Raw genomic sequence first — 270,240 nt, 5'->3', positions numbered from 1 at the left:
AGGTGATTTCAGTTTCCGCTAAGTGCTCTCTGTCATTTTGCTGGCAATGGAAATAAAAACAAACAAAAAGTGGAGTTTTTCCAGCTAACTGGCCTTACTCCAGTTCTCTGCCCAATATTTGGTTCTGATGTTCTTTCCTCCACTACAGCTACATGAAACTGACTTGAACTACTTAGCATTAGATAAAGTCACTTTATTATGGTATATAGACCTGATTTGTTCTTTCAGATTAGTAGATCATCAGGCCTCTAAACAAAAAATGTTGTTTGAATAAAGGCAAAACCTATTATTTATATAACTTAGTGTATATATTTTTAAAACATTAGCTCCCAATCAAGGGCTAGGGCCCGTTGTGGTAGGTGGTGTACAATCACATAGTAAAAGACAATGCCTGCCACAAGGAGCTTGTGATCTAAGGCAGGGGTGGGCAAACTTTTTGGCCTGACGGCCACATCGGTGTGGGGAAATGGCATGCAGGGCCATGAACGTAGGGCTAGAGCAGGGGGTTGGGGTGTGGGAGGGAGTGCAGTGTGCAGGAAGGGGCTCAGGGAAAGGGGTTGGGGCAGAGGGGTGTGGGGGGTGTAAGGGGGCTCAGGGAAGCAGGTTGGGGTGGCCCCTGGAGAAGGGGGCGTAGAGGGCTCCTCATGCCTGGGGGTACCTCCCCTGAAGCTCCCGTTGGCTGCGGTTCCCCATTTCTGACCAATGGGAGCTTTGGGGGAGGTACCCACAGGCAAGGGCAGCGCACAGAGCCCTCTGTGCCCCCTCCCCTAGGGGCCACAGGGACTTGGTGCGAGGCGCTTCTGGGAGTGGCATGGGGCCGGCAGTGCCACGGGGGTGGCAATCCCATGGGCCGGATCCAAAGTGTTGAGGGGCCGGATCTGGCCCGGGGGCCGTAGTTTGTCCGCCCTGATGTAAGGCCTTGATCTTATGTTTTACAGTGTGTGGGCTCGAAGCGCCATTGACACCAGTGGGCCCACACATTTGTAAATTGCTGGATTGGGGCCTAATTCAAGATGAAATGCCATAAGTGTGATGCTCAGGTTGGTTCTCAGTCATTCTTCCATTTCACCTGCTCCTCACCCCACCCCATATAGCTTTTAGGAAAAAAGTGAAGACTCTGGCTGAGTCCCACTGTGACTTTGAAAGCAGATTATCTTAGGGTTCAGAGGTCTAGATGTTCCACTCAGCAGCCATCTGAGGAAATAAGAACAGGATGACTGCAGGGCTCAAGATAGAAAAAGAATAAATTTCTACATGCTGTGAATTGAAAGACTTGCCAGAATTTGGTCATAGCATCTGAATGCTGGTCATAAACATTTCAATTTAGTTACACTGAAATAGGTTTAACCTTAATAGAATATCATGAAGATATATCTAATATGAGCAACAAAATGATTAGAGGCATAGGAAGACTTCCATAGGAGGAGAGTGTGAAATTATTAGGATGGTGAGAAGATACATGTTCAGTTCAGACGGAAGACAAGTGAGAGGGGACACGATAGATGTGTACAAAACAATGAACAGAGGGGGTACAATTGGAGTCTCCTATTTATGCCCATATAACATAATAATAAGATGGTATCTAACACAATTAAAAGATAATAAATTTTAAAATTGATTACAGGAAATATATTTTACCACCACAAGAAATCACTGAGGCCAAGAGTGTATTCAAAAATGCATTAGACATATATATGGATATTGAGAAATCCACCTTTACTTTAGATCAGACAAAATGTATAAGGGATATAACCCCTCATGCTTCCAGCTATAAGCCATCTGCTGACTGGGCTGAGCAGGAAACTTCACCAATTCACCATTTATTCTGTATTTGTCTGTTAAGTTTCTTGCAGCTTCTTAAGAAGCATCTGGTACTAGCCTATGCCAGAGATTGGATACCAGACTCAATGGACAATAGGTATGTATGATATATATTCCTATGCATATTGTAGTGTTATTTATTTGTAGAAGTCTACCCTCCCAGGTAAGCTTCAGCAGTAGGAAATAATCACTTATAACCTGATACCCTACTTTTCACTGCCGTCTTTTTTAACGTCTTCTCTGATACCAAAGGTTTTTTTTAAATCTAATCACAGAGGGTAATCATTCATTCTACATTAAACAGTACCAACCTTCATTCTGTTATCGTTGGTTTAGTTTGCTCACATCAAATGATCAGACTTTTACTTTATTTATGTAAATATTAAGTTACCTGGTGGGAGGGTGTAGACACTGAAAAGTTTAAGATAAAAGTCCATGTCCTGTTGAAAAGTCCCAGCCTATTAAAGAAAATAACCCTCCAAATCTTCAAATCTCTAAATCCTGTATGGCCGAAGCCTGCATTACCTCCCCTCCTCCAAGCTGTGTCAAGCTGTGTACATTGGTGACTTTAATAGCAACCATTTACAATGAGGCTATAATAGAAATGAGGCAGCTGGTGAGCAACTGACAGATTGGGTTTGGGTTCACAATGTCCACCTTCTTTTTGGCCCCAAATCCCCAGGGACTTTTCAGTCAGCCTAATGGAATACTGAAGATAATCCAGACCTCTGCTTTCTGATGAAAGTGATGTCCCTCTGAAAACTTCATAAATAATGCTTGGAAACTTTCCCTGCAGCCAGCGCTGCCTCACTATTCTGTACATTGGCTTTGGAGTTCCACAGATTGAATTGATGCCAAAACTGCACTGAAATTTCCTCAAAGGGAATTGGGTTGCACACACTGCAGAAGTTGAAAATGAGATACACTATGGCCACTTTGTTCACCTTCTGATCAAAGCTGTCACAAATCATGTTCCTTGTGGCTACTGCAAGGTCAGTACCACTTGCTGGCAGCCAGAGCCAGATGCACTTTTCAAAGAGTATGAGACGAGCAGTGAGCCAAACACAGAAAAAGCAGTCAAGTAGTCATTGAAAAATGCCCACCTGAAGAGATGGACTGAGACAGTGGAGGGTCTTACTTCACTCATGCCAAGCACAAGCCTGGGGACTCCTCCGTAAGCTTGGAGTCGCTGACCCAGTAAAACACAGTCAACTGAAAGTGGCAGCCAGTGCTGTCATCTCACACCTTCTCTGTAACTCATTGACCAAAACTGACTAGCTGTTTGACTAGACTCAGACTTATAGATATTAAGGTCGGAAGGGACCATTATGATCATCTAGTCTGACCTCCTGCACAATGCAGGCCACTGAATCTCACCCACCCACTCCTGCAATAAACCTCACCTATGTCTGAGCAATTGAAGTCCTCAAATCATGGTTTAAAGACTTCAAGGTGCAGAGAATCCTCCAGCAAGTGACCCGTGCCCCATGCTGCAGAGGAAGGTGAAAAACCTCCAGGGCCTCTTCCAATCTGCCCTGGAGAAAAATTCCTTCCCAACCCCAAATATGGCAATCAGCTGAACCCTGAGCATGTGGGCAAGATTCACCAGCCAGATACCCAGGAAAGAATTCTCTGTAGTAACTCGGATCCCACCCCATCTAACATTCCATCACAGGCCATTGGGCCTATTTACCATGAATAGTTAAAGATCAATTAATTGCGAAAATCATGTTATCCCATCATACCATCTCCTCCATAAACTTATCAAGCTTAGGCTTGAAGCCAAATAGGTCTTTTGTCCCCACTGCTTCCCTTGGAAGGCTGTTCCAGAACTTCACTCCTCTGATGGTTAGAAACCTTCATCTAATTTCAAGTGTAAACTTCCTGATGGCCAGTTTACATCCATTTGTTCTTGTGTCCACATTGGTACTGAGCTTAAATAATTCCTCTCCCTCTCTAGTATTTATCCCTCTGATATATTTATAGAGAGCAATCATATCTCCCCTCAGTCTTCTTTTGGTTGGGCTAAACAAGCCAAGCTCCTTGAGTCTCCTTTCATAAGACAGGTTTTCCATTCCTCGGATCATCCTACTAGCCCTTCTCTGTACCTGTTCCAGTTTGAATTCATCCTTCTTAAACAGAAAGCTCAGAACAAGCTCTTTTGAAATGTCCAACAAAGCCCCTCCACTTCAGCGCTATCATCCCCATGTACTATAGAAGAAATGAACAAGGCATTTACGGCCACTACAAGTGGTAAAACTGCTGGTGAGGATGGTACTTATCCTGAATTCTTCAGCATTTGTGGCCAAAGGGACCATCATGGTTGGCAGACCTATTTACTGCCATATGTTCAATGGGGAAGATCCCCAAAAGCTGGTATGAGGATAATCATTGCCCTCTTCAAATATGAGAAACCACCAATTTCACTGCTCTCCACAATTTTGAAAGTTTATGGAGAGGGTTTTTCTGGCCCATCTCATCCCTGGCTTGGAGGCCATACTGCACAAGAAACTGGCTAGTTTCTGACTGGGATGAAGTTGCCGCAACCAGGTTTCTGCCATTACTAGTCACAGTGAGGCTGGCTTCCAGTGGAATCTAAAAACCAGAACAGTGCTGATAGAAGAGATGGTTAAATCTGATACGATATGGAGATTTGGGCTATTGCTCAATTCATCAAGGGTCATCAAATGCCATAGCACTATGCAACTCCAGGACATGATGTTGAGCAACTGAAAATACTGTGTCCTTTTTGAATGGGCAGATCAGCAAAGCATGCCCACTCAGGGATCTATGCTGTCTCCTCTACTGTTTAACATCTACACTGAGTGACTTAGCGAACACATTTATGCTGATTGCCTTATACTGCAAGAGCAATGCTAAGATCTCACCACCATTGGTGACACCTTCTTCATTGACTTTATGAAAATGGTGGAATACTTTTCAGTGCTCGAAGTTCCACACCAATGCCTCCAAAACCTTGGTAATACCCTTTCACCTAAACAGCAAAGCCACCAAGAAATCATTTTCTTGTCATGTTTTACAGTCAACAGGTCCAAAATTGGCCTTATCTGAAGTACTTGGGTGTAACCTTGGACAGAAGCTTGACTTTTAAAGGCCATCTGGAAAAGACGTGCAAAAAGGACAAGCCTTGTCTGAAAATTCATGGGCACAGCCTGGGGCACCAATGTGCGCACACTTTGAACAGTAACTAGCACTGGTATACCCAGCTGCTAAGCATTATGCACCAGTCTGGGCAGGCAGCTCACATACCAAATGTCTGGATGTGCAGCTCAATGCCACAATGAGAATAATAACTGGAACATTAAAATCAACACCTGTTCAATGGTTGCCCTCTCTGGTACATATATCCCCACCCAAAACCAAAGATACGCACAAACAGTTCATGAACACACTTGAACCGTGACCCAGCCTGGACTTACCAATTCATCCACAACCTTCCAAAGTCACTTCTGAAATCTTGCAAGCCTTTTTGGGACTGGGCTGAAGTTCTTAAAGTGTCTTCATTCAATTGTGAGGCAAATTGAAAAGAGTTCAGCAATAATGTTCATGTCCCAAACAAACACGTGATTGCTGACCCCATAAAAGAACTTCACATCTTCAGTCTATCCCAGCAACAATGGTCTGCACTAAACCATTTTAGAACATTAAATGGCAGATGTTGTCATCTCTTACACCTTTGGAAGATGAGTGACAATGCACAATGTGACGGTGGTTACTAGTTGCAAACTATGAGTCACATTGTAAATTGGTGCCCACTTCAATCATTTACTGAGGTCATCTCAGGCTTACACCAAACCACTGAAAAAGCTACTCACTGGCTCACTGTTCTGGATTTGGTTACTTGAACGTTGCTAATCACCTCTTGCCAGACGAAAGTAGAAGACCTTCAAATGAAAATATTTTTTATATTAAGCAGTAACAGGCAAACTCATTGTGCCCAAATTAGGACTAACTCAAAGTTCAGACAAGCTCAAATGTTGTTGGGTCCACAGTCAGGTGGTTTTTAGAAGCACAGGGACTCAGATTGCTATTCACCTACTCAACTCTATGCCTGTTAGAATCATAGACTATCTGGGTTGGAAGGAACCTCAGGAGGTCATCTAGTTCAACCCCCTGCTCAAAGCAGGACCAATCCCCAATTTTTTCCCAGATCCCAAATGGCCCCCTCAAGGATTGAACTCACAACTCTGGGATTAGCAGGCCAATGCTCAAACCACTGAGTTATCCCCCCCAATTCTCCAACTAGTCCTTCAGACATCACTTGCAGCAGGTTTAAATCCCTGGAAGAGCAGGCTTTTAGTTGTAATGTAGTTATGAGCTTTGAAACATGTCCCCACAAGCTGCTGCAGATATGCTATCCTTGACAGATTTAAGATTTACACAGGCTTGATTTGATTTTCTATCTTGATGTCAGTGTTTTGTTCAAAACACCACTTTCCAGACACAAGGGATCCTCTGAGAATGCCTTGCCAGAAGCTCCCAATCTTCTATATTGAGGGAGAGCCAGCCTGAATGACTCTGCTTATCCAACTATAAGTAACATGGTGTGGGAAAGACAGGTAGTCCTTCAGATGAGTGAGGCCCAAATCATTTGAAGGTTTTAAGGTTAATGTCAGCACCCTCTGGTCTACCCAGAAAGCCCCAGGCAAACACCCCTAGTGTTATGCACTCCTGCTAGAAGCAGGCTGTCGCATTCTGGTCTAGCTTCAGCATAGGAGGGGTCCCAAGTTGAACATATTGCAGTGGGGTAAGTTTAGGTGACAGAGACATGACTAGGTGTACCAAGGTCCATATCTCAAGCAAAAGGCTACACTCTCCTTAAGAAGTATAGAGAGGAAAATGTGTGCTTTATCCGTTTACTGCGTAGCCAAGAACAGCTCAGAGTCTAGTAAGATTCACAATAATAGCCTCACCATCTCCTTCCTGCTAAGCACTATCCCATTTCAGATAACTAGCATTCTGGCAGCCATCTTCAAAAGGCACCTAGTTTTACAACTGTATACCACTCACAATGAGGGCAGGACAATGTTTGAGACAACAGTTCCAATGATAACATCTGTCCTTTCCCTGATGACTGGGCTATACACTTGTTTCTCCACACAGAAAGCACTGGCGGCTGCAAAGATATGTATTTTTTTTAAATCAAAGAATTCTATCTAGTGATCTCAAATTAAGACTAATAATCTGCCTGTATTCACGAGAGACTTGAAAGAATGGAAAGGGCAGGAATTAGGGGAAATAGCTGCTGCTGGCATTGTAAAACCAAAAGGCATATTTTATTTGATACGCCAAATTGTTGTGGTCCTGCAGCAAAGTTACTGGTTTTTAATACTAACATACCACAAAGAGCCCACAATATTTACCCCTGGACATGGTAGCACAATTAAGAAAATATCAACACCACAAAATAACATTTCTTTTGAGAAAGGTAATAACTGCTAAGTGAGTAGTAATGCAGGACTGGAGATCTTCCTTTCCTTTAAACTCAGAAAACTAGCATGTGAGTCCAGGAGGTGAGAGATGACCTTGAGAAGGGATTCTTTCAGCCAAGTAAATTAGAAGTCTCCTTTCCCCTGCCCCCACAGCAATAAAGGTCTTATTCTTGAAAGTATGTGACTGTGTACTGTTTAGGGGTCATTTCTGAAGGACATGCTTTCTTTTCACATTTCTGATTTTCGTTCTCAACCTATTAGATTTTTTAAAAAGCTAAACACAGTAATTCAATTGTCTGGAGTCAAGAGATCCCTGACACCAGCTCTCATCCTGCACTGCATCAAGACACTTAAGATCACCTGAGATGCCCTTGTTGGTTCCAGGAACTAAACTCTTTAGGGTAGGGACCATCTTTTGTCTCTGGTTACAGTGCCTGGCGCAAAGGGGCCCTGGTCCGTGACAGGGCTTTGAGACACTATTGCAACACAAATAACTTTCCAGTTGCCGTAGCTGGTCTCTCAGTAGAGGGCCTCCAACTCTGGAACTCAAACCCACTGCTGTCTGCCAGAGACAGCTTGGCAGCTGTCAGGGAAGGTTGAACAGCTAGCTTATTTTTGTTAGCATTGGGTTAATTTTGTATTGGCATTGTTTTTCCCCCATCTGGTAATAAACCTTGGAAGGTGATGACAGCAGCATGCTGACATTTTGGCATTGCTTATTGTTTGGGATGTAATATGTATATTTTGCCTACTTGTAATTTGTTAAAATCCCTAGTGATTTGTTGATAGCACTTTAGGATCAGTCTTTAAACCCTTACTCACCCAAGCAGGCTATACCTGTGCAACGAGTGCTATTAACTTCAATGGGACTATTTATAGGCAAGATTGTGACCAAAGTGGCTGCAGAGTAAGGGTTCCCCAGGGTTGTATTAATTTAGGTGAGATAAATGGGCCCTAAAAGGTCAAAGGTCTTAACATGACCCTATCACTGTCCAACATTAAACAGTCTAAACAAATTTGGGATTTGGTATACAGAGACCTCAGCCTGCTTAGTACCCCACACCAGCCCTGAAGGGGATAAGGTGGCTCAGAATGGGCTAATTAACCCAATAGGTTGAAGCTTGTGGGGAGACTTAGGCTTGACTGACAAGCACTAGTTGAAGATGGAGCCCATCTGGGCAGGAGTAAGTGGTGGCTTGCGTAAAGCCAGGAAATAAGTGCACAAGAGGTGGCAAGGTGGAGGTCTGCAGTCACTTTTTGGGAGGAGGAGAAGAGAGGAGAGAAGAAGGAAACCCCGAGGGGAGTAGAAGTCCTGGACTCCTGATTGAAAGGGTTTACCCAGAAGGGTGGTGGAGAATGAAGCCTGCCAAGGGCAGAGTAGGAAGAAGCCCAGGGAAATGAAAGCAAGGGTTGAGAATGAGATGCTATGGACCTTGGCTACTGATTGCAGGGTCCCTGGGCTGGAACCCACAGTAGCAGGCCAGCCTGGGTTTCCCTACCAACCACTGAGAAAGCAGCATAGTCTTGAACTGGAAGACTGCTCAGAGTGACACTTGGACAGAAGGGGAAACTGTACAGTGACCTGGCCAGAGGGCCAAGCTGAGAAGAAGAAAAACAGAAACTCTTGGAGAATAAACATGGCATGAGTTGAGAGAAGGAATGGGGCAACAGACCTGGCAGAGCTAATGCAATGCAGCCAGGAGGAGATGTCCCAGTGGTAAGTGTACCCCATTACACAAGGCAAACAACCATTACAAATCTTCTTAAGCTTTCATTAAAGATGCAGAAAGAGGGTAAAACAGTTAAAGCATTTGAAATGTAAAGTATTAAATAAGATTTTCATTTAACAACTTCCCCTGGTCTCTGGCTGGAGAGAGTCTTTAGAAGGAAGCCCCCATTTGACAATCTATTGGATAGTATCAAAGATGATAATAACTGTCCTTTTGGGAGAAAAGTTAGCTGAGATGAGCTGGAGCTGTCATTGTTGCTGTTGTTTAAAGTCCAATCCTGTTTCCTAGAAGAAAACCCCAAGACAAACACACACAGAAAGGGGAGAGAAAAGAACAGCAAAGATAGAAAATACAGCTTCTGTCTCTGGCTTTGACACTCACTTGCAATCTTACTGCTAGAAAAACACAGGGAGAGCACCCGGTCATCTTAGCCTCTTGTACCAGCATCAGGCTGTTGAGGGCATTGCATTTAGCTGCCTCTTTGTGGTCACAGGCTTACAGCAGTGATGCAAAATATGCAGTCCTGGAGACCTAAGCCAGACTCTTATTGAACAGAAGGAGTAAGGAGAGAGATGAGAAAGAAGAAATAGGGTGGGGTGGGGGACAGTGCAACCACTAGGCAAACTAGGGGGCCACCTAGGGCACTGCCTAGGGCGCCAAGTGGTTGGGGGCAGCCAAAAGCGCCCTGCAGGGAGGCGGTGGAGCAGAGGTGAGCTGGGGTGGGGGGGATGGGGTGGGCTGCCTGCAGCAAGTAATGGGGTGGGGGGGAGCAGTGTGCAAGGGAACTGTGCCCTGCCCCAGCTCACCTCTGCTCCACCTCCTCCCCTGAGCACGCCAACCCACTCTGCTTCTCTCCCTCCCAGGATTGGCGCTGCAAGCCTGGGAGGTGGGAGAAGTGGAATGGCGGCAGCGTGCTCGGGGAGGAGGCGGAGCAGAGGTGAGCTGGGGTGGGGAGCTGCTGCACGGCTCCCTGGGCCGAGGGGAAGGAGGGAGTGAGGGGGGCAGGGAGCTGTTGCGGTGGGGGTGCCTCAGGGTCGGGCGGGGAGCTGCAGCAGGACTCCTGGGGGGCAGGCGCACGGTGGAAGTTTCGCCTAGGATGCGACATGTCCTTGCCCCAGCCCTGGGACAGTCTCACATCCCAGTGGTGTCTAGGATTTAGCTGGAGCTGATGGGGGTGGTGATATCATCTAGGTCCTTCTCAGTGACCTGACCTGGTCTGGTCAGGACATCACTCAGGATCAGGATAATGAAGGCACAATGGTGTCATGCTGAATCCTGGGGTGCCAGGAGACAGTGGGGCTGGCAGTCATGGTGCTAAAACTTGTTCCTTCCCCTTGTCTTTTCTTTCTGCCAACCAGCATGGTGGCAGCCAACTTCCAGCCTTCTCCCCGCAGTCTGTTTTTTTGAAGACACCAAACTGGTGTGGTGGGCAGAACAGCCCATCCTCTCATTATCCTTATCCACATATTTGGCCCAAATACTGACACATCAGTTTTGGTTAATTGATTTCCAGTCCCACACTTCTCTTGTGCACCAGGCATGATCTTAACACAGTCCTTGAATTATAGCAGTAGGCCTTTGTACTAATTCATTCTTTGTCTCCTTTTTGCAACTTTTTCCATCCAAGTTTGTTATAGGCTATTGTGACATTTTATGCATTTTCACAGTTGAGCTCACAGTTAGGGTAAATTTGTAGTTCCAACTATCTCAAAACCACCTCCCTTGTGCAGCAGTGTTAGGGCTACTCCAAACTTAGTTCTGTGTACTGGGCAGAGCTGCGTCTCCCAGGGAAAAAGTGGACAGGGAGTAGGCAGATAAAGGGCTCTGAGCTCTCATTCCAGCTAGCAATTGAATCCTGAAATGGGCTGTAGGAAATTGCTCCTTCTTACTCCTTTCCCACCTGCTGAGTGAAACCAGAGTGCCCCAAGGAGGCTTTGTAGTACAGGGACTTCTGGCACTTTGGGCCAGTGTAGTCACATACCTCCGCCTTACTCCGGGGGGTGAATAAACATAATTACTCATGCAAGTAAGGATTACAGAACTGGGCTCTTAGGCAACAACCCACACTGTGTAATTTAAAGGAGAAGAACTGCTACAGAATTGATTATGTGAAAATCCCTTACCTAGACAAAGAGCACAACATGCACTGTGTATATTTAGAGCCAAATCTCACTAGCCTTCCCAATACTCCCCCATGAGAGTAAGACAAACAGGATTTGGTCCATTATTAGTTCAGTAAGACAGCCCTTGACAACAAAATAACCTGTCTTGACTAAACAATCAAGACACAAGACCTTGCCCAAAATAATCCCAGGTAGAAAAGACAGCTTCAATCTGCTAGATGCTGACCACCCTCAGCTCCCCGAACCTTCAGTTTTAGTTCAGTTTAGCTAATCACCTTGCAGGACTGGACACAGAGCTGCCATCCCTGAAACTGAACTCCATACTAATTTTGTCCCTTTCCATTTTTCCTTCAACGCTTTCCTTTTTCCATGGATGATTTTTCCCTGCAGTAAGCCCAGCACACAATCATGCTATTGATTTGTACATGTGTAGAGTAATTTCTGTTCAAATTCCCTGTGTCTAAACTGGTTAGTAGGAGCCAAGACCCAATTATGTTCTTTGGCTATAGATCAAGTTACTAGTTTAAAACATATAAAAGCAGATTTGTTTCAGACTCACACTAAAGTACAGATCAGGTAATAAAGCCAAACAATCATAGTATTTAACTTCCAAATAAACCTTCTTTAATATACGTTGAGATTGTTATGCTGAATAGATTATTTTTGAGAGAGAGAAAGAAAGAAACAATTCTGTTCAGATATATTTCAGGTTGACACAAACCAACAGATGCCAGGAAGTTCCAGTTCAACAGGAAAAGAGGTCAGCATGTTTGCCTTAACTTTGAATTGCCTGCATTTGAAGGGTGTATCACTGTCTTTCACATTTTTACAAACTATTTACATTTACATTTTTGAACATTTTTCAATTTTTGTTTAAAAGAAAATTAAGAGCACTTCTACATTATTAGAGACCAATTATTTACATAATACTTCATATTCTTTTGGGGCAAATCCAGTTTTTCTAAGGTAAATGTGTTTTAAGCTGCTATGGCTTATAAATATTATGACAAAGCTCTGTCCTTGCCTCCGTGGGTCCCGCGTTTCCTGGGAAATTTCACTCACTGTGACCCTCCATGTAACTTTTCTCTCTCTAGAGACAAGGGTCACAGTCTACTGAGCCATTTTCATCATAAGCCAGCAAGGGAGGTGAGGAGAAGTTATCCTTCCTTGCACAGTCTCTGTTGTCTCCCAGTCTCAGTGATTAATCAGGGGACAAAGGGGGGGGGGATTGAGCCCAGGCCCACCCTCTACTCTGGGCTCCAGCCCAGGGACCCTAATAGTATCAGCTATGGTAGCTGACCTTTTAGAAACATGACATGTACAATTCCCTGGGCTACTTACCCTACAGCAGCCCTCACTTCCTCAAGCTCCACTTCACCCTTACCTCAGGGCCTCCTTCCTTGTGCCTGATATGGTGTGTACTACTCAGTCTTTCCAACAGCACAGCTTCCTCCCACAGCTCCTGACATGAACATCCACCTGACTAACTGGGAGGCTTTTAACTAGTTTCAGCCAGCCCCTGATTGGCTTCAGGTGTCCCAATCAACCTAGCCTTCTCCCTGCCTTCTGGAAAGTTCTTAATTGGCCCCAGATGTCTTAATTGACCTGGAGCAGCTGCCATTTCACTTATCCTGGTACTAGGGATTTGTTTAGCCTGGAGCTAATATATCCATCTCCCACTACTTTTCCATAGCCATCTGGCCTTGCCCCGTCACAATATTTATTTACTTCTGAGTCGGTTGGTTTTTAGATTGTTAATCCCCATACCAACCAGCCATAATATGACTCATTTCAGTCCACATTTACTGACTTCGATTAAAATCTTTTTCTGAATGCTGCCACGTGTGCTAACTCCAGGTTAAAACAATATTTATTTACTTCTGAGTCAGTTGGTTTTTTGATTGTTAGTCCCTATACCAATCAGCCGTAATATGTCTCATTTCATTCCACATTTACTGACTTCGATTAAAATCTTTTTCTGAAGGCTGCCAAGTGTGCTAACTCCAGGTTAAAACATGCTTCTGGCACCATGGTTCGGTTAGATTTTAGACAATGTAGTCTACTGCAGCAGAAGTCACCTTCCAACAACACAAAACAAGGTGGCACTTGCTTCAACTGTATTCTTTATAATTAATTGCACAAATAACAAAATATAATTACAATGATTTCAATAGGCTCACACCTAGAATTGTCTGCAGAATGATCATGTATGGCAGACAACTCAGCCAGACCTTTAGGTAAAAGTATGGGCTGAATGTAAGCATTGTACTCTGTAGGGATGGTATATTTTTTCACACTTGCCAACTATACCTATTTGTGGGTTCATTGGAGAAGCTGGGACATTCTGTGAAGTTCCAGGTAGAGAGTTGTTTTTTGTATCCAGAATGAGATAGTGCTTTCTAGATTTCATAAAACAGACATAGCCTGAGGGTACTTACAGATATAACTTACAAGGATAAGTGTGGGCAAAAGTGAGTTCCAAGTTAGCCCTGATTCTGCCAGCCTCAGGGCCGGCTCTAGGCACCAGCAAATCAAGCAGGTGCCTGGGGTGGCACATTTCTCGGGGCAGCATTCCGGTGCTGGCCATGACGCCCCTAGAAATGTGCCCCCGCTGCCACAGCTCGCCTCCACCTGCTCCCCTGAGCCGCGCCGCCGCCACTCCACTTCTTCCCCCTCCTCCCCCCCCAGGCTTGCCGCGTGCCAAACAGCTGTTTCACGTGGCAAGCCTGGGAGGGAGGGGGCGGTGGTGGAGTGGAGGTGAGCTGGGGCGGGGAGCGGTTCCTCTACCCCCTCCCACCCTCGCTCACCTCCGCGCCGCCTGCTCCCCTGAACGTGCTGCCTCTCCCTTGCTGGAGCGGGAAGAAGCGGAGCGGCGGTGTGTTCAGGGGAGTAGGCGGAGTGGAGGTGAGCTAGGGTGGAGGGTTGTGTGGGGGGGGAGCCGCAGGAAGCAATGTGGGGTGGAAATGCGGCATGCCCAGGGGAGGAGGCGGGGCTGGGGATTTGGGGAAGGGGTTGGGAAGGGGCGGAGTTGGGGCGGAGCCAGGGGCGGGGCGGAGGGCACGGGAAAAAAAAGTGGGGGCGGCCAAACATTTTTTTGCTTGAGGCGGCAAAAATCCGAGAGCCGGCCCTGGCCAGCCCTGCTCACAATGAGATGTAAGTTACATTGCAATCAGCTAGCTAGACCACTCTACACCAGCTCTGACCCCGTTGCAGGCTAAAAAGAGAGGGTAGCTGAGGCGGCTGCCCCATGGCTGTGCCTGTAGTCTCAGATGGATATGTACGTGGGGCAGCTAGCTGCTCAAGCTGCCACAGGTCTGCTGTATTCCTAGCGTTCTTGCTCAACCAGGGCTAGCGCAGGTATGTCTCCTCCAGCTGTGAATCACATGCCCAGCTGGAAGTATAGACTAAGGGTGGCAACTCGGGTTAATTATTAAGCTAAAGAGAACGACAATTGAAGGCCGTTAGCACCCTGGGGGTAGGATCAGGCCTTAAAATGTTCAGGGTGTGACCCCCATACACCCATTCTCCACCACAGCTCATTCAGTAAAAGAATGGGAGGCCTATCTTTTTTTCCCCCCTCAAGCACCGGTGGACATTGTTAGTGGATTTCACTTGTTGCAAAATTGACAAGTAATACAAGAACATTCTTTGGTTTCAAAATTGCAATATGGGAGATTAATCTGTGTGGGGAAAATGAAAGTGATTTCTGCGATGGAGTCTTGCTGGAATTTAATGGCATGCATCATCAGGCTCTTCTTCAATGCCTGTTCCATCAGTGCTGCTTCCTTCTAGCATCTGCAGAGAGGGGAGTAAGAACCGTCTACATCTGTGCTGCTTGTTGGGGGAGGGGAGAGGGAGGGAGCATGAGAACCCCCACCCTCTTTTTTACTAATACAGAGAGTCAAAGGGAATACAAAACACTGGTGTAAATAGGATTTAATCCTAGCACAGGAGAAGACACTGTAGTTATCATGCAGACAAAACTCTCATTGACTTCAGGGCATGTCTTCACTAAATAACCTATCAAACAAGAAAGAAGCCTTGTGTAATGCAAAGGGAGGAAAGTACTAACTTTTGTATATTTGAAGGCAAATGGTCATTGTGTGTGATGATCAAAGACTAAATGCCTTCCTCTTTCTTCACCTTCTTCGCCCTCGGAGAAAGAGCCCATGGAGGTAGTTACCCTGTCAGCTTGTTTTCTGTGAGAAGCTATAAGTATGGACACAAGGAAAAATGCTTCATTTCTTGACTGTTTGGATTTTAACAGGGCAGAATAACTGAACAAGACAAAGATCCCCAGAGTTATTCTGGATAGCCCTGAGAGACTTTTGGGAAACTGGCAGATTACTACATCTCTGCTACCCATTTGGAATTATTGGCTATGACTCATCTGTATCTATACTTTTATCTGCTTTAACTTCTCAACCATTTGTTTTTCTTAGCTAAAACCTTTAGTTTGTTTACTGCAGAACTGGCTACCAGCTTCTTTGGTGTGAGATCTGGGATGCAAATCAACCTGAGTGACTGGTCTCTTGGGACTGGGTGTAACCAGGAATGTTTGAGATTTCTGGTGTAGGTGACCATTTATCACATAGTCGAGCTTCCCTGGGTGGCAAGATAGACTACTGGGTTGGTGAAATGCAATTGTAGAACATACCACCAGTTTGGGGTGTCTACCCTGCTTTTGGCAGTCTGCCCTGAAGTAGGCACTCACAGTGGTGAGCCACTCCAGACAGCATGACACTCGTATGAAGGGAATCCATCAACTTTAAATGTCTCCTTACGAAAGTATGTTTTGGTCTCAAGTCGACCACCATCAAAGAGCACACATTATTTTTCAGAGACGCTATAAACTGCCTAAAATGGTGGTTGATACTGCATACATTGATTTTACCTTGACTAAAATGGTACAAACACTCCTTCATTTCAAACCTTATGTTAACAGGAGTAAAATTAATTCAAAAGAAAAACAACAGTTCTGTTTAAAAAAAAATCCTGAAAGCTTATTTATGGAAACGTCTTAAAGAGTCTAATAAATAAGAATGATTGAATGAACGAGGCCATTCTTCTCTGCTCAAGACTGCAGTGGCTGAGACTGATACAAAGCCAAATAAAAAAATTAGTTTCCCTTAAATGCAGGAGTGGATCTTGACTCTGTCATTGGTTACTGACTTCTGATACCTAGTGAATAGATGCTTATCCTGTGATAAGCCAAACCTTCAGCAATGGAGTGGCTAATATCACATATTGATTTGTCAAAAGGAGATTATGAAAGATAATTTTACTTCTGCAATTCCATCTGCCCATTTGAAGAACTCCCTCCCAAACTTGATGAAGGAAAGTGACTTGTGTAAAATGAAGGTTGTGAAAAGCAGCTCACACCTGGTGGAAGCATGTGCATTATTGAGGCTTCCTGCAGAGAAACAGTGAGACGACTAAGTAAAGGAGCTTTGTGGTAATCTGCAAGATGCAATGTTCTTGTCATCCTACTAGGTATCTCATTTCTGCAGAAGCGTACATTTCATTTACTGTATGAGTTTTTAAATATCACTTCCCGAAGGACATTATAACATGAAGATACTAGTACTTTGCAGGTATATGGCACCTGCCATCTGGCACACACTAGAGATCCCATTGTGCACCCCTTATTCAGACTAGTGAGCACTTACATTGGTGGGCATTTATACAGATACTTCCATTGAACCATGTATGTAAAAGTTCCACAAACTGGACTCTAATGCATTACATTTGACATCATCATTGTGAGGTAGGGAAGGATTGCTGTCTCCCCCATTTTACAGTGAAGAAACTAAGGCACAAGGATACATTTTCAAAATGCATGCCTAAAGATATGTATCCAAATCCACAGACAGGCACCTAAATTTTCACCTATGTGCCTTAAACAGATATTCAGTTAACTACACATGGATTTAAATGTCTACTTTGGGCACCTAATGTTCCATCAAAATTTGATTCAATTACTTGCCCAAAGTCACACATCAAGTCAGAGACCGACTCATTCAAGAATTAAACCCAGATCATCCAAATCTCTGCAATTATCTGTAACTGATTAGGGTATTTTAAAGCACCTCACACCTGCATGAAATTTCACTGCAATGATAACCTGAAGGGCACAAGCTGCTGCTCATTGCTCAAAGTTAGCTGGGGTAACATCAGCTGTTTTCACTTACCAAGGAAAATAAAAAGCTATTTAAAGAAGAGATTTCTTTAGAGTGGAGTGGGTTAGGATTTATGTGTTAAAAAACATTTACAAAACAGTTTTTGATGAGTAAATTACAATATAGCTAATAACAGCAATATAAAAACCACTCTGATTTTGAATGATAGGTCAGGGTTTTGTATGTAGCACAGCAGCTACTTCATCCAGCCCTCTGATTACTACCCCATGCTCCTCATCCATGTGGGCACTAATGATACTGCAAGGTATGACCCTGAACAGATCAGAAGTGACTACAGGGCTCTGGGAGTAAGGGCAAAGGAGCTGCGGATGCAGGTGGTGTTCTCTTGGATCCTTCCAGTCAAGGGCAGGCAGAGACAGATGCATCCTGGAGGTGAATGCATTGGCTGCAAGATGATGTCGCCAGGAAGGTTTCAGCTTCCTTGACCACAGGATTCTGTTCTGGGAAGAAGGACTGCTAAGCAGAGATGGGGTCCACGGTATCAAGAAAGGGGAAAAGCATATTTGGATACAGAGTGGCTAATTAGTGAGGAGAGCTTTAAACTACATTTGACAGGACCAGGAGACAAAAGCCAACAAGTAAGTCAAAAACACTGAGACCTGGGAGGCGGGTTGGAAACTTGGGGAGCATGGGCCATTATAGCAGGGAGAGACAGGAGAACGTGGGGGGAAATCAAATCAGTATCTTAGATGTCTGTATACTAATGCAAGAAGTATGGGGAATCAGAAGGAAGAATTTGAAATGCTAGTTAATAAACACAACTAGACATAGTTGGCATTACAGAAATACACATGACAGGAATATTGGTATAGAAGGACACAGCTTGCTCAGGAAAGACCGGTAGAGAAAAAAGGAGGACATGTTGCCTTATATATAAAAATGTGTACTCTTGGACTGAAATTGAAATGGAAATAGGAGACAGGCTTCTTGAAAGTCTGGGTAAGGTATTAAAAACAAGGGTGATGTCATAGTAGGGGTCTACTACAGAAGAAGAGGTGGATGAGGTTGTTTTTTTTTTTTGCTTGCTTGTTTTTAACAACTTATAAAGTCATCCAAAGCACAGGACTTGATGGTGATGGGGGATTTCAACTACATCTGTTGGGAAAATAACACAACAGGGCACAGGTTATCCAGCAAGTTCTTGGAATGAATTGGAGACAAGTTTTTATTTCTGAAGGTGGAGAAAGCTACTAGGGGAGAGGCTGTTCTAGATTTGATTTTGACAAATAGGGAGGAACTGATTGAGAATTTGAAAGTGGAAGGCAGCTTGGGTTAAAGTGATCATGAAATGGTTGAGTTCATGATTCTAAGAAGGGTAAAAGGGAAAACAGCACAATAAAGACAATGGATTCAAGAAGGCAGACTTTAGCAAACTCAGACAGTTGGTAAGTAAGATCCCATGGGAAGCATGTCAAAGGGGAAAAACAGTTTAAAAGAGTTGGCAGCTTTTCAAAGAGACATTAAGGGCACAAGAGCAAACTATCCCACTGCACAGGAAAAATAGGACGTGTGGCAAGAGACCACCCTGGAGATCTTCAATGATCTGAAACTCAAAAAAGAGTCCTACAAAAAGTGGAATTGCAAAATTACAAAAGATTAATATAAACAAATAACGCAAGTGTGTAAGAATAAATCAGAAAGACCAAGGCACAAAGTGAGATTAAACTAGTTAGAGACAAAAAGAGTAACAAGAAAACATTCTAAAAATACATTAGAAGCAAGAGGAAGACCAAGGACAGGGTAGGCCCATTAGTCATTGAGGAGAGGGGAAACAATAACAGAAAATGTGGAAATGGCAGAAGTGCTAAATGACTTTTTTTTTTCCGGTTTTCACCAAAAAGGTTAATAGCGATTGGACGTCTAACATAGTGAATGCCAGTGCAGTTGAGGTAGGATCAGGGGCTAAAATAGGGAAAGAACAAGTTAAAAATTACTTAAGCAAGGTCTTCAAGTCACCAGGGCCTGATGAAATACATCCTAGAATACTCAAGGAGCCGACTGAGGAGATATCTGAGCCATTAGTGATTATCTTTGAGAAGTCATGGAAGATGGGAGAGATTCCAGTGGACTGGAAAAGGGCAAACATAGTGTCCATCCATAAAAAGGAGAATAAGGATAACCAGGGAATTACAGACCAGTCAGCTTAACCTCAGTACCCAGAAAGATAATGGAGCAAATAATTAAGCAAACAATTTGCAAAAACCTAGTAGATAATAATGTGATAAGTAACAGTCAACATGGATTTGTCAAGAACAAATCATGTCAAACCAACCTAATAGATTTCTTTGGCATGGTAACAAGCCTTGCAGATAGGAGAGAAGCAGTAGATGTCTTATATCTTGACTTTAGTAAGGCTTTTGATACTATCTCGTATGACCTATTCATAAACAATCTAGGGAAATATAACCTAGATGGAGCTACTATAAGGTGGGGAAAATAACTGGTTGGAAAACCGTTTCCACAGAGTAGTTATCAGTGGTTCACAGTCAAGCTGGAAGGGCTTATCAAGCGGGGTCCCGCAGGGATCATTTCTGGGTCTGGTTCTGTTCAATATCTTCATCAATGATTTAGATAAGGGCATAGTGAGCACACTTCTAAAGTTTGCGTATGATACCAAGCTGAGAGGGGTGGCGAGTGCTTTGGAGGATAGAATTAAAATTCAAAATGATCTGGACAAACTGGAGAAATGGTCTGAAGTAAATAGGATGAAATTCAATAAGGACAAATGCAAAGTATTCTCCTTAGGAAGGAATAATCAATTGCACAAACACAAAATGGGAAATGACTGCCTAGGAATGTGTACTGCAGGAAGAGATCTGGGGGTCATAATGGATCACAAATAAAATATGAGTCAGTAGTGTAACACTGTTGCAAAAAAAAAAAAAGGCAAACATCTTTCTGGGATGTATCAGCAGGAGTGTTGTAAGCAAGATATGGGAAGTAATTCTTCCAATCTTCGCCACGCTAATAAGGCCTCAACTGGACTATTGTATCCAGTTCTGGGTGCCACATTTCAGGAAACTGGGGAAAGTCTAGAGAACAACAACCAAAATTATTAAAGATCTAGAAAACATGACCTGTGAGGAAAGATTGGAAAAAAATTGGTTTGTTTAGACAAGAGAAGTCTGAGGAGGGTCATAACAGTTTTCAGGTACATAAAAGGTTGTTACATAGAGGAGGGAGGTAAATTGTTCTCCTTAACCTCTGAGGATAGGATAAGAAGCAATGGACTTAAATTACAGCCAGGACAGTTTAGGTTGGATGTTAGGGAAAACCTCCTAACTGTCAGGGTGGTTAAGCACTGGAATAAATTGCCTAGGGAGGTTGTGGAATCTCTGTCATTGGAGATTTTTAAGAGCAGGTTAGACAAATACTTGCAGGAAGTGGCACGGGCCGACGGACATGCTGGCCACCACTTCTGCAGTCCCCATTGGCCTGGAGTGGCAAACCACGGCCACTGGGAGCTGTGATCAGCCAAACCTGCGGACGTGGCAGGTAAACAAACCAACCTGGCCTGCTAGGGTCTTTCCCTGAACAAGTGGCATCCATAGTTTGGGAACCACTGGTCTAGATAATATTTGTTCCTGCTCTGAGTGCAGGGGACTAGACTAGATGCCCTCTCGAGGTCTCTTCCAGTTCTATGATTCTATGATAACGTGACTAATAATAAGCAAGTATATGTGAGTAAATCATGAAGGGCCAGATTATGATAGGCCAGGACAGTCTGAGAGAACACTAAAAGTTAGAAACCAAAATTGAAGTTGGAGTCACACCAAGCACTTGCCTTTTAGCTAAAAGATTTGGAGTATTAAGATGACTTTATAAAATTTGTAGCTTAAAAGACATGGGGAAAAATATATTGACCTGGGTAAGGAATACGGGACTCCTAATAGTTGGTTAGGAGCAGTCTAGAGCTGGCAAGAGTGAGGGCTGCAGGACCTACTTAATTTTTATTCCTCGCACTGTGGCACCACCCAGGGGTGAGCATGCATGTACTAAACAGTGGGACACAACTGATGTGCTTGGCCAAGTACTAACAGCAATACAGTGGTGCCATTAGTGAAGTATGCATGTAGGACTTGCTTAAATAAACATTTTTGTTTTCAGTTTTTATATTTCTTTCAACTGCTTGGCCTCATTTTCCATTTGTATACGCCCCATCTATCCACACATGCATATTTAAAAGATTAAATTAGTGAAGAGGACCTGTTATCTGGTGGCCTAAGTCTCAGACTGAGAAGATAGGACCCCCAGTTTCTATTCCCAGTCCTGCTTTGTTGTTTGACTAGAGCAACTCAGTTGCTGTGTCAAGTTTATCATTCACTTAAAATCATTAGAGTTATACTTGACTCTCTCATAGGGGTATTGTGAGATTCTATATAAGTAATGTTTCTAAAACACTGAGATCTTCAATGAAAGGTGCTGTCAAAGTGCAAACTACTATTTTTATAAAAATAGTGGAACAGAAAAATCTAGATAAGAAAACATTCTTTCCTTCCTATTGTTTTTTTATTAATGACAACACATGGAATGCTAACTATTAAGCTAGGTAAGGGGCTATTGCAAAAGAAACTATGAAACTAAAATAATATCTTCACATTAAGACAAAAAGAGTGTCATTGGGAAGCAAAACTTGCAAAATTACCCTTCCCTGTGGGTTGAAGCCCTTCTGCCATAAAATTCTAAGTGGCCACTGGATTCAGCACAGTGGTGACAATGGTCACAGACTTGTTACTTTCTGTGTTTTTCCCACCCCATTGTAATCCGTTCCCACCAATACTCAGGACAAAATTACAGCTCTGAAAAATCACCAGTTGAGATGGGAATTCGTTGATTTTAGAGGGATTGATCCTGGAGCTAGTTACAACATCGGATAATATTAGGTCAGCTCTGAGCCAAAGGGATGTGTCGAGCCTTGTGATTAAGTAGTTGCAATAACATGTTTGTTATTTAGCAAAGACAAGCCATGATAAGACCAGATCAGTCCAGACCGATCTCAAGATTTTGTTTGTCTAAAAGCAACTTCCTCTTTAAGGTAGCACCACAGTAATTCTATCCAGCAGCTATCCTACCACCAGTTGTGGGAATAACAGATTTGGATAACAATGCCGTACAAAATTTAAGTAAAACAAAAAAAGTTGCCCACTAAACATAGGGACCTATCATAGTTTTTGTTCTATGCAAAGAACTACACCCGCCTACATGTAATCTTAGGGGTGCAAAGACACAGTGGGAGCAAACTGTAGCTACCACAACAAGGCAACCTTGGTATGTTTAGGGAGGTTAAAGTGGAGGTCAGCAATTTGGAGAAGGAAAGAGATCAGACCAAGGCAGATGTGAGAGGGTTTGGCAGGTAGAAAGGCGGGACATCAGGCATGGTGCTGGAAAGACATGGCAGGTGGAGAATGGAGGTATTGGGCCTTCACAAGCAGAGAATTTTTGGCTTAAGTTGCTGCACATTTGGGAGGGAGGGAGAGTCAGGTTATTTTATGTGGTTGCAGGAAAGTTAATTGTTTGAGGCGAGGGATGGTCAGTTGTTGGGAGGAGGTTACGGTCAGATTCACTCAGTTTAAAGGATTAGCAAGTCACCATCTCTGTCACTGATAAGTATGTGGTTTACCAGCATTGGGACATACAGGAATTACCAGACTGCAGAAGACCCGAGGTCCATCAAGTCTAGTGTCCTGCTTCCAACAATGGCCAGCACCAGGTGCTTCAACGGAAGGTGCAAGCAACCTCACATTAAAATAGATGAGGGATAACCTGCTTCCCAAATTAAGTCCCCTCTTCATCCCTAATAGTGAGATTGGTTTAAACCCTGAAGCATTAGGTTTGATATCCCTTCCAACATTTCTTAGCATTAACCATTGTAACTTTAGATATTAACCCATTCTGAATAATTAGACCCATTTTTGCCTAGGTCACAAGCATTTTATATGATTATTTCAAACTCCAAAAAGAATGAATCCATAGGGAGAGGTTCATCCCATTTCTCCTTATACACCATGTGATTGTGTATAGGGGCCATAAACAGCCCACAAAAGGTCAGGGGAAAACACCCTGTATGCAGCCATTGCATTGGGTGCCATAGGAAGCCCTACACTGCCCCCACTGTCTGAGGATGACCACCATTTCACTGCAAGTCATCAACAGCACAAGGGAGGCTGCTATGACTTAGAACAGCCCCCAGGCTGCCTAGATTACACCAGGAGCCTCTTGTGTCCTCCCAATTCTGGGCACTGAAAGCTGGATCCTGAAACCTTTGCGCCCCCCCGTCCCAAACAGCCCTTAGTTTGCACCTTTATGCTGCATTTCCTGGAGCACATTATCTGACCCAGGATTCCTACACACATTTTCCACCTTTTCCTGAATCCAGTCTGTCAGAGCAAATACGGTTAGCTAGTAAGTTTACTTTACCATTAGTGGCATTTCACAATTGTCCATTACATTAATCTCTCAATATTTCAAATCCACCATCCACAGCATATGATGGAGTATAGAAAACTAGGATAAATCTTGAATTAGGAATAGAAGGAAAATGGCTTAATGACAAATGTACCAACTTTCCCTTGAAAAAATAAATCCAGGTCTTTATGAAGCTGGTATCATATCATATGGGTTAGGTTTCTCACCTTTAGTTAAATAAGTTAAAGAACATCTATCTGCCTTGAGAGCTCCATCACTGAGGACTGATTTATGTGGGTTTTTTCCCCTTCCTGAGCATTGGTCCAGGCCCATTGCTTAGAAAAAAATAATTTTCTGCTTTCTTAAAAGCACTTTCAGTGGTCCACCAAAGTCTCTTTAACCTTGGATATTATGAGATATCATCATACTTTTGAACATCTCATTCATTTTCCATCCTACATCTCTTCCCCTTCCCCCTCCCCGAGAGTATGGAAGGTTATACATGTCTTGGGGCTTATTTATAATGGAATAGAAATTAAGAGATTGAGATGCTCTGTTTGATTACATCTTATCCACTGATAATAGCTTAACCACTTATAGCTTAGATCTTATCCATGGAAGGGGAGATTCTGTGCTGAGCCTCAAAGAGATGCCATACAGAACAATCAGCTCAGTAGGTGTGGGGCCGTGAAGGCTTTAAGTTACATTTGCACTCTCCTGATCTTTGTGCCCCTGTCATAATTGGAGGGGCCTGGGAATCAGTCAAAAGTATGGCAGCCTCTCTGCATTGCCCTATGGGTGGCAGAACCTGCTCCGAGTCTCTTCAGTGCTATATGCTGTAGTCCCGTCCCAACCCAACCCTCCTTCCTCCAACACATCCACCATGCCAGACCTTGTAATTGGGTCCTCAGAAGGCAGCTTTACTGTCATCTTCCTCAGTTCCAGCACCAGGGGAATGGTTCCCTGTCTGGATCCAGGATTTTAGAGGCCTTTTACATCCCACGCCAGCCCTTTTAACCTGACACAGAGGCCAGAGAGAGAATCTCAGCATCATCAATTATTATTACAATCAGGGCTCGGAACCAGCCAGCTCAGAGGTAACAGCTGCAGAGACATTCTGGTATCTTGTTCTCTAGAGTCTCAACGTACTTTCATTTAAAAAAAAAAAGTGTCTAGTTTATAGTGTTGCGAAGAAAACCACCAAAAAGGTGAACTGGGTATAACTGATGCAGAGATGTCCATGTGATTTTTATAGAGAGCCTGGAACAGTAGCTTTGTGGGGCAACCTGCCCCATTCCTATAATTAAAGTGTAAACTCAGATGCCCAGTGATTGGAAATTTAAATGTCTATATTATTGACTATTTTATTCCTCATGTAAGGAAAGAAAGGAAGGACCACAGAGCTGCAAATTTACTGTGAGAGACCACAACTTTTTTTTCTGCAATCAAGAACAAGCCCAGCAAGTTGCCTAGTAGGGCCCCAGGTATAGTCAAGCCCAAAAGAGGAGGAGCCCAGTGGAATGCAGAGAGCCACGTAGTCCTATTTTGAACATCTGCACAATGTGGTGAGTGGAGTCTCTTTCTGGTGACTCACAGGGGTGGAGCTTGAACGACTACACTTCCTCTGTCCCCTGATTGCCACCTTTAATAGTGCAGTGTCATTGAGAAGCCACTGGCATTTTCAAATGACTACTGTACTTGAAAATGCAGCAGAGCCTCTCCCTGAACAACATTCTATGGAGAGATCAAACTGAATGCATCCGATGAAGTGAGCTGTAGCTCACGAAAGCTTATGCTCAAATAAATTTGTTAGTCTCTAAGGTGCCACAAGTCCTCCTGTTCTTTTTGCAAACTGATCTAGTTCACATGAATACTTCAGATGCCGATCATATAAAGCTAAACTGACTTCATCATTTGCAGTTTCATCTTTGACAGCTTATTCTTATTTTAATGTATAAGCCGAGTCTGCTTCAGGCCTCTGTTCTGGGTTCTCTTATATAATTCACAGGTCACAATATTAAAAGAAAAACACAGAGAATTGTGAATCCTAGGATAACAAATATCCACCAGGAGAGCCCTGCATGGGACTCTTTTTTTTAAATCCTTCTCCTGTCCCGCCCCACAATACCCACTCCCACCCCTTCCCGCTCCTTCATTGTATCTTGCACTCTTATCCCACGCCCACCCACAAAAACCTTAGATTCCCCCAAATCCCACAAAAGAGGTAGTCCCCCTGCTATGTAAAAAAAAAAAAAAAAGTCAGTTAATATATGGAAACTGAATTCAGAGCCAATTTTTACCACTAAAAGTATAAAACAAATCTTGCTTAAAGCATCTTGTTATAATAGATATCATATCTCTTTCTACCCCTCACTTAAGTATTAAAACCTCTATTTTTCTTGAGAGAAACTTGCTTTACATTGCTGAAATTCTATTTATGATAAATTGATGTGAGATTTAGTGTTTTCCCACAAATTACTGCAGTCTGGTTTTTTGGTGATCGGTTGGGGGTTTTTTGGGGGTGGGGTTTTTTTGGTTTTGATTTTGCCCACCCAATCCCACCTGCAACACAGTACATTTTTCCTGCTATTCTGGTAGCGGGTCCTTCCGGACCCATGGAATCCCAGTCCCACTGCAGGACTCTACCTACTAGCACACAATCATAAAAATAACCCCCTTCTATAGCAGAGCTAAGAGCCTTTCCAGCCCTCAACCTACCCCTTTCCCAAATGCTAATGTCCAAGTTAAAGAAAGGGAGGGTTCCAAAGTTTGTTAAAATATTAATTGTGCAGAATATTTGCTTAGGTTGTATGATAACATTCTTCCCTTTTGTTGAATGGCAATGATGACATGCTAGCCAGCTTCTCTCTCCCTCCTACCCCCAAACCACATGGTAATTTACATGCTACAGAGTAGGAGTGTGTGACTCATCTAGTTTGAATCATTTAGCCATTGTAGCTGTTGCCTGCAGCATATGGATTTGTTACAACATTCATCAAACTGCAGAATGGAGATTCGGGACCACTTTTCAAAATAAATATAGTTTGTAGGCACGCGAATGGCCACATACGTACCTAAACCTTGTTGCAAGTGTATAAATTTGAGTGCCCAAACTGTGTGATCTGGTTTTCAGGCTGGGATCCCTGTCTTTTTAATTTCTAGAAAGATCATACTCTCCAAAAAGAACAATAGCTGACATAAAACTGAAGTTCTTCGATAGCTCAGACTGATTCATAGTGGGGATATGAACTCTGACAAGGACATTTTTATAGATTAATAAGTTTTCACCCTATATTGTTTGTCACTGAGTTTTACAGAGCTGGGACATAGAATTTTTTCCTCCTTCCTGTTTGTCCTCTGTTTACCAAACATCACTTTCTCTCACACCCCTCTCTGAAGTGTTGTCAGGACTATTTCTGTTTACTTCCTTGTTCATCCTGTACGAAACAGAAACTATGTCTGTCATATTTTAATAATAGATCAAGTGCACTACATTGTTTTGAGGGCCACACAAAAAGTGACAATATTTAAAAAAAAATCTTTGATTGTAAAACAATTTTAAAAACCACAACAAAAATAGCAAAAACTTTACAAAAACTAAAGGTTGACATATCATACCACCTTGCTCTCCACAACACTCCTGAAGACTTCTTTCACAATTGAACTTTTTTTAGATAAGAAATACAGCCCATTATCACAACCTGTCCCAGTCCCCCGCACTGGACAAACACCAGTCTGTTGTAAGGGGACCCAATCTCTTGATCCCATCTGCTTCTCAGGCCTTCTACGTATGGATAGTTACAGGCCTCTGTTCATAGCTCTGGGTCTCTCGGATGCAGATCCCATGTCTGACACTCTTCTTGGACCTATAGTCCATTAGCCTTAGACCCCAGCCTCAGTGTCACAGCCCTCCTGAACTCCCTGTTGCTTAGACCTGTTTTCCTAGAGCCCACCTAGCTGTGGGAACTCTAGTTTCTTGTTGTAACCCCTTCAGGGACAATGTGGCAAGAAAACCAGGCACACAAGCTAAGCAATAGAATTTCTTAACCACAAACACTTTATTCTTAAAAAAAGCACAAGAGTCACAGCTCTTTTCAAAACAACAAAATCCTGAATGCAGCCTCTCAGTCTGCTCTCACCCTTCCTGTGAGTTGAGCTCTGTTAGGTGTCCTTTAGGTTAGGCCTTCCTTAGCCTGGTGGCCTTATATGTCACAGGGTTCTGGCCCCCTTGGTAGAAAAGCACTCCTTTTTTAAAACAGTCTGTGCCCCTTTGGCCATGTGCTTCTGCTTGGGGAGTTCCAGACTCCTTTGTCCGCTTCTGTGTAGGGTCATTCAAAGTCAATGGCCTGACCAGTACAAAATGCATTGTACCAATTGGAAAGAGTCATTCAATGTTGATGGCTCTTGACACTCTACTTCCTTCTCCAGACTTGAGGAAGAGCTCTGTGTGCTTGAAAGCTTGTACGCTCCACTAACAGAAGCCAGTCCAACAAAAGATATTCTCACCTACCGTGTGCTATAAGTGGTCAACAGATCTCTGGGGAGAGTCAGAGGGAACAATGATGCCTAGAGTGAATTTTCCCATCAGCAGAAACCAGGGAATTAGCCATGTATCTATGTCTGTCCCAGCTCCTCAAGCATTTATTTTGTGCTCCTTACTGCAGTATCTGAGGATCATGGTATCTGACTCAGTTGCCAGTACTGTATGGGGCTTCCTTCTTGCCTCCCCTTAGTGCAAGTCCCAAGACTTCCTTGGGGGCAGCTGCAAACAGTGAGGCCATGGGAGCAGGGCATCTGCTGAGCAGGAGTGGTAAGAGGGCGGGGCGGGCAGAGTCAACATAGAGAGCCCTGGCTTCCAGTAAGCAGCCCCAGATCAATGGCTGTGAGTGAGTGGGAGGGTAAATGGAGAAAACTCTCCAGGACCCTCTACAGGTTTTTCCTCACAGATGATTTGACCCTAAGGCTGGTTGGAGACCTAACAGCATCAAGAAAAAGCCAGTGTGCAAACCCTGCTTACATACCTTTATAAGTCAGTTTGTGTAGTAATATGGCATTTAGCACAAAAAGGCCTTCATCAGAAACTGGAGTAGAAAGGTGAAAAGAGAAGAATGAAATGTTGTGTGCTTCTTATCCCATAACGAAACTACGCACTACATAATCGAGTGAGGAAAGCAAACTGGGGTGTGTGTGTCTAGCCAACAACATTAAAAAAAAGTGAGTAGCAGCAGTGGATTAGCCAGGCTGCAAGATGGAACACACCTTCAGCAAATCCAGAGTGGGCATGGGAGGGGTGGGGGGCAGTATGTAAGATTGAAAGACCAGATGAAAAAGATACATGGTGCCATTTAGCTTCATGCAGAAATGTTTGGTAACAAGCCAGTGGGGACTTACAAGATGTGTTTTCTTCTTGGTGGCATATAACCAATGAAATAGTCTTATAACACATACTTTGCTTTTTTGTAAGGAATGGTAAAAGCTGCCTAATCAGCTTTACATCAAATTGAATGCTACACAGAGAGAAATCTAAGGGTCTGTCTTAACTGCAGCACTGAATGATCTACACTGAAGGTATTCCTCTCACATTAGCTTAGCTTGAGTAAGAGCAAACACACAACAAAATAATTCTCAAGTGGCTATGTCCACAAAGGTGCTGCACTTACTCATGTGAGGTTCTAAGACTTCTGGGGCATATCCAATGGATCTTGATACTGCAACAAGTTGAGTCATTTTATTAATTCTTCTTGGTGTATGGTGGGAGAATGAGTCTGTCCTTTTTGGGCACAGAGGGGAGAATTGTTGTAAGGCACTGGACAGCAGGTGCTGCTAGCCTGCTTCCACATTGCAGAATTAGCAGCTGATGAGTTGTGCTCACTCAAACCTTAGACCACATCCCCCCTCTCAGGCCAGCCAATTAAAGTGAAGAGTACCACCACACCAGTAAAGGGCTTTATGAGTGGGCGAGAGTCTAGTTAGGGGAAACCCTTGAGCCATAACTTGAGTTAACTTAGCAGTGAAGACAAGACATAAGAGGTTGGATCAGCCATTTGGAGTCAGAATGATCTGAAAGGTGTTTACTAGCTTGCCAGGGAGCCAAATGCTGTCACATGCTGTCTAAAACGGCTTTCCTTGGGGAGAAGGTGAATAGTGTTGTAGGTAACCCTAATTTGTCACCTATATCAAGATAGGATTGCCCAGCACAGTCTTTTTGATTCTCTGATCTTACCCATGCTACTCTACACCTAGAACACAAACAGCATGTTCTGTGATTCCATAAACATATATAATTTAAAAGCTGATGAGCAAAATACTACACTTGTAGAATTTAACTGACATCCCTGAAACAGCCCCTCACAGGAAGCAGGGATAGCTTTGCCTACATGGACTTTACTAGCAGCTTTAAAATGGCTCTGCTCATACCTTTCATATGTCAGATCTGCCTACACACTCTCAGTTGTCAGCCTCCACTGTTTCACAGTTAGTAAGGACAGGTGCCTCAGGTCGTTAGCAGAACACTGAAGGAGCTTCCCACGCTGCTCCTGAGACCTCAATGGTACTGCAGTCTCCCTCAATGAGGAAGCAATTCAGAAAGTGTCTATTTGAGACCAGCAAATGACTTAAAGCTATAAAAAGACATGTTTCTATCTAAGTTTGGGTAGAGTTTTCATTAAACTGTCAACAGAACCTTAGAGACTACAACATGAAAAATGGCATAGAATGGTATTGTGGAGCTAGACTTAATGGAAGAAAAACCAAAGAAGGATATGAAAAAGTATTTGGATTCTGTTTCACAAAGCAAACTGGAGCTGATTGCAGGTTGGGGTCAGCTAACCGGCCTACCTTTTCAGATTCTGCTCATCTTATGTTCATGTAGAAGCTATGCACCTGATCTTGTCAAATTCCCTTTGCTGTTCCAGTGACAGTCAGGCAGGAGCAGTGGGAGGTAGGTTGACTGTTTGGTTTGTAGGAAATTCTGGCTAGATGCCCATGGCAGGTGGAAGCACAAAGAAACAAAACAGGTGCTTAAGAAAAACTGTTCCACTCATAGATGGAATCTTGTCTCCCTGAATTATAAACTGGAAAGCATGAGATGTTGATCCCCTACCATGACTCACTCTTAGTGCATGAGAGGCAATGGAAAAGACCTGTAAAAAGGCTTGGAGCAGGAGCGGATCACATTGTGCTTGATTGGTACATACCACTCGCATCAGAGTGCAATTCATTGCTGTTCAGTTTTATTAGTAGGAGCATTGCCAGCTGATCGAGGGAAGTGATTATTCCCCTCTATTCGGCACAGGTGAGGCCACACCTTTTTTTGTCCCCAAAGGCCAAATCCTTCATTCCTATTCTATAGTTCTCCCCTCCATGCCCCCAAGCTTGATGGTTTAATGTAAACTCTACCAAAACCTCAAAAGAATATTAAAAGAGCAGATGAAGATCTTACAGGCTCTTGCTGGCTTTAATGCTGGTCTGTCATAAGCCAATGCTTTTATATAGTCTCCTTTTCTGTCTCACTTCTTCCTCGAGGGAGACAGTTTTACATGTAGAGCCTCAGAAGCTGTATGGGGAGCGTTATGTGGATTTTGAAATACCTAGTGGAGAGGCAAGAAGTTTAGGTTTTGACATTTCTAACTTTTTTGAATTGTTCAGGGATTTATTTGTGTGGGTGTTTTTGTTTTTGTTTATCTGACTAAATATCAGGAGGGAGATTTTTGTAAATGATTTCTGCATGTGAATCTAATGCTACTGAAAAGTGCTCATTGCACAGCCCTGGAGAATGTCATGTTTCCTTTGTCACAAAGATAATACAGTATAAGCAGCAGTACAAGCTTCGCTGCATTATTCAACCAATATGTCTCAACCCTGAGCTGAAGGGACTGACTGTGAAAGAACCAACAGTTCATTCTTTACACCTCATCCTTCACCTCTCAGAGTGTTAATAAGGTTCCTCATTAGTGCCAGTTTTGCGATACGGACACTTGTCCATTAGCCTGAGACCACCAAGCATTTAATGCAGGTCAACAAACATCTTTCAGATGGTAACAGCTTTTAGTTGACACAACCTGGGTTGGGTTCAAACTGGCAACCAGTAGGTAAAAGATCCAGTCACCTTTTGCCAAGGGTGAATCAGAATTAATAGCATGACTGTGGATAAAGTAGAATAATTACATGTTAATGATGTATTAGCATTGCTATAAAATATAATTATTCCATTTTTCTACTTCAGAACTGATGAAATATAAAATATACACATTAGAATGCACCATGGTAACACAGAAGGCCAAATTCTGACTCCATTGATACTAATGAGTTTTGCTAATGAAGTTGATAAAACCAGGATTTAGCCCATAGAAATTATTTGTAAAGCTAATAAATTAGAACTCGCTTAACTTTTTATGTACAATCTTGACCTTGAGTGAACAGAAACAAATTGACTTTAGTACAGTATATTTTTTTAAAAACCAACCTGTTTTTAAGGGTTTTGGCTTTTTTCTTATTTGATTGCATGATGCACATTGGATTTCCATAAAGGAAAAAAGGAGGTGAAGGCTGTGAGTAGATTTCTAGAACACTCATTGCACAAGGGTTTTTTCCTTATTCAATAGCTAAATATTTGAGTAAAATTCACCCTTCTGCAGAGGGCCAGCACAAGGCCTATGCATTATTTAAAGGTTGAAATTTACACTTGGGTAGAATAAGACTCCATAGGGATTTGGTTTTAATTCAATAAAGCTGAGTTTGATAGTAATTTTTTTGAAGAACAGAAAAAGTCCTACATGCCTTGGTCTTTAAAAAAAAAAAAAAATAATTTCCACTTCGACTCAGCCATTCCATCGGGTACCCTTCTGAAAGCATGTGTAATGGACATTTAGGGCCTCTTGAGGAGATTTGACTTATACTCATATATAAAAATGGATGTGGTAAGTGGCAAATCTCCAATATTGTCTGAACACAGACCCCTTCTGAGTGGGAATAGTAAACACTGGAGAAAGGAAATCTCAATTTCAAATTCATTCTTCTGGAGGGAAAGGAATGGTTTGCCACCTGCATTGGTACTTAGGCATTCTACATGAATCAGGTGGAGCATTTTGAGGGCAGCCAAGGACTCTGGCCTTCCTGGCTCTGCACAGCTCCTTTATAACATGGTTATTGCAGTAGCTAGGGAGGAGGAAGCAGCACAAGTTAGTACAACTTCAGGCTACTTTTACTTGCATGCTTGTGAGGGGGAGACTCTGGAGGAGCCTAGCTGGCTCCTCTGCCCCCAGACAGCTGGAATCCTAACAATGTCACTGTGGAGGAGCTTCTAGGGGAGAGGGGTGAAGGGGCAGCATACTGTGGCCACCAGATTCCCACTTCTGCTGGAACAGGCTATTCTCTGTGTGCAAACAGAAAGGAGGCAAAAAGAAAAGGAGTACTTGTGGCACCTTAGAGACTAACCAATTTATTTGAGCATAAGCTTTCGTGAGCTACAGCTCACTCGTGAGCTGTAGCTCATGAAAGCTTATGCTCAAATAAATTGGTTAGTCTCTAAGGTGCCACAAGTACTCCTTTTCTTTTTGTGAATACAGACTAACAGGGCTGTTACTCTGAAACCTGTCAGAAAGGAGGCAAGACGCTCAAGCATTTTAGGAAGCCAGGGTTAATTTGAAAAGTGACTTATGAGAGTAACTACTTTTCCTGAGGGCTCTATATCCAGCAGCAGGGTACAGCACCACCCTGAACCACGCACAGTGCAGGAAGGAGCTGCGGAAACAAATGCTTTATCACTGAGCTCAGTGTTTCCCCTGCTATTTTATTCCTCGCTGTCTGTTGAGTACAGATAGCTGATCATACAGAACAATAGTTTAAGTTCTATGTGATAACATTTCTTTATCAAAAGAAATATCTGATTTCTAAGTCACTTACATGCAGATCATCAGATCTATCACTGCGTATTTTTAAGGTGATAACAAAATTAGTCTGGAAGCCTCCACTGTAAAAAGAATCTCATTGCTGAAAGGCACATATAACTTGATTTTTTCAGTTACAAACCTGAAAAGTGAAAGGCTCCCCAAAGCCCTGGTTGCATTCATCTTCAGAAAACCTCCAGAAGAAAAGAGAACAGGTCATGATCCTTAACAGCAAGAAGGGGAAAACATGGCAAAAAAAAAAAAGGCAGTTAAAGCATTTATCATTTGGAAGAGAAAAAGATACAAGTAGCAGCCTATTACAAACAAGCAACTTTAGGGTTACAGCTGTTTGCCTTTGCTCCATTTAAACAGCCAGCCCACAGGAAGGAAGGCATGCTGGGGGCGGGTGGAAATCCTATAAAAGGGCATCCCTACACCAACAGGGTTAATAGGAATTAGATATTCTGGAAAGAAGGAGTTGGTAGGGAAGGGGTTGTTCTGTTTTACATACTTCTGTCACATGAGAGAGAGAGAGAGAGAGTAAAACTGCTGTTTTACAGCTGTGGAGGTCTCCTACATCATGAGCCAGTTTTTTTTAAAGAGACAGTTTTCCAAATAAACATGTTAGGCCCCTAGTCCGTGGAGGTGTTTAGATGCATGCTGATGGACTTAAGTCCTTATTGCTTCCTAAATGTTAATTAGGCAACTGTCAATTACTCTGTGAGGTAGGGGAATAAAAAGTAAGATCCAGGAGTAGTAATCTGCATTTTACAGCTGGGAAAACTAAGGCTAAGTGACTTAATTAGTGCCCTGGGGGAGCCAGGATTAGAATGTAGGCCTCCCTTGCTCTCAGCCCTGGCCTTAGTGTATCATACTAGGCTGCCTCTTATACTACCCACTCTGTGGCAAGAAACCATGTTGGCTGCACAACTATAGACAGAGCTTGTAGTGTCATGAGTAGAGGACTGGGAAACATTGCTCTCAGTGACAATGAACTGGGTATGCAATTTGGAAAACTGGGCCATGCATTTTGTAGGTGTAAAAGAGCAGCCCTACACAAGTCAATTAGCTCATATTTTTAAAGTTGCAGTATTGCAAACATAGGCATTCAAAAATCATGAGTAGGGCCCAAAAAAATCACAAGTGTCTAAAAATCATGACACTCCTGTAATGTTTTGGGCTTTTTATTTGCCTTTGTTTTTTGAGAGTTTGTTGTTGAGCTTTACCGTGTGACAAAAAAACTATCATGTGACTTGCAGTAAAATCGCAAGATTTGACAACTCTGCAGCTATCTCCACAATGAAGAGGGTCAGAAACTTACTTTTATTTTTAATGAAAACTGAGATCAGTCTTGACACTTACATATACTCTAACCTCATGTCTATAGGCCCCAAACGCTGGCTTAGCAATAGCAGGTTCCTGCTTTAGAAGGTATAGCATAGCTCAGATTCTTTGTCCGTCACAGAAAACAATTCACTTCTCAATATCTTCTGTTACTACATCAAAGAATGAATCAACCTGAATATATATCATTGGGAAGCATGGAAGCAGAAAACGAATGCAGTCAGGGAAAGAGCATAGCAGCGTTAAATCCACTGCACTCACCATGATGTATTTCCCTTTCAACCAACAGGTTTTATTTTATGCCATTGAACTGGACTACAAACTTAATTCACAAGAAACCTTCATTCAAAATAAAGTTTGCGGTAAAGGAAAACATGCTTTTTCAGCTTCTGGAGAAACAATAAAGGAATAAGAATAGATGGTGTTCACATTTAACAGTGTAACAAATTTCACGCTAGATTCACATCAGGTTTTAGGAAAAAACCCAAAGAATCCCAAATATCTGAGCTGCTTGAGCATCACAAAATATGTTTGGATAACTGGAGATTAACAGAAAAGGGATAGACTTTAGCAGTGAATTAGTGGGAGGTTTGGATAATCAGGATTCTGCTCTACCTCTCTCTGGCATCCATGTACAAATAGACGTTATCACTGCACTAGTGTCCACTGACACTAGCAAAATTATTAGGAACAGTCAAATATCAGATGTTGAGGAGAAGAAAAGAAAAGGGAAAGAAAAAGGTTAGAGTTCTGATACCTTTCTAGCTACCATATGTACACGTACTATCAATTATAAAAAATCACATTTTGAAGTATTTGCAAAGTATGTTATTCCAGAAACTATATCTGGGTTCTCTCTACAACATTTATTCTATAACTGGTCCATAATTAGCACATCTCAATAATTAATTGCAAACAAAGTATTTAAACTACAACAGTGATACTAACAAGAGTTAAGATTCTGGAGAAGGACCATCCAAAGCAAAGGAATCCTAAGGCATAACTGTACATCCCCAAGGTTTGCCATGTTTTAGCTACATGTAAGAGGGGGGCCTTAATTGCCAATTTCTTTACCTTCTGGGCTCCTCTGTCAGTCTCAAGAGGCGACAGCAATTTAAGACTTTAGCAGTGATAGCCCTGTTTTCTTTCTGGGCCAAGTCCTTGGGAATAAATGTTATTAACTTCAGTGGAACAAGGATTTGGACATGCGTGGGAGGAGAGTGGGATGAGCATCTGAAATTTTATTTAACCCAAACATGAATATTTTGCAAGGAGTTTGTGGGGAAAGTGAGATGGCCAGAGGGAGAAAAGGAAGATAGGGGGAGAGAGGTAAGTTATCTGCAATGACTTACAATAATATAATGAGTGAAATGGCTAGTGCTTTCATGGACTAGGGTGAACAATGGAGGAAAAGCATCAGAGCTATCAGAATAACCTGTAACACTGGCAGCTACAAAAAAATTCAGCGCGCTTCTGAAATGAGGCACTTTTGATAGTGGATTGCAGCTTTTTATTTCTGAATCATACATACATATTGTACATACAGTGATATTACGTATCCTTGTATTGCTTAGTCTACTATTTAGTGAGCATAGGTTTTTTGTTTGTTTTTTTTTTTAACAAAACAAATCATAAGTTAATTTATATCTTGCTCTGAGCACTGATCCATGGTAGGAAAAAAAATCTGTGTATAAAAGAGTACATTTGTGCAATTCTAATACAATATTCCTCTTTGAACAAACCACTGATTTTTGGTTAGATATTGTATATACCTGTTAGTATAATATATAGTTGCTATATCAGAACATTAATATATTTTAGAAATATATATTTTAATGAGCAAAGATAACCACACCTCTTCTTTAAGCCACAGTGATCTTTTTTACACCATCATATTGGCAGTCCTATTTTTTTTAACATGACATTTGGTTTAAATGTGTCCTTTCCATCACCAGACACCATTACCAAATTAGTCTGCTCCTACTGATCAAATCCTTTCACATTCAAGTTCCTCTACAGTGAAATTCACCTCCTATGCAGCAGGCCAGTGCAAGGATTATGTGGCACTTAAGCCTCACTCGGGCTCTGAAAATAGGTGCATTGGATTTCTGTTGAGGCCCTGCGTAGGAGTAAATTTCACCCTCCATGAACATTTCTGTCCCCCAGAGTGTAATATAGGTGATCCAGCTCATTCTAGATTGTTTTAACTGCAGGTCTACAGATGATATGAGTTCATGCTGTTATATATTTTTAATTATTCATATCCAGAACAATCTTAATTAGCATCTGGAAGTTAACACAAATATTAATTCCTAAAGAAAGCATTTATCTCCAGTATTTTAAGTGGCATTACTTTTGTAAGCCATATCAAAGCCAAGACTTGAATATCTGGAAGACTGTGCAAACAACCAGATCTAATTTTGGGCTCGTCTCTGTGAAGTTAATAAGAATTGATGATCAGTTCCTCATAGGATCAGGCCCTTTCCCTGTGGAAATTCACAGGACTTGATAGAAAGTAGAGAGAAAATCTATTATCTGGTACAACAGAGTTGCACTGCACAAATGGCAGGACAAATCAAGAACTATTAGTGTGATGACATTTCAGGTTTGCTTGGCGGTATATAAGTAAGATTTTGGCAACTTCTTGTCCTTCTGACACTTGGTCTGCATTAGAGTAGCTGAACAAATGAGCACACAGTGATACTCATTCTCTTGTTTGCAGTATGCCTCATTATTGATACAAGAGAATAATCTACAGAGACTGAAATGTGCTCACTTTAAAACAAAAATGTAGATTTTATTTTGATATAGGACAAAAAGAAATCAGATTCTGTTCTCAGTTTAGATTTTACTAAGAACAATTCTCACATCATTTCTGTCCTGACTAACGTGTTTGCTCTCTCTGTCTAGTGATTCTCTCCTCTTTTAATTAGTAATACCAGATGCTGAGAATTAGTACATATGTAAGCTGTGAGATAAACAAAGCATCTAGAATTGTTTCCTACAACGATCTGCTTATTTCAGCCAAATCAGTACAGCTGTAATTTTGGGGCACAACAGTGACTCTTAGTGGTGAACTATGTTTATTCCAAACTATATGTTTCGCACAGGCACCCCAAAGGATCTATACATCTACTACCAGACTCTCTTGTTTGAAAGAGACAAGTAGAATGAATTTGGTTATCAACTTACATTCTGTCAGGGTGGTCCTCAGGCATAAGCAGCATACACAGCTGCGTAGGGCACCTGAAAATTTGGGGCACCCCTGAGTCTTAGTGTCTACCCTCCCGCTTCTTCCTATCCCTGTTCTGACCCTTCCTGCAGGTTCTTGCTTCAGCCTGGTGAGTCTTCCTCCAGAAGTGATCTAGTACTTAAGAGTGAAAAAGGCTTCCAGCCTCCCAGACCTATTAGCACAACATTGAAACTGTTAAAGAGCCATTCAAGTGGTAATAAGAAAAGGAGTACTTGTGGCACCTTAGAGATGAACAAATTTATTTGAGCATAAGCTTTCGTGAGCTACAGCTCACTTCATCAGATGCATTCAGTGGAACATACAGTGGGGAAATTTACGTACACAGAGAACATGAAACAATGGGTGTTATCATACACACTGTAAGGAGAGTGATCACTTAAGATGAGCTAATACCAGCAGGAGAGTGGGGGCGCGGAGGGGAGAAAACCTTTTGTAGTGATAATCAAGGTGGGCCATTTCCAGCAGTTGACAAGAACGTCTGAGGAATGGGGGGGTGGGGACATGGGGAAATAGTTTTACTTTGTGTAATGACCCATCCACTCCCAGTCTCTATTCAAGCCTAAGTTAATTGTATCCAGTTTGCAAATTAATTCCAATTCAGCAGTCTCTCCTGGAGTCTGTTTTTGAAGTCTCCAGCTTTCACCCAGATCACACCACAGGATCCATTGTCTACAGCCAAGCTCTACGATACAACCGCATTTGCTCCAACCCCTCAGACAGAGACAAACACCTACAAGATCTCTATCAAGCGTTCTTACAACTACAATACCCACCTGCTGAAGTGAAGAAACAGATTGACAGAGCCAGAAGAGTACCCAGAAGTCACCTACTACAGGACAGACCCAACAAAGATGATAACAGAATGCCACTAGCCATCACCTTCAGCCCCCAACTAAAACCTCTCCAACGCATCGTCAAGGATCTACAACCTATCCTGAAGGACGACCCATCACTCTCACAGATCTCGGGAGACAGGCCAGTCCTTGTTTACAGACAGCCCCCCAACCTGAAGCAAATACTCACCAGCAACTACACACCACACAACAGAACCACTAACCCAGGAACCTATCCTTGCAACAAAGCCCGTTGCCAACTGTGTCCACATATCTATTCAGGGGGACACCATCATTGGGCCTAATTACATCAGCCACACTATCAGAGGCTGGTTCACCTACACATCCACCAATGTGATATATGCCATCATGTGCCAGCAATGCCCCTCTGCCATGTACATTGGTCAAACTGGACGGTCTCTACGTAAAAGAATAAATGGACACAAATCAGATGTCAAGAATTATAACATTCATAAACCAGTTGGAGAACACTTCAGTCTCTCTGGTCACTCGACTGCAAACCTAAAAGTTGCAATATTACAACAAAAAGACTTCAAAAACAGACTCCAACAAGAGACTGCTGAATTGGAATTAATTTGCAAACTGGATACAATTAACTAAGGCTTGAATAGAGACTGGGAGTGGATGGGTCATTACACAAAGTAAAACTATTTCCCCATGTTTATTCCCCCCCACACACACACACTGTTCCTCAGACGTTCTTGTCAACTGCTGGAAATGGCCCACCTTGATTATCACTACAAAAGGTTTTCTCCCCCTCCCCCCCCCCCACCCTCCTGCTGGTATTAGCTCATCTTCAGTGATCACTCTCCTTACAGTGTGTATGGTAACACCCATTGTTTCATGTTCTCTGTGTATATAAATCTCCCCACTGTATTTTCCACTGAATGCATCTGATGAAGTGAGCTGTAGCTCACAAAAGCTTATGCTCAAATAAATTGGTTAGGCTCTAAGGTGCCACAAGTCCTCCTTTTCTTTTTGCGAATACAGACTAACACGGCTGCTACTCTGAATCAAGTGGTAATGAAGCCATTTAACAGGCTTTAGCAAACCCCCAGGTATATACTGTCAGTTTCTGAATTCACTGACAAAAACAGTTGTGCATTACTGTAATATTTACTTTACTCAGAACATGTTAGTCTACAGCAGTGCTAGTCAAAGTGGTGGTCCGCGGACCGCTGCCAGTCTGCGAGCCATCGGCTGCCCGTCTGCGCGCACATTGGACAAAAAAATTGCCAGTCCCCCACATCAGATAGCTTGAGAAGCACTGGTCTACAGGACCTTAGTTTAAAATTTGCTTTAAAAATTCTTCATTCGTGTGTTGCTGAAGATTATAAAATCACATCTCTAAAAAATCCTTGGATTAATTTTTAGATGCACAATCTGAGTATTCATCTTTAGCCTTAAATGCTTGGATCTTCAGACATACAGTTTTTTAAATAAATCCTTCAAAAGACCAACCTTATCTAAAATACACATGCGAGCCCGGGCTGCCATCAGGCATGGGATACCAGTTTAATAATACTGCATATGGCCCCTTAAATCCTAGGGATGGCCCTGCATTCTGTTATACAAATACAGTGGTCACCATTAGAAAAATCAACATTTACCCACAACCACCACACCAAGTATTTCCCTGTTTAGCACATGGCCATGCTGTAGGGTCTTACATACCATAATGTGGTATAGCAGCTGTGCATAGATGTTATTTTTGGGCGGTGGGGCTTATTTTCTGGTGAGTACTCTTGCTATATCACTCAAATTGCATTTCAATCATTATTTTACTGATATAAAATATACTCTCAGACTATTTTGATATCAGCATTTAGTGATCATGGCACCACGCTATGGATTTGTATATTTTATCTAGCACTTAGAAAATCTGCAGTGTTAATACTACAAACATGGAATAATCAGCCTGTATTACTTGCGCTAAAGATGCCATTTTGAATGATCACAGTTTTAGATATACCGAGTTTGCTTTTTTTAATATTTCCAACACTGTTAGGGCATGAGATAATCATTTAGAGGACTGACCACTTTTAAAAAAACCCTGACTTTAAAAAATAAAAACACTGAACTCAATTACTAAAATTACATTTTCAATTAGTTATGTTCTCTCTGAGAAATCTCTTTAATGACTCATATATTTATTAAAAAAGTAGGCTTGTCTCTGGCCAAGCAAATGATTGTGTAAAGTTATCAGTAGCACAACCTGAACAAGCAGAGTTTCGCAGACAGCAAGAGCTATCAACACAATCAGAGAAAAATATGAACTATCTCTAGATGTATTTTAAACAGTAGCGTTACAGCTAATCTGTGAAACAAACTAAGCTAAGAGTGTTTACTGTAATAATACCACTTTATTAAGCTAGGCATAAAATACTGAAGACAAAACATAACTACTCTCTTGTGAGGGTTCCACTGAATTACCCTTGAGGCACATTGTTGGTTAACTCTGATATTTTTAAATTAAAAATATACACAGTGACATAAAACAGTGCTAAATTAAATCAATTTTCTTATTGCAAATGACACCTCTGAAGATAATAAACAAAGTGAGAGCAAAAGCTTGCAGCCTCTATGGCAACAGGGTCGAGCCCTTAGCTTTCTTCAGAAATTCTGAACAGCACGGAGCTAATCATAAACCGAAAAGAAATGAACCAAACTGCCCCTTCCTCCATGGCCTTCTGTGTCAGGGAGACAGATGCAGACAACCGCTCTTCTTCGAGTGCCTGGAAGTTATGGTTTTTCTTTTCGCAGCGTCACATCAAGTCTTTAAAATAAACAAAACAAAACAATAATTCAGTGCTATGCAACACATTGCTGCTACTTTTCTCAGTCTTGAGGTTCCAGTCCTGCAGTGTGCTGAGCACTCTCGTTGACTTCAGTGCTCCAGTGTTAAATACTTTAGACAGTCCCTTTGGGCCCTATCTTGCTTCTACTTAATATGGAAAATTTAAAGGCCTGATGCTGCTCCCTTTGTTGTCAATTGCCAAATTCTCGTTGATTGCGGTAGGAGTAGAATTGGGCCCTAAGTGTGTGTGTGTGTGGGGTGGGGACTGGGCTACACAATGGCTTCATTAAGGATGTATTCAGAAGCACATTTTTGCCATCCATTTCAAGAAGCACTGGCAGCAATGTGGGCATATTTACAGGAATTTAAAATAAACTTGCAATGCAGACATACAATATCCCTGCCAGCACAGATGGGCAACTCATCCATTTGCTCGAGCATGCGGATTACTGAAATCTGAGATACACTATGTGGAGTTAATGATATAATTATAAATGGAAATGAATGTATATTTATATTTGCACTATATCATTTTAAAGCAGAGAGGTCGATTCCTTAAAGGAATAATATACAGACATTATTTATGGAACTTTCTGCCATGAAAATGAAGAAATCGATAGACTGATAATTATTCCCAAATGTCAATATTTGTAGAAGGTCAGTGTTTTCTCCATGCTGAAGTGCATTGTCTACTGTACCTCTATGTGCCATTTTCCATAAATATATTTTAAAAGGCTTTGATCTCTAAAAATACAGCAAGGTTCATTGAGGGGAAGTGCAGCCTGCAAACTTGATGCATCCATGGGAAAAGTAGAGCATATCCCTGCAGTACCCCAGTGATCCTTCAAGATGGACTTCCCCCTGCCATGCTTTCTGCTGCAGCCTTTGGCTACACCCCTTGTATACATTTCTTCCTCTGAAGGGAAGGAACAGAAATCCTGGAATGGATGATTCTACCACCATTAACTCCAAAATGGCTGGTGAATGAGAATTCTCTTGGGTCCCTGAGAGCCTTGCCAGGGACAGCAGAAGTTCCCCGTATCCAACCCATCCTCCTAACCCCTGAATGTGCCCCTACCTAACCTCTGGCCCTGCAGTGTTCTTTAGGAAGGGAGCTTCATGGATTTGGGATGTGAGAAGTATCTTGTGAAGCCCTCGTTCATTCCTTCCATGTCCCTGTTCCCATTCCCACACTATCTTTGCAAATGGAGAAGGGAATCAGGGCACCAAGTAATCAGCAATACATCTGTCTGTAAGTGATGCTGTTTCTCATTGTAATAAGCAGAGCACTTATTAGTTAAAATTTACAAATCTGGAAAATATCTCCCCATTATGCCTTTGATGAATCCATCCCCCAGTTTCACTGGCATTCTTTAGACTAAGGAGCTGCCACCACATTAGATCATTATTTTTCTTTGTAGAATACAGAGCTGCTGTAAAGCTCTCCTAGAGGCATACTGCATATTTATGGTCTCACAAGATCAGTATTGTTTTTAAAACATGCAAAATGCTTCAGCGTACTGAGTACTTTGTTTAAAGAGAAAAAAAAAAAGAAAGAAAGTTGTCATTCAAACCACAAAAACGGAAAACATGAGAGCACACCACCAGACAAAAACCTTCCAAATGGATATAAAGAAAAAAACACAACAAGCTAAGGGCTAGGCAGACTCCAGAGAGGTTTCAGCAGAAGGGATATTGAACAGATTTGTGCAAAACTATCAGTGTCAATGAGAGGACGTTTATGGGTGAAAACTGATTTTTTTGCAAGAATTTATGATTATGAACAAGGGTGAATTTTTGCCATTTTGGAAAATGGACACACACTTTTTTGGCATGAGAAATAGCAAGAGTTCAGCTTGGAATTCATCCCAAACGTTCACACATTAGACCCAATGAAAATTTGCTGTTCTCATCGACGAACTGTGTCATTTTTGCTGCAAAACCAGTCTTTTGTGGAAAACAGAAAAATTGGTGATGCCACACATTTTATTTTATTGCTTTTTTGTCAAACCCCATGATTATTTTTAAAATCTGTTTTGACAGTGGTACATTTTTTTTCCACAGAGCTCTGAAACTGAGGCTATGGCTACGCTACGAACCTTACAGAGGCACAGTTGTACTGCTACAGTTGTGTCGCTGTACCATCTCCCGCGTAGCCGCTCTTTGCTGGCAGGAGAGAGCTCTCCTGCCGGCATAATTAAACCACACCCAACGAGCCGTGTTAGCTCTGTCAGCAGGAGACCCTCTCCTGATGACACAGCACTGTCCACACTAGTGCTTTTGCTGGTGAAACCTATGTCAGCCAGGGAGGTGTTTTTTCACATCGCTGGCCGGTAGACGTTTTACTGACCAAAGTGATAGTATGTACAAAGCTGAAGTCTTCACTAGGTATCCTGTGCGTTGGGGGGGAGGGGGAGAGAGATGTGCATGTGTTTTTAATAGGGGCACAGGTCTGCAGGCCAGGGTTCTATTCTTGGTTCTGCCACAGATACCAGGTACGACCCTGAGACAGTGTAAAGTATAGTTTTATTCTGAAAAGCAACTATATAAAAATGGTTCCTTCTTATTCCACATGTCAGTTCTCCAGGGGAAGTCTGCTTACTTACTTATAATTGTGCTAGTAAAAGAACAGAATTTTTCAATGAACCAGTAATGCTATTCTGCTTCCTGAATGAGGAACTAATACCTTGGGAGTGCTGTTTTGTACGTTAGAGACACGTTTTTTTGTTTGATGCAACTTAGAATGAGCTTAATAGAATATTTTGATATGTATAATTAGTCCACCGTGAACTAGTGAAAGCAATGTTAGGGGAAATGGTTCAACAGCTGATAGGTACTGGAAGTCAATGGAACTGTACAAAGTATCATTTACATCTACACTAAAATCTTCATACTTTTTTTGCATTTTTAAATTTTGGAAAATGTGTCCATTTTCTTGATTTTAATTTTAAAAATTGACATTTTTAGGGACAACCCTTCAAAATTTGGAATATTCTTTCAATAAAGATTGGGTTTCACAATGAAACATTGCAAAACTTCATTGAAAAGCCAAGGTTGTGGGACCGTGAAGCAAAATGAATTTGCAAAACTTTAAATGAAATTTCACACAAAAGTGGTAATTCTTGCATGGCTCAAGTGGTCATTTTAAGGGTAGAATCTATATTTTCCCTGAATTATACAGCTGAGTGAAAAAAAAAAACAGTGTCAATGAAAAATCCCATTATTCCCTGTTTTGGCACGTTTCCAACTCATTATAGACAAGATCATGATGTCATAATTCACCCTAAGTACAGGGCAGCATGCTGTTGTGCTGCCCCTGGAGCAGTCTGAAGGGGACATTGTGACCCTGAGTGTCCCAACCTCCATCCTGGTCTTTCCAGTGCTCTGAGGAAGGTATTAAACAGTGCTGTGTCTATCCTGGGCGCAGTATTATAACACACGGCTACACAGCCCAGTGCACTGCCAAGGGTCTACCCATAATGCACCCCTTCCCACCCACTTGTGCAGGTGGGGCACAAAGCAGTTCTGTGGAACCTGCTGCCCTGCACAGGCTGCTGCCAATGACAGGAATTGGCAGTGCAAGAAAGAACCTTACACACTTTTGCAGCCACACAAGATGGGCCTCTGCTCACCTGCTTCGGTTATGAGGTGGCTTTAGGAGCCGTGTGCCAAAATACTGCCTCAGTGTTAACAACTGACTGATCATTGAACTGCTCCCATTACCCAAGTCCAATTTTGGGAAGGAGGGGCATAAACACACTGGAAATGAAGTCAGGGATTGCTGTGAAGCACATCAAGAGAAGAGGGGAATTTAAAGCCTGATCCAGAGCTCATTAAAATAAATGGAATGACTCCCATTTACTTCAATGAGCTTTGAAGCAGAAGCTTGGAATGTGCCACTGAAAAACAAACTTGTAACTAATGAGACATGTGCCTTTCATCGCCCTGATCACTTTATACCTCCCGCCCCCACACCCTACCCCACCTGCCATATGTCTTTGTTTTTAACCTGTACAGTCATCAGGACAAGGACCGTGTTTGCCTCTGTTTGGAAAGCAGCGAGAACATTTTAAACACCACTGCACTATAAATACGTACAATTCAATCATCTTGAGTGCAGCAATGAAACACCATTTTTTCTATTTGTAAACCCCGGATTAGGCTCTTGAAAAGAAAACTGGAAAGCATTTGGTTTTGCAAAAAACTATATGGAGTTTACCCAGCCCTCAGAGTCAAACTGCATGGTCATAAAATAACATAACAATGTAACTGTCATTAGTTGTAAATTCTTACTCCTGCTCCATAGAAGTCATTTCCGGCTCATTTGAGAGGCAGCTAGTTCTGGGTTCAAGAGAAAATAGGCAGCAGTAAACATTTTCCTCTGCATTTCTTTCTCTTTTAAAATATGAAATTATATTTTGGGATGTAACCCACTGTAGTGAGTCCTGGTGATTGGGTAATAACATAAAACAATATTAACATGAATGTAACAGTTCAGTGTGAGCGACATTACACTGATTAACTCAAAGGAGTCTTTTTATGGCTATTTCCTTAGAACATATTTGACTGTGGATGGGACATGTACTACAAACAGACTCTGTACACCTAACAATAATGTCCCCATGTGCCTCTCTACTTCCCCCTGCACTTCCTGTGCTCTAACTTGCAATCTACACAGGAAAGGTTATTAACAAGACAGCAATTTTCTCCCATGCAGTTTTCCTTCTCAGGTATTCTGATTCATTTGGCACATACGGAATGCTGACAGCACACAGAAAGATGTTTTGAATAGAATGGATGCAGCCCCATTTCTCACCATGTTCTTCTTCTGTCCCCATTTTTGGGTGTCTGGGTAAATGCCTGATGTCACATGCACACAAATATCAGATATTTGCTGTTTACAAGGGCGATTTAAATGTGAGCTTTTGCTACTGGCACTGAGTCAGTCAAGTTTCTCCCAGACTAACAGCTGGTGTATATAAGGTGAATACAAGTATTTTGGATTTTTTACATGTCGCCTTTCTCTTCTGTGGCTATACAGGCTGAATTCTCAAAATAATTTGATGGGAATGTCTGACCACAAATGAGGAGGCATCAGGAATCAATACAACAGACACAAAACTGCATGGCTGAAAATGTAAACTGCATAAAGCAAAAGGAGGAGACCGAAGAGAATCTTCAAAAACAGTGGCTGGTTCCAAAAAAGTAGGGAAAGAAGTCAGATAGGACCTGCAGATGCAACTCCCTTCTTCAGGGACCTTATGACTAATGTGCACAAGAAAAAATATGCTCTACAAAAAAAAAACCCACTATAATTTAGCTTTTGGTGTAGCATTGGAATAACAGTTTGATCATCTACAGGGCAATTTGAATTAATATCTTTGATAAATTTTAACTTCTTCAAAAATGGCAGTGTTGAGTCATCTATAGTTATAAATCTGAAATGGAAAACCAGGATTGTATTTTAAGGCTGTGCTAGCTAAAGCTCATGCAGTTAATTCAAGACTCGTTTGCCCCAGAACACTGCAAAATTGCTTTATCCCAACTGAAATCTGGAACAGGCCACATTTTAAAAGTTTTTTTGTCATCATAGTATCCACTCTCATTACCCATAACTTGGTGAAAGTGAAGTGTTGTGTGTCTCTATCTAGGGACTTCTACAGTGCTCTTCTTCCATACTGTCTGAGTGTGTCTTAGGCTCAAAGCAAAGGCATGGGAGCCAGAAGGATACTAGGGTCTGATCCCCAGCTGAACCACTGATTTACTGTGTGGTACCCAGTTGAGGGTATGTCAGTCAACCCATCTGGTGATTCAGCTACATCATGGCCCAGCTTCACTGAGTAAATCAGTGTAATTTTTCGTTTTTGAAAAGTGTCCACACTGGATATCATAAATAGAGTAAGTCATCTCATGAGTGGGGTAGGTGGAATGCTTAAGGAACTACTCTAAAGGACTGATCAGCAGGGATCCTAGAAATCAGTTTGCCGCAGAAAAATATGGAATTTGCATTTTCACAGACAATCTTTACTTTTTACATTTTGTGAAAAACTAAAAACATATACGGTAGAACCCTGTTTATCTGAGGCTCCATTATCCGGTTCTTCGTATTAACCAAACCGGGGCTGACAGCCTGAGCCCCGCTACCCAGGGCTGACACTGGTCCCAATTAGGTCAGATAAACGGGGTTCAATAAACCATTGTGTTCAACTGATACCTATATATATTGTGGCTAGGGAAACTAAACTTCAGCATTTGATTTTAGTCACAGAAAAACATGAGGTTTTTATGTTTTTTTTATTGGAGAATTTTGGGGGTATTTTAATCACAGAAAACTAGGCCCCTGCTGATCACTGACGTCAACAGCAAACCTTTGTGAGAGAGAAGGAAATGGATTCTCAAATGTGGCATCCTTCTACAGTAATTCAGATTATGATCTGCAGTGCTTAATTGAAAGAAGTGCTGGGGCTCAAGTAATTAGGTGCCGAGGCTCAAGCCATTTTTTTACATTCATAACTGATGCAGCGAGCCCAGAGGTGCTGGGGATATCAACTGCCAAGCCTAGAGGTACCAGGGCTCAGTCCTGAAGCACTGAAGATCTGACGGCAGTGGAAAACATAATGTGAAGTTACACTCAATCCATTCCTGTAAACCAAGTGAAAGTAATGCCAGCAGCAAGCTGAATAGTGTCTTACTTAGCTGTTTCTGATGCTTCCCTCAGCTCTTCATCCAGTCTGCATGAGTAAAAGTTATTGATGTAGAGAAGAAACAAAGAAGAAGCAAGCAGAGCATAAGAGAGAAGCAGAGCAATAGCAGAGCAAAGAACAAGTAAGGTACATGCTTCTAAAATATTCACTCCATTTTCTGCACTGTCCCTAAGGTTCTTCTATTCAATATTGCGTCATTTTTGCCTGTTCAGTTTTACCCTCTTTTACTCTGTAACTCCTTGTTGAGCTCATCTGGAGGCAGACACATAAAAGTAGCAGGGGTTTGAGGCATGCTCGCTGTACGAAGCTGAAAACATTCCATTGCTCTACCAGATACAAGTAAATTAGCTGCAGCCTCAGCCAAGTCAAGGATTTTTCCAGTGTAGTAGGTTTTAGTTGCAAAGGAGGCTGATCTCAACAGCTCGAAGGGGGAAGTAAGACAGCAAATTACATACAAGCAAATGCACAGGAAACCTCTCTCAATCAGCTGTTGAGGTCACCTATATGTGAAAGGCTGGTTCACACGTGTTCACTCCATTATGGACAGTAGCATGAGCTGCAGAGCAAGAATATTACCTCATTCTTCTCTTAAAACACTTCTCTTCATCATACCTTACAAGATAAAAGTGAACGAAGGGGAAACATCTATAAATTCAAATAATATAGAAGTAGAAAAATGAGCAAACTTTATTCCACTTAAAAACCAAACCTAACCACAAAACAAAAACCTAATCTATTTTGAATGCATCCTGACTAAAAACAAAACAAGTAAAAAAACTGGCATGAATCCTTCTTTTGTCCATGGGTCCAGCAGACTTGCTGTTGGTGAAGAGGCAAACCCTGCACTACTCAACAAAGGAAGCAGGGTGCTAACTGTTGTGGTCTCTGCTCCATTAATTCTTCTAATCAGAGCAGGGTTCCTCACGGCAGGCAGGGAAGAGACAAACTGGAGCACAGTACGCTGCTCTTCTTGCTGCTGGCAGCAGCATGTGCACTTACAGCCTGGGATGCAAGACACCTCTCCTGGCCCCTCAGATCACCCCCCTTGTACAGGTACAGAAACCGGTGCAGGAAAAGTAGGGAGGGGGGAAAAGAGACCAGGGGAATGACGATGAGTTAAAAAAGGATCAAGGAGGGAGGGGCAAGAAAGATGCCATGAAGTACAGAAGGAGAAAGGAAAGAAAGAAAACAAAATAAAAGAGAAAGGGTTGAGGACATTTGTAGAGAGCATTTGCACGTCTGGGACATGAATCCATTTCAACTTTTTCAGATCAAAAACTGCCAGCTGAGTATTATAACTACGCCTCATCGACACATTTATCCTGCCAGTAAAGTAGTCGCACAGACAATGAAATCTCCACTGTCTGTGCATCATCTTACTCGCCAGAACTTCAGTTGTACTGAACTACCTTTACCAGCATCACTATGCCTTCCAAAGCTATTGAATCTGAGGAGCTTGCATATCTCAAAACATCTCATTTCCTGCTCCCTGAACCCAAATGTTTTTTATAAATGCAACTGAAAGATGTTTGTTAAATCTATCATATAGATTGAGGCATTTTGTATGCATCTCTGACAGCTACACTGAATAGCTTGTGAAATATAGGACAGCATCGATACTCATCTCAGATTGTCATCTATTGCAGAACTGAAAACGAGGGAGAGGCTGAAATTATTTAGTAAGATTAAAAAACTTGGAAGTCAATCATAGTTTCTTTATGGATCATTATTGCAAAGTTACATTATCTCTGACATGCATTATTTTTTTCTTCCGTGTGTCAGACATACCCGGTTTTGAACAAGGCAAAGGAAGTGTGCTAAGACCCCTTCTTTGCAAAATAAATCTGCACGAAGAGAAGAGTATGTATACCCTAGTGCAGGGGTGGCCAACCTGTGGCTCCGGAGTCACATGCGGCTCTTCAGAAGTTAATATGCGGGTCCTTGTATAGGCACCAACTCCAGGGCTGGAGCTAGAGGCGCCAACTTTCCAGTGTGCTGGGGGGGCGGGGGCGGGTGCTCACTACTCAACCCCTGGCTCCGCCACAGGCCCTGCCCCCACTCCATCCCTTCCCACCCCCTCCCTTGAGCCTGCAGTGCCTTTGCTCCTCCTCCCTCCCCTCCCTGCACATCAGGAAACAGCTGATCGGGAGGTGCTGATTGGCAGGGCTGCAGGTGGGCAGGAGGCCCTGGGAGCAGGGGAACAGCTGATGCGGGGCTGCTGACGTATTACTGTGGCTCTTTGGCAATGTACATTCGTCAATTCTGGCTCCTTCTCAGGCTCAGGTTGGCCACCCCTGCCCTAGTGTGAAGAACCTTTCTTTTAGAGATGTCACAAGCACCTCCAACCAGGGCAGGTATTTCCTTGTTTGCCCCACTACTACTTATGGAAGCAATATAGTTTCCTCACCAGGCTAATTGCTGTTTTCCATTTTCTTTTAGTCTTGCTCATGAGTTACTTTTCCCAATTATTTGACAAAAGATAATAGGTGAGCCCCAGGGCTTTCACTGTGCAAAAGACAGTGATCTTATCAATTGGCTATCTTTGAATGATTGCTTCGGTCCTAAGTGCAGTAAGATTAAAGACAAAAAGCACAGTAAGACTTAACTGCAGAGCAATCATTCAAAATGTAGTGGGATACTCATGAAAGGATTAAGCTTTCCTGTCCTGGCTTCAGGTTATGATTAGTGAATTAAGAGTTTGTTCTGATTAGATAATAACTCTTTCTTGTGTTTCATTGACTGAATGTTTTACTGCTTCAGAGTGGGGTGGAATTTTTGTGGAACCAGACAAAACTGGAATTGGCTCACTCCTGCTCGTGCAGCTGAATTAATGCTGACTCTTAATAATTCTTAATAAAATTAAAAGTTTTCTAACTCCCGTATAGACTCTTGAATACGAGCCCTCCAATCCAAACATCACAAATAATCATGTCACTCCATGTGAAATCAGATTTAGAAGCAAAATCTGGTTATAGTTCAGGCTTGCAAATAACAATACCTTGCTTGGATGATGGTAACTTTTTTCACCGGTACAAGTACATTCTTTTTTATTATGCTTCACTTACTTGACAATACTCTCTGGAATGTGTACATATTCCATTGGAATCAGCTCACTGAGTTCTGCCAACGTGCCAACATACTGGATCTTGCTGCTGAATTTTGAACTGAAACACAGAAATGCCACACATGATTTCATTTCCCCCTTCACAATATCCCACTAAAAGAAAACATAGGGAGTGGAGCCTTCCCTTTTGGTGTGAGTGCTCACTGAGGAATTACCTGATTATAACGTAAGAACAGCCATAACAGCTCAGAGCAAAGGTCCATCTAGTCCAGTACCCTGTCATCCAACAGTGGCCATTGCCAGGTGCCCCAGAGTGAATGAACAGAATAGGTAATCATTAAGTGGTCCATCCCCTGTCACCCATTCCCAGCTTCTGGCAAATAGAGGCTAGGGACAACATTCCTGCCCATCCTGGCGAATAGTCATTGATGGACCTATCCTCCATGAATTTATCTAGTTTTTTTTAACCCTGTTATAGTCTTCACCTTCACAACATCCTCTGGCAAGGAGTTCCACAGGTTGAATGTGTGTTCTATGAAAAAATACTTCCCTTTGTTTGTTTTAAACCTGCTACCTATTAATTTCATTGGGTGAGCCCTAGGTCTTGTATTAGGAGAAGGAATAAATAACGCTTCCTTATTTACTTTCTCCACATCAGTCATTATTTTATAGACCTCTATCATATCCCTCCTTAGTCATCTCTTTTCCAATCTGAAAAGTCCCAGTCTTATTAATCTCTCCTCGTACGGCAGCCATTCCATACCCCTAATCATTTTTGTTGCCCTTTTCTGAACCTTTTCCAATTCCAATATATCTTTTCTGAGATAAGGCGACCACATCTGCACGCAGTATTCAAGATGTGAGCGTACTGTACCATGGATTTATATAGAGGCAATATTATATTTTCTGCCTTATTATATATCCCTTTCTTAATGATTCCCAACATTCTGTTTGCTTTTTTGACTGCCACTGCATATTGAGTGGATGTTTTCAGAGGACTATTCACAATGACTCCAAGATCTCTTTCTTGAGTGGTAACAGCTAATTTAGACCCCATCTTATATGTATAGTTGGGATTATGTTTTTCAATGTGAATTACTTTGTATTTATCAACACTGAATTCATCTGCCATGTTGTTGCCCAGTCCCCCAGTTTTGAGAGATCCTTTTGTAACTCTTCGCAGTCTGCCTGGGACTTAACTATCTTGAGTAGTTTTGTATCATCTGCAAATTTTGCTACCTCACTGTTTACCCCTTTTTCCAGATCATTTATGAATACGTTAAATAGGACTGAGCCCAGTACAGACCCCTGGGGGACACCACTATTTACCTCTCTCCATTCTGGAAACTGACCATTTATTCCTACCCTTTGTGTCCTATCTTTTAACCAGTTACCAATCCATCAGAGTACCTTCCCTCCCATGACTGCTTACTTTGCTTAAGAGCCTTTTATTAGGGACCTTGTCAAAGGCTTTCTGAAAATCTAAATACACTATATCCACGGGATCCCCCTTGTCCACATGCTTGTTGAGCCCTCAAAGAATTCTAGTAGATTGGTGAGGCATGTTTTCCCTTTTCAAAAACCATGTTGACTATTCCCCAACAAATTATGTTCATCTATGTGTCTGACAGTTTTGTTCTTTACTATAGTTTCAACCAGCGTTTACAAGGAAACTGAGGATAAAGGCCTGTTTTCATTTTCATCTTCAGGCTGGATGTGCTGCTCAGTCATTGCTCTCTGGCCCTTTTTTTTAAGGGCCGATCAGGAGCTTGACCACTGGACAATAAGTAATTAAGTAATCCACATCATGAGTTTTCTAACTAAGAAATTTCAATAAAACACCCACTTGGGCTTTGTGCAGGGATGGTCCAAGATACCCTTAACAGTTAAGGCCAATTAAAAAAATAAGAGAGTCCCACTTGTACACACAAATACAGGTGTCCAACTGGGTGCCTATGATGTATGCAATTTCTTACTCCAGTTGTTCATGTGTAGTAAGGTTTTGCAAATACCCCAATACACACTTCATCTTCCAGGACCTGGGAAGTGACGTGCAAGGACTTGTAAATTAAGCATGCATCTGTGGAAGGCCATCAGGAACAAGCAAGTCCTGTGCTAAAGCCATTTCTGACCATTCATGGGCTTCTATGTTTTGAAGGACACTGAGTAAAAATAAAACTGATATGTATTACATACCTTATAAAAGGTCGTGTCACTGCTAGGATAGTTCTGATAAACCAAGAAGGGTGAACGATTATAAATGATTTCAAATTCTTCCTTAACCTAAGTTGGAAAGAAAAATGCTTCAGCTTCTTAAAAATAAAAATGTCACATAGAAACACTATATGCAATCAATAATCTAAGAGCAGGCTCGATAATGAGAAGTGTCAAAGGGTGGCATTTAAAATAGTGGGTGTGGTCAAGGAGGAAAATATACAGTGCTCACCGTCTATCAATCATCTGGTAACATTTTTTCATCCAGCCAAATCCAGGCATCTTTCTTCGTGGTGTTGCTCCATTCAAGTAGACAATCATATAGTCTTCAGCTACCATCAGCTCTAAGGTACTTATTACATATCTGATTGGAGAGTAAAAGCCTGTGAGTGAGCAATCTTTTATCCATTTATCCCTAATCAAAACCACATAATTAGGCATAAATTAATTAATACAAGCACACTTAGACTAAAACAGCTTTTCATTTTGCTTTAAATTAAAAGCAGACATTGACAACTGACTCAAAGCTAGTTTGGGGTTGCTTATCCTGCAAGCTATAAACATATCTTCAGCTTCAGAAAAATATAGTTTCCTTAGGAAAACTTCCTTTCAGAAAGTGAGTCTGGAACACTTCCATCATTACGGGTGGGGTTTTTACCCCATTTAAACACATTATGCCAACAGTCAACAAGGGAGACCAAGATAATTAAATTCCAAGTGGTGCTGAGATCTGACTAGCACAGACAAAGAAAAACTTAGCTTCATCGTTAGTCATTGGCATGTTTACTAGGGAAAATAAGACAAAAAAAAAAAAAGGAACATAAAGACACTTAGTTGTAATTCTTGTTCTCAGAAGGTGCAACAGATCCTATCTCCTGGGTCTGTGAGTGACAGGTATTACCAAGCTTTTGAATTCCAAAACTATTAAACCAGCTAGGAAGCAGTATGAACCTCCCTGCTTCTGCTGAAGGGACAGAATACCCCTTAGTACTTCTAACCACAGGGTCCTTTTTGAACATAAAAATCCCTGAGACCTACATAATGCTAATATGAATCCCCAACCCTACAATAGTTTGACAGGACTGCACTCTGTTGGCCAGATTCACCCCCATGGTAGTCGCCAATAACAGGACAATTTAAATTCTGGTCTTGTCTCCACAGAAACAGATGATCACCTCTCTCCCCCCAACCCCATTAGGTCTCATCCAGCTTTGCAACACTGATGCCACTGGTAGAAAGGCTGAGCACATTTTCAGAGTCTTTGCCTTTGAGAGAGGAAAAAGTTGATAAACGACCTTCAGAAATGTGTTGTGCCTAAACATAGCATCTTCCATTAAAGGCCTTGTTGTCACCAGAACAGCCTAAAGCCTGAGCAATCTGCTGAAACGTTTGTTAGAAGCCTGTAGACGTTAGCAGAACACTGCAACTTTGCTCTGCAATAGTTAGAAATTGGCTTATACCCTGAAGCATGAAGTTTAATATCCCTTGCAAAAAATTTTGGACTCTACCATCCAGCCCTAGGGCTGTGTCTTTATAAAAATGGCAGGGAAACCTTTACCTATGTATTTAATGGGCCTTATCACTGTTGTTTTTGAGCACCTCACAGTCTACTCTCCTCCTTTAAATCCTTTCTTAAAATATTGCTCTTCCAAACAAGAATCTGAAGCCCAGTTCTCACCTTCCGGGAGTATTTGTAATCCCATTTTAAATAAATATAAGGATACATTAATTAAATTAAATTCATGGAACTACCCAGACTAGTGTCACACTTTGCTACTGACTCACAGTACTTTTTATTGCCTTTCTTCCCTTTTGCATTTCTATGTTGTCTACTTAGGCCTCGACCCTGCAAAGACGCATACATATGTTGAACTTTACGCACTGTGAGTAATCCTGTGGAATTTAAAGCTGACTTCTCATTGCAGTGAATCGTCAGTGGGACTACGCACAATGCCTAAGTTTAAGCAGGCGTGTAAATCTTTGCAGGACTGGGACCTTGGAGAAGGGAGCAAGTCTTTTTATGTGTATAAAATGCAGAGGGTTGGTGGGTGCTATACAGATAGTCAATCATAATAAACAGCAAGAATAAAGAGAGAGTGATTTACAGATTTTAAGGCTAGAGATGACCATTATGATCATCTAGTCTGACCTTCTGCATAACACAAGCCATAGAATTTCACCTAGTAATTCCTGAAGTGGAGAGACTGCTTCCTCCCTGTTTCCATAAGTGAATGCTATTGTGATCAGTAACATGGCTGAATTACAGCAATTGCCATTTTAGGAAAAAACAGCCACCCTTATGATGCCTGGCTCCTCATCTACCTCATGAGAATGAAAGATTTTTTTTTCCTTTTTAATAAAATAAATTGTGGGTGAAAGGAAATGTCTTAGTGACTGGAGAGATTCTTCTACAGTGCTCTACTTGAGTTTGAAAGCACAAACTGTCTCTTCAGACTTCAGCAAATAGTTTTAGCGGGTTGTGGACTGATTCTTGTGTGGAACTTGTAACTGTTTGCCTCTAACATGCTGAGGATTAAGGAGCTGCAGTTGAGACAGCAGGCATTTCAGTCTGGGTCTGCAGCATCCCAGGGAAGGGCATCAGCAGCTGCTGTCTCCTGGGGTTTGAATCTTGGCCCAGACTCTCAGTATCCAACCGGATTAGTCAAGGTAACAAATTGACGACAGAAAGCTTTGATGACCCAAAGGGCACTGTAACCGCAGTAAGTAAAGTATGAAACAACTAAATGCCCAATTGCTGGTCATAGATTGTAAAATCACTGATATGGAGCTGACATCTGGTGAATACAGCATTGCAGTTGCAGGATTACCTATGCAAAGTACTTTGCTTAAGGCCAAGAAGTGCTAGATAATAAAATGAGGGGATGCAGAACTCCCCGAGATTCCTCATACAATTAACTAGGAAGAATTTATGCACATATATTTATAGCCTGTTGTACTAGGGATCCATATACTGACATCTCTTTGGTTCCATGCACATACCCCTACCCTGCCACAAACAAAATAAATGGGTGGCCAGATACTTCCTCTGTAGTTTCACTACCCTGAACCTCTGTGTATGAAAGAAACAGGAGTCTGCCAGTTGCAAGACAAGTTGAAGACACAGGTCTAAATTCTGCTCTCATTTACACTGGTATAAATCGGAAGTAATCCCAGTGAAAACAATGGAGTTAAAAAAAAAATGGACCCTGCTGATAGCCTTGAGTGGGGAAGCTTTTAAGTCTTGAAGGCAATGAAATTATTTGTTATTTACTGTAGCATAATTGAGAGAAAAATCTAGCTCTTAACCCTTAAAGACTCCTCCTCTATAAGTCTATCCTGATTACACACAACTTTACTTAAAAACTGAGGGGTTCAACTAAGTCACAGAATAATTGTTCAATCTGAGTCATAATTATGCTCTGTTGTTTTTTGCATCTCGAGGATGCTACTCTGTTCGTAGCTCAATTGACTGCTGGTGATGATAGGTCGGATTTAGATGCAGCAGCTCCTTTCAGAAAAATACTAGTAATGGTCTGAACAGGGAGGAAATCAAGTGCTGTTGTTTTTCTGTTTGTGGTGTTGCAGGCAGGGGTGCTGGAACAATTTGCATAGTGGGGGTGCTGAGAGGCACTGAACCAGGTGGTAAACCCTCTGTATGATGGAAACCACTTCAAGCTGGGGCGTGCAGCAGCACCTCTAATTCCAGCACCTGTGGTTGCAGGGTTTCTTTTTTGCTGTATTGTGTTTTGGTTACCTTATTAGGGTATGCTTCAAATATGATCCACCATTAAGCCTTATATTGTATGGGTCATATTTTATCCCGAGCTGAGACAATCTTTCCTATGAATTAGGCATGAACCCCTCATTTGTGTTCCGGGGGACAGAACTGCAGGGAGTTGTGCTTTAATGGTCAGGTTCACCATTTCCTTATGCAGCAGCCTGTGTAAGGCCAGGCATTGGTTGGCCTTTGAACTGTGCAAGCTCACCAGGACTAGATAATACTTAATCCTGCCATGAGTGCAGGGGACTGGACTAGATGTCCTCTCGAGGTCCCTTCCAGTCCTATGATTCTATGACTTTCATTTTAATCAGGTTTGTGGACCTTGGAGGCTCAGCCAGATTAGGATTTCAGTAGCAGAGTGAGGCAGACTGGAGACAGCTCAGGGCAGCCATTGCCTTCTCCAGCTATTTGCTGCCAGAACAAGTCGCCATTAGGAGTTACCTTTGTTGTTAAAAATTAAAACAAAGTTGGGTTCACTTGGTCAAATTCGTATGTCCTTCCTCACTGGCAATTGCCATTCGTAGTGCCTGACTCAGAAGCAGCTGGAGTCGGGAATCGTCCTAAACTTTTCGCGGCAGTGACTGCAAGGGTCCCATCTAGGGAAGGTAGGGGAGAGGGGGTATCTGCCACCTCCCCCCAAGTTTTGTGCCACATTTGGGTGAAGTTTGCATCAGGAGGGAAGATGCTGCCCTCCTTCCCCCGCTGCCCTGCCCCACTGCAGTGTGCAGCCGCTGCCCTGCCCCTGCCTCCTCACCACTGAGCTACCACTGGCCATGCTGCTTGGGACTGGGAGCCTGCCTCCTGATCTGCTGTGCAGAACTGGCCGCAGGCTGATGTTGGGGAGTCCCCTTCCTCCTGCCCATTGTGTACTCAGGTGGGCAGAGCGCGCCCCTCGCCCCAGCTCCTGCCCCACGGATCTGCCCCCTCTGGGCCAACTAGAGACTGAGCACATGGCCGGCCCAGCAATAGCAGCAGCACCCCTTTGGATACAGCCCCTCCCTGCACCCTGAGCTACACCCCTCCCGGTACAGAGCCCCTAGCTGTCCCCTGAGCTACATCCCTGCCTGCACACAGCCCCTAGCTACCTGTCTCCCTGCACCCTGAGCTACACCCCTCCCGGTACACAGCCCCTAGCTATCCCCTGAGCTACATCCCTGCCTGCACACAGCCCCTAGCTACCTGTCTCCCTGCACCCTGAGCTATACCCCTCCCGGTACACTGCCCCTAGCTGTCCCCTGAGCTACATCCCTGCCTGCACACAGCCCCTAGCTACCTGTCTCCCTGCACCCTGAGCTACACCCCTCCCGGTACACAGCCCCTAGCTATCCCCTGAGCTACATCCCTGCCTGCACACAGCCCCTAGCTACCTGTCTCCCTGCACCCTGAGCTACACCCCTCCCGGTACACAGCCCCTAGCTATCCCCTGAGCTACATCCCTGCCTGCACACAGCCCCTAGCTACCTGTCTCCCTGCACCCTGAGCTATACCCCTCCCGGTACACAGCCCCTAGCTGTCCCCTGAGCTACATCCCTGCCTGCACACAGCCCCTAGCTACCTGTCTCCCTGCACCCTGAGCTACACCCCTCCCGGTACACAGCCCCTAGCTATCCCCTGAGCTACATCCCTGCCTGCACACAGCCCCTAGCTACCTGTCTCCCTGCACCCTGAGCTATACCCCTCCCGGTACACTGCCCCTAGCTGTCCCCTGAGCTACATCCCTGCCTGCACACAGCCCCTAGCTACCTGTCTCCCTGCACCCTGAGCTACACCCCTCCCGGTACACAGCCCCTAGCTATCCCCTGAGCTACATCCCTGCCTGCACACAGCCCCTAGCTACCTGTCTCCCTGCACCCTGAGCTCCACCCCTCCCGGTACACAGCCCCTAGCTATCCCCTGAGCTACATCCCTGCCTGCACACAGCCCCTAGCTACCTGTCTCCCTGCACCCTGAGCTATACCCCTCCTGTACACAGCCCCTAGATATCCCCTGCCTGCACCCTGAGTGGTTTTCAAACTTTTTGTGCTGAGGCACCCCCCCGCCCCCTTGAGTTATAATTTTTGGTTGTGTCCCTCCTTTTATCTGCAAAAAACCTAGAGTTTCCAGGTTTCTAAGTAACCCTTGGAATCATGATTAAAGTTGTCCCTTCCCCCCCCCCAGCCCCCCCACCCCGAATCTGAAATGGTGCCCCTGTGTGACAGTCTTTTTGTTCTGTGTCTATGCAGCACCTAGGACAATGGGGCCCTGGTCCAAGACTGGGACTCCTAGGTGCTACGCAATACAAATAATAATATTTGAAAAATGAACTGAGGGTTAAAGGCAGGAAAGGCTGCTCTCCCCTACAAGTAGGACTGGCACTCACTGGTGAAGTGATTTAATGATTTTAGAGCCAAGGAGTGTTTCACTGAGCATTCTACCTGAGGCAGTTTTTCCCCATAGCATTCAAGTCACCCCCTTTAATATTCTAAATGATCTCTTAATTAAACACAGCTTATCTATCAGTACGTATTAAACGTATTAACGCAAAAGACTGTCACATTGTTCACACATATCACTCACAGGAAAAGATTTTCCATGACATAGTTGTAATCAGCTCGACTGCTGTCTGGCAGGAAACATGCAGCAAACACAATGATGGCATTTAGACCATCACCATAGTATCCTGTGGAACAAACAAAAAGGCATTTGTCTCGCAGTAAAGGCTCTTAACAAGATCATCTTAAAAAGAAAATAATTATGGGAGGCCTGGAATATGGTGATTTTTTTAATCTAATTTTTTAAGCCTAATGGAGATCAAGTAAATCCTTTTGTTTAAGCCCAGTATTTAAAATCCCAGCTACCTCTGCCGCCAGCAGAGATGGAGACTTGGTATAGTCACAAGGGGGGCATGAGTTGGCTCCCATAGAAGGGAACAATAGCTCAGGACAAACACTGATTGCTGTAGTTAATCTAAAGAAATGAAAATCACCAGAGCTTTTGACATATCAGTTTGGTGACGAGACGGCTGGGAGAAATTTAGTTGTAGGGTAGAGGTGGTTAGAAGACGATCCTGGTAAGGGCAACCCTGACTGAACTTTTCCCTGGACAGGAGTCATGCAAAAACATTCCTACAGAAATGCAGAGGTGGTTTTTTGAATTTAGTAATGAACACCTGGATAAACAGGTTAGATGTAGGCGCAAAAGAGGAATTCTCTCTGTGCAGCGACTTATCAAGGAAGATCAGAGAGGACTAGCTTTTTAGACATGTAAGAGTAAGAGCATTCTTTTGTCTCTAGAACTAAGATGAAAATGTCTTTCATAATTTAGCTAATAAGAAGGTAAGTGAGAGAGAGCTGTATTAGGCAAACTGGTCCTTATGTGTTAATTCCCTTTTCTCTCTGTTTTCAATCTTGTTTTAAGGAAATCTGCTGCTGGGTGGGTATTTCAAGTAGACCGCTCCTCAAGGGAGCAAAGTTTTCAACATCTAAGGAACAGGAGGCAAAAGGATTTCTGGAGATTAATTCCCACCCAGTCTCAGTCAAAAGGGCATGGGCAAAGGTGTCCCCTCCCAGCAAGGAGTTTGCCCAAGTGCTGACCAATTGAGGTGGTGGTGGGGCTGGTCACACATGCATACACCATCTCTCATTCAAGGATCTCAAATGTTTTATAAAGGACAGAAAATATAATTATCCTCACGTTACAAATGGGCACAGTGATACAGAGAGAGGATCAGTGACTGAGAAGAAAAATGACAGGTTTCAGAGTAGCAGCCGTGTTAGTCTGTATCTGCAAAAAGAAAAGGAGGACTTGTGGCACCTTAGAGACTAACAAATTTATTTGAGCATAAGCTTTCGTGAGCTACAGCTCACTTCATCAGATGCTCACGAAAGCTTATGCTCAAATAAATTTGTTAGTCTCTAAGGTGCCACAAGTCCTCCTTTTCTTTTTGAGAAGAAAAAGGTTCACATCAAGCCTGTGACCTGGATCAGTCTCCTGTCTCTTAGTGCCACGGTTTATCCATTGAACCATATTGCTTCAAATCCTCACTTTGGAAAGTAGTCTGCAGAAGGATTTCAGTTTTGTTCTCCTGAATTTTTACAATTGAAACATGTCATATTTGATAAAATATAATTTATCTGAATAAGACGATTGGCAGAATTAGCATATATTTACATTTGCAATTATCCAATTAACAATGCTAATCACAGAAGTTTTCAAAGTCACACAGCAGCTTGCATTATTTCAAACCAACAATTAAATGTGCTTTTTCCTGAACTTGGAGTAAGCAGGAGAAAAAAGGACAGCCAACTCTCATGTTTGTAAGATCTTCATATTCAGAGGCCTTCAAATGAAGGAATAACCCAGTTTTCTAAACAGGAATTAGAGGAGAACATTGAACCCCCCTGTTTTATTCTTCCTTTTTTTCAGACTTAAGTACCAATCTCAAAAGGGAGAGCAGCAACTGATACAGTCTTCAACTGAGACAAGGTGGGTGAGATAATATCTTCTCTTGGACCAGTTTCTGTTGGTGAAAGAGACAACATAGCCTTCAGCTAACCAATAACATGAGCTGTATTAAATCAGATTAGCTGTATTAAATAATGGGCTATATTAAGTCCATACATTCAAGAACAAGGCAGTATTTTTCTCCTCTTCTTTGAAAGTTGGGATGGGATTTACTTGCTTACATAAATTAGGAAATGTCTAGGGATTCCCTATACAACTAACATAATGAAATCAAGAGCCAATCCTTTCAACTTGCCCAGGAGCTTGGCATTACCAGGTCACAGTGGCAGATGTGTCCAGTATTTTATACAGCTCTGCTAAGGGCATTATCTTGCAGTTCCACATAAACCCAAAAAGATAATGTGCACCTAACCACATAGTTTGATATGTGGAATCTTTTTTTCTATCACATATTCTTTTTATGCTGTCTTATGGACAAGCAATGTTCATGCGAGACAGTGGTGCTTTTTAATCCTTCATCAGAAGACGCTAACAAGAGTTGGCACAAATTCCTTGCCCATTGTTCAGTGGAAGCAGCCAGACTGATCATTGAGGAATTTCCCCAGGGGCTAGTGTGGAAGGAAACCTCTGCCCTTGGCTGAAGAGCTGTATCTACTATCCATTCCTCTCCACTCACACTCTGGTCACCGCTCAGATTCTGAACACCACCATCCCTCTCAGGAATATGGCCAGTGAATCCATGTAGTGGTCGATCTATCTAAACTCTAGTTAATTTATTTCTCAAGCACCTTTCTTTGCTATCTAAGCAGACAGGCTCCACCAGCCCTACTCCTGCTCCTGAATATCTATGCAAAGGACTCTGATGGAGGTGGACTTTGTAGTAATGCCATACCAATTGCTCAGGCTCTCCAAATCCTGCCTCATACATATGCAATGAAACTGCATCATTTCCACATCTGCAGCTGCAGGAGGGAAGGATCTGAGTCTTGATAAATAAAGGTTGTAATCTCATTAACTTCAGGGGGGTCAGGATTTCACCCAATGTTTCTAAATTGGTCAATGTAGTGTTGGTGTGTATTGCTGATTCTTATGTTTCCTTTACAAGGATTAAACTGTTAAATTCTAGCTGCAATCATTTTGAAAGCAAATCATGCAGTTTCAAGGTGACGGGCTAGAAGACTTAGTAGAGGTTTCCAGCTCAGATTTGTGTGGTTCTTTACAAAACTTTGCATTGGAATGAATACATTTGTCACACTTTCCTGTCTGAAGAATAAGAAGATGCCAGACAAAAATTCACCAAATAGCATGCAGCTTGCTGTTGTGGGTGAACATGTCATGCACATATTGCTGATAAAACCATCAGCCATGTCAAAGACAAGGTGCTCACTATCTCTTAGTACACAACAGCCCGGAGAGAAGGAAGATGGCAGAAGCAAAATAAGGGGTCAGTTTAACAGGTTATTACGCTGAAGAAAATGGTCACCACTTCCAAAATGAGTGCTAAAGGCGAGGCAGGGCCACTTCTCTTGGAAACAGTATTGCCATAAACTACTGTCACAACAGACAGCTTCATTTCTACTTTTGGCAGCTTGCCAGATTCAGTTAGTGTCACCTAATTTAACTGGATCTTTCAGGCAAGAATAGGATGGACGAGAAAGTTGAAAGCATGTGTCAAACAGGTCTGAGGCAATGCACACTTGTTATAGAGCTGCACACTACTCACCTTTTTTTCATTAAGGTTAAGTCATCATTTCTGTTACATTTGCTCAGCAGAGTTGCATTGATGTAAACCTGGTATAATGCCATGAAGAATCAGACCCAGAGCACCTAAATGGTGGGGAATGGGCTAGACCACTTGGCTTTCACTCCTGGAGAGCTGAATTTAAATCCTAATTAGTTCATACATAAAACTGAATTGAGTGGTCTGGTCCCCAGTGGAAAACTGTCCATGATTACAAAGCCATCACAGGATAAGGCGGAATTCCACACAGAAGGCAGTTCCTGCTCAAAAGCTAAGTTAGCAGTAATTTTAACAGTAGGATTGTGTGACAAAGAGCCTGTTCCTGCTCCCACTGAAATCACATGACAGTCATATCATTGACTCATTTTCATTTTAATAGAAACTACTGTAAATGCATATGTAAGGGCACTAATTTGGAAAGTTTGTAAATGTTTTCATAGTATATGCATCTAGGGTGTTTATTCGGCACATACATTTAAAATGTAAATAAATACCACTAGCAATGTTGCAATTCTTTCTGTTTTTCTTCCTTAATTATACCATCCATTTATGAAATACCTTCACGGTCTTTAATAGTGGTGTTATGGTTGAAAACTGGTTTTTCTGGATGTTAAAATGACTTTTCTAACTTATGATTAATCCTTTTGTACGCTGAGTGATGTGAGTCTCTGCAGGCTTTAATATAGGTCACACTAGATGATCATGATGGTGCCTTCTGGCCTTCAAGTCTATGAGTGATTGATGTAATTGTAATTCTATTAACTTCAAGGGAACTATACTGGTTTATACTAGCTAAGGATCTGACCCTGAAAATGTAGTAGAAATGATAGCTTAAATTTCAGTAACACTGCTAGTGAGCAACACGACAACAGTGGAAAAACTCGTAAGACCTCAGTGGTTATACTGTGTTAACAACCATTCAAAGTTAATAAACAGCACTCCCATTAATCTTCTCATATGCATAGTGTATCCAAAGGGATCATGAACCTGATATGTCAATGGAAAGACATTTTTATTTATTTTTAATGTTCTTATTTTAAGTATCTATGGTAACAAGTCCAATGGGGTAAATAACTTGGGCTGGCTTAGTTACTGTATCAACACTGGCGGTGCTTTTAGGTTGTTAGTGACCAGAAGGATTGAGGAAGACCTGACCAGACCTCAAGCAGAGTCTGTGTGGCTTGATAACTTGTCTCTCTCACCAGAAGAAGCTGATCCAATAAAAGATGTTACCTCACCCACTTTGCCTCTCCAATACTACAAGTACACAGCTTAAATTAGGTCACTTTCCTAGTTATATTTGATGGATTTGTCTAACAATTACCAAGTATGCAAGGAACACAAAATAAAATATTTGCTGGGATTGCTGGTGAAAGGCTGACGGCTGATGCTCATGAATGGCAGAAAATAACTTTAGCAATGTTCCCGGTTAATCAATGGCACATATGCTGAAGCCACAGGGAAGCACTGCATATATTACAGGCAGTTTTTCCTTTAACTGCACCTCCTATTTGGAACTGTACACCTTGCTCTGGAAAATGGTTGCAGTCATGCACAGAATAAAAGTAGTTTAATGACTCATGGAAGAGCATACTTCATGAGGCAAAAATGATTACAGCTATAACCTACAGAGTAGATTTTTCAGTACAGCTGGCTATACAAAAACCAAAGCATTCACTCTTTACTGAAAGGGAATTTTATGCTATGAATATCATGCTGCTAATAAGGCATTTATATTCGTTTGTTTACTGTTTGAGATGCTTAGGTGTTTAAAGTACCTGTCACTGGAGATTTTTAAGCGCAGTTGGACAAACACCTGTCAGGAATGGTCTAGATAATACTTAGTCCTGCCATGAGTGCAGGGGACTGGACTAGATGACCTCTTGAGGTCCCTTCCAGTCTTATGAGTCTATGATCGTCTCACTTCTACCTTTCCCAGGTTGAATCAAACATTAGGCCTGACTCAGGTAGATCTCCCTTTACACCAGTTTTACACTGGCTGAAGTCAATTTACTTCATTGGAGTTACTTCTGATTTTCCCCAGTGTAAGTTAGAACAGAATCAGGCCCATTGCCTCTCCGAGAAATAATTCAGCACAACAAGGAATACTGCTGAGCGATATAACCCAAACCCCATATCCAGTCTTTCCAAGTGAACTTCCAAACTCTGAGGGTTAAATTCACCCCAAATTCACCCATGGAACAGAAATATGAAAATGATACCGCCTTGAACCAATTGACCTCCCTATATCTCCAGAAAGATTCACCCTGCAGGGAGGGTAGGTGGTATTTCTATACAATTATTCTCCTATGGGGTTTCTGCCACAGATGAGGCTTTAAGTTCCACTGGGGGCTCTATATGATCCCAGCTGGCAAAGACTGCTCAGGAGATGTGCTGAGTCAGGGCATCCTATGGTTAAATTGACCATGTCCCTTTTCTGACAATACCACTAATTTTTAGGTCTATGCTCGTGGCCCGCTGGCCCTTTGATGGACAGGAGTTTGCAGCTGCTTTTTTGCCATCACAGTCTCCTTCTCAGTGGACTTTCGGCTCTGCACCTGGGTCTTCAGCAACAGCAACCCAGGCATGAACCTGGCCCCCTAGTATTTACTGTAATGTGAGGGTCTGAGCCAACATGTTGTTTATACGGGTGGCTGAAGAATGAACTCAGTTTTCCCACTGGCTGACGAAGCATGATTTTTCACATCACTCTAAAAATGCTTTTAGGAGTTCCCTACCTCCATGGGAAATAACTTTTTTGTAAGGCTCAATGACTTTCATATCAATCCTCTGCTCCTGTTCTCCAATCACTACCGTTCTCCATAACCTGTTGTCTTGTCGCTCTTCCTCAGCAGTATACTCCGGAATGGATTCAGACTCTTCTTGGAAAACATCCCTAACAGCTGCTTGGTCTTCTGAAAACAATAAAACAGAACATATTACTATAGCATCTTCATAATTAGTGGTCCAAATTTGTAGTAATTCAATGAACTCAACTTTCCCTTTAAAGCCATTAGTTAGTCTGGATTTACAGTGCTATAAATGAGAACAGAATTTGACCCTGTAACAGCCACTTGGTCAGATCTGCCTCCCTTTTCGCCATTTTGAACATGATAGTAAATAATCACAGTGCAGAATTGCCTTTACATTTTTCAGGTAACAAAATGCAATGTAACACTCTGATTAGCAACTTGCAGTGCCTATTGAACTGCTGCTCTTCAATGATATATGGGCTGCTGGTGTGATAATTGTACCAAAAAGTAAAGTACAAAGTTAAAATGGAAAAATTAATCCCTTGGTCATACCAGTGCTTGCCAGGGTTGGGGGGGAAGGGGGGAGGAGGAGAGAGGAAGTAATTAACAATAGGGCTGCATTGTTCTCAACTTTCTTTCCCTTTTCTCAAGTGTTCCTCCTATTTTTTGGTGGACGTCAAAGAGGTCTGAAATGGAGAAATACCCGATTAAACCAAACAACATTCTGAGTACTACTCCACATCCAAAACCATCAGACTCAGATGACGATGATACTGCATTGCACTGCCACTACTCCACATGGCTGTCTGCTCGAATATATTAAACAAAATTTTCAGGGTGTGGATTTTATTCTCTGTAATCCCTTTCATCTAAGGATGAAGTCTTTGTCCCCTGCTAAAAGGATCAAATAGAAGCACGGATGGAGGAACTACAAACTCCCGTCCTTCATACTTTGCATCCAGGAAGGGAGCAGCAATGCAGCCTGACCACCACTATGGGCATACCTCACAGGGTTGTGATGCACTGGTCCATAAAATTCAGAGCGCAGCAGCCACACTCAGATACAAAGTCCACAGAGGACTATGGAGTCCCTCAGCACAGCCCCTCTGTTTCCTTGTCCCCCCAGCCCATGCAGGGTGTCACTGTATTTCTACTACATTTTGAGAGTTGCATAGTGTCAAAAGATGCTGCAGAATTTTGTTCTAAGTCAGGAGTAGATAGATTAACAGAGTAGCAAGGGACCAGAGTTGGTTTCTGATACTCCCGCGAGTATGTCAAGTAATTAGCAAAACATATATATCCATTCTGCATTGAAAAGCATGGCTGCTAATGTATGTCTAATTGTATCTCAGGTTGCCAGATTTAGTGGCTGGCTACATAAAAATTAACATATGGTACTAACGTCATTTGTAGTTGGAATTACTTAATTTCTTTCCCTAGCTAGTGAGTACAACGTAGGATTTTTGAGTGAATCTGTTCCTCTTTTCCATCTATTTTTTATTAATCTTCCTGGAGCATTTTAGCATTGTGAACACACACCACAAATAAGCAGGCAGTCTGAGCAAACATCTCCTGGTCAGAAAGAGAGGAAACAGCCCAGAAGACACATATGGCAGAAAAGCAGAGAATTTGTTTCAATGCGTGACACACATAAATAGCATGCTCAGTCTTAGGTGAAAAGACTAAATATATCTAGCAAGGAGATTTGGGGGGAAATGGAAGCAAGGTTTTAAAGCCTAACAAAAAAAGCCAAGAATCTAATTAGTTTGGCTGAATCACCAAATATAGTTATAGTTTGTATTTATGTTGACATATCTGTTCTGTTTAATGCAGCATTCCTAACTGAGCTAATGAAGGCCCACTATTCTAATACAAACAGCGTCCACATTAGCCATGCATATTCATGTACAGAACCACTGTAGTTTTGCCCTGTGTCCATGCTAGCATGGTCTCCTGGGTATTTGTCCTGCAGTTCTTGTCACAACTTCCCAGGAGCAGTCGTTTCTGCGCATGGCGGTTTGAAAGGCCACAAGTGTACTGTGGGGCAGTAAGGGGAACATTATCTGAAACACTTAAGTCTGAACTGTTTAGTGATTTCTGTACTGGTTCTAAACCAATGCAGGCTGAAACAGCTCCAACTGAACTCATACTGGGTACTTGAGACAGGACTTGTGGACACTGTGATTGGCTATAGATGTAAATCAAATAATTTGATTCAGACCCTATTTTCTCACTAGACACAGCTTTGTAAAGACACAAATCCCCTAGGAAGATTTTCTTCCTACTCAGCCAGTCTGATTTCTGATTTAAAAGGGTGTTTTTTTCATGTGAGGTACATGGAGCACTTAAATCAACCTGAGGCTGTTTTTTTGCTAATCTGAGTAAAGGAATAAATTCCCTGAGCAGAGTTCTGCCAGTTCACATAGACATTTCAGGTCCAATCCAGGACATAACCCTCCAAGTATAAGAAATAATAGGAATGGACACCTTGAACTCTTTAAATTAATGGTACTTGGCATATGGCTCATAGTTAGTGAGTAAATGATGAACTGTCTAATTTAGAAAGTGACATAAAAACATGGGGCCAAATTCAGACTTGGAGTAAATGAGAACAATTCCCATTGAAATCATTGGTATTTGCATCCATTTGGCATCCAGCTGATTTCCCTTCCCCCCCACCCCCATTTTCTTATATTCAGAAATAGTTTGCTTTCATGCAGTATTCAATATAGTCAAATTCTGAAAAGCTCTCTGCAGCAACCAGGGTGGATTTGTTTTTTTTTTTTTTACATTTCAACCATCTAGTCAGCTCATCATCACGCTCCACATCTGCCCATAACAAACTCTGTCTTCTACCCAGAAGTGACATTAGAAATACTTATGGATGGCTGAATACACAGTGATATCCTCTTTAGCAATAACAACTTAAGCTGGCATTACTGTTCCTTGGATGTTTAAATGATCATTCCAAGTACTTTTAATTTACAATGTCCTCTCCAGTAATAGAACATTTATATGCAAGGAAGAATTTAGTTTAAATGTATTAAAAAGTTGTCCTCTGTTGTTGGTTGTGAATGTGTGGTTCCCCACATAGAAAAAAATTATAATTATTATTCATCTACACAAATAACCACATTGTATATAAGGCCAATCATGTAACAAAAAAGAATTTGCACAATAGCCATATCCCTCTCACCATGAGAACAGCTGAATTAAGCAATGTTACAAATTGTTTTACATAAGTAGTATGAGAGAGAGAATGGTATCTGGGTTAAGGCACTAGAATTAGATTCAGTTGATCATGGTTCAGTTACTTGGTTCTGCCATATGCAAGCTTATATGACCTTGGACAAGTCCCTTCATTTCTCAGTCCTTTAGCTCCCTATCTATGAAACAGGGATAATACTACTTCCTTTCTTCAACACTTTGTCTTGTCTATTTAGACTGTATAGTCTTCATTGCAGGGACTGCTGTGCCTAGCATATTGGAACACAAAAATTGGTTAAAAGAAGGACTTGTGGCACCTTAGAGACTAACAAATTTATTTGAGCATAAGCTTTCGTGAGCTACAGCTCACTTCATCGGATGCATTCAGTGGTTGTGGCTTCTAGGCAATACTGTAACACAAATAATAATACATTCGTTGTGAAACATGTTAAGTTTCACCGTTGACTTTCAGAATACTGCTGATCCATGCACCATGCTCACTAGATTTGTTCTGTAAATTTCAAAGTCCGAACTGACTTTTATTCCGATATAATGTCTATCTAGAATGATATGAGCAGAACAAAAAACCTTGTGTCTCCTTATCTGATGACTATCATGATTTGGCCAGGTGTTCACAGAAATTTTGTAATAGGGAGATTTTTTTCTGCTGTAATATGTCCCATAAGGACTTTCATTGTACCATGTTTTTCTTTGCAGGACTGTGATTACAAGTACACATGCTTCATTAACTGCATATTGTTTTGCAGCACTTTCTCTAAGTTGGGAAGAGTGATTAATATTAACTGATATTTTATTATAAAAACTTGCAGTCCAAATACTGACTCCAAACAATGATGTCCGTTCGTTTGCTAGCAACACAAAAATCTAACTTGCTTTAACTTAACCAAGGAAGAATGCTGAATTCACTGGAACTCTATATTCTATTGCAGACACTACATCCAGCTGGAGAAGCATTTCATATACAGAATTACGGCTTTGGTCAAGTAAACACATAAGCATGTGCTTAAGCTTGTAGGACTCCCATTAACTCCAAGGTCCTTAATGCATTGTTGGATTAGGGCCTAATTGACAATAATTTAAATGCTGAATAAACGTTCACCTTAATAAAATGTACAGTACTTTATAACATAATTAGGGCCAGATTAATTTCCACTGGTAAAGGAGGGGGTAGTAGTTTGGCCCACTGCACCACATGGGGATAACTGCAGTGGCGGGTTGGTGGTGTTTGCACTAACACCATCTCTCAGAGGAAAGACAGCTTTAATTTCTACTTGGAGCTCAACAGGAGCTCTGCCAGCACAGGTGCTTAGTCAAGCACTAAATCAACACTTCCCCTTCTCTCCTGGCCCCTCCCTGCCAGTGATACACTCTTTGGGAACTGCACTGGTCCTGTACATTTCATTGCTGGCACATAACAGATTATCCCTTACTGAAATTATCCCTTTATCTCTAAGAACAATGACCTTTTAATATTTTTTTACAATATGACCCTTATTTTTAAAAAGGTATGGAAAAGCGGGCTTGTACCAAAGTAGTAAGGATGGTCTAGTCTAGAAGGGCACTGTATGGGGGACTTGGGAGACTTATTCAATTTCCAGCTCAATTGCAGACTCCGTGTGTGACCTTGGGCAAGTTTCATCATTTACCTTCCACCTCAGTTCCTTCTCTGTAAAATGGAGATAAATCCCCAACCCACAGAGGAATTGAGAGGATAAAATCCATTAATGATTGGTATCTCAGCTCCTCATATAGTCATGAGGACCAGCTAAGTATCTAGAGAGAGTATTGCCCCAAGAAATAAGTAAGAGTGATCTTGACAATTATTCTTTTGTAAGTCTCACTTCTCTCTCCAGGAACACAACGAACAAATATGGAGAGAAAAAAAGTCACTAAACATGTAAAAGATAATGGAACCAGGTGCAATAAGAAGCACTGGTTTATTAAGAACTGATCTTGCCAGATAAATTCAAATATTTTATTTTTTTAACGAGAATTACTAAATTAATAATTAGTAAATGAATGAAAAGGAGTAGATAGAATAATTGGGATTTTAGTAAAGCATTTACTACAGTATATCATGAAATTTCTCTCAATATTAATTCAAACTGACTTGAATGCGAACAGTCCCAAAGTATAAAAACTTGCTGAAGGTCCACAAAGGGTTATGATAAAACATTAACTTTTGGTTTCATAAGTTGTCTACTAGGTATTGCCAGGAAGTGTGTTAGATTGAGTTTTATTTAATATCTTCATTAATGATCTAGATTCTAGAAGACGAGGTAAAGAAAACTTTTATGAAACACATAAATGGGTGTTATCCCAAACACTGACGAGGAGAAAGAGAACACAAAAGAACCTATGGAGATTAGACTAACAGACAGAAAATAATAAAATAAGATTCATCTTGCTATGATATCAGCAAAAATAATCTGAAACAAAAATATTCACTGGGAAAGAGAAATCTGGAAATGAATAATGTTAAGAGAGACAGGATCAAATTTTCAAAACTGCCAATGTACTTCCTAGTTATGTAACATAAACATACTGAAAACCAAAGTAGTAATACCTATAACTGTAACCAAGCCAGTACTGACTGTCAAAGAACTGGTAAACTCTGAGATATGCTCCTAATCAAAGAGGGATTTTTTTCAGGACAAGTCCCATAGTAGTGCTGGGGAGTGAGAGGAGTCTGAACTTCTGCATTTCTATGACTAGCTGTTCTTACCTCCAAGATAACTAGCTAATCAATTAAGTTAGTTCTCAGCGTGGCGCTAAAGAAGTAGACACCACTGATTACTTTCCATGCGGAAGAGACAGATGTTCCTTATGAACGGAAAATGGGTGAAGTATTAGATTTACTTACACTGCCTAAAGGCTGACACACAAAAGACAGACCTAGGCCCATCTAAAACAATGAGGAAAAGCCTGCTTTATTTCTGCATAATGTCTTCCCAGTTTAGCTCATTACCATTTCCAGTGTATTCAAAAGAATCTGCTTCATCAGGAGTGTCAAGGTCATCTACATTGATGTCAATTTCATCTGGCGTATCCAGATTATCATCAGAAAGGACAGACCCTTCACTTCGGTCCAAAGAAAGGTTGATGTTTGGAGCAGTGAGCTTTATTCTTCTGGGGTGGGAGCCATTAAGATCCAGAGAATTAGGTGGCTCTAAATAATATGAAGAAAGAGAAGAGTATCTGTATTAGATAAAACTGCTCTACTGAATGCTTTTGAATAACATCAAACACACTCAACAATGATATTTTCTATCAACCAGTCATTTAAAATTGTATAATATATAAAATCAATTGTAAAAAAAGTTAACAAGAAACGAAAATAGATTTATGTCTTCAGAAATGTCAAATGTAGCTAGAAGCTCTAAATTACATGAATTCCCAATGACCTCAGTGAGATACATATGGAAGCATCCCAGGACAGAATTTGGCCCTATAAATTTAGTTAAAATTATCATTATATTTAAAAAACAGATGAAGGATTTGTATTGTCATGTTCCAAACTCTGATAGTAACACCATTATTAATCATAATCACTTTCTCTTAAATTGTTCAAAATGGGATCTAGCTCCTTTGAACACATGCCTGAGCGGGAAAGTTCAGATCTGGTTACCACCTTTTCCAAACTTCTGTAATATTTAGACACAGGTGCATTTTGTTTTTATAACAAAATTATGGGCCAAAAGCAAAGTTCAGATGTGCTTCTGACAGTATATGTGGATCACACAGTTCATTTCAATGTTGAACCAAGGTACCTTTGAATGAATATACCTTTAGATATCTATTGTCGTATTTGTTTGGTATCATTCTTGTGGTGGTATTTTGCAAATATGCTGCTCTGTATTTTGTCTGATTATATAATGTGAAATTCTCTACAGTAGTAGTTATAAATATGCAACATAACCTTGTTCCTCATAGTTGGGTGTAATTAAAGATATTCTCAGTTAATTAAAATACAAGTTTGGCATGATTTCTTTCCTGCTACTGCATTTTATGCAATATTTTAAGCTCTCTTCTTTGGATTAGTGTCTTTTAATATCTGAACTTACTTACCCCATTTAGACTGAAGTCCAATTTAGCATACTTAAGGCAGAGTACTTAATGCATTTAGTTCTTGTGATAATTAACAGACAGCTGACACCAGGGCACAAGGGAAAATATGTGGCACATTGCTAATTATTATCATTTGTCACGTGAAGTACAGAATTAACTAAATAAAGCAAACAACACTTTTTTTCTAACACTGAAATGATGCCTTATCAGCACAGAAATGTCCTTCTCACTGAATAATTAAATGTCATGGAAATCAGACATAACTGAATGAATGAATGAATAAATGTTTCTCTTACCAGGCCTGATCTCTGTAGTATCAGGACTTAGTACACCCTCCTCAAAGGGGATGTCCATTCCCACATCCTCTGGTACCAATCTGGAAAAAACAACAAAGCAACACCTTAAATTGACATACTGTATTTTATATGCAAGATGACCAAGATCAATTTGATCTAATTTGGAGCACTGTCTTTCCTCATATATGTCTAATTTTAATATTTGATTTGCAAACAGGCTACAGTCATATAGTGATGACCACAGTGTGGCTGATGGAACATGTCTAGGTAGCTCTTAGTTACCTCTATTGTTGATATGGAGATGTGGCCCCTGGAGAGTGCAAACCGCACCACATAATCACGCACTTGAGTTTGGATTAGGACGTAGCATTGTGTAACCCCACTTCAGCAGACTGCAGTTGTTTCCATTTTATGCAAATTAAGTGCAGCTTCTGGGCTTCTCGCAAGTTGCTAATGCAGCACTAGGTGCCAGAAAGTTGTGGCTATCCTGAGCCACTGCATGCAAATCACATATCATAGCAAGACTTCCATAATAACCTAATTACCATAATCACATTTGCTGTACATCAACATTAAGACTAAAAGGATATTACATTTTTTGATTTTATTCATATTTTAGGGCTATTTTGCATGTGAATCAGCTAAAGTGTCTCATTCTATCATGGAATTTCAGAAAGGCATGTATAGGACTGAAAGAACTCAGAAGCACAAAAATAATATCCTGGAATTTTGTGACAGATTTTCTATGTTGCAAAAACTCCTACCAAATGTTTAACTTTCATATCAAGTAATATTAGTTAGGAAAATATTACGGAACTATCCTAATAATTATACCTAAAAATGACTATTAATTGGGATAATGTATAGCAAATGCTGGGGGGAAATTGCAAATGTTAGAATTTTTTAAAATAAATCACTTCAGCTGTGTTCATTCCCCCTTTGTATTCACTTTCTGTGAAATTTTTACAAATAAGTTTGCTAGTAGGAATGTTCACAGAAACAGCAAATTTGAAATGAATGTGACAGAATATTAATTTAAAGTAAATTTCAGTTTCATAACTGCAAGTATTTACACCATAAGCCTTATTCTGAAAAGTTACACTAAATCAATCAGAATAAACATATTGTGTGACCTATGTGTCCTTTCCAAACAGCTCAATTTTAAATTATGAATACCGATTACACAAAGCAATATTTGCAGGAAACATTTCATAGGAAATCCAAAGTGAAATATCTTCACATAAAAATTTAGTTGAATAACTTTAAAAAAGAAAAAAAATTGTGGAAAACATAATTTTCTTTGCAGATAGTTTGTGAACTGAAAAAAAAAAGCCCAAAATGCCATGGCTAAATAGCTTTTTGAGAATAGGCAACCAACTCTCTATAAACATCCAACTGGAATGTTGAAAATAACTACAAATTAATTATTGAAAAAAATACAAAATCAAAGATGTTAATGTAACAGGGGAATTTCTAATACCATCAGCAGACCTGATCCTGCTTTCCTTGCTCATTCAAAGAAATTGTCATTGATTACATTGTGAAATGTGCGTTCTTATGGAAGGCAAGGACACACAACACACACTGTATTCAGGTAACTTTTAAACATTATTGTGAATATGCAAATGTATAGCCTCAGGCATATTTTTACAGTAGCAATTTAAGCTACAACATAGTCTGGCTTTTTTGTTGTTTTTTTTAGCAGCAGAAAAATAATTTTGTTTTCACATCTGGATCACAGAAATTTGGCTAAATGGATTTGTATGAGACTTCTCTCCTCCCCCCCCTCCGCCCCAAAAATCATACTCTGGATCTTATTTTTGGGCTGAGACTGATGTTATAGCCTGTTAATGATGATATAGCCTGTCCTGTCCACATGCAGGACCTGTTATGAAGGATTCAGAGTAACAGCCGTGTTAGTCTGTATTCGCAAAAAGAAAAGGAGTACTTGTGGCACCTTAGAGACTAACCAATTTATCTGAGCATAAGTGAGCTGTAGCTCACGAAAGCTTATGCTCAAATAAATTGGTTAGTCTCTAAGGTGCCACAAGTACTCCTTTTCTTTTTGTTTTGAAGGAGCCAGTTTCCATTCAGTTGTATCTACAGAAGGCTCTGTTTATCCACTGCACAACTCTGCTAATGGTTTAGGAGAATATTATAACAATTGACTGCCACCTAGTTGTCTCCTGTACACTTCATCGTCACAGGGCACCAAGGGAAACAGTCTTGGAATTAAGAATTAACAAAGATGGAGGTTAAAGTAATGGTTGTGGAAAAGTGAGTCTGAGGCAGATCAGTAGCAGTATAGAAAATTTTAACATTCCTGTGCTGGAGCTGTGATAAGGGCAAAGTAGTAAGAATTTTCCTCTGATATATCTTCAGCAGAGTCTCATCCAGCAGACTCACTTGAACTGATGGGGAGTCTAATTAATCCAACTTGCGTTAGTTCTGTGTTACAGCGTTCCTTGTTGTACATTCTTTCTATCTACTTTGTTGGGGGAAAAAATCCTATCTGGCTGTTTGGCCAGCATCCTGGGAGCAGTGTCAGAGCATGGCCTTCTTTGGTTATTTATTATTATTATTGTGTATTTATCGTATGATGGTAGTGCATAGAGACCCCAATCAACATCTGGGCCCCATTGTGCTAAACACTATGCAAACACACAGTAAGAGACAGTCCCTGCCCTGAACAGCTTACAATCTAAACAGACATGCCAGACAAAGGGTGAGAGAAGGGAACTATTACCTTCAGTTTGCAGATAGGGAACTGAGGCACAGAACGTTTAAGGGCTCGATCCAAAGCTCACTGATGTCAATAGAAAAATTCCACTGATTTCAAGGGGCTTTGGATCAGGCCTTAAATGACTTGTACAAGGTGACAGAGGAAGACTGTGGCATAGCAAGGAATTGAGCCCCAAACACCTGATTCCAGTCCGTTTCTTTTACCATAAGATTAGCTTTCCTCTTGACAGAGTGTCACCCAGTTTCTTTCAATGAGCTTTTAGAATTGGTGGCCTGTACAATCTCCTTAAATATCACTCAGCTGGGCAAATATATGCCCGTGAAGGAACATCAGAGGAGGCACCTTATTATCTAGTCTCATGTAACAATGTCATGTCTAGACGCTGCAGGGGCCAGAGCTAGATGGGCAAGTTTCCATTTTAGGATTCCATCTTTGCTCTGTGGCTATGGAGCCTGGGAACTGTATAGAGAACCAAAGGCTTCTACATTGTGGATGATGCATGGGCAGGCCTTCTCCCTAAATGAAATGACAAAGTCTTTAAGGTGCCAACGGACTCCAACAGATTTATTTGGGCATAAGCTTTTGTGGGTAAAAAACCTACTTCTTCAGATGCATGGAGTGAAAATTACAGATGCAGACATTATTATATTGATACATGAAGAGAGGGGAGTTACCTCACAAGTGGAGAGCCAGTGTTGACAGGGCCAATTGGATCAGGGTGGATGTTGTCCACTCCCAATAACTGTTGAGGAGGTGTCAATTCCAGGAGAGGCAAAGCTGCTTTTGTAGTGAGCCAGCCACTCCTGGTCCCTATTCAAGCCCAAATTAATGGCGTTAAATTTGCAAATGAATTTTAGTTCTGCAGTTTCTCTTTGAAGTCTGTTTCTGAAGTTTTTTTGTTCAAGTACGGCTACTTTTAAATCTGTTATAGACTGTCCAGGAAGACTGAAGTGTTCCCCTACTGGCTTTTGTATGTTACCATTCCTGATGTCCGATTTGTGTCCATTTATTCTTTTACATAGAGACTGTCTGGTTTGGCCAATGTACACGGCAGAGGGGCATTGCTGGCACATGATGGCATATATCACATTGGTAGATGTGCAGGTGAATGAGTCCATGATGGTCTGGCTAATGTGATTGGGTCCTCTGATGGTGTCACTAGAATAGATATGGGGACAGAGTAGGCAACGAGGTTTGTTACAGGGATTGGTTCCTCGGTTAGTGTTTCTGTGGTGTGGTGTGTTGTTGATTGTGAGAAAGCAATGAAATGCTTTGTCATCACTTCACTAGATTTATTGCACAATGAATTTCCTATGCAAAGTCGAATAACTTGAGTACTGAAAAAGGAATTGTTTTAATTACTTAATTTCATCTACAAAACACACCACTTTGGAACACGTCTGGTGGTTGTCAAAGAGGCTTTGTATTTTTCTTTCTTGTTATGGACAACAGTAGAATAAATGAAAAAGTCTGATCAAAGCACCCTGCTAATGGATAAAATAAATGGCATTAAATTGTTTGTAATTGTTAACACTAAACAGTAGAATCAAAATAAATGTTATCTGTGCACAGAAGCGCTACAGAAAACTGATTCTTTGAATGTCATCACTATTTCCTTACAAAATGTAAATAAACGATTAACTATTTAAATGCTTTGACCAATACACAGTAAAATTCTGTTATTAAAATTAATTCATCCTTTTAAACAAATATGAAATGAAGCCTGAGTTTTATAATGACATTTAGATGTCCCAGTAAAGCTAAATAAGATACTGTATGCAAACATCAGAGCGGGAGTGTATATATTTGTGAATATATTTGCTTTAGTGTCCACATTCAGGTTTTATTTAAAATGTGTTTTATTAACATTTTACAATTTAGATGCCTAAATCTAAGCATGAGACTGCAGGAGTTTGGCACTTCTGAAAATCGGGCCACTTATTTAGGTGTCTGTAGGCACAAGTTTGAAAAGGTTGGCCAATATTAATAGACATGTTTTCTTGATATTTTAAAAATGTCGCTAAAATATGGTTTGTTTTTAAATTTAAATTTCCCTTATTGTTCTGTGAAACAGAAAAATATTCTGTTATTGCAAGAATTCTCAAACTTGGGGTCGCGAGTTTATTACATGGGGGGTCGTGAGCTATCAGCTTCCAACCAAACCCTACTTTGCCTCCAGCATTTCTGATGTTAAATATAAAAAAGTGTTTTTAATTTATAAGGGGGGTCACACTCAGAGGCTTGCTATGTGAAAGGGATTTATTTGGGCATAAACTTTTGTGGGCTAAAACCCACTTCATCAGATGCATGGAGTGAAAAATACAGTAAGGAGTATACATGTGAAGATGGGAGTTGCCTAACCAAGAGGGAGGTCAGTGCTAACGAGACCAATTCAATTAAGGTGGAAGTAGCCTAGTCTCAACAGTTGATTACTTTTGTAGTGCTGTCCTCGCTTACAGACAGCCCCCCCAACCTGAAGCAAATACTCACCAGCAACTACCACCACACAACAAAAACACTAACCCAGGAACCTATCCTTGCAACAAACCCCGTTGCCAACTCTGTCTGCATATCTATTCAAGGGACACCGTCATAGGACCTAACCACATGAGTCACATCATCAGAGGCTCGTTCACCTGCACATCTACCAATGTGATATATGCCATCATGTGCCAGCAATGTCCCTCTGCCATGTACATTGGCCAAACTGGACAGTCTCTACACAAATGAATAAATGGACACAAATCTGACATCAAGAATTGCAACATTCAAAAACCAGTAGGAGAGCACTCCAATCTCCCTGGACACTCAATAACAGACTTAAAAGTGGCAATTCTTCAACAAAAATTCAAAAACAGACTTCAATGAGAAACTGCAGAACTGGAATTAATTTGCAAACTGGACACCATCAAATTAGGCCTGAATAAAGACTGGGAGTGGATGGGTCACTACAACAAGTAATTTTCCCTCTGCTGATACTCACACCTTCTTGTCAACTGTTGGAAGTGGGCGACGTCCACCTAGATTACACTGGCCCGGTTAGCACTGCAAAAATAATCAACTGTTGAGAATAGGCCACTTCCACGTTAACTGAATTTGCCTCGTTAGCACTGCCCCCATCCCCCCCACTTGGTAAGGCAACTCCTATCTTTTCATATATATATATACTGCTTACTGTATTTTTCACTCCATGCATCGGATGAAGTGGGTTTTAGCCCACGAAAGCTTATGCCCAAAAAAATTTGTTAGTCTCTAAGGTGCCACAAGGATTCTTCGTTTTTGCTGATACAAACTAATAAAGCTACCACTCTGGAATATGTGAAAGGGGACACCAGTTTGAGAACCACTGTGCTATTGCATAAGTATCTGAAAGCAGAAAGTGATTGTAAGTGAAAGTCGCAAGGTAATTTTTATTCCTTATAATGGGCGAAAAGCAAAAATAAAACAAGCAACATAAATGGTGAATGGTAAATTTAAAAAATACTTTGTTTCATAATCTCAAGTGTAAAAATAAATTTAAAATGAGTTTTATCCCAATTGTGTCCATTTTATTTAAAAGTGTTCTGTAGCAAAACAAAAGACAAAACTAGGATACTACTGTAAGCTCTTTGAGAGATGGACCATCTTTTTGATCTGTGTTTGTACCATGCCTAGAACAATGGGGTCCTGGTCTCTGATTGGCCTCCTAGGTGCTATTGCTATACAAATAATACCTAAAGGAGCAATTTTCTTAAATGAATTAAACTGAGTTAATAATTTGTTATTAATGGGCTGTTAAAGTTTTACACCCCAAGCGTGAATTGAATCTCTACCCCTATAAACTACATTCTCTTCACAGGTTGAACTAGCCCATTGATTTCAATAGGAGTGATATTCAAGTAATTGAGAACAGAATTTGGCCAAGAATCTCTAAGCTCAATTTGATGGAACAGCATTTTTATGTAATTAATATACAATATTCAATGTGGGGTATTTGTTGTGTGACAGCTCTAGAAGCAAGGGGTACCCTCCTCCAGATGGAGACTTGACAGATTTGGGACACTGTAGGTACATAAAAAATAATTTAAAACATGACCATAAACAGCCTTGTTGACATAAAATAATCTCCTGCATTTCAAATCAAAGAGGGGCATATATTATGGCCTTACAGCAAAGCTGAATGTAAATAGCTAAGCAGTTTTTGCTGAGATAATGCTTTTTTTTTTTTAGTGTCAAGTCCCTTTTCTATGAAATAAACAATGAACAGCACTTGAGAAAAATGTCCTGAGAATGATATTTTTAGAACCCTTGTATGCACCCTAGACTGACCAAATAAGCATGTCACGCTGGAAACATGAGCTCTAATATCGTCAGTAAAAACAAAGTTTTTACAGAATGGAGACATGATTAATGTTTATTTACTTATAAATTAATATGCAAAGCAGACATTTAAAAAAAGAGATGGGAACTAGCCTTAGTTATTCTCAGATGACTATTGTTTTCATTTCCCCTTTCACAGCCAGAATGGGTAAAAACCTGGTGGACTGGGGGAAGGGCATGGAAAGGAGGAGTACTGCTTCTACTGTATTGTACACTTCTTCCTCAAACTCCCCAGCAGTGCAGAAATGGGCAAGGTGGGGGCATGTTGACTTTCTGCAGCACAATCACCCCCAATCTGGCAGGATTTTTGTAAAAACCTGACGTTCTTTGCATTAACTGACTTGGGTTCCTCCTCCACGCTCTGAAGGGAATTCTGGAGGCAGCAGATAACAGACAAATCCTTGGCAGAGCATAGGCTGGGAACCCACCTATAGGCATTGGGCCTCCACAAATGTCAGCAGAATCCTCTGGTAATGCAGGAACTCCATTCTACAGTAGGCAAACCCTTCCCACTCCTTCACCCACAGAGGGAAGCGTTAGTACATCGGAAACCTCTTACGTCCATGCTTGAAGAATTTCCAGGCACACAAGGTGATGCTGACCACAATGTTAGGAATAGAGAGAACACTTTTTCTTTCCGGTGAATGCTCCTTGTTGAAGGTCTACTCAGCTGCATTAGAGGCTCCATTATAGTCATACACGATTTAGTGGATTGATAAAAAGATGTTTTCTCTTGAAACTGAGGTCAAAGTAAATTAAACTTTGTGTCCTAAATGACTTGTGTGGTACACAGACCAGTCATTCAATGATCAGCTGCATTAGGAGTCAGGTTACGGGACATTAGCTTTGATATATAAGGCCTGCAGTCTTGCACAAAAGTAAGTCCAAAAATGTGTATTTCTTAAAGGCAGTTCAGAGCCAGATATCAGATTTGTCTGAGAGCGAATGGGGGTGGGAAAAGCTGACTTGCAGCTGAACTCTTTTACATTCCCTTTTTATGGTTTAGTTAGCCACATATCTGATGAAACAACCTCTAGATCAGTGGTGGCAACCTGCAGCCTGTCAGGGTAATCTGCTGGTGGGCTGCCAGACAGTTTGTTTACACTGCATGGCCACCCACAGCTCCCAGTGGCTGCAGTTCGCCATTCCCAGCGCAGGCCTTTCACCCTCCCGTTTTCTATGCCCAAAAGCTACGTCACATTTAGCACATTTAGGCTGGAGAAGGCTGCTAAGCCAGGAAACAGCACACTGACATTTTCTACGTTTTTTCACAGATCTTTCATATTTTCCCCTCCTATGTGCAGAAATGTATTTATTTTTTTTACTCTGCAGGGCACTATGTTCAGGGCTTTTATAAAGTGGTCAAAGAAAGGTAAATGCAAAGAATGTCACACCCATAATCACATAAAAATGCTGATTATCCATGTTGTTTTGAAAAATAATAATGGTAAGACTGGAGAACAAAGTACAAAGAGAATGCCATTCAGAGAGGAGACTGGAAAATTAGCCATATTAAAAACAAACAAGCTACTCAAATTTCACAGATAACCCTGGTGCCACCATGGCCTTGCAATAAACAACAGGCTTGGTTAGTGCCTGTTTTGTCACTGATTCTCAATGAAAGGTGGAGCTTTTGGAGGGAGAATGGGTTCATCGTGAGATGGCTCAACCGATATAAAAATAATTTTAGGGGATTGGAGATCCTCTCTCTCTTGCATCTGCCTGGTGGACTAAAAACAAAAACAAAACAAAACACAGTGCAGAATTTATTCTCTATTCCTTCTTATCCCTATTTCAGATATAATACAAGTCACATAAAAATCAAGGAAGGAGAATTAGTAAAAGGTGGTATTGGACATCACAATGCAATATTTTTTTTTATTCTTGTTTCTTCCTCCCTTAAAAAAATCCTTCCTTGTGATCTCTGCAAGGAGCCAAAGTAGCACTCCCTTTCTGCTCGACATGTGTTCTTCCCCCCGTCACTTGTAATCTGTTCTTTCTTGCCTACCCCCGCTCTTTCCCTTCCTAGCGCTCCATTCTGAAGGGTGTTGAGTACCCTCACCCTGATCCAGCAAAGCACTTACGCATGTTCTTAACTTGACTTCAGTTAAACTACTTTCATGCTTAAAGTTCAGCATGGATTAAGAGTGCTCAATATCAGGTGGGATCCAGCCCTCAGCTCTTTCACCTTCCCATTATCAGCACTAACCTAAAGCCATGCCTGAACTATCCAATCACATTGTGGCTGGCCCAAGGGCAGGGGTGGGACTGCCTTCTTCCCCTTCTTGAGTATTTACTCAGGGCCACCTAAAATCTGGGCCTCAGTCTGAATGAGCCAAATTAATATGATAACAGAAGTTAATGGAATTACACCAGAGATGAATTTGGCAAAATATCTTTGCTTAATTGCTAATGATATTTCTCTTCCACTTACAATTCTATGCTACAAAGTAAGACATCTTTTTCAGTTTAAGGCACTTGGATCCAAAACAATCCCTTCAGATAACACACATGGGGTAACTTTCACTAGTTTCAATGGGGGTGGGAGGGTGGTCATACATCCCTTTCCAGTGTTGTACTTGCTTTAACCCTCCCTTTTGCATTCAGGTAACACAGCTGCAGAACCCATCATTACTGCAGATCAAACTCTTGTCAGACATATATTTTTTAGAATTAGAAACTGTTTGGCAGTTTTGCTTTTATTCCAAAAAGAAAAGGCCTTTCTGCTTCCTTTTTATTAAAAAATATTACTATATGTTTACGTGTTTGTACTGTGATGTCCTGTAACTAGAGTTCTTTCTCTATTTGAAAAGATAACTGAATGCCAGGGCCTTTCTTTATCAATATTTCTGATGAGAAATATTACCATAAATATCAATGGTCTAGGGTCATCTACCATTCTTGGACTACTTTTTCAAAAGTACAACAGAAATGATTTAAAATGTAGTCAGTCTGTTGTGCATTTTGAATAGGAAACGATTCTTCTGGTTACAGATGTGAACTATGTAACTGTTTTACAAATGAGATGGGTTATTTCAAGTAACATATTAAGCTACAAGAACTGGTAGGAAAGCACATTAATTGCATGTGTGTGCCTTTGCCTTTTGAAGCTGATCATCTAACTAGGGCAAGTAGAAGGGATTTGCAGGCTCAGCTGGAAACATGCTAACCAGACAATATCAAACAACCACAACAAAACAGGAGATTCAGAAAATACGGTGGTATTATACATAATTAGGAAGGGAGAAGATGATAGAGTATTAGGCCATAAGCTCCCACTCCAAAAAATATATAGAAAAGTTGTCAGGAAATACTCAGCTAGAAAGAGAAATATAAACCATAAGTAAGACCCATTAGCCCAACCTAGTCTAGGGAGAGAAAAAATATATTGACATGAAAATCTTCAAAATGACTTCCTAGAATCAGTTCCTAACTGCAACATTTCTGTGCTACAAATCTGTAAGCAGGAAATTTCTACAACTTGTTTTTAAAAGAGGCTTTGGAAGGGATTCTTAGGTTGATAAACTGAAGAGCCCTAAAATAAAGAACAGTATTCAACAAATCAAAGTGACACGTATTGCACAGCTTGGATTCAATGCAGGAAAGACATTACAGTTCAAGTGGACTTTTTAGTGATTCCCTATCTCACCTGTATCTGCACACCAAAAAAATAATAAAAATAAATAAAAATGAACAGCCTAGAGGGAATCCATGTCTGGACATCTGAGATTTTGGAAGCAGAAGCAATTACTTTTACCCAAAGTGGTGTAACAGATCCTCTGGTATAATCATATTACATGCAAGTGACTAGTGGAAGCTGATTAATTATTTCTAATTAAGATCTGCAAATTAAGAAGAAATAGGTGCAGGGTTGATTTAATCATGTACTACAGAATATGTCCAAGTGGTTACTAAGTTTAATTCTTGGGCGATAATAAAATTAAGGTAGAAAAAATCAATATCCTGAATGTTGGAATTTATTCATCACTAAAAAACCTTGAATCATCCTTCTATTTACATACTATAAAATATTGGACAATGGGTCTCTGTTTGAGCCATATATTTTAATAACCATACTATAATACACAGTGCAAGGTGCTGTGCAAATATTAACTTATCATTTTTCACAACACTGCTGCGCAATAGGTATGCAAGTGCCATTATTCCCATTTTATAGATGGAGATACTGAGATAGAGAAGTTAGGCAACTTACCAAAGCCCTTAGAGGTAGTCATTTTCAGAACCAGGATTTGAACTCATGACTTCCTAGGTCCCTGTCCTGTGTGCCTCAGATCTAAAAGTTGTTTGACAATGAACATTAGAGCTGGTTGAAATTTTCTGAATTTCAATTCTTTTAGTCAATTTTTCACTGAAATTTCAAAGTTAGATCAGAAAAGTGATTGGTTTTGTTGTAAAAAATTTTCCCTAAAAATTCATCACGTTTTTCAACTAGATATAAGCTAGATGGCTGAAATTTTCTGAATTTCAAAATTTCAGTGAAAAGTTTTGTTGAAACTTTGAATTTTGACAAAAAGGGATGGATTGTTCACAAAAGAAATCTTGAAGAAGTTTTCCTATTTTTCAAATAGCTTTAGTATTTGTACGGTTTATCTTATTTTTGTCTGTTTTTGCCATAACAGAAGAAGCAGAAAAGAAGGTGTATGTTGTGCTCCACACAAGGACTTCCAATATGCTTGGCACGATGAGAATTCCCCTTCACCTATTCCTATAAGACTAAAATTTCTTTAAATAGTTCTGATAAAGAAATTCACAATGGCCTTGACAATTTTAAAATACAACTAGTGTTACTCCTGTACAACTGATCTGTTTGGCTCTGCAACTTTGTTGGCTTTCTCCAGTGTTATTTTTTTTAAATTAAATCTTTTTTTGTTTTTCATGGTCTTCCTTTTGCACTGCTTAACACATTTGCCTCGTGGTAGAGACGTCTACAACTGTCCTCTATGGGATGGAATCAGATCTGTCAACAGTGGGTAAAAGGTCCTATCCTACTAACAACTTTACACCCTTTTTTTTTTTTTCTCGAAAGAGATTCCTCTTTAACACAAGTGATGGAGACTTTTGGGCCTGATTTTCAGAGGTGCTAAGCATCCACAACTCTAGCTGAAATCAATAGGCACTGCAGATACTCGGCACTTCTGCAAATCGGTTTATTAGAACACAAGGATCTGAATTCAGTTCCTTCGTTGCTGCCAAGTTGAGAATTGGCACGATTTGCAGTATTTTGATTTTTTTAAAGGGGTATGTGCACACAAATTTCTTATGCTACAGATGCCTTCTGGTTGTCATCATATTTGTCTCCCTGTGACACTTGTTTTTACCTTTTTTCCTATGTATTATTTCTACACTGTGCAATTGCACCTCTAGTCTAACATAATCCTGAATCCATGATTCTCTTACCCCTTTTCGCTCCTTTTTGTCTGCTGTATTGCTTTCTCCTTTATTCTCTTGCTATTGCTATACCTCTCCCCTATTTTTGCATTTTTATCTATTTTTCCGTTTTCCTACAATATCTAGGTTTTTTTTCTCTTTTGCATTGTTCTACCTAAAATTTTCGTCTTACTTTTGAAATTCTGTAATTTCATAGTTCAGGTTAGGACTTCAGTATACATGTATATCTTAAATTGCTGTAGTGAGCCTGCAGCTCATTCAGGTTAAGATATACATTTATACTGAATTCCTAACCTGAATTCTGAAATCATAGAAACTCCAAGTTAAGACTAAAATTCTCCCACATGGCTTGAAGGATCAGCCACAGATCAACTGACGAGAAAGGCAGGGGCGCAGAGCAATACCGCAGCTTTAGAAGAACAGGTGGATGAATGGATACTTTGGGACCTTTTAAGAACTGGATCCCAGAAGAAATCTGACATAAAAAGCAGGGAAGATCTGCCCTGTCTCATCTAAAGGCCTCAGACTGTCTTACAGATGCTCTGTGTGTGTCTCACCATCAACTACCCTAAGAAGAAGACCGCTATGATAAATCAGTGGGACCCCTGGAGCCAGTAAAAGGCGGCAGACCAACCAAATCCGGGCACAAAAGGAAACATTAGACAGGGGGATACTCTGAAAGTGCCAGAGCCAGTGTGTCAGGGAATGCAGAGCTAATAACAGCTGGATTGGAACCAGGGAAGGAGGGGACCGGGGAGCACTGAGACTGAAAGAGAAAGCAGTTGGAATGCAGCCAAAGAGCTGCATCGAGAGGGCTTGTGTAAACTGATCCAAGGACGTTTTATTCAAACTACTCAAAATACCCTTTTATAGGCAAATGTTCCCAAGGCATTGTGGCCTAACCTCACGGAAGATAAGCATGAATAAACCATGCCACAGGCCCATGCTGGAGGGGCCTCAGCTGTGCTTAAAATGACAATGACCAGATCAGGATGGACAGGATCCCATATTATGGGGTCCTAGTTGGGGCAGTTTCCAGCCCCAGGAGAAGAGGGGGGGAAATCGAAAGGTCGGAAATAGAGCCAGTAGGAGAAGTAGCATGCAGGAGACACTAGATGTGGCAAACCCAAGGAGAGGAGTTGGCAAAGGGCTCATAATCCAGTATCATCCCTATAGGAGAGACCTTTGAGGAGAGCATGCTGGGCTACTGATACAATATCCAGCAAGGGCACAATGCAGAATGGCCCCAGAAAGAGCATTAGTGATGTGAAGGGCATCAGATATAGGGTGTGGAAGGTAAAACATCATGTTTGTGAGATCACAGAACCAAAGGATCAAGGTCAGTCCTGGTGTAAGAGGGTGCAACTCCACTGACATCAATGGAGTTACACCAGGATTGAATATGATACAAAGACTTTACAAGGGAAGATGGGTTTAAGTCCACAATTCAGGAAAACTTCAGCACATGCTAGGTCCCATTTAGTAAAAGTTCAACATATACTTAAGTGCTTCCTTGAACAGGGTGGCTTTCCTCAATCAGGTCTTAAATGGGCATCCTGGAGAGTATGCTCTATAGCCTTATTCCCAACTGGTTGGATTGCCCCGTGGCACTTTAACTAGGAGTTTCATGGCCTTATTTATTTCATAACCAAAAACAATGTGTGTGCACCTACTGTGCTTGCACCCTTTCCTTTCTGCCATTCTTAATAAAGACTTCTTTCCTGTCAGACATATAATAGTGTATCACATCATGTGCTACAGCATAAAGAGTCTCCTGTTTGAAACACCTGCTGAGTCTGTGGCATACCCAGTACAATACCATGTACCTACAGCCAGGTGTTTTACCATGAACCTCACAATGACTCTCACGGTAGCTGGTTGGGGAGCTATACTGTCTCCATGTACTCCACTCAACCACTTGTGCTATCTTTGCAGATGAGTGTGCAATATAATGCTCAATAATTGTGCCCCAGAATTCTCTCCAACATTATCTGGATGTTGCACTCCAGTGTGGATTGCACTCTCAGCAAATTTGCGGATGATACTAAACTGGGAGGAGTGGTAGATACGCTGGAGGGGAGGGATAGGATACAGAAGGACCTAGACAAATTGGAGGATTGGGCCAAAAGAAATCTGATGAGGTTCAATAAGGATAAGTGCAGGGTCCTGCACTTAGGACGGAAGAACCCAATGCACAGCTACAGACTAGGGACCGAATGGCTAGGCAGCAGTTCTGCGGAAAAGGACCTAGGGGTGACAGTGGACGAGAAGCTGGATATGAGTCAGCACTGTGCCCTTGTTGCCAAGAAGGCCAATGGCATTTTGGGATGTATAAGTAGGGGCATAGCGAGCAGATCGAGGGACGTGATCGTTCCTCTCTATTCGACATTGGTGAGGCCTCAGCTGGAGTACTGTGTCCAGTTTTGGGCCCCACGCTACAAGAAGGATGTGGATAAATTGGAGAGAGTCCAGCGAAGGGCAACAAAAATTATTAGGGGTCTGGAACACATGATTTATGAGGAGAGGCTGAGGGAGCTGGGATTGTTTAGCCTGCAGAAGAGAAGAATGAGGGGGGATTTGATAGCTGCTTTCAACTACCTGAAAGGGGGTTCCAAAGAGGATGGCTCTAGACTGTTCTCAATGGTAGCAGATGACAGAACGAGGAGTAATGGTCTCAAGTTGCAGTGGGGGAGGTTTAGATTGGATATTAGGAAAAACTTTTTCACTAAGAGGGTGGTGAAACACTGGAATGCGTTACCTAGGGAGGTGGTAGAATCTCCTTCCTTAGAGGTTTTTAAGGTCAGGCTTGACAAAGCCCTGGCTGGGATTATTTAACTGGGAATTGGTCCTGCTTCGAGCAGGGGGTTGGACTAGATGACCTTCTGGGGTCCCTTCCAACCCTGATATTCTATGATTCTATGATCTCCTGTACTGAATATATGTTGAGATGCTTCCCCTCCAGGAGTTGACATTTCACTGCCATCTCATTGGCTCTTCTGGAGCAGGAATGTTATTTCCATAAGTAACACATCTCACGTGATCCTCCTGAAAGGACAATGTGGCATGGGGAGTTGACAGCTGACTCTTCTTGAAGGGAATTTCATCATGTAATACTTAATCCTTCTATTTCAGAACTGAAAGCGCTAAAATTTCTAACACTAAGAACTAACTTCCTCTTTCACTGGGAACAAATACTGAAGAATTTGTTTTACTATTGAAAAATAAATGTGCCTTTTGCCTCTAGATATTTGGTTTGAATCTGTTCCACATCAGCAGTGTATGAAAGTCATTAGCATATGCGATAGCTATTTGATGTCTATTGTGAAATGAGAGTTGATTGAGTCAATCCACATCCTACTGGGCAGGTTTCCACATTGGAAAAAGCACCATCAGAATATTGGGCAGAAAGCACAGAGGCCTGGGATAGACTAGACCCTGAGCTCCCCTGTTTCATCAGGAGTTTATCCTTGTAGATCAAAGTTTGGGGCACTTTGGTGCGGGGTTGGCTATAGGTCCTGCTGCTTTAGGTAAGCTGGCAAATGTTTGATCCATACTAGCCTGCAGTCGCTCACACAAAGAGCATTTCTATACATTTTGCTGCCTATAATATTTTCCTGCCGTAGGCAAACACCTTTCATCCTCTATGAGCGATCAAGCCCTGTATTGGTGAGATGAAATAGGGAAGCTTGCTCTCTTGCTGTCCAATTTGCACTTATCCCATAAATAAAAGGTCTCAGTTCCAGAATTATCAATCTTTTGCAGCACTAAATTTGTGTAACAATATTTTAATCGGTTAATGTGCTGTCATAAAGTCCATTAACAACTAAGCCATCTTTTTCAATATTCAAAAGAGAGAACAGTTGGTTCAACCACATGACATCATTAGTGTCACTCTCATTCTCCTCTGCTTGCTCTTCTTGTTTATTTTTGCATCACATTGCACGACCATGTCTTTCTGTGTGTTTGCACAGCATCTAATACAATAGGACCCCATTCCTGGGACCTTTGGGTGCTACTGTGATATAAATAATAGGAACCATATTTACTTGTGCTGACAGAATTGCTTTCTTTACCACCTAGGACCCGTAGCTTACTGATTTTTTTAAGCCCACACATTTATCTGAACCCATGGATTTGACATAAAGAGTGACTCTTCCTTAGTAGAGTGGCTGCCCAGATAAGAGTGCCAATATTATCACAGGTTTCAGAGGAACAGCCGTGTTAGTCTGTATTCGCAAAAAGAAAAGGAGTACTTGTGGCACCTTAGAGACTAACCAATTTATTTGAGCATGAGCTTTCGTGAGCTACAGCTCACTTCATCAGATGTTTACCGTGGAAACTGCAGCAGACTTTATATACACACAGAAATCATGAAACAATACCTCCTCCCACCCCACTGTCCTGCTGGTAATAGCTTATCTAAAGTGATCAACAGGTGGGCCATTTCCAGCACAAATCCAGGTTTTCTCACCCTCCACCCCCCCACACAAATTCACTCTCCTGCTGGTGTTAGCCCATCCAAAGTGACAACTCTTTACATAATCAAGTCGGGCTATTTCCTGCATAGATCAAGGTTTTCTCACATCCCCCCCACCCCCATACACACACAAACTCACTCTCCTGCTGGTAATAGCTCATCTAAACTGACCATTCTCCAGGTTTAAATCCAAGTTAAACCAGAACATCTGGGGGGGGGGGGGGGTAGGAAAAAACAAGAGGAAACAGGCTACCTTGCATAATGACTTAGCCACTCCCAGTCTCTATTTAAGCCTAAATTAATAGTATCCAATTTGCAAATGAATTCCAATTCAGCAGTTTCTCGCTGGAGTCTGGATTTGAAGTTTTTTTGTTTTAAGATAGCGACCTTCATGTCTGTGATTGCGTGACCAGAGAGATTGAAGTGTTCTCCGACTGGTTTATGAATGTTATAATTCTTGACATCTGATTTGTGTCCATTTATTCTTTTACGTAGAGACTGTCCAGTCTGACCAATGTACATGGCAGAGGGGCATTGCTGGCACATGATGGCATAGATCACATTGGTGGATGTGCAGGTGAACGAGCCTCTGATAGTGTGGCTGATGTTATTAGGCCCTGTGATGGTGTCCCCTGAATAGATATGTGGGCACAATTGGCAACGGGCTTTGTTGCAAGGATAAGTTCCTGGGTTAGTGGTTCTGTTGTGTGGTATGTGGTTGTTGGTGAGTATTTGCTTCAGGTTGCGGGGCTGTCTGTAGGCAAGGACTGGCCTGTCTCCCAAGACTTGTGAGAGTGTTGGGTCATCCTTTAGGATAGGTTGTAGATCCTTAATAATGCGTTGGAGGGGTTTTAGTTGGGGGCTGAAGGTGACGGCTAGTGGCGTTCTGTTATTTTCTTTGTTAGGCCTGTCCTGTAGTAGGTAACTTCTGGGAACTCTTCTGGCTCTATCAATCTGTTTCTTTACTTCTGCAGGTGGGTATTGTAGTTGTAAGAAAGCTTGACAGAGATCTTGTAGGTGTTTGTCTCTGTCTGAGGGGTTGGAGCAAATGCGGTTGTATCGCAGAGCTTGGCTGTAGACGATGGATCGTGTGGTGTGGTCAGGGTGAAAGCTGGAGGCATGCAGGTAGGAATAGCGGTCAGTAGGTTTACGGTATAGGGTGGTGTTTATGTGGCCATTGTTTATTAGCACTGTAGTGTCCAGGAAGTGGATCTCTTGTGTGGACTGGACCAGGCTGAGGTTGGTGGTGGGATGGAAATTGTTGAAATCATGGTGGAATTCCTCAAGGGCTTCTTTTCCATGGGTCCAGATGATGAAGATGTCATCAATATAGCGCAAGTAGAGTAGGGGCTTTAGGGGACGAGAGCTGAGGAAGCGTTGTTCTAAATCAGCCATAAAAATGTTGGCATACTGTGGGGCCATGCGGGTACCCATAGCAGTGCCGCTGATCACAGGCTCTTAAAATGTATTTGCTCTGCACTGTCATTGCTTTTTCCAGCTCTTATCTGTCATCTTTTTCCAGTTTGTCTCTGCTGTAAGAGCTAGATGTTAAGGGCGTGCTGCAAAACTACAATGAACTCCTGTTATTAGGTTGGAGATGGACTAACAGTAACCACTGGCTAACACTGTAAATAGATGGAACTATATGGACTTTCTGCAGCTCTGCCATGGTACCCTGGTACACCCAATGCTAAATTAGGGCCAGGCCAGTCATGGAGAGGATGCAAAGGACTTTTTTTATCCTCAGTGTTCCCATGCAGGGAGAAAGCACACTCTGGATGGCTGGACAGGAGAATGTGGTCTGAAGAAATGAGTAAAGGTAGCTAGTACTATGGGGAACATTAGTGGCCTCAAAAGGATGTGTCTGGACAGGGTGAGGGAAGAGCTCCTCCCCAAATGTGGCTGGATGGCTGTTCTGGCTTGATGTGTGGTACTTTTCTTTTCACAGCCCAATGTGCTCCCCCAGGAGGCAGTATGACTAAGGAAGGCATGATGCCTCCTGGCACTGCTGTGCGCCTCCTCCCCCTCCCCTAGCACAGCTCTGCTTCTTCAGAGGTATAAATGAGTCCAAATCGTAACCCCTCATTTACTCAAAATGGTACTATCAACACGACACATTTCTTCCCCAAACTGTTTTAAGTACTTCGTAGTTAGATATTCTATATATATTCTCCAAGTTGTTCTGCACCACTGTCATTTCTCTGGACTAGAAAAGTATTTGTTCACAAAAATTCCTCCACAAGGATAATTTTCGTTCTCTCTTCACAGATTAAAAACGCAAATGAGCTAATGAAACCGGTAAGCTCCTGACACTAAAAAGGAATGAAACTAATTCCTGTTCAAAGCAACTTTTGCATTAGTTCTTCAGCACTCATGTCAGTTGACATTCTTAACCTTTACCTTAATTCTTGTAACCTTGAGAGAGAGAGAGAGAGAGAGAGCAAGATCTTGCTCTCTCTCACAAGGTTACAAGACTCTTTATACTACATAACTGAAAAGGGTGTTGCAAAGGGGGGGGGGGGCAGGAAATGTCATATGCTTCAGTTGATAGCAAAGGACCAAAAACAATAGACTGTCAAGTACTGCACCGTTAGTGCTATCTCAAATTCTTGCTATGCCAGTAGTTAAGCAGTCGTTTAAAAACACAATGACAATGCCTCGGTTTTCTCTTCTCCACTCCCTCGACACCCCCCCCCGAAAGCTATGCAAATGAACTGAAAATAATCAGAAGTGTTAGGTGATTGATTTTACACTGAAGTTTTGTTCCCTAATTATAAATACCGCGTCTGCTCCCTGACAAAACAAGTCCATCGAATGGATGTAAGCTCCTCTCATAAAGAGTTGCAACATAATTAAAATACAGCTGCCTGATTTTTAGTAATGAGGAACTAGATGCTTTGCATCCTGCTGACAAACATTCCTCTCATCCCCTCTTTTTTCTCTGAATGAACTGCAACAACAGAACCGTTAACCAGAAAAACACTTTGCATATCATTCTCGTAATGCAAAGAGATGCTTACCTTCTAAAGACTTGAGGAGAGGTTTTTTTAGAGGGAAAATAATACAGATGCTTTATTGCTGCACTTCAGCATCCCTCTTCCTGTAGCAGTTTACTAGCAATACAGATTCTCCACCATTTTCTGGTCACATGACTAGTGGTACTTCTAAATAAGGATGATCACCTGCCTTTGGGTAGCCTGCTGTATGTACCAGAAATCACAGCCACTCTGGTTGGGTGAATGAGAGAGAGCTGACTGGAGCTTTATCTGTGGGAAATATTTTTTTAATGGTCCTGTGGAGCTCTGTCACAGTATCCCCAAACTTTTACATGGAGGGTCAGCTGTCAGTTGTGAAAAGCTGCTTGCTGTTTCATTTCAAGAGCCTGAGGAAAGCTTGCAGTGAGAAATGAGACAAAAGTTCATATGGATTCAGCTCATCCCAGCCCTCATTTCTGTTTGCCTCTTGTGGTTATATAACACATACATAATCAAGCATGCTTTAGATGACTTGTTTCAGTTTAATGGCTTAGTTATGAAAATGTGAATATTATTAAAACCATCGTATGGAGCAGGGTGTGCTCAATAAAGCAATATTTCAGGCTTTACTAAAGGCTCTATGCTCTCCTCTGAGAATACAGGAGGTGGGGAGCCTGCAGGAAAGGTTCTTTCCCTGGAGCCTCGTGAGCCTGGTTCTGTGAAAGCCCCATTGGGGGCATGGTCTCCTTGTGCTTCCAGCATTACAGAGAAGGAGAAAGAGAGGGGAGTGGGCTGGGCTTTTCTGGATTTTTCCCTCACAGTCCTGGAGAGAGGGGGGACACTGGAAGTCAGCAGCCCCTGAAGCTGTATTAACTTCAGTTGACTTGTGAAACTCCCCTTTGGGCCAGATTGCAAGAAAAAAAGACAACTACTGAGCGTTTAAAAAGATATAAAACATGCTCCCTCTCAAAGAGGATGTTGCTGCAGAAATGTGATTCGTGGTGCTGAGGGCAGTGTAACAATTCTGAAAATCAAGTTCCTTTATGATTGTTGTTGGGGTTGTTGGGTTTTGTATTGGTTTGGTTTGGGTTTGGTTTTGCTAGCAGTCTGAAATTTTAATCTGATGTTATGCTGGGCACTTAGGAAAAAATATCCATAGTAAAAAGTACAAAATTGTGCTTGTGCAATGATAGACAAGGCAAATGAGGTAATATCTTTTATTGGACCAAACTTCTGTTGGTGAAAGAGACAAGATTTTGAGCCACACAGTACTCTTCTTCAGGTGTGGGAAAGGTTAAGATTACCTCACCCATACTGTCTCTCTAATATCCTGGGACCAAGATGGCTACAACTACATGGCGTACAACGTGTGCAATTATATCATTATTAACCTGATAATCACATACCCCAATGAAATTAGAAATGTAATAAAAGCTAAGTCTCCAATACTACAATTAGATCTACTGCAATTAAATTCCCTGTGCCGAGCCCCATTGACTTGACCCTGACAGGGCGAGGGTCAACCCATATGGATCAGATTGCAAGAATGGGGTCAGCATTGTTAATGCTTTGAGCTGAAATTGAGTACAGCTGATCTACAGTGAACGGAACATAGTACATTTACCCAGAAAAACGAGGGTTGGACAGAAGGGGGAGTTTTTTGTATAACAGATGCTCTTTAGCAACAGCCTACATTCAGAATAATTTTATTGTTTTTACTTTAGAAGGGGTCTATTATCTGTGTTTCCTGAATTAAATAAAAGGTACAATTCACAAAGTGAGTTAGTAACGGAAGTTTTTTTTATTTATTTAGCAATTCATGAATAGCTGTCCCAGTCTTATTAAAAGCTGGGTATAAAGTACTTGGTATGTGGCATGCAGTAAATAATAAAGCTGGTGTTTTTTTTTTTTTTTTTTTTTACAGAAATGGGATTATCACCATATTTGCTTCTGCTATTTTTAACATCTGGCTCTTCAATGCAAAACTGCATTACATTTTAATTATTTTCCAGCATCCAGATGGTAGTGGAAAATATATTACCACCCCAAAACTGGCAACAAAAAAGATAGTTGTCATGGCTTGCTGGGTCACAGGAAGTGTGGGGGAATAAAGGACGTTAAGAAAGCTAAGTATGAAAAGTAAGTTTCACGATTTCCATCAAGTTAAAACTTCAATAATTTAATTCACTGTTATTAAATTGGAGTGATGCAGAAAATATTGGGAAAAGGAAATGCTTGAATGAGGTCAATTACGTATTTACTAAAGGTTTCAGAGTAACAGCCGTGTTAGTCTGTATTCGCAAAAAGAAAAGGAGTACTTGTGGCACCTTAGAGACCAACCAATTTATTTGAGCATGAGCTTTCGTGAGCTACAGCTCACTTCATCGGATGCATACTGTGGAAACTGCAGCAGACTTTATATACACACAGAGAATATGAAACAATACCTCCTCTCACCCCACTGTCCTGCTGGTAATAGCTTATCTAAAGTGATCATCAAGTTGGGCCATTTCCAGCACAAATCCAGGTTTTCTCACCCTCCACCCCCCCCACACAAATTCACTCTCCTGCTGGTGATAGCCCATCCAAAGTGACAACTCTCTACACAATGTGCATGATAATCAAGTTGGGCCATTTCCTGCACAAATCCAGGTTCTCTCACCCCCTCACCTGGATTTGTGCAGGAAATGGCCCAACTTGATTATCATGCACATTGTGTAGAGAGTTGTCACTTTGGATGGGCTATCACCAGCAGGAGAGTGAATCTGTGTGGGGGGGTGGAGGGTGAGAAAACCTGGATTTGTGCTGGAAATGGCCCAACTTGATGATCACTTTAGATAAGCTATTACCAGCAGGACAGTGGGGTGGGAGGAGGTATTGTTTCATATTCTCTGTGTGTATATAAAGTCTGCTGCAGTTTCCACGGTATGCATCCGATGAAGAGAGCTGTAGCTCACGAAAGCTCATGCTCAAATAAATTGGTTAGTCTCTAAGGTGCCACAAGTACTCCTTTTCTTTTTGTATTTACTAAAGTGCCCTAAAATGCATCCAGGCTGAGTATGCCTGTTTCATTCTTCTACTTTCATAGATGTAACTTTGCAAATGATGATGATATCTTTGCAAATAATGAAATATCATTAAAAAACACATAATGAGTAGCGCTGGATAGGAATAGTTTTCCCATCCTGGGAAAAATTGAGGTTTCAAAACATTTTCCTGTCTCAAATACAGGTGAAAAGTCCAAATCTTAAAACAATTTGAGAACCAATAATCTGGGGGGGGGGAGGGGAAATCAGTTTGGGTCAGTTGAAATATTGCATTTTGATAATTCTGAAACATTTAATTTTGATTTAAAAAAACAAAAACAAAATACTATTAATTTATGTTTCAAAACAAAAAGTTATTCTGAATCAAAATATTGACTCTTTTTTTTTTTTTTTTTTTTGGAAAATGTCCAGATGGGATGTTTTGACAAATTCAAAAGTTCATCTTATTCAACACAGGAATTTGTCAAAACTGACCCTTTCCCATGCGCACTTTGTGTTTTGCTGAATTGGCATTTTTCTTTTCCTGACCAGTTCTTACGACAAGTCCTAATGGCAAGTAATATGGTAAGGTACAAGGGGCTAGGCCCTTGCCAGATTTAGTACTTGTAAAGCACCAGGCACACCTATAGTGCTGTTTAAATAATAATGAAAAACAATGCCAGTAGTAATAATGTGCTCTACCATTTGTCAGACTTGGGTTCAATTCTCAGTTCAAGTCTCTAATCCTGCAGTTCAGCAGGGACTGGAAGTATACTAAAGCAATAAGCTCAGTCCCCAGAGTGCCCAGCATTGTTGCAGAGTGACACTGACTAGTTAAGGAACAGTTGTGATAGGAGTGAATAAAGTCCTGTCCACTTCTCCTCATTTAAAGATGATGCCTTTGAGATCTCCCTAGGGAGAGGCTGGCCTATAAAGCAGCACAGAGGCAGAGGACTACCATGCAGAATACTGAAGAATCCAGCTGTTTATGATTACAACAAATTTAAAAAAATATTTTTTTGCTTAATAAACATAATGGGCCAGATTCTCTGCTGGGCCCAGATTGTGCTGACACAGCAGAGATGGGACATCTCTTTCTTTTTCAGAATTTCTAAAGAACTAAAAAAATCTATTATTTTGCCCAGCTCCCCTTCTGTCCAGCTCCCCTTCCAATATACACCTGATTCTATTACTGCTCTCACCAGGCCTGACTCCTCAAACAGCCCCGTCCTGGTGTTCATGATCCCTTCTCCAGCTCATTCTACTCCCCTTTTCCTCCTCTCACAATTCATCTTCCTATCTGCCTGCCTCTCCAGCAGCCATTCTAGCTTCCTCACCTCTTACTCAATTCTACGTGTTCCCCAGTGCCTGACTGAACCAGGCTTTTATTCCTGCCCCTACATCTCCTCTCCCTTCACCCTTCCATTCTGCCTCAGCCTTTTTGGTTTGTTTGGTTTTGGGTTTTTTGCATCATCCCCATCCTTTAGCTTTTTTGCTACACCTCTTCCATTCCACCAGACAGCCCTCTTGAGGTCCACATCTATCCTGACCTTTGAGCAGCATAAATTCTTTTACTCACTGGGTTCTTATTCTTAAATCTACTTCTAATCCTCAACTATCCTGACGTGGTAAGGGGAGGAGGCAGTTGCAAGGGGTTTATGACACGAAAACATGAAGGGGAACAGAGACAATGTGAAGGCATAGGTCCACCGGCTGGGGACAAAAAGGCACAGGGTATCACTGGGAGCGTGTCCATGCTTCTATATGTTGTTCCAGTACCTATAATTCCAGTGCTTGTGAGATGAAGCCTCTTTCCTTGAGAAATACTCTTATAATTTCCCACCACCACCATCTACCATACATGCAAACAAACATACCTGGGATGATGCCTACAGTAGAGCTGGGCAAATTTTTTTGGTTGAACAGTAAATTTGCTGGAAAATGTAAATCAAATCAGGCACATACTTTCATCCAGATAAAGAATGAAAAAAAAAAATAGAAAAAGGTGAAACGTTTTGTTTTGACATTTTTTAAAGAAACATTTTGACTTTTTTTGTTGTGCAATTTAGCTAAATGTCAGAGTAACAGCCATGTTAGTCTGTATTCGCAAAAAGAAAAGGAGAGTGAGTTTGTGGGGGGGGGGTGAGAAAACCTGGATTTGTGCTAGAAATGGCCCACTTGATTATCATGCACATTGTAGGGAGAGTGGTCACTTTGGATGAGCTATTACCAGCAGGAGAGTGAGTTTGTGGGTGTATGGGGGTGGGGGGGTGAGAAAACCTGGATTTGTGCTGGAAATGGCCCACCTTGATTTTCATACACACTGTAAGGAAAGTGGTCACTTTGAATAAGCTATTACCAGCAGGAGAGTGAGTTTGTGTGTGTGGTATTTGGAGGGTGGGTGGGGGGTGAGAAAACCTGGATTTGTGCTGGAAATGGCCCACCTTGATTATCACACACATTGTAAAGAGAGTGGTCACTTTGGATGGGCTATTACCAGCAGGAGAGTGAGTTTTGGGGGGGGGGGGGGGGGAGGGTGAGAAAACCTGGATTTGTGCTGGAAATGGCCCAACTTGATTATCATACACATTGTAAGGAGAGTGATCACTTTACATAAACTATTACCAGCAGGAGAGTGGGGTGGGAGGAGGTATTGTTTCATGGTCTCTGTGTATATAATGTCTTCTGCAGTTTCCACAGTATGCATCCGATGAAGTGAGCTGTAGCTCATGAAAGCTTATGCTCAAATAAATTGGTTAGTCGCTAAGGTGCCACAAGTACTCCTTTTCTTTTAGCTAGATGTGTTTTTCAAAGAGTAATAAACACCGGAAAGCATAACAAAATAAAACAAAAAATGGGGAAAAAATTTGTTTTGTTCAAAGAAAATGTTTTGTTTGATCCAAAATAATTTTTTGTCTTTGTTTTTTTTTTTTTTTGGCAAGAAAACTTTTTTTTTAAGTTTCAGTTCAAAATGAACAGGTTTTTTTCAAAAATTGTTTTTTAATTTTTCAGCTTAGTCACCAAACTGGTAAATCAATTTTTCTCTCAGCACCAGCCTACAGAGCCTCTTCAAATGACTGCTGCTGCCTCCAGAGGAGAAGTGGGAGGGGAAGTCCCAACCCCAAAATGCAGAGAGGAGGCAGGAATATTACTTCCAACAATACTTTACAGCCTTTCTAAAAATGACATATTTTATAAACATTACTTCGAACATGCACAGAAAAGAGTGGTTATATGTAAGCTAATACCACCATCTATTGTGCCCCGGACCTTAATTACTGTTGTACTATCCAGTTTCATATAGTTATGTAAGATGAGTTACTCTGCCACAAAAAAATGACCTTCAGACTCAGGAAATTTTACTGTTGGCATCACATCAGCGCTAGCAGAGAAAGATGTTATTCTAGACATCCTAGACCTGTATAGTACTCCATGAATTTTTTCTTTCTAAATTAGTCATTCTTGGCTGTTCATGTAAGAAAAGCCATACAAAAAGCTATTTTCTTTCCAATGAGAGTGACATTAATAATGTGCTATCAGATCTTTTTGTATTTTACATGAGGCCAAATAAATGCCAGGACTTATTATTTCTAGCATTCAGCTCTTATTGACATTGCTTTATGGTCTTTCTTGCATATTTTAATGCCAGAAATAAATTTTTAAAAAGATTCTGTGAATGATGTCAATCAGCCCTGGGTTATTACATTTCTTATTGATTTTGATTTTCTGATATTGTTGTGGGTGTCTCAAGGCAAGGCAGGAGGAGAGGACCTTCATGGCCTCCTAAAACACTCTTGCAACCTGCTTGAACCCCTCTATCAACTCTTGTCAAGGAATTTGTTGATCTGCCATAAGGAAAGGACAGGACAGTGACTGATTCAAGGAAGGGGGACTTCAAGTTTTTATCCCCCTCTTTATCCAAGTTTTCATGTCTTGTTTTTATTTATGGTCTCTCATTCTTAATTTCTTCCCCGACAAAACAGTCAAACTGATTCCATTGAATTTTCATAGCTGAACTGTCAGACGGTTACTGGGGGAGGGCTGACAATTATGTAACCTGCATCTTCTCCCTCCCCTCATTCTACCAATTCAAGGCCCTGATTCAGCAATTGACCAAAAAGAGAATATCAATAGGTTGTTCCTGTATATGGGTACATGGATGTCCTTGTGGCAGTATCTTGTGCTAACCAGCCAGTCATTGGGTTGAGAAATTTGTGTTCCACTGCTGCTTTAAACTTTATCCACGAAACAGGATATTTATTTCAGACAAAGGAGCAGGCCCCAGAGGGATTTCATGCTAGAGCAAATTAAAGAAATATTTTTTCTTTTTTAATATGTCACCAAAATGCATATAAAAGAGTCCCTAATTACACACACCAAATCAGAGTAGTTCCCAAGTTGCTGATTGCTCGATTTATACAACAGCCTTAATAAAATGACTATAAATAATTGTTCCCATATGTGTTTGTCCCTTTCCATTTGGCAAATTATATTTATATGTGTTTTTAATACAGCAGCAGCCTAACTGGCTCACTTTCCTTTACTTCTTTGGGCCTCAACATTAATACAGAGAGCAGAAATACCTGGAGCTGTGGGACAGGCACCTGGTATTTAGCTGTCACTGCAAAGCCCGAGGGGGAGAGTAGACCCATATAATAGGGTGTGGCCACACTAGAAAAATTTGATGATAGCCATATTATATCAAGAGCGAGCATCACTATGGGTGTAAGCTGCTAGTGTAGACAGAGCTCAGGTAGTTTTACCACCGGGGGCAGGGGTGCTGGAACAATTTGTATAGTGGGGGTGCTGAGAGCCATTGAACCAAACTGTAAACCCTCTATATGATAGAAACCACTTCGTCAGGCAGTGCGGCAGGAACCCTAGTTCCAGCATCTATGGCTGTGGGTATGTCTAGCTAGACTGCAATCCCTAAGGCCACGTCTATACTACCCGCCAGACCAGTGGGTAGTGATCAATCTATCAGGAATCGATTTATCGTGTGTAGTGTAGACGCTATAAATCGATCCCCGATTGCTCTGCTGTCAACTCTGGAACTCCACCAGGGTGAGAGGCACAAGCGGAGCTGACGGGGGAGCTATTCTCGTAGCTGAAGTTGCGTATCTTAGATCGATCCCCCCCCTCCCCCGTGTAGACCAGGCCTAAGTGTGACTGCAGCTTGAGCTGATATACCTGAGCTAACTAATACAGCTAGCTCGGGTCCCAGGATAGCGAAGCCACTGCAGCATGAGCTTCAGCGTTGGCTCACCCTGTGAGTAATTACCCAGGGATCCAGACAGGCTAGTACAACCCACACTAAAGCACATGGTGCTACAACTTCACTGCTCCAGGACCCAAGCTAACTAGATTAAAGCTAACTCAAGTATGTCAGTTCAAGCTACAATCCCACCCTTTGATTGCAGTCTAGACACACCCTGTGCCACACAAACACGCTCTGAAAAGCCTGAGCCTTGCCCCTATTAGCACTTACCCCATTGCTACCACTAGTTGCTGTAACAGAGGGCCACATTTTTCAAATGCTCAGAACCCACAATTGGGCTAAAGTTACAAATGAGCTCAGCATCCAACATGCTGCATTCCTTTGGAAATCTGCCCCCCCGGGCTCCTAAACAGGACTGAGCCCTTCTGAAAATTGGGTTCCAACCGAGGGTGCTGAGCACTTTGACAAATTCAGACCTACAGGGACTCATTTTTCTAGTGTCTGTGTAAGACCAGAATTAGCCCCCATATTTTGAGGAATCTCACCAAAAAGTTAGCTATTTAGTGTTTTGCTTCTTCAAAACTTTTCTCAGATTCACAGTGGTGACATAAAAATAGCAGTGAAAAATGGATATTTAGAATTATTCTCACTTCCTGTGTGAAGACATTAACACCACTGAGTCGTGCAGGCATGGCATGCGAGAAGCCTGGGATGCTGTCTCCATGTAATTAATCAGGGTGACTTAAGCAGGGCCAGCATCTGGCAGCTTTTAATATAAAATGCTTTTAGTGGGAGGCTAAAGAGCCTACAGCTGACTTGCGCCTGTGAGACGAACAAACCCACACCTTTCTTAAGTATCCCTTCCAATTTGTTGTCCCATTTGGCCATCTGTTATGAAAGTCTCAAGGTCAAGCACTGGGACAGAGTTTCCATTGCTTTACTTTTTTACTGTACGGAAATTGATAAGCACCGACCCTCTCTGCCTTCAAACCTCTTCTGAAGATATGCTTCTTCCTCTATGGCAATAAATGCTAACCGATGTCAGTTAAGCTACCATCATCCTCAATGCATTCTTGTGCTGTCCATCTATAGACTATAAATAATTTGAGATAGGGACAATGTCTTCTTCCTTTATGGTTTTGTACAGCAACAAACAATGTTTGTTCTTCAAAAAACTAAGGCGCCAAACGTCAATCCTGCCAAACATTTATGCAGGTGCTTAACTTTCAGCATGCAAGTAGTGCCATTGAAGTCAAATGTTTGCAGGATCAGGGCCTACACTTAGAATGAAACCAATGTTTATTTGAGATAAAAAATACCAAATAGCTGAAGTATTCTACAGAAGGTTTTTTTTAACCATGTGTGGATTGAAACAGAACAGGAGACGGAGGTTTCTTTAACCTGTCTGGGGGGAAAAATCAGTGAGGGAACTATTGAGGTTCTGAGATTGCCAACATCAATCTTAGACAGATGAGGTGGGTGAGATTATACCTTTGATTGGACCAAGTTCTGTTGGTGAGATAGACAAGGTTTTGAGCTTACACCGAGCTCTTCTTTGGGTCTGGGAACCATTCTCAGAGTGGTGTCATAGCTACATACAAGGCTTGTCTCTCCAATAGCTTGGGATCAACAAGGCTACAAAAACACTGAATACAACAACAGGTTTCAGAGTAGCAGCCGTGTTAGTCTGTATCTGCAAAAAGAACAGGCGTACTTGTGGCACCTTAGAGACTAACAAATTTATTTGAGCATAAGCTTTCATGGGCTACAGCCCCCCTTCATCAGATGCATAGTTTGGAACATATAATAAGATATATATATATATATACATACAGAGAACATGAAAAGGTGGAAGTTGCCATACCAACCCTAAAAAGAAAAGGAGTACTTGTGGCACCTTAGAGACTAACCAATTTATTTGAGCATAAGCTTTCGTGAGCTACAGCTCACTTCATCGGATGCATACTGTGGAAAGTGTAGAAGATCTTTTTATACACACAAAGCATGAAAAAATACCTCCCCCCACCCCACTCTCCTGCTGGTAATAGCTTATCTAAAGTGATCACTCTCCTTACAATGTGTATGATAATCAAGTTGGGCCATTTCCAGCACAGATCCAGGTTTTCTCCCTCACCCCCCTTGATTATCATACACATCGTAAGGGGAGTGATCACTTTAGATAAGCTATTACCAGCAGGAGAGTGGGGTGGGGGGAGGTATTTTTTCATGCTTTGTGTGTATAAAAAGATCTTCTACACTTTCCACAGTATGCATCCGATGAAGTGAGCTGTAGCTCACGAAAGCTTATGCTCAAATAAATTGGTTAGTCTCTAAGGTGCCACAAGTACTCCTTTTCTTTTTGCGAATACAAACTAACACGGCTGCTACTCTGAAACCATACCAACCCTAATTAGCCTCTTAGAGTTGGTATGGCAACTTCCACCTTTTCATGTTCTCTGTATGTATATAAATCTTTTTATTATATGTTCCATTCTATGCATCTGATGAAGGGGGCTGTAGCCCATGAAAGCTTATGCTCAAATAAATTTGTTAGTCTCTAAGGTGCCACAAGTACTCCTGTTCTTTTCACCGAGTACAGCATTAATCTTATTCAAATGTGATTTGTTTTGGGCCAGCAAACTGTAGTTGTTTGGTATATTAAATGCTGTCAGTACATGCAATTATCAGTGTACGCTGCCGCAGTAATGCATGCAGTGCTTCTTGAAAACAGGCTGACTGTCAATACTGCTGCTTGTTGGTGAAATTTTCAGGAAGCCTAAAACAACATGTGAACCAATTATAGCGGGGTAATGGAAGTTCTAAATGTCATCAAGCACTCTGTTTCCAATTAAGTCCCAATGCTGGTATGCAATAAGAAATATCCCTCCCAAGGGCAGTATCTTGCATTTCACATGAACAACTTCCCCATTTAAAAAAAAAAAAAAAAAGCCACCAAACTGCAGCTGTAAAGGGGCGAAGCAAGAACAAGCCAATTAAATCCTTTTATTTGATTCCCAAAAAGAAGCTTCCCTCACACTTCCCAGGATCCTTACTTTGAAAAACAAAGTGACGATCAGGTTTAGTTATAGGTCTATTGTTTTAAAATGGTGGAGTAGGAAGGGGACCCTAACATAAGGTGACCAGATGTCCCGATTTTATAGGGACAGTCCCGATTTTTGTTGCTAAAAGCTGCGTGGTGTAAACTGGGGTTGGAATTATGCCTGTGATGGAAAGGTTATCCTTGTGGTTCCTATAATCTCCTTCAAAATTATGAAACAATTTTAAATGGACCCACTTTGGGCTATCACTAACCTAGGCTCTGTTTGTTACAAAAGGAGAGAGAGAAATCCTGTAAGTACAACTAATACTTCATTTTGGAATGTTGTCACCTTTGCAGGATCCTCATCTATTTAAATAACACTGACTACCGTTTCCTAGAAGATTCTCAAAAACAGACTGTGTGGGCATTTCCTTACCCTGAAACTCGATTTAGTTCTCGTTCACTGTTGAGAAACTCTGTTTCCTCCTCCATTTCTTGTTCAGTTGCCATGCCATCTCCAGGATGCTGCTGTGAATGTACTTCCCATATACCATGACCGCCAACAACCTGCAATAAAAGAGCATCTGTCCTTACGATGCTTGAATTTTTGTCCTCCCTCGTCAGACTGTCTAAGGGAGAATATTTCTCTTGTTCAAATGATTTGTGAGGGATTTTTTTTAGCTGAACTCCAGATTGTTTGTCATGGATCAACTCCTGGTCTAAAACTGCTTCCAGTTCTTTGACAGAATGTCCAGACCCTAAGTCCATTGTTTCTGTCCTGCTTGAAATTTCTTCAGGTGATATATCACTGACTTCATTTTTGCCCAGCACTGTCCAACTGTGGTCTTGCGCAGGGCTTTCAGGGGATCTCTTTTCATCACCCAGTCTTTGAGGCAAAACAGAAGGACTTTTCTCTGCTAAATGAAAAGAATCCCATTCAGTAGTCAAAAAAGATTGGTCTTTACTTTCATTTATTATGGAAATTGACTGAAATGTATCTGAGGAGCCTGCTGAAAAGGCTTCATGAGACTCTGTTTGTTCAGCCACATTAGCTTCTTGAAATGCAAAATCACTTTCCTTTGTTTCAAGGATATCCTTCTTCACAGATCCATTTTCTTCAGTAGTAACAAGGATGTAATCCATCTCTAGTGCAGTCTGATCTTTGTTCACCTGTGTCCTCATATCTTCCTTACTCTCTGTACTTATCAGTTCAGGGCTCTCAGTGGAATTTCTTCCATTCCCCTCAGTATAGAGGGTGTCACTGGCAGCTTCTAAAATGCAAAACAAACAAAATTTCAGTTTCAGCAGTTAGCAATTATTGTTTTTCAAATGAGTCCTGTAAAATAAACCCATTTTTATTTGCCTTTGATAGCCTATGTCCTGTGTTAATTTATTCTTGCATTTTATATTATTATTATTATTTATTATTATTTTATTTTATTTAATATTGGGTAGTGCCAAGAGGCCAGTGAGGCTGGGGCCCTTTATGCCAGGCATTATACAAATATGCGGTAAATGACGCTCCCTCCTTCAAAGTTTCAGTTTTTGATCTAGCTACAATGAAGAGAATACAGGTCTTTCCAAGGTCCAGAGTTTCAGGAAGACACATGTATTCCAAATGCCACTCAGCTAAAGTCTCACCATGCAGCAGCTATACTGTATCTTACTGTTCAGTAGCAATACTCCTTCTCAGACATTTACTACTTTGTCCCATTAACTTATTTTATTAGACTGTGCATAATTTCTTACCATTGGGTGATCCTGTGACTCCACCTGCTGGTGAATGAGTATTACTTGTTTGTGCTTCATGTTCTAATCCTTTCACGATATCAGAGGATTCAGGCATCACTTCTGACTCTAATGGTAAAGATCCCAATGCCTGGTCTTCCTGGAGGCACTCTGCAAATGAGTCAAATGACTGATCTTTGGCAAGGCTGTCTTTGGTCTCTAAAAAGCTCATTTTATCTTTTTGAGGAGTAAGTGGAGATAATGGCATTTCCACCGAAACATTGCCAGAAAACTGCTGCTTTAATGAAATTTCCTTTCCTCTCTTTTTGCTGCCAGTGGCTTCTGTATTAAACGATACATCAGATGGAGAAGAGTACACCACTGGTGACTGTTCATTAGGTGATTCTTTAAACCAAGGATTATGGCTATCAGGCAAATGTTCAGGTTCTTTTACGACATCGTCAGCATGCTGACAAACTGCAGCATCTCTATCATTATCATCCAATGAGGTTTTTAAGAAGAGTGTTTGTTCGTCAGTTGCATCTCTTTCTACTGCTACATTGTGTTCACTGTTTAATATTGTCAGTTTGCTTACTTCATCTAATGACTGGCTGTTAGTGATTGATGTGTTGGAGCTATTTTCTATACCAGTCTCATTCCCATCAACACACATGTCTGATATTTCTAATTTATCGGAAGTCACTGCTGTATGGTCAATAGCTGGAATTTGGCCAGTTTCAGCTGAGACACTCATATCTTTTATGCTTTCTTCCGAATTATCAAGGGGAAAGAAATCAGTGGCAACTAAATGTCTCTGGGAGTGAACTACCTTGACAGAAGCTGCAAGAATATTATTTTCATAGTAAGCATCTTTAAGATGCAAGGAAGCCATTCCCAAATCTTCAGCAGAGGAGCCTGCTGAATCTATTGATTCAACAACTGGTTTCTTTTCTAAGTCAGATTTTTTTAAGATATTTTCCTTTCTGAATTCAGAAGCTTCATGAGCTTTAGGAGATATTAGCTGATCAACCTGTGTTCCATCATTATTTTCTGGACTATTTCGATCAGGATATGTCTCTACTTTGTGAGTTACTAATTGCTGTTTAACATCAAAGTCTGCTTCTTTGCTTATATTGGACACTGTGAGAACCAACTGACTAACTTCTCCAGCCTCAGCCAAAGCTTGAGTAGATTGTGAAGAAGCATGCTTAGCTTCATATTCATGGCAAACATCAGGCCTGTTTGAGGCCCGTGAACTACTGTCTTGGTCACAGTGACTTAATATATCAGGATTTTCACCCTCAGCTTTCAAAATGAAAAGCTGTTCAGCATCAGTCCACAAATCAGGATCAACTGAGAATAGCTGATTACTTTCCTGAGTCTTGTCCTGTAAAGTATATGGGGAACATGTAATCTGGCGAACTTCAGCTAACTCGTTCCATCTCAGGCTTGACTTTTCTATCAGTTTTTGGGATGAGTCATTTGCAATGAAAGCATTTTTGGGGGAGCTGCAGAATTCTGAAGTTCCACCGGTATTCCATTGTTCTTGAACAAATAGATCTTTATTTGAAGTTTTTATTTGAACGTCCACATTATCTCTTGAAAGATCAAGTATTAGGTTTGCCTGAGCGAATGTGTTTGGCATATCTGGTTGCCACTTTTCTGGAAAAGCATTTTTAGAAGTATCTTGATCTCCATCAACTGTGACAAAAGGCTGCTCTTTTAAATCCCTTTCTTTCTTAGCCAGTGCCAGTGGATCAGACAGTTTATGCTGTACAATATCTGGATCAATTTGACTCTTGTGAATATTCCTGGAATGCACTATACTTTCATATTTCTCTTCATTAAAGTACAGAGGGGGAGACTGATTTTCGTGGCTACCTAGATAAGCAGGATATGCAACTTTTAGTTCTTCACTTTGTACTGGTGCTCCCCAGGCATCAAGCTTAATGTTTGCCAATTGATTAATTTCTAAACCACCATCTGAATTAGAATATTGCCCCTCTACTGGCTTGTGTTTATGCGTTTCTGAATTCCACCATTCTGAATGGTCATCCGGAAATCCAAATGTTTCCACAGTGGACCTTTGATTTATTTCAGAATCAGCTTGCAATGATATATTCCATGATTCTGAATTCTTTGAAGAATATTCTTTATGTCCTGCTGCAGAAGATGGGGCAATATAGTAATCCATTGTACATGAATTCCAAACATGTGGATGGTGTGGATTTTCTTGGAAAGTATTCACTTGAAATTCTCCCTGACTTGTTTCCCAACCGTCTAAATATTCAAAAGCTTCACAGGTATCATTGTTAGTTGTGTTTAAGTGCATAATATCCTCTTCCTTTGATATATTCCAAGATTTTACATTTTCAGAGTTTTTATTTAAGATGGCCATCTGAACCTCTTTCTCCAGTTCCGTTTCAGCATCTAAACTGTCTTCAGAACTCACTACACTGGATTGTGCATAATAGTGTTCTTTAGTTTCAGAAACTTTATTCTCATTTGCTTGATAGTTGGAATCTATTTCTATCACTGCCTGAGGTGCCTCTGAATTTTTGGAATCCTCATTTGCTTCAGGACTTGATAAAGAAGATACTGTATCATCATCTACATGTGCATTCCAAAGATCTAAATTTTTAGGAACTTTGTGATCAATGCTCTCTTCAGATTCTTCCTGACTTTTATTCTCAAAGCCCCCCTTTTCAGGAGCTTTTTCTAATCCATCATTGGTGATATTCCAAATGACTTCACTTTCTCTATGACAGGTAGCTGGCATGCTCCCCCAAACATGCACATTTTCAGAGGCATCACTTATATCAGGACTTGTGGCACTGGACTGTGTATAATCATTTGTTGAACCACTCCATACATTATCCTCTTCACAATCACTTTCGATTTGTGTATCTCCTGGAAGGCTATTCATGGTGTTTGTCATTTCAGGAACCTCACTTGTCTCAGGACTTGTTCCAGGAGACTGTGTATCTTCACACATGTGTGAATTCCAAACACCTAGAATTTGGGGAAAATCATGATGAGATGTGATGTCAACATGTTCCTCATCTGGAAGTTTATTCCCAGATTCTAAACCTTCAGAAGCATCATTTCCCCCAGAATCCATTTCATGTGATAATGAATTATCCATCACAGATATATTTGTAATGCCAGGCACTTCAGCAGATTCAGAAGAGGGATTCACTTGAATTTTAGTCTGCAGAATCTCACTCATGAAAGGTGTTTCATGAGCATCACTTATCTCTGGACTGAGTTCAGAAAAACCTAATTCAAAACTGCAGATCTCTAAATTGCTAGGAACTTCCTCAGATAAACTCTCCTGAGCCCCTCTGAACACCTCTGGTGCTTCATTTATCAAAGGACTTGATGCAACTGATTGAGAGCTACTCTTCGCAGAGTCATTACAGCTATCTAGATTTTCAGGCACTGTAGGAGAATGATTTTCTTGGCCATCCTCACCTTTGTTATAACTTTCAGAGGCACTTTTCATCTCGGGACTTGTTGCACCCTCTGTAGCGGTACTTTCCTTATCAGTATTTCTAGGAAGTGACTGTGATATATTACTATGGCTGTAATTTTGGAGATTATAGAAATCTAAATGCCCAGAATGTCTTTCTTCCTCGTGACTTGTTGCAGAAGATTCTGCATTGTTCTGCAAAGTTCCTTTCCTCTGTTCCTGATTGGCAGGGTTAGACGGACAAGAAAAGGGCATATTTATTTCTGATTTCTCTGTTTCTAAAGCTTTGAAAATGTCACTGTTCCTTATTTTTTCTGGTGAGTTAGGAATTTCGGATGGTGGTGTACTTTCTTCTGAATCTGTTATACATGATAGTTTGGATAACACTGATGGTGACACTCTGTTATCTTGCATGGTTGTGTTCCAAACATTGCTAATGGTTAGCTGTCCACTCATCTCATCTATTCTTTTATATTCATCTATTCCTTGTTGAGAAGTACCAGAGATACCATTATTCTCCCATCCTGCTTGATGATTCTGCTGAAGGTGTACACTCCAGAGATTCAACTGTTGCTCTGAAAGCTGAGTTCTCAATTCTGAATCTTTATTAATGCTTTCTTGTACTTGCCCATTAACTGAAACCTCATTTTCTAAGTCACTTCCTTTCAAGTCCAAACCATTACCCATCTCTGAAGTGCTTGTAGATGACTGTGTATCCTCAAGGATGACCCTGTTCCATATTTCTACATTTTTTTCAGCTGCAGTTGGTCTGGTATTCAGTCCACCATGTGGCTGAGATAAGTGGTTGACTGTTTGATTATACACCTGCATGACTCCAGTGTCCTCAGAACTAGAATTACTTTCACTGATATTCTCATCACCTGAAAAATACTTAGCAGCTATTTGTTCTGAATTCCGTGAAACTGTACAAGTGTTTGGAAGAGCAGTAATTTCAGAATTTTCTGCTTTTAACTGACTGACATTATTAGGAGACACATTCCACATTTCTGTGTTTCCTGAGCTTAGAAAAGGCATGCTTCTAATGGATGGTTGTGGTAATGATTCCTTATCTGTTTCCGCCAATATTTTAGGTTCATCTGAATTTGAGTTAATCACTTCATCGAAAATTGTTTCTCTGTCAAAATGCTTGTCCTCATTTTCCCTTTCGTCCCCTATATATGTAGGTGATATGTATGAATCAGATGTTGAATAATTGGTATCTGGTGGAGAAACAACTAAATCTTCACCGGCATTTGATGAGCTAAAGTCTGAGCATCTATATGACAAGACAGAATCTTCCCATGGAACCAGAGTTTCTAGTACTTCTTTCTCTATGTCTTTTTCATACAGATCCCAGACATCCATATTTTCAAATTGTTTTGGTCTATATTTAGTGTCACCTAATACATTTTGATTTTCTATGGCTAGATTAGAATTGTTCTGCACATTATCAAAACTGGACTTTGTATTTGCAAAAGTGCTGTATTCTTCCACTGGATAAGCCCTCCCTTTGTTCCAGGCTTCTGAAGCTACTTCATTGTTCAGGTTTTCAGACTCATTTTCTGCAGTGTTTTCTGAAGAATATGATAGATTAGTTTTGGACATGGCCCAGGCTTCACGACTCCTCACAGAAGTTTGATCAGTGTCCAGTTTCAGCATACTCCATACATTTTCTGATGGCTTAGCGCCGTCTTCTTGATCAAACTCTGTCCAAACATCGTAAGATTCTGCATCGAGTTGTCCACTTTCACCTACAGTGTTACACCATGGAGCTGATATCACTGGGGTCAGCTGACTGGACTTCCACAAATTAGTAAATGCTTCCCTGTGTTGTTTTGTCTCCGCTAAAGGTGCACTTTGCCCGTGTGAGTGTTCAGTGGTTTTCTTCTGCAGCTCTAAGCTATGTTTATCTCGGACAGGGTTAAACTGATTCTCCCACAGACCTGTTCTTGAGTATTCCGTCTGCCTTGGCTGTTTTTGCAGAAATACAGAATCTGAGGCTCTTCTATCAAAGTGCTCCTGAAGTAATGGGCTTGCTTTACAATCTTTCCATGAATCAGGGCTTTGAAATACAGATTCCTGTTCACTTGAACTCCACGCATCAGCATTTTTAGAATCTAATTCAAAACCATCCCACCAGCTTCCATACCTAGCACGTGACTGAGAATAGCTTGCACTATCTATTTCATTAATTTTTTTAATTACATCTTGTGGAAAAAACAAAGGTGGTCCATTATCTAATGGTGAGCTTTCTACAAGACTGTTCATAGGAGTTGGGGGAATTCTTGTTTCAACATTTTTCAACACCTCAGGTGAAGAAGAATCATCTTCCACTAAATCTGTCAAACTTGAAGTTTTTTCAGACAAATCTCCAGGATTTTCTTGCCTAAATTCATCATCAAATTCTACTAAACTGTCTTCTTCATTTGTAGTCATTAGTAAATTGGATGAATAATTAGCCATGTCATTTTCTGATAGATTTGTCTCATCAAATTCTTTCTGCACAATAGGTGGTTGTCCTTCTGATGAATCACTATTCAGGAAGAAGTCATCTGCTGGGGAATAATCAACAGAACGAGAAGAAGATTCAGATCGAATTGTAACCATAGGTGCTAGATCAAAACTGAAAAAATCAAAGTTATCACTGTTGTTTCTAGACTGAGGTTGTTGTTCTTCTGGTATTGCTCCTTCAGGAATGGGGCTATAGGAATCAAAACCTGGAAGGAGACTGTGATGAGCACCTTCTGCAACTGGACTATCATCACTGAGAAAAACTGAGCTCTCCTTGGAAGACCGGCTGCTTCTAATGGTAGCCAATCCACTGTCTGGACTCACAAGGTCTATATTAACATCAACATGGGCTTGGATAGATCCATTGAGATCTTGAGGATTTTCTATAAAATTGACAGAACTGGGCTGTGGTTCTATGTCAGAACCATATAGCTCCATGATACCAGAAGATCCCTGTGAAAGTGGAGCACTCCCAGCAACAGCTTCAGTAGAAGACGTTCTGCTGTTTGGTACCATTTCTGGCTGTCTTCTGTTAATAACTTCTTTAATTATTAGAAAAATTTGATCACCAGTCACCAAAGTATTGTCTTGGTGATAAACGAGGAATTGGTCACATCCGCATTCTAAAGGATCCAGCTCCAGGCAAGGATTCTGACATTCTTCTAATTCACAGCAAATCTGTTGGAAAATACAGTGGTTTCAAAAAGTCATTGTAAGGACAGTTACAAATGTATACTAATAGTATTATTGCCTACCTATTCTTGTCAGTTGATTTCTCAGCTATCTTGCTTTACCTATCTTTTTAATGAACTTTGAACACATTAATCCTCTTAAACTTAAGAAGATCATTGCATAACATTTATTATTTAATTAACAAATATTTACTTGAAATGCTATAATTTGACTTTTCAAATTAATTCTTCACTCCTAAAATAAACTCAGATTTTTGTTTGCTATTCTAGGAAAGCTGACTAAAATCTGTAAAAGGTGAAAAAGAAACTGAATGCTCCCAGAAAGTGTTAAAGAAATGCATTTCTACACCAAAGGGGGAAGTACTTATTTAGGCCACTGTCCTGCAATCAGATCCATGTCTGTGAGCTCTTGGGACTGTACAAAGTCTCCTCAAAGTCAAGTGGGCTCCACCCTGTTACAAGGCTCTGCCCGCCCATGCAGATCCAGTTGAAGGATTAGCACCTCAGTGTGCACTGAATTTAAAATAATTTAAAAACAGGTCTAGAATACTAAAAATAATTTTTCTTTAATAGTAACAACTGTATGGTGCCCAAAGATCTAGTGAAATATTTATACTATTCATGAAATAAAATCAAAACCTTGAATCAGAACTCTTTCACATTTTGAATAGGTAGCAGGAGTCTGATTTTAAATTCCTGGATCTCAACCAACACCAATAGTCCAGCTTACAGGTTGGAACCAAAACTAGAAACTTGTTTCTTCCATTTCTGGTTTGGATGTGGCCAAAATTACCTTCTGAGATTTTCACCTAAGATGAAGAAAATCTTACAAGATGCTCAGAGTGGAGCTCAGAAGCACTTCCTCCATTTTTGTCCAAAATTTCATGAAAATAGCTGGCAACTTTTGTTGCTGTTAAAACCCAAACTCAAATCAGAATCCTGAACTTTACCTTATATCTAATCCAAATCTAAACATGAAAACAGTCCCTTTGGTTTTCCTCTCGTTTATATTGTATATGTGTTCACAACCCAGATCGCCATTGAGTAGGCCACAATGAAACACACAATCAAGTCAAATCAACACAAAAATGTTATGAACATTTTTTAATGAAAAGTCATCTGTATATCCCCCGTCTCTTTCTTTTGACCACTGGATCTTGCTGCATGACTGCTCTGGAACACTGTCAAATATGGTAGTGCTTTGTTATGCAATACATAAATAATGCAAGAGATAAAGTGGGTGAGGTAATATCTTTTATTTGACCAACTTTTGCTGGAAGAAGGAACAAGCTCAGATCTGGGAAAGAGCTCTGTGAAGCTTAAAAACATCTTTCTCCCTTCTTCCATAAACAGAAGGTGGTCACCCACTTTAACTCTCTCATATTCTGGGCCCAACATAGCTTCAGCAATACTGCAAACATAAACAATGCAGTCATTCCACATCCATGACAATAAAGTGTTGTAGCACCCACACCATCACATGTTAAATGGTTATTCAGTGTTTTAATTTAATTTTAACCCATTTAATTATACAATAACTATTTTCAAGCATACTCAGTTCAGGAAGGACAATGTTTCATTCTTTCTTTATAGTACTTACTTGATTGCATAGCTCTAAGTTTTCTGAATACACCACTATCTGTCGCTTAGCCTGCTCATCCTCTGCTAAATAGTTGGCCAAAATCACAAGAACATCAAAACCATATTTATCTATAAATGCTTTCAGGTCACCAGTGATATTCCTGTGAAATATGCAATCCTGAAATATAACAGAAAATTATATAGTAAAGGATTTGATAGCTTATTCTTAGAACTCGTCATCAAAGATATATCAGTTTCCACAAAACTTTTATTAAGAAGCTCCTGGGGTGAGAGACAGACACTCTATACCTAGATGGTTAGGGAACTGACCTGGGATGTGGGACATCCGCTGTTCTTTCTGATTTAGAACTGAATTTTTCATCCTACAGCACTCAAAATCAACCATAACAGAGACTTGACCCTGAACCTCTCACATTCCAGATCAGTGCACACATGCACAAGTCCTTTTTTGTGTAAATATTTGAGAGAGTTTGGTTTTGTTCTGCATTGGAATGAAAAGAAATTCTGAAACCTTGAAAGTTTTCATAAAATGGAATTGTCATCCTCCGGGCAACTGTACTTATTTCCCTTGCTCTTTAGAGCTCAATGTTTGGGCAAGCCATCAACCATGTTAAAGTACAAGTCAGTGTGGTAGCATGGGTATAACTGAGAGCAGAAGCATATCCTAATTGTTATAACAATTATCACCAGCCTTACTAAAGTCAGACAACAGCTGTGATTTCAAGAACCATCCTCACAGCACAATTAAAAGACATGTTACTTTTCATAATTTTTATTCACCGTGTGCAGTATATCTACCCTCTTAGAAGCTTGCAAGTATTCTTGCCTTACCTGTTAGTCTGATTTGTTATTGTAGGGTTGCTTATGAGCAATGGGCTGCTGCAATGCCCAGAATAGAAACATTTGCTTTAGAAAAATGTATATATAAAGGATTTATGATTTTGTCATAATGTTATATTTAAAATAACTATGCTAACAGAATGTTATTAAGGTTGCAAAGTCAAACACTGAAAAATTAGGAAAAGCCACATTTAAGTTGCTTGTGTAACTTTAATTTTGTCCCTTGTTCATCTGCATTATGATATACCCTTTAATTATATTATCACATACTATTTTATTCACAGAATTCCTGCCTCATTCAGCACCTAATCCAATGCTCTTTGAAGTCATGCAATGCTTTCCAAAATAGTGACAGGCTGTAATCTCCAGCAATAGAGATATGTTAGCTGGTTCTATAAGAAAAAGATGTGAGACAATGTAGTTTTAAAATTTGTACACAAGAGTGGCTATCATAATTCACTGAACAACAAATACACATAATTATGAAGAAAATTGCACCAAATACTGTTGGGCTAGATTCTCATTTACTTAAGGCCCCTCTAAACCACTCTGACACTGGAAATGGGCTTTAAAGTAGGTCTAAATATACAAAAGTACACTACAAAATTATGTCGACCTAATTTATGGCACCGTACAGACACTGCAGTAATTAAATCGCGTTTGCATGTCCACACTACCCTTCTTGTGTCAGCGGTGCGTGTCGTAACCAGGGTATTTGCACTGATTTAGTTGCCTTATGCCAACCTAACTCTGTAGTGTAAACCAGGCCTTAGATTTTCCAACCTAAACCAGGTGTATCACTTTTAAGTGTTGGTAACAGAAACACATGCAGTACCTATGATCTCTGTCTGTCTTTCTGTAGTTCTCAGTTCTGACAGCCACCCAGTGAAATAATGAGCAAAGTCTGAGAAAACATTTGTATTCTTCCCTTGTGCTTGTGCTATTTGTATTTGAGATAATGTATTGTTGTCTCCTAGCGAAGCACAATGTCATATGCTGTGATGGTTCTTCTGTTGCTGCCAAGCTATGCTCTCCCTGAATAAACAGTAGTTCATCATCAGTACAGCACAACTGTATATACAGGTTGGCATTTTATTCCCCACTCCCAATTCCCCAACCCCCAACTGACTTCTACCTGATAAACTGCTGTTTTGGTTACATGTATACAAATACAATTTATTAATCTGCTCAAACATGTCCAAAAATGTGTTTCATCTTCCCTTAAGTTAAAATTAAAACAAAAAAACTTTTTGTCAACTGTTTATAAAGTAAAAATATTGTTTTTCTACATTAAAGATGCATGTCCATCTTGCTTGGACATGTGGTATGTATTTCTGTGGTATGTAACAATGAGATTCAATGAGTGTTAGGATTGCTACACAATGAACACTGAGTGTTAGAACAATGAGTGTTACTAGGATTGCTGCACAAACTGATGGTAGCATCTTATTGTTGGACATCCGTATCAGGTTCCGATAGACTTACATCACAAGTAGTGCACAATGGCAAAAAGTTGTGAGAGACTGTGATGAAATGGTCTGAATTCCAAAATAAACACATTGCACATCTATTATCCTTTCAGAGGGCCAACTTGGCAGATGTGCTGAAAAAGCCACAAGTGCACCTACGGGGGGGAGCATGGCTTTCTGCCATCTTTTTGCTCCCTGGGGCAGCCAGGGGCCACTGCAGTCTCTAGTGTAACTTAGAGCAGCCTCAAGACCACATAAGTCACATGGGTTCATAAAAATCTCCTAGAGGATTTTATGCTGTCTATGATTGCAGTCAGGCATCCTATGACAAGGGGCAGCTGGAAGGAGCTGACAAAGAGCTGGTTACATAGACTCAAAATAATCTAAGGATTCTCCCACAGCAGGGACTTTTCAGTTTATAGTACCTCCCGCCCCACACCTTCCCGCCTTTACACTACTGGAGCAGCATAAAGGGGACTTAACATGGGCCAGAATCTGGCCTGCAGCATGTTTTCTGGCCATACAAAGTAACATTAATTAATGTTAATTAGGGCACTAAATTATGTTTCAATCCTGGACCTCATATTAACACTCCTTTTTAGTTTTTATATTGGATTTTTCTCACAGCAGTTGTAAAGGAGTTATTAAACATTCTTTAGACAATAAAATGATCCAGTTTTTAACAAGAAGCTAAACAAAGATGGATTTGATTGTCAGAATTCCTATCTCCATTGGAGCAGCAAGAGTAGACAGCAGAATTGTCAACAGGCTTTAAACTGAACCACTTTACTACAAACAGTGAATGGTCAATATTATACATGTCATTACAGATGCTCTGACCAAAACTGGCCAGGTGCTATACGTTAGATTCATGCTCTGAAGTCTGGAGTAGAGCATTCCTTGTTGACAGTGTCACCAGAATGCCAAGGATTGAAAGAAGCATGAAGATGAACTATAAAGATACTATCCCTAGACATTTTCCCTCTCCAGTTCAGGGATGAGCAACACTAGGAGGTCAGTATGCCCACCATTTGCTCTCAACCTCTTGTGCAGATAAAGAGAGGATTGTATCAGCTGACTGGGATTCTTTCCGTCTTTCCAGTCACGATTTAGGAATATCAATATGGCAACTTTAATGATTTTAAATGGCACTAAATAAGTTTTAAAATACAAAATTATCTTGATTCAGAAAATAATAGTCTAGTAAGATTTTTTTTTCTCAGCACAGGAGAGGTTGTGGGGAGTTGAGTGCAACCAGACAGCTGGATTCAGCTCCTTGATTCCTGGGATACGTTTTGGCCCTGTTGCAACTTATTGTTATTATTATTTATTTGCATTACCATATGACTAGGAGCCATAGTCATGCACCAGGACCTCATTGTGCTAGGCACTGTACAAACACAGAGCAAAAGACAGCCTCAGTCCCAAAGAGCTTACAATCTAAGTATAAAACAAGAGACAACAGGTGAATACAGACAAACAGATGGGGGAGTACAAAGATACAATGAGACAATATTGGCCAGCATGAGAGTCTGTGATCTAAGCACAACAGAGGCCTACCCATTGTCAAATTGTTTGTAGACATCAGTGAAACTGATTTAAATTAAATGAATGGATTTATATCAGTGAGACTGAGGACAGAATTTGGCCAAAGGGTATCAGACTGAACACAAGCTTCCAAGGTGAGGAGCATCTATGGGAGGACTGTAGTAAGGCTGTGTGAATAGCCTGAACCTAGGTCTGGGAACCATGGCACAATTCTAATTGAAGTGAACCCCAATCCCCTCTTGATTTCAAACGGGTTCTGCATTCTATGCAAACTGCTCACACGGCCCTCATATAAACACAAATATTCTAACTGAAACCTTTATGATTTATGCTAGCCAATTTCCATTATTATGTTTAAAAGATTCAGTATTAATAAATTACGGAAATGTTGACAGGCAAATGATTTATGAGAACATAAAATGCATAAATTATAGATGTGATTTATTCACTTTTTGTCATTCACTCTATAACTGGTAAACAAAGATGTTTCTCCATTTTTACCACAAATTGGTTTTCTATTTATTTTCATCAGGCATCCATGGAACTTGTGGGATTTAATATTTAGGGCCTGATTCTCATTTACACTAAATCCTCTTTGCACCTACCTGGCAGTGTAAAGGAGGTCTTAAAGTGCATATAAATTACAATTTTTTTGCCTCAGTACACTCCTATTCTGAATTCTACCATCCCAACACAGTCTGAAACTAAAATGGTCAATCACAAAAGACATTAATTCCATCTGAAAGGAAGACTAAAAGTTGTGAAATTGTTACTGCAAGGGAGCAGCAAAAATGGAAATGGAAATACTCATCTTTCCAACTTCAAAGGGGTTTTTACTAAATGGATCTAGCTAATTACTTTGCCCCCAGAGCTTTTTTGTATCTGGTTCTGTTAGGGTTCTGTGCTATAATGAACTTATATTTCTTCAACTTTCATATATTGTATGATATGGGGGTAGCCAGTCTGGCAATTTTGGGAAGTCTGACTGTACCATTTATGAATTCTGGTTCCTATTATAAAATTGCTGTAGGCATATACCTCCCAGACCAGAGACAATAGCTCATAGTTAAGGATTATCAGTACCTGAGTAGGCGTTCCTTGGGGAGAACGAAAGAGGAACTGACTCCTAGGGCAGTGCTTTTCAAGCTATCTGATGTGGGGGACAGGCATTTTTTTTCCAATGTGCGTGCAGACCGGCAGCTGATGGCTCACGGACCTGCACCGGTCCGTGGACCACCACTTTGAGTAGCACTGTCCTAGGGAGTAACCAATTCTCCTTCAACAGGTAGTTGGGCACTCAAAGTGTGAAATCTTACCAAGGGCAGAACAAAGATACCAAGGTGATGATACTACCTTGTAAAAATGGCTCACAGGAGTAAGACTTAGGGAAACGCACAGGAATTTTGGGAAAGAGGATGATCTGACTAAGCTCAGGGAAGGCAAGCTTGTGGGAGAAGGTTCCATGTTTCAGAATCCAAGCAGTGCACTAAAGCAGAAGGACCCTGGATGACTATCCATTACTCTGGCCCAACCCCAAAGAATGCTCTCGAAGAGTGGTGAGGAAACGGAGGTAGGGGAACACATGTTGGGTTTATTACTTTTATGTAGGTGTGTGTATTTCTCATGCTATTAAAGAAAGAGCAATAGGGTTTTAGAAACTTGTGCAGTGTCTGTGTGTGTGTTAAGTGTTACACCTACCAAATGATCTCTTTAAAAGATAAACCAGAAGGTGCTCATCTTCTAGTGGAGTTATAGGAGACAGTGTGTAGTTGTTTAAATAATGGAAGAACCTGAGGGGTCAGCACTGGTTTCCAGGGCTGGCCAAGGAACCATGTGGTCACAGCTCCCAAGAGAGGCTGCCATATAGAATATCTGTACCCCAAGAGTGTGCCCAGAGTCCCTAAGACAGCAGGAGTGCCTGGATTTTGTTCAGACTGTGGAGGCTTAACACACATGGCATCCAATGACTGGATCCTCTCACAGCAATCTGGTGAGTGGCCGAGAGGTGGCGCTTGGTGGAGCTGTGACAGCCAGGGATTCTTATCTTGGGACAAGTCAGAAATAGTGGCTTATTTTATATGCCTTCCTTTCATTCCATTCTCCATGATCTTCTGGAAGATATCAGGAGGAAATGTCTTTGAGTTGTGGCTGTGTTGTCTAGGGCTTCCCTGGATGTTTGTGTGTGTGTGTGACTGCATAGTCTAAGGGGCAGATTTTCAAAGGCACAAAGAGGAGCTAGGTGCCCAACTCCCACTGAAAGTCAACTAGAGTTAAGTACCTAACATGTTTTGGCACTTTTGAAAATCTCACCTTGTGTGTCTAACTCCCCATTGAGAATATTCCTCCAAGTCCTCCAAGTATCCAGTGATGGTGAACATGAAGAGCTGGAGGACACAATCCAGAGAATAAAGCTAATAAGGTATTTGGGGATGTGTCGTGGACTGAGTGAATATTTCCTAAGAGTATATAGATTGTCTCTTAGTATTTTCCCAGGTCAGCCTTCATATCACATTTTGCTGTTCAGAAGTTGGCTTTGACAAAGGCGATGAAGTTGGCTTTTTATATTGAAACCACCAGTGCAATATTCTGGTTCAATTCAGACAGCAGCATAGCATCTCTCCCTACCACAGCAGTATACAGGAATGCGGAACAGCCAGCTCTGTAGTTAAAATTTTGAATTGCACCCAGGGTGGACTGGCAGCCAGTGTATAGAGCAGAGAAGTAATATGCTCACTTCTGACTGCCCCTCTGATGTGGTAAGCAGCCACAGTCTGTACTAGTTGAAGCTTTCATGGGGGCTTAGGTAGTGGACTACAGTAGTTTAGCCTGGAGATGATGAAGACCTAGAAAACTCAGACAAAGTCTGCATCGGAGAGGAAAGGACACAATATCTGAGACAGCTGAGATGATAATAGGAAAAAGAATTCCTGGCTACTGCTGCTATCCAGAAATCCGAGAACACTGATGGATACAACAAGAACCTGAAATTGAAAACCCACTGAGACAAAAGGGTAGGAACACCTAGTAAATAGTGAACAGTCATAACCTCATTCATGTCCTCAGAGTACTTTCCCCAGCCACCAGTGTCACTCCCATCTCACCAAATAAAGAATCCCTCGCAAAATAAACCTGCACCCCTCATTCCAGTAGATTCCACGGTGATTGCGGCAAGACAAAGAGATTCCTGCCTCATGAAGAAAATTTGTCACGTAAAAGCCAAATACGACTAGTACTCTGTATGGTAGCTCAGCATGATGCAGTTCTCTTATTTCTGAGTCAGAGGGCTTCAAGTTCAAATACCAGCTGAGGAACCCAGCCATGCTCCCTCGAATATTACCCAAGTATGTCTCTGAGATGCTGTGCTGCTGATAGTGTCATTCTTCAGAGGAGACATAAAACCAATGTCTCCTTATTCACTCTGTTGTCAGGAAGATTTACACCATATGGCCAACAAAATGACAACATCGCTCACATTAGTATTACCAGACAGTAGCTAACATTATTTCAAATATTTAAGAAAGGCTGCTCGCTGGTACATAAAACTTTCTAAAGTTTCCTGTATAATGCTGGTATATCAATAATGATATATGTTTGATATAAAGTGCTTTTGAATAGTCATTTCAGTGAAGTGTGTCCACAAAGTAGCTAAAACATGTTGTGCTCTGAGATAGATTTCTGTAATTATTCCAGCTAACATAAAAATATAGGCTTCATTTGTGACAAGCAAGATAAATATCCTCTTAAAAAAAAGATTTTCTACTACTCATCATCATAAGAGTCAGGTTCTTCCAAATGGCAGAGTATCACAAAACTTAGACAATTCATGGGAGATTGGAACTACGGAACCTTTAAGAACAAACTTTCTATAGCTGTGTAAATAAACATCAGTAGAATACTGCATTTATTACAAATGTTAACTGGGAATATATTATTTCCTGCAGAAATGGAAGACTACCAATGATTTCACAAACTTAACTGCCAATTCAAAATTCATTATAAACACTGTAAAAATAAATATGCTCATGGAGTTAAAGAAATAGCATAATAAGAAATACAATAAGGGCACAATGAAACAATGGGGAAGGTCAATTACCTATTACTTTTTGGTAAGATTTTTTTACTTTAGTATTTTAGCTCTTGTTGGTTTAAAAATTGTTTGCACAAGCACTCTGTAGCTGTAAAGCACTATGTATATATTTTACTAGTTTTCATGCTGTCCTTTATTTACTCTTGTAACAAAGGCAAAACTATTGTAAACAGGTACAGTATAATTTTAAATAAGTGTCCCAAACTATGTGGCATAGTGATCAGCTCTTTGCAAGAAAAGCCAATATCTTTGCGTTCCTACAACAAACTCCAAACCATTTCCTTCAAAGTGTGAGTTGTGAGTAATATCAGGTTGTATACATAATGTATATAAGAAGGCTCATATTAATATAACATGATGAAATGATGTAAATAACCAAACCAAACGGTAAAATTTAAAGGAGAATATTTTGTTTTATTTTCCAGGTCATTTAGTCAATGTAATTTAGAATGTATTCCCCAAAGTAAATTGGAGTTTACGAAAATCTGAATAATTTTGAAGCATTTCTAGGCTTGACAAATTCAATAACTGTGTGTCTTTATTTTAACTTACAGAAAGTGGATTACATATGTTTAATAGTACGGGTAAAAATTAAACTATTTTTCTCTGTGCAAGGTAATGTTTCAGCAGTTATAGGAATATTGTCTATTTAACAGTGGTCATGTTTGCAAACCTGAACAATTTTACTTGACAAGAAACCTCTGAACAACACTTAAAAGTGAATTGTAATTTCTCCCTCTCTAGTAACACTTTCTGATTTATGACATCCAACAGTCACTTATCCAAGTGATCACTGTAAATGTACATTACACACACTTCTGAGTCTTCTGAGCTAACTGTGTCAATATTAACCTGACCATATTAAGAACAAACTGTCTCTTTTGTTCTCCACACTTCTCACATGGAGAGCACAATATGGCTTTTGTCAGAGGTGCTCCATCATTTTGGCTCAAGGAAACTGCCAGTACAGTTTGGGATTCGTTATTCATGGGCAGATATCCTGATGGGTCTAATGAAGCCTTTCTGCTGACAACTCATTTGCTAAAAATACCCAACCATCACAAAGTAAAAGTGAAGAATATAATTGTGTCTCTATTAAAATTTTCTTAATAAAAGCAACTATTTCTAACCATAATGATTCACAAGTTGAGACGTGCTTTATCTCATTAGACCTTCTTTGTATTTCATGGTCACTACTTCTGCTTTCCTGTTTCTTTCTGTGTGCTCCAGAAAACTTTACGACATACTTAAATTGCAATATAATAGGGTAAACACCAATGTTATCGCACACATGCAGAGCTAACAGTCTGTGTGCCATTTGTTGTAAATCCAGACTAATTACTGGAAGCCCCCTCCTGAAAACAGACACAATCCACTTTTATACAAGTTTTCAGGTAAGGTCAAGAAATTGAAAAAAAATTATAGCGAAATCACATAGATATTTATTAGAATAGATCTAAAGCACATAAATGCATTTATTGTTCTAGCCCTCTTTGGTATCCACCACTGGTGGATCTGCTTAATACAAAATCCTGTGCTCTCCATGAGAGAGGTTTATGTTCATCTGGCACATGTACCAATCTACCTATATGCAATTTTGCTGTTACTACCACTAATATCCAAGCACCATGTATATGAATAAAGGTAATATCAATCTGTCCCAAAAAGGACCTAAATTCTCCACTCCTCTTTTTATAGCTGCTGTTCTAAACTTCCAGGAAAAGGTCAAGTGAAAGTGCTAAAGCAAAGAACAGAAAGAGAGGTGGTATCTGAGAGAGCTGCTTCTGTTCTGTTCTATTCTATTCTATATAAGTTCCTATACCACACTCTTTACTACAGAATCTGAGCACCTTGTACCTTGAGCTTAGCCAATTAAGGAATTTAAACATTAGGTCCCATATCCTGAAGTAGAGTTTGAATTGGATACAGAACAGTTAAAAAGCACAAAGCCCTGGTGTCTCTGCTGGACATTAATTGTAAGGATAAATTCTTGCTCTTCCTATTCAGAGCTGTGTTGCAAGAATAAAGTGGATTGGTGATAGTTGCGTGGTTCAGCAAGAATCATCCTGCCTATGCAAGGCAGAATAATTGTTCAGAGACGCACAGGGGAAATGAGACAATGGAAGTAAACCAAGAATTCAAGTATAACCAATGGAATTATCACATTGTGTTCAATGGAGGTGTGGCTGAACAGTTTCACTGATGCATTACATTCTCCACATCGGACACACATTTCCTGTTTGTTCACACAGAGTATAATAATCCATGCTTTTTGAAGGAATAATCCAAGATAAATAGCCTTTATCCACTGTTGATAACATTTCAGATGAGTACGGATTAAAACTCTGGTTTGTCTATTGCAATTTGTCTTTTTAACAAAACTTTGTAACTAATTTAAAATTCCTGTGCTTTATATGCATGTAGCACAAGCCGAGATGGGGTTCTGGGAGTGCGTAAACTGAAAAGTCTCAAAATTCTGAAAAAAAAGTTATACAGGTAAACAACCAAATCTCATTTATATCAACCAGCATTTTCAAAGCTGCCTGGGGCAGCCAGCATATTTTGGCCATATTTTGAGTTTGGTAATAGGAGTATGGCCTTTCCGTATGTTAGAAGAAAATAAGAACTGTTATATTGGTTCAGGCAATTGATCCATCCAGTGGAACACCCTGCCTTCAGCAGTGGCCCATGCCTAACACTTCAGAAGTGACTCATCCTCCACCATAATAGACTTACGTAAACTGTGTGTTTTTGTCCATAGGTAAGAAGGAATCCTTCTGTTATGGGTAGGCAACATATACCCTAGACTAGAACATTGATTGATTACTCTTTTCAGAGTCTTAAAGCCCAATTCTTGAAACATTACAGTACAGAAAGTTCACTAATAGGAGTAGTTTCATAGCTTCTTGTGAGAAACTTTGTTAAAGACTTTTTGAAAGTCTACACAAATTAACTTAACATGCTCAAAGAATTTTGGTAGAGTGGAGACTCAGAAGCAGAAATAATTGGTTAACTCCTATTGTTACTGCATGAGAGATAAGAAATGATTAAGAGAGACAAGGTGGGTGAGGTTATATATTTTACTGGATCAACTTCTGTTGGTGGAATGGACAATCTTTCGGCCTTCACAGAACTCTTCCTCAGGATTGGGAAAGGTAACCAGAATGTTACCCTAGACGTGAGGAAAAACTCTGTGAAGGCCAAAAGCTTGTCCCTTCCATTACCTCACCCACCTTGTCTCTCTCAGATCCTGGGACCTACACTGTTACAACAACACTACAAACAAGAAATGATTACTCGATCTTATATTAAATAAACAGCAACTGACATTTGTCAGTGGTGTACAGACTGAGATGGTGTGCACTGGTATAACATGATGGCACTTACTAACTGGCATCATTAAGTCCAGCAGAGGCAAAGTTGGGTACAAGTTCTGGAGTTAAGGTAGGGATGGGGATGATTCTGAACTGGTGAGCTAGAGGGGAAACTCTGTTTACTGTATATTTGCTTGCCACATTTAAGAAAAAAAATGGATTTGCCCAAGAGCTGGTAAATCTTCCACTTGTTAATGACTTGAGGTTTTTCCTTTTTAATCAACACATTGTATCTATTCCTACAGTAATAAATGAAACTGCCATTTTGACTACAAATGTTTTTGTATCTTTAAGTTTTTAAAATTTACACTTCCCCATAGGCTGAAGCTCAGCTTCCCTTTTTCAGGTGCATTTTAGGCCTGTAAAATTTGTGTCTATAACGTTGTCTCTGAAAAATAAATTACAGGAGCAAACGAGAGAATTTGCATTGCCTGATTTGTGTCTATATCACAAAACTGTAATCACAAGTACTCAGATTTGCACCCACCATTCTTACTGAGGGCACAAAAAATGGGTACAAATTGTACGGGAGGAAAATTGGATATGGAAAAAAAGAAGTCACGCTTTTGAAAATCTAGCTCTATACATCCAGGACAGAAAGATATAATGGAAGAAAGTATATGTCAGGGATTTGCTAAAGCACTGTATTTTTAAATACAGGCCCACCTGCCATTGAAAAGAGCAATTATATCTGTTTATACCCCTGTCAGTCTTCTTTGTATTACATTTTTCTTGCTATATAATATGCTAAGAACTTGCATCCAAATTTTCATTTCTTTTATTAGCTTGTAAATCCACTTAAAATATTATTGAGAAAACACAAACCTGCCAGGTGCAATCCTAAGATCAATGCTGAATCATGTGTAATATTTGATTTCATTGTTGATAGAGGAGAAAGAGATAATAGGCAAAATTAGCATGGGCCATCCTGTCGGGTGTGGTGTACTAAGCTATACAGAGGCATCACGAGTATACATACTGACCAGGAGCTGTACATTTTAGCCAGATAATCCTCAGATGTAAATGTATATGCAATAATTCATACCTTACAAAATAACTTGCATGCAAACATGGTCATAAAAAAACGCATTTCTAGCTGTCAAGAAAATTTCTGGCAAAATTAATCAACCATCCATCCATTCAGGCTCTTTGCATACCCTTTTGTCAAAGAGGGAATACTAAGACATTTCTTTCCTCTTCCATGCACTCATTGCAATGGTTTGTAGAATCCATCAAGCTTGAGTTGATTTATTGAACTGTCTCTTAGCTCAGCAGTATAACTACGGCAAATGAACTGGTAACTTTTCCCAAAACAGTCGTGATTCAACAATATCTGGTTTATTTAATTCTTTATAACTTCAGATTAAAGATTTCTTAAAGGGCCTGACATGCATTCTTCCACAGCTCTATGTGCAACCTGGTTCTGAATATTTTGTTTAAAATTCCATTTCTTAGTGATCCGATGGGTTTGATTTACAGATGGCTGAAACTAGTATCAACCTAGCATCTTTACACTAAATAGTGCAGTTCTTCAGGTAGTTTGTCTGCAGAGACAATTACATTTTAATTCAATGTTTTATAAACAGGACAAATAAAAATTGTTTATTTCATTTACATGAGGTGCTTTACATACTGTAGTTTCTCATGTTCATTATCACTCTAAAAACTTGCAGATGTTCAATCACTTAGGGGTTTTATTTTATTTTTTTGCATTTAAGCAAATAAGTTGCATGCAAACTGAAGTTATTTTCATATTTATTTCAGACATATCACCAGGTAAAGAGGTTATAAAGGGTACTTAAACCATAAAGAATACAGATATGCCAAACAGCCTGCAATACTGTTTAAACATGGATTTTATCCCTGAGCACCGTCCACTGAACCCCACAGAGCACATTCATCACTCACCAGCTTTGCATTTTTCTTCACAAAGATATATGACCTTTGCCTATTAGATTTCATTAGCAGGGCACCATACAAGGCTCCTCCGCAGATGACAGGATAGAGAGCTAAACATCCTCGCCTGAAGGATTTGTGGGAACAAGCCCATCTTCAATCTTTGTCCCTGGGAGGCACTTTTAACACCTGCCAACCACAGCACTATCATCAGAAAAACATTTAGAGATTTATCTTCAGGCTGGTGATTATAAGAGATAATTTGTTTGGAGTATGTATAAAGTTGGTCTAGCATAAACAAACTAGAGGCTCGAATTACATCACGAACCTCATTAACTATTGATTTAACCACTGCAAACCCGTGAAAGAACAGACATTATCTCGAAACATTAATTCTTCCTAAACATAATCAAGAAATGCAGGGCATGACTGTTTAAAAATGCTCTGTTTTAATACTGATTTTTACAGACACTTTTAATTTTCTCCCCTAGGCTGCAATTGGAGGGTAGTTACAAAAATGATAATGCAAATATCTGTAGTTTTCTTTTTTAAAAAGTGCTGTATCTCACAGGTCGTCATCATCATAGAGGGGATGCAGTTCCCCCCTTAACTTCAGTGGGACATTTACCTGAGAACAGCAGGACTGGACGACTGTTTGGCAGGAGGAAGCTAGCAGTACTATGGACCAAGTTCTTTGCACAATGGGCACCATCAGATATACGTTGCCAGAAAAATGATATACACAGAGTGTGTCTTACACAGAAGATAACTGTTTTTCAGATCTTCAGAAAACATGCTCATTCAAGTTAATAAAACATCAGTTCATTTCTGAGCAAAGAACATATTTATAAAAAATGTAATTAGGTTTACCTCTGAAGACATTAATTCTGTAGTATCATGGGGTGTTCACACCATACCAATCCGGAAAGGATGAAGGAAGCTGAGAAAGGGGCCAGTTAGTGAGACAGACCACACATGAGGGGTTTAGACTGGAGAAGCAACCCCTCATTGGAAGATGGAGCTCAGCTGAGCAGTAGCAGCTGGGCTAGTATAAAGCTAGGATGCGGGCAACAGAAATTGGTTGCAGTGAGGCAGTCTGCAGCTATCCTCTGTACATTAGAGAGGGAAGGAGGGAACCCAGGGAAAGAGTAAGACCCTGGGAGCCTGACTCAGAGGGAAGGGTATATCCAGAAGATAGAACAGTGGAGAAGAAAGCCTGTGGGTAGAAAGCAGCCCAGTGAGAGAGCAGCAAGCTTAGGGACTGAGCAGACCTTGGTTGCATGTTGTAGGGACCCTGGAACTGGAACTCAAGAGTTGCGGTTAGGCCTAGGTAAAATTCCCTACCATCTATTAACAGAGTGGCATTGCCTGGACAGCAGGTCCAGAGGCTCTATACCCTGGAAGGAGAAACCTTGTAGTGACCTGGCCAGAGGTCTGAGTTATGAAAGGAAGCTATAGCTCCTGGAGTAAGAAAGGGATTGTAGACAGAAAGAGGTCAACAGGTTGAGAGACCACAAGGGGAAGTGTCAGACCTGGAAGAAATCTATACACCAGGACCACCAGGAGGAGGCACCACCTACAGTGAGTGGACCCCATGACACATGGACTCAAATCTCTCCTGTGCCTGAGTGCTGCCGGGCACAGGAAAAGAGAGGGCTATCTGTGCACTAGTTAAGTTACAGCTCCTAGACCAAGGATAGTCAATTATTTTTTGTCAAGGTCCAAATTTCTTGGTCAAGGTCCAGACTACAGAGAAAATAATAAAACAACAACAATAATGATAATAATAAGTAAATAAAAAAACTTCAGGGTCTGTTCAAAAGCATTTGTTGGTCTGTATTTGGCCCACAGTCTGCCCAGTGACTACCCCTTTCCCAGACCCTGCATTGGCTGACATTAGCATCAGCTAGAGAAGTCTATGGACTGCTCTAACTTCTACCATTGTTGGACTGGCCTAGCAGAGTTCTGTTCTACCATGCCTCTGGCATGTCGTCTCCCTTCCCTCACTTCTCCTGAGATGGAGGGAGGGGTAGCTGGTCATGAGCCATCTCCATTAGGCTTATGCCAGCCAAGTATTCACCTATATAAGGAAATTCTCTGCTCACTCCTTTGCACAAAGTAGCTAAATTATAGTAGAGAATCTGTCTTTGTGTTTAAGTTTAGGTTGCTTAGAATTAACTAATTAGCTACATCCTGATTTGTTTGTACTTAATATCCAGATGTGAGTGTTTCTTAGATTAGGGTGGGTTGTGAAAGTAATCAGAATCTTCTGTATGGCATTGCAGAGCTTTTCCAGAGGGGAAAGCACCACATATTCAAAAAGAAGAGAGCAGAAAGTTCAGCAAATAAACATCCAGGATATAAAAATTTCTGTATAGTTAAGTGATAAGAATAAACGACATATAAACATGTACATCATTTCACTTAGCATGAAATGGTTGGAGATCCAGAAAAAATGGAACAAAGGAAACAACTGTGGTTGAAAATATTTTCTTTATCAATGATGCTGTTTCCTATAGAGAAATGCAGCCACAGTGCCAAATGTAAAGCCAGCTGTAAGGGTCCAGATTTACATACCTTTCACATTCTTCTGGTTCACTCTGCATTTAAATTACACCAATGGAGAATTAATCTCAGAATTTGGCCCAAAGTGTCAACTTAAAATCCCTCTTAAAAGAGCCAAACTGTGGATTGTATCTAACAATGTCATATTTCCTTCATTAAATTATCAGCTGGCATTTACGCGAAAGAAGCTACTCAGGACAATAATGGTAGGTGGGGAAGGGGTTCTCCCCTCAAGGTTCTTTGCTTAACAGGGTATATTTTTGACAATTTTGCCATTAATGTTTCCCCAATCTCAGCCCCTTAGGCTGTCTCACTTCTTCTGGCAACCTTTCTTCCAGCCCCTATCTTCAAGGAACTGCTGCTCCCTTCTCTCTCCTCACTCTATCTCACATTTTGTTTGACTCCTTCCCACAATCTTTCATTCCTCCAATCACACTCTCTCCTCCAGAACTGCATTGTAAACCCGGGTCTGCAGGACCAGGCTCGTGGACTGTGTGTTTTCAAGCCCACACTTAAGTGTCCACACTGCATTGTAAAGCTGGATGTACAACTGCTAGTAGATCTGTGTCTCTCAGTCATGCTAGCACATCCATACTGCACTACACAGACCTTCTGGCTCATGTCTGTGGTTTTAGCTGCATCCACACTGCAAAAGAACAGGACTTAGACCCTAGTCAAAGTGGGACTTTGGCTCTGACTCACCCTCCCCACCCCCAGCAAGGTTCTACAACCCAGGTTCTGAGTTCTTGCTGACCTGAGTCAGACTGATTTGTGTGTGGATGGAACAGGGACTTAGACTCAAACCTGAGTCAGTGCCTGTGCTTAGTGTCAAGTGTAGACATAGCCTTTCTTCTTCTACAATCTCTTTCTCCACTCCAGTACTGCTGCCACTTCCCAGTGCATATTCTCTCCTTTAGACACCTGGTAATGCTCACAAGCTTCAGGTCACCATTTCCAAATTTGTCACTCTCCCTGTTACTGGATGGCCAGCTAGAACTGCTGATACCCATTCTATTTATTTGGTTAGTTATATCTAATATTTAACCATTTGAAAGTCTCTGAATCCTCAGGTTGAGCATACAGCTAGTGCTCCTGTCACCATTATCTTTCTTCTGTCTCCCCTATTCTGTCCTTGTGTTCATACTGTCTTCTCTTAAATTATACTGTAAGATCTTCAGGACAGGGACCATGTCCTTCTATTTGTGTGCACAATGGGGCCCAGCAAAATGGGGCCCAGACCTCACTAGGGTCTCTGGCACTACTGCAGTGCAAATAGTCGTTACTTGCCCCATCTGTCTGAATCCCCCTGAATCCATTACTTACTCATGTTGCATTCCGAGGCAAATACAGCCTGATCCAAACTCTACAGAAGTTAATGGAAAGACTCATTAGTATCAGTGGGCTTTGGAACAGGTCCGTATTACTATTTAAGTACTTCTTGCCATGATCAGCTCACTCAGCTGAAACTTGTCAGTAGCCATATCATTTCTGGAGGCCTGCGACTAGCAAAATGTACCACTTTTATGGAACAGCAACCCCACAAACTTTCACAAGGTGTGATCCCATAAATAAATTCTTAATACATGAAGCAGAATGGGTGTGTAATTTACCTCAATATATTAGCTCAGCCCTTAGTACCAGATAGTCAAAACAATGTTTCACTCACACTATTCAAAAGAGAGAGAAATATAATTATAGTATATATTCTTTTTTAGTACATTTGCTTCCCGTAAAATGAGCTGAATTGGCATCACTGAACTGAACCCTACTACTGTATTATAGATTCAGCATGCGCAGCAGCAAAATAGACACCATCACATTTTCTTGTCATTGAACAGGAACCTTGACCTGGAAAACTTCTGAGGTGAAGGAGTAGTTCATTCTCCATGCCCATTCAGTTCTTAACCTCTCTGCTGAGGCTGTCCAAGGTTCTGATCCAGTTCCCACGGAAGTTAAGGGAATCCTTCCATTAACTTCAATGGAGTTGGATCTACTCTAAAAGGGCACCATTTATTATGACTGTTTCAGTGATGTGGACACCTGTCCATTAGGAACTGGACAGAGATGACCAAATATTTTGGATTAGCCACCAAAAAAGTTCCAATCTGTTTACAAAGATTATAGCTAGCAGTTCTTTGTAATTCACTGAAGTTTTGATAAGGATACTAATAAGCACTCATGGTTATGCGAGTTAAGAGATGCCTTCAGCAACTCATTTGTTAAACAGTCAGTTCCTTCAGATGAGATATAAGAGTCATTATCTACCCAAGCAAGAAAAAAAAAAGTTCTTTGCAGATGCTTATCCTATGCCATGCACTCAGCTACACTTGGTGAAAGCTCAGCAACTACGTATGGATTTGTTTTATACTGAAAATGGCCAAGGCAGAAAAAGTAAATGTTGAAATAATCAACGGTTCTACAAACAAAATATAAGCGGAGTTATGAGTGGATTGCACAGGTATTAATAAGGAGAGAATCTGGCTCAACTGTATTGAATTGAAAGCTTTCAACATGCAATGCCTAATTTTCCACTGTTCTACAACTTACTCAATTGTATATTTGATAATGGTATGGTTTTGCACTCATTATGCACCGGTATAAATGGCTACACAATGTGCAAAACAGTGAGTCTAAGTCCCAGAGTTTCTAAAATAACTTATTTGAGTTTCAGGGCCAGATACACTGCTCTAGTGGCATTAAAGTGATAAACTTGGCTTAACTGATCAACTATCGCAGTGGCACAAAGCAGCTGGAGAGTAATGGTGAATCTGGCACATATTCTCCACTTGCTGCTTGTATATAACACCCAATGGTTATAACTGAGAATGTGTACGTGGGTGACTAGGGGAGAATATCCCTCTTTCTCTGGGAGTTTAGTAAAGAGGTCAAATCTTGTGCTTGCTTGCAAGTTTCCATAAATAGCTAGAGTGGCTTACAAAATATGTACCTCCAGATAGGCTCAACATCCAATCCATTCGGCTTCCAAGGATGATACTACACTGATCTTGGTACAATTTATGTCCACTTGGTATTTCCACAACAGCACAAAGCAGATCTAAAGCTGGCCTATGTGGCTGGTGGAAACTTCCACCAGCGGAAGGGGGGGTGTTCATGTCAAGGGTAACTGTTCCAGCGATCATTAAATGATATGACAGCCTTTAGGGGCTGTGACGTTATTGACATAAACTGTGACCGTACAGATCATTGTTGCAACCACTGTTATATATTTGCAGGAGATATTGTACAAAGGTTGTTGTGTGAGGTATCTATAAAAAGGTTATGATTTGCTGGTTATGATTATGCTATCTGTATGTGTATATCATTTTTGTAGCTGAAATTATGTGTATTGGCTATGTACTTATATCTCATTGTGTTTAATTTTAAGTAGCATTAGTGAAGCATTTGGTCAGCTTCTTGAGAAAGGAATTTGCAGATTAAGTGCCCAATCAAGAAACACTTAACTGACAATGGACCTTGGGAGACTCCAATCCACATATGAGAAGTCTTCCTGGGATGTTCAAGCTAGCATGTGAGCAATGGCTGCCGCCTGCAAACTGAGTCATTCATGGATATGTGTCTTGCCCAGGTGGCTACAAACGCCATCTTGTTGCTGTGATTTCGCACAGGAGAACAAAAAGGGGTTTCCGCCCACAAGAGAGAGAATATAAAAGGCCCTGGAAACCTCTCCATTTTGTCTTCAATCCTGCTTCTTATCTCTGGAGGAACCTTGCTACACTGAAGCTCTGAACAAAGGACTGAATGACTCATTCAAGCTGTGGATGTACTCCAGAGACTTGATTTAAGCCTGTAGTTTATTACATCACTACTATTAGCCTGAACCAAAAACTTTGCCATTACTGTATGTAATTGATTCCATTTAACCAATTTTAACTCTCATCTATCTTTCTTTCTTTTTATAAATAAATCTTTAGATTTTAGATTCTAACAGATTGGAAACAGTGTGATTTGTGGGTAAGATCTGACTTATATATTGACCTGGGTCTGGGGCTTGGTCCTTTGGGATCGGGAGAACCTTTTTTCTTTTACTGGGGTATTGGTTTTCATAACCATTCGTCTCCATAACAAGTGGCACTGGTGATACTGGGAAACTGGTGTGTCTAAGGGAATTGCTTGTATGACTTATGGTTAGCCAGTGGGGTGAGACTAAAGTCCTCTCTGTTTGGCTGGTTTGGTGTGCCTTAGTAATAAAGGACACCCAGCTTTGGGCTGTGACGGCCTTACTCTAAGCAATTTGTCCTGAATTGATACTCTCAGTAGTGTCCCACTAGAGGCCTCAACATTACAAGGGCTCTTTACTAGCTGGCATAGGTTAGAACACCTTAAAGCCAACCTCTCCTACCATTTAGGTCCTGAGTCAAGTGCTGTCTGGCTGGTCCCAAGGATCATTTCCTACATGAATAAAGGTGTAGGCATACTATACAGAGAACACTTATAAAGTTCATTCCCATTCTACAGCTAGTACCATGTATAGCATTATTTCTCAATTTAAACATAGGGAATACCACTCAAACCTATAATATCTCTTAACACAGAGATTAACTTTTAAAGTGCACCTGCAGTACATAGCCATACACAATACACTCTGATTCTGTATATAACGTTATCCTTCAAACCTTTTCTTGATCTAAGGAAAAGGCTAGAATATTTTGTGAATGAATCAAATGGAAAGTTTCACTAAACAAAGTAAAGAGCCAAATTCTCTTCTGACGGACCTCCATTGACTTCAATGGAGCCAGATGAGAATTTGAACCCAAATATTTAAATATAATTTTTCAAATTCGAAAATTGTTTTCATGCATAATCGTAATGAGGCTAAGCAAAAATAGAGGAATCAGTGCACAAAGCAGGAATGTGTTCATAACAGGTCGCAACACTTGTAACTCCTGATAAAGCAAATCACTTCAATGTGTGCTTAAATCCCATTGAAGGCAAAAGTGCTTAAATTCCTGCTTAAAGTTACAAAGGTGTTTCAGTGTTTTCTAAATTAGGGCCATAGTACAGAACATTCTATCGCTTTCTATCAAAGACTTGCACATGCATGAGGGAATTTTTTTTATTTTTAATTTTTACTTCTTAAAAGATGCAGGAAATTCCATACCTGAAAGTTACACTGCTGCAATGCAAAGCACTAAGAGGCCAGAAAATAAAAATGTTAAGGCTGTACAACCTTAATTCTGTGCCCTTATGTGTATGCATTATGACATTAAATCACCATTGTGTTCCTCTGGTTTCACAGTGATGCAATTCCATTGATTTACGCCAGCACAAAACTAGAGTAAAGCAATAGTGAATCAGACCCGTAGCCTAACTACATAACTACATGCTATATTTGTCTCCAAACACCAGCCTCATGCAGTGGACAACATGGATGATGATCAGGGAATATTTTTCTGTTCTCATCATTCGGTTTGTGCTTTTTCTATTGTATACCATCTAAATCCTAAGGATTTTTAAATACAAGATATGTAAAAAAGAAAACTCTCATAATGCAGGGACATTCTTTGGTACTTCCTGGCTTCTGAATGCATCTTATCAGTCTTTAAGGTAGCTTTTCTAAGTGGATATAGGATATACTGTAATTACACTTATACACAATAAGGGTGAAATTCAGGGTCGTATGATAGAATTATAGCCATATTTATATATATTAAAGGTGTATATTATTGAAGCAATTCATGACAAAAATATTACTGGTTATTTTCTTTAAAAGTGAACAACTGGCACAGCAAGTAGTTTCCAAGTAACTTCCTCATCCCAACATCCTGAAAAATATTAAAATAATTTAAAGTGAAGTACTTTCAAGCCCAACTCAAGTGGCTGTTTGCTTCCAGCTTCAGGCAGCTCCACTGTGCTGTTCAGCACAGCTGCCTCCTTATCACCCAGCTGGCAACTTCAATGCCAACTAGAAGAGACCCAAAATACCAGCAATAGTATGGGATCTCTGCTAGGAGGGGAATTCGTAATGTATTGGCAGCTGCTTCAGCAGTGCTAAGATATTTAAGATGTTAAAACAATACTGATTTCTTTCCTACTCACTCCCACCCCCAGGAATGTGCTCTGTGCTGTTGCCACTCTGGGTTTTCTTTGCATGATAATAGGGGTACACAATAGTAAAGAACATCTGACAGCCCTACTGACATGCAAGGGAAGGAAGATATATTAGTCTCCCTTTCATCTGGGCAAAGGGGTGAAGATACACTGACACCTCACTTCCTCTCCAGAATGGACCATGGGGATAGTATTAGAGAAAAATGAACAGAGGAGAAATATCGTGTGTGTGTGTTCATGTATGTGAGTGTCCACATGTACAAACATTATTTATAAAGAACTCTCTGACAAGGTACTCAGAGCACTGTAGAGCAGTAGAATAAACGTTATAAAAGTATAAAATAAAACTAAAATAAAACAAAACATCATGTACTCATAGAGACAGGAAGTAAATAGTACACTCAGCAAGAAATTATTATCCCATGTTTAAAATGTTACTGTTGAAATTAAGGTTTAGGCTGCTACACAGTTTCTCATCCACCAGATGGCGAACTTGAAGCATCAGTGAATGATAAGACAATATATAACTGCTTCTGGAGATTTAACTCTAATATTTGAATTGTTCCTGTAAGAGGAGAGTTGCTGTATTATATTTGACTGCACATTTTTCAACATCTCATTAGAAATCTGACTCATTCTGGCAGAAACATGAACTGTAGCCTGCCCCACCCTGAAGGCAGTTGGCATCCTATATGTTATCTGAATCGGTAAGCAGGAATAGGTGACAGTTTCAAGTACATTGCAATAATTTAAAAATAGTAGGATTGTTTGCTTTTTGTTTGGTTTTTTTGACCCTTAAATTACAAACTCAGTTTTAATATGGAACTATTTGATCTATGTAGGATGTTATATTTTTGCCAGTAGCCCCACAGTGATGGAGAAAACCTTACACTTATTCAAATCAATTTGTTTATATTTGCCCAATGACATTTAAACTGGAGAATATGCAGCATTCCTCAAAGCTTGATTGGCTGGTGCAAGCAAAGTACATAATCGGTACTAATCTCCTAGTCTGTTGCCACTGTCTTGTTTAATCTAAAGATTTTTGGTAAAAAATATTTAGAAAGAAATGCTGTTCAGAGCAAATGATGCATCAAATTCAAAGAGGCCATCAAGATTGCTAATGGATTTTAATAGCAGCTATTACAGCATAATGGTATTTTCCCAACAGCTGTTTGTTTATAAAAATTTCAGTTTACAAGACCTTTATGTCCAATCCCAGGAGATATTTCTCAATTCATTTATAATCATTTGCTTCAACTTACAAATAAATGCTGTCTTATTCACATTGTGTGCAAGAGATTTGACCAACTTCTACTTCAGTTAAATTGACAGTGAACATTACAAGCTAAATTTATTAGTTAATATCTCTTGACTTTACTGACAAAAGTAAAGTTTTGTTGGTTTTTTCCCTCCAGTTAGCCCTGAACACCCACTACAGGTAAAAGACAGCAAGCTGGATTCTATTGCATTTTTTGTCTCAGACATGATTAAGTTCCAAATAGGTACATCTGTCCAAGACTTTTCAAGATAATGAAACGGCACAAGTATCACTAGGGCATAACTAGAAAACCATGAGGTTATCTGGCCTGCAGAACCTTTATCAATGGCGATGAAGTATTAGATAGAAAATATCCTGCTTGCCTTTCAGAGCTTGACCTGAATTAGCAAGTCTGGCAGTTAAAGAAAAAAAAATTAACTTAAAAACTGAACATATTTGACTTGAAATCACTGATAGGACAAACATGGTACCCCACCTTGCCATTTTCATGGAGTCACTTTTCAGAGTAGAACCACATTTTAATACAAGTGATTTTTTTTAGGTAGTAATTGAGTAGATAATTGGGAAAGGAAGTTAACTATTAATTGAGAGGGAGAGATTTAGTAATTATATTGAGGATTTTTAAGAATAGGAAAAACTTCTTGAGGAAGGCCTAGAGCGAGCCATTGTTTTACCCAATCTTCTCCCTGCCTCTTAAGCATTGTGCGTATGGAATAAATAAAAGTTAATGGTGCACTGTGACTAATAGTCTTTATTTTACTATATATCTTCATGGACAAGTTATTTCCAGAAACATCCAGATCTAATTAATGTTGCACGCAACTTGTTATTTATAACATTCGAGGGTCTTTCAGGATGTGACTAAACTGGAAAAAATAAGTATGCATCTTACTGCTTTAGATATTTTTTTCTCTGAGACACTAGGTGGCTCTGACTTTCCAGAGAAAAGAACATGTCTAAAATTCTCAGCCATGACAATGACTTAGTTTTCTCAGGTAACAGGGAAATACCTGACGCTTCATAACAAGTATTCTCCAACTTTTTCAGAGTGGAACACACCTGTGTAAAGAGCTTGTCTGTGGGACTGTCCTCTTTGCTTGATCGTAGCTCACCTCCTATTTCACTCCTAGCTTTGCAGACCACTTCTCCCATTCATGATCACAAAAAGTCTTTACTGCACTTGCTCAAATAACTTCCGCAATTTCTGACATGGAAAAACAACATTAGGAAAGTATGTAGGTATTTTTAATGGTCTTTAATGTAATTAGGGTTTTTTCTTACTATTTTATCTCTGTTTCACATCTGTCCTGTTCCTCTTGCTCTCCCATATTGCTTGGGTTCTTCCTCCCCTGAACATGTCACCCACCCTGCTAGTCCTCTTCTCCTCCTGCTCACCCCAATATTATTCTCTCAGCAGTGGCTCCAGTCTCAGAGAACAGCTTATGTGTCTTATGAAGCAGCAGCCCTTAGTAAAGACAGCTAGTCTTGCTCTTTCACCTATGGTACAGGACTCTTGGCTCTTCTTTGGCAGGTAAATGTTTAGAAGCCTCTTGAATTAAGGAGGGCCAGCCACATGTGACCAGCCATCCTTCTGTGGGCCACCAGCACTGGAGAACAAACACCCGCGTTTGACACAGAAATGCAGACTCAAATGTTTGCTGATGTTCTGTCCCACATGCACTCATAGTCAAGGATGCAGGGCTTGAAGTAGAACAAATTATGCCAAACCAGCTTGATTTCCTTCCTTGATAAGATCACTGGTTTGGTGAACAGGGGGAATGCAGTGGACATAATATACCTGGCCTTTAACAAGGCTTTTTACACGACATTCTCATAAGTAAGCTTTAAGAAACATGGGCTCGGTAGAAGTACCATTAAGTGGATATGTAACTGGTTAAACAACTGCAAACAAAGCGTAACTATTAATGGAATGATGTCAGATTGAAAGGAGGTCTCAAGTGGGGTTCCACAGGGATCTGTTCTGGGTCCTGTGTTATTTAACATCTTTATTAATGAGCTGGATGTAGGAATAGAGAGTAAAATGATCAAATTTTCAGATGACAAAAAGCTAGGGGAGGTTGCAAACACTATGGAGGAAAGAAATAAAATTCAAAGGGATCTTGATAAATTGGAGAACTGGGCTATGGACAACAACATGAAATGCAACAACAACAAATGCAAGGTGTTACACAAGGGGAAGAAAAACTAAATGCACAAATACAGAATGGCTGGCTTGGCAGCAGCACTTCTGAGAAGGATCTGGGAGTTGTGGTGGATCACAACTTTAACATGAGTCAACAATGCGATGCTATTACAAAAAAAAGCAAATGCAATTTTGAGTTGCATTAACATAGGAATAGCATGCAAGTCATGGGAGGTTATAGTACCGCTCTACTCAGCACTGGTTAGGCCTCAGCTGGAGTACTGTGTCCAATTTTGGTCACCACAGTCTAAAAGAAATAGAGAAACTGGAGTGACAAAGATAATCAAAGGAATGGAAGGTAAGCAATATGAGCAAAGGCTGAAGGAATGGGGTATGTTTAGTCTGGAAAAGAGGAGAATAAGGGGGGACATGACAGTGGTATTCAAATACTTGAAAGGCTGCCATAAGAAAGATGGAGAAAAATTGTTCTCTCTTACCACAGAGGGTAGGACAAGAAGCAATGGGTTCAAACTACAACATACCAGATTTAGATTAAATCTCACGAAAAACCTCTTAACTGTGAGAACAGTAGGACAATGGAAGAAATTGCCTAGCGAAGTCATGGAGGTTTTCAAAAAGAGGCCAGATACCCATCTGTCTTGGACTGTTAGACACAACAAACCCTGAATCTTGGCAGGGGGTTAGACTAGATGAGCCTTGCAGTCTCTTCTAACCCTATAGTTTTATGATTCTATAACAAATCATTTTTATGTAGAATCAGCTACTCTGGTGATGGGCATGGAACGAAAGCACCAGTTAGATGAGATTGCATGGCCTATAGTTGCCACCCTTAAAACATTGTCAATTTTTCGTTCAATAAACAGATACTTCATTTCCTAAGGAAATTCTATTATGTAAACTTCATTCTTGATTAACGCACAGGCTTCACAGTCATGGGCCCAGTGCCCCAGCCCCTATGCTCATGTGATTACATAAGTTCAGCTTTCATTTACAAAAGATTGTTTCTAGCTGTCATCATCGTGAAGAACACCTTGAAAATGTGGCTCACGGGCAACTGATACAGCGTTGTTAAGTCTGCAGATGACATGAAACAAAAGCTCTAAGAGGTCTGATCTGCCCCATTCATCTTATTGGGCTGTTAAAGGGTTAAGTTACTAGACGAGTACTTTGGATGACTGGGGCCTGAGTCATTCCTCCTCCAGAAGAGGCAGGGAGTGGTAGTCTGGGGTGCGTCTGTCCAAAGAAGTATGATGATGGGGCTCAACCAAACCTGCAAATTATTTGTGTATGGGTGGCTTCTTCCACTACCACCCAGGCAGGGCAAGGTTTAGGGTAACTCCCATGTGGGATGTTTCATAGGGCAGGCGTGAATTGCTTTCACGGAGCCCTGCTTACAGTATTCTACATAATGTAAATATGAAGAAAAAGTTATTGATTTATCTAAGGCATTATCAAAAGTCACTGGAAACATTATTAATAGCATTTTACAAGCCATAGAAATTTCAAAATACGAGACCAGTTACTGTGTGTGTAGTAAAATAAAGAGTATATGAGGCTGCTCCCCCCAATTTGATTAAAAAGCATTGTGTGTGGGAGTACGGGGTAACGTTTATATAAGCACAGTATTAACAGCATGACACTCAGATTTATTATTATATCTAAAAAACAAAAACCTTCTCTGAGATTCAAGATAATTCACTTTACAAGTGAACAAACTAAATGAAAATTAACTAAGAGTAGTTACACTTTACAATGTTTTAACATTTGAAGACACTTTAATTAAAAATATTATTTCATTAATAACATTTAGGTGAGCTGCTAGATAGACACAGATTCCTCACAAACTGAGATGATAAATCTTACCACTTATATCTTATTTGCCTTTTACTTGACAATTTGTTCTAGTTCTCACGAGATGTGTGCTCAGGGACTTTTCAAGAAATTAGATAACACGATATGCTGATAAACAAAAGAAGGGAAGTGGCTTACTTCTAAATTGAGGTTAAGCTTCTCATGGCTTCAATATTGGCCAGTCCATCCGCTGAAACTCTGTCCTGCTGTAATCACATTTTAATCAAGCTCCCACAATACCCAGAGTAGAAGAATTGGAAGTTTGCATCCACAACCAAAAGGAAATTTCAGCCTCAAGTGAATCAGAAGCAAGAACACATCAGGAATGAAAAGGGAGCGTCTGGTGACAGTGGAAAGCAGGCTGCACTTCTCCCCACAGTAATAGCCACAAGCTACCTCCTAAGATGAGGAAACTAACAGAAATCAAAGCCAGGTGCTGCAAGGAAGAGCCCATAAACTTAGCGAGCATTCAGACTTGAGGGCAATACTTTTCCCTACAATGATGAGCTTTTTAGGGGTACCATTCTAAACAAATCTATTTACATAAGGGCAACACTCTAAAGTCCTATTCTTCAAGGTATCTCCAAGGGCTCAATGCTGTGAGGTGTTGAGTTCTCCTTTGAGATGCTCAGCACCCTCAACTCCCATTTAAGTCAGTGGAATGAATACCAAGCACCATGTAGGAGCTTGCCCTGAGTAAAAAATTCCAAGTCAATTAAAGAAAAAGTGCATCATATAAATGTGATAAGTTACAGTAGAATTATTTTCTCTCCCATTTTTAATCATGATTTCAACATGGCCTATGTTATACAATAACATAGGCCATATCCTCAGATCTGGCTTTGCTCTGCGCAGTGCAGGACCCAAGGTGGGGGAAGAGCACCTTTAACCACCTGGTACTGGGACTGGCTCTAACTTGTGCCAAGCTGCAATGGGCCCCAAGGGGCAGTCCAGAAATTATTAACTGCTGGAGCATAGAGGGTCTCTAACCATACACGTGGCCACAGCAGGGATAAGGATCTAGCCCATGAGTGACAGATCAAGCATTTCTTCTTCAAAATACAGTTTATTCAGAATATATTTGCTCAAACATATCGTACAGTTGGCTATCCAAAATAGCACAGCCAACAGAAAGGAGGACGGATAGTCTTGAGATTACAGGAGGAGATTGAGTTCATTTCCTGGATCTGTTATAGACTTTTGGGGTGACCTTGGACAAGTGACTGGGGGGCTGATTAAAGGCCCACTGTAGTCAATGGGAGTCTTTCCATTGACTTCAGCGGGCTTAGATGATCCCTTAATCCCTTTGTGCCTGAGTTTCCCATCTGTAACATGGGGACATTAGTACTTCCCTATCTCACAGGGCTATTTGTGAGGATGAACACATTAGTGACTGCAACATGGAGGACGTCCCAACTAAGCAATTCTTATCTACTTGTATATATTATTATGATTTATTATTTGTATTACCAGTAATGCCTAAAAGTACCAGCCCCATTGTGCTAGGGATACTACAACTATATAAGAAAGAGATGGTCCCTGCCCCTAAAGAACTATCATTGTAAATACAGCACAAGAGACAACAGATAGAAAGATGGGGAGAGCACAGTGTAACTGAGATGATACTGGTCAGCATGAAAAGCTACGGTCACCAAGAAAAGTCACATTTATGTAAGTCTTTTACAGTTTCCAACACTTTCATTTGGTCTTATTTATAAATTGAAAACAGTTTTCAATACAAAAGAGAGCCTATAAGGAAGCATAAGAGAAAAGGAAAATTGGCTTCAGAAGCAATCAATAGAAAGATAAAGTACTTTTACAGGTTCAGATCTATAGAGACTTGTCTCTCTTAGCCCCCTCTTCCCAGCTAAATTTTAATGGGGATACCAATAGTCTGCCTATGTGCTCCTTGCATTTTCAGTTGTATTCCTCACTTCCAAGTCTGAAATATTGCATTAGGTCTCTTTGTAGTGTTAAACAGCGGTCACCCTTCTACACAGAGAAACTGTTGATGAATGAAGTGAGAGTGACATAGATTAAATATAGACCTAGATGTGAGGGAAGGGTGTTTGAGTAAGTGCGAAGTAAGAACTTCAGGATTTGGTTTAGGATTCTAAGTGCTATATAAATATAAAGTTTATTGTTTATTATCATTATTTATTATTAATGCATTTCAAACAACTAGAATGAAGAGTGTGTGGAACATGGCTCTTCCTTGGAAGCACTATAAAAATTAATATTCACCCACTCAAACACTTTGTCCTGATAATGAGAAATATGGCTACTACAGAATGGGAAAACTGTCCAAATAAACAAGTTGCAGTCCAACATAGATAGAAAACATATGAAGCAGAATAGACAGTGTATAACTTTCCATGGCAACATTAAACAGGTAGCCTTTAAAGAGATAAACTGTTCTTCAATAATTTTGAGTCAAATATATGTTCTCTTTTCACCTATTTTATTTTTAATCAAGCACATTTATGTAACTCATTGTAAAGAAAACTCACTCTAATTTTGGATTTACAGGTCTCCCTGTCCTTGTAGGCTATTTCTACTAAATATATCTATGCATTACTTGGAATATTATTTATTGTATCGTGTCATTTATATACAGCCAAATGCAACCCTGGTAAATGGGAATAGCTACACTGAAGAGGCACTCTCTTACCTCAGTACTGAATTTAGCCCATAGTTTCTAGTTGCTATACAATATTTTAAAAGGCATAAATAAATTGTTAACTTCTGACAACTTTGGAAGGCAGTCAGTCTCATCATTATAGCACCTTAAATATAAGATTCCACATAAGTTCTGTGCCTTCCCTTGAACTAGCTTGCCTCCTGTGTGATTATTAAAAATCACCATCATATTATGTGCAGTATATGTAACTGTTTTGAACATTTATGACACTCAAACAATGGGTCTCAATTACACCATTGTAATATAAAATAACTTCAGTTAAGTCAATTTAAGTCTTTTGAGATAATTTAGACTGCAGTAGTTGAGATCAGAATCTTTCCCAATAACTTTATCCTGAAAATAGTCTAGGCAATGCGAGCTTTAATGTCGCTCATATTTCTTCCTGTTCCACATTGTATTGCTTGCAGCATAGCTTAGGGTCTTGTGACTTTTTACTGTAGAGTTACTCTAAACTAATGGGTAAAATATTTCCATACAACAAGATATTTCATCAGGAAATTCAAAACACTGTCCAGGATACTCATAAATACTATAATGTCTGAAATGACTTATCTCAGTAGTGACTTGGGCTCAGATTTATTGTACAGTTCATCAACTTCTCAGCATGTTAGATAATGAATGTTTCATTTACATTGCTAATTGCCATGCCATGGTTCCTTCAACCTTTAACCCTTATGCTTTATCACATTATCACCATATGTCAATATAATTGCACTTAACATTCCAAATAACAAACTTTCACTAGCTGATCAGAAACATTTTTACAAAAATATAATCTCAGAAGTAGCTACTTAACAAGAGAGCAAGACTGAATCAGCACTGCAGAGATACTGCATAACTACTACAATCTTTTCCTCAAGAAAAAGTTACTCTTTTGACCAAAAAATGAGCATTTTCCAAAGATCTTTGCGTAGCTTGGCCTAATTAAACAACAACAAGCAAAAAGTTCTCAGTTAAACTTTTATGAAGAGCTTCAACAGTACTTCCTGTGCTTATGTCTCAAATACTATTGCATATGGTTCAGATTCAGAATAAAACTCCCTTCTATATTTGGATAGTGGGTGTTTTCCTCCAGTTTGCTTTAAACTGTGGAACTGTCATTAATTTTACATACCATATGATCATGATAGACATTGCCTCCACAAGGCAAAATGTTCTCTTGTTGGGCACCCCAGGTTCTTTTAGTCCTTTCAAAACTCACTTGCAACACAAAAACCATTTAGAGACTGAACCCATTTCCGAGAAAGCTCTAAACGACCACAAGAGAAGGTTCACAAACAGACAAGTGCATAGGGTTAATAAGTAACAACTTACTAGGATTAAAAAGAAAAAAGGGGGAGAGGGAATCAAAGAAAAAAAGAAAATGGAGCAAACACATCTGTACACTTCACATAGCAGAATGTCCTGTTTATCCAGATATGTAGGTGACACTTAAGTGAGACAGTCCAACGTTTCTCCTGGAAACAAATCAAACCATTGTGAGACAAGACACTGCCTATACAAGGCATTACATATCCATCTATCTCTATCTATATAGATGTCTCAATACCTCACATACAGTGTTCAGAACTGGTCATACTATCTCTAAAAGTAGTGGTTTTCTACATTTTCGTGTTCCTGTGTCTTTTATTTAGATCAAGTTCATTTACAGTACAAGGGATAGAGTTTCAAACCAAGATTTTAATCATGCATTGAGGGACAATTCAGTGGCCCAGTTTAATGTGCAAATACCAATATTTTCGCAAGTGCAATTTAATATCTAATTATATAGAGAAAGTGTTGATGTAAAAATGGCACCTTTTTAGTCCATAAGTCTGCTCCTTGTGTCTATTCTGGGTCACACCTCATCTCGTTACCCTCACTTCTCCCCTGGTACTACACTCTGTCATTTCAGCCTGCTTTCCTTTCTCACAGGGGATTCTGTGCCTTTTCTCGTGTTGTCCCCTACCTCTAAAATGGCCTCCCTGACCTGGTAGACAATGCAAACTCCCTCTCCTACATAATGCTCACTCCCTTCAGTTACCAGTCATCACTTACTTGCACCATGGACTCTTTTCCTGGCTCACTGTCCAAATATATATATTTTTTTAAAACACCACACTAACATGCAGTGGATGATGTGCTACAATCAGCTTATCTCATGCCCTGCACATGCCCTCCCTGGAGTTATTGTTAAATATATTTGGCTTTAAAAACCAACATACATAACATTTTAAAAAAGAATATTTATTATACTAATTAAACTATGGTCTTCATGACGCACCTTGTGGCAGGCACACACTGGGGTGCAGTCAGAGACAAATTAAGGTTTATTGGGACCCTGGGCACAAAGAACATTTGGACCCCCCACCCCAGGGGCCCGGGGTGTCTGAATAAGGGAGGGCCAAGGCCCCCCCACTTTTAAAAGTGAGAACGCCATGCCTGCCCAATTTTTAACATAGGTGTAGTGGCCTCAAGTAGGTGCGTAGCAGCTGTGGCCAAGACTGATAAGAGAGGTGATAAGCTCCCCAGCCGCGAAGCACAGCCCCTGTTAGTGGCACCAGCCTCTTCCCAGTAGGAGGCTGATGTGGGCCTTAGCCCTCCCTCACCATAGGACCCCAATCCCTGCTCCTCCCCAAGGCCCCATCCCCTGGCCAGGCCAGACGCTGGAGCTGGGCAGTAGTAAGAGCTGCGCAGGGAGCCCAAGCCACTGTGGGGAGTCCCAGACCCTCCACCTGCCCAGGGCAGGTGGAGGGCTGAGGCTCCCCACAGTGGCCCAGCTCCCTGGGCTGCTCTTACTACAGCCCAGCTCCAGCTTCCAGCCTGGTCAGGGGGCAGGACCTTGGGGGGAAGAGGAGAAGCAGGGGGTGGGGCCACAGTTCCAGCATCGGTGGCCCTCCATTTCTACACAGGTTCCAGTGCTCCTGGGGGGACCCCCAAATTGGCTGGGGGCCCTGGGCATGAGCTCATGCATTAATCCACCACTGGGTTGCCACTATGCAGCAACAGGACAGGTAGTGATAGAGAGGAGAAATGGGTTATCAGGGTGGTCTGCACAGCACAGCCCCATGTGGGTGTGGTTTGATGGTTAGAGGATATGGACAGCTGCAAAGTTAGCTAGCGTGTCTGGTGGTGTCAACAGTAGGCACTGGCCAAGATGTACGCTGTTCCTTTTCAGAGAAGCAGTAATCCACACCCCAATGTACAACTCTTAAATAACCCCTTTGGAATCTTACCCAGGATGTCATGGTCCCTGTAGCATACTATGCACTGGGGAGCTGTGTTCCTGTTCCCTATCACAGTACTGGCTAGTGCAGGATTTGGCCTTCTGATTTCATTACCAATAAAACACAAGGAAAGATTATGAAATCATTGGCATAAAAAGCTTTTGGACTTGATTATCACCTGAAATGTATGATCCTTCTCACCAACATGTTCCAAAACCCATTCAACATCTCAGAGAGATGAAAAAAATACAAATTCTTGATTGCCACTGAAAAACGAATATTCCCAAATGTATTCATGTACCACACCAACTGCATTCCAGTGCAAGTATTTTGCTTAAAAGGAATCCTAACTATGAGGAACTTTTAACAATATATATCAGTGTGCATCTAATGGTAGGAATTAGATTTATGCATATTGTGGTTGTCCACTTCCAGCTGCTTTTGTAGAGTCAAACTTTTTTTTAATGTTAATACATCACATTATTATCACATTTAGAGAAGAATAATGGCATCGGATGTTGATACATCACTGGCAGCGCATGGTGTCATTTGAAAACATGCTTGCCTTTTGAATCTGTAATAATGGGTCAAAGATATATTTTGGATTTAGCACTTTAGTACTTGCTCACTGGTTCCGACTGCAATAAATGAGTGTCTATTACATGTGAGACGTCTTATCCCTCAATATATAAGAAACCCTAACTCTTTTCCAGTTGGCAGATGAAGCTGCAAGTAGACTTTTTAATAGGTTGAAATTAAATTATTATTGAACGTGTCTATGGGATTTGATGGGACCATTGAGTCCAATTCAATTATGGATTTAGGGTGAGATTTTTCTAAAGCACTTAAATATTAAGGGATACAAACCTCTATGCTTCTGGGTACAAGCCATCTCCTAATTGACAAGGATTAGAATTTTCTGTAATTGGCCAATACACAATTATCTTACACCTTCTTCGGAAGCACATGGACACAGAGAGGCAAGATACCTGACTAGATGGACCACTGGTCTGATATGGCATGGAGATGGCCCCCGCCACCTTTCCCCACGGGCACCCCCTTCCCGTGGATGCCATCTTCACCCCTCCACTGGCTGCTCCTGTTGGCCACCCCCATGCCACCCAGTACCAGCATTGGTCAGAACAGCTCTGGAAAGGGAGTTAGTTGCTGCAGAACCAATAAGAAGGAGCCCAAGCCATGCCTGGTTTTGTATTTTATTTTTGTAACTTTACAAGGCCATAGGTCTGTGATCATACTGTCAGATAGATGTGTCCATTTATGTAGCAAAACTGAAAGCACTCAAGTGGAAGCAAGTTTCTTTGTACAGTTGACTGTACATATATCTTAAACTGCTCCTAGATTTAAAAAAAATAGCTTGAAACTTTAAGGCATGTTGCCAATGCGGTGTGTAGTGATACTGTTCTGATTTCCCATGAGGTTAACCCTACGTCATTTCCCTCTCTCCCTCTCCTGCTCACTGCGCTGGGGACACTGAGGAAAAAACATGCAGCCTTTTGGAGGAGGGAGTGATTCTTGTTGGTCCACAGTAGTCTGCCCCATTGATAGACTGAGGAATGGTGTTGACAAAGCTGCAATGGGAGTCCGCTTCTCCTCTGTCTGAAGGACAGTAGCCCCAACAAGGGCCCCAGTGCAGAGAGGTACATGTATGGTGGAAATATTTGTACAGAGACATCACAGGATCTGCAGAAGGCAGCAGAATCTCAAAGAAAATAGGACCCTTTGGAAATGTCAATGATGTAGCTTTTCTGTTTTAAAATATGGAGGAAAAAAACCACCTGGGGTTTATGCTGGCTTCTGCTGTTGCAGATCCTGGCAGAGGACAACAGAATCAGCTCATCTGTTCAGCTGGTGGCACCCCAGTCAAAAAATAAAGCTCCCCTTTTCACAAGGAAAGTGGTACTGCCTCCTATCACCTACTCTCCATGGTGTAAATATTCCCCCAGACGCAGGCCTGGCAGCGTGCCGAACTGGCACAGTGAAGTATAATTCACACATTGTCACACCAGCTTTAGTCAGTCCCATAGCAATACATATGTGTGAGATCTTAGTCTTTAGAAACTCTGTATGTTATGGTATATACCACAGCTGCATACCCCAACTTTATGGACTTAACCTGAATATATTTGGGACAGTAAAATAAGAGAAAATATTAATTTTGTGGTATTTTCTTTGTATCATCTTTTCTTCTGTTCCATCAATGTGAGTTTGCCATAAATTAGGCCTGCTGAGAGACTGATGCTGAGCCTTCCATATGGCAAATATTGAATTGAGAGATGTGAAAGAGAAATCACTTTTTTATTCTTGAATTAATTCTTTTCCCTTTACATGGAATGTCAGGTTAAGCCACAAGTGTAGAGAAACAATACTGCTAGTGATGTTTCTAAATACAAAAGGAAATGGCTAATGAACAAAATTTTAAGGAAAAAAAAAAAAGCAAGTCCATAGACAGCATAATCAAATACCTAGAATGAATTTTGCATCAGGCTCAATATTAGGACTTTTAGGCTATAAAGCACAGTTCTTTTGTTTCAAGGAATAGCAGTTCACTATTATAATCAGAGTTCATTCAAACGCATAACTGCATTTTTTTTATTAGATAAAGTAATCCTCAGGTGGAGTAAATCAGCATAGAGCCAGGGAAATCAGTGATGTTATGCAAATTTATGGCAGCTGAGGATATGATACAATGATTCCCACTTCAGGTAATCTACTCTAACATCTTTTCTGCCTAGAACTCTACACACAGTAGGGAAACAATTCAGAGAAAAAAAATCTGGAAAAATCAACTTTTGTGCAAAGATGCCAAGCGTATTTTTTGCAGGCCAGGGCCCTCTGTAAAACTAGTAATAGAGGGAAGGGTGAATTTCCTGGTGCTGCTGAGTCATATGGAAATAAAAGATTAAGAATCTTATTGGTGGTTTTGTCATTTCTGAAGATTAATTGTGTGATCCCTTGGAAACCTGACTAAAAAAAAAATACAAAGAAATTTTTAAATTGTAAAATGTGACCATAGTCAAAGTTATACAATGTATGTAAGCCCCTCTTTCTGAACAGCAGGATTTAAACTTCCAAAGGGCCTTTTTCATTTTGTATTTGCAGTTTCATGCCTCCAATTACTTATCTCTGTAATTTTTCACTCATAACAAATGTAAGCACAAATAGTAGCAAACAGACACCCAGTTGCTGGTTTTTGATGGCAAAATTAGAATTCAGGTTGCTATTTTCAAGAGTGCTCAGCGTTAACCTAATTCTGTTCCTAATGAAGACAGTATTAACACTCCTATAGACTTCAGTGGGAGAAGAGTTAGGCCAATACTGAGCACTGTGAAAATCCTACCCATTAAGGCCTGGCTGGAACCAAGTCCTAGAAGAGGAAGCATGGTCTTGTGGTCAAGGCACAAAACAGGCCCTCAGGGAACTGGGTTCTGTTTCCTGTTTTAGCACAGACTTCTCATGTGATGCTGGACAAAAGGGCTAGACTGAGGGTGAGGGGTTTACAGATCCTATGCGAAACCAAGCAAGGCATGGGGCAGTATTGGGCCAGGGAGGTCCCAACCCTCAACAGCTGCAAGGTATGCTCCAGGTGATGAGACAATTTAAAGGGGCAGTGGTAGGCCAGTGACGGGGGGAAGGTGTTACAGGCTGCCCCAGAGCTGTGAACCCACAAGAGGCCCTGAAGAACAGGATGTTGTATCCCACAGGTGAAGCAAATACTACTAAGACTGTGACCACACCCTAAATGGAGGAGCCACACCTGGTATGAAGTGATCCTGGGGGAATGTAACTTGAGGTGGACCAACAAGTGGTCCAGACACTGCAACATCCCTTTAGGGCCCTATGTTGAGATCTGGTGGAATGGAATGACTTGCATCGTCCTCTCCTGCTCCCCTTTCCCTCTGTAGTGAAAGAACCTGAAGGGGGGAAGAAGGAACACACAGGAGAGATGGAGGCCTGCTGTATAGGACCAGACAAGGCTCTGTCCAGGATGGGCATATTGAAAAGCCACTGCCTGACCACTAGGCCAGCTGGCTATCATACTGACCTGCTACACTGTGCAACTCTTATTCATGCTCCATGAGCACTTTTTCACACAGCCTAGACTGAGCACTCACCTGTGTGAGTAAAAGTTGCACAATCTCATCCCAGTTCTCTCTGTGTCTCAATACCTCATTTGTAAAATGCAGATAATAAGATTTCCCTATCTCACAGGAATGTTGTAAGGATAAATTCATTGACTCCTATTTCTACCTCACTCTGCCTTTATATGGGTGTAACCCCATTGACATCAATGGAGTTACTCCTGATTTACACAGTGCAAATGAGAGGTGTTTAGGTATGAAGATGAAGGGGGCCATAAAAGTACCTAGAAAGATAAATATCTATGCAGTTGATTCCCAGAAGTCATCAAATACACACATAAAACTCCATTTAAGTAAATGGGAGCTGCACATTTATATCTGAGGATGGCCCTGTGATTTTCACTTGTAAGTAAGAATTAAGAAGTAAGACATAACAGGGTCTGGTGGTATTGTCTAATGTGGCAAGAACCACCTTGTGGAAAGGTGGACAGTCTCTCCAACATTAAATCACATCTCCAAGGATGCTTTTGATACCAACCAACTCCAGCAAAGAAGAAAACTAGGGGCATTCAAAATTTTCAGTGACAAGTATTTTTTATGAATGTTAAGGAATCAGAGCAACTAGTTTTCAGAAAAAAGAAATATTAAGAGTCTTTGAAACTTTGAAAAGTGCCTATAGTTCCTTCATATCTCTAGATCTAGTGATCAGATCCAAATTGTAATACACAACTGACTAGGGATAATTACCTCATACACAGGATAATATTCAGGACCAAAAAGGAAATAATATATCATTCATAAACAGCATTATTTTTTGAAAAAACTATGTATGAGTCTCCATCACTGAAGCCAACACAGAAAAGATGCCATCAGAGAAAGCTTTTACTGACTGGTGCTTCAGTGTTTTGGCTGAAAGCAGGAGGCTGCAGATGAGAAGAAACGACAACAAAAGATGTTGAGATAATTCTCCCTGCACCTTCTCAGGGATGCATGAGGGGAACCCTGAAATATATACGTGCATTATAAACTTTAAATAGTCAGAAGTATCTTAGTTAGTGAAAGAATTGACAAGTATTTCCTGTAAATCAGAATTAAAGTGGTCTTTGGATTTTAGGAGTACATCACTGACCTACATAGGACAATTGGTTTGAACAGTTTGGAAATTCCTATGTAGCTATGTCTAAGAATAGAATATGGATTGCAGATTAGGACCCTAAAATTTAGCAGAAGGTGTATAAGTAGTGTGTTACCATTCAGGTTACTGTATATATTACAAGTGAACTGCCATCTATCTAAGATCGGATTCAGCAAAGCACTTTAGAACATGCACTGGTAAATAGGGATGGATTTAAGAACATGGTAAGTACATGTTTAATTGCTTTGCTGAATGGGGAGCCTTATTCCTCAACAAAATATCTCTATTGTAAATAACTATTGCATGGTGTAAGGGGATTTTTGTAAATTAGGTCTTAATAAAAAGTTGGAAATCATGGGTTAGAATTTTCAGTGACCAATCAGACCATTCCTTTTGGTAATATTCTACTTCCGTTAGAGGTTCTGTAACTTTTTATAACTAGAATAAATGGCATATGTATTTGTCTTCATTTTATATTACACAACACGCATATCCAAACATTTCAGCAAATTATAATAGAAGAAAGTGACTCTACTTTTTTATTTAAATTTGGTATTTGGTAACACTGGTGGGTTAACAGTTTAACATCCTGCTTAGATGATCACCCACAAAATATCAAGAAACAAAATGAATACTACATAGTACGGAATCAAATTTAAACCTACAACAACTTTTGTTAATAGGTTCTCAATCAATATGTTCAAACAATGTATTTTAACATATTAAAATTGCTTTTGTATTAAATATCCAGGCTGTAGAGTTCTTTAGGGATAAGAAAAGTGTATGATACATCATATGAACATATTTTTATGCTGAACATTTCTCAAAATAGCACCTCCCGCTGTCAGTGTCTATGCCCCATGAACAGCTGAGCTGAAGTGCTACTGACAAAAGCAAGAAGGGTACAAAAATGATAAATTAGTCAAATTTATACAAGTCAGGAATGAAGTCCAATAATGAGCCTTCTCTTTACCACCAAAATGAAACTGTAGATGTTCTGTTATCTATATATATGTATGAGAGAGACACTTGCTCAACATCATACAATCAAGAGTTCATATTCTATAAACAAACAGTATTATTTTCTTTACAGCTAGAAACAAATATTCTTGTAAGCTTCTAATGAAAGGAAAAACCTACTAACTTTGTTAAATGACAGATATATTTAAAAACATAAAAAATATTTGCCTATTATAGAAAATTAGATTAGAACAAGCTAATGTATGGGTATGCTTATAAGATTATATCTTATTTATTTATTTATTTAGCCAATTCATACCAGCTATCTGAATTTTAAACTGAGATTGACTAGCAAAGAAATAGTATGGCAAAACTCCCTTTATTACAGTATATGCCAGACACAGATTTAGATCTGATACCAAACAAAATATAGCACAGGTCACTGGAACTTCATAAAACATAAACTGCTACGGAAAGAAATGGGGAAAACAAACCAAATATGACTATGAATGACATTCTTAAATGATACCAGCAGTACAAATCTTGTTTTTGTTTTTCCAGTTTATACTGTGTATAATGGTGGTAGCTATAGAATAAGATAAGCAAATATACCTTATAAAATATTATGCACCATCTTCAAGCTCAACATGACTTCAATTTACTAGTACATGCCCTGAGACTGGTCAATGTTATTCATAGATTTTAAGGCTAGAAGGGACAAATATGATCACCTATGATCACAAATATGATCACCTCCTACCGAACACAAGCCATAATATCTCACCCAGTAATTTCCACATCAAGCCCATAACTTCTGTCTTGGCTATCGTATGTTTTGTAGAAGGCTATCTAATCCTGATTTAAAGACTAGAAGTGATGGAGATAATCACTATAATCATAGCTGATGACACTTTTTGCTTTTCTACAGTCAATTAATAAGCAGTTAAGGTCATAAATAAACAATCTGGGATGACCCATACACATTCCCACCTGTTTCCCTTCTGCACTTGTAGAGCAGGATAGACAACCACAAAAGAAAACCCACATGCCTTGGTTAGCCTGTCAGCATCTAGTACCAATCTGTATTCATTCCAAATGGGATTCTTCATGCAACCTGGGGCATCAATAGCACAGGTACCATCCTCCAGAATGGTGGAGTTGCATAATTATGATATTTTCATTAATGGATCTTTGACTGTACTATTCATTCTTGTAATGTAATGACTTAACTCTCTGAATACTTCCGGGATAGAAAATTCAAGTACATTTAGCTGTGTGTGTGCGTGTGTGCGTGTGTGTGTGTGTGAGAGAGAGAGAGTGTATTTTATTTATATATATATATATATAAACACATATTTACCTATAGGCAGATTTCACACACTGACATTTTAAAAAAAACTTAATTAAGGTTGATTTATTTACAAATGAAATGTTTTCAACACACACAAAGGATGTATTTAATGTTTTATTTTTAAACATAATTAAAAAATAATATATAAATATATACATACTGCAAATGTAATACAGATAACAAATTCATTTAAGCCCATTTATGCACATTAGTAACACACCATGTGGCAGAAAGACTAGGACTACAAGAAGACCCCTTGGCGATTTATTTTATATTAAATCCCTAATGGCCTCGCCTCATCTTTGTAAAAATATGCACAAAAGTCCAGACTATGCAGCCATTGAAATGAATGGTTATTTATTTGCTAAACGAGAACCCTATGTTTAATGTTCCTTAGACATAAGGTAGCCTGCAAAAGTCGCATTCCTACAGCTCCATACATCATTTATTTTACATACCCTAACTTCTCACAACAGGCATCAGAAAAATATCTCTGAACAGCATTGTAAGTTGCTGAGAATTTTGTTTCCAATTCCATTACTGGAAGATTAAATGTTAACATGTTTACTTGCTTTTTTAGCATCCAAAACAAATCCATGTACCAATCTGACACCATTTCAAAAACATAATGTGTATATTTATACTGGAAAAGAAAAGTTTGCCAAGTCTGTGATGTGATCAGCAAAAACAGACAATGGAAGTTCAACCCTTCAAATAAAATTAAATACATTATGATTTATGGAGTAACCCAACTAGTTTAAAAGTTGTTTGAAAATGCCTGCCATGCTACAGCTGAGAGAGTTACTTGTTTTTATATAGGTATAATGTGTAATACTTAAATAAAAACCTGTCTTCATAATACACAAAACACCATACAAATCTGCCAGAAAAAACTTGCAAATGTATACACTGTGCTATTTTGAAAAAGATTTTGAAATTTAACCAAGGAGTTTTCCTTCTCTTGGACACCAGTTGGGCTGGTTAGGAGATCAAAATCTAGGGCTTGATCCTTGGGTCTGGCCAATGTTCAGCAGGATCGAAGGAGGAGAGGCATACGTGATGTTATGCCACCTTTCTGTCCTTCCCCTATTCAATCCTTGAGACAGCTGAGGGCTGTTTCAAATCCAAGTGAAATTTATAAGAGCCTCCAGGCTGCTCTAAGTTATGCTGGCTGTAACAGCCTCTTGGGGAATTGTTCCACCAGCCCAAGATCAGCAGAGTACAAAGTGCTGTATCCACCCCCTCTTCCATTCCTGGGACACACCCCACCCTGACCAGGAGGGCCAGCAGCAGGAAGTATAGAGGCAGCTACGCTATCATGTGGGGATTGCCCTTCCTAAAGAACACTTTACAAAATTATAAAGTGTGCTCAGATATCAGGGTGAGGAATGTGATGTAAGAACTTTAATAGAGCACTATCTCATCAGTCAATCAGCATTCAGTTTCTCTCACATATACTGATCAAGACCAGATACCTGTTGGCCATATTTTTCAACTGGCTTCCTTAAGTTTCCTTGAGAAATCTCTATTTATGTTATTTTTTTTCTCTTTAAAGATACTGCTAGTTGTGTTATCATTAAGTGGTCCAACTGAGAGCCTGCAGGCTGAACCTGGCCTGCAGGACAATTCCATCCAGCCCCCAGAACTCCTATGGCATCCGCTCCCCCCAACAGCTACCCAGAACATAGAGGGTATTGCAGTGAGTGAAATGCTGCACAATCTACATGTGGAGACAAAATGGCCTCCTACATGGGAGGTCACGCAATGTGGAAGAGGTCATTTTATAGAGCCAGTCTCCCTCCGGCACATGCAGCACTTCTCTACAGCAGCAGAAAGGTGAAGGTAGCTGGTGAGGTAGCCAGTGAGCAATGATGATCCTCAGAGTCATCTCTCTGGAATTATATTTTGGTAATGGGCCTATGGAGGTGCCTCCAGTCCAAACTAGCATCCAGCCCACAGCATTGAAACGGTTGGACCACAGACTCCAGCAAAAAAGTCATCAAGCTTTCATAAGAAACCATAAAGAAAAGTTCCATGAAAGTTGCATATCTTGTTCACTATATTGCATTGTGAGGAAAGAGGAGAAATGGAAAGTTCAATTCACAAAGTATTATTCATCTCTCAGGAAAAAATGACTTTCCCGGAAAGTCACATTGAGAAGATGCTTCTCATTTTCAAGGGAATTCCAACAGAGAACAAGCAAAATATACTCTCAGGGTATAACATAATAAAACAGAAATTAACAGCAGTGCATGCACTCAGTTTTGCTACAATACCCTATGAATAATCTCCATCATGACTTGGAGAAACTTTCCAGTACAAGTAATGAAAACAACAGCCACTTGGGCCATGTTACTTCTCTGTTGCCACTGTCTTGAACAAATGCTACCATGCATGTAAATAAGATGCAGTTTGTGTATGATATGGTTCTGTTCATTTCTTGTTTTAACCTAGAACTTCACGGTAATTTAAATCTACAAAACCCCAAACAGAAAGAGCTTTATCTGAAAAATGCAAAGCTGTGTACATCCAGCTCCTCACACAAATCCTTATTTGTATGCATGAAATGCTTTCCCTGAATTGATCAATAAAGCCCTCTATTCCTTTAATACTACCCTCTATTTCTTTAAAAGACTCCTCAAGATCCATCTCTGCCAAGATGCCTATAAGAGATCAGCAAATTGATGATGGGCAGGTGGGGATATGTGACACTTTATTAATATAATAACAGCAGTAAATATACTCACATATACATAAAATATATATATTTGATTATATTCCAACCCCTCACACCCCTCATATGTCCCTTGTCTTCCCAAATTGTAAACATACTGGAGCAGGGATTGTGCCTTCCTATGTGTTTGTATAGCACCAAGAACCATAGACCTTGATACTTTTCAGGCCTCTCAGTGGTACTGCAATGTGAATATTGACTAGTGATACTAATAGTGAATTAGTTGGTAACTGAAGAAATTATTCAATTATTGCCACTATTACCTTTCCCCTAAACCAAAGAACATTTTAGCAAACATTTTCTCTAACAAGGGATATTAGCATCTATATTTTAATAGAAAACTCAGGTCTTAGCTCCATAATAACTGAACAGTTCACAAATATTGCAGAATGTATCTTCACAACTCATCTATGAGGTAAAGAAGTGTTATTATCCCCATTTTACAGAGGCAGAGTGACTTATTCAAGATTGCACAGGATGTCAATGGCAGAGCTGGGATATGAACTCAAACATCCTGAGTTCCATCCCAGTGCCTGTCCACAAAACCATCCTTCCTCTCAGAAACACAGGAGCTAAGACAGACTCTAATTTCATTATAGATCTGTAAAACCAATAATAAAAGATAGCATGCTTTTTATGGGTATAAGAAAGACTATGTATGTTATTTCATTTATTAGAATATCAATGTCACTTGATAGATTGATTTTAAGAAGTCTTTATCATTCTTAAATACGCATTTAACCCATTCACAGCCTGAGTGTTTCAGGTGTGCCATTTTCATTCTTCATGACACATAGCAACTACAGCAATAAACATATGTTTGTGAACAACAACTATTCCTGATGGGTTGCAGTAGATATAATCACTTTATTATCACTATTAGAAGCAACAGCAGCAGCAGCTGTGTAACCATCAGAACCAATAAATCCTAACAGATCAGGAGAGATCATGAAACCAAAGCAAATAATAAGGCCTAAGAAAACTCTTCATCAAAAGATGCTCTTAGATATCTGTTGGCTGGAAGAACAGTTTGACCCTGTTAGTTTTCTAAAGAAGCAAACACATTATAGATGCAACATCTGCGGCATTAAAGCAAAGCAAAGCAAAAGCAGTGTCTCATGTCCTCATTGATGTTTAATTAGTTAATATCTGTACAGCACTTAGAACATGGAAAGCACTGCATAAGTGCTAAGTAGTAGGAATTATCATCATTATTACTAGAGCAAATCCGGAAGTATTTATACAAGCAAAACCCACAGGAAGGTGAACATGAGTTTTATCATAGTAAAGACTCATATCTTCAGGACTTTGCCTGAAGTAAAAGACTCAGGTTTTCAGATTTTTGCCTATTGTTAATTATTATTCCTATTATGGGTTACAGAGTTCTGCTTGCTGGGGATGTGGCAGGCAGAGCAGTACACCATGGTTTTGCAAATCCACCCCTGACTCTGTTGGTGCTGTTGCAGATTGCTACAAGCCAACAACTGTCCTATGTGCTTCTGTCAAGTACTGTAAGCCAGACAGAGTTTTGGAAGCATTTGAACAGAGTGTAGTAACTCAGCAACCGCAAAAATTAATCTCCAGCCACAGAGGCTAAAGCAATGCCACTTCAGTTAAAGCATGTTTCTTTTGCAAAGAGAAGAACTAGAAGGAATGACTTCTAGGAATCACTTCCAGGTAACTTCAGTCAAAAATGCTGGTAATATCAGTGACTTGATGGATAGTGATTAAAGATCATTTAACTCAAGGAAAGAATTGATTGTTTTGTGGATATGCAATTGAATCTCCTTCCCCTAGACAGTTCCATTTAGTTATGCCTCAAACAATGTTCTTGTGAACCACTTCACTGCTTAAGAACCAAATCTTGGTGTTCCCTGCACAAAAGTATTCTAAAGTCAAATGTGATACAATATATTCACTGAGGCCAGTTCTGAAACTTGTCTGCTTTTAGAACTATAAAAACACTGCAGTGGTCAAGTAGTAGAAGAAAGGGATACAAATTATGGGCTAGAATGTGACTAGCCTTAATACAGTTGTGCAAAGTAGAAGTAAAGATCCTCCATCTCCCAGCTGAGCTACGTGAGTGCTACCTGGATGTTGGATCTGGATAGAGCAAAGAGCACAGAAGCTGCATTCCACATACTCTTTCCAGGAAGTAAAAAAAGCATCTTAATTTAATACTGAAGCTCATTATAAGCCTAATTTGTACCACTCACCTAAATTAGCAAAATGATAGACAATGGTTAAAATAAATTATTAGATGATTATAAAATCCCATTTCTTATTCAAAGAATGCAATTCCAACCATCTTGTTATTGGTTATTTTGACATTTGTATATTTTTGCAAATTTTAGGGGCCAAAGTTAAAGCTGAGTGGGCCGTGCAAGTTTGGTGGAGTGATGGAGGATAATGGAGGATTGTATGGCAGTGAGAAAGTGGCTGGACCCTTTAACTGTTCATTTCTTAACTTTCTAACATGTGGTTTTTTAAACTGATTGATTACTGTGCCAGCATGTAAATTACTGTCACTGACACTATTGACACTCTATCACTTATTTAGTAAGCTAGACATTAACTTTTTGACATACTAGCCAGTACAATTAATATCTAGTATGATTAAAGGTATGTAGCTTTGAAATCCCTTCACAGAAGATATCTTGATATGAAACATGCTTCTCTGAGCAATTATAAAGTGTTTTGAATAAGTCAGGAAAGAAAATCCAAGTCTGACATTTTAAACACAACAGGATGATATTCAACAATACAAAGCTACAGACTAGATCCAGCAGACCTAAGCCGCTGGAACTGCTATCCCTGGAATTTCCATAGGCCTTGTGGCGTTTTCAAAGATGAAAACTAACCTCTATTTTCAAGGGGAACTATTCCTCTCTTGTACCCCAAAATGCTGTGTTTCATGGATTCTCCCATTCTGTACTGCTCAACTGCCATAACTGCAGTAAATTAGGTTATTTGATATTATACCAAAACACTCTGTACCTGAGCACACTTAATGCCCTACATGTCCTAACAGGTTCTTCTCCAACTGACTAAACATCACTCAGTGAGGGACAAGTTTGAAGGGCTCACACCATTAACACACTAGGCTCTTCCCTTGCTGACAGTGTCATTTCAGAAGGACATCCAATGAGAGCATGAAGACCACAAAATTGAAAGGTCAAAGATTAATTCATACTTCATGGCACCCAAGAAGCTTGGCAACAGAAAGACAGATGCCCAGGACCCTCAGCTCCTATTGAGTTCAGTGGAGTTGTGGGAGCTCTTAAAATCAAGTCCTTGGTGACTGGGGATAGGGTAGAACCCCATCACCTACTTGCAACATTCATCTACCAATAAGAGAGCAATGATGGCTTCTTCCAGGAAGCCTATTTAAAATAATATGGGAAGGGAGAAAGAATAAAACATGACCGAATCATAAAACATCTGTTCCCCCCTCCCCTCCAGCTTAACTTCTGCTTGTCTCATAGTCAGCGAGGCATGAAGTTTGCAGAGTTTGAGAATCAATGTTTGTGGAACATAGGGGGCTCATTCACTGATAGCCAAAAAGTTCATTTTTACTTGTTTGAATTGGTGATGCAGCACAAATACAGTCTTGGGTATTTTTGGCCAGATTGGCTCTCTGTATGTAGGGTGACCAGATGTTCAATTAGCGGGACAGTCCCCATATTGGCAGCTTTGTTTTACAGAGGCTATCCTCCCGGGGAAAAAAAGTCTCCCGATTTTTCACTCCTTCTATTGGTTACCCTATCTGTATGTAAAGGATCATTTTGGCTAACACAAGATAGATGAGTCAGTAATACAAACCACAATGCTTTTAGATGAGGCGTGCTTTATATGCACCTGCTCAGTGTGTGAGGACTTGGCTGGGACTAAAAGCGACCACCTACACTGATGGGGTATGTGAAGGGACTGCAAAATAGTAAAAGTAATAGTAAAAGGAGAAATAGGAGCAAATGTAACAGCTGCCTTAGGCTCGTGTCTTACCCCGCTCCTTCTGAGGTGACCGATGCCACTTGCAGGACTAGTCATACTCAGTTGCTGCACTTCCCACCCACATTGTGGCTAGTCCCTGAACATGGGCTTACGGGGAAGGGGAAGGTTCCTCGTGTGTCCCTTTGCGTTCTCACACCTGTGAAGAGCCAGCCTCAACCTGGCCCTGAATGATTTTGATCTGTACTTCTACACATATAACAGCTAATTCTAAAGTGATATCAGCACAATATTCATTAAAAACAATACACTAGAGGAAAGAATATCTGTAAAATATGCCAGGTTTCAGAGTAGCCACAGTGTTAGTCTGTATCCGCAAAAAGAAAAGGAGGACTTGTGGCACCTTAGAGACTAACAAATTTATTTCAGCATAAACTTTTGCGAGCTACAGCTCCTTTTCTTTTTGTAAAATATGCATAACTCTGAACAGCTAATAGTTATGCACACATTTAACTAAGAGCACTCCAATTTAAGTGGGGTCAGTTCAGAAGTGTGACACTGAAAACCAGCAACCAAAAAAATGACTTTCACCAGTACTGCTAACATAGGAAATGCCTGAGACAAGCAGCCATCTGATTAACAAACTGGAAGGTTTTCTTATCAACCCTGGAACGTCTATAATTTATGACCAACATGACTGTTTTCACAGCATTCAAAGCAGGTGTATAAAAGTAAAAAAACAAGGGGACACTTTTCTCAAGGAGTTGAGACATTATTAACCCCACTGCACAGAAGGGTAGGTTCTGATTGCAATTTTCTGCAGTTGTTGCTCTAAAGCATACTGGTAAATTACTTTTATTTGAAAGGATATTCAGATGCATAGTAATGAAAGTCAGACCACAAATAACTACAGCATTCATAAAAATGAATTACATCATTGACAAAATCTGCTCATACTCTATCTTGAGAAAACAAGTAACTGAAAATCTATGTGAAAGAACAGGCCACCTTATGCAGCTTGGTTGTTTAGCAGCTATATTCTGTTTATGTTTCCTCTTACCTCAAGGGTCATGTACACCGTGCTAACTGCTACTTTAATTTCTCCATCCGACAGCTCCTTGAGATCCTTCAACATAGCCTCCTCAATATTTAAACCTGTTTGAGGTACAGAAAAACTGTTCAATACATACAAGTTTCAGAGCTAGTCAAATGCAAAAGGATGAGTGAAGACCAGAACTTTAGCCTTAATGTTAACTCTTCTGGCTTTTCGGGGCTCACATCAAAAAATTAACACTATTATTTTATTATTTAAATTAATATTAGTAGCATTGCACTACTACTTTAATATCAGAGTAAACAAAGTTCAAAAGAATTAAAAGACAAAGATCCTCATCAGTTTCCCTCGATGAAGTTGTAAAGGCTCTGATCTGGAAGCATATCGAATACAACTTGTCAATGAGTGCCCATACTCTTTAATCTTTAGATCATGGATATAAAACTTGTGGCACTAATATAGAATTGTTGTAACAAATCATTCAGAGCTGAAGCAATTAAGGTACATACTGTAAATATAAACTTCAGATTACATTCTACCACTGATCTTCTTTAAACTAACATTGTACGAATGGCTGTTTCTGTGTGGGATTAAAGATTAATATAACCCTCAGGTACAGATTAATGTGTGTATGGATGACACAGGAGAGTTTATCATCATCATCTACTGGGTGACTCTTTAATTGTGGGATCTGGATTCTTTTTATATAGGAGCCAGGAATGTTGTGAATTTTCAAATATTTCATTTAACCATATAGCTTTCATGTAATGGGAGATGTCCAGCTAAGAGGCTGCAACATTCTCTAAAACTATATTTAAATAATGCATGATGCATAGGAACATGGTCAATTGACCCCTACCGATAGTGCAGATAATATAGCCAAATAACCACTCATGACTAAAACAGCCATATAAATCATAACTGCTCATCAACGAATTCAGTAGCTAGATTCTCTTCAATCAGCAATCTATTGACAAGATGAACTGGCAGGTTCTCATGTATAGTCAAAATCTTTGATATTTTCATTTCAAAAATTACTATATATAGACATTAGAGTCTTTAATAAGCAGAGTAGCTATTCTCTTCAGTGTGCCCAAAATAACCAGTAAACCTATGGATTCAGGTTTGTAAATGAGCACTGCTTCTTAGATGAAACCTGGAACTGCTATTTTGTTGAATTGTTCCACTTCTGCCTAACAAACTAGATACATAAAGGCAAAACCGTTCATCTGACTTGCAAAGGACCTCAGAATCTCATCCCCATCTACCTGCACATAGAGCACACAAACATACGCAACGCTAACTATGTAATTTGTAATAAAATCGTAAACAATATTGATAAGACACACAACAATGTAGCTAGTACGCTACTCCCTGTTTAGGGGCACTTGAAATTATGATGCATCAATGGCCATACTAAAGCTGATTCCAAGAGTAGTAGAAAAGTGGCTAATTTTTTTTTTTTTTAAACAGTGTAGTTTCATTAACAGCCAACTATGGTCTTATCTCTGTGCATGAAACTCCATGGATCCCAATCCTAAAAAGACACACAGGCAGACTTCACTTGATGTATTGTTAGTAATCCTGTTAGGTAAAATCCTGGCCTTATTGAAGTCAATGAGAGTTTTGCCACTGACTTCCATATATTGAAGTCAATAGGCCTACACACAATGAGCAAAGTTAAGCACATTTATTAATCTTTGTAGAACTGGGGCCATGAATGGCAAATGTGAATAGTGTTTGTGATCACAGGAAGTATGGCCTTTTAAATATATTTTAATATTTTCATTAATGATCTAAAAGAGGAGCTAAAGAGCACATTGGTCTAAACTGGCAACACCCATCAGACACCTAAAGGGACCAGAAACATAAAAATAAAATTCAGTCTATTTCAACTGTGCAAACAGAAAGCTAATACATTTGGGAGGAATACTCCAAAAAAATTTAACTCAATCAGAGGGAGATGTCCTAGGGAAGCAGTGATGATTAAAGGGATTTCGGGATAATAATGAAAAGCAAACTGGACATGCGTTTGTAATGTGACATGGCAGCAAAAAAAAGCCACTGACATTCCTAATGTGTATACAGAGGCTGTACATGACAGAGCTGGGAAGCACTAGAAGCATGTCAACTGCTTTATTCAAGCTGCAGAAACCACTGAAATCAAGCTATATTCACTTCTGTATTGTATCTATGAAGTGACAATGTTTCACTGAATTTTGTTCATATGCATGAACTCTTAATAGAAGCTTTTTGTATATGTCTTTTGTTTTGTATATTGCTTGACCTTGATTTTGGAGCACAGAGAATAACAGAAAAGGAACAATGAGACTGATTCTGCCCTCAATTATACCAGTTTCATTTCAATATAGCTACACTGATTTCAATTGCACTGCTACTGATTTAAACAAGTAGGTTTAGGAAAATCAGGCCCAACGTTCAGAAATTTCATCCCACTGCTGTTTACAATGTATTTCAAGTTTGATACTGAATATTAGGGCAGATCACTTGAGCCAAGCCATATGGTGGACATCACACATTCTTCTCCTTTGCCCTTGACTGGCAGATCCTAGCTTATGCAATCAGGGAGGTCAGCCAGCTCAGCTGGAGCTATTTTCACCTGGTTTCTCACAGGGAGGCTGCATTGAAGTTGCAGTCTCTAATCCAGCTGGGAAGAGAATTTTTTCTCCCAGCCTCCATGTTTTTCTGGATGGTGGGACAACTTCTCTGTCGACCTGGGCACATGGCAGGAACTGAGAGAAAGCACTGAAGGACTATCAGTGCTCATGTGAATTAGTCTGTGTCTTCATTACAAAGTGGGTGGATTACCAAGCTGCCTGGAAGCAGCGCCAAGGAGCGCTAGCCTATACCCCAGCCAGGCTAGCTAGCCTGGGAAAAAGCACCTTCAAACCCAGATAGAGAATGTTTTTGGAGGCATGGAGTAAAAATGGTTCAGTCTCATTTGAGTGACAATGAAAAAGAAATATACTTTTCCATTATTAAAATAACTTCTTGCTATTTCAAGTTTTATTTAGGGTTAAAGTCATTTCACCAGCATAGAGTCCAAGAAACTGAGCTCTATGCAGGTGAAGTAGGTTCAGAAAGTAAAATCCATCCCCAAGATGGCATTGAGCTATCTACACTTGAATTAATGCTGAGCATCCTCCCTATGGCTGGATCAGTGGCTATAGCCCACCATGTTGTGTTGAGGCCCACTAAATTGTGCATGTATGTATGTATGTGTATATATATATATATATACACATACATACATACATACTAGACAGTATTAATTATCTGGTTTAGAACCTCAGCTACCATGGACAGTCCACAGAAACAAGACTTCTATGCTCCACCTTAAGTCAGTCATTTAACTTAAAAGTAACCATCATATGTTAATACAAATGAAGACATTTTTAATTTTTTATTTCAACTACTGTCATCTCACATAATGATCCATTCTATCTAGATGTAGCCACATGACAAAAATGACAAGCTGCCTAAGGAATGGAAGTAAACTACATTACCTTGAGCCTTAAATGGGGTCTCCTGGAAAACAGAGATAATGTCTTCTCGAGGAGGCAGCTCTGGAAATTTTTCTTCTAGAATTGACAGTATTTCTTCCTGTTGTTCTGTAAGTCTTTCGGGTTCCATAGACATACATTTGAAGAGAATGCTTCCTGAAATGTGAAACAGCAAAGTCAACTCCTCCTGTACAACAGTGAAAAGGTACTAGAGAAACTACAATTCTTACTGTACCCGTTTCCCCTTCCCCTTTAAAGCCCTTTCCTCCTTTGGGCTTGTCTTCACTGTAGAGTTAACTCAAGTTATAACTCGAGTGCTCTCTGCACACACAGAGCCTTAACTGGCATGTATTGGTGCTTTTTTTAATTTGAGTTGGCTGGCCTGTCAGGGGATATAGATTTGTAGGTCACAGCTAGACTTAGCATAACGCATCAGCTGCTAACAATCACCCCATAAAGTAATCCAGTCACTCTTCTGTAGCTCAAGTGTTATTTCCCTGTGTGGCTACTCTCACTAGAGCTACGCTTACTCAAGATGCATTAATTCAAGTGTAGATAACTCAAGCTTACTCTGCAGTGAAGATATAGCCTTCATATACTTGTTACAAGGACCAGTACAAACTGACATGCCAAATTCCCATTTTCTAAGCAGCCAAAGTATCAAATTCTTTAAAAATCTATACTGGTAATTTGTTATTTTGATAAATCTACCACATTAGGAAAAGCTACTTTAACTTATCATATAATTTCTATTTCTATAGGGTTTTGTTAACGGATGCTTAACGTTAACGGCTGAATCCAGGTCTCCTGACTCCCACTCCAGTATCCTGTTCATTAGACCACAAGCCTGTAAAATGAGTGGAATCCCCTACCCTTTCAATGTAAAACACTGCATAGTTGGGTAAGTGCCTTATGGGGGGGTTTCAGTTCCCTGAGAAGCAGCAAAGATTTTTCCAACCTAGCAGATACACTCCTCTCCTCAAGGACTATTTGCATGTCAAAGTCTTTTAGATTTCAAATTTTGGTTGTTTTTGGCATAGTCCTGGCAAAAAAGTATAGCTTGAATGTTTCCAAACTGGAAAAGTGTGGGGGGTTTTCCACCCTCTGATCACTGAAAGGATTTTCCTCAAACTTTACAACCATCACCTTTGGAGATGAATGTTTTATCCTCAATAGTAACTTTCTTCAAAAACAGAAAAGGAGTACTTGTGGCACCTTAGAGACTAACAAATTTATCTGAGCATAAGCTTTCGTGAGCTACAGCTCACTTCAGCTGTAGCTCACGAAAGCTTATGCTCCAATAAATGTGTTAGTCTCTAAGGTGCCACAAGTACTCCTTTTCTTTTTGCGAATACAGACTAACATGGCTGCTACTCTGAAACCTTTCTTCAAAAAGTTATAAGTGCATGAATGCAGGATGATCTGCTACTGGAAACAATTTTGCAACTTTAAGTATAGGCCTCACTAGCAGACAAATGCTGGTATGGGAGTAGTACTCTGAAGTAGGGAGTGAATCTCTCTGAGGAACTGAGACTAGTTGACATATTAGTCCAAGGGATGAATTTGGCCTAACATGTTCATATGGAGACATACAACCTGAAAATACATAGAGCCATAAAAATTATTGTAACATACCACTCCCTGGAGAGACTGTAGACACTTTTAATATTTATTGTAGGGTGAATCCAGGATGGAATTTCTTTTTTATCTTAGAATTTCCAGAATTTATCTCTTTTACCCTTAATTTTCTTGGGTTTATGTCAGTCTTATTTTAAATAGTATTCCTCTCTGTGTGGTAGTATTAAAAATCATAAAAGAAACAAGACTGTACAGAAAATATATACTGTGGCCCACATTTTCAAAAGTTGCTAGTGATTTAGGCATCCCAATTTTTGAACACCTTAAGGGGTCTGATTTTCAGGTATGTAAAGTTGGGTATCCAAAAGCTGAAGCACCCATAATCTTTATTCATTTTTCAAAATGTAGGCCTGTATCTTTAGTGGTGGTTCAGTTGGTTGGGGTTTTTTTAATATAAGAGATGGAATAGTTACTATTGTATGTGTCATCTGAACCATTAACCAATGGATTTAAAAAATAGTATCTTAAGAAGCAGAGGAAATCAGAGCACAAAGTACTGGAAAGTGCAATAAAGTAACAGGTATTAGATATAAAAACCATACACACTCATCAATTCAGAATTACAGATGGCTAGAAGGTCAACCCAGATTTGTATACCTAATTGTATAGAAAGAACTAAGATCAAGTAAATTATGCTTCAGTACAATTACAATAACATCATGTTACTAATTTTCTTTTAATATAACACAGACTAATTACAATTGATTAAAAATTGAGCAATAATTACATGACAGCTTTTCCCTGATCAATCCAGGTTTTCAATTAAGCTGTGACATAAGTGCAGAATTATGTAATTCTAAAAAAATGCTGAAGGCAAAGGCAATACAGAAACAGTAAAAGAAAAATAAAATTTGATTCTCAGAATTTGAGCAAAATATTTTGTGTGTGTGTGTCTCACACAGTCAATTTCTGTTTCTTTTACATGAATAGTGGAGTTCAGGTAAATGAAAATCTAGGGCCCAGATTTTCAAGATAATAGGCCCCAATGCCCACTGACATCAATGTGAGCTAGGGGCTTTTGAAGATCTAACCCCAAGACACTATGGCAGCTGGATTCTAAAATCTCACACCAGCCTTATACTGGCATAACTCACTTGACTTTAACTAAGTTATTCCTAATATGGACAGGTGTGAGGGAAAGAAGAATCAAGCCCCTTAAATCAGAACGAATCTTCATAATAAAAATTCTTACCAGTGACAATTCCATTTTTCAGTTCAAGAACAGTTTTATTATAGAGCATTGTAAAAATGATTTTCTGAACATTCACGAAGCTAGTTTAAATTAATCTGCCAATCCTTATAAATATATTTTAAAACAGGGAGTTCTAATGTTTCTAAACGTTTTTACCTTTACCTCCCAAATCAAAAGAGCTCAAAGGATTGTTTGAAGATAACTCTATACTGCTATGTCCCTGTATCTGGTTTTCACTGGTATGATATGTTCTTGTGAATTTCCATTGGGAAAGCTCTCTTAGAATTTGATCAGACCCTCACTAGGATACACACGTGTGAGTTATTGCATATTTTAAAATCAGAGTTTGAACATGGGTGCAAGAAAGAGTACAGATATGCATTTCACCTGGCTATTTGAAAGCAGCCTTGTACTCTTGATTGCTAGGTTCCTCTCAAGAGTTGCAACTTGACATAGTCTGGCTGTGTGCAAAACTTTCTGATAGGAAACCCACTTTGGGTTTTAAGGGGAACAAGCATTTTCATCCCAACATGAAATGTAGGCCTTATAGCATTAATGGAGTAATTAATCAAACAGGCACCCAATTCTAAAAGCTTTTTTGTCGTAGGCATTCTGTTGTTTAATGCTTCTGCTAAGAAAAAAGGAAGAGAGAGAAAGAGTCTTCTCAAACTAATATAGAAACATCTGCAATTCCCAATGTCAACACGGGTGTATTCTTCCTTCAATGTATACATTGTGCTTGTTAGCATTAATGGGACATACACACAAAATCCCTGCATATTAGTGGGATATGGAGCCCTCAATTTCTTTATGGGGTTTAAGATCCCACATAGTTTAGAAAAACGAACTCAGAGTTTGTCCTAAGTAACACTGCCTCACCTCATTTCTCTTCATCCTAGGCATGCTTTCATTACCACTTTCCCAGACTGAGTCAGATCAGCAGTCCATTTAAGTCATGTACTCTTTTAAGTATCTGTTGTAAAGGAGATCCATCAGCTAAGAACACTGTGGCATGTACGCCCCATATTCTTCATAGAAATATTATGATATGAATATGGCATAACTAAAATGTGTTTTATGCAAGATGGGTCATGTGAGGTATCATTGGAAAGGTTATGATGTACTGACTCTGATTATCCTATTTGTATGCATTTATCATTTCTATATCTGAAGTTAGAAATATTGACTGTGTATAAATTACTGAAGTGTTAGCACGTGGGGAATGCCCACCAGACAGAAGGCAATCAGCCTGGAAGGGCCATTAGGAAGGGCAATAAGACTTTGAAGATGCTAATTTCCCATCTTCCTGAGAAGCTTCCTGGGATGCTGCTTTGACACTGCAGGGTCAGGTGATTATGTCACCTGGTACTGGACCCCATCTTGACCTACTAGTATTTTTCCACAAAAGGCGTGGAGACCAAACTGGGAAACGAAGGATTCCCGCCCTATGTAAATCCTATTTAAGGCAGGGAAGCAAGAGTTAATCAGGGCTCCTTCACTGACTCTCCATCCAGGATGACTGTTGAGAAGATCTAAGAAACAAGGACTGAGGGGGAAAGAAGAGCTGAGCCCGGACTAGAAAAGGTGTCTGGCCTGTTAAAGAAATGCCTAAAATAACATTTAGGGTGAGAAATTACTACTTGTAACCAGTTTCTTTAGTGTATTGAGCTTAGTTTGTGTGTTTGTTTTATTTGCTCAGTAATCTGCTTTGAGCTGTTTGCTATCCCTTGTGATCACTTAAAATCTATCCTTTGTAGTTAATAAACTTGCTTTGTTTTCTAAAATCCAGTTTGTACAATTCATAATGGGGGTAGGGGGCAAAAAGCTGCGCTTGTCTTCCTCCACATTGAGGGAGGGGGCGATTTTCATGAGCTTACGCTGTACACATTTCTGGGCAGGGCAAGACAATATAATTTTGGGTTTATACTCCAGAGGTAGTGTGCACTGGAGTACTGAGCAATCTCCAAGCTGAGTCTTCCCACGCAGAGCTGATCTCAGTGTTTGTGTCTTTTGCAACTGGGTGTGGCCCTACCTGTGTGTGTGTGTGCTCGAGGAGGCTTGAGGGCCTGGCACTGCGGGACAGGGTGAGGCTGGTGGAACGGGTGGGCTCAGTGGGACACCAGTATATCACTTTCATTACCACTTTCCCAGACTGAGTCAGGTCAGCAGTCCATTTAGTCATGTACTCTTTTAAGTCTCTGTTGTAAAGGAGATCCATCAGCTAGGAACACCTCCTGCCAACAACTTGTTTTTACTGAGAGCTAGTGCAACTCCCATTGGATTCCTGAAAGGACTCCAGAAGCTCTTCTGTCTACTGACACACACAAACAAAAGAAAATACAATATATAATCCAAGGGTTGATATTACTTACCATGTGCATCACACTGCATTACTGGGTTTTGGGGGTGGGGTGAGGAGAGAGGACAATGGATAATATGCTATGCTGCTTTAAAAAAATGATGGGCATTTTATTCTTTTCTCAAAGCAGTTCAGAAGTACCACTTTTGCCAAAAGCAATTGCTCTGCATTAATATTAAACATGATCTAATGAAGGCAGAAGTTGTTTTGGGAAAACATTAAAAACAGCACAGGCATCTCCTGCATGATAAGTTTGTGGCTGAAAAGAATAATGCAATGAAAATACAGATGCCTCCCTTTTTCACCTAGGTTTTGATCTTTAAGATGAAAAAGAACGGATGGTAGGGAGGTGGGAAAAGAAGCAACATTTCATGAAAACTGTACATAGAGCAAAAAAGCAGCCCTCATTGATGATCAGCAGTTAAAAAAAAAAAAATTCCTAGCTGAAATGCTACACAATCTTGGTGGAAAAAATATTTGCCTTCTGGAAAATGCTTTGTTTCTAGACACAGTAGGAAAAACATCTTATCAAGCCAAAAAATCATTGTTTGGTGAAGCTGAAAATGTTCCCCTTTCTCTCTCATACTATATGTATAATAAAGGGATGCAATTCACTTGGACTTCATGACCATTTAAGAAAAGTGTGAATCATGCATCTGATAAATGCTGGCACCTTTCCCAAACTCCCAAAAAGGACCTGTTGTGAGTTGCTAAAATAACAAACTAATTTTGAAAGCTGAACTGCACCAGCACCGCACTGAAAGGTATTAATGCTTCCGTTCATCTCCAGAAAAATCAAATTCAGTATCTATAAATATTGTTGTTCATCTTGGTATGAAAACTGCTAGTATTTACGTGTTGCAATCTGCATCTTCTGGCATCCTTCAAGTCCTTATACAAATAAACAGAAGGAGGCATTTTCAAGAATGCACTGACTCAAGGTACACGACAATCAGTTTTTTGAATCACTCCTTGCCAGCTGGCTCCAACAAAAAATGTAATGATTCAGCAATGTAATGGATCTTGAGTTTGGCAACAGTCCCCTAGTAAACATCTCTGGGGAAATAAAGTAATACAGGCCCAAGACTCTGGCAGATTTTATAATCGTTTGCTTCTGGCTCAAATCCAGAGTCAGAACAAGCACTGACTTAAGGCAGATATGATTGTGCAGTACTTTGACTCTTGGAGCAGATTCTGATTAAGGCCCAAGGGTAGAATTAACTCACAGTGTGTCTGAAGAAGAGACAAAGATATCAGGAAAGCATACAGCTTAAAAAAGACCTTAAATAATAATACTGCCTACATTAATGATGTTAAGTTTTGCATGGATATGCCTTTTCTTCCCTTCTCCCTTTTTTTCCATTCAAAAGCATGTCTAATTTGTTCAAACTTATAATAGTACACAGAGTATTTTTAAATACTTTCAGCTATTATTAAAATTAATAAATACTGTGAGCCAAAGTTTCAGAATTCCAAAGAAGTCTGTTGAGATGGCACCTAATGAAACTGTTACAGCTGGTGCAGCACAACTGAAAAGATATCTCTAAACCTAGGCATTTGAATCATGTTGCTAAGGATTGCAATATCACCCCCCCATACATCCTAAAGGCCTGAATCAGTGCCCACTAAAATAAATGTTAAAGCTCCCATTGACTTCAGTGCTGATTATCTCCGCTCAGCAATTTTATGAAATCAAATCCAAATTCATAGCACTTTGACTTTCACGTTAGCTCTCCGAACCTAAACACCAACAAAAATTGCTCCATGTAAATTATACAATTATTTTACGCTACAGATAGTATTAAAAGGGAGGAATACTAGTATCGGTACTTCTATACTGGCTTTATGCCACTGGAATATCACCTATGCCCTGGAGCAATCATGCTAGAGTGAGATATGTCAGCCTTACAGCATATATCCACTGGCGGTGCAGTACAAAACAGCTATTCTTCACCCCAGAATATGGTCCTCTGCTGGTAGCTACAAAGTCAGAATGGCCATGAAGAGCAAATCATTTTGGTATCTGTATATGAGTGGGAATTTTTCTACATTTCCAGTACTGTAATTGGTTGCCTTGTTCTCCATGGCTGCTCCCAACAGTGATTTGAGATCCCAGAATTTAACAGTCCTCTTGCAAAAGGCAAGACTCTTATAACAGTACAGCTGCATATAGAATCATAGAATCACAGAATATCAGGGTTGGAAGGGACCTCAGGAGGTCATCTAGTCCAACCCCCTGCTCAAAGCAGGACCAATCTCCAATTAAATCATCCCAGCCAGGGCTTTGTCAAGCCTGACCTTAAAAACTTCTAAGGAAGGAGATTCTACCACCTCCCTAGGTAATGCATTCCAGTGTTTCACCACCCTCCTAGTGAAAAAGGTTTTCCTAATATCCAATCTAAACCTCCCCCACTGCAACTTGAGACCATTACTCCTTGTCCTGTCCTTTTCTACCACTGAGAATAGTCTAGAACCATCCTCTCTGGAACCACCTCTCAGGTAGTTGAAAGCAGCTATCAAATCCCCCCTCATTCTTCTCTTCTGCAGGCTAAACAATCCCAGCTCCCTCAGCCTCTCCTCATAAGTCATGTGTTCCAGACCCCTAATCATTTTTGTTGCCCTTCGCTGGACTCTCTCCAATTTATCCACATCCTTCTTGTAGTGTGGGGCCCAAAACTGGACACAGTACTCCAGATGAGGCCTCACCAATGTCGAATAGAGAGGAACGATCACGTCCCTCGATCTGCTCGCTATGCCCCTACTTATACATCCCAAAATGCCATTGGCCTTCTTGGCAACAAGGGCACACTGCTGACTCATATCCAGCTTCTCGTCCACTGTCACCCCTAGGTCCTTTTCCGCAGAACTGCTGCCTAGCCATTCGGTCCCTAGTCTGTAGCGGTGCATTGGGTTCTTCCGTCCGAAGTGCAGGACCCTGCACTTATCCTTATTGAACCTCATCAGATTTCTTTTGGCCCAATCCTCCAATTTGTCTAGGTCCCTCTGTATCCCATCCCTGCCCTCCAGCGTATCTACCACTCCTCCCAGTTTAGTATCATCCGCAAATTTGCTGAGAGTGCAATCCACACCATCCTCCAGATCATTTATGAAGATATTGAACAAAACCGGCCCCAGGGGCACTCCACTTGATACCGGCTGCCAACTAGACATGGAGCCATTGATCACTACCCGTTGAGCCCGACAATCTAGCCAGCTTTCTACCCACCTTATAGTGCATTCATCCAGCCCATACTTCTTTAACTTGCTGACAAGAATACTGTGGGAGACCGTGTCAAAAGCTTTGCTAAAGTCAAGAAACAATAAATCCACTGCTTTCCCTTCATCCACAGAACCAGTAATCTCATCATAGAAGGTGATTAGATTAGTCAGGCATGACCTTCCCTTGGTGAATCCATGCTGACTGTTCCTGATCACTTTCCTCTCATGTAAGTGCATCAGGATTGATTCCTTGAGGACCTGCTCCATGATTTTTCCGGGGACTGAGGTGAGGCTGACTGGCCTGTAGTTCCCAGAATCCTCCTTCTTCCCTTTTTTAAAGATTGGCACTACATTAGCCTTTTTCCAGTCATCCGGGACTTCCCCGGTTCACCACGAGTTTTCAAAGATAATGGCCAATGGCTCTGCAATCACAGCCGCCAATTCCTTTAGCACTCTCGGACGCAACTCGTCTGGCCCCATGGACTTGTGCACGTCCAGATTTTCTAAATAGTCCCTAACCACCTCTTTCTCCACAGAGGGCTGGCCATCTACTCCCCATGCTGTGATGCCCAGCGCAGCAGTCTGGGAGCTGTCCTTGTTAGTGAAGACAGAGGCAAAAAAAAGCATTGAGCACATTAGCTTTTTCCACATCCCCTGTCACTAGGTTGCCTCCCTCATTCAGTAAGGGGCCCACACTTTCCTTGGCTTTCTTCTTGTTGCCAACATACCTGAAGAAACCCTTCATATGTAGGATTTGGGTAAGTTGTAAGGACAGAATTTGGTCTACTATCTGTAAATATTTATAGTCTTAACAGCTTGGACTTAAAATTTAAAAATTAAAATTAAAAATTAAAATTAAGAGATGTTGGTATTTACTGATTTTTCCTGAATTTGTAAATGTGGTCTCCTAACTACTAAAAACTTTTTAAAAGTCACATCAGAGCTTATTATACTGTTTAATTCAGTACCTTACTATTTTCTATACCATTAGATATCAACAGAATAACTAGATACCATGCAAAAAGAAAAGGAGTACTTGTGGCACCTTAGAGACTAACCAATTTATTTGAGCATAAGCTTTCGTGAGCTACAGCTCACTTCATCGGTTGTTGAAGCTGTATTAATATGATAGATAACTGTAATTCTACTAGGCATGGGCCCAATTCCGCAAACACTTACTATCAAATAATATTGTTTACAATCATGAATAATCCTCCTGATTTCAACAGAACTAATTATGGTGCTAATCACTACACACATTAACAAGTATATGCAGGATTGGGCCCTTATGGTTGCATTAAAAGAAAAATCTTGCCTATGTTTAGCTTTTATAGCAAATATATTTGAAGTGTTTGAATAATAAGCTATAATTCTACCTCTAAATAATGAACTACATAAAGGCGTTATTATCAGTAATATCCTACTAGCTCCAGTCACTTTGCATTGTCATAGAGGCCTCTTGACATAAATCCCCCAAATGCCTTTTTTTTTTTTTTTGGTTCTGTCACAAAGATAAATGATTATGCTTACTTGGTTAGTTGAGGGCAGAGTTTCCCATAGAGCTATTCTACAGAGATTTGCAGACTGCGAAATATTTAATGGCAGCTTTACTGGGGACCATTAGTTATGAAACATGTATAGAGATTTGACCAAATTCTGTATTAAAAGCTAACACCCTTTCCTCATGAAAATATGAAAAAGCCTTATAAAAATACAAACTTTTGTAGTCTCTCCGTGTAAATTCAATACTTCAGATACCATGATGGAGGGCATGTTATGAGGTACAGAACAGAGTAAAATAAACTCATATCTTTTCTTATACTTAGGTGTATGCAAAAATTCAGCACTGGAGTTGCGACATTTGTCTACGTTAATTTTTCAGAAAAGAAAATTTAGCAAGCATGAGTTCACAATTTAAACTGGTTATTTTTTAAAGTATGTTCTGAAGAGGGAATGATAAAAGTACATAACTAACTTATGGGCAACCGTCAGTTCTTCTACAGCTTCAGCTTTCTGTCTAACAGATATCACAAATTTAAAAGCAGTGACACTGCAAAAATGAAGATAATGGCAAATGTAACAAGCTAAAAAGAAAAACTGAGAAACATTTGTGACTATACTGAAGCCCTACTGCTTAATACTGTGGTGCACAAATGAGGCAAACTGAGAAGAAAGTGTCATGGCAATTTGATTATGGCATTCTTAGATCATGAAAGTTACACATTATACCACCAAAACAAGATTAAATAAACATGGCTTTGATTAGAAGTTTTAACATGCAAGCATGGGATCTTGATCCATATTCATTATCCACGACAGGGTAAGAGTATCTTTATTCCTAATACCACACAGTCACTGGAAACAAAGTTAGAACTATAAGAGCTATTCCATCTACCCAACTGATGTGCAGATAGCTCCATTTAATATTCCTCTCTAGTGATACAGTAAAGACCCCTCATGCCTGTTTTTAAATGCACATTTTTAATATTAAATATAATGTTACTCTTTAACAAACTCTTTACTCCCTGCTTCTTTTATGGAGCTTCCCGTGGTCTTTAAAGGGATTGTTAACCAAAGAATGGATCACACTCTTTCTGCATGAGCAAATTCAGCAACACTCCATTAAACCTTTCAGTATTTAATAAAAAGAGTAATCTCTCACCTCTGAGGAGATGAGCCAGTTGCTGAGTGATTAACTCTGGTGCCTCTTGAAGAATCTCTTTTACTACTAAAGAGGAAGAAGACGCCTGTAACCCCAAGTTGGCATCACATCGCTCATCTGGATTGATGACTTTGACAACAGCTGATTCCAAACTTTTATCATCACTATCACACAAAATTTTTAAAAATACAAATTAAAAAAATTCTAATTATTTGATCTGTAAACACACCAGTGTAGCCTTTTCAGTTATTTTGCTATTGTTAATACTACAAATTATTTTTTAAAAAGAGCTATCACTTAATAACAGCTGCTGGCATAATGCTACACTCTAGTCATTCTTATTCAAATTCTACTGTGAATGAAACAACAAAAAAAATTTTCATTAATTTCTTGACCACAATGTCCTAAACTTAAGTCACTATTGAAGAGTGATAGATTCTTAGCTTCTTTAAAATAACTACTGTTTGATATTTAGTATGTACTCAGACTTGAATGCTTGTAAGAGACAAGGTGGGTGAGATAATATCTTTTACTGGACCAACTTCTATTGGTGAGAGAGACAAGCAGTTGAGCTATACAGAGCTCTTCCTCATGTCTGGGAAAGGTACTTTTAGAATGTCACCGCTAAATACAAGGTTTAGCATAAGTAGTTAGCACATATTCTAAGGGACTTTTCAAAGTGAAGTGACCCATTAACACCCCTGTAGTCATAGGACAAAAAAGAGGGCAGGGTTAGTGGGTTACAGATTGTTGTAATAACCCCTAAATCCAGTCTCTTTATTAAGACCATGATTTTTAGTGTCTAGCAAAGTTATGAATTTAAGTTTCCAGGCTTATCTTTTGAAAATGCTGTGCAGGTTTCCTTTGAAGATGAGGCCTGATAGGTCAGATATAGAGTGATTGCTTTGGGAAAATTTTCACCCAAGGATGATAGGGTGTTTTTGTCTTTTATCATTTTCCTGTGTGAGCTCATTCAAAAGCGTAGTGTTTGTCTGGTTTCAACCACATAGTTGTTACTGGGGCACGTAGTGCACTGGATGAAGTATAACACATGTGATAGGCATGTGTAGGACTCATGGAACTTGACAGGTGTGTTGTGGGAGGCATTGATCATTGTAGCAGTGGAGATATGTCTGCAGGTTTTGCATTTGTTGTTCTGACAGGGTCTGGTGCCACTTTGAATTGGTGTGTCCTGGTCTGTGGGGAACTTGCTTCTGATGATGACCTTTGAGAGGCTAGGGGGTTGTCTGAAAGCCAGAAGAGGAGGTTCAGGAAAGATTCTTCAGGATGGGGTCCCCATGGAGTAAGGGATGTAGTTGTTTGATGATACCCTGTATGGATTCCAGTGTGACCTGCAGTTTACAGACCTTATATAAAGCTCTGGGATAATAAATCTAATTCAATAGTGTCTAAACTGAGATCTATGAAGGTGCATCAAGGGCTTTTAGTAAAATACATAAAATGGTCCATCAGAAAAGTGAAACAAACCGACTAATACGTTTCAGAGTAGCAGCCGTGTTAGTCTGTATTCGCAAAAAGAAAAGGAGTACGTGTGGCACCTTAGAGACTAACAAATTTATTTGAGCATAAGCTTTTGTGCTCAAATAAATCTGTTAGACTAATACGTGTAGTATGTTGTACTCAATGGTCATAATGAAGGGAAAATAATGTTGGGTCTTCTGTCTCTTCTGTGATTCCACATTGTGTTACAGATATAGAACAGAAAATGTTAAGACAGCATTTATAGTCCTAAAACTACTTAAAATATAACCTTTAAAACAGCTCAATCTAGCATGGCCACTTTATCGTACACAGAACACTATACCTTGCTAGCATGTTGCTGTTAACAAGCGTTAAAGACAATTTCCCTTCATCGTTCAGCTGATGCAAATTGATTTCATCTTGGAAGATATGGAATGATTCTGGGATATTCAACTCTTCCAAAATAAACCTTGTTTCTGGGTAGTAGCTGAATTCTCTTCTTGGTATGTTCAGCACGGGCAAGCATAGAACATCCGGGGGACTGACCTGTAACAAGAGAATGTGTATCTGTCAGAATGGTGCAAAAGAATAACTGACTTTCATTGGGACAATTTTTTCTGAATTTCTGCCCATCAGTAAACCTTATTTTCCCACAGATAATTCCTCTTTGCTGATTCTTCTTTATGTAGCTGTAAGAGAGATGTTGGAAAAATGAGTGGGGGAAATTGCTAAAAATTCTATTTCTGTTTTTTCAGCATGTGCCTAAATCCCCATCAACTGCAGTCAACGTTTACCTTTCAAACTTGGTTTGGTCTCATGGTTAAGCCGTTTGACTAAAAATCAGGAGATCTTAGTTCAATTCCCAGCTCTAAGACACATATATTGTATAACCATGGACAAGTTACTTAATTACTCTTGGTGAAATTGTGATCCCACTAAAGTCAAGAGAAAAAATTCTGATCCCATAAAATTCCATTGACTTCAGAGGGGTCAAGATTTCACTTTCTGTGGTGACTGACTTTTACTATGCATATGTATACAGTGCTTAGAACAAAGGGGTCTTGTAGGTGCAACTGTGACACAAGCAGTAAGTAAATAATAGTAATCTGTCCTCTGTCTCCTGTGAATCAACAGTCTACTGAACAAAAAGAATAACAATGGATATGTTATTTGTATCAAAGATTTGAGGATGAAACTCAACCCTGTGCACAAGATTAGGATTTGCATGAGTTCTATGCATCACTTAAGTCAGCTTTTAGCGATGAATAGGCCATGTGCTGGCAATGAATTTCACCTATATTGCATTAACATGTTTTTCGGGTTTTCGTTATTGCCATTCATCTCTTGTATGTAGATAATCTCTAGATCATTACTTCTGTATAATAAAGGGCTGCCATCTGCTCCCACTTAACTCAACGGGAGTCTTGTCTTTGACTGCCAGGGGATCAGACCCTAATTTTGTACATGCATGTTTTTATTTGCTGAACATTATTACATCTATAACAAATAAGTCAGGATCTCATTTTTCTTTTTACCTTGTCTAGGAAGTAGGCATATGTTAATGCAGAAATGAGAGAATCCAAATCACATGGTTTATTCCCAAGAACAACATGGACTTTCCCAAGGCGTTTGCTCCGGTTCTGAAACATATAAGACCATTTTAAAAGGTGACTGTAAAAAACAGCAAGGAATGCAGACATTTAACTTGCCAATTGAAATATCTAAATGTTTTGCTTAATTGTAAAACTTCTCAGTCAGTCAGCATAATAAATGTGCTCATTATAGGGTCAGTCCAATCCCCATGCACCCATAACTCCCAATGAAGTCGATAGGAGCTTGGAGTGCATGGGGACCCAGGTTTAGACATATGGACTGAACTCACATAGGTCAGTTCCCACTAAAATCAATGGTGTAGGTGGAATAATGAGAAAAGCAGCTTCCAGTGCGAATGGTGAGATGCTAAACACACTACACAGACCTAGTTATCAAAGCAGCATGGGGGTAAGGGGTGAAGACCTACTTGACAAACCACTGAATCACAAAGCATGGTGAGTTCTTCTGGTAGTAGCTGTTTTCCTTGTCTGCCACTTGACCTGATATTTGCAACTTTAAAAATGTAACTAGCCTTAAGCCTGATCCTGCAAGAAGACGAGCACACCTCTGTGAGGTGCTGCATGTCTTTAATTCCCACTGACAGCAACAGGAATTAAGGACATTCAATATCAGGTAAAATTGGGTCCCTTCCAAACAATAGACAGGGAAATGCCAAACATGCTGTGTAAATGCGAAGTATTTCAGAGAGGTTCATGCACAATTCATACACACACCCCCACACACGTCAGATGATTGCGAATTATGCTTTTCCTTGAACACATCATTAATGAGATGCCAACTGTACAGAAATGTTCTAGCCTATTGCTTTTAATGAGCTGTGCATCTTAATTTGAGAAACAAATGTGTCTGACACTAATATAGGTGTCTCACATCCAAACATACACAATTAAAGAGGTTCTTTTCCATGTCTGAAGGTTGAAGTACATTTTGTTATTTTGAGTTAATTTTCTACACTTTCTCAAGTGAAATCTAATCTTCCTGCAAAGAGCTATAATTAGCATACTTGCCTCAATTACCTGTTAATAAAAGAATACAAATGTCTAATCTTCACTCTACCAGGAGAGAAAAAAGAGGTACAGCTCTTTTTTCATTATGTAGAACACAATCATTCAAAATACGCTTGGGTAATAAAACCAGGTCAATCGTTCCCAATCTCCTGTGCACTTGGAAGGAAACTACTTAAGCAAGATACCTTTCTGAACAATGCAGTTGTAAAAACTGTCTAGAGCAGACACCTATGACTTAAATGTACATCTTTTCTATCATCGATATTTCTCTACTTCTTTATTTCCCTATGTCAAGCTGTCTAGAGTGGCTCATGACCGTGAGTGCCAACCTCAGGACAAACTGTGAAGAAGCAGGGCACAAACCCCAAACTGGCTGTGTGTTCTATACTTAGATTTCACCAACCAAGTATAAAGTGTGAACTCCTCGAGCACTACAACAGCCTTAATATGGAGTCACAGACAGTCCCCTTGGGTACTCCAGTCTATCTTGCCCCCTATCTTTGTGATAGATGGTCCCTTATGCCAACAAAATCACAATATTCAGGTTACTTCCAGTCCCAAAGGACTAGTGACTTACCCCCAGCTCAACTGTACCTTAGATCTCTCACCAAAGACAATTCTTGTAGCCAATCCTATAATAAACTAACTAAAGACTTATTAAGAAAAAGAAATAAGAGTGATTTACAAGGTTAAAGCAGGTAAATATACACACACAAATGAGTCATTGTCTTAGGGCATGTCTACACTACAAAACTAAGTTAACCTAACTTATGGCATCACACAGTGATTACATCTACACTTTGCGTGTCTACACTTTGCTCCTTATGTCAGCAGTGCACTTCCTCACCAGGAGCACTTGTACCGATTACACTGTCAGTGTGGGGTATTGTGGGATGACTTCTAAAACCCAGTAACTGTCAATGTAAGCAACACTAACACTCCGCCGACCTAACTACATCGACACTGACTCTATGCCTCTGGTGGAGGTGGAGTTATTAAGGCTATGTCTATATGCGTCACTGTACGATCTCTTGTGTAGCTACTCTATGCCAACGGAAGAGAGCTCTCCCATTGACATAATTAAACCACCCAGCAGTGGTAGCTACGTTGGTGGGAAAAGCTCTCCCGTCAACATAGTGCAGTGCATACTACCACTTATGCCAGCAAAACTTCTTAGGTCATTCAGGAGGTGAGTTTTTTCACAACCCTGCGCGACAAAAGTTTTGCTGACATAAGTGGTAGTGGTAGACATGGCCTAAGTCAGCGTAGCAGGACAGTTATGTCACCAGGAGCAAAATTTTAGTGTAGACACTTACAGATTTAGGTCGGCATAAGATGCCTTATCGATCTAACTCTGTAGTGTAAACCAAGCCTCAGGTTCCAAAAGGTAACAGTAGTTGCTGTGATATGCAAGCTTTCTATGTCCTTCAGAGCTAACCCAGGCTAAGCAGCTTGGTAATCCCTTCTTTATGCTTAGAAATTTTGCCCTCTCCAAATTCCAAGCAACATAATACAGTTCGTCTGGCCAGGGATTTTTATTCCCTTTCTTCAGAGTTCAAACTGATGGAACAAGTATTGGTGCCTGTCTCCTCTTCTGGGAGTTGGGGAAAGGCAATCAACAAAGTCTTTCATAGAATATGAATCATAGAATATCAGGGTTGGAAGGGACCCCTGAAGGTCATCTAGTCCAACCCCCTGCTTGAAGCAGGACCAATTCCCAGTTAAATCATCCCAGCCAGGGCTTTGTCAAGCCTGACCTTAAAAACCTCTAAGGAAGGAGATTCTACCACCTCCCTAGGTAACGCATTCCAGTGTTTCACCACCCTCTTAGTGAAAAAGGTTTTCCTAATATCCAATCTAAACCTCCCCCACTGCAACTTGAGACCATTACTCCTCGTTCTGTCATCTGCTACCATTGAGAACAGTTTAGACCCATCCTCTTTGGAACCCCCTTTCAGGTAGTTGAAAGCAGCTATCAAATCCCCCCTCATTCTTCTCTTCTGCAGGCTAAACAATCCCAGCTCCCTCAGCCTCTCCTCATAAGTCATGTGTTCTAGACCCCTAATCATTTTTGTTGCCCTTTGCTGGACTCTCTCCAATTTATCCACATCCTTTTTGTAGTGTGGGGCCCAAAACTGGACACAGTACTCCGGATGAGGCCTCACCAATGTTGAATAGAGGGGAACGATCACGTCCCTCGATCTGCTCGCTATGCCCCTACTTATACATCCCAAAATGCCATTGGCCTTCTTGGCAACAAGGGCACACTGCTGACTCATATCCAGCTTCTCGTCCACTGTCACCCCTAGGTCCTTTTCCGCAGAACTGCTGCCTAGCCATTCGGTCCCTAGTCTGTAGCGGTGCATTGGATTCTTCCATCCTAAGAGCAGGACCCTGCACTTATCCTTATTGAACCTCATCAGATTTCTTTTGGCCCAATCCTCCAATTTGTCTAGGTCCCTCTGTATCCTATCCCTGCCCTCCAGCCTATCTACCACTCCTCCCAGTTTAGTATCATCCGCAAATTTGCTGAGAGTGCAATCCACACCATTCTCCAGATCATTTATGAAGATATTGAACAAAACCGGCCCCAGGACCGACCCTTGGGGCACTCCACTTGATACCGGCTGCCAACTAGACATGGAGCCATTGATCACTACCCGTTGAGCCCGACAATCTAGCCAGCTTTCTACCCACCTTATAGTGCATTCATCCAGCCCATACTTCCTTAACTTGGTGACAAGAATACTGTGGGAGACCGTGTCAAAAGCTTTGCTAAAGTCAAGAAACAATACATCCACTGCTTTCCCTTCATCCACAGAACCAGTAATCTCATCATAAAAGGCGATTAGATTAGTCAGGCATGACCTTCCCTTGGTGAATCCATGCTGGCTGTTCCTGATCACTTTCCTCTCATGCAAGTGCATCAGGATTGATTCTTTGTGGACCTGCTCCATGATTTTTCCAGGGACTGAGGTGAGGCTGACTGGCCTGTAGTTCCCAGGATCCTCCTTCTTCCCTTTTTTAAAGATTGGCACTACATTAGCCTTTTTCCAGTCATCCGGGACTTCCCCGGTTCGCCACGAGTTTTCAAAGATAATGGCCAATGGCTCTGCAATCACAGCCGCCAATTCCTTCAGCACTCTCGGATACAACTCGTCCGGCCCCATGGACTTGTGCACATCCAGCTTTTCTATATAGTCCCTAACCAACCAAAAGTCCTTTGTCCTTTGATGTTTCACAATGGAACAGCGCCAGCACTTTACATTAATTAATTCTTCTTTTCTATTTGGTGAGTTACACAACTACAGAGGTTTACAATGCAAACACTCAATATTACTTTTTACCATGGGCTACAGATGATATAAGCGAGATGAATGCATGCAGCATCCTACAAACATTTCATTGAGTCTAAACACTAAACACATTCTTATCAGCTTAACATCTATTTTACCAATGCTAACACACAGTTGAACCAGACTGGTTTCCAGCTATGGTTGTCAGTGTTCAGTGAGGCCTAGGGGCCTTGGCATGAGCTGGCACCTGGTCTGCCAGTGTCACACCCAATTTTTAATTTTTCCCCTTTCTCAAATTGTCCTTGCTCAAAATATTTTTAGGATTACCAAATAATGCCAATTTCAGTGCCATCCTAATGACTAAATAAAAACTCATGACTTCTTGGCTTCTTTAATACAAACAGAAATGTATTGACATTCTTTTTCTTTAGCTCCTTGACAAATGTGCTATTTCAGCCTTTGGGTTATTTTTGTGGCATTTGTGTATTCTACAAAAGCAATAAGCGATTGAATGGATCAGGGGGGTTGATAATTAGATAGTGAGCCTGTCACCTCTCAGAATCCAATCCAACCAGTAGTATCTACCATCTATATGGCAGTCATGGTGCCTCTATAAAATGAGTTTCTTGATCTTGTCTACTTCCCAGTGAACACATGTCCACATCCTAAAAATGTGACACTAACAAGCAAGAAACCGCAGTGGCAGTCCCAGCAGAAAGGCCTAGGATTGAATAGGCACAGAGATTAAACTCCAGCTCCAGCTTCAGCTCCATATGATTGCTCAGACACCATCGTGTTTTCTTAAATAAAAATAAAATAAAGAGAGAGAACTTCAGTCTCCAGCATTGTCCATGTGACACCTTTCCTGTACACTAAAATTCACACAAAATACCCATGTTACTAATTAGCAGTGGCTTTGCTATAAAGATATACTGCAGTTCCAAAGAGAAACAAAATTGGGTAGGTGAGATAAAAACCTAAATATAGCAGCTTCCGATAATCCTTTGTCTTTGTAGTTGCTTTAAAGGACAAGGAGCGTTCAAATTTCTAAACCAGCATTTGCCTTCTTCACATGCCCACATTTTCCCTGCTTTTATTTCCCCATCCCATTATCTACCCATCTTCTCTTCAACCCTCTTGTGACTGACATGGCATTACTATGTAATAGTCTAAGAATACTGAGATGTAATAATTTTGTGAACCCTATATGAGACTTGGATAGGGAGATAAAATTATTGTACAATTATGGTGGGCTATTAGGATTTCCTGTATTGATATAACTCAGTAGCAGCCAGTGGAAAAAACAAGCAGGGAAGCGACCCAATGAGCCCAGATAAGCAACCTTGGAACAACACTTAGGGGGCAATTAAAAGACAATGAGAAAAGTATTAGCTTCAAGCATACTGTATCCTGTCTCCAACTAAGTGACACAGCTGTTCTGCTGGGAATGCTGGGAACAAAGAGATCGAAAGAACTTCAGACCTGAAGAAGAGCTCTGTGGAGTGCCAAAGCGAGTCTCTTTCACCAACAGAAGTTGGTCCAATAAAAGATATTGCCTCACCCACCATGTCTCTCTCAGACTCTAAACAGTTGTAAAAATCTCTTTTCCGGGGGCGGTGTGGGGGGACGATGACACGTCAACTGCTGTCAAGGGGGACATGCTGACATAGAGAGAGGCTCTGCAGAGGGAGAACAGACACTGGATATCCCCTAGCTTCCAGGAATGGTATGCCTTAGAGAAAGACAGGCAAGCATGTAGACTGTTTATTGTTGTAAGATCTGTTTTCTCCTAAATGCTTTTGTTCTAAATAAATAATGCTTTGCTTTTAGAAGGCAATGTAGTCACTGGTTACCATTGTCATTGTCCTGGAGGGGATGCAATTGGAGGTGCTGAAGACAAACAGGACAGCTGAAGTAATCACAGCTGATCACAGGGGACTGCAGCCCAGTCTGAGAGTGGGAGAATTCCATGACTCTACCCTGAGGTGATAGCTACAGGCCCAAGATCTGAGAGGGGGTGCACTTGAACAGACAAGAAGGGATCAGACACGAGATACAGTTATCCTGGTAACTGTAACAGCTCCTTCCAAAATTCCCATTCTCTAATCCTCTTCCATACGGCAATTTACATGGGAATTTCACTCCCCTCGTGTGCAAGAGGAACCAAGAATCCCAGATAATGGAATGTTCCTAATCAAACACAGGCACTGTCCTGAGCATGCCTCCAGATTTTTAAAGGACAAAGTCAGGTTAAAAGACCTATATTTAATAAATAAATACATTAAAATGTCCTTATCTATGTTTCTTATAACACCCAAAACTATTAAAAATGAAAGACTGTTTAAAAAAATAACTTTCACTATTTTGGCTGCTTGTTCACCATTTGTTTCACTTTCATGACCCACAGAAGCATTGACCAGTAGGTTTCACTTTAACTTTCAGGCTCCCATACTTTAAAACAATGCTGCAGCGTCCAGAAATATGGCAGCTGAAACATTCTAATTGCCCTGGGGGTCTGCAAAAAAGTTGTTTTCACAAAATCTATGTTTTTATCACATTTGATCAGAAAACATTCCTTTAAAAAACGTTATGTCCAACAGACCTTCCAATGTTATTTCATAGATTCATAGAATTTAAGGCCAGAAGGAACAATTAGATCATCTGGTCTGACCTGTTGTATAACCCCCCATTCGTAGTTTGAGCCTATTCTCTCAGTTATGGAGAGTCACTTATCATATGTCTTCATTTTTTCTAAAAATGTAAAAAAAAACCAATGACTCTGAGAAGAAGGCTTGAGACCTCATCTTCTTTCTCCATCCTAAAGATTATTTATTGCAAAATAGTGTGTCTGCAGTAGTTTTAAAGAGGCAGCCTGCACTAGTTGAATTATGCATGATCAAACTAATTATTCATGAAAAGTCCAGTAAATAGATATTAACATGTTACTTATGGGAATAAAAGCTCTGCCTGTCAATGTCCCCTATAAAAATAATTAAAAAACAAGTAATCTTTAATTATTATTAAAAGGTAGAGCTTAACCTAAAGCTAAGTTAACTTTTATGTTCCTATATGAAATTCTCCCTTATCAGAATAAATATCCTTATCCATTAAAGCATCCTGATCTCATTAGGCCAAGAGGCTCTTGGAAAAAAGCAGCAGCATTGATCTGAAATAGTTCTTCCTGGCTACCTCCACAAGCTTGTAGAAGTGCATTAGATACTGTATATCAGACAATTGGTAGATAGTGTATACCAGCTGCACTACAGGTAACTATGAGAACTCACCATTAGTACCCACTCCACAGGTAAGTTTCTGTATTTAAGGCCACTCATTTAAATACATCCAAGAGAAGTGCAAAATAATAGAATCTTTGGAAATGAAGCAAATACAAAGATGAGAAACTTTGGGTCAAATGATGCTCGTGTGGAGTCCCACTCCCCAGACCAACAGCGATGCTGTGAAATTTGGCGCTGACCCTGGAACCCTGGCTGGCAGGGGAAGAAGCTGGCCTCTCACCCACACAGACCTCTGACTGGCTAGAGAGCTGGCACAAAATCCCACCCCTACTTCCTACTGTGATCTGAGCTTTCCTGCTCCTGGATTAGAGGAGGATGTGCAACTGCATCTGCATGGGCTGTAGCAGCAGCTCCTGCTGGGACCTAGCAGGCTGAAAGTCCGAGCTCTGGGCTGGGGTCCAGACTGCAGCCTGAGTTGGTAGTCCTTTGAGCCTGCGCCTCACTGCATGTGAGGATCAGGCAGAGCCCAGTGGAAAGGAGGCCCCAGTCAAAGCTGCAAACTGAGAGGCAGGGATATTCCACTGAAGAACCAAGAAAGGTTTCTATGAACAATTTTTTTTTTTTACATTTTTTAAATAATTAAAGGGGAGAGAAAAGAACAGTAAAATACATGGAACAATCACAAGGCCTTTTAAATTGTTTTCTATCAATCAGATCACAAATTAGCAAAACACCTTGTAGCTCATATGGGGAGTCAGGTTTCTGCCTGCTCCCAGGCTCCCTCCAGCAGCATCTAAATTCTAGCAAGTAAGGCTGCTTTGACTGCTCTGCCTTAGGAGGAGTTTATCCCTAATCCCTCCCCTACAAAGTCAAATGCTGCTTCATGCCAAAACAAAACAAAAATTACTCACATGTGATACAACCTGAGCAGGTAACTCACTGCGCCATTTGAATATACAAAAATAATTCTTAGTAGCACGTTCTCCAGTGTAACCAATAACATATAGGCAACAGAAACACAATGACCCTCGGTCATTTCATTTGATTTCCCAGAACACAAAAGGCCTATGGTCAGGCTCACCCCCCCTCTGTAAGTACATCTCCTCCAGGAAGTTCCTGCTGCAAGAACGAGTGGCACAGAAAACACTTCAGCTCTTGCTGCCCATCCCATGTAGCACAATCAAGCACATGTTCAACTCTAACAACAAAACACCACATAGTTTGGGTCCCTCTATAAATATCTCACTGACCTCTTAAATATTTAATTTTCTATCTATGTTATGTACTTATTACCACAGTATCTGAGCACATGTCTTTAACATGTTTATTCTCACTCACCCCTGTGAGGTAGGAAAGTACTACCCCCATTTTACAGATGGGGAACTGAGGCCCAGAGAGGCTAAGTTGCTTGCCCTGGGTCACACAGGAAGACTTGTGGAGTAGGGAATTGAACCCCTGTCTCCAGCTAGTGCCCTAACCTGTGAACCATCCTTCTTCTTTTTCCTAGAGATAACTACTTAAATCACTCAATTAATATCCAGAGATTCATATAAGCCAGCATCACACACATACTGGCAGTGATTTGTGTTTCCTGTCCCAAGCATCTCTACCACTTGATCCAGGCATTTATTAGACACGATAATTAAAGTAAGTCTTATAGTGTAAGTCTTTATATTCCAACATAGTAAATCTTATAGTGTAAGCCTTTATATTCCAACATACCCAGATAGCTAATTAGTGGCCGCTGTGCCTCACAGAAGCATAGGAAACCTGTATGTTCTAACAGTGCAAATATCTTACCCACCACAAGCATGTTATCAGTGTAATATATTAGAATTTGTTTCATACTGTCCTCTGATGTATGGAATATCAGACCTGTTCAAATGTACGTGATCACCTAGACCTCTAGCAGCAGCAGCTTGTAGATGATATAAGCTTTAGTGCTACTCAGTGCTTATCAACTTACTATTTAGTGCTAAGTGACAAACATTTTTTTAGCTCAACTGGGAAAAGTTTGTGTGTTTGGAGCCAAAGATCCTGGGGTTTTTCTCCAATTCTGCAGGTGTGCAATTTAACCGGTGATCATGCAGCCAGCTATTTTTAACCTTGGATCTGTTCTGCTGAGGATGCAGTGTTTGAAATACAATCTCTAAAAGGCAATATTTCCTGGAATGACATCACCATCTCAGCTAATGATTACTGACAAATAATGCAACATCATCCAGGGGTTACTTAGGGAAGTAACATGAATTCACGATAGATTATAAATTATCAAACATAGTTCCAGAAATAGCCAACTTTTTCACTGTCTATAGCTAAAGTATCTTATGATGATTTCAAGAAAAGATGTTAACAGGCAATTAAGATCTGGCAAAGAAAATGGTACAAATAGGTTTGAGATTATAGTAAAGAGATTATAAAGTTATCTTTTCTGATTGCAAAATTTAAAAATATAATTTTATCTTCAAAATTTAGCATTTAGGGCCTAATCTTGTAATGTGTCTGTGACAATATAATCAATGCACAAGGTACTGCTTCCCTAAGGCAACTTCATACTGCATTTTCATTACATTGTAAACAAAGAGACACTATCCCTTTGGAGCATCACGGTGAAACAGCAGCGGTCAAAATTTGTATTAATGCACTCAGAATCATACCATACTGGCAGTATTACCTGTCACTGGTGACACCTCAATCTGCTTTCAAAGATTTTTCTGAGAAAACCATTCTGTTAATTTGTCACAGCCTCTTCAGATACTAGCAGATACTCCAGGTCAACAATCAGCATGATGCAGGCAGCCTTTGTTCACTTTTGATATGACTTAGCTAGCTTCTTGGCTTTCAGAGGATCACTCCTCGTTAACAGGAAGACTCCACAAGGCCTATACTCCTTGGAGAGCTTAGCTACACAGTCCTGCCAGCCTACTTTGGAGTGCAGCAGTACCTCCTCCCGTCATGTCTTCTGTTTTATTTGATAGGAAAGATCATGCTCTCTTCTCTTACGATGCTCTGAACAGCACTTTGTTCTTATCAAGGTTCCTTCCCCACTCTGAACTCTGGGGTACAGATGTGGGGACCCGCATGAAAGACCCCCTAAGCTTATTGCTACCAGCTTAGGTTAAAAACTTCCCCAAGGCACACATTTCGTCCTTGCCCTTGATATCGCTGCCACCACCAAGTGAGTTAGACAAAGATTCAAGAAAAGGACCACTTGGAGTTCCTGTTTCCCTAAAATATCCCCCCAAACCCCTTCACCCCCTTTCCTGGGAAGGCTTGAGAATAATCTACCAACCAAATAGGTAAACCAGGTGAGCACAGACCAGACCCTTGGGTTTTTAGGATTCTTAAAAAACATAACTTTATTATAAAGAAAAAAAAGTAAAAGAAACACCTCTGTAAAAAAAAGTAAAAGAAAAGAATCAGGATGGAAGGTAATTTTACAGGATAATAAGATTCAAAACACAGAGGATTCCCCTCTAGGCAAAACTTTAAAGTTACAAAAACAGGGATAAACCTCCCTCTTAGCACAGGGAAAATTCACAAGCTAAAACAAAAGATACTCTAACGTATTTCCTCGCTATTACTTACTATTTCTGTAAGTTAGATGTATCATTCAGTAGGAGCTAGATTACTTGCTTGGTCTCTCTCTTTGTCTCAGAGAAAACACACACAAAGAGAAAGCAAAACCTTCCCCCCACAGATTTGAAAGTATCTTCTCCCCTTATTGGTCCTTTTAGTCAGGTACCAACCAGGTTATCTGAGCTTCTTAACCCTTTACAGGTAAAGGGATTCTGTACCTCTGGCCAAGAGGGATTTTATATTACTGCATACTTAAAGGTTGTTACCCTTCCCTTTATATTTATGACAGCTCTTCCTGCAGAGCCCCAGTACTTGCTATCATCAGCATTTTCAGCTCCTCTGGAAGGCTCCTTCAGTGCTTACTCTTTAGTCCCAGCCTCCCAGGAGTTGCTGAACTGCCATTGTATTCTCAATGAGAACATCCCTAATATGCTTTACAGTGCCGTAGGCCCAGGATTAGTAGAACTTGAATTAGCAAACCTTGAGTTTGTTAACCTAGAGCAGGAGCGTCTACACTCATTTGCAACCCCAGGTTCGGAATTATAGAAAGCTGTGTCCCAACCTGGGATTCCAGAATCTACGCTGCATTATGTGGTCCTGAGTCCAAACGTCCATATCCCAGACTTCCTAGCACCCTCCCAAACGTGACCACTCTAGCCCTTGAACGGGCTGGGACACGGGGTCTGAGTCCTGGGTTAGCACAATTTGTATGTAGATGGAAGAGGAGTTAGGCTTGCACCTGAGTTTGAACCCTAGGCTTACATTGCAGTGCAGACATACTTTCAGAGAAAAGAAGCTCTTCCCCCCCACACAAACCTAGCCTGCATGTCCTGGGACTAGTCAATTAGCTAGAAGAAAAATATGGGGATCAAATGTGAAGCTTCCTCTTCCAGCTCAGCAAAATTTGTAAAGGAATCCATTCCGCCTAGCGGAGCCCCCTTGTACTAATGCAAACCCATACTCAATTGTTAGCAATTCTGAAAACCTGAAAGCAGCCTAGGTAGATGAGTGAGATTTGTGTCACTAAACAAATCTCTGCCCCCCTGAGTGGAACCCACAGATTTCTGTTATGATTAATGAGTTTCTATACGGCTTTATAAAAGATATATTCTGTGCAGTAGTCACACTGTAACAACGTATTCACTTTTAAAAGATTGACTCTTGATATTCCCTGTGTGAGGTATGAAATTAATTAGACACAGGTCACATTCTCAGCTGGTGTAAATCAGCATAGCTCAATTTAAGCCAACAGCGCTACATCGATTTCCATCAGCTGAGGATTAAGCCCATAGTGATCAAAAAGTACAACACAGTTTGAAATTTATGTATATTATTAAACAATAAACTGCCCCTGCAATCTGGTACCCAAATAGAAGATGCACTCTGGTATTTTATAGTAAAACTTCCTTTTCTACCTAGCTTTGTTCTCTGAAAATAAGACAACTGTGGTAAGAAACCTTTATTATTCGTTCTTATCATCTGACTCATTCATATGTCCTACATATGCTTTGAATCAGGATTGCAACGACTTCAGCTAATATATACTGTAACAGTGGCTAATCACATCATGATATCTCAATTACAATCAAGACATCATCTTCCTTTCCTCCTTACTGTATTAATACAAGGTTGAAATGCTCCTACATAGAAGGAGCTGCTGTGAGCTGACTTCCTCTACTATAAAAAGAAAATCATACATTATGTTCACAATCTTCAGACCAGTATTCCTGCACCAGTTCCTCTTACCCTCTCCCCTACAAAACAGACATGATAACCTCGCATTCTGAATTAGGGGGTTGCCCCAGATCTTACTCTGCTCTCTGTGCATGTGGTGGACCCTGCCTGCAATAGAACCACTGCAACATCTACGCCATGGGACAGGGGCAAGATTTAGGGCACTCCTGAAGAGAGTACAGAAGGCAGCTTTATGAGGATTCTCTGCATGTCTCTATGCCATAGTTCTTTGGAAGAGGAAAGTGCATGGGATGACGGGAATATGGCTAGTAGGTAAGGTGCTGCACAGTCACTGCCCACTGGCAACCACATGGCGGGTGACGTGCCTGTGAAGGCTACTCCAGTCCTGATGCTGGTGTAGCAACCATGGAGCAGTTCTGCTGCCTCAGTGTGGCCCAAAGAATTGAATTCTTCCCCTATGGGAGAACCCTTAGCACTAAACCTGGCTGCTTCTGCTGGAAGCTTGGAACAGGATTTGTCCCTTTGGGAACAGGGTATGAATACATCCTGTGAACTGAATAAGCGGCAAAGAGTCCTGTGGCACCTTATAGACTATCAGACATATTGGAGCATAAGCTTTCGTGGGTGAATATCCACTTCTTTAGATGCATGTGAACTGAATGTGACTTTAAACCATTTAAAGGAGAATTTGTTCAATGGATATTAAGGGCTCAGTTCTACCTTTTGATCCATGAGCAAAACCCTGAGCAGTCATTTCAGAATATTCTCTGAATTTGTCCCAGAATAGCAGGCAGCATGATATCTCCATTGGCTTGAGGGCTTTTGAGTTGAGCCTAGTACAAGGCCTGTGTGCCACCGGCCATGAAAAGAGGATGTATGTGGGGCTTAAGTGGCGAATATGTAACAAACACTTGTTCAGTGGGGAGTTCTGTCCCCCTTTAGTAGTGGTTGGACTACATGCAAAAAGTTGATGAGCCTACTATAGGCTTTCTTAGCAGGTTGGGGTCAGTTAGCTCAGGCAGTAAAGGCTCATACTTTAAAATCCAGAGTAGAGCTGATTGAAAAATTTCTGATGGAACAGTTTTCCATCTATTCTGTTGAATTTTCATTAATGAAACCTGGCTGGCTGGCTGGCTGCCTGGTTGGTGGAGCTCAACCAAACTGTTCCATTTTGCTGCAAATTCTGTGATGTCAACATTACATTCCCACGCAGATCAAAGCGAAACTTTGACAACCTGGAATTTCCTGCAAAATGGAAATTCCTTTTCCTGGTGAATTCTAATCCACAATTCTTAGGTTCAGGTCTACACTCTGACAGTTCATCCAGGGAATCAGCCTTACACATAGGGCCTGTTCTGGGCCTCTGCACAATAGTAAATTTCACTTCTATGCAAGAAATAGTTTCCAATGACTTAAAATATCCATTTGAAGTGATTGATGAGTTTGTTTACATGCTAATCAGCTCTGCCTATTTCTGGATCCTACCTCTACGCAGTCTAACTTATTCATCACACCAACTACCCACATTGTGAAAAATAGATTTTAAAAAATGATCTCTGTGTGCTGTTCCCCCCTAAAAAGGATGGCTTGAAAGCACAAATAAAGCACAGAAACTATTTAAATATCAAGAGAACTGCCATAGAACTAACAACATTCCTCAAAAGCTTTGTCTGCTCCTTTTAAAATCAGATCTATTCCACCTATTGATCTGGCACAGATTTTCCTTGATATTTTCTAACCTTTAAATGTTAAATGTTCAATTCTCAAGTGTTTCCATAATTTACTATTCAGGCCAGATCTTCAGACCCTGTGCTGCTTTTGGACTTGGCATGTGTCTAATCATGTGCCTAATATCACCTGTCATCCAAAACTGCTCATTGCTCAAGAAAACAGGGACATACATATACAGCTGCATATTTTGATCATGTTGTAGGTGTGCACACAAATTTTGTGGGCACAACTTTGGCACCAGTGTCTGAAAAGTTGTCTCTTAAAGCCCAGTTCTGCACTTACACCTAGAAATAATTCCAACTGGAGTCAGTCAGATATTAAACTAACTTGATTTTAGCCACACACACACACACACACAAAAACCACAACCCCCCCCCCCCCCCACACACACACACTTTTTTGTGACAAAACAAGAGAAACGAAAAATCCATTGAAATGATCTCAGGCCAAATAAAGATACCTAACTGCTTTCCCTGCCAAGACAAAAGCAGGACATATCCTCTATGACTGAACAAGGAAAATGTTCTCAGTAGAACTATTGTTTAAGCATGAATCAGCAATACTTCAGAGTCAAGAGGACTCTATCAAAGAGGTACTGGTCTTGGATGCAGTAAGTGCAAGTTCTCTTCCTGCCTGTGTCACAGATTCCCCACTTTGGGCAAGTTCCTGTGTGCCTCAGTTCTCTAACTCTAAAATGGGGATAGTCACTTAACATCTAAAAATAAAATATCAATATATAATATATAAATAATAAAATGATAAATGTATCAAGACTCAGACACTGCATGCCAGATGAGAGCCATAATAAATCCTACGGCAAACATTTCTTATTGAGTTATAGTTTGGATGGTATGTAGTACATGAAACATGTGGTCACACACGGAAGTGAGGCAGTGGTCCTTGGGAAAAAATAGTATGTGACCATGTAATTAGACTATATTGTAATGTATTTGTACTGGGGAGCAACATTAAGATTGTACAGGCGGTATTAACATTGTCATTTTCTGACTTGAGTGCTTTACCTGGCAATCTTAAGATTTTTAATGTATTTTTTGTTTGAATATATGTACTCTTTATGTGTGTGTGTGTTTGTATGTTTTGTTTGTTTGGAATATATATGTGTGTGAAATTGCATATTTTGCATACACACGCACACACAATTATATAATATGCATGGTTACATTTCATTTTGCTACAGATCTTCTATGTGAGCTTCTGTCTCACATTCATCATTAACAATACTCAAAATTATGTTGGATGCATAGTGGAGCGAAAAGGGATTAGCAATAATTGCACTGACCCCATCTTGGGTTTCAGGTTTGCTTCCATACCTGTGAAAGAATTGAGGTGAAATATAATGAACCAGATCATATTACTTATAGATGAGGGCAAAAATCATAGTTGTAGCTCGAACAAATGACTGAGCTGTTGAAGTCAATTTTTAAATTTGCCTTTTTAAAAAAAGAACATTTTAACATAATTTAACTTTTTTAATTCCCTCCCTTTTTTGTCTGTAGCATGGATGGCTCTGCATACGTCCAATATTCTCTTATATTAATATTATTTTATTAATAATTTCTTTTTTCCTGGTTGAAAATGTAGAAATTAATTAGCATGACTCCCCTAACTCCCTTTACGCCCGCTAGAAACCCCACCTCCTGGAAGGATTTTCCCAAAACACTCTCTTTACCATAGGTAACTTTTCTTTTTCACTGGGGAGATCTATTGTAATACTCTTGAGTGCAAGTGTCTTTGTGAGAGTTGTATGTCAAGGTGATATCCCATGGAAACTGGGTATGTATGTGTGACCCCTTGGGGTTTAGAAAGCATGGCCCCTTTACATATTTTTCCTAATTGGGGAGGGGGAGCAGTGTGAGAAAGGAGGGAAACTCCAGGTGGGGCTCTGGAGCGAGCGAGAAAGAGAGAGAGAGAGGGGATGCAGCCCACAGGCCCTCACAAAGTGAGGCAGAGAGAGAACCTACCTGAAGCCTGGGAAGGACAGGGCGGCCGATCGGGGACACGCCAGGACGGGCCAGGAGGAGCACTGTGCCAGTGGGGAATCGCCCGAGAAGGACAGGCCGAAGCTAGACCCAGTATCACCGCTGCCCAGAGCTGCATGGGGCTGTGAGTACTGGGGCTTGTGACTCTGCATTGGGAATAAGGAGGCTGCTAGCTAGTTAAGTGGGGAGGTGGTCGCTCTGTGTGGCTCCTGAACTCTGTGTGCAGACACATTGCTCAGTGTCTGCCCTTTCAGATTGTGCTACCACTGGGCCTGTGGGACCTTGGTTTGGATGCAACCCTGTTCTACTGCTCCCCCTAGATTTCCCCTTGTTGTTTTTCTCCTCTCATCCCTCTGTAAATAAATATTTCTGTTTGTTATATCCACTGTACTTTTCCGGTGTGTGTGTGTGTTCACTCTGGGAGGAGTAGGGGGTGGAACAGGTGCCCCTGGGGTGGAAGGGATTTTTCCTGATGCGTTCTTGTGCGCACCTTCTCTTGGCCAGAGGAACCTGCAGAGCAGGCTCCATCTTGGCCACGAGGGCGCTAAAGTTACATATGAAAGAGAAAATAGGCTTCCAACAACAGCTACATTAATGAAATTATGGTATACTAGAAAATGATGTACTGGAAAATATAGGTAATTACTGGTTTTCCAAAATTGCAGTCATGAATGCTATTATTTTAATATAATATGTTATGTTATTTATCTATAACCAAAGAGTGCTTAGCCTCATTTGGTGCCTCCATCTTTTGCACAGAAGAATAACTGTTACAGTGAGAAAGGGCTGTTATTTTCCCCCAACATATTCCTAAACCAATACAGCAGTAAAGCAGGTAATAATCTAATTATCCAAATGAATTAATAATATATGTATAACATCACTGTTAATATTAATAGGAAATATATTGGAACTGATAAACTAATCCTGAGTGCTCTGTTTTTTATAACTCTGTCCACCTGTCTGTGTGTTTCACTCTTGTAATGAAATGTCAGTCTTCATAAATAAAGGATGCACAAAACAGAAAGACAGAACATTCTGCACTTATATATTCATAACCCCTGGATGCTTTATAACCATTTTAAAATGACAAATATATAAGCAATCCATATGGATGTTAGATAGAGTAAAACCACTGCCCCTGAACACAAATATATGTCTGTTTTTACATGTTCATACCCATCTGAAAATTTCATCGTTTTTGGATAAAGCTTTTCATGACTGGTCTCCACCCAAAGGTTTTCTGGTAGTTCCCCCTTCCCTTTGGAGAATTAGAGCATTACCTGCGCTATACTGTTTTTGACTTAGGAATGTGTTGGAAAAAGGAAACATTTCCCACTTGAAGACACCATTGCTACCCTTTCCCTACCCACAAATAATGTGAATGACTAAAGCTTGAAACTTGAAATTTGGCATGTAAATAGTCCTGACTGAAGAGGACCTCCGGGATCAAGTTTGGGTGGAAAAAGAAGTAGAAATTAATAACTATGAAGGTTTGCATATGCTGTGCTATTTTATATGGGTTTTTGTACTACCCTCATCACTGTACTAATCAGAGAGCATATTGAGTATGGGCAGTGGAAAATATCATAGTTCTAGAGAGATGTCGTGTTCATGTATCATCTTTTCCCTGACATGTACACTTTTCAACTTATGTCAATAGTCACCAATAAGTCTTCAGTCTCCAAAGCTCATCCTTGTGAGGATGATATAAGAGGAGGGAGAATTGGGGAGTTACTCTATTTATAGTCATAGCTAAAAACAAGCTTGATTACATCCAGCCCTCCAGAGGTAAGCAAGGGATGGGGGAGGGAACAATTAACCTTTTGTATCTATATGCAAGGGCTGTACCCTTGTAATTTCCTGAGTTTAGGAATTACTCGGCATCCCTTCTGATCATGGGCTGCAGCTTATAACTTTTGCTGAGCCCATAAAATCCAAATAGACTATTAACAGACTGAACTGGTTGGTTTCAGATTGCTGTGAGGAATAATACTGCATGGGTTAGTCTGCCTCAGAGGGCAAAACAATTTAGCCCTCCAAACTGACAGCACCACAGGTGAGCCCTAACTCAAACCCTAGACTGTAATGGTCTAACTGTGACATAGGTGTAGCCCACACTCCTTCAGTCACCACTAATTTAGCTTACACTGCATCTGAAAGGGAGCTCTCTTTTTCAGTCAGCCCAGTTTTCTTTTGTACTAGAAGTCTCTTATCAGAACAGTGCTGGAACTGGTGTATCGAAAGTGGGACACCACAGATTTAGGACCTGATACGCTACTCCATTACATAGCATAACATCAGAATAACTCCTCTGCAGTCAATGGAGTTAATGCTGATAATATAACATTGGCATGAAGCATTAGGCACCATATATTTTGTCTTTTTTGCTTTTCATGTTCCCAGGGCCATCCTTAGGCATATGGAGCATACATGGCTCCGTAGGGCACCAGAAAATTTGGGGCATCACTGGGACCAGGGGTGGGGAGCTGGGACGGGTGCCCAGGGCGGCCAGCCAAAGAGTGGCCACAGCGCTGGTTCCTCTCTGGCTCAGCCCCTCCCCCTGGCTGCTTTCGGCTGGCGGGCCCTGGTCTGCCTTCTCCCTCCCCCAGCCCACTTGCTCCTCTCAGCCAGCCCGCTGCCAGCTGAGAGCTCCTGCCAGTGACGGGGCGGAGAGGAGTTCTCAGCCTCTGCAGCTCCGCTCCGGCCCCACCTCCTCCCCCCAAAGGCTCATACCACTTGGTGGTGCGGGAGGGGGGAGGGTCAGCGGCAGGCCCAGGGGTTTCTGGTTGCTGCGCCACCATGCACTGTGGACAGCTGGGCTCCCCCAGGACGTGGCCGCGGCCTCCTCCCTGTGCTCTCGGGCCCCTGTGGGGCCTGGGGCAGCGATGATGCAAGGGCCCTGTGCATGCAGCTCCCCTCTCGCCCTGTGCACCGGCCCCGCCATTATTCGAATGCGGAGGCTCGACAGCATGGGGTTCCCGGACCATGCTGGGCGGAGACGGCACCAGCACCCACTGGACGGACATCCCGATCACTGGGTGCTCCTTGTTGTAGATAAGCCCCCTCGGCCCTGGCCCCAGGGAGCAACTGGAGACCCAGTTCCCCCTGCCCCATCTCCCCCACCACCATGGAGGCTTGGTATCCTTTGCTGCCTCATCCCTCCCCCCAGACTGCGAACCCAGGCTTCCACAGCGTCTGCTCCGTACGAAGCTCGGTGTGTCAGTAATTGAGGGGAGGAGGGTCCATTAGCATTATAGTGTGCTTAATTTGTTTAAACTGGTTTTAATAAAGTGCATTCGGTAAGTTTTCCAATACTGTAAGCTTATGTTTGTGTTGCTAAGAGCAAGTTGGACATAGGGGCACCAGTTTAATAATACTGCGTAGGGGCCCATAAATCCTAAGGACGGCCTTGCATGTTCCCAGCCGTACACATTCCTCTCATTGTAACCACAAGCAAGCCTCTATATTGCTTTCCAAACTGCTCCCAACTAGCAAAATATATTTTGCCATGGCACCGGAACCCACCACATGGACACTACACAACACCACATCATCAGTTTATGAAGACTAACCAACTGGACGACACAGCTGCAACAACACTGCATACAAAATATATTTCAACATAAACTTTATATAAAAGCTTTTAGGAACCAGACTTTGCCCACCCCGCCCCACCCCACCCCCAACATCCTCACACTATTAAAAATGGACCTTAATACAATTTGGCACACTATGGGGTATTGTTTTTTAAGTTTATTACAGTTGCATTAAATAATCTCACAATCACAATTAGAAGCAAAGTGATCCATTGCCACCAATGTACTAAAATATATGATAACAAATACAGTCAGCATTTTCTATATTGTATGCTGGTAAATGTTATTCTACAGGGAACCAATTAAAACTCTGGAAAACTTGGAACACAGACATATGGAACAAAACAAAGCAACTTACCATGTCACTGTGGTGTTTGCTCAGTACAATGATTAGGGAATGATAATATTGTAGGACAAATACACATTAATTAAATGCACTGAAAGGTAATATACAGTGGCAATCTAAAACTTTTGTCTGTGGTGATTTTAATATTAATGAGATGAAAAAGTAAAGCCATTATTGTAAAAACAATAATATCAACACAAATTTTCACATGTGCTCACAACAGGAACACAATATGGGAAATAATTTACTAGAGATTTTTCTCTTGCAACACACAAAGGGAGAGGGGTGGGAGACTGAAACAGGGCAACTTTTGGTTAGAGTGAGTGCTTTGAAATGTGGCTAAGAGTATATGATACTTCTGTCTAAAAAGACGTGTGTGTCTGGCATCTTAGCAGCCCATGTAGACCAAGCGGGCCGAGTAACTGTTACTGCAGTGTTGTGGTGGAAAATCAGGACAGTAGTTCTTACTGAGGATTAGATTCTGCCTAGTGTGGTTGGCAGTCTGAGGGGAAAGAATTGCCATCCCTGCTCTTCAAGTACCCCCCCAGTACCCCGAGAGACAGAAATCCCAAAAGGGGCAGGGAGGAGAGAGAGAGAGCGAGTAAGCAGAACCATCGCTGTCTCCTCTACACTGGCCAGAGCTGGCCATATTCACAGAAAGAAGCATACCCTGTATACCTATAGTGGAGAAAGCAACTAGGGGCGAGGCTGTTCTAGATTTGATTTTGGCAAATAAGGAGGAACTGGTTGAGAATTTGAAAGTGGAAGGCAGCTTGGGTGAAAGTGATCATGAAAGGATAGATGTCATGATTCTAAGGAATGGTAGGAGAGAAAACTGCAGAATACAGATAATGGATTTCAGAAAGGCAAATTTAAACAAACTGAAGGAGTTGGTACGTGAGATCCGGTGGGAAGGAAGTCTAAAGGGAAAACAGTTTGGGAGAGCTGATGTTTTTTCAAAGAGACATTATTAAGGGCACAAGAGCAAATTATCTCACTGTGTAGGAAGACAGTCCACCCTGAGTTAACCAGGAGATCTTCAATGATCTGAAACTCAAAAAAGAGTCCTACAAAAACTCAAAAAAGAGTCCTGCAAAAAGTGGAAAGTAGGTCAAATTATGAAGGATGAATATAAAAAAACAACACCACAAGCATGTAGGGACAAAATTAGAAAGAATTTCTAATACAGGAATACAATGAGATTCAATTAGCTAGAAACATAAAGGGTAACAAGAAAACATTCTCCAAATTACATTAGAAGCAAGAAGACGACCAAGGAGAGAGTAGGCCCATTACTCAATGACGGGGAAAGACAATGACAGAAAATGGAGGAAGTGCTAAATGCCTTTTTTGTTTCAGTTTTCACCAAATAGATTAGTAGTGATTGGACATCTAACAAAGTGAATGCCAGTGAAAATGAGGTAGGATCAGAGGCTAAAATAGGGAAGGAACACATTAAAAATGACTTAGGGCATGTCTCCGAGTACAGTGCTGCAACGGTGCAGCTGTACTAATGTAGCTGCGCCCCTGCAGTACGTCTGGTGAAGATGCTCTATGCCAACAGGAGAGAGCTCGCCCATTGGCATAATAAAACCACCTCCCCGATGGCAGAAGTTATGTCGAGGGGAGAAACTCTCCCGCCAACGTACCACTGTGCACATGAGCGCTTATCTTGGTGTAACTTACGTTGCTCAGTGGGGTGGTTAGGGGCTTAGGAGATAGGTGCCTGGGTGCCTAGAGGGAGACAGCAGGACACATGCCCAGAAGCAGAAACATAGGCACTGAGGGAACTTTTACTCTGAAAATGTAGTGCCAAGTGAGTTTAGGTGGCTACAGGGGTTAGGCAGCAGTTTTGTGCATCACAATGGAGCCAAAACTAGCACTCAGATGCCTGAAACAAGGACTTCAGCACCTAACTCCTTTTGGAGATCCAGGCCATTGTTAGAATATATTTTTAAAAGCCCGTCACACATGCATTATAGTACTTTTTGCCAATATTAGGGAGCTATGATACTAACTGTAGTGCTATATTAGCATTATAATATCGACATGGAAAGTTTCCAATTTAAATTAGATCTCTGAAATAAAATGTGTACATTAGCATATTAAAGTTTGTTATTAAGTGTATACCTTGAAATATATGGGATGTTCAATGTGTTTGAATTAACATTACCACAAGGGGCTTAAATTTTAATTTTCTGACTTCTGGATTGTGCAATCAATTAACATCAGGAATGCAAAGTGATACTTGTGCTTAGCACCAAAATAAATCCTGGCTTTAAATGTCACTTTGAAATACACAAGGACAAGGAGATCTTCGCATCATAGTTTAAACAGAATCACATGTAGATTCTTTTTTCCTGAATGTCACCTTCTTTTCAGTAATGCTCCACCAAAGAAACAGCATTTGGAGAATACAGTGGAGCCACTTAAATGGCAAATCTTCTTAATAGAGACATATCTCAGCAACAGATGCGAATCAGATTTAGGGATCTGAATAACACGACATCTAATACAAATATAATTCAAGTCTAAACAACAGGTTCTTCACCAATTATTGCTATGTGTTAACTAAAACATGACAGTGTCCAAGACTAATTAAGCCATCAGAGACTTCAGTTTAATTACTGTAAAAGATAAAAGTCTACAGGCCCTGCACAATTTTTCCCTACAGCAAAAAAACAAACAAACAAAACAAAAAACCGTGCCAATACAGAATCAGTTTCTCAGGTGCTATTTGCTTGTATTATTGTCCACAGATTTTCAAATTTCTCTTATGGTGACATATTAAGTGCAATGGATTCTCAGCTTACCACAATATTGATCTTAATACAAACTACAGCTCATATTGAGCCTTGCATTAGATAAATTCAAGACAAGAACACAGATGAAATGTTGACAGCTTTTAGATCTTTTAGAAGTAGCAGTATTAGGTTTCCTCTGTTTCCTCTAAGATATTTTCAGTCTTGAACCAGAACAGTGAGTCATGTTAGTGGAAATAATAGGACAAACATCCTATTTATTTATGCAACTCTTGTCTCTTCTCTGTTGGAAATGATACTATGTCCTTTTCTCCCTCACCAGCTTTGTTCGTCAAATGATCACTCCGGTGAACGCCACCTCTAAAGAATACTAACAAGGCTGCTTAACCAGTAAAAATCTCTAATTTACAACAATTTTATGCATAGCTAATGACAATCACCAAGCTATTTATCAGTAGATGCAGGTGAATGAATGACAGACACACACACAGGATAAATTTAAGCAGCAGGCTGCAACTTTATGTATATATTAAATACTGGAAGGGGCATTATATGCCCAGTCTCTCATGACAGACATTTAACTGGGTCTTGTGCAATGTTCAGGACTCCCACCATATCACCAATAACTTGGAGTAGACCTGCTTGGGCCCATCTCTAAGACTCAGCTCACTTCTGAATCCTCTCCACCTCCCCTGCATGGAGGAGGTAGAGGTTCCCAAAGGAGCACCTCTGTCCCTCAAAGATTTCAGGACCATCAGTACAATCTCAGGTCTCATCTACCACCAGAAGCTGGTCCCTTTTATCTTTATCTGCACTAGACACTAGCCTCAAGTAGTAACATGCTAAAAGAGTATCATTTTTCTTAATATTAATCCATTTTCAGTCTTAATGTTATGATCTCCCAGGATCCTGGGAGGAAGGCAAAATAATCCCACCAGACCACTTGTTAGTTTGCTCTATTGGGAAAAACTTCTTCCTGATCCCCAAACAGGCCATCAGTCAGATCTGCAGCTTCATAAATAACACAATGCTATACAAAGGGGAGGGAGGCCATGGTAGGGTAAGAGGCTTTTGAAAAGCACAGGTAAGCTTAAATAGGCAAGGGGGAGGACTGGCAAAATCCAATCAGTTAGCTTGTTCCCCCACCTCCACCCAATGGAAAGGTGGCAGACTTGAGGGGCACAACAGCCCCCATCCCAGCCATACACACTCCCTCGCATTGGCCCTGACACCCACACCTGCCAGCTGAGCACTGTGGCCTTCCCCTACGCTCCTTCAAAGCTCCTTCCCCACGGATTGCTGGGAAGGGGCAGCCTGTTTCTGCAAACAAGAAGCAACAAGTTATATACTTGAGACTTCAGAAGAACATTTCAACTCAACTCTAAAATCTAGCCCTAACCCAGGCACTTGAGTGTTATTTAAGAAACTGATCAAGGAATAACAGAATATCACAATATCTGTAGGTGTTGAGTTTTCAAACCTTATGTGAGGCACAACAGAGGAAGCTAAGTAACTTTAGCACTTGATAAGTGGCTATAGCATACACCTGTATTTCCACATACCTTGGAGTGACCTATTCTAATAATAAAATGATAGACATTTTAAATTTTGTTTACAAAACCTTATCAAAATTAAAGTGCAAAACAAAGTGTTCTGAACAAGACTGAAAAAGAGCCTATTCCCCAGTAATGATATCTGCTAACAAGTATCTCTTTAATGACCACCAAGCAAATGAAAACAAACTCTTGTGTTACTACTAATGGGGTTCAAGTGAGCAAGCCTTGATGTTCCTATCGCTGCCCTGTGATCACAATAGAAATTTAAAGTCATGAGAGTCAAGCTGCTTTAACTGCAGCAATGTGTCTGTAAACATGCTGGGAAAGAAAGAACAAGATAAGGAAAGGAAGGATTGATAAAGTGGGGAAAAGAAAGCAAGGAGTCAGAAAATGAGGTACTAACTAAAACGAGACAAAAGGGAAAAAAGATTTAAGGACAAAGGAATGGGACTGAAAGAGAAACCATTTTACATGGTCATTAAAAACAGACAGAAACAAACACATGAATAAACAGAGAAATGGACACAAACAATGACACTGACAGAGCAATTGTTGACAGAAAAATAGAAAAGGATCAGAGAAGAAGAAACAAAACAGTATTAAGATTGAAGACTTTTTTTTCAACGATCTAGCACTACTATGACTTTAAACAGTCCCAAAGTTGTCTGATACAGATACCGTTTCTTTTTTCTGACATTTGTGAACAAAAAGGTAAGACAAGATTGAGTGATATATCGATGGACTACTGATGTCTTTCACCACATTAAAGAGGATATAGAGCATTTCTACAAGTTATTTTTTCTGCCTCTGAGAATTTAGACATTACTTATTAGTAAACATTGGAAATAAGCTTAAAGTGCCTGAATATAAGGCCCTGCGGGGAGCCCAGGATACAGCTACGGCTAAGGTTTGTGGGTTTTGTTAAATTATGAATAGAGAAAGGCCCAGGAAGGTACATGAACTATGGACCAATCAACTGTGTGTGTGTTTACTGTTTATTATTCTAGAAAATAAAAGGACTATTTCTGCCATAGTTTTAAAGGTTTTAATATTGTTATTTGTATTGTGGTAGTGCTTAGGGTTTCCTAACTAGGGATCAGGGCCCTATGTGCCAGGTACTGCTCAAACACATAACAGAAAGATGTTCCCTGCCCCAAAGAGCTTACAATGTGTACCAACAGCCCTTTGGTGTCTAATCCTCCTCTGGTTCTCTGTATTGCCATTACTCGAGAAAAGAGTTAACTCTACCCTGCACCATGCCCACTCCCTAGTTGGTTCCTGATCCAGAAGTGCACATGCCTGGGATTGGGGACAGAAAGGACATGATACAGCCATTCCTCTTCCTAGCCCTGCCACCCATCTGCTGACAGTGGGGAGGGGAAAACTAATTTCCCTGTCTCCTCTAACACTCTTTTCTTGGGTTATCAGCCAAGGCCATCCACAAACTCCAGCTTGTACAATGCATATCAGCAAGCTTGTAAAGTGGAATTAGTCACAGTGAGCACAGTCAGACCAGCGCTCTGTGTCCTCCATTGGCTCCCCATTCACTAGCAGGTCCAGTTCAATATTCTGGTCCTCATCTTTAAAGCCCTTAATGGGCTCAGATCAGACTACCTTAGTGAACATCTCTCCTATAGTGACACCCCAGGACACTGCACTCAGAGGGGATGCTGACACTATACCAGTATGGGATTTTTCTGAGACAGAGACCAGAAATGTTTAGTGTTAGGTGCTAAACTTATTAAAGAAATCGAAATGTGATCCAATCTGGCCTCCTCCAGAGCTAAGTGCAAAATCCATTTTTCAGCTTATGCACAATAACAGGAGCTAAAAAGAACAAAAAGGATTATAAAAGAGGAGGAAGGGAAGAAAAAGAACTCTACCCCAGGATATTAGGAAACACAATCCCCTTTTCAACACACATTTTGGTTTATTTGATTTACATTTTCTTTCTGGTCTCCCATTAGAAGTATTCATGCTTTATAGGTGTGTTTGCAAAACACTGCTAGGAAAAAGCCTAATTATTAAACCTTGATGGGTTTAAGATATTTTAAACTTTTTATGCATGTTTATTTTAGTTAATTAAATGCCCTCAGAAACATATGCAATTATATAAACCTTGGTTGTCGAAATTAATATCTCTCCAAGGATAGCAGAATGCAAAGTGGGCAATCACAGACAGAATGCAGATAAAGAGCGAGAAGGAGATACTCTCAATGGCCTTTTCCCAGCTTACTTCGGCTCTTGCAAGAACCAGGAACCCCACACAAATCAAAATGCTTGTTCCAGATTCAGCAAATCATTTTAGTGTCATTTCCCACATACCATCCTGCTATTTGCCACACTTCTCCTTTTTATTTATTTTCATACAATAGGCCTGATTCTGATCTCATTCACATTCATTTTGCACTAGAATAGCTCCACTGAGAATAGAATAGCTCTTTATTTTCACAGGTGTTAGATCAGAATCAGGCCCATCATTCCTAGGAAGTATTTTGGGTTATGCACTTCCATTGTGATTGTTTTGGCAGAACAAGTCCCTTAGAGAAATAATCACTATGGAGACTGATTGTTTTCTTTCCCTTTTATTTTATTTATTTTTATTAACTAGTGATGTGAATATTCTTGGCCACCTGTGTTAGGAGAAAAATTATGAGAAATAGGATCCTCCGCCCAGATTTTCAATGAAATTGTGCTATATAGTAGGAAGACTCAGTCCCAACTCTAGGGAGCTTATCATCAATACATAGGGACTAATTAATCCTTGTGTAATTCCAATTTTCAGCTGAAGTACATCAGGATGAATCTGGTGCACTGAGCCAAATTTAGAGGTGACATACGTGTTATATGAGGAAGTATGAGAGTAACATTCATGCAGAATGGATTGAAAGTAGGGGTTCTATAAATAGGAACATCAAGAAATGTAAGATAAAGCAGTCCTTCCCCTACCCTCTTCCACTGCACTTCTTTGTTACATTCTTTTGCTGTGTTGATTGCTTTTGCTGCTACATTCCCACCCTTCTACTCAGTGATGAGCTGACAAAATCTGAAGAACTGGTTCCTTCAGTCGCTCCGGGTCTTCTGCGGCACTTTGGTGGCAGGTCCTTCACTCACTCTGGGTCTTCGGTGGCACTGAGGTGCATGCCGCCAAAGTGCTGCCGAAGACCCAGAGCACCGCCGGTGAGTGAAAATTAAAAAGGGATTCTCAGCCAGGGGAGCCTCCACAGCCGGGAACTCAGGCGGGCTGGACAGGATGGTCTTGCAGGCCGAATATGGCCCGCGGGCCAGAGTTTGCCCACCCCTTTAACAACCAGTTCTAAACCGGCTTCAGAATTTAACAACTGGTTTGCATGAAACGGCTCCAGCTCACCACTGCTTCTACCCCTTTGGCACACAAGTCACACTTATACCAACTTACCAACATGTATTACTGCTACTGTTATTTTTCAAGCACTCTGAAATGTGCTAGGCACCTCACAAGACAGGCATGACCATGTGACATGCTTCAAAACAATATGCCACATAGTCCGTCTGGGCCAGGGGTGGCCAACCTGAGCCTGAGAAGGAGCCAGAATTTACCAATGTACATTGCCAAAGAGCCACAGTAATACGTCAGTAGCCCCACCAATCAGCGCCTCCCCCTCCCTTCCCGCACCTCTTGATCAGCTGTTTTGTGGCATGCAGGAGGCTTTGGGGGGGGAAGGGGGAGGAGCGAGGGCACTGTAGACTCAAGGGAGGGGGTGGGAAGGGGTGGAGTGGGGGCAGGGCCTGTGGCAGAGCCAGAGGTTGAGCAGTGAACACCCCCTGGCCCACTGGAAAGTTGTCACCTGTAGCTCCAGCCCTGGCGTCAGTGCCTATACTCCTATAAAGGAATCATTTATTAACTTCTGAAGAGCCACATGTGGCTCCGGAGCCACAGATTGGCCACCCCTGGTCTGGGCCATGAAGTATGTCACTGTCTAGCTACCCAAGACTGTCATATCTGACCTGCTTATCATGAGGGTTGACTTTTTTACTTCAAGATAAATGATCTTTCAGCTGTGGCTGTATAAAGCACTGGTGACATCCAGTCATCTGTTATATTAGTCACAGATGTGTGTTCTTTATGGATCTCTGGAGGACGTAGCCAGGCTCTACTTCCTGTTAAGTGACAGTCAGTTGACTTTAAATATGTTATCAAGTACCTGTGATGCTCTGAATATCTCTACTAATGACATACTCATTAATCTCCAACTTTGAAAATACATATCAGAGCATGTCAAATGATGACTGCATAGAACATCACACCTAATTTTGTTATGGGAGAAGAACTTGCAGAAATTTAACTGTTGTACACTTATTTCAGCATTTAGCTCATTTTCAGGGTAAGCCATAAAAGGTTCTTCCAAACCAAATTAAAAAATAATTTAAAAGACTGTGTTTATTTCCTTACCTGCCTTACCTCTCAATATAAGGCCCTTTCTCTGAAATGCAAAGCCTGTGGTCTGAAAGGGCAGAGATGTAAGGTCTAAATTATTCTACCTTTTACATTTGAGTGTGTGTTTAGTACTGATGAAAGATGCTGTATTGACAGACCTGGAGACTGAAGTCTTCTCATCCACAGAACAGAGAGTGCAGAGGGCTTTCCTGCACAGCACACCTCAACCTTTTCTTGGAGAATCCCTCTTTGGAAGCAACAGAGGAGGAGAAAGACCAGGGTATTGGTTGATCACAGGATGATTATGAGCAGCCAATGCAATGCAACCGTGAAAAAGGCTAAGGCAGTCCTACGATGCATCAGGAGAGGCATTTCCAGTAGACAGGGAAGTGTTAGTACCAAGATGCAAGGCACTGGTGAGACCTCATCTGGTCTTACTGTGGGCAATTCTGGTCTCCCATAGTTAAGAAAGATTAATTCAAACTGAAATAGGTGTACAGAAGGGCTAGTAGGATGATCAAAGGAATGGAAAACCTATCTGGTGAGCACAGATTCAAAGAGCTGGGCTTGTTTAGCCTAACCAAAAGAAGGCTGATTGCTCTCTACAAAAACATCACTGGGATAAATACCGGGGGTGGGGAGGCGGTATTTAAGTTAAGCGCCAGTATTGACAGAAGAACAAATAGATATAAACCGTCCATCAATAAATTTAGGCTTCACATTAGATGAAGGTTTCTAACCATCAGAGGAGTGAAGTCTGGAACAGCCTTCCAAGGGGAGTAGTGGGGTGCAAGAAATCTAACTGGCTTCAAAACTTGATAAGTTTAGGAGGGTATGGTATGATGAGCTTAATAAGTTTGTGGAGGGGATGGTAAGATGAGACTGCCTACAATGGCATGTAGCCGACCTGTGACAGCTAGTAGCAAAAATCTTCAACAGCCGGTGATGGGACACTAGATGGGGAGGACTCTGCATTACTACAAAGAATTCTTTCCCAGGTGACTGGCTGCTGGGTCTTGCCCACATGCTCAGGGTCTAACCGATCGCCATATTTGGAGTCAGGAAGGAATTTTCCCCGGGTCAGTATGATGGGGTGTCTACCTCACACGCAACCTGAAGGGGTTAATGGAGGCCACATGGGCTAATTAATCTATTAGGAATTAAGACTGAGAGAAGACTTAATTAGAAGCTCACCTGTGCAGGAATAAGCCAGGAAGCTGACAAGAGACAGGGCCATGGGGAAAGGCTGCAGTCACTCCCTGGAAGAGGGAGGAGTATTTGGAGGCTGCAGAGATGTATACCCTAAAGTAACTCCTGGGAGGAAGGAGTGGTGAAGCTGGCAGACCCAGAGAAGGAATGGAGAGAGCCAGATGGCTAGAAAAGGGCTCAGGGAAATGGAGCACGGTACAGGGTGGAACACACTTTGACTGCTGGTTAGAGGGTCTCTGAGCAGGAAGCCAAAGTAGAGGGTGGGCCCAGGTTCCCCAACCAACCACTAAGGAAGTGGCACCAGTGGGTAGGAAGAGTGCCTGAGCCTGTGTGTAAGAAGAGACTTTCCAACACCCAGAAGGGGAAACCACAATAGTGATCTAGCCAGAGTGCTCTCACTAAGAGGCCACAGCACCTCCCAAGATGTGAGAGGGGTACAGACAAAGAGACTGAGACTGAGGTGGGAAGTACAGTGTGCAAACGCAGGAAGGGGTGTTGAGCTGTGATGAGCTATTCCCCAGAATGGCCAGGAGGAAGCACCATACCAGCAGTGAGTAGAGCACCCTGTCAGACAAATTGGTAAAAACCCTGGGGGGGCCGGGTTTCATCTTCCACTGCAGCTTGGAGCATGGGTCACTTGCTGGCTGAACTGGTATAAATGGTGAATTCTGTGTAACTTCTTTACAGTAAGATATGAGGGCTTCAATAACTCAGAGAGAGGTTATGGATTTATTTACAGGAGTGGGTAGGTGAGGTTCTGTGGCCTACAATGCACAGGAAGTCAGACTAGATTATCATGATGGTCCCTTCTGGCCTTAAAATCTGAGTCTATGAAGCTGATTAGGAAATTCACACTTCATGTCCATTCAGCCCTTGGCTAAGCCTCAACAAAGGTGACAATTAGTGCCAACTGCCACTAAAGACAGAAACCAACAAACTAATTTACATAGGCCACCGGGGGGAAGAGGGGAAAGCACCAGAAAGCAGTCCTTTTCAGTCACAATCATATGGGGTGTAGACACTAAACTGGGAGGAGAGGTAGATACGCTGGAGGGTAGGGATAGGATACAGAGGGACCTAGACAAATTGGAGGATTGGGCCAAAAGAAATCTGATGAGGTTAAACAAGGACAAGTGCAGAGTCCTGCACTTAGGACGGAAGAATCCCATGCACCGCTACAGACTAGGGACCGAGTGGCTAGGCAGCAGTTCTGCAGAAAAGGACCTAGGGGTTACAGTGGACGAGAAGCTGGATATGAGTCAACAGTGTGCCCTTGTTGCCAAGAAGGCCAATGGCATTTTGGGATCCATATGTAGGGGCACTGCCAGCAGATTGAGGGACGTGATCATTCCCCTCTATTCGACACTGGTGAGGCCTCATCTGGAGTACTGTGTCCAGTTTTGAGCCCCACACTACAAGAAGGATGTGGAAAAATTGGAAAAAGTCCAGTGGAGGGAAACAAAAATGATTAGGGGACTGGAACACATGACTTATGAGGAGAGGCTGAGGGAACTGGGATTGTTTAGTCTGCGGAAGAGAAGAATGAGGGGGGATTTGATAGCTGCTTTCAACTACCTGAAAGGGGGTTCCAAAGAGGATGGATCTAGACTGTTCTCAGTGGTAGCTGATGACAGAACAAGGAGTAATGGTCTCAAGTTGCAGTGGGGGAGGTTTAGGTTGGATATTAGGAAAACCTTTTTCACTAGGAGGGTGGTGAAACACTGGAATGCGTTACCTAGGGAGGTGGTGGAATCTCCTTCCTCAGATATTTTTAAGGTCAGGCTTGACAAAACCCTGGCTAGGATGATTTAGTTGGGGATTGGTCCTGCTTTGAGCAGGGGGTTGGACTAGATGACCTCCTGAGGTCCCTTCCAACCCTGATGTTCTATGATTCTATGACTTTATGTCCATTACTTGATCCATTATCTACTCATTGCAAACAGAGTGCTCTCTCTTTGGTTTATAATGGAACCCACATATATCAGGAGGAGAATAAAGTTGATAGCATGAATCCAAAAGTCCACTGATTTCCCCTTTGCAGAATGTGAACGCCACATCTTAAAGCATCAATACTTTTAAAACTAGAGTTCTCTGAAAATAGAGGGTAATAGAAGGGGAATTTGGAAAAAATTTAAACCAGCCTTATTTAAAGTATCTAAATATTCGTGTTAGCAACAGAATGCCTACAAAATGTCCATATGTTATACCAAACAAAACCTGCAGAGGGAGGCAAAGATGACTTTGCCACCTGAGCAATTCCTGATCCTGGGGCCAGCTGGGGGTTGGCCTGAAACAATTTAGAGCAACCTCATGACCATACCCAGCAGTCATGCTCCCCTTGTATCCCCTACATTAAGGGCTGCAAGGGAAAGATGTCACAGAGCCTGTTGTGCTGGTCTACCCCAGGGCTTCCCCCATTCTGGCTTTACTGCCCGTTTGTGCCAAGGGAAAGGGGTGCAGGGACCAGAATCTCCATTTCTAGATCAGTCTTGAGTCTGTGACCTCTTCATTAAATTGACAACAGTGGTGCAATTTCGCTAGTATCTGAGGTATGGTCTGTTGCCTACTAGGAACTGAAATGAGACCACTAAACTCAATTCATGTGCAAAACAGCCAATAGATGATAATGACCCTTTACTTGTGTGGGCTGACTGTGATCTGACCACATGTGTATGAAAGGGTCTATACTCCAATACCAATCCTTACAGCCACCAAGATTCCTACTGGCTTCACAAAATAATCCTGTGAGCAAAGCCAAGGCACACAAGGATACACACTGTCTGTCTGAAGGAAGCTTAGGGCACTATTTATCCAATTTGGAGCTATTACAATCCATTAGTTCAATAATCTGCACTTAAAAAAGAGCCCAGAGCTCTTACAGTATAATCAATCAATAACATACATTTAAAAATCTCAGTGCAGGATGTTTTCACTTTAAAATGCTTTGAATGCAAACAATAGTCTACAAGATCATCTTCAAAGATGAGACACAAACTGTAAAAAGTAAAGAAATCCATCCTTAACTTCTCCTGTTGCACCAGGAGGGCTCATGTGACTATGACTGGTGCAGCTATGGCTTATTGCTATGTGTTGGGTTAAGGATGAAGGTTTAACTTAATTTCCTTGGTTTCTGCCACAACCCTAATATTTCTTAAACAGCGTTTGTTATAGGTTACTATGCACTTCTGTCACTATATAACTACTCCTGATTGATGGGGAGCGAAGAGCACACATGCAGATTCTGTTCTTACAGCTCCTTGTTAATTCTAGATTGGTAATTATTAGCTGGTCTGCAAAGAAGTCCCTAGCTTTTAATGACTATTTGTTTAAAGAAGCAATGACTATGTTTGATTTTTAATAACATCTTTAGGGTAATGTGGGGATCAAGCCATCACCAAGTGGTCTCAGTCTGAACACTGGAAATGGAGATTTTTGTACATTTAAAAATTAAAACTTAAATTTATGAATTTCAGTTGGAGGATACAGTGATTAATGTGGGTTTGAAAGTCCTAGAATGTCATTCTCCCTCCTTGGTTGCATTCCAGGAGTGTAGCAAAATGCAGTCAGGGACAATCTCATGGGAATATAGCATCCAAGTGCAGACAGGATGGGCTGGCTGTTCACATAGGTAACTGGCCAGCTATGTAACACTGTAAGAACCGAAAATGGCAGCCCATAAGGAAGATGAGACCCCCTAGAACTTGTTTAGAAGAGCCAAGGTGTTACTTATTATTGGATGCAGGTGAACCTATAAATTATAAATTTCTACACTTCTTTTTGTTTGTTTGTTGCTACAGATAAATAAGGGAGGTTTGTGCAGAGAGACAGGTAAGCACGAAGTGGAAGTTATGGGGTGGGGGCGAGAGGAGAGTTGAGTTGAGTTTGCCTGGTTTGGGCATGCCTGATGGATCCCAGATACTTTAATTCCTAAGGGGCAGAATGAAGAGGTTGTCTAGGTGGAAAGTGAGAAGCCTCACCTTGAAAATTCTGCTCTGGGAGGGAATATTTGGGGAGAGAGTAAATGCCCCCACCTTTCCTTCTTCCCCCTCAAACACTCTGTGCGCAATGCACATACACATTAGTTTCTAGGATGGGGGGAAACTATGGTTCTAAATGAACTATGGTTCAATCTATCTGTGCCACTCTTCTTGGCATAGTAGCAATAATCTGCCTGGGAAAGCTGGCCCATTTTATGAAGTTGCAGATGTCCACAAAATATAATTGTGCTATCAGGTTCTGAGATGGTGTTATGAAGTTAGCATTATGAGATTATCACACATGATGAAAACACAAAGCAATCTGATGTCAGGTGTGACGCTGGCAAAGTGCCAGCACTTGACAAGGTTTTAGATCTCAGCTGATCACGGACAAATTCATTGCTGGAAAGCAGCCTGTTTCACCCATGTGTTAGTATGATTAAGATGAGTATTGAACTTATAACAATGTGTTTATAGTGTTTAGACTTTAATATATCAGCAGCTTATAAGAAGTTCATAATTTCACTTATAATATCTTCTTCACCTACTACAAGGTAATATTTAAGTTTTTGCTTTATAACTGGAAAAAAGTGTTTGCTGTGAACATGTTGGGGGGGATATCAAAACTAAAGGGGCCATTGTGGGACATCACAATAAAAGACTTTGTTAACTGCCCCTTCACATCCATGAAGAAACTATGTGCAAAAGATCTTGTCCCATCAGCTTGAATTCTGGAAGAAGGAAATTATAGCTGACAAGAAAAGTTTTCATTTCTCATTTGTTGTCTGGATTCTCTCAGAGCTGGAGCCAAGAAGCAGAAGTAGAGTTCCCCAGGGTCAACCTGGGTTAGCCCTAAAAGACATTCAGAGCTGACAGATTATTACAACTGTCACCTTATAAACCCATATAACATAACTAATTCATATATATGTGTGTGCACCTTGTAATAACTCTCATTTCTTTTTTCCTAATTAATAAATCTTTAGTTGGTTTATTACAGGATTGACTGCAAGCATTCTCTCTGGTGAGAGATCTTAGGTACAAATTGACCTAGGGCTAGTGACTGGTCTCTTGGGACTGAAAGCAACATGAATATTTCGTGATTTTTGGTGTGGCAAGCTAGCTGGGAAAACCCAAGGAATATCTGTGGCTCCATGGTAAAGCAGTGTTTCAGGAGTTCACACTTGTTACTGCATTGGTGAAATCTAATTACATAGAGTCTGCACACCTCAGGAAAATAGTGGACCACCCCCTGCTCTAGATTGGGCCTGAATGGCACAGTCTACATCATAATCCTTTTGTGAAGTAAACAGAACTTCATTTTAAAGTTAAACTTTATTTTTTCTATAACTTAGGTAAACTTTGAGAACTAATTACTGTATTTTGGCGTAGCAAATGAACTGTCTGTCATGACGACCATCACATCTGTTGTTCAGACCAAGTCAAGTGAAAGGACAGATAAGTCAAACTTTACAGAAGAAAGAAATTTTGCTTATTTTCTTAACACCAAATGGTTGAAGTCAGATGAAAATATTTTCTTTTCTCCTGCCTGAATTTTTTTAAAAAATCCAGAAAACAAAAGTAAGCCAGAATAATAAATCCAAATAACTTTGAGATGGGTGGGGGAGGGGGAGATAAAATCTGGATTTGAATAGTATGACAAGTTTATCTCTAGGAAAAAAAATTTCGACTGATTTCTACTGAACACAAAAGCACAATAATAGCTAATCAGGTGGCTCAGGTTTTGTTCTTTTGTTTTTTTCCAACTGCTGCCTAGCAAAACTCAAGCATTTATTAAACTTCTCAAGTTGCTATACTTTTGTTGTTGTTTTGTTGTTGTTGTTCAGTAATAAATCATTGTACAATGAGACTTTCTATTAGAAAAAAAGAGACTTATTACAATGTGATGGTCTACCGCCTAATCAGACTGGCTACCTCACTAGCTTAGTTATTTAGAAAGTGCCAATCACTGCAGAAAAAAATATAGACTTTCCCACATAGGGATCAGAACTGTGCTGATTACAACAACATTTAAACACAGCTGTTTTTAGAAAGATCTAGCAGCATTTCTCCGATCATTATGGACAGGGAGGCTTCGTCTGAGAACGGTGCTATAGAACTGCTCCAGATAAGGAGACCATATTTTCAAAATCAAGATCCCAGGATATTTTTGTGGCAACATTTTTATCATTGCAAAATAAGCATATAAAGATTTTTTTAATGTATTATAGTGTTGCTGTGGCTAGTTTTTGACCAATTAATGACACATGTATATTTCTTGGAATGGAGAACGTTTCCAATAACTTAGTTTTCTGAACGTGTCTGTCATGTAATACTGAACAAGACTCATGGAAATTCACTTTGAACACCTTAAATGAGTATAAAAACGATCAAAGCTTTCTTTCACACCAAACATTGTTTATTACATTGGCTATGAAACACTAGGCCACTTCAGTTGTTCCAAAGGAAGTTCCCAGAACAACAGGCCATTACCTTCTGGAAACCCAGAACTGTCCTGATAGTCACTTTAGCTTTTGGAGGTGGTCTATAGAATGGTTTGGCTAATACAGTTCTCAGACAAAAATCACTGTGAGTACTGCTTACAGGTTTACCTGATTGTAACAACTGAATTAAGAAACACTTCTAAGATCACATTATGATTTCAATATGGATGGGAATTAAAATATACACACACATGGAGATAACATCTATGTAATAAATGGCAGATCCATGCAATGAATAAACCTCTCCTTTCCTCTGCTCATAGATTCATCTGCCTCAAGACTTTCTCCCTGAACCTGGTCAGGAATTTTTCAACAAAATGCTTGTGTCAAAAAATGCCAATTTGTTGGACCCAAACCTTTGTGCAGAAATATATTATTTTTGACAAAACTTTTGTTAGGAAGGTTTTTGCAGGTCCAGGATGGAATTTTGAGGGCGACAGAGACCTGGTCCACCCTAAAACACCCAATAACCTAGTGGTTACAGTACTTATTTAAGCTGTAGGAGACCCGAATTCAAGGCCTGGCTCTACCTGATTGATAGGAGGGACTAGAATGGGGGGATCTCCTACATCCTAGGTGAGTCCCCAACCATTGAGCTATACAGCCTTTCTCTCTGATGGTCAATGTCTCTTGTTGAAGCTGTCCCACTTTACAGAAATAATTCAGCATTCATTGGGTCAAAGAGAGCAAATTCAAATGACTGGATTTTTTTAAAATGTATACTACCAGAGAAATGTTTCTTCTTTCCTCCCTCTCCCGCAAAGCTAAAATCTTCTTCCCCCAAATTTCCCCTGCCCAAGACCCACGATAGGCCAAAGTTCAGTTTCTTGTAGATTTTGCTAGAATTTTAGGCCCTGATTCAGCAATTGAAGCATTTGCCATTGACTTCAATGGGACTACTCATATGCTTAAAGTGAGGTACACTGCTGAATTGGAGCCTTATTAATTTTACAGGGACAAAGTAAATTAATATTATTTATTAACCTCTGGAAAATTACTTATTTCTATCTGAGAAGGAACTGCACTATTAACAAACATTACATGGCACTATATAGTTGTTACATTTTGAAAACATTGTACAAATATTAATACATTTACAAGCATTGGTGTCCTGATTATGTGTAAGTGACATTGCCCTTTATTATGAAGTACTGAAAATTAAAGCATTTGAACAAACAACTAACCAGCTTCACAGAACTCCAATATATTTCTTCAAACATTTATAATTTCTGTTCAGAATAACCCATCGGTCAGCTTTGCATCAATCATTACAAATCTTTCATACCACAGCATTCAAAGTTTTTTACAGGAATCACTGAAATGTGGCTACCTCTTTGGTGGAACATAACAGCTCTTTAACAGCAGTTTAGGACAGGAAGTTTAAGAATACTGAACTAAAACTTCAGGGAAATATATATAGCCTGGATGTAATTACACAGACAGGAAAAGGGCCAGCACAGTGGAGCTATTACATAGCATACGTTTATCATCAAATGACAAAGTAAACAAAACATGGTTATGAACAAAATGAAAAGAGAACATTGTTTGACATCTTCCAGATGTCATTTTAAAAAAAAGTCCTTAACCCTTTCACTGCCACTCTTTCCACTGCATGTATTGTGCTGCAATCTTACATTAAACTCTCATTAGGACATATGGCATCATTCAAATGCTTAACAGTCATTCTAATATTATTGGCACAAGACTCTGTATCTTTTGCTAGAGGAAAAACAATACAGACACGTCAGGTAGTTTAGACTTTGAATTTGTCCTCCCACTTCAATATGTGTGTGCGTGTGTGTGCACACATTTGCATATATATAAATTATGCAGCACATCAAATTTCCTGCCACTAAGAAAAAATTTACTATTGTGTGGCACACTCATGAACAATATGTGAGCACTCCCAGTTGTCTTCCAGCAGAAATGCCATATTGAACAGTTTCCCTACAACCATACATATTCCCACTGATAAAGGCCTCTATGCCTCCTGTTTTGCATGACAACTAGAGAAGCCATACCAACAAACACACGTTAAATGTGGCTTATTAGCACTGAAGGAAGGCATCAGAGGCTGCAAAAAAAGCATGTACACAAATGCATCCTCTTAAGCCAGGAGCAGCGTCTCTATGTCTTTTGTATCCTGGTATTTCAGGGCTATAACTGGCTGGCAGTGGGGGCAGAACCAAGAATGAGTTGCGAGTGCTAGCATGCTCCCCTAGCAAACTGGGCTCTGATGCAGTTGAAATCCCTTTGGACCTTAATGTTGCTCTTGCAAAATAATCATCAGTGAAGCAGGCTAACCATGCAGATATCCCAATATCGAGAGGTTGGGAGGCTAGGATTTCTTGTGCATTCTCAGGCTCCAACTATTCTGATGCACTTCACCCTTCCACTTTAAAGGGAGAATGCACAAAGATTTTTATAGTACCTTTTCCACTTCCATTCATTTTGTGTGAACAGAAGAATGTTATTTATTTGAAAATGCCAGTGCAAGGAGTGGACAAGTGCAAGACATATTAGTGATAACAAAAAAGAAAACATTTATCTGTGCTATCTACAAAGGAGGAAAATCAATAGGGAAATACTTTTTTATTTTTACCTTAGTGCTACATACTGGCATTCTGTGTGGCTTTGCATAGAAACACAGAAGGCTAATAGACTCCATAATCGATCTCCTAGCCAATGCAAAATTGTTCTCTGCTCCACATTATAGCAGAGTATAGTTGTGTATAATGTACTGTCTAGTTTAGTTTTAAAAAGTGTCAAAGGATAGGGCTTCCACCACTTCCTTAAGGAAACTATTCCACAGTCTCATCTTCCATCCCTTCACTTCTCTATTGGTCTATTGAAACTCCACACCCTCACACTCCAAAATTGACTCCACACAATGTGGACAGCCCTCTATAGTGTCTGAACAAGGAGGAAATAGTTCCTCAGCAGAACTTCAGTCACTCTTTAGCATCTGGTAGGGGTGATCCACTTACAGAGAATCCCTCCACATGTGGGGGGATGGTTTGACCCATTACCAATGTCTGTGTTGCAGTAGAGTTCAAATCCCCCCCACCCCCAAATTAAGTGGTGTGACTAGTTTTAACGAGTTCTCTAGTTGGAGACCTTCACTTGTGTATTTTGGAGGTTCTTTTTTCCATAATCTAATAATCCTTAAAGAGAAAGCAAAACCAGTAGTTCCAATTCAGCATAGAAGGAGCAGCCATGAGACAGGAAGGGGCAAATTGTGGCTTTCTGCCACCTTGCTGCTCTCTGGATTCAAGACTGTTTGAGGGGCCAAAATATTCTAACTTGCCTATGATGAAGCCCAGAACCACTGTAGCAGAATATGTCACTTACTCCCACCTCTGAGTCCCTTCCCCCCCCGCCAGCCCCACCTCCAGAATTTGTCCTAGACCAGGGCCATACTCAGCACTTACTTAAGCAAAACGCTCATTGATTTCAAATAGAATTTTGCCTGAGAAAGAATTGCAGGACTGGACCATAAATGTGGATCATTTCAGGATAATTACTGTCCCACACCTTAATACTTTTTTCACTAGCCTTTTTTTCCTTCAGCCTTAGAGTAACAGTTGTCTTGTCCTATACAAACATATCTCTGGATTGCATTTTTGTAACTAAAAATTCTGCACTGAGCATTACTGAGAATAATCTGACACTGCATATAAAATAACAATAAAATTTATTTTCTTTAAAAGAATACATTAATGGAGATTTTAATATCATTAGATGCTGTGCAGAGATTTTTACTTTTTTGGCAGTTATAGAGTGCTACATAATACTGTATTATTTGAAATCATGAAATAGGACAGTCCTATACATGATTAAGATTTTGTCACAGTTATTTTTAGTAAAAGTCACAGACGGGTCACAGGCAATAAACAAAAATTCACAGGAGCCTGTGACCTGTGTGTGACTATACTAAAAATAACCGGGGAGCAGGGCTGGGGAGGGGGAAGACAGCTGGAGCCCCAGGGGGGGACTGACAGCCTGAGCTCCATTGCCATGGCAGGGGGCACAGCCCTAGCTCCAGCCCCTCCATAGCCATGAGAGGGGTGGGGACTCCAGCCCCGGCCGCAGCTGCAGCGCAAAGGCCCACAGTTCCAGCTCCAACTCCAGTTGTAGGCTCGGGTCGGGGGAGAGCGGGACATACACAGTCTTGGCTCCAGCCCCAGGATAGTTGTGTACAGCCCCAGCTCCAGTAGAAACCGGGGGGAGGGGACGCAGCCCCAGTTCCAACCCCAGCCTCAGCGGGGGAGCACACGGCCCTGGCTCCAGCGCTGGCGGCAGCCACTGACAGCTGAAGCTGAAGAAGTCATGGAGGTCCGGTAAAGTCACAAAATCCATGACTGCCATGACCTCCGTGACTAAACCGTATCATACAGGCTAGAACTTATGCCATGAAAGGAAACCAGCATTCATTAATGTTGTGGCTGGAGTCAGATACAAATGAATGATGAAGCGCTCACAGTAATAAACTTTCCTGTATAATCTGAAGCAATTGTTCATTTAAGGCCAGATTTTGCCACCCTTGCTCTAACTGAGTGGGCCGGTTTTGTTCAATCTCTTCATTAATGATCTGGAGGATGGTGTGGATTGCACCCTCAGCAAGTTTGTGGATGACACTAAACTGGGAGGAGTGGTAAATACGCTGGAGGGCAGGGATAGGATACAGAAGGACCTAGACAAATTGGAGGATTGGGCCAAAAGAAATCTGATGAGGTTCAACAAGGACAAGTGCAGAGTCCTGCACTTAGGATGGAAGAATCCCATGCACAGCTACAGACTAGGGGCCGAATGGCTAGGCAGCAGTTCTGCAGAGAAGGACCTAGGGGTGACAGTGGACAAGAAGCTGGATATGAGTCAACAGTGTGCCCTTGTTGCCAAGAAGACCAGTGGCATTTTGAGGTGTATAAGTAGGGGCATTGCCAGCAGATCGAGGGACGTGATCGTTCCCCTCTATTCAACACTGGTGAGGCTTCATCTGGAGTCCTGTGTCCAGTTTTGGGCCCCACACTACAAGAAGGATGTGGAGAAACTGGAGAGAGTCCAGCGAAGGGCAACAAAAATGATTAGGGGTCTGGAACACATGACTTATGAGGAGAGGCTGAGGGAACTGGGATTGTTTAGTCTACCGAAGCGAACAATGAGGGGGGATTTGATAACCGCTTTTAACTACCTGAAAGGTGGATCCAAAGAGGATGGATCTAGACTATTCTCAGTGATAGCAGAGGACAGAACAAGGAGTAATAGTCTCAAGTTGCAGTGGGGGAGATTTAGGTTGGATATTAGGAAAAACGTTTTCACCAGGAGGGTGGTGAAACACTGGAATGTTACCTAGGGAGGTGGTGGAATTCCCTTCCTTGGAAGTTTTTAAGGTCAGGCTTGACAAAGCCCTGCCTGGGATGCTTTAGTTGGGATTGGTCCTGCTCTGGGCAGGGGGTTGGACTAGATGGCCTCCAGAGGTCCCTTCCAACTCTGTTATTCTATGATTCTATGAGTGGTACTCTGCAAGCCATTCTACTGTAATCACTTTAAATCAATGGGACTGTTATGGCCTAAGGTACCACTCACTGTAAGTAAAGATTGCATAATTTAACCCTTAAAGTAAATATATAGAGTTTGAACCTCCACTGTATCTAAGCAAAACACAGGTGCACTGGAGCAAGGAGCTCATAGACTCAGACTTTAAGGCCAGAAGGGACCATCATGATGAGCTAGTCTGACCTCCTGCACATTGCAGGCCACAGAACATCACCAATCCACTCTTGTAATAGGCCCATAGCCTCTGGCTGAGTTAGTGAAGTGCTCAAATCAATAAACACTTCAGGTTACTCCACCATTTACTCTACTTTAAACCAGCAAGTGACCCATGCCTCATACTGCAAAGGAAGGCAAAACAACAACAACCAGGGCCTCCACCAATCTGACTTGCGGGAAAATTCCTTCCCGACTCCAAATATGGCGATCAGTTAGCATGTCAGCAAGACCCACCAGCCAGGCAGCTAGGAAAGAATACTCAGTAGTAACTCAGAGCCCTCCCCATCTAGTGTCCTATCTCTGGCAGTTTTGCTAATAGTTTTGCTAATATTTGCTAATAGCAGTTGCAGATGGGCCATATGCCATGGCAGGGAATCTCATCATACCATCCCCTCCACCAACTTATCAAGCTCATTCTTGAAACCAGTTAGGTTTTTTGCCCCCACTGCTCCCCTTGGAAGGCTGTTCCAGAACTTCACTCCTCTGATGGTTAGAATGCATCCTAAAAGCATAACAGGAGAACATTTAAACAACCTTTTAACAGGCAGAGTTACGACAATACCACTGCACATTTTCTGCCACGTGATCAAATAGACATTCCTGATGTAGACTTTACTGATTGCCTGCACAGAGTGCTTAAGGTTAAGGGGATCAGCCGTTAAGTATTTCCTCTTGTGCTTTGCTACCCCTCTTAGAAGGTGCCTTCATTGTCAAATTAAAGCATTGTTTTTAACTTGATACACGACAGCAAAAGACAGCTTAACAACTTCCAAGTTATTATAAGTAGGGTGTGGTTGGCTTAGGAATGGAGGCTCTCTCCAGTGTAGTGCCTCTCTCGCTAAAGCTTCAAAACAGGTCTGGAAATCAGGAAGTTGCTGCTACTGGAAGTATCAACACTGAAGTTTATTTTTCTTTTATGATAACATCCCAGGAAAAAAATACAAGCATGCAGGGCCTGATTTTCATAAATTACTGAGGCAAAACTCCCATGACTTCAATGGGAATTTTGCCTGAGCAAGGACAACAATATTAGCAGCCCAATGGGTAACATTATGCTAACCTGCATGTGAACACATGAATAGCAGGCAGCCCACTAAAGGCAACTAATGTGGGACTGGTTCTTTAACAGATTATAGAACTGTCTGAAGAAAGGTATATAGTAAATATCTGGGGCCAGATCATCAACTGGTGCAGCTCTGCTGCCTGATTTCAATAGGGTGACATCAGTTAACACAAGCTAAGGATCTGAATTACCTTGCAAATTCCTTTGATTATTTGAAATCTTGATTACCCAAACTTATTCCCTGTTCCAAATGACCTTCAGATCATAGAGGTTGCACAGTAGATAGACTGTTTTCTCCTCTACTTTTGATAGATTTCTATGTTTTGGTCATTTTTACAGCAACTTGATGCATATGAAAGACACTTTACAAACTCATAAATAACTTCCTGAAGTGCCCCATTTACTGTTATTCCCCATATGGAAGTCAAATATGGTTTTTAGAACACTCCATAAAATGATCAAAGAGTGCTAAGCGCAGGGTTACAATTCGGTTACTTTAAATGAGACAACAAAAGAAAAACAAAACGTGATCCGCTGAAAGATCACACGTTATGTCTTGCTCAGGTTGCTCATTAACTCTTACTAACAGATTATCCTTTTGCGTGGACTAAAAAGCTGCCCAGAAGGTTTTTGTGTGCAGCGCACAAATGCAAACAGACCCGCAAAGTAACAGTCACCTAAGGCTTTGCTGCCCCCTCCCTTTTTAACTCTCCTCTATAACTTACCAGCTTGGATTTGGTGCGCTGCAAAAATTCTTCCATGTTGTTGTCATACGGAATCCGAGCAGGCAGGGCAAAGTTCCATGCACAGAGCCTCTGGCCTGAGCGGGGCGGCTCCTTCCAGCTGCGACTGCTGCTGCTGTCCGCCTGTCCCCCGCTCAGCGCAGCGCTGCCCGGCCAACTCCTCTCCCTAGCCTGGAAGGTGGGAGTAAGAGACGGGGGTGCCCGGGGCGGAGCGGGGCGGGAGCCGGGTTGCGCGCACAATTCCAAAGGGCGGCCTGGCTCCTCAGCCAATAGCACGGGCGTCTCCGGCTGGCTGACGTCAAGCAGGCAAGTGCTGCAACCATGGACAGCGCCCAAAAGTGAGGACAAAGTGAGGGGATGCAGGGAACTCTGCAGCAAAGATGCGCTGAGGAAGCTCTGTGTGTGTGTGTGTCTCTCTCTCTCTCCAGCGCCTGGCTGGCACTGCAGTGGGTTTTATTGGCCGGGTAAGGAATGGAAGCGCTGTCTGGACAAGGCAGTGCACTCAGCTCATAGTCGGATGTGTCTGCTCCAGAGGAGTGATTTAAAACAGAATTACACGGAAGTGTTGCTGTGCCCCTGACACACATGTTGCCTCGTGGCCACTACATTACAATAAACTTACCTCAGCGAGGAACAACAGATTAGAGCCTGAAAGGATTTAGTCTGATAAGAGAGCTGGGGATTTAAGTGGGTAACCATCTAAGGACGGTGTGGTTACTACTCCAAACTTCCAGTCCTGTGCTTTAAATACAAGAGCATCCTTTCTTTACAATAATTACTCATACGGCATCTCTCAGGTGGTGCCCTTAGTCAATGTACAAACGTTAATTAAATCAACTTAATTGACCTGTGAGGTAGCTTAATAGTTCTTTGCAGAAGTGCTGGAACAATTTGTATAGTGGGGGTGCTGAGAGCCCTTGAACCAAAGGGTAAACTCTGTATATGATGAAAACCGCTTCAAGTCAGGGGGACCGTAGCACCCCCAGCACCAGCACCTATGGTTCTGACCCATTTTACAGGGGGACAAACTGAATTGCAAAGGGATTGAGGGCCCTATCCAGGGCCCACTGAAGTCAATGGACATTGCTAACTCAAGGTTACACAGTGAGTCAATAGCAAAGCTGGGACTAAAACCCAGAAGTCCTGGCTGCCTCTACTGCTCTGACCACTAGTACCCCTTGGCTTATATCCCTTTCTATAGATAAGTAACCTGAATATGAAATCATCACAATTATTACTCCCAATCAATTGTGCTTCATCTGTGGAGTTAGTAACTGGTGATTATTAATAAATTCTGTGCTCTGAGGTCTGGGAATTTTTCTCCCTTGTATTATTTTACAGCCTACTGAAAATATTTCAGGAAATTCCAACAGCATCTGATTCCTCATTAACATGTGGGCTCTATTTCACTCCCACTTGGTTTAATAGTTCTTTCATGATATTTTGCAGATGATATTACTGATCTGTCTGTCACAAACTATATATCCTACGTGGTAATATGCTCTTATTCTAATTTGTTCCATGGAACAGAAAAACTGAACTGCACCCCAACCACTCAAATTAGAATCGTAGACTTTAAGGTCAGAAGGGACCATTATGATCATCTAGTCTGACCTTCTGCACCATACAAGCCACAGAATCTCACCCATGCACTCCTGTAACAACCCCCTAACCTATGTCTGAGCTATTGAAGTCCTCAAATCATGGTTTAAAGACTTCAAGGTGCAGAGAATCCTCCAGCAAGTGACTCGTGCCCCACACTGCAAAGGAAGGCGAAAAAACCCCAGGGCCTCTGCCAATCTGCCCTGGAGGAAAATTCCTTCCCGACCCCAAATATGGTGATCAGCTAAACCCTGAGCATGTGGGCAAGACTCACCAGCCAGATACCCAGGAAAGAATTATCTGTAGTAACTCAGATCCCACCCCATGTAACATCCCATCACAGGCCATTGGGCATATCTACCCTAATAGTCGAAGATCAATTAATTGCCAAAATTAGACTATCCCACCATATCGTCCCCTCCATAAACTTATCAAGCTTAGTCTTGAAGCCAGATATGTCTTTTGCCCCAACTGCTTCCCTTGGAAGGCTGTTCCAGAACTTCACTCCTCTGATGGTTAGAAACCTTTGTCTAATTTCAAGTCTAAACTTCCTGATGGCCACTTTATATCCATTTGTTCTTGTGTCCACATTGGTACGGAGTTTAATTAATTCTTCTCCCTCCGTGGTATTTATCCCTCTGATATATTTATAGATACCAATCATATCTCCTCTCAGCCTTCCTTTGGTTAGGCTAAACAAGCCAAGCTCTTTGAGTCTCCTTTCATAAGACAGGTTTTCCATTCCTCGGATCATCCTAGTAGCCCTTCTCTGTACCCGTTCCAGTTTGAATTCATCCTTCTTAAACATGGGAGACCAGAACTGCACACAATATTCCAGATGAGGGCTCACAATTGCCTTGCATAACAGTACTAACACCTCCTTATCTCGATTGGAAATACCTCACCTGATGAATACCAAGACTGCATTAGCTTTTTTCACCGCCATATCTCATTGGCGGCTCATAGTCATCCTGTGAGCAACCAATACTCCAAGGTCCTTCTCCTCCTCTGTTACTTCCAAGTGATGCATCCCCAGATTATAACAAAAATTCTTGTTATTAATCCCTAAATACATGACCTTGCACTTTACACTATTAAATTTCATTCTATTACTATTACTCCAGTTTACAAGGGCATCCGGATCTTCCTGTGTGATATCCCGGTCCTTCTCTGTATTGGCAATACCTCCCAGCTTTGTGTCATTCGCAAACTTTATTAGCACATTCCTGCTTTTTGTGCCAAGGTCAGTAATAAAAAGATTAAATAAGATTGGTCCCAAAACTGATCCCTGAGGAACTCCACTAGTAACCTCCTCCCAGCCTGACAGTTCACCTGTCAGTGTGACCCATTGTAGTCTCCTCTTTAACCAATTCTTTATCCACCTTTCAATTTTCATATTGATCCCCATCTTTTCCAATTTAGCTAATAATTCCTGATGTGGAATCGTATCAAATGCCTTACTGAAATCAAGGTAAATTAGATCCACTGCTTTTCCTTTGTCTAAAAAATCTGTTACCTTCTCAAAGAAGGAGATCAGGTTGGTTTGACACGATCTACCTTTTGTAAAACCATGTTTTGTCCCAATTACCATTGACCTCAATGTCCTTAACTACTTTCTCCTTCAAAAAATTTTCCAAGACCTTGCAACTACAGATGTCAAACTAACAGGCCTGTAGATACCCAGATCACTTTTTTTCCTTTCTTAAAAATAGGAAGTCTGTTAGCAATTCTCCAGTCATACGGTACAACCCTAAGTTTACAGATTCATTAAAAAATTTTGCTAATGGGCTTGCAATTTCATGTGCCAGTTCCTTTAATATTATTGGATGAAGATTATCTGGGCCCCCCGATTTAGTCCCATTAAACTGTTCAAGTTTGGTTTCTACCTTGGATGTAGTAATATCTACCTCCATATCCTTCCCATTTGTTGTCCTACCATTATCCCTAAGCTCCTCATTAGCCTCATTAAAGACTGAGACAAAGTATTTGTTTAGATATTGGGCCATGCCTAGATTATCCTTAACCTCCACTCCATCCTCAGTGTTTAGCGGTCCCACTTCTTCTTTCTTTGTTTTCTTCTTATTTATATGGCTATAGAACCTTTTACTATTGGTTTTAATTCCCTTTGCAATTATAAAGATATATCAAGATTCAAATATGTAGTGGTTTGTAGTCTAGCCCAAAGGGCATAATTCTCAGAAACAATCACTGGAAAGGACAGAGTATTCAAGAAAAAACATATTTCATCCTACAAAATTTCACAGAATAGAGAGGATATTACTACATTTATTCGTGGTGTTTGGGGTTTTTTAAAATTTGAAACCCATTACTTTAATGACCCTGTCTTTGACTCTAGATTTTCATTTGCCACTTAGAAAATATAGACTGTGACAGGGTCAGGCCAGATGGCTACAGGAGACTGTGGGGTTTTGTTTGCTTGTTTGTTTGTTTGTTTTTTATTTTTTCCAAAATGTACTGACAGTCAGATGGGTGAGGCTACAGGGACAGTATGAAAGTCATGTTCTCCCCTCATGTTCTAGAGATGTGTTTAAAGCCTTCTGTTCACATCTGGACACTTAATGTTGCTCTGTGGCTGAATCCCATGCTCTTGAACCATCTGTATTTGTCTGTGCAGCCAACTGCGCAGGTAGTTACACCCATCTCAGACACACTTTAGTTTAGGAGAGTGTTAGAAGGCAGATACATTAGTCCCAGATTAAGCAGGTCCATTTTCCCTGGGTAAGGTAACAGGGGCAGTTCCAGAACAAGAAGGAACTTGCTGGAACAAATTCAGGCAGGCAGGCTAATTATGACACCTTCAGCCAATTAAGAAGCTGCTATAATCAGTTAGGGCAGGCTGGATAATCAGGTCACCTGAGTTTAAAAAGGATCTCACTTCAGTTTGTGGTGTGCTTGCAAGGAGCTAGGAGCAAGAGATACTAGGAGCTGAGAATGAGAAGGCGTACTGCTGGAGCACTGAGGAGTACAAGCATTATCAGACACCAGGAGGAAGATCCTATAGTGAGGGTAAAGAAGGTGTTGGGAGGAGGCCATGGGGCAGTAGCCCAGGGAGTTGTAGCATCACACAGCTGTTCCAGGAGGCACTCTAGACTGCTGCAGTCTACAGGGCCCTAGGCTGAAACTCAGAGTAGAGGGTGGGCCTGGGTTCCCCACAAACCTCTCAACTCCTGATCAGACACAGAAGGAGTTGACCTGGACTGTGGGTTCCACCAAAGGGGAAGGACTCTGGGCTGTTCGCTGACCCACATGGTGGATCAGCAGAGACTGCGGGGATTGTTCTCCTTCCTTTTTCCCATGCTGGCCAGTGATGAGGTTAGCTGAGTGAACGGTAGGTTTGAGCCACGAGCAAAAGTGGCCAACCTGAGGGCTGCCGTGAATTTCTGAGGCAAGCAAATCTGCCAATAAGTGCAGGCCCCATCACGGCAGAGGAGGAACTTTGTCACAAGACGTTTTAAGTGATTATATATTTTGCAAAATATAATCTTACAATTACAGTTGTGTCTCATACTTGAAACAGATTTAACTGCAACATAGAGATGGCTGCATAATTTGAGACCTAACAGTTCGGGGTCTGTTTAAAACTTTGTCTCAATATGTAATCAATACTGTCTTGTGAAAACTGAGACTGTGAGAGTAACACAAACATTTCCTTTCAACAAAACTAATGAAAATATTCAATGTAGTTTAGCAGGAAAACTGAAGTTTGTGGAATGAATGCTTAAAGTAGAAATCTGTCTCATGAGTACTTCAAAAAATGAGATACAATGCAGGTTTGTGGAGGCATATAGTACTTGGTTGAAGATTTACTGGACAATGAAGACTGAATTTTCTCAGAGGATGCAAAACTGCATTGTTACATTGTCCGCAAACCCATTTGCTTGCACTTTCAGATTAAGTAATTTTGCAGATATCTGTTTGCATGCATTATTAAGAGACTTGATTGAATGTGAGGGGTTTGTGGATGTAGTTGGTGAACACATTTTTACTCCCTACCATTTTTGTCTCCCACTGGCTCCCTCAGTCCTGGTCTACACTACGAGTTTAGATCGAATTTAGCAGTGTTAGATTGATTTAAACCTGTACCCGTCCACACGACGAAGCCATTTTTGTCGACTGAAAGGGCTCTTAAAATCGATTTCTGTATTCCTCCACGGCGAGGGTATTAGCACTAAAATCAACATTGCCGGGTCGAATTTGGGAGTAGTATGGATGCAATTTGATGGTATTGGCCTCCGGGAGCTATCCCAGAGTGCTCCATTGTGACCACTCTGGACAGCACTCTCGACTCAGATGCACTGGCCTGGTAGACAAGAAAAAAGCCCCGCAAACTTTTGAATTTCAATTTCCTGTTTAGCCAGTGTGGCAAGCTGATCAGCACAGGTGACCATGCAGAGCTCATTAGCACAGGTGACCATGGAGTCCCAGAATCGCAAAAGAGCCCCAGCATGGACCAAACGGGAGGTACTGGATCTGATCGCTGTATGGGGAGACAAATCCATGCTATCAGAACTCTGTTCCAAAAGATGAAATGCCAAAATATTTGAAAAAGTCTCCAAGGGCATGAAGGACAGAGGCTATAACAGGGACCCGCAGCAGTGCCGCATGAAACTTAAGGAGCTCAGGCAAGGCTACCAAAAAACCAAAGAGGCAAACGGCTGGTCCAGGTCAAACCCCCAGACATGCTGCTTCTATGATAAGCTGCATGCAATTCTAGGGGGTGCCCCTACAACTGCCACACCCCTGTATGTGGACTCCTGCAAGGGAGTCTCATGCAACAGCGATGAGGATTTTGGGGATGAGGAAGACAGCGCACAGCAGGCAAGCGGAGAAACCGTTCTCCTCGACAGCCAGGAATTGTTTATCACCCTGGAGACAATACCCTCCCAACCCAGGCTCCCAGACCTTGAAGGTGGAGAAGGCACCTCTGGTGAGTGTACCTTTGTAAATATAATGCAGGGTTTAAAAGCAAGCATGTTTAATGATTAATTTGCCCTGAAGTCTTGGGATGCATTCGCGGCCAGTACAGCTACTGGAAAACTCTGTTAACATGTCTGGGGATGGAGCGGAAATCCTCCAGGGACATCTCCATGAAGCTCTCCTGGAGGTACTACCAAAGCCTTTGCAAAAGGTTTCTGGGGAGGGCAGCCTTATTGCCTCCTCCATGGTAGGACACTTTACCATGGCAGGCCAGTGGCACATAGTCTGGAATCATTGCATAAGAAAGCATGGCAGCGTATGGTCCTGGTGTTTGCTGGCATTCAAGCAGCATCTGTTCTTTATCTTTCTGTGTTATCCTGATATCAGGAGAATGATATCATTCATGGTCACCTAGTTGAAATAGGGGAATTTTATTAAGGGGACAGTCAGAGGTGGCCATTCCTGCTGGGCTGTTTGCCTGTGGCTGAAAAGAAATCATCCCCGGTGTTAGCCACGTGGTGGGGGGACGGGTGAAGCGATCATCCCAGATAATTGGGTGTGAGGGGGTGGTTTAGTTGGGTTTGTGCTGCATGTTAACCTGAAAACCGCAGCCCCTCCTTTTAAATGGCCAACCCATTTTAAATGGCCAACCCAACGGGTGCTTGGTATGGGAAAGGAGGGCACTGCTTTTTGAAACCATTCCCACATGTTATGAAGGTTAAAGAAGCCAAAAGACTGTGGCTTACCATGACTCCCTGCAAGCCAAAGTCTATTGCCCAGCCCTGCGTGTGTGATCTCTCACACCAAAATGGCAGGCCCTCAATATAAGAGGCAAAATGAGACCTTGTAAAGAAAGCACATGTGGTATGTAATGTTAACAGCTTGGTTCACCATGAAAGAGTCTACCCATTGTTCTCTAAAATGTGTCTTTTTAAATACTGCTCTCCATTTTTTAACTCCCGCAGCTGCAAATGTTTCAACGCTCCCCCTATCATCTCTGTCCCAGAGGCTAGTGCAGATAAGAAGATGAAAAAAACGTACTTGCGATGAAATGTTCTCTGAGCTCATGCAGGCCTCTCACACTGAAAGAGCCCAGCAGAATGTGTGGAGGCAGACAGTGTCAGAGTCCAGGAAAGCACAAAATGAACGTGAGGACAGGAGGCTGCAGCAAGAGGACCGGTGGTGGCAGCATGATGAGAGGAGGCAGGATGCAATGCTGAGGCTACTGGAGGATCAAACTGATATGCTCTGGCATATGGCTGAGCTGAAGGAAAGGCAGCAGGAGCACAGACCGCCACTGCAGCCCCTGTGTAACCAACCTCCCTCCTCCCCAAGTTCCATAGCATCCTCACCCAGACGCCCAAGAACGCGGGGGCGGGAGGACTCCGGGCACCCAACCACTCCACCCCAGAGGACTGCCCAAGCAACAGAAGGCTGGCATTCAATAAATTTTGAAGTGCAGTGTGGCCTTGTCCTTCCACCCCACCCGGTGCTTCCCTCCTCCCCAACCACTCCCAGGCTACCTTGGCAGTTATCCCCCTATTTCTGTGATGAATTAATAAAGAATGCATGAATTTGAAACAACAATGACTTTATTGCCTCTGCAAGCGGTGACTGAAGGGAGAGGAGGGCGGATGGCTTACAGGGAAGTAGAGTAAACCAAGGGGTGGGGGTTTTCATCAAGGAGAAACAAACAGAACTTTAGCTCTGTAGTTTGGCCAGTCATGCAACTGGTTTTCAAAGCTTCTCTGATGTGCAGCACACCCTGCTGTGCTCTTCTAACCGCCCTGGTGTCTGGCTGCGTATAACCAGTGGCGAGGCAATTTGCCTCAACCACCCACCCCACCATAAATGTTCCCCCCTTACACTCTCACAGATATTGTGGAGCACACAGCAAACAGTAATAACAATGGGAATATTGGTTGCGCTGAGGTCCAACCGAGTCAGTAAACTCTGCCAGCGCGCTTTTAAACGTCCAAATGCACATTCTACCACCATTCCGTGCTTGCTCAGCCTATAGCTGAACTGCTCCTGACTACTGTTCAGGGTGCCTGTGTACGGCTTCATGAGCCATGGCATTAAGGAGTAGGCTGGGTCCGCAAGGATAACTATAGGCATTTCAACATCCCCAATGGTTATTTTCTGGTCTGGAAAGTAAGTCCCTTGCTGCAGCCGTTCAGACAGACCAGAGTTCCTCAAGATGCGAGCATCATGTACCTTTCCCAGCCATCCCACGGTGATGTTGGTGAAACATCCCTTGTGATCCACCAGTACTTGCAGCACCATTGAAAAATACCCCTTTTGGTTTATGTACTGGCTGCCTTGGTGCTCTGGTGCCAAGATAAGGATATGCATTCCGTCTATCACCCTACCACAGTTAGGGAATCCCATTGCAGCAAAGCCATCCACTATGACCTGCACATTTCCCAGGGTCACTACCCTTGATAGCAGCAGCTCAGTGATTGCGTTGGCTACGTGGATCACAGCAGCTCCCACAGTAGATTTGCCCACTCCAAATTGATTCCCGACTGACCGGTAGCTGTCTGGCTTTGCAAGCTTCCACAGGGCTATTGCCACTCATTTGTGAACTATGAGGGCTGCTCTCATCTTGGTATTCCTGCACTTCAGGGCAGGGAAAAGCAAATCACAAAGTTCCATAAAAGTGCCCTTATGTGTGCGAAAGTTTCGCAGCCACTGGGAATCATCCCAGACCTGCAACACTATGCGATCCCACCAGACTGTGCTTGTTTCCCTGGCCCAGAATCAGTGTTCAATGGCATGAACCTACCCCATTACCACCATGATGTCCAAATTGCCAGGGCCCGTACTTTGAGAGAAGTCTGTCCATTTCCTCATCACTCTCATCACTGCCCTGCCATCGCCTCCTCGTCTGCTTTTGCAGGTTCTGGTGCTGCATATACTGCAGGATAATGCAGGAGGTGTTTACAGTGCTCATAACTGCCGTGGTGATCTGAGTGGTCTCTATGCTTGCCGTGGTATGGCATCTGCAGGAGAGCAGAGTGGCAGTGGAAGCAGTCATTTGATGATGATGGTTTGCAGCCCTACTGCACCATCTGCTTCCAGAGCAGGAGAGCAGAGTGGCAGCGGGACCGGTCGTTCGATGACGATGGTTCGTAGCCCTACTGCACCATCTGCTGCCAGCAGCACCCAGGACACAACACCAGCTGAGCGGGCTGCACACTTGCCGTGGTATGGTGTCTGTGTGGAAAAAAGGTGTGAAACGATTGTCTGCCATTGCTCTCACGGAGAGAGGGGCAACTGACGACATGTACCCCAAACCACCCGCAACAATGGTTTTGCCCCACCAGGCATTGGAAGCTCAACCCAGAATTCCAATGGGTGGCGAAGACTGCGGGAACTGTGGGACAGCTACCCACAGTGCAATGCTCCGAAAGTCAACACTAGCCTCGATACTGTGGATGCACTCTGCCAACTTAATGCCCTTGGTGGGGACACACACAATTGACTATATAAAATCGCTTCCTAAAAAATCGACTTCTATAAATTCGACCTAATTTCGTAGTGTAGACATACGCTTAGTGGTCTCTCAAAAGGTACTGGCAAAAACATGCTTCATGTCCCCCTACTGGAAGACCACAGATGCCGCTGATACACTCTATGTTGCTTTATTCTAATGAATAGGTGTGTGAGCACTGGTTTGTTAGTGAATAGCTGTAGATTGCCACCAGGATAGAGCATTGACAAGACAGAGAACTGAAGGAAAATATTTGTAAAAATATACTCTAAATATGTAAATCTCTTGAAACTGCATTTTAAATGATGCATTTATGCAAATAATTCTATTCATTATTCATTGTTAATTGTAAAGAGTGTACTGAAGTTTGCATGTATATAGTATTTGATGGAGATCCTAGGCCTGATTCTCCTCCCATGTACACTAATATAACACCATTGGTGACTACGGAATCACTCCTGATTTATAGTGAAGTAAATGAGAGAAGAACCAGGCTCTTATTATTTCTAGTTATTCATTCATCTTTCTGATGTACCTAAACAAAGTAAATTAGTAATCCTTTCAGAGGCCCATCCTAAGGGATATAGTCTCCCCTTGATATGTATGCATAATTCCCATTGACATCAATGGGAATTATGTGCATGAATCAAAATGAGAGTTTACCCCTGAATCTCATTCATTGATTTATTTAAATTATTATAAAAGTCTCCTTTGTAGTGCTGAGTTTCCATTCAAAGTATAGCAGCAGATTTGTTCACAAAATATCCTGTAATCAAGCAGAGAGAGAAACTAAGATCAATGGGTACATTTTTATATGCTTTTGTGCTTCTGAATATGCAAATATACATGATGACTTGCTTCCAAGTGAAGCAAGTCAGAAGGGCATGCCCTCTTTTCTCATAGGTCTTGGGAAAAGGTCCTGTTTTAAACTTTAGCTGTGCTAAAACAATGCAAGGATTTACAATGACTGCAATAATATTTACTGTCTGTGTCCTAGAGAATTATAGCCCTGGTGATTATGTAGAAATGGAATGCCTAGACATTATGATCTTTTAAAAAGCTCCTTGCATCACCACTGTAATTTTCCAGTCAAAAGTACATAAAGTATATTTAGAATTATATTCCCAGATATACTACATGGTACAGGACATTGTGAACACTTCATGTAGGTCTTTGTTACTTTCCATTGTTTCCATAATCTAGCTCCACCTTATTTCCTACATAAGAAAATATTTGGGATTTGTTTTGATTCCTTATTAGAGATGAGCACAAACAGGAACCCCATTTCTTAATTACTCAAACCTTGAGAAAGTTTAGCTTCAGATTTGAGCTTTGTATCTGGGGCCTAACTCTTATCCTTACTAATTTCCAGGGGTGCTGGAAAGGTGGTAACATTCATGTGGAAATCCACTGGCTGGGCAATTCCATTGTAAGCATATGTCAACACAAATAAACATTTGAGTATGAGTTTTAATTTGTATTGTGATAGCATTTCAAGATCCAGTCAGGACTGAGACCACATAGTAATGGTTGCTCCACAAACACATGGGACAGTACAGTGCCTGTTTAACCCATAGGGAGATATCTCTTGAAGCGATCTATTGGGGGGTAGGTAGGAGTGAGTAGCTAGGCTAATGCACAATTAGCAGTCCACATCCAGAAGTTTCTGGAATTAGGTGTGGTAGTTTTCAGTATGCTCCAATAGGTTCCCTCTAACTGGACTCAGATTCCATGAGATCAAGTAGTCAGGGCAGCTGCTTCACAAAGGGCAATGTGCGGGTTGGGAGAAGCTGAACCCAGGACAGAAAGGAGACTGTTTTCCAGACCTCTGAAGCATTATGCAGCAGGTTAGTGATATTGTTAACCCTCCAACAGGGAAGCCCTGACAGTGTTAATTATAGAAAGAGGAAATTAGAAGGGAAAATTATTTTATTTTATTTTATTTTATTTTATTTTAATTGTATACTTCAAGTGTTTGATTTTAGCAAAACTGTCTTAATTAAATTGTCTCAGCTAATATGATTCACCAACTTCTCTTTAAATGTGATTGTGATAAATGCAGCGGGGGAGCTCCCTTTTATGGACACCCAGCCAGCCAGTTAGCTGTAAAATCCCTCTTGGTAGCTGTTCTCTGCTTGCTTTGCCTGTAAAGCAGAGGTGGGCAAACTACGACCCCCAGGCCACATCCGGCCCGCAGGACCGTTCTGCCTGGCCCCTGAGCTCCTAGCCCACAAGGCTAGCCCGCGGCCCCTCCCCTGTTGTCCCCCCTCCTCTGCATCTCAGCTCACTGCACCGCCAGCACAATGCTCTGGGTGGCAGGGCTGTGAGCTCCTGGGGCAGTGCAGCTGCAGAGCCCAGCCTGACCCAGTGCTCTGTGCTGCGCGGTGGCGTGGCTGGCTCCAGCTGGGCAGCACGGCTGCCTGTTCTGGTGCAGCCGCGCTGCCAGCCACCAGTGCTCCAGGCAGCGTGGTAAGGGGGCAGGGAGCAGGTTTGTCACAACCTCAGGGATTCCCCTGAGGAAGGCAGATCAGCACTGCATGTTGCTAATGCTGTTACAAGCATCGCAAAGCATTTTGCGGAGGGTCAAAGGTGTGAGTGGGGAGTGGAAGATTCTTTTGCAGGCTGCAAGAGGCCAAAGGGGGAAGGAGAAAGAGAGCAGAGAATAGGTTAACTCAACACTGCAGCTAGCAAGCTCAGTCCAATGATAAGATGCTGGCCCCAGTCCAAGGTCAAGGCGCTAGATGAGAAGTTTATCTCTCACTCAGCCACAGCCAGCCATGAGAAAACCAGGGCTGCAGAGATGGAAAACACAGGTGAGACGACGAGGGGAGGAGCAGATCTTCATATCCCTGGAGCCGTTGTGTTTTGGGAAAGCGAAGAAGACCACAGAAAGCTGGTTTGGACTGGCACAAAGAGCACCAGGAACAGAGGTCGCGGAATGGAACACCCCCAAAGGAACCCAGGACTTAAAACACTCCTGAGAGCTGGAGTAATTTGGAGATCACAGCGTATCCCGGACAACCTAAGCCCAGGACAGAACTCCAGTCCACCCTTCCCCCTCTTCTGCTTACGTTACACCCAGGCTTGGCCAGCCTTGGGTAGAGCATGTGTGAGTATGAAAGTGGGTTAGAGGTTGGGGCACTAACACTTTCTTCTTTCCTTTAAGTGATGTGGGGAGCTCCCATCACTCTCCACTGTTATTTTATTATTTTACCAATAAAGGTTTAAAATTCAGACACTTGGTGTGTTTTGTCATCTCCTCCCCAAATGATCCTGCGGCTTCAGCCTGATCCCTGATGCCTCAGGCAGATTGGTAACAGAAATCTGTCACAGGGTTGGATAGAGGGCAGGGGAGGGCAGGGGCCAGGAGTGTGGATTGGGGTTGAGGTAGTCAGAGGGCAGGGAACAGGGGGCTTGAATGAGAGAGGGGGTTCCGGGGGCAGTCAGGGAGAAGGGGTGGTTGGATGAGGCAGGGGTATGGGGGTGGAAGTCAGGAAGGAGAGGAGGGGTTGGATGGGGTGGTGGGGAGCAGTCAGGGGTGGGGGGAAGTCAGGGAGCAGGGGAGATGGACGGGGCAGGGGTCCCCCAGGGGCAGGAAGGAATGAGAGGAGGGGTTGGATAGGGCGGTGGAGCGCAGTTAGGGGCGGGGGATCCGCGGGTGGTCAGGGGGAAGGGGTGGTTGGATGGGGCAGGTATCCTTGGGGGGGGGCAGTCAGGAAGGAGATTGGGGTTGGATGGGGTGGCAGGGGGAAGTTAGGGGCACGGATCTGGGGGCAGTCAGGGGACAGAGAGCAGGGGGGTGGATGGGGCAGGGTCCCGGGGGGGCTGTCAGGGAACAGGAGGGGTTGGATGGGGCAGGAGTCCCAGGGAGGCTGTCAGGGGGCGAGAAGCAGAGGGGGTTGGATAGGGGGTGGGGGCCTGGCTGTTTGGGGAGGCAGCACCTCCCCTAACTGGCCCTCCATACAATTTCTGAAATCTGATGTGGCCCTCAGGCCAAAAAGTTTGCCCGCTTCTGCTGTAAAGAGTTAACAAGCCCACAGGTAAAAGAAAAGGAATGGGCACCTGACCAAAAGAGCCAATGGGAAGGATAGAACTTTTAAAAAATAGGAAAGAAACTTTCCCTTTGTCTGTTGCTCTCTGGGCTGAAGAGACAGGGCAGCAGGAATGCGGTGTAAAGTTTGAACCGGATATGAAAATCATCAGATCATATCTAGAACTACTTTTAACAACCTAAAGGTGTAAGTAGATCAGAATGTTTAGCTAGAGTCGATCAGGTTTATTTCTGTTTATTTTTTAAGGCTTGTGGATTTCCTCTGTGCAAACCCCAGATTCTTTTATTCGCTTGTAGCCTTTAAGATGAACCCCCAAGAAAGCTATTTTGGGTGCTTTGTTTTTGGAATTGCTCTATTAAAATCTATTAAAAGCCTAAGTTCCAGATGTATTTTCTTTCTTTTTGTTTTTAATAAAATTTACCTTTTTTAAGAACAGGATTGGATTTTTGGTGTCCTAAGAGGTTTGTGCAATATGTTGTTTAATTAACTCATGGCCACAGGTAGTTTCCTTTGTTTTCTTTCTCAGGTCTTCCCAGGAGGGAGCTGAAAGGGCTTGAGGGTACCCCACAGGGGCGAATTCCCAAGGCATTCCTTCCTGGGTTCAAAGGGTTTTTTGTTTTGTTTTTTTTTCATTTCGGTGGTAGCAGCATTTACCAAGCCAAGATCAGAGTAAAACTGTATCCTTGAGAATTTAATACAAGCCTGGAGTGGCAAGTATTAATTTTTAGAATCCTTGTGGGCCCCCACTTTCTGCATTTGGAGTGACAGAGTGGGGATTCAGCCTTGACAGTGAAAATGGGGAAAGAGTTGTTTATATTTTGCTATTCTCAGTTTTGTATTTTCTTGTAACAGGATTTTTTTTTTAATCTATTTATTTAACTGAGCTTGATTAATCAGTTAATTGACTTGCTAACAGTGATTTCAGCAGAGGAAGAGTCTGCATGGATTCCAGCTGAAGATCCCTACAAACAAGTGGAGGGAGGATGTTGCTTTTGACTCAGCAGACTGTATAGATTTGGTGATCAAAGACTCTAACTCAGGTGAACTCAACCTAAAGCTTTTGGGAGCTCTGGGTTTCTTCTCATTGTGTTTCTGTGGGGACTGACCTGTTTAGATTTAATTTGTTTTCTTTATTTATGCTCATGTATAATTGTGAAGATAATGTATGTAGATTATAAAATAGCCATGTTATGTTGTAAAAATTAAGTATTATTGTTATGTTTCTTTATCATAAGATTTATAAAGTTGGCACTTTTCATTCCTTTTGTTCTTTTTAGGACTTGAATGAGTGGGGGGTTGACCCTGTGGAATCCTTGCTGAAAGTCCTTAAGGACTAAATTCTGGGTCTTCTGCTGCTCTTCTATGGGAGTTGTTGGGTTTTTTTTTGGGGGGGGGGATAGGGGTTAGGCACTGGAGAAAGGCAATGAAATGAACTCTTGCCCACCCAAAGGTTACACCTCCCTTATAGACCTTACACTCTTACTTAAGACAAAAGAGAACATGTGAGTGTTTTTGTAACATGACAGGTTTCAGAGTAACAGCCGTGTTAGTCTGTATTCGCAAAAAGAAAAGGAGGACTTGTGGCACCTTAGAGACTAACCAATTTATTTGAGCATGAGCTTTTATTTCATGCTCAAATAAATTGGTTAGTCTCTAAGGTGCCACAAGTACTCCTTTTCTTTTTGTAACACCGTGGCTCACCCGAATGGCCTGGAGAGCCTGGGGCAAAGCCAGTCCTGATTACAAGATGAGCCCCACCTGACAGGAACCAGGTGATTCCAATGCAAAAGGAGCAAGAAGTTGTAGTGAAGGGGGGAAACCTAGGAAACTTCAGCTACGTCTGTAAGCTCTGCAGGGAATAAAAAGACTCCTGCAGGACCGTGAGTCAGCAGGGGAGAAGCTCAGGAGCTAATGAGGAAAGCTCGAGGCAGGGAGGTCTGTGAGAGAGCCTACTTAAGTAGGGGAGAAACTACGTAAACTTATCTGGAAAGGCCTGTGGAGAAGGACAAACTCCAGACAAAAAGGGCTAGGAAACAGACAGTTGCTCAGAAAGGTGGGGCTTTGCCTAGAAGAAACTAGATGAAGATTGTGAGTTTGTGTTTTCTCTTTTGAAAGACACTGTGTTATTTTGGACTATGTGGTGGGGGAGAGAGAGAGAGACTAAACTAGGGTTGGTGTCTGAGGGGCCAGTGTGCACTGAAGGATTCAGTAAATGAGCCTCCTTGGGGGGGATTGTTTGAACTAGCTTTGAACTGAGTGAATTCTTAAAGGGCCAGGGGGGAGAGGGTAGGGACAGAGGCAGGGTACTGCAGAGTGACCTCTGGACACAGGAGGGCACTTGAGGTGGTTGCTCATGTTCCAGCACTCTGGAATTATACTCAAGGTGAAAGGATCATGCTTCTAGTACAAGTAATTCAAAAAGAATGGGGCTGCCTGTACCTATGGTGATTTCAAGGTTACTATTAACCCAACTACTGTATATGGATCAGTATCATTCTCCTGGAATGGAAAATGTATTTGCTTCATTAGCTGGTGTTAGGCTTTTCTCTATTGACCTTGCTTAAACCTACCTATAAATGGAGATTGAAGAGAGCGACAAGGAGTACCTCACTATTAACACACACACAGTCCTTTTTAAATATAATAGGTGTGTTTGGAATAGCATCCACACCTGCTCTTTGCCGGTGAGCTATGACTCAAGTATAACGGTATTCCTAGCATTGTGTTACTTAGATGATATATTGGTCATGGGATCTAGTGATAAAGAGCACAGTGGGAACCTCCCAAAGGTACTTGTGAGACTGCCTGTCTGAGCATGGTCTTTAGAGTAAACAAGGAAAAGATGTAAATGAGTCTTTGAATTTTCACATTGCAGTCATACCATTGACAAAGATGACTGGCATAAATCACAGTACAGAACTGAAACTATCCTTAAGGCACCCCAACCACAAAGATTGTCAGAAATGGAGTTGATCCACCTAGTGTAGGAAGCAAAGGCAGCTTATAACATGTAAAAGAGTTCTTTTACACCCCAGACTTTCCTATGAAGTTATCATATGATGCTTCCCCTTTCTGGAATAGGGGTAGTAATTTCCCACGTGATGGAATATCCTACTGAAAGGCCTATTGTATTGTCTTTGCTTCTAGATTCCTTGTTTCTGGAAAAACATAACTATGCTGAAATTGATAAAAGCTCAGAGTTTTGTCTGGGGCATTAAAAAGTTTAACCAATATCTGTCTGGGAAATTACTTAGTGGGGTTACCAATGAGCAACCCTGAGTTTCACTTTTTTTTTTTTTTTTAAAACGCTAAAGAGAGGATTACTACTAATGGCTGCAGTGAAGTTACAGTTACAGAGATGGGTGGTACCCTGAGCGCGCGTGCCCATGAGTATGTCTACACTGCAGTTAAAAACCCATGGCTGGCCCCTGCCAGCTGACTCAGGCTCATGGGGGCTTAGGCTGCAGGACTGTTGAATTGCAAGGTAGGCTTCCAGGCTCAGGCTAGAACCTGGGCTCAAGGACCATGAGAGGATCCCAGCCCAAGCATGGAAGTCTATGCTGCAATGAAACAGTCCCACAACTTGAGCCCTGTGAGCCCAAGTCAGGTGGCCTGGGCTAGCCACAGGATTTTAATTGTGGTAAAGACCTAGCTATAGAGTTCAAATATAGCAACCAACAGGTAAATGCAGATTGCTTATCACACTTGCCCTTAGAAGTGGCAGGTAAGAACACTGAAGTGGAACCAGGGATAGTAGATGTTCTATCTGGCACAAATTGCACCCTTTTCAGTGACAAATGCCATGATACAAAGTGAAACTAGTCAACACTGGATCATTTTTAATGTGTATGATATTATAATGAATAGATGGACTTCTGTACACAAACAACTGTGTCCAGCTTTCTTTGCTCAGAAAGAACAATTGAAGTGTATAACAAAGTTGCCCAATGTGTGACACTAGAGTAGTTATTCCTACAAAGCTTAGGTCACACACACTCCAAAAATTATTTGAAGACCACTTGGGGATTGTAATAATGAAAGTAGTTGCCAGGTGTTTTGTGTGGTGGCCAGGGATTGATGCACAAATAGAGAAAATAGCAAAACAATGTCAAGGTTGTCAGCAAATGCAACACATACCTAAACATGCTCCTTTGTATCCATGGGAATGGCCCATCAGCCTGTGGCAGTGAATCCACATAGACTACACTGGATCACTTATGGGTCATGGGTTTTGATTGCAATAGAATAGATGCTCATTCTGCATGAATTCAGCTAATTCAGCATAGTGTTGAAAGTATTAAGACTTGTTTTCAAGGAATGGAGTTCCTGAACAGATTGTGACAATAGAACTCAGTTGACATTGGAAGATCTTCAAGTGTTTGTCAAGAGAAATTTTGTCAGACATCCGCTAGCTATAAGCCTGCTGCAAATGGAATAGTGGAAAGATTTATCCAGACATTCAAATAAGCAATTTGAGCTCTGGCTCTGGATAAAGGCATCCTATAACACAAGATTGCAAACTTTCTGTTGTCCTCTATGAATGCAGTGTATGGTGTTACAAATTGGACACAAGTGATGTGATGTTTCTAGGATGTAATTTAAGGTGTTGCCTGGACTTGGTAATGTCTAGTCTACAGAGGGACATTACGAAACAGTGTGATTAAAATGGTCACACATAGCTGTGCAGTTTTCACCTGGTAGAAAATGTCTTTGCATACGTCTACATGTAGAGCTGGAGGTATAAATTCCAGCTTGAGGAGACATATCTGCATTAGCTTTTACTGAGCTATTAGTCTAAATATAGAGTGTAGCCACTGTGGCGTAAGCAAGATGAGGCGCTAGCAGGCCAAGTACGTACCTAGTATTTTTGGATGGCTATGTATTTAAGGTGGCTACCCCCTCCTACCACTTGCATCACAGCAGCTACACTCATCTTGAGCATGATAGCTCAATAAGAGCTAATGCGGATATGTCTCCTCAAGCTGAAATATTAACCTACGAAAGGTATGCATACACTTTGATCTGTAAGAAAGCAGTGAGACAGTTCATGAAATCCTGGAGTAATTACATCATAGAGTGGCACCAAATGTCATGGAGAAGACATAAAACCAGATTTTGAGTGCAAGTTCCTCAGCATGTTCTACACCAGAGATGCTTTTTGAAACTAACGAGCCTACAATACCACCACAGACAGGATATGTGACAGTACCAGTGAGCCTCATGTCCCTGTTTCTACTGCAAGTGACCCTAACACTACAAACAGGAAGATGTTCCTGATACGGCTACCCCTGAAAATACAGATGCAGATCCAGATACTACTATGAAACCTACAAGACATTATCCAGAGAAAAGTCATTAATCTACCTCTGACTTAATTTGTATAATTAATGATAAAGTATTTGAGGCCTTTATTCTGCAGCCATATTAGGAGAGCAGCAGCCATGAGCCAAGAAACAGAAAGTCACATCCTCACATTCCTTCTAAATTACATTAAAATAATGTAATGTCGGTCTGTTAAGAAGGAGATCCTGTTCTAATAGTACCCATTATCACCAGATAAAGAAATGGATCTTAAGATGTTTAAAGAGAACTTTAGTTGATAGCAGTCTGTCTGTCTTGCAACGAATCACTTATCAACAGTTTTGAGTGTGAAATCTCTACTTTATTGTTTTGCTTTATAGTCCCTACTAATCTTTTGTTCATGGTCTCTGTCTGGTTTTTTTAAAATTAATTTTCCAAGATGTAAATCAACTAAGGTGGTGGGGTCTAATTGGGTAAAGATTGTTTCATAGTGGGCTAGGATTGGTGAAAAGTACTGTCTGGTAGTAAAACGATTTACAACTTTATTAAAACAATTGGTTAAGGTACAGCTAAGCAGGACTCAAGTTTCACTATCTAACCTGGGATCCAAAAGGAAGTTCTTTAGAAAAAGGACACAGCCCCAATATCAGAGCTGATTGACTTTAACACCCTGCCAATTACACCATGCAGAAGCTGGAGTCCCTGGATGACCTGATCCTGACTGGCCAGCAGGAAAAGTTCATCTACCTTGTTGGGAGTGGTGAGCATTGTATGCTTAGCATGTGTATTCTGTTATGGTAACTGTTAATAAATAGAGGCTAAGGATGTTACTGTGTCAGGCTCTTTCACTGGTAACAGATCCTGCAAACCCACAGAAGAGTATGCCCTGAGACCTAGGAACTGGGTAAGGGTGGCCCTGAGCTGTAGGAACTAGGGCTCTGAGCGAAGGGCACCTTCCCTTGCCGGAGAACTGGGAAAGGGTGGGGGTGCCTAAATCAGCTGGGTTATGGCTTGAGTCCTAGTAAAAGTGGGTGCGGGTAACACAAGTGACCATAACACTACAGAACAGGAAGATGTTCCTGATCCAGCTACCCCAAAAAGTACAGACTCTGATCCAGATACTGCTGTGATGCCTACAAGATCTTATCCAGAGAGAAGTCATAACTTACCTCTCAGACTTAATTTGGAGTATGTTATATAATTTAATGAAAAAGCATTTGTAATACTTTTGTTCCCTTACTTTAAAAGGGGAGGTGTATGCCAGCTGTAAGAGTTGGGTAGTCGCCTTGATCAATCAGTCCATCAGCCCTCACGGAGAGAGCACCAATCGCAACATGTCTGTTGGGGTGTTCTAGCCAGTCCTTCAGCCCACCCCGCTGACTAGGCTGTCAGTGATACCGGACACCCCAACCCAGAACCCCTGAGCGATCCACCAGCCTCAGCCTCCCAAGTAGTTGGGATTACAGGCACGTGCCACTGTACTAGGGAGAGATTTGGTGGTATCTCTTTTAAAAGATGTGCTGTCTAGTGGCACTCATTGTTCCTTGTTTTAGAAACTAGCCAGAGCTATAGTATATTACTAGGCCTTGCATGTCTGCATATAGAAAGTAAACATGGTTATGTGAAAGCCTACTGTGCCCATGTGGTTTCTTCATATTATTGTTGTTTAAAGACCAAAAGAGACAACAGGTTTTTTCATTTATGATATAGATTTCTGGAGATTATTGCAGGATAATGAGTGTTGCTGATATTTTTTTTCCATTTATTTTCTGCTTCAATAGCAGTGTATTTTGCACTTATAAGGCTCTTCAGCCAAGAATTCATGGTGTAAAGCTAACAGTCTTGGCTATTAATGATCATTAGTGTCACTACTAAGAAAAGATTCATGTTGGTATTACTTATTAAAGGCAATCAAAATGTGCTATTATGTTCCTAATTACAATATTTACTCAGATTTACTTACACACAGTACAAATACAGTGCAGGCAGCTGTTGTAGGAGCTTCCCCATGCAGCACTGGAAATGCCATCATCCTTCAGCTGAAGACACTGCTATCTTTAAAGGGGGAGACTGGACTCCATCTGAATCTTTTGTGTTAAAGGGGCAATTCTCTACTTTTGTATTTATTGGATCACTGGTAGTTTTGCATGGATAAAAGCTGAAGCAATGGGGCAGAAGTCAATGGGAGCTGCGTGTGATGCCCAACAGCAAAATTTGGGCTTAGAATTAAGCCTCTTGATTAGAAACCAGTACATTTTCCTTAAAGATATGTTGAACTTGTTATCCTTTATATTGTAACTCCTCAGTAGAGACAGCCTCCAAAATATTAGGGAGTATTTTTGAGGGCCGTTGTTGTTGTTAGAAGATGGAAGAACATCAACACAGTAAGCAGTTCTGAGGCTACATCTACACTTTAGAGCTATGGGTGTGATTGCCAGCTTATGCAGACACATTAGCATCATGCTAGCACACTAAAAATAGTAGTGTAGCAGGGGCAGCAGCGAACAGTGACATGGCCTAGCCATCCTGAGTACAAACCCACCTGGGCCCTGTGTGTATGTACCTGAGACGGCTAGCTCATGTCGACATGCGCCACTGTCCATGTTACCACAGCTACACTACTATCTTTAGCGCACTCGCTTGTGACAGCTCGCATGAGTATGTCTGCATGAGCTGGGATTTGCACCCCTACCTCCAAGTGTAGACCTAGCTCTAGAGCAGTCAAAATAGGCTCTCAGCAGAGGCTTTAGTTTAACAAAAGCTCTTTTGTGCCATCTTACAGTAGAACCAGGAAGCAGTAGGAATAAATCAACTCTTAAATAAATCTGGATCATTTGTATTTCCCTGATACAGTTTTGTACAACTTCTAGTATTTATAACAAAGACCGGTTCTGTGATTTAAGAACTAATTAGAAGTGTTTGTGTTAGTGCCCATGAACTGCATTGTTTCTTATTAGAGCAAGAAAAGCTTGTGTTTAACAAATCAACTTTTTAAACATTATGTAATAGATCAACAAGTTCCTGCTATAAGCCACTACCTGCTGCAGCATTCTGCCCCTGCAAACCAAAGCCCCACCTTCCAAAACAAAGGATGAACTTTGATTTCTGTAGCCACACCTGTATCTTACATAGCAACAGCAGCTGCTCCCACATCCTTCCCTTTTTTCAGGGGTAGCAGGAAGCTTTAAATGTATGTGTCTGTGGAGGCTCTGGATGCATAGGCTACAGTTGTCCAGTCGGTCATTCCTTCGTGGAAGTTCTGCAACTCAGACATCTTTAGAGCCCTGTACTATGGGTTTGTTTTATAGGAACCACAAATTCTTTTTATTTATTTTATTTATATATATATATATAGTACCTGAGGATTGTGTTGGGATTGCAAGCTCTCTCTTTAAGACTGAGGCTGTTTCCTGGACCTGCTGGCAAGCTAGGGGCAGTGGTGAACAATTTTTATAGAGGGTGCTGAGAACCATTGAATCAAACTGTAAACCCTGTATATGATGGAAATCACTTTAAGCCAGGGGGTGCAGCAGGACCCCCAGCATCCCTAGTTCCAGCACCTGTGGCTAGGGGACTCTGTAGCAAAGCGTGGGTGCAGAGTCCCATTTGGAAAGAGACTGCTTAAAGCAAGGTCGGGTTGGTTGTGCTTTGCTGTTTGGGGGACCAGACTGTTTCCTCTGTTTTTTGGGTTCTGTGTCTATTGTTCTGAATATTAAGAAATGAAGTCGTGCTACATTGCAACCTTCCAACAACAGAATTTGTTGTTGGTTTTTTTCCCCCTCTAATTTCTCTGTGATCTGCTGTGAACACAGAAATAACCAGATTAATATCAGAAACAGGGTATGGCACACCATACCCTTTCTCATGCTATCCCAATATTCACAACAAACTCTTACGGATCTAGGTCCTAATAATGCTTCATCTTTGTATATTTGTGCTGTATCAAACTTCTATTTTAGCTGATGCTGTTTAGGTATTCCTAAACTTCTGCTACCTCTTTAGTCTTTTAAATCCAGACTTTTTTGTAAGTAATCCCCATATGTCCATGCAGACCTCTGGAACCCTGTCTCTCAGCTACACTCAGCTGGTTTGATTCACCTCTGCCTTACTCCATTTTGGCACTAGACTAATTCTACTGATTTCAGTGGTGAAGCAGGCCTAGTTGATGTAAGAAATAGTTAAATTTAAAGACTCCTCTCTCCATCATGTTTACATTTGTGACCTCTCTGAGTTTAGTTAAGACCAGGCTTTTTTTATTTTGCTAAAAGATGGCTAAAACCATCACAGAAGCCACTAAAAGGTGTCCGTCTCCTGTTTTGGTTAACTCAATGTCCAAACCAATTTTGATACATTTTACAAAAAATACTTTTCCCTGAAAATAGAGAATAATAATGGAAGAACAGAGACTGGATTGTGTTGTCACAAATATACTGTGATTCTGTGCTCTGCAACGCATTCTGTATGGGTGCAAGGTGGGTCCCTAGATCCCAATATTCAGGAAGGCTAGCTTCAACAGATTCCTCCTCCTTCTTTCTGATTTTTCTCATAGTTAATAAATCCTTGTGGGAATGCATTTTTGTGCCATTTGAACCATTGTTAACTGAAAGTGAGACTAGCCGCTAGGGAAAAGTAGAAATTAGAGCTGCCTGAAATGCTACAGCTGTATGAGGGGTTCAAGAAAACTTTTTCCCCCTTTAGCAATGGTACATGATTAGCATTATTTGTTGCAAATGTAGTATAGTACAATACAAAAATGCATTATTGGGTTGCTGTTTTGTTTTTATTTTTTGTTGTTGTTGTTTTTTCTTAGCAATCTCTTCAAGAAACCCAGAAGGAATTTACTTGGCAATTAATCTATCCACTTCTGTGGTTAGACTGTATTTTCTCCTCCTCTGTCTCTCCTTCACATGGATGTGTCCACAGTGGGGATGGAGGACATTTCAGGGATCTCCCTGTCACTCTGCTATTTTCTGCCTTGGATAGCCAATTAAACAGAAATTTGCCTAGAGCGTTAAGCTGTCCACAGAGCACTATAGCTAACTAACTTTTTATTCTCTAGCAAAATGCTGTTTGCAAGTATTCTATACACAAAAACTTAATTCAAATAAAGGGGTGATGTTGTTTGTCAAAGGTCAGAATTTTCTAATTTACCTGCCAATCAAAACTCTGTTTTATTCTGTTCATATAGTAACTTGCTTCTGCTGTTAGTGGGTGGCAATTTGCTTCCACTGTCCTTGCACCGCAGACATTATACATTTAAGATACAGAAACTATGGCTGTTAAAATCAGTCGTCTGGTTCTCCTGGACTCACTTTGGAGACTTGCACCTTAGTTTCTTACATTTAGCTTGATTTATAGCATGATTACCGATAATGCCTCTTAAATCCTCATTAAGGCTCTGATCCTGCAAGCATATAAGCACATGCCTACATGTAGTCACATGTGTAGCAACTATTCATTTGATTAAAGTGAAGAATATGCTTGCAGGATCAGAGCCTTAATTAGCAATACTCTGCATAATGTTTACTTTTAAAATTCTCCTCTTTTTTTTATTTTTATATCTATATAATATATTTTTAAAAAAAGAGAGGATTTAGTACTAGAAATTGTCAAACCACTCAGCTAATGTTTTCCCTTTCCAATGTAGTGGTAATACCTCCCATATAAAATATATTGTACCTCTTATCTGTGTATGGCACCACTCAGCTAACGTGGGGTTTTTTTTTTCCACCCATTTCCTTTCAGATATATTATCTAAGAAGAAAACATTTCTATAACACCTTTTATCTGAAGATCTCAAATTGAGGTAGAAATATTAATTCCTTAAGCCTCACAAGACCATATGAGACAGGCAAATATTCTATACATTTTACACATGGTTAAATTTGATACACCGTGAAATGACTTGCTCAAAGATTACAGCTGCACTGCAAACTTAGGGGTGTGATTTTCCCTTGCTTGTGCACACATATTCAAGCTAGTGCAAGTAGAAGTGTAGCCACTGTAGGACAGGCAGTGGAGGTACTGCTTGGCCAGGCCAAGCACGTTTCAGGCAGGTTTGTACTCCATACAGCTAAGCCATGCCTCGGCTGGTGCTGTCATGGCTACACTTCTACTTCGACTTCTTCTTGCACTAGCTCCGTCAGAATTGGTGTGAGTATGCGTACATGAGCAGGCGCATCATACCCCACCCCCAGCTCGAAGTGTAGATGTAGCCACAGTGAGTCAATGGATGAATCAGGAATAAAACCAAGGCGTTCTCACCCCCAGTCTCTTGCTCTAACTGCTACACCACTATTTCTCATCAGTTTCGTAGTGTACTTGTGTGCAGTGTAGGAGCTGAAGATCTACAAATGATTTCATTGCACTCTGCTTGTGGCAACCATGGGGATTTAACAGCTTTGATCATTCTTTTTAAAGGGCGTGCTGCCTCAGTCCTTATCAGAAGAGGTGAGGGAGGTAATGTATTTGAATTTTGAATTTTTCACTGGCCACCTTCATACCCAGATGTCTTCACTTTCTATGAGCTTTCAGGTTGTTGCTTTGTTTGGCTAGTAAAATTAAACAACAAAATTGTGAGAAGCCAACTTCAAAGCTGCATGTACAGTAACTCCTCGCTTAGCATTGTAGTTATGTTCCTGAAAAATGCTACTTTAAGTGAATCCAATTTCCCCATAAGATTTAATGTAAATGCAGGGGGGAGGGGAGGGTTAGGTTCCAGGGAATATTTTTTTTTGCCAGATAAGACACTGTGTGTGTTTGAATAAAAAATACACAGTATAAGTTTTAAACTAACCATTTAATACTGTACACAGCAATGATGATTATGACACTTGGTTGAGGTGGTGGAGTCAGAGGGTGTGATATTTCCCAGGGAATGCCTAACTGCTAAATGGTGACCTAGCACTTGGCTGAGCCCTCAAGGATTAACATGGTGTTAATTTAGCCTCCCACTCTACAAGGCAGCAGAAACAGAGGGAGGGGACACAGCATGGCAGAGAGAGACAGACACACACCAGGGGTGAAAGTAAAATGCAGCTCTTACTGATATGGGGCCTCTCTGGGCACTGCCCCTCTCCCCCCAGAAGGGGCGTGGCCTCAGGCAGCAGGGGCAGGGCTCGGGGGTCAGCGTCCCCTAGCCTGTCCATCTGTGCTCCCTGGCCCGCGCTGCCCGGGGCTCCAGCGGCATCCCCGGGGCAGCTACTTCTTTTGCTCCCCCTTTTGCGCCCCCCATCGGCGGCCCTGCCAGGTCGTCGCTACCCCTTTTGGTGCCCCCCTCCCGCATTGGCGGCCGTCCTGTTAGGGACCCGGCTGGGCCGCCGATCAGGGTGCAAAAAGGGCAGCGAGGTTAGAGCGCTGCTGTGGCAGGGCTCTGAGCAGAGTTCTTAAAGCACTGCCACGGCAGCGCTTTAAAGTCAGCTGCACAGGCCAGTACTGGTGGCTACCGTTTACCGGTACGCTGTGCCAGCCCATACCCCCTCACCTTCACCCCTGAGAGACACGTACGTGTGTGTGTGAGAGAGAGAGAGAGAGAAAAGTGCTTTGCTTTGCCCCTTTTAAATATGCTGACCCCACTCTACATACATACATTGCCTTTTTAAGTAGAACAGCAAGTTGAGACAGCAGTTGCTGCCAGCAAGCTCTTTCCATCCCTGCTCTGTGGAGATGGGGTGAAGGAGCGGGGGGGAGGGGGACACCCTGACATCAGCACCAATTCCTGCACAGCAAGCAGGAGGCTCCCAGGAGCAGCTCCAAGCAGAGGGCAGGAGCAGCACACACAGTAGGGGGAGGGACAGCTGAACTGCCTGGCAATTGATAGCCTGCTGGGCGGCTGCCACACAGGGAACTTAGGGGAGCTGATGGGGGGGCTGCCAGCCTACCTTGGTTCCAAGCCCCCACCAGCTAGCTCCAATGGGCTGCTCTTCCTGCAAGCAGTGGACAAAGCAGGTGGCTGCCAAACAGCGTTATAAGGGGTGGGTGGGGGCTGCTGGTCCACCCTGGTTCCAAGCCCCCACCAGCTCCAATGGGCTGCTCTTCCCGTTTCCTAACCAGCTCTATGGCTAACCCATGTCACTTAGCAGCTGAGATATGCCTTGAACCATGAGGGTTTATGTCCACTCTCTTGTTCCACAGCTGATGTACCTGGATGATGTTCTTCATGTAAATATCTAATTCTTTTTTTAAAACCTGTTATCTTCTCAATAACATCTGGAGGCAGTGGGTTTCCGGGTTAATTATGTTGTGTAAATAAAATATGTATTAGTTTTAAATGTGCTGCCTTTCCATTGTGTTGAATATCTCCAGAAGTGAACTTCCGGATCTTTGCAGATTGAACAGGGAAGTGTATACTGATGACAACCTTTATATTACAAAGTTATACAGAGTGGCCTAACACGTTTTCAGAAACTACAGTCCAGAACATCTTTACACAACTGTATATGTAACAAGTCTCCTTTTGGATAGTCACTTTATTTAGGAAAGCTAAATCTCTATAACATACTAGATTTCTACCTCCCTCGTAATTCTCGTCTTTTTGCAAAAGACAAGCTTCTAAGTCACAACACTTGTGCCACAGAGAGGTTGCACCCTTAATTACTTTGAGCATTTAAATGCTCAGAGCCATTTCGGAAATGGAGGTTTTAAATCATACTGAACCATCTCTGGTTTCTGTTCCATAAAATGATATTCAGATTTAATTAGAAGCTTGCTTTTTTTTGAGAGGCTCTGTTTTTTGTTTTGTAATGTTAGCCTTTCTCTTCCTTGCCGCTGACATCCTGGTTGCTGAATTCCTTGTTATCCTTACATTTGCACAGAAACAAATGGTTTGTTAATTGGCTCATTAAATGAATGGTGCACTTTAAAATTTAATATTTAAACAAAACGTGATGTTTACTAATGTCTACTTTGCTTTTTAAGTCACTATACAAAACAGCATGCCATTCTGTTTCTGGGCAGTGACATGAGTGCAGGGTGGTGGTTTAATATTTGGTGTAAATATATTATTCAAATGTCTCATACGCTTTTACAATGTCAGTGCAGTATTATGCATCACTCTATATTTTTGGACCTTAACAATGTTTAGTCTACTGATATTATAGCATAAGAATGGAATCTGATTTTGAATCCCTTCCATCTCTCTTCACTACCTCTGGAGTCACACAAATGATGTCACTATTCAGCAGTGTCTGCCCTTAGTAGCAGACCCAGATAAGCACTTTATTTAAAATTTAAAGCATTTTCAATTTCAGAGTTAATTCCTACTGTTAAATGCTTCCCCCTATGGGCTTCATCCTGCAAGGTGCTGAGCACTCTCCCCCTGATCCAGCAAATCACTTAAAGGAGTGTTTTAAGTTTTGTGTTCCCTACCTTTCAAAGAAGTTGGGGGGTTGCTGGGGGGAGCTCTGTGTTGTCATGCCTCAGCCATTCCTCTCTACTTGCCCTAGGAAGTGTTCCCCCAACTGATGGGCCCTATGCTATGGCCTGGTATGCGGGTGATCAGTCTAGAAGATCTTAATAGTCCCTTTTGGCCTTGAAATCTATGAATCCTATCCATTACTGTCAATTGTCTGTCAAACAAGGAGGCTCTTACTTCCCCTAACCCAGGGGTGATGCTAGAGGGACACTTCTCCCTGATGTTATCCCCCATATCTCTGTATATAACAGAGCAATTTGCAAAACAGGCATATATTCCTTTTAATTTCACTAAGAAGGCTGTCACAGAGCTGTAGAAGCTCTTTCAACTCAACCAAACGAAATAAAACAGTGTCCCAAGTCAGGAGTTGTTGGTTAGTGAGATTTCTGTCAAGGTCACATAGCTTTGGGACTGTTACCTTTTTGCTATCTTCCCAACGCTGCAACTGCAAACAGGTGTGCTTTTTAAACCTCAGAAGATTTTTATTCTTTTACACATTAAGTCTGGATATGCCTGAGCTTGTTTCCCTTCTTTCTGAAAATGAAGAGAAAATGAGTGTATTTTGCTGATTCAGAATAATTTGCTCTTCACAATTATACAAAGAAAACCTAATTTATTATCAAAATTTAAGGTTTTTTAATGTAGTTAGAATATCAATTCCAGCGGAAGAAGTTTTTGTTCTTATCTCTCCCTTTTAGAAGCCATGCTCAAGAGTTCTACTGCCAGTGGGAATATTAGCTGGAAGAAGAGACAAATTTACTTGCCCTTCTGGTTACAAGAAACTGATCAAAGATTTCCTCTCATTCACACTGGTTTTACACTAGTTCAACTTGCTAGGGTTACCAGGTATCCAGTTTTTGACTGGAATGCCCAGTTGAAAAGGGACCCTGTCGGCTTCGGTCAACACCACTGACTGAGTCATTAAAACTCCAGTGGGTGGTACAGTGGGGCTAAGGCAGTGGCATGTTCCCCTCCAGCTCCTACACACTGCACAAGCTCTGCAGCTCCCATTGGCTGGGAACCACAGCCAAGGGGAGCTGCAGAGGTAGTACCTCCGGCGGGGGCAGGGCACAGAGCTGCCTGGCCATGCCTCTACATAGGAGCTGGATGGGGGATATTTGCTGCTTCTGGGAGCTGCCTGAGGGAAGCACCACCTGGAGCCTGCACCTCTGAACCCCTTGGTCCTAGCCCAGAGCACCCTCCTACACCCCACATCCCCAACCCCAGAGTCTGCACCCTTGCCCCAGCCCAAAGCCCCCTCCCATACCCTGAACTCATTTCTAGACCCACCCCAGAACCCGCACCCCACACCTCTGCCTCAGCCTGGAGCCCCTCCCATACTCTGAACTCCTCATTGCTACCCTCCAGCCTAGAGCCCCCTCCCTCATCCTGAACTCATTTCTGGCCCCTCCCCAGAGCCTGCACCCCCAGTTGGAGCCCTCACCCCATCTAGCACCCCAACCTTCTGCCCCAGCCTGATGAAAATGAGCGAGTGAGTGAGTGTGGGGAAAGCAAGCAACAGAAGGAGAGGGGATAGAGTGTGCGGTGGAGGGGTCTTGGAGAAGGGGCAGGGCAGGGGTGGGACCTCAGAGGAGGGGTGGGGCTGGGACAGGGCAAAGGAGGTTGGTTTTATGCGACTAGAAAGTTGCCAACACTATCAACTTCACAGGTGTAAATTGAGTCAATTCCTGCTATATACCAATGTAAGTGCACAGAAAGTGGGCCATAAACATCTTAGGCCCAACAATTTCCAGAAAAAAACTCCTTTAATTGCAATAAAAGGAGGAGGGCCCTGAAATGCAGAAAGGGACCCACCCTTTTCGCCAGAAGGGAGCTCATCTAGTCTTTTAAAGATGGAGTGCCCTCTAGTGGCTGGTCAAAGAGCCGCATGAATGTCTGTCACAGAAACAGCAGCTTAATCTCCCTCCAAAGTAGAAGAGATCAACAAATCATCAAGCCCCTGAGACTGCAGAATTTCAAAGCTTCTCCCTGGTCTACACTAGGTCTTTAGGTCGAATTTAGCAGCGTTAAATCGATGTAAACCTGCACCCGTCCACATGATGAAGCCCTTTATTTCGACTTAAAGGGCTCTTAAAATCGATTTCCTTACTCCACCCCTGACAAGTGGATTCGCGCTTAAATCGGCCTTGCCGGCTCGAATTTGGGGTACTGTGGACACAATTCGACGGTATTGGCCTCCGGGAGCTATCCCAGAGTGCTCCATTATGACCGCTCTGGACAGCACTCTCAACTCAGATGCACTGGCCAGGTAGACAGGAAAAGAACCGCGAACTTTTGAATCTCATTTCCTGTTTGGCCAGTGTGGCAAGCTGCAGGTGACCATGCAGAGCTCATCAGCAGAGGTGACCATAATGGAGTCCCAGAATCACAAAAGAGCTCCAGCATGGACCGAACGGGAGGTACGGGATCTGATTGCTGTTTGGGGAGAGGAATCCGTGCTATCAGAACTCCGTTCCAGTTTTCGAAATGCCAAAACCTTTGTCAAAATCTCCCAGGGCATGAAGGACAGAGGCCATAACAGGGACCCGAAGCAGTGCCACGTGAAACTTAAGGAGCTGAGGCAAGCCTACCAGAAAATCAGAGAGGCGAACGGCCGCTCCGGGTCAGAGCCCCAAACATGCCGTTTCTATCATGAGCTGCATGCCATTTTAGGGGGTTCAGCCACCACTACCCCAGCCGTGTTGTTTGACTCCTTCAATGGAGATGGAGGCAACACGGAAGCAGGTTTTGGGGATGAAGAAGAAGAAGATGATGATGATGATGAGGTTGTAGATAGCTCACAGCAAGCAAGCGGAGAAACTGGTTTTCCCGACAGCCAGGAACTGTTTCTCACCCTGGACCTGGAGCCAGTACCCCCTGAATCCACCCAAGGCTGCTTCCTGGACCCGGCAGGCGGAGAAGGAACCTCCGGTGAGTGTACCTTTTAAAATACTATACATGGTTTAAAAGCAAGCATGTGAAAGGATTACTTTGCCCTGGCATTCGCAGCTCTCCTGGGTGTACTCCCAAAGCCTTTGCAAAAGGTTTCTGGGGAGGGCAGCCTTATTGCGTCCTTCATGGTAGGACACTTTATCACTCCAGGCCAGTAACACATACTCGGGAATCATTTTACAACAAAGCATTGCAGTGTATGTTTGCTGGCGTTCAAACAACATCCGTTCTTTATCTCTCTGTGTTATCCTCAGGAGAGTGAGATATAATTCATGGTCACCTGGTTGAAATAGAGTGCTTTTCTTCAGGGGACACTCAGAGGTGCCCATTCCTGCTGGGCTGTTTGCCTGTGGCTAAACAGAAATGTTCTCCGCTGTTAGCCACGGGGAGAGGGGAGGTTTGAAGGGGTAGCCACGTGGTGGGGGGGAGGCAAAATGCGACCTTGTAATGAAAGCACATGTGCTATGTATGTAATGTTAACAGCAAGGTTTACCCTGAAAGAGTGTAGCCACTGTTTTATAAAATGTGTCTTTTTAAATACCGCTGTCCCTTTTTTTTCTCCACCAGCTGCATGTGTTTCAATGATCACAGGATCTTCTCCTTCCCAGAGGCTAGTGAAGATTAGAAAGAAAAAAAACACACTCGAGATGAAATGTTCTCCGAGCTCATGCTGTCCTCCCACACTGACAGAACACAGATGAATGCGTGGAGGCAAATAATGTCAGAGTGCAGGAAAGCACAAAATGACCAGGAGGAGAGGTGGCGGGCTGAAGAGAGTAAGTGGCGGGCTGAAGACAGGGCTGAAGCTCAAATGTGGCGGCAGCGTGATGAGAGGAGGCAGGATTCAATGCTGAGGCTGCTGGAGGACCAAACCAGTATGCTCCAGTGTATGGTTGAGCTGCAGCAAAGGCAGCTGGAGCACAGGCTGCCACTACAGTCCCTGTGTAACCAACCGCCATCCTCCCCAAGTTCCATAGCCTCCACACCCAGACGCCCAAGAATGCGGTGGGGGGGGAGCCACCAGCCAACCAGCCACTCCGCCACAGAGGATTGCCCAAAAAAAAGAAGGCTGGCATTCAATAAATTTTAAAGTTGTAAACTTTTAAAGTGCTGTGCTTAAAGTGCTGTGTGGCATTTTCCTTCCCTCCTCCACCACCCCTCCTGGGCTACCTTGGTAGTCACCCCCCTATTTGTGTGATGAATGAATAAAGAATGCATGAATGTGAAGCAACAATGACTTTATTGCCTCTGCAAGCAATGATTAAAGGGAGGGGGGGGTGGTTAGCTTACAGAGAAGTAGAGTGAACCAAGGGGCGGGGGGTTTCACCAAGGACAAACAAACAGAACTTTCACACCATAGCCTGGCCAGTCATGAAACTGGTTTTCAAAGCTTCTCTGATGCGTACCGCGCCCTCCTGTGCTCTTCTAACCGCCCTGGTGTCCGGCTGCGCGTAACCAGCAGCCAGGCGATTTGCCTCAACCTCCCACCCCGCCATAAATGTCTCCCCCTTACTCTCACAGATATTGTGGAGCACACAGCAAGCAGTAATAACAGTGGGAATATTGGTTTCGCGGAGGTTGAAGCGAGTCAGTAAACTGCGCCAGCGCGCCTTTAAACGTCCAAATGCACATTCTACCACCATTCTGCACTTGCTCAGCCTGTAGTTGAACAGCCCCTGACTACTGTCCAGGCTGCCTGTGTACGGCTTCATGAGCCATGGCATTAAGGGGTAGGCTGGGTCCCCAAGGATACATATAGGTATTTCAACATCCGCAACAGTTATTTTCTGGTCTGGGAATAAAGTCCCTTCCTGCAGCTTTTGAAACAGACCAGAGTTCCTGAAGATGCGAGCGTCATGTACCTTTCCCGGCCATCCCACATTGATGTTGGTGAAACGTCCCTTGTGATCCACCAGAGCTTGCAGCACTATTGAAAAGTACCCCTTGCGGTTTATGTACTCGGCAGCTTGGTGCTCCGGTGCCAAGATAGGGATATGGGTTCCATCTATGGCCCCACCACAGTTAGGGAATCCCATTGCAGCAAAGCCATCCACTATGACCTGCGCATTTCCCAGGGTCACTACCCTTGTTATCAGCAGATCTTTGATTGCGTGGGCTACTTGCATCACAGCAGCCCCCACAGTAGATTTGCCCACTCCAAATTGATTCCCAACTGACCGGTAGCTGTCTGGCGTTGCAAGCTTCCACAGGGCTATCGCCACTCGCTTCTCAACTGTGAGGGCTGGTATTCATGTACTTCAGGGCAGGGGAAAGCAAGTCACAAAGTTCCATGAAAGTGCCCTTATGCATGCGAAAGTTTCGCAGCCACTGGGAATTGTCCCAGACCTGCAACACTATGCGGTCCCACCAGTCTGTGCTTGTTTCCCAAGCCCAGAATCAGCATTCCACAGCATGAACCTGCCCCATTAGCACCATGATGCATGCATTGGCAGGGCCCATGCTTTCAGAGAAATCTGTGTCCATGTCCTGATCACTCACGTGACCGCGATGACGTCGTCTCCTCGCCCGGTATCGCTTTGCCGGGTTCTGGTGCTGCATATACTGCTGGATAATGCGTGTGGTGTTTAATGTGCTCCTAATTGCCAAAGTGAGCTGAGTGGCCTCCGTGCTTGCCTTGGTATGGCGTCCGCACAGAAAAAAGGCGCGGAATGATTGTCTGCCGTTGCTCTGACGGAGGGAGGGGCGACTGATGACACGGCTTACAGGGTTGGCTTCAGGGAGCTAAAATCAACAAAGGGGGTGGCTTTACATCAAGGAGTATTTCAGGCAGGACTGCACGGAGGGTTCCAATAAGAAATGGTGCACCCAAGTTATTTTTGTTATTGGAACAAGGAGGTTAGTCTGGCCTCTGATTGATACATGGCTAGATTTACCTCGCTGCACCTTCTCTGTGAGTGACCTAGAGGAATGAGTCCCCTAGACAGGGGAGGGGGGGAAGCAAATGAGTACAAAACAAATCTGGTCTATTTCTTGTTTTGATCCACTCCATCTATCTTTTACATCTTTGGCTGGCAGCAGACGGTGCAGAAGGACTGCATGCCATCCACATCTCATGGCTGCTCGGCAGAAGATGGTGCAATAGGACTGCTAGCAATCCGTGTCGCTTGCCTGCTCACCATAAGACGGTTCTATGGGACTGACTGCAGGACTAAAGAGAATGACCTGGTCAAGTCACTCCAAATTTAGTCCCTGCGCCCATGTCTGCCCAGGCGCTCGTGGCCAACGTGGCCAGGAGCACCTCGGACATGACGATGACGGCTACCAGCCATACTGTACCGTCTGCTGCCACAAGGCAAGGGGTTGCTGCTACTGTGTAGCAATGCAGTTCCGCGTCTGCCAGCACCCAGGAGACATACAGTGACGGTTACCTGAGCGGGCTCCATGCTTGCCGTGATATGGCGTTTGCACAGGTAACTCAGGAAAAAAAGGCGCGAAACAATTGTCTGCCCTTGCTTTCACGGAGGGAGGGAGGGAACGGGGGCCTGACAATATGTACCCAGAACCACCAGCGACAATGTTTTAGCCCCATCAGAGTGCTCCATTGTGACTGCTCTGGACAGCACTCTCAACTCAGATGCATGATTGTTTGCCATTGCTCTGACTCAGGGAGGGGCGACTGAGGACACGGCTTACAGGGTTGGCTTCAGGGAGCTAAAATCAACAAAGGGGGTGGCTTTACATCAAGGAGTATTTCAGGTAGGACTTCACGGAGGGTTCCAATAAGAAATGGTGCACCCAAGTTATTTTTGTTATTGGAACAAGGAGGTTAGCCTGGCCTCTGATTGATACATGGCTAGATTTACCTCGCTGCACCTTCTCTGTGAGTGACTGCAGTGTGACCTAGAGGAATGAGTCCCCTAGACAGGGGAGGGGGGAAGCAAATGAGTACAAAACAAATCCGGTCTATTTCTTGTTTTGATCCACTCCATCTATCTTTTACATCTTTGGCTGGCAGCAGACGGTGCAGAAGGACTGCATGCCATCCACATCTCATGGCTGCTCGGCAGAAGATGGTACAGTACGACTGCTAGCCATCCTCATCTCTTGCCTGCCCGGCAGAAGATGGTACAATACGACTGCTAGCCATCCTCATCTATTGCCTGCCTGGCAGAAGATGGTACAGTATGACTGCTAGCAATCCGTATCGCCTGCCTGCTCACCATAAGACGGTTCAATAGGACTGACTGCAGGACTAAAGAGAATGACCTGGCCAAGTCACTCCAAATTTAGTCCCTGCACCCATGTCTGCCCAGGCGCTCCCAGCCAACGTGGCCAGGAGTACCTCGGACATGACGATGACGGCTACCAGTCGTATTGCACCGTCTACTACCAGAAGGCAATGGGTTGCTGCTACTGTGTAGCAATGCCGTACCACATCTGCCAGGACCCAGGAGACATACGGTGATGGTTACCTGAGCGGGCTCCATGCTTGCCATGGTATGGCATCTGCACAGGTAACTCAGGAAAAAAGGCGCAAAACGATTGTCTGCCCTTGCTTTCACGGAGGGAGGGAGGGAACGGGGGCCTGACGATATGTACCCAGAACCACCCGCGACAATGTTTTAGCCCCATCAGGCATTGGGATCTCAACCCAGAATTCCAATGGGCAGCGGAGACTGCGGGAAATGTGGGATAGCTACCCACAGTGCAACGCTCCGGAAGTCGACTCTAGCCTCGGTACTGTGGAAGCACTCCGCTAAGTTAATGCACTTAATGCACTTAGAGCATTTTCTGTGGGGACACACACACTCGAATATATAAAACCGATTTCTAAAAAAACAACTTCTATAAATTCGACCTTATTCCGTAGTGTAGACATACCCTAAATAAATGGTGTAAGGAAACATTCCATTAGAGGAGGGCAGTAGAGAATTCTATGGCACGGTTTAGTTCTGAGGCACTTTTGTTGCAGTACCGCTGTATAACTCTTTACATTTCTACACCTGCAGAATCCACTCTGGGCTGCAGATTTCTCGAAGCACTGAGCTTTCCAAATCATCACCGCGGTCTGCTCACTTCTATGGAGTTTATTTTCCATTGCAGTAGACTTGGATGAACAATCTGCACCTGGGAAAAATGGACAGACATTGTATAATATGGTGAGAAAGAAAAACCGTAGAGAACAATCTTGGGACAATTCACCTCACTACAGATAGTGCTGATTTTTTTTTTCCTTTGGTGTAATAAAATAGGCATGGGCCTAAGCCACAAAGTTCACATCTGGCGTCCGATTCAAAGTCACAGGTTGAACATCTTAAACCTAGAATTTCTGGAATTTTTTTTTAAGCCAGCATTTGGCATCAGCATTACAAGTGATGTTGCCAGATTAATTGTTTAGGGCCTGATTCTTTCCTCCATTTCCGTGAGTAGAAGGGACAAAGATCGGGCATATCTGGCGAGGCTGGACAGGATGAGAGAAGTGGCGGAGTGCCAGTTCCAAACCATCTCCCTCTGCCCCAGCTTGCTGAGCCCCTACAGAAATCTCCTTTGCTGGAATGCTGTGAGCTTGAGACTCAAGGTTTTCAGAGCTTTGCAGCAGCCACTGCCTGTGACACCCCCACACGCTTATTGGTAGCAAGTATCCTTGCCTAAATTAATGGTGCTAGAAGCAACATTAACTTAAGCTCATTGCCTGCACTCCCACAGAGAGATCTTTTCTCCACAAATACTGAGTGGGCACTCAATGTTGATGTGGTTCCTGAAAAAGCCAGGCTGCCAGAGCACTAGAAGAGGGGCTGACCTGCTAGGGACTAGAACACCTCTTCTATGCAGATCCCTTGACTCCATTTGGTTTGGAGGCTGCACACAGTACTTTCTTCATGGCCCATGTTACTTAAACTGCCAGTAGGAGGAAGAGTGAGTTGATATTTGACTACCCAAGCTGGGCGAATATGTTCAAAGTTTTGAAATTTTAACAAACTTTTTACAAAAATGTCCGTAATTTTTTGTGGAATTTTTTTTAACCATCTGTTACAGTGTTCAACGTTGTTCAAAAATTCAAAATTTCAGTGAAAAATAAATGATAAACAAAATAAAAATATTTTGTATTCTTCCACCAGCACTACTGATCTATTTTTTTTATTTTATTTTTTGGTGACCTAACTGGATACATGGCCACAAAAAAACTTTTTTTATATATATATAGTTATTGCTCTGGCAAATACTCTGGAGATTTCATCTATACTTCCCTGGGCCTTAACACTCTGACTACTTGAGGATGCCTTTTATGAGTTCTGGTAATTCTTTAGACATGAATCTGACTTGAATTTATTTAGAAGCATTCCAAGAAATGTTTTCTCCCTGTCTCCAGGATTGGTATATTTTTTGTCTTTATTTTTGTACGTGTTTTACTAGATCACTCAAGTCCTAGTCCCAAATGTTTTTACTTTGGTTTTACTACATTAGAAGGTATAGAAGTGAGAGAGAGCTCATGGATTTAGGGATGTATATGTTGTATCATTTGTTTGTGGTATTTTTCTTTTGAAAATCAATCTTAAAATGTTAACTTACTCTAATAACCATAAAAAATATGTGCATTGTATTTGCAGCTAGACAGAAGCGATATAGTGTGACCTCAAAGAGAACAACAAACAGGAAAGGTTCATACTCAAATCTCTCTCTTTCTCTTCAGCAGCACATGGAAGGAGACAACATTTGAACCTGTGATGGGGCCATGTGCTCCACAGTGGCAAATAAAGAGTTAACAGGAGTCTTAGGGCCTAATTAGCCCACCAGGTTACACCTGGATGGGTGGGGAATCAGGCCCACTTTAGTACTGGGCCCTGCTGAGGAGAAGGGTGGAGCTCCATAAAGGAGGGCCCACAGCAAAGTAGGGTGGAGAGTCTGGAGTTCTCCAGCAACTGGGAGTAGCCCTGAGGAAGTGCCTAAGAGAAGAAGCTACATGAGAGGACAGAACAGAACTCCAGAGCAGGAATAGTGGAGGCTACAGCCCTGTGAGAGATGCTGACAAGCATGGGAGAGGTAAGAGCAGTCCAGGGAAGCAACCAGGATTGTAAGCAGCTATCCTTAGCTGATCACAAATGAGTACTGTGCTGGAACCCAGGGAAGAGAATGAGCCTGGGTTCCCTTGGCGCTCTGCCAGCAAGAGGTGAAGTACTAGCTTTGGGACTCAAAGAGGTGAGGACATATGAGTCCCAGAAAGGTGCTGAAAGCCTGATATAAAGGCTTAAACTTTTTTTTTTCCTGTCTGGATGTGGATTAAATTTGAAAAGTGACCTTGCCAGAGGGTTGGGCCACAGAAACTACAGGCTGCTGCAAAACCAGAATTTCAGACATTTGAGGGTCCTAGCATAGAAGATCCCCTGCAATGCTGTGTCCTGATCTGAGGTGCCTGGTGGTAAGTCTCCCCTCCTGTACCCCTATGGTACCTTTCTAGAAAGTTTATTTCAGAATCATTAGAGAGACAACGTGGGCGAGGTAATATCTTTTATGGGACCAATTTCTACTACACTGCATACCTCAGAATCAGATAGTTTTGTCCCTATTTTGTTTACGTATAAAAGTATAGCTTTTGTTTAAAATGAATCAGTGAAGCAAGAATGTTTGAAATGTATTTAAAATGGGAACCAGTTAGGTACATTCAGCACCATTTCAGAAAGAGAAATATAATCCCAGATGTTGGGACTGGACTATAGGGGATGGATCACATGATAATTGTCCTGTTCTGTTCATTCTCTCTGAAAGATTCTAGCATTGGCTCCTGTCAGAAGACAAGATACTGGGCTAGATGAACCATTGGTCTGACCCAGTATGGCCTTTATTATGCTCTTAATTCATTAAAGGCTCAAGGACCTCTTGCATACAGGAATAATAGGAATGTTAACTCCTTAGTTCCACAGAGTTGTCAGGCCAGTGTGGAGCCACTGTTTTAAGAACTATCAGGGCTGAGCAGAGGGGGCGCAGCATGGCTTTGAAGACCTTCTGCAATCAGAACCAACAGCATTGCTGACAACCATGGACTTCCTGCGTGGCACTCCATGGATTCTGTTCCTTTATGCTGAGAAAGATCCATGCAGACTACTGCAGATCTGAGGTTGTAGGGAGGAACAATAATGTACATGGACATAATGACTCTGTCATACAACTGCCCCCCATTATTTGAACAAACTTTCAAAGATTGATTATCAGTTCTCCTGCCAGCGTTAGGCAGTATAATATCGGCAATTAAAATGCCCTTTCTACCAAAATTTATGTTTGTGTACCTTTTCCATTACCTACCCCTGATGCTCCTAACAGGCTTGTTATGATCTCTTGATTCATACATTTCCATTTTCACTTGGCGAGAGAAATAGCAAAGAATCAAATACAATACTCTTTGGGCAGCAAAAGATGCAGGGATTGGTTCTTCCAAACATTAACTTCTATCAGGCAGATTACCTAATAGACTGGATAGCATATCTTTGTACCACACAGAGAGCTTGGGTGCATTCAAAAAAGTCAGCCCTTCAATGACCACACTGGCCTTTGTAGATTCCACAAAGGTAAATACACAAATTCATGATGGCCCAAAGCCACATCAACTGTTTGAAAGTACATAATAAAGAAGCTACATGTCTATTCAGTAAACACTCTGAAATCAAAGACTTGGCCCCTGATTTCCCCCACAAAACCATATATAAATAGAAGCAGAATAAACTTACTCTTCTACAGCACCTATTTTTCAGATTTCAGTGCTGCATTCATTTGAAGCCCTCACTCAAAAATAAAATCTTCAAAGATTATCTCATCAATATCTCCAGCCAGGATGGCACTACCTCCACCTATGGAAAAACATTCAGAAAATCCCCTAAAACTGAAAAAATATTGAAATGCCTCAGAAAAGCAGGCATGTCTAAAGGACAAATGTCATTATCTGTACAGCTCTGAATAATGGACAGCAAGTACTGTTTTTTGTTTTTTGTTTTTTTTTTTAAAGGAAGCAGAATTGCAAGGTACTATACCTGACATCTGGCCAGGCATCCTCCAAAACATATTATAAAGGTGGTGGCATTGTTCTTGGTTGGGCTTACCAGTCAGTGCTATAGCCTTACTCATCTGATCTATTACAACACCATGTATATATTTTCTGAGAGAGACAGACATTTTGGTCACACATGAATAAGAGTTTAGATTAAAAACCCAATCTATCATGTTCTAGGATGCACTCTTCCAACTTTACAAAAAAACATTGAAACTAAAGGAAGCTGTATGTTCCTAGCACCTCTGAAAATCATGATGATGATTAAACAACACGTGCAAGATTGCATAACAATTTCCTGTCCATAGTAACTAACTATGTATAAAAACTATACAGCAGTTACTTGAGGACCTAACAGCATACAACAATTTTACACTAAAACACTTATGTATAAAAATATAGCACCAAATATTGTGTATTATTAAGTAGAACAGTACAGCACCAAATACCTGCCTTTTTCCTTACAGATCACAATACTGCACTTAAAACCTATGTGCATACTTTGTATTCTATGTGTATATTTACCTGCAAATAACCATATAAACACATACAGCTTCTTAAAAAAGAGAGAGAAACTGCTCCCCATATCCAGAATCAAGAGTTATTTAACATTTTTATCCTGTATTAAACTTCAAAACAAAACGGAGAAGACTGGAACAACAGTGATTGTCCGTACCTAATGATAACGAATCTCCAGGAACAAGGTTTGTCAGTTAACTTGTGCTTCCTCTGCTGGCTGCATTACAAACAGCAACTGCACCCAACACTACTGCAATAAGGAATGGGCAACTATTTTTAAGGGACTGTGGGTAGAGATTTTGGTTTTGGTTTTTTTGGATAATTTTGGATGATAAAATCAATAGTTATTCCAGCTGGGAAGAGAGTTTGTCAGATTAGTTAAAGTTAGAATGGATTTTTTTTTTAAACAGAATCTGAGGTACTAATGAGTGAGTATTTCTGCAATCCTAAAAGCTGGCAGCAAATCTTACTTTGTCCAATGTATAAGAATTCAAAGACATGTCATTGCTAATAACGAGCTAGTCACTTTTTAACCTGTGCTCATAGGAGTATAAATACTAAAGAAAATAAGGGTACTTTATGGCAATGAACTATCATACCAGAAAATAATTCAGTGCTTTGATTTGCAAAGACTTCATTTTTATGGAGTTGAGAGGTAGTAGTTCCCCTATAAATTGCTCTGATGACCACACTGAGGGTACTCTCTTCAGCTCTATAAAACTCATTACCAGCAAGATGTAGACTAACTGGATGCAATTTTTAAAAAGCAGTCAAAGTGATCAGGGGGATGGAGGAAATGACTTATGAGAACAAACACATATTTGGGTATTTTAATATCCTGGCTAAAGGGGTGCTACATGATAACCATCCACAAATATTTGAAGGGGATAAGCGCCAGATACCATCAAGAATTTTTTAGTATGGTACAAGGGGGGACAGCTTGGAGTAGTATGATAAAAGGAAAGGAAACTTAGGCTGAATATCAAAAAAAACTTCCTGACAGTGAGATATATACAATTTAGAATAGCCTCTAAAGGAAGTAATGGGAGTCTTAATGCTGCTTAAGGCATTTAAATTAGACTGGAGAAAACACTTGAAGATGTATCATAGGAAACAATCTGCATTGGTCAGGAGATAAACCTGATAGGTCTTTCTATTTCCAACGTCTATGATTTCCAGATTTTGGACGTAGCAATGTATGGAAAATTCAAAGCAGTTAACCCTATACAGGAGTTCATGCAGTTATTGTTTGCGTGAGTTTAGTGTCTAATAGTGTAACGTAGGCAACAGTATGTGTAATCAAATATCCTGTTTAGTGTCCAAGCCCATTTCAAGGTACATACCATAGTGAAATATGGCTGTCAGTCTGCTGGCTGAGGATATTGTGATGTCATGCTGTTAGATCCCAGACAAATAGATCGACGATAGAACAGAGTTAGATCCAAGTCTTATGCAGAATGGTGACCTCACTTGTGAGCCTTTCACCATCTTTGTCGCTGTCGGAGCTGGCCTTTGGAGCATTCACCAAACAGAAGAAGCAAGGTGGAAAGAGTGCAGGCATGAATGTATTGAGAGCTCATTCATCTCCCACCCAAAAAATGTCACATCTGTGCCCTGGATATTAAAACATTGCCCCCACACTTTCTGTGCTTCACTGTCTTACACTTTTAACCAAACAGGCTGCCTCAGCATCTTGTACCTAAAAATGATGCTTCTAACATCTCTGTCTAACAATAGGATTTTCTTTTGTTTTGAAGTGAAACTTTAGCAATAGGCCCAAGCTGCAGAGTTGGGATCTAAATTTGGTTTTAAAGCCAAACTTCCCCAAAGTTCAAATGCGGTGGTTAAGGTTGCGTTCATTTCTACCTTTTTTCTTTTTCTTTTTTTTTTTAACTCAAACCCTTACATTATGGGATATTATAACTTCTTTGTGAATGGGTCACTACCACATTAAGGCAGTCCTAGCCTCACCATCATTTTTTTGATCATGGCCAGGTCATCAATCATTTGTAAAAACAATATATGCCAGGGGAAAGGTTTGCTGTATCACGTGAGCTTGAGCTAGGAGTAAGATATCCTGGATGTCTAGCTCTTCAAACAGTAGTACTTTCCACAGGTGCTCAGTCATAAAAGTATGTAATGACCAGGCACTGTTGGCACTCAAAAAGTGAAATTTTCTTTAACAGTGTCTACAGCGATCTCATTCTAAAGAAGCAAATTCTTCTATACATATCTAATGAAGTTCAACAGTGAAATTTTTACTATCTTATTTTCATTTTTTATTTGTCTGAAGCTCTATTTTAGAATAAAATAGTGCAATACAAAAAGGCTTTTTTTTAAAAAAGCAATTAGTTAAATGGTTTAAAAACTACCCTCGCCACTGAATAATAAAAATCCTATTATGAATATGTTAGTGTTTGGTTCTAAACTCTGTGGAAGGAATTAAGCCCCCAAGCTTTACAGTTTCATAAAGACTTTCTATATATAGGAAATTAAACTGAAATTTGTCAGTTTGTTAATGGCATCTCTTAAAACCATAGCAGTTAATTAACTAATTAACAACTTAATTAACTCAGCACTTAATTTACTTACTTGAGTTCACTTAAATTCCCTAGATGAGATTTAATGAACTTTGTGTAATTTCTGACTAACTATATAAATTATGTGATTTTTGTATGTATGTATGTTTCCCTTATCTAGAAGCTATTTCATGAAACTAAATGATTTAAGACTGATCCCAATAGTAAGCTTTGGCTTTGTTTTCTGCCTACAAGTCCCAAAACTTTGATACTATGGGATTTTGGGGGACCTTTTGGTTGGTTAGTTATTTGAAAAGTGCTTGATATTTTTGGAAGAAGCTGTTTGTTTTTCTTCTTGTTGTGTAATACTTTCTGTGTGTATACTTGTGTAATACTGTAATTCTTTGTGTGGGTCAGTCCATTGAGATTAAATCCTTCTACAGGTCAGCACTTGTAAAATGCTCACTTTAGTGAGTCATCAGTAGGGGGGGTCAAATGCAAGACCTCTGAATCTAAAACCATAA

General features: G+C 41.3%; 1 protein-coding gene across 5 annotated transcripts; it reads right to left on the bottom strand.

Annotated features, from left to right (window-relative positions):
* Window positions 1–39,927: 39,927 nt before the first annotated feature.
* PRUNE2 (prune homolog 2 with BCH domain) lies at window positions 39,928–226,067 on the bottom strand. 5 transcript variants are annotated; one of them, XM_073345112.1, is made up of 20 exons: window positions 225,910–226,067; window positions 181,357–181,461; window positions 180,165–180,367; window positions 178,340–178,503; window positions 167,273–167,425; window positions 163,752–163,846; window positions 115,410–115,568; window positions 107,156–113,795; window positions 105,843–106,677; window positions 74,160–74,239; window positions 72,764–72,964; window positions 66,553–66,729; window positions 60,187–60,289; window positions 54,082–54,213; window positions 53,832–53,918; window positions 51,637–51,735; window positions 49,148–49,183; window positions 48,560–48,598; window positions 46,161–46,208; window positions 39,928–41,846 (listed from the first exon to the last, which is right to left on the bottom strand). In XM_073345112.1, exons 1-20 carry the CDS (start codon window positions 225,943–225,945, stop codon window positions 41,813–41,815), a joined length of 9,426 nt encoding a protein of 3,141 aa, XP_073201213.1. In that variant the 5' UTR covers window positions 225,946–226,067; the 3' UTR covers window positions 39,928–41,812. The 5 variants fall into 5 exon arrangements, with proteins under 5 accessions (XP_073201213.1, XP_073201209.1, XP_073201211.1 ...); XM_073345108.1 differs by lacking the exons at window positions 49,148–49,183; window positions 115,410–115,568; window positions 163,752–163,846; ... (3 more) ...; window positions 181,357–181,461; window positions 225,910–226,067 and having other exon boundaries at window positions 107,156–108,873; XM_073345110.1 differs by lacking the exons at window positions 46,161–46,208; window positions 49,148–49,183; window positions 115,410–115,568; ... (4 more) ...; window positions 181,357–181,461; window positions 225,910–226,067 and having other exon boundaries at window positions 107,156–108,873.
* Between the last annotated feature and the right edge of the window lie 44,173 nt (window positions 226,068–270,240).

This window comes from Lepidochelys kempii, chromosome 5, assembly GCF_965140265.1.
Source record: "Lepidochelys kempii isolate rLepKem1 chromosome 5, rLepKem1.hap2, whole genome shotgun sequence".
Classification (NCBI taxonomy): domain Eukaryota; kingdom Metazoa; phylum Chordata; order Testudines; family Cheloniidae; genus Lepidochelys; species Lepidochelys kempii.
Note: the sequence above shows the minus strand (reverse complement) of the source record. Positions and strands in the feature narration are given on the sequence as shown.

Excerpts from the sequence above, each read along its gene's own strand:
- PRUNE2 (XM_073345112.1), bottom strand. The coding sequence starts at position 225,945 with ATGGAAGAATTTTTGCAGCGCACCAAATCCAAGCTG. Across the intron at positions 113,796-115,409 it reads ACTTAGAGCTATGCAATCAA|ATTTGCTGTGAATTAGAAGA; the intron begins GTAAGTACTATA and ends ATTTTCCAACAG. Across the intron at positions 53,919-54,081 it reads TACCAGATGATTGATAGACG|GTTAAGGAAGAATTTGAAAT; the intron begins GTGAGCACTGTA and ends TTTCCAACTTAG.